This window comes from Mastigoproctus giganteus, chromosome 5 (assembly GCF_048544385.1).
Source record: "Mastigoproctus giganteus isolate SK-2022 chromosome 5, ASM4854438v1, whole genome shotgun sequence".
NCBI classification, from domain to species: Eukaryota; Metazoa; Arthropoda; class Arachnida; order Uropygi; family Thelyphonidae; genus Mastigoproctus; species Mastigoproctus giganteus.
This window is the reverse complement of record NC_143579.1, coordinates 142,404,351-142,648,143: the sequence shown is the minus strand read 5'-3', so window position 1 is coordinate 142,648,143 and position 243,793 is coordinate 142,404,351. Positions and strand designations below refer to the sequence as shown.

The following is a 243,793-nucleotide window of genomic DNA, read 5'->3' as shown; positions in this document are numbered from 1 at the left end:
TTGTATTATCTCCAAACTTGGACATTAAACCTGATATAGCTGTATCAATATCATTGATAAATATACAAAACAACAATGGGCCCAGCACTGCATCCTGGGGAACTCCACTAATAACATTTGTCCAAGAAGAGCAGTGTCCATTGATTACCACTCTCTGTCGTCTCCCACTCAATCAATCATCCCTTTATCCATTGTAGCAACTTATCCTTAATGCCATATCTCTCCAATTTGTACAGCAGTCTTCCATGTGCAACAGTATCAAAAGGTTTCCTGAAATCCAAGTATATATCAAAATTATTTTTGGCACATTCAGTGTGACCACATCATAGTATCCAATCAAATTGGTCAGACAAGACCTTTCTTTAACAGACCTCCATTTAACAAACCCATGCTGTGTCATAACTATTACCGCAGTCTTGTGTAGATCCTGCAATGCTTTTTTGACCAGGATTCCATTATTTTCCCTGGACACAAGTTAAACTAACAGGTCTATAGTTACATGAGTCACCTTTTGAACCCCCTTTGTGAATTGGTGATACATTTCCACACCTCTAGTCCACGGGGACCTCCCCTGAGTCCAAGTAAGCTCTCATAATTATGGCTAAGAGTTTGCTTAATTCCTTTGCTGCCTCCTTTAATATAATTGGATAGTTCCCATCCACCCCAGGTACCTTTTTTAGGTTTAACTTCAACAATTTTTCCTCCACTTTTCTCTCAGTTATTATAAAAATCACTTAGCTCACTGTTAAGAGTTTGATAAACTTCTGGCATTGCCCGCATTGAATAACTCCTCCTCATGTGTGAATGTAGATGCAAAATACTTATTCAGTTTATCAGCTACCTGAGCATGATCATCAATACTCAACCCATTTATGTTAAGTGGTCCAATCTGATTCATCCATTCCTTCTAGAGTTTACATAAGTAAAGAACTCTGCTCTTTTTCTTCTTATTATTATTATTATTATTAGCCATATGGTACAAGGAAGCCTGAGGCTTATGCTGCACCAGCCAAAAAAAAAAAAAAAAAAAAAATTAAATCCCAAGTTACCCTGAGAGAGAAAGAAGTAGAAAGGAATGGTGATATCCAGCTCAGGACCCCGGGTTGCATCCTTTGTCCGAGATTTCTTGTAATCTGACTTCACCTGCCTAACCTCCTTTGTGACTCGATTACAGACTAGCTTATATCTGCAATAGGCTTCTGTGTCACACGATACTTTATATGCATCTCATACATTTTTCTTCTCTGCTACGAGCCTCATTAATTCATCTGACATCCATTTAGGCCTAAATCTTGAACAGTATTTCTTAGTTGGAATGAAAAGCCTAGTTGCCTCCAAAATTAAGTCCCTGAAGGTTTCCCATTTAGAATTCAATGTTGGCAACATCATCAGTTGATCCCACTGTACAGAATTTAAAAACTGTCTCAGACTCTTGTAGTCACCTTTATGAAAGCAAAAGCCCTTCCCTTCATAGCCTTGATGGTAGTTACATCTTTAAGTAATTTCCACATCGGTACATTGTGATCACTCTCACCCAGTGATTCGTTTACCTGCAAATTCTTAATGCATGAATAATCACTGCTGATAATCAGAACAAGGGTGTTACTGCCTCTGGGTGCCTCTTGAACATGTTGCTGTAAAAAACAGTCATCCAATAAATCCACCAAAGTCTTGCTAGTGTGTGAGTGACCAACCCACAAGTTCCAGTCAATATCTGGTAAGTTAAATTCCCCATTATAAGACATTCTGATTTACTGGCCCACTATTTCTCTGCACAATTGCTCATTATGCCTATAACACACACCTACTCTCATTTTTCCTTTTACAGTGCTTATGTTCAAACAGACTCAACATTGCATTGTCTACCAACAAAAATTGGATGCACTTCCATAGATTTTTATGTATTTCTTAACTAACAGCATAACCCCTCCTCCGTTCCTGTCTTGTCTATCCTTTCTGTACACACTGATCCTTTCCTTCTATCCTTTCTGTATACATCTTTCCTTTTCATCCAAATTCCAATTCTGCACTGTTTATGTCTGTGTGACACCACGTCTGATATCTCAACAATATCTGCCTTTGATGTCTTGACTAGCACTTCAAGCTCATCAAATTTATTAACTATACTCCTCGCATTGGTGTACATGCTGTTTCTACTCTTAGTTACCCTAACACAGCCCATGGATTTACTTGTTCCACTGTGACTCCCAGCAGTCCTGGAAATCCCCACTGCCTTGCTTTCCAGGCTGCTGCTCATTCTAATAGTTGGGTATTCTAATAGGTATTCTTGGAATCCTACTCCACGAGAAGGGTTCCAAGTTGGATGAATAGTGAAGTTGCCACATTACTTGAGCAGAAAAAGGTGGCATGGAAAGGTTACAGAGCAATAAAAAGTACTGAAGCGTATAACAGCTACAAGGTGATGTGTAATAGAGCCACAGAAAAGGTTCGACAGGCAAAGACAGTTTATGAGAAATCACTAGCAAACAGAGCAAAGAGGGGGGATAAAGAATTCTTCACATATATAAATGCCAAGAAGAGCAGGACAAACCAGATCGGACCTTTACGTAAGGGAAAGGGGATAGTAATAAATACACCAGCTGCCATTGCAGATGAACTCAACAGTTATTTTGCATCGATATTTACAAATGAAAAGCCTTTTGTGGCAATGGGAAATTGTGGGAGCAAAGTTAAAAAATATGTAATTAATGATATTGAAATTTCGCAAGATTATTTAATGAAAAAACTTTCGAGCCTACAGACTAGTAAGGCTCCTGGAGTTGATGGAATATACCCTATAATCTTAAGAGAGGCGGCAAGCGAGTGCATTGAACCATTGAGGCTAATTATGCGAGCATCACTAGACTCTGGGGAGATTCCCTTGGATTGGAAAAGTGCAAATGTATCTCCCATACATAAGGGTGGCTCTAAAAGTGAAGTTGGAAAATATCGACCTGTCAGTCTGACTTCAGTAGTAGGGAAAATCATGGAGGCAAGGATCAAGGGTGGAATTCAGGATCATTTGGATTGAATTGAAATGCTCAAGGATACTCAGCATGGTTTTGTAAAGAGAAAATCATGTTTAACAAATCTGGTTCACTATTTCGAAAGGGTCACTCACGAGCTGGATTTAGGGAATAATTTCGACATTGTTTATTTAGATTTCAGCAAAGCTTTTGATTCAGTCCCACATGAGCGGTTGCTTTATAAGCTAGAACAGGTTGGAATCATTGGGAAAATCCTTAGATGGATAGAAGGATGGCTTCAGGGCAGGAGGCAGAGGGTTTTGATAAATAGCTATTCCTCAGATTGGGTTGATGTAAGAAGTGGGGTTCCCCAAGGATCAGTATTAGGACCACTGTTGTTTTTAATTTTCATAAACGACATTGATGAAGGGATAGAGGACGTGATGTCTAAATTTGCAGATGATGTTAAAATTGGTAGAGTAGTTAATGATCACTGTCAAGCTGGGCTTCTTCAGAGAGACCTAGATAGACTTCAGGAATGGTCAGGAAAAATGGCAGCTGTGCTTTAATCCAACAAAGTGTAAGGTATTGCACCTGGGAAACAGTAATCCCAAAAAAACTTATTCACTTGGTCGAGTTCAACTAAACCCAGTACTGGAGGAAAGGGACTTGGGTGTTACAATACGGTCAGACATGGAATTCTCTGAGCATTGTAAACAGGTTGCAAGGAAAGCCCATGGTGTCCTATTGATGATCTATCGAACTTTTGCAAGTAGAGATAGGGACGTGATAATCCCATTATATAAGGCTTATGTTAGACCACACTTGGAATACTGTGTTCAAGTATGGAGACCGCACCTAAAAAAAGACATCGAGCTTCTTGAAAGGATGCAAAGAAGGGTAACTCGCCTGGTGAGATCGGCAAAAGGGCGTCCTTATGAAGAAAGACTTCAAATATGTGGGTTGCAGAGTTTAGAAACTAGACACCTTAGAGGAGATTTGATTGAGGTGTTTAAGGCTCTGAGAGGCATCAGTAAAATGAATGAGGATGAAATTTTCAAGATTATAAATGATGCTAAAACTAGGGGACATGAATTCAAGTTACGGGGGGAAATGTTTAGACTGGACTGCAGGAAGTTTTATTTTAGCCAGCGAGTTATAAATTACTGGAATAAGTTGCCTTCATGGGTGGTAGAGGCTGACAGTTTGGGGAAATTCAAAGGTCATCTGGATAGTACTTTCGGGTAAGGGAAGCGCATAGGACGATAGGTTTAATTTCCTTTTTTTTTTTTTTTATTAATTATTATTATTTAGTTATTTTATTTTTTTTTTTGTTTTTATCATTGTTTTGTTCGAATTTTTTTTTTTTTTTTTGCTGGTGCAGCATAAGCCATAGGCTTTCTTGCACCATGCGGCCGTTACTAATACTAATATTCTCAGGTGGTAGATGACTTTCATCAACTGGTGAAATACCACCACTTTGCTTATTGTAGGCTTGAAGTGGTGAAATCCATGTTTAGTCTCTAGAGCAAAGTTTCCGGCATCCCCCTCTCCCCATACTTCTCCTTCAACCCATGCACGGTACTAAGTACTATAGGTTTTGATATCTTTCGTGTTTGGGGTTTTCATAAAAAAAAATAATAAAATAAAATAATAGAAGCAGTGCAAGAATCGCTTTTGCCTCTGCCTGTGGCCACTGTTAACCTTTTAGTCTATGTATCCCTCCAAGCTAGCAGTTTTCCGATCCACCTAATACTGTCCCAATAGCATTAGCAAATATTCTTGCATCCTTTCTATTTAAGTGTATCCCATCCCTGTAGAAGCAGTCTCTACTGTCAACAAGTACAGACCAGGCTGAAAAAATTGTACTCCTTGAGCCTTGCACAATCTCTCCAGGGCCGAATTTTTCGACAGGGTTCTCATCATATACTCTCTCCTATCGTGTCTGGGAAGAATTGCATATATTATACAAACTAGTATCAACTTCTGTTCATAAATTTTGGAAGTAATCTAACCAGGTTTCTTGTTTAATTGTTTGGAGATCAGTGTTTTCATTAATGTATTTATTCATATATGTAAAATATAAAATATATGAAAAATATGTAAAATCATATTTTTTATGATTTTATAAAAATTGGGTCTTTTCACTGATATATCCCTTTCCATTTTTGATATAAAATGGTTTCACATTTCTCAATTTTTTTCTACATGCCTTTAAAACTATTGATCTTTTAATTTTATATTCAATTTGTGGTCCTATTGTTTTGCTGTTTAACCATTTTTTATAGGCTTCTTTCTTTTCTTGTATAATGATTTTAATATCCCAATTCCTGATTCCTCTTTTTCTTTTCCATTTTCCTTTAGTTCCCAAACATTCATTTGCTATTGTAATAAGAATATTTTTTAAATTCTCCCATTCTATTTCAATATCATCACTTTCTTTGATGTTTTCTGACATTCGATCTATTCTCTGTTTATAAAGGATTCGAATATTTTCTTCATCGAATAGAGTAACTCTGAAAGTTCTAGTCAAATTTAATTCATTTTTCTGATTTGATTTTTTCCATCTTGGTGTCATCCTTAGCTTTCCTATTAGCAGATAATGATCTATTCAATTTCATAGCCTCTATACACCTTGGCATCCATAATTATATTTGCTATTTTCCTATTGCCAATAATATAATCTATTACACTTCTGAGATTCCTAGCTTCTCATGTAAACTTGTGACATTCTTTATTTTTAAACAATGTATTTATAATTTTTAATTCATTACCAATATTAATGAAGTCTCTGAATGTTTTCCCATTTTTATTAGAAATTGATTCTCCATTTACTCCTATATTAGCTCCATATGGCTTATTACCCACTCGGGCATTCATATCACCCATTATAAAAAGATAGTCATTAGGACTGACCTTATCTTTGATCCTTTGCAAATGTACATAAAACTGATCATTATCTTCTTCTTTACCTTCCTCAGGGCCATAGCAGCCAATAATTGTGAGATATCCTCTACTTATTTTTAGCCTTACTTCTAGGATTCTGTAATTCCAATATATATAGCATGAAATACTATTCTGAAGTGACTTATAGATAAATATCACGATTCCTGATTTTGCATGTTCTTTATTCACTGCACTGTAAATATAGGTAAAATGTTCAGTGTCATCTGTACCCTTCTGTTCCTTCTTGGTTTCTGTTATTACACTTATTTTAATGCTTTTTTTTTTCATGTAGAATAGAGTCGTTCCTGATATTTATGATGCATACTTCTCACGTTCCAAGGTATTATGTTCCAATAATTAAATTTTAATTTTGTTTTCCATCTCAATTCCTTTTCTAGGCCAAGTCATAATCAATATTCATGATCCGGTTTCTTTTTTCTTGAGACTTCTGAGTAATTATTTCAGCTAGGTTGGTTACCAGCCATCCAAAGCCTAGACTGATGCCATCTTAAGGTCTTCAGTCTTGTCTTGGACACACTTTGTCTGACCTCTCTGGATTGACCTGGTCGGCTAGGGAGGTCCTGCCAGTAGCTCACAGAAGAGATTGAGGTACTCAATCTTTTCCACCACGAAAAGGTGGTGTCCTTGGAAGGGTTGATGAAATACAGTTCTTCTTTATTCACTCCACCGCAAATATAGGTATTATGTTCAGTGTAATTTGTACCCTTCTGTTTCTTCTTCTTCTTCTTGGTTTTCCTGGAATTCCCAGATATTTGTAATAAACTTTATATTAAAAATTGAATAGAATAGTTGTTTTATACAGAAAGAACGATTACTCTCAAAATTCATAGCAAATCAGAACTTAATATTTATAAACAAACAATCCTATTATGACAGAAAAATAAAAAAAGTAATAATTTTGCTAATCAGAAATATTTCAGGTTCTTTGCAGCCTGGAAAGCAAGGTGCTGGGGATTTCCAGGACTGCTGGGAATTATCATGGAACAAATAAATACATGGGCTGTGTTAGGATAACTAAGAGTAAAAACAGGTGGAATGTACACCAATGCTAGGAGTTTATTAAATAAATTTGATTAATTTGAAGTGCTGGCCAAGACATCAAAGGCATATATTGTTGGGATATCTGAGACGTGGCATCACACACAGATATAAGAAATGCAAAATTGGAATTCGGGGAGTGCAATGTGTACAGAAAGGATAGACAGAATGGGAAGGGAGAAGGGGTTATGCTATTAGTTAAGAAACACATAAAATCTAAGGAAGTGCATCCAACTGAAATGGGGGGGAAAGTGCAATGTTGAGTCAGTTTGGTGTGATATAAGTATTGGGAGATCAAAATTGAGAGTAGGAGTGTGTTATAGGCCTAATGGCTCTAATGAGTATAATAAGAAACTGTACAGGGAAACAGAGTGGGCCAGTAAATCAGAGAGTCTTATAATGGGGGATTTTAATTTCTCAGGTATTGACTGGAATTTGTGGGTTGGTCACTCATACCCTCGTAAGGCTCTTGTGGATTTATTGGATGATTGTTTTCTACACATTCGGGAGGCAACTAGAGGGAGTAATACTCTTGATCTGATTATCAGTAGTGATTCTTCATGCATTAAGAATCTGTAGATAAAAGAACAACTAGGTGGCAGTGATCACAGTGTGCTGAAGTGGATTTACTCAAAGAGGTAACTACCATCAGGGGCAAAGGGAAGGGTTTTTGCTTGCGTAAAGGCGACTACGGTGGTCTGAGATGGTATTTAAATTCTATACGTTGGGACCAACTGATGATGCTACCAACAGAAAATTCAAAATGGGAAGCATTCAAAGAATTTATCTTGGAAGCTACTAGGCTTTACATACCAACTAAGAAATATTGTTCAAGGTTTAGGCCTAATTGAATGGCAGATTAACTAATGAGACTTGTGGCAGAGAAGAAAAATGCTTGGGATGCATGTAAATTATCAGGTGACACAGAAGACTATGGTTGATATAAGCTAGTCTGTAATCAAGTCAGAAAGGAGGTTAGGCAAGCAAAGGCAGATTATGAGAAATCTTTGGCAAAGCATGCAAAGAAAAAGAGCAAAGACTTCTTTACTTATGTAAGCTCTAGAAGGAAGGAGATGAATCAGAATGGTCCCCTTGACATTGATGGTTCGATTGTTGATGAACCTGGAGATGTATCTCACAAACTGAATGAGTATTTTGCATCTACATTCACACATGAGGAGGATTGTAGGGAAGTTGAGGCCAGAAGCTTATCAAACTCTGGCATGGAGCTAAATGATTTTATAATAACTGAAAGCAAAGTGGAGGAGAAATTGTTGAAATTGAACATAAGAAAAGCACCTAGGGTGGATGGGATCTATCCAGTTATGTTAAAGAAGGCAGCAAAGGAAGGAAGGAAGCCATAATTATGAAAGCTTCCTTGGACTCAGGGGAGGTTCCCATGGACTGTAGATATGCAAATGTGCCCCCAATTCACAAAGGGTGACACGAGTAATTACAGACCTGTTAGTTTAACTTCTGTTTCAGGGAAAATAATGGAGTCACTGGTTAAAGAAGCAATGCAAGATCATCTAGACAAGACTGCAGTAATAGTTCAGACATAGTGTGGGTTTATTAAGGGGAAGTCTTGTCTGACCAATTTGATTGTATACTACAATGTGGTCACAAAGGTACAAATTGGAGCAGGATGACATTAAGGGCAAGGTGCTACAATGGATAAAAGGATGGTTGAGTGGGAGAAGACAAAGAGTGGTAATTAATGGGCATTGCTCTTCACAGAGTAATGTTATTAGCGGAGTCCCCCAGAGTTTGGTGTTGGTCCCATTGTTCTTTTCTGTATTTATCAATGATATCGATGAAGGTATATTAGGCTTAATGTTCAAGTTTGCAGACTGTATGAAGGCTGGCAGGGTTGTTAATGACAGTAAGCTTCCGCAACAGGATCTAGAAAAGTTGAGCAGATGGGCTGAGAGGTGACAACTGAAGTTTAACATTGACAAATGTAAAGTACTGCGTATAGCATACTAATTGCGTGGTACTACACTGAGAGTATGGAGAATGAAAAGGACCTGAGGGTAATTGTGCAATGAGGTATGAAGTTTTCTGAGCAGTGCGGACAAGTTCCAAGAGTAGCTCATGGTGTCTTGTCAATGATATACAAGAATTTTGCTATCAGGGTTAAGGAGGTGATTGTTTTCTTGTATAAGGCAATGGTCAGGCCACACCTTGAGTCTGGTGACCTCATTTTAGGAAGAATGTAGAGCTGCTGGAATGAGTACAGAGAAGGGCAATGAGATTGGTGAGTGGAACAAATGGTTGCTGTCAATGAGAAAGGCTTAAATTCTGCAAATTGCAACATCTGGAGACTAGACACCTGAAGGGTGATCTAAGTGAGATGTATAAGGCCTTGAATGGTTTCAGCAAGCTCAATGCTGATGGGATTCTTGCTCTTGCTCAGATTACTCACCTGAGAGGACATAAATTCAAACTGAGAAAGACAATTGTAGAATTGATGTGCAGAAATTTGCCTTTAGCCAGTGGGTGGTTGATTGCTGGAACAAACTTCCATCTGTCTTAGTGGAGGTCGAAAACTTAAATAAGTTCAAGGCAGAACTGGACAAGCATTTGGAGTGAATGGATGGGTGAAATGGGAAGGTTTTTTTGGCTGATTATATAAGCAATATAATATGGGTAGCAGTATGGCAAGCTATATTATATTGATTATATACGCAATATAATATGGCAAGCTATATAAGCTTGCTTGCTTTCTTGCGTCTTATGCCTCTACTAATGGTAATACTAATATATAATAATCAGTTTATTAACTTGTTTCCACCTACTTGGTTATAAAAATCTGATATAAATTCTTAATGACATTATGTAAGAACTGGTAACTAGCATAAAATTAAAAGATTTGTGTTATGCTGTATGCATATCCAAGGTATTGAGTTAATTCTGAAGTTAGTGGTCATAAAAGGATTTGTGATTATTCATTACTTAGTAATCTGATGTTCTGTCAATAAAATAAATTTCAGTCTACATTACAGCAAGTAAATTCATGTCTATTAATAACAAGAATTTATTTGTTTTAATCTAGACAGAAATTGTTTTTATTTCGTTGGCATTATTCATAAAGATTGATAATAATTAATCCCGCTCTTTACCAGGATAAAATCATTTATTTTTAGTTTGCAAGTGATCAAGTTGTTGTTGTTGTTGTTATTTGGTTTTTAGGAGCATTAGCAACTAAGGCCATATTGCTCCGGGGATATGTGGTGGTCATTCCCTGACCTTTCTGCATCCTCCATATTTGGTGGTCATGGGCTCGAACCCAGGTCTAATCAAGAAGCGTGTGCTACACACTGCTGCTCCTGCCCACCTGGCTAAGGGTGTGCCAAGTGATCAAGTAAAGGTATAATAACATATAGCTGAATAATAAATGATTATTGTGGTGTAAAGAGTGTGTAAGTAATTAGTATTAATCTTTGAGAATTTATTTATTTATCAATAAAATTTTGTTTACACATGTTACTAGTATTATTATTATTTTTTTTTTAACAAAATATTGCATTTTTAATCTTATTTTAATATAAAACTTGCAATTTACAAATTTTGTAATGCTATCATTCTGTTCCAGACAAACCGGTTTGTTAGGACTTTGAAATGTGCATATTTAGTGCAAAAGTTGCATGAAAATGGTGAAGCAAAAAGGTTAACCTACACATTTTAATTAAAATGAGGGGAGGAAATTATAAACTATTATTCTGTACTACAACATGAACAATAAAAAAATTAAAGCATTTTCTTACATTTGTTACAATCAAATTTTTCTAACTTTAGTTCTGTTTCAGCTTGAAAGATATGATTGTTGATACAATGGTACCAATGTCCATACATAAAATCCATAGCTCTAAGAATATGAAGTTTGTTTATTTCATTACAGGAAAGTTCATCTACCTGATATGTTAATATTTCATTTAAATACATTTTAACCTCAATTTGATTCTCAGCATGGAAATGACTAAATTTTGTCAATAGTTTTAATGTGATATCATAAGCCACTTGTGAGGAAGGGTGCAATTTTTTTTTCCCACCGTATTTTGTAGCTATACTAAATAAGATACCAAGCAATTCTAAACGGCAAATTTCGCAACTAATATCCTCCTGCTGTTGGTAGGTTGCAGAATTAATATTTGTCTTTAAAAAACGCACAAGATATCGAATGGTATCAAATACAAACATGTAGCAAGAGCTACCTTTTAAACAATTAAGAGAACTGGGATTCATTTCCCATATACCAGAAATAAATTTGTCCAAAACATTCAAAACTTTCTCTAACTGTTTGATAATATTAAAATTATTTCTTAGAATATTCAGAGTATGAAGACTCTGCTTTGGAAGCTTTAAACAATCAATCAAATCAGCATAGAGTGATTTAAGAGGAGTGTTTGAAATATTCTCACAGTTATAGCACTCTTTGAGGAACTCTTCATACTCCAATTGAAGATAATTTGTCTTTCTGTACAACAGTTGTTTTACTTTTTCAACATCATTTATAGAAGACTTTATGAGTTTGTCAAATTTTCTATTTCTGTAAATTGGTGTTTTACACTGAGGGCAAACTTTAACTCCAATACAAAATTTTGAATCAAAAGAAAAATATTCTGTTAAACTTTCGAATTCAAATACATGTCCACAGCCTTCTAATTCTATTAACCCTTCATTTTTCCTGTTTGAAACTCCAAAAAATTCCAATATGGTTTGCATTTCAAGTGGATTACATACACCACAAACCTTTGGACACGGTTCTCCACAAAATCCAGCACAGCTGTGGCCACATTCGAGTTTTTTGGTACATCGTTCATTACATGGCACACTGCATAGTTCAAAACATGAATGAGAACATTCTCTGTGTCTACAGTGGCATTTACAAAGTTTGGTACATGGTGGACATGGGATTCCACATTTTTCAAAACAGTTACCATGTGAGCAATACCTTCCACATTTTTTTAAACATGGAGGACAGCCAACAGCACATGGCGAGTCACAAATATGACCACATAATAAAACTTTCTGACATTTTTGTTTACACTGGATATGAAGTCTACCTTGATGACATATTAGGCAATTACCAGAACAAATATGTCCACATTCCAGTTCTGATGAACATGGTAAAATGCATTTTGAAAGAAGAAGTTCAACATCACATGATTCACCACACTTTAATTTAACTTCATGTTCACATGGTGCTTTCTTTGACACAATTGTTGTACATACAGCAGTGCAAGGTTTACCACATGTTTCCAAACATTTATGCCCACAGGTAAGTATTTTATCACAAGGTTTGGTGCATAAGTAATTATTTGGATCAGAACAACATGGCACATTAACAGTATGCATACATTGTGGAATAGTTTTATATAAAGGATAAGAACAAGGACCACAAGGTTCAAAACATTTCTTAAGACAAAAATGACCAAAGCTACAAATTACCTTATTACACTGTTCTAGACACTTCACATATTCATGTTTTTGATCATATGGGTGACATTTTCTCTGGCATACATGACCACACTTTTGCAAGAATGTACAATTTTGTGTGCAGCCACCATCAGGTACTTGACTAAAATCTTCTTTCGTGGCTACCTCAGCTGAAAAAGTAGGGTGGAGCTGACAAACAAGTTTCAGTGTTTTATTAAGAGTATGCCTATTGTGAAGTATCTTTATAATTTCTTTCCAGAGATCAGAATTTTGTGCTAATAATGTAAAATTACCAATGCAAAATAAGCCCTGTTTGGCACGGGAAAGAGCAACACAGACTCTGTTGGAAATTTTCAAAAATCCGATGCTATCGGCATGATTACTTCTGACTAATGACAGAAGGATAACATCATTTTCTTCACCCTGGAAACTATCAACAACTGATACAGAAGCCTCATCAAGCAATTGTGTTTCATCCAAAATGTTTTTCAAAAGTATATCCTGAGCAGAATAGGTTGTCAGAAAAGTTATCTGAGAACTTCTGTAGCCCTGCAGTAACAAATACCTATATAATTCTACTAAGAATGTAACTTCGTGTTCATTAACAAAGCTATTGTTTTTTTTCACTTCAGGGTAATCATGATTAATGAAAAACACACTGTTTTCAACACCTAGAATTTCTGGGTAACTAACTACTGATTTATCATCTTCAAGAACTGGATATATATGGGGCACTAGCAATTCAGAAATGCTTGGTCTCATACGATGTTGAATAATAAGTGTATTACATTCAATTCCATTCAAAACCATTCTTTCAAAAAGTGATATATCCAGGTTAAAATGATCTGATAGTTCTTGTACAGCTACACTTGGTCTAAGCTGCTGATGGTCACCAATCAGTATTAAATGTTCAACACTTTGGGTCAATGATGTTACAGTGTGTGCTTCAAGGACCTGCGCAGCTTCTTCGACAATAACAACACGGGAGCTAACATGCCACAGAAGGTCTCGGTATTTAGCGGCTCCTGTTGTTGTCATACCAACAACATCTGCTCCTCTCAAACACATGAAATATTTTTCTTCTATTAATTCTTTTAATGCTTCATTTTGACCCCGAATTTCTTTTTGTTCTTTTTCAATTAAAGACAAACATTCATTTATATACTGAGCTATCCAGTAACGATACAGACGCCAACGGTCTGCAAGAATGAGTTTCCAAACATTTTTAACTTTTTTAGCATTCTGTGATGACATGATATCTTTCATTTCTAATTGGCTTGTAACATATTCTTCAAGTGTTATATTTCTACTTTTCGAATAACATTTATAATTTTCATGACATTTTGATGGTCTATTATATTTTATTTTATTTTTTTGTAACAAAGTTTCAATATCAACATTTCCAACTGGCTTATAATCACATTCATTTGATTCATTATCTGAAGAAATATGATATTCATCAATATTTCTCATTGCTAATTCAAAACTAATATCACTTTCTTCTTCTTCCTCATTTCTTTTAGTAATATGTATATCAGGCTTCTGTGTAATTGTTGGAATATCCTGGTTTTCATGAAGAGAAATAGGACCCCGCACGTTTGTAAATGAAGATGAATCTGATATTTCAAGCCAATTTGCTATGACTGGGTTATGAAGTGATGTAGGCAAAAATTTATCTGTTTTAAGTGAATGAAAATGGTTAGGCGTTATGTAATTTTTAAGAATTTCTTCAGATAATATTTTTCTGGAAGCCGCCTCTAAATCTTCTTGTAGTGAATGAATGTTATTAATAGAATTCCGTAACTGGCGATGCGCAGTATTTAACAACTGTGATATATACCTTGGCAACCGGAATTTAGATTTTTGTTCATTCAGCAAGTTTTTCATGCAATATGGTTGCAACACGGAACTGCTGCAACGTCCACCAACTCTAACAACTCTGCTAGTAAACTTCAGTATACCTTCCAAAAATTGGTCAAGGGCATGATTAGTATAACAAACCACAAGAATTGGTGAATAGAAATGTCTTCCACTAATATTCCACTTTTCCCAGTTATATAATAAGGCCTGAACAATCCTTAAGCCAATATATGTTTTACCCGTTCCAGGAGGGCCCTGAATAATTGCCAATTCTTTTGTTAAAGCTGCTCTAATTGCTTGTAACTGAAATGTGTCCATATTCATGTCATTTTCAGAAGGCCAGCTTGCATGATCGAGTAAACAAACATTTTTCCCACATTCTAAATCTGGAGGAAATATGTATCTGGATTTTAAATCTTCATCCTTAATAAATATTTTATTACTTGTTGCAACTTGCTGAAAGGGTAACATCAAAGGACGTAAGTCATATGTTGAATGTTTCTTCAAGTATCTTGGTGGTTTAACATTAGTTTCCATATTAATAAGATAGTCTTTGAATGGAAATGTGTCCTCATTAAATTTTTGTAATGCTTCTAATGTATGTTTATATGCTTCAAAATATGCTACATTTTCAATCATTGTAAACTGAAGTTGAGGATCAATTCTAAGGATATCTTCTACACAAGCAAACTTTAATGTTACTACACCATTTTTTATTTCATTTTCTTCTCTTTCTGCTACAGAAGCAAAATGCATTGTTTTAAAGTTATCAGAAGTTAAGCACACTAATGAGCCAGGAAGAAGTCTTTTGCTAGTTTTCCATTTAATACCTAGAAGTGGTTGTACATCAAATGAAACAAAATGGACAAGACCACCTAGTTTATAATCTGGGCAGAGAATATGAACATCTGAATACAAATATAGATCTCCATATGTGGTTCTTAGAGAATTATGTGATATAGAATTTAAATATTTTATAATGCCTTTTCTGAGAGGACGAGTGAGATCTTCCCGTAATAAAAAGAACTGTATGCTTAAATAATGATCAACATTATCATATTTACCATTAATTATATTAGGCTGTAGCTCAGATTTTTCATAACTATTTTGAATATCAGCATAATTAGGGAGAACAGGCACAAGCCTGAAGTCTAATGCTTTAATGTGGTCATGATTTAACAAGTTTTTTTCTAATGAAGTAAGTTTTATCAAGAGATGATTGTTTTTTGCTTTTGTAACAGCAGACTTTAAATATGGCAATATTGTAGCTAACTTTTCAATTGTAACATTCTGCAGCAGTTCCTGTGCCTTCAGAAAATAATTTAACATATGTACAAGCAATAAAGAATCAGACTGAATAATTGCAGTGTTTGCAATTTTTTTAAGGATATGCTTTATAGATATTAAAAATTCGGGAATACTAAATACCATATCAATAAGAATAGTAATGTTTTTAAGTTTATCTGACTGACAAGCTTTATCCAAAATGGTAAAAATCAAAAGAAATTCATCACTAGACAGTGGATTTTTTTTTAGGAACTGCCTAAAACGATTTTCTGAATTTCTTAGAGTGAAAAGTATTTGAGAACAATTAGTATTTCTGGAGAGCTTCTCTAGTTCAGCTAACTCTAACAGGTTAACTTTGTGAAGTGACAATTCTGTACTGTTATAACTAGACCAGTTCTTTGATTTATAATCTCCTAACGTCCCATCTGAATTCTGTGTTAACATTGCATAACAATCTGTGTTCCTTTTCTTCTGTTCTTTCCCCTTTTCACTAATTTTACTTGTGTTGAAACACACTTTTCTCATCCGATACTCATCTGTCTTAAACTGCTGCACGACATTCATTGCTGAATATAAATGAGAGTCCCTTTAAAAAAAAAAAAAAAGAGAGAAAGAAGTAAACAGATACTCAGCAAAACAGAAGTAACAACTATTCCTAAAACAAGAGAATATATAAAAGTGATTGTAAATGTTTCTACTTAGTTTTGTAACAGAATTTAAACCTTCTCTTGCAAAAAAAAAAAAGTAGTCAGAAATACAGTACAGGTAACCCTTGTATAACGTGGTAGTTAGGTTCCTATAAAATCTCACATAGTGCGAAAAAGTGTTATACTGTACTGGACTAAGAATCAATACAAAAATAGGGGTGGGGGGGGTTATGTTCCAAAAGTAACAAAAATAGACCATTTTTTTTTTATAACTATCAGAAACTTAATTTTTATTAAAAATAGTAATATCCAAATCAGTCAGTCCAAATACTGAGTGCCTTTTCCATTTTCTCAATTATTGGTGCTCTGGAACAAGCTGGAAAGATCCTACAGAAACAGCAGTTTTAATTTTCTGTTAATTTTTCTTTATAGTCTGGATTGTTGCTTCATTTAAATTTAAACTTTTTGCAAGGTACGATACCTTTTCCATTTTAAGAAGTTCCAAAATTTGCATCTTTGTTCCTAGAGAAATAAAGTTTCTTTCGAGTGGTGCTTTTTTTACTTTCCTTAGGCATAATTTAGGGCTGGAATTTAATTCACAACAAAGAAATTATTCCAATACGGTTGTTAAGAACAAAGTTTAGTAATACATACCTGGAAAAGTTTATAAACGATCAAATAAAAACCAAAATAACGTTACAAAAAACTTAAAAGTCACGAACTGCAAGCTTCGAAGTCACAAATTTTTATGGTCTCAAACAAGCACAAGTTCAATAGCACAGAACCTAATCCAGGGATTTCCCAATAATTTTTTTTTTGCCTAATGACTAGCGAGGCAACAGTGGGGATTCACAAAAAGAATGGAAATGTTGAAAAATTACATCCAATATAACATTAGGGTGACCCCTGCACAAAATCTCAAAAATACCATGTTATGCGAGGTTTGCTGCAATTCTCTAACTGTGTTAGAACAAAACCATATTATACAAGTGCCATGTTGTGTGAGGGTTGCCGCAATTTATCAATCATGTTAGAGCGAAATTGTGTTGTAGAAGTACCGTATTATATTGGAGTTACCTGTATATTCAAACTAACAGTAAAGAACAAAACAAGAACAATGTATTGCATTTGGTAAATGTTAAAATTTTGACAAAGTGACTGCATAGGTGCTTATATTTATAAATGTCAACGAATTTACAGTCTCAGAATAAAAATAAAAACATTTTGGAGAAGTAAGATCATAAGTGAAAAGAGTCTTCTAGTTCTTATTTGTTGGACAGAAACATAAAACTTTAAGTATTGAGGGTTAGATAGAGTCTCTGTGCATTGTTTTCTAGCTCTGGACAGAGCTAGTCTTAAAGTCATGTAAGGTTTTAGAATTCATATACAGTCCATTCCAGTTATCTGGGACACATCGGGACTAGTGCATTTTGGCCCAATCAAGTGGCTACCCCAATTATCAGAAGTTTCACGTAAATAGTTAAAAATACAATGTACTCCCCCGCCCCTTTACAATTGGTTCACTGTACAATCAAATCACGTTACGACGAACTCAACATAATAAAGTACCGTTCACTATATGATGTGCAGTTTGTTTGTTTGTTTGTTATTTGGTTTTTAGGAGCATTAGCAACTAAGGCCATATTGCTCCGGGATATGCGGTGGTCATTCCCTGACCTTTCCGCATCCTCCATATTTGGTGGTGACGGGTTCGAACCTGGGACTAATCAAGAAGCATGTGCTATGCACTGCTGCTCCTTCCCACCTGGCTACAGAGGCGCCTAAATGATGTGCAGTAAGCGCCAGTCAATGTGATCATGTTTGTGAATTGAATTTTAATTCTACTAAACAGCGATTCTTATTAGCAAAAATAGGAGGAATATTATCCACAGGCTATAAAAGCAAAGATATATTAAGTACAAATTTACCCTTTATTACCTTACGAATTAAAAAATTAAATGATATGTGAAAATCGGAAGAATATACATGATAATCAGAATAATTAATACGTACTGTAATATGTACATACGAAATAGTTGACATTTCTGTTCACTGACATTTGTGGGCGGGGGCTAAAATTTAAAATAAACAGTAAAAAGATAGGCAATCAATAACAAAGATCACGGCACACACAAATTGCAAGTAACATGATACGCGCAAGTGAGAACGGAGTGACGAGTTACAAAGCTTTAAAAATAGAAATGAAGAGAAGATCTGAATATTAATTTTTTTATATGATTGAAGATTTCATGGAAGTGTAAACACATTTCACCATAATAACCCACAGAATTCCAGCTGTCAGTATTATCGCAAATTTTTTTCAGCCTCGAATGTACTTGTTAACAGGAGAGATTGCTTCTACAGGGATGGGATCCACCACTTAAATAGAAAGGGTGCAAGAATATTTGCTGATGCTATCGAGGCAGTGTTAGGTGGGTCGGAAAACTGCTAGCTTGGGGGGGGGGAGACAAAGACTAATGGATTAACAGTAGCCACTGGCAGAGGTGAAAGAGATTCTTGCACTGCTTCTATTGGAATGAGCAGAAGCCTGAAAAACAAGATGCAGGATATTTCAGAGACTGCTGAAAGTCATTGCGGTACAAGTAAACACATGGTTTGTGTTAGGGTAGCTAAGAATAGAAACAGGTGCATGTACACTTGCGTGTACACCAATGCTAGGAGTTTAGTAAATAAATTTGATGAATTTGAGGTATCCTCAAAACATCAAAGGCAGATATTGTTGGGATATCAGAGACGTGGTATCACACAGATATAAGGAATGCATAACTGGAATTTGGGGAGTACAATGTGTATAGAAAGGATAGACAGGACAGGAGGGGAGGAGGGGTTATGCTATTAGTTAAGAAACACAAAATCGAAGGAAGTGAAGCCAGTCGACATCGATGGACAGGGCAGTGTCGAGTCAGTTTGGTGTGACATAAGCATAGGTAAATCAAAATTGAGAGTAGGAGTGTGCTATAGGCCTAATGACTCTGATGAGTATAGTAAGATACTGTACAGGGAAATAGAATGGGCCAGTAAATCAGAGAGTCTTATAATGGGGGATTTTAATTTCCCATATATTGACTGGAATTTGTGGGTTGGTCACTCACACACTAGCAAGGCTTTTGTGGATTTATTGGATGACTGTTTTCTACACCAGCATGTTCGGGAGCCAACTAGAGGGAGTAATACTCTTGATCTGATTATTGGTAGTGATTCTTCATGCATTAGGAATCTGCAGATAAAGGAACCACTGGGTGGCAGTGATCACAGTGTGCTGAAGTGGGATTTACTCAAGGAGGTAACTACCATCAGAGGTAAAGGGAAGGGTTTTTGCTTTCGTAAAGGCGACTATGATGGTCTGAGACAGTATTTAAATTCTATACAGTGGGACCAACTGATGATGTTACCAACAGCAAATTCAAAATGGGAAGCATTCAAGGAACTAATCTTGGAAGCTACCAGGCTTTACATACCAACCAAGAAATATTGTTCAAGGTTCAGGCCTAAATGGTTGTCAGATGAACTAATGAGACATATGGCAGAGAAGAAAAATGCATGGGATACATACAAATTAATGGGTGACATGGAAGCCTATGATAGATATAAGTTGGTCTGTAACCAAGTCACAAAGGAGATTAGGCAGGCAAAGGCAGATTATGAGAAATCCTTGGCAAAGGATGCAAAGAAAAACAGAAAAGAGTTCTTTACCTATTTAAACTCAAGAAGGAAAGGGATGAATCAGATTGGTCCACTGGATGTTGATGGTTCAACAGTTGAGGATCCAGCTCAGGTGGTTAACAATCTAAATGAGTATTTTGCATCTACATTCACACATGAGGAGTTATTCAGGAAGGGGAATGTCGTAGGTGAAGTAAACATTGGCAGTGAGCTAGATGATTTTCTAATAACTGAGAGGAAAGTGGAGGAGAAATTGTTGAGGATAAACATAAAAAAGGCACCCGGGGTGGATGGGATCTATCCAGTTATATTAAAGGAGGCAGCAAAGGAAGTAAGCAAACCCCTAGCCATAATTATGAGAGCTTCTTTGGACTCAGGGGAGGTACCCATAGACTGGAGATGTGCAAATGTAACCCCAATTCACAAAGGAGGATCAAAGGCTGACACAAGTAATTATAGACCTGTTAGTTTAACTTCGGTTCCAGGAAAATTAATGAAGGCACTGGTTAAAGAAGCACTGCAGGATCATCTGGACAAGAATTCAGTTATAGCTCAGACACAGCATAGTTTTGTTAAGGGCAGGTCTTGTCTGACCAATTTGATTGGATACTATGATGTAGTCACAAAAGAACTGGATGCAGGGAATAACTTTGATATTATATATTTGGATCTTAGAAAGGCTTTTGATACTGTTGCACATGGAAGACTGCTGCACAAATTGGGGAGAAGTGTGGCATTGGATGCAAATTGCTGCTATGGATAAAGGGATGGTTGAGTGGCAGAAGACAGAGAGTGGTAATCAATGGACACTGCTCAACGTGGACTAATGTTATTAGTGGAGTTCCTCAGGGTTCAGTGTTGGGTCCATTGTGTTTTCTGTATTTATAAATGATATTGATGATGATGTATCAGGCTTAATGTCCAAGTTTGCAGACGATACAAAGGTTGGCAGGGTTGTTAAGGACACTACTGATACTATGTTGCTGCAACAGGATCTGGAAAGGTTGAGCAGATGGGCTGAGAGGTGGCAAATGAAGTTTAACATTGACAAATGTAAAGTACTACATATGGGAAACAGTAACCCCAGATCAACGTATCAACTCTGTGGTACTACACTGACAGTGGTAGAGAATGAAAAGGATCTGTGGGTAATTGTGCAGGCAGATATGAAGTTCTCTGAGCAGTGCAGATGAGCTGCAAGAGTAGCTCATGGTGTCTTGTCAATGATATACAGGAATTTTTCTAGCAGGGACAGGGATGTGATTATTCCCTTGTATAAGGCATTGGTCAGGCCACACCTTGAGTACTGTATACAGGTCTGGAGGCCTCATTTCAAGAAGGATGTAGAGCTGCTGGAACGAGTACAGAGAAGGGCAACAAGATTAGTGAATGGAACAAAGGGTTGCTCTTACGAAGAAAGGCTTAAGTTTTGCAAATTACAGAGCCTGGAGACTAGGCATCGGCGAGTTGATCTGATAGAGGTGTATAAGGCTTTGAATGGCTTGAGCATGCTCAATGCCGATGGGATTCTTCCTCTTGCTCAGAATAATCACCCGAGAGGGCATAAATTCAAATTGAGGAGGGACGGATGTCGGATAGATGTGCGGAAATTTGCCTTTAGCCAGTGGGCAGTTGGTTTGTGGAATAGACTCCCATCGCTTGTTGTTGAAGTTGATAGCCTAAACAAATTTAAGGCTCAGCTGGACAGGTATTTCGAACGAACGGAGGGGTGAAATGGGAGTAGTGGTTGTTTTTTTTTTTTTTTTTTTTTTGGCTGATGCTGAATAAGCTTGCTTTCTTGCATCATATGCCTCTACTAATGCTAATGCTAATTCAGTAAGATCGAGTTTACTGTCCATTTATGATACAGAAAAAATAACAGAAAAGCCCAATAAACAGATGACTGCTAATTGTTTTTATTGTTTTAGGGTTGTGACCTCCAGAATTTCGACCGAACCACGTGGTACCATTGGAGACAATCGTAGGGTAATCTCCAGTGCTGTGGTCTCCTACCCCGATTAAACGGCATGCTGTCCCAATTAAGCGAAGTAAACCCTGGCTATTTTCTCGATTGGTTCATGTTTTTTAAGATTTGCTCCAAATAAACGGCTGCCCCGATAACCGGAATCCTCTGTATATATATATTTTGTTCAATTTCATAATTTACTTAATTTTATTTTAAACTATCTGTAAGGAATAAGGTGTGAACAGGATATGACTAACAGACTAGTAATATAGTACTGGCCATAGTCTGGATAGCCTATGATTAAAGGTGAAAGGTAACAAAAGTAAGAAATTTTAAATAGAAGTTAATAAAGTGAAAATTGAAATTAGAAAGGTGAAAACAACATTGTTCCACTTGGTCATCAGTCTGCTACTTCATCAAGGGTTTTGAGCAGACTGATAGCCAATTTAAAAGAATTGTCTCATACATACCCGTTTCTGTCATCCCTATACTAATTTTGTCAGAGTTAAATACTTAGGTTATATTCTGGTAAATAATTATGAATGGCAATTATGAATTGGATATAATATAAGTTTAATTTAGCTAACACTATCTGATTCAGTAAACTGGGATAGGAGACTCAAAGCCCAATGGGTATGTATCAGTTAAAATTAATATAGGGTATTATCTCCTGCATGTCTTGTGAAAAGGCAGTCTAATTCCCACTTTCGGGTAGTTTTATGTGTGCTGACATTGAATTAAGTGTGCAGCTGCACCCTTCATGATCTATGGCATGATAGTCAATTGCCTGGGGCAATAATCCCTATGCCTTTACTATAGCTCTAATTGCCGGAGAATGTAAATTTATATTTTAATGATATAACAGGTATAGTCTGTGAAGGCAGAACAAACCTATATGAACTCACATTACTTAGATCTTATATGAGAAGCATGTTAAAATAATAAAAAAATCAAACGTGTATGAAAAAAAAAAAAAAAATTATCCTCTGCACACGAGGGCCGATATAGCTTTTCAAAGGCATAACGAACTCATGTACGCACAGGGGTTAACTGTTTACATATGTACAGCCTCCTTCACGGTGAATTTTCACCCTGTGGTACCTCGATTTATGCTATGTTGGTGATCTACTACAGAAAATTGTATGGTTAATATAATTGTGTTATGTATGTGCTGGTGGGGCTAATCTATGTACTAATCGTGTAAGGGATTTAAGGTATATTGTAGGATTCCAATGTCTGAGGAAATATTTATTGAATTGTCTTTTGTTAGGGGAGTAAAATTTGGACATCCGGGTTACAGTGTGATCAGCCAACGAGCCTTGTCTCAGCGAAATAAGTCTGTGGATCAAATTTGGGTTGTATATTGTCTATAAACTTTTAAAATAGGTCTGATTATAGGTTTACCTGGTAAAGTACAGATAGACCCTTTGTGTCTCAGTGTAATAATGGGTCTTAATAATCCTTACGATGCAATTGCAAACCTGTTTCTAAATGAGTATGGGTAATTTTTTTCAATGACTCTATTAGGGCTGACATTGGGGTGGTGTAGGGCAAGGTTCACCTGTATGGCAGCTTTAATATGATGCCTGTTGTAACTGGCCGGTATATTATTCTTTGTGAGTATATCTTTCAGTTTATTAATGCTTCAGTCAGCTTATCTGGATTATTACAAATGTGTAATATTCTGTTAGTCTGGTTTCTAATGGTTTTGCAAAACATATACAGTAAACCCCCGCTATTCGCGGGGGTTACGTTCCTGAGAAATGTCGCGAATACTGAGTTATGGCTCCCATAGTAATAAAGGGGTTCCGTTCCAAAGTAATGTAATATATAAGAAAAACTAGTCTAAAATTTTGTCTGTGTATGTGTTATATGTACCTTCATAATATGACTATGTACATAGACAGTACATAGCGAAATGCAAGCATATGGTATCGAAATGAAAATAAGAAACAATTTAATATTAAATGTAATATTTATTAGAAATTTCAAACAAATCTTTCAAACTAGCACCTTTGTTAGCTAAAAAAACTTATCCCGCCAGTGCTATCACCAGTTTCGCTAAAGTGTTGATAAAGGAGTTTTGCTTTTTCACGAATGATGAGTGAACTTAACGGAATTTTATTTTGAGTTCGTTCTCCTATCTACAGATTTAAAGCCTTTTCCATTTATTCTAATTTAACATCACGAGTTACAGAGCAAATTTTTGAAGCAATTAGCGCGTTTTCACGGATACTACGGCGGATTTTTTCTTCCGATTTTTTGATTGATCCATTGACTCATTGATTTTATAATGTTTTGCCACTGAGGAGACACTTTCACCATTAGAAATTTTGTCTAATAACTCAATTTTATTCGCTAATGTCATCACCTTCTTTGATCTTTTCACATTTCCCTTGTTATTCATAGCCATATTTTTGCACGGGTTAGAAAGAACTTGTCCACAATAAAGTCACTTTCTTCCGTTAACACGCTCGAAAAAGTCTGTTTTACACTGCACAACGGTAGATGTATCACTTTTGTAAGCATATCAATTTATAAATTGATAAATTTATTCAATTTTTATAAGCATATAAATTAAAAGCAAACAATGAAATCTTCCATGACAAGCGCATAACACATACTGAACAAGGATTAGCGAGAAACATACACGCTCGCAATTTTGTCCCCCTCTTCCCCCACCCACTGAGCGCTGTTTTGACCGGGAAAGATAATTTTAGCCACGTCCATGTTTTTTTATGGCGGAAAATATTCACGGCACTTTAAAATTCACATTTTTTAGGTTTCATTTTATATTAAATCGGCGATCGCGAATACGCGAAACCGCGAATACAGATACCGCGAATAGCGGAGATTTACTGTACATACAAACTTTCCCACTGGGACACCAATTTTTGCAAAATTGGTGTCCCAGTGGGAAAGTTTTATAGCTGGGAAGTTAAAATGGTCTCTCTTGTTGTAGTGTCTGATGTAAACTTTGTCATTGAAAATCATGATTTTCTATCAAGATAGAATGCCTGTTGGTTGCTTTCCGGGTTGGTGCATTCTAAGGTCGGGTCTTCACGCTATTGTCTTCATTTCCTTGGCTATACTGTCGAAATTATTGAAATTGACAAATAGGCCATCATCAATGTATCTGTAGAAATAAATTTTGTCTTTGATTTTGTTTTCACAGAAGTGCAAAAATAGAGATTGGCTATGGAGGACGAACTACTGGTCCCCATAGCCACACCCCTAATTTGCACGTAGATACAATTGCCCATAAGTATGTAGCTGTTCTTGATGTTTAGATTAATGAGGTCTATCCAGTATTGTTTATTACAGGTAATAACTTTTTGAAATTCTTCGTAATAGTTTAAAAGTACTTTTTTAAAATTTTCGTGTGAGATACTGGTGAAAAGGTTTTTGAAATTGTATGAGTATAATTTGCTGATATTATTGTTTTTGATATAGTCTATGTACTTCCTATTATTGGTGATAAATTTTGGGTTAGTGAGTTTGTTGGTAATAATATTTAGTTTGGCCTCCATAATATTACTGGATGATTTTATGTAGCTGTTCCTACGAGTGGTGATAAACCTTATTCCAATAGGGACTTTGTGGAATTTAGGAATCCAATATACGAAAGGATATCTAGTGTTATCTATTTTAATTTTGATTTTTTTTGTGCATTGCTACAAGTTTTTTTGGTAATGGGGATGGATTTGATGATCTTATGTGTATCACTGTGGTCCATTTCCTTTTTAAGTGTATCTATGTATAATTTTTTACAAATAATTCTGAAATTGGCTTTGTCAGTACTTGTGATGACGAATTCATTTTGCAGGTCCTTAATTTTATTATTAATTCTTGTTAGGTTGTATTCTATTTCTAATAGAAATAGAATACAACATAGAAGTAGAATACCATCCACACTCCTTTGGAGACAATGACCCACCCAATGGAGCATTCAATGGACCGTGCCTAGGAAAATGTGGGCCAAGCAAGTGGAAAATGACCTGAAGAGCCGACATCTAGACCTTAATCAGGCCAGGACTGACACCATGGATTGTAAAGCATGGAAGAACATCACAGAGCAAGTCCGAAACCCTGCGGCACCAACAGCAGCGTACTGGTTGTGTGGACAACCGCCTCCTCCAGCTGCCAGCTAAGGACCAAAGAAGAAAGAAGAAGAAGATTGTATTGTTTGAAGCAATATTTGTGTTATATAATATCTCTGAATCTCGCCAAGATTAGTTCCTTGGTGGTAATTATCCAGCTTTGAAATGCTTCCACTGGGGAAGCACCTGTATTTGTAGGCTGTTTTGAAGGCAAATTGAAGAAGGTCCATGTTGATGCAGTTGTGAATGTTTTTTAAGTCTGTTTGGGAGTTAGGTCTGAATTTGGTACCTTTGCTAATAATCTCTTGTAGGGTACTGTCCTCAATGATATTAATGTTGCCTGTAATTATGTGTTTGTAATGTGGATCTAAGAAATTTTTATATTTATTACCATGGCAGTAACAGGGTTGATCTGTTGGGTTCATGTTAGCTATAGTGTTTTTGTAGTTACATATAGTCGTCCCAATGGGCTTGTTGTATCTATGTCTGATTTCTATGGTGATGTCTTTTATGTGTAGGTATGATTTAGTTTTATTCATGATTTCTCTGAGATTAACTAGGTCAAATAAATGATTTAGAAATTTAATTATGCAGTATTCTTTTGTTGTACTTGCAGAGTAGCCAATACCAATTCTAAATTTAAAAATATCTTCTATAGTAGAGTCAGTTGTATGTTCTTGATAGTGCATTTTTGGTATATCTTGCTTAAGGCTTTTAGTTTGCTAATTTTCAGGGCAAACAGTGTGTTGTGTATGGTTTATCACATTAATAGGTTTGGTTTGGTTTTTTTTTTTAGGAGCATTAGCAACTAAGGCCATATTGCTCCGGGAATATGTGGTGGTCATTCCCTGACCTTTCCGCATCCACCGTATTTGGTGGCGACGGGCTCGAACCCTAGTCTAATCAAGAAGCGTGTGCTACGTACTGCTGCTCCTTCCCACCTGGCTACGGAGGCACCACACATTAATAGGATCCCTGTCCCATGCTGTCAGAAAATTTTTCAAAATTGTTAAGATCTTGGGCCTATTCCTGTATTGGCTGTTGTATTCTTGCTTAACTTTGAAATTTTTCAATCCGTTAGCGTGAATGGTTTTGGTTAGTTGAAAAATGGTGTATGTACACTGCTTGGGGCTAGTGTAGGTGAAGTTTCTGCCATTCAATCTATTATTCAATCTATAAGGGTAAAGTGATTTATATAGTGTAGAATAAACAGGCCTTCCAATTCTTCCTTTTTGACAGGGTTTTCCATGATAGCAAGGATGGCTAATGATATATTGGTAAAATTATGCTTTTGAAAGTGTCTGAGTTCTATTTCATTGGTGTGTTTGGAGGGTTTTTCACCGTATTTCGTTATTTGTGATCGATGTAGATTTAGCCTTATGTGTAATTCTGTACTAGTTTGTCCTATATATTGGATGCCACATTCTTTACATGTAATGAGGTATATAACGTCTTTTACATGGCAAAATATAGGCGTATTATCAGTGCTTTGTAAGTGCTGGCTGTTCATGTATGGGCACATTTTACATAGTTTACTGTTGCATTTTTTGAATTTAAGTAGACTCTAATGTGTAGCCTATTGATATAGTCTTCGATGTATATAGTATGATTGGTTGGTTTCGTTTTTATTGGCGCATTAGCTACTAAGGCTATAATGCGCCTTATATAGTATGAATCAGAGCTGTAATACTCAATATGTTCTATGTTGATAATAATATTAGTAAAATAATAAGAGGAGTTTACCTCAATATAGTACGTAGAACACTTCCGTATGATACCCTCAAGAAATTAAAACGGAAAAAACGAAAAAAAACCGACAACTTACCGGTACGTTAGAGTAAATTATAAATAATTAAATAATCAATTTAACACCATTCAAATAAATTTAAAACAATTAAAAATCAAATTAACGCAATTAAAAGAATCTAACAAAAATATTCAAAACGATTTTCCTTCCTGAAGCTGACAATGCTTTTCGACCGTATATCGTGATCACAGGAATGAAAATTACCGAATCCGGTTAAACCTGAAACTTAAATAGTGATTATTTGTCTTCGCGCATGCGCATAAAGATCCATGCATCGGAGATCAAATATGGCCGCCAAACATTAACAGAATTCTCATGTAATTTAATTTCAACGGTTTCTGCAATTAATAGTCGGAAATAATTACGTTGAACATTAAGTATTTTGGCCTCGTTAAATAAAACTTTACTTTTTTATTTACTTTGCTCTACTTTGCCATACTACTGGCTTATGTTTTATTTTGTTTTTTTTTGAATTATTGGATATATCTGGGCTTCATGTGTAGGATATGCATTTTGCTGCCTCTAATGATAGCTTAATATTTATTTATTATTTTTTCTTATTTTATGTTATTACATCTTACCTTTTAAGTCATTATTTAAATATATATATATTTTGATCACTACTTTTAGGCCAATGTTCTATATTTGTTAAATTTTTGTTTTGGACAATATTGCGTTTATGCGGCGTTAATGCTATTGTAGGATGAACAATTAAACATTATACATGCTTTGATATATTAGGTCAAGATCCTGATAGATTTTGCTTTGCAGGTGGTGGGGATTTTTTTTTTTGTGGCGTGAAGTATTATCGGTAATTAAGGCCTAACTAACTGGCTAGCGGTAGTTCTACTAGCAGTTGTTGGATCGCCTATGGTTCCATGTTATCTATTATCATGGAATCAAATTAATAAAAGTATAAGGTATAAAATAGGAAGGTGACTTTCTTTCACATGGCCATCTCTCTGCTACAGAAATGGGTAGGCCCATGGCATTCTTTTAGTTTTTTTTTTTTTTTTTTTTTGAATTGGTAGTTGTTGGCGCATCGGCTTCTGTGGCCATATTGTACCTCCCAAGGTTTTTTGCAGTACTTTGATCCAAGCCCGAGGCGGGAATCGAACCCGCGACCTTTGGGTTGCCGGGCAGGTACTTTACCCACTCGGCTAGCCCGGTCGGCTCATTCTTTTAGTATGGCTATCCATCTGCTCAAAGCCCCCGAGGAAGTAGCAGAGAGATGGCCATGTGAAAGAAAGTCACCTTCCTATTTTATATTTAAACTTTATACTTTTATTAACTTGATCCCATGTTAATAGATAACATGGAACCATAGGCAATCCAACAACCACTAGTAGAACTAGTTAGCCAGTTAGTTAGGACTTAATTACCGATAATACTTCCCACAAAAAAAAAAAAAAATACCCACCACCTGCAAAGCAAAATCTATCGGGATCTCGACCTAATATATATATATATATTATTTATTTATTTTGTAAATTTATTTATTTACTTTTTGAGATTGATGAAGAGTTAAAAGAATAGTTCACAATATATAGTCTTACTCCTCCAAAATTTATTCTAAATCTGTACCTTTGCTGTCATTTATCAGCAGAAGTGTATTGTCCTCACACCTTACCAATGTGTAATTGCATAACAACATTCCCTTCAATGCCTAGAACAGAAACTAAAAAAAATCAGAAAGTAAGATCTCCAATATTTTGTTTTCCAAAGTTTTTAAGATACAGAAAAGAAACTGTGTGGTTTTAATACGAAATAACTCAGTCAGTAATGTGCTCTAACAAGTAATGTGCTCTACTGATAATTGGCAATAATTTCTTAAAATATTTTTTAAGAATAATTTAATCCCTACAAACAACACAACCAAGTTAACCATCTCCCTCTCTTTTGCACTGTCAATCATTGCACCTATTCACATCCACTTACAAAAGTTGAAGTAGAAGTGAGCAATATAACATCACATTTGTTTGCAAAGGCTTTAGAGGGAAAAAACTTTCTAGTTCTCAATATTATATATTTCTTCAGATTTTCTGAGGAAGCATATCATCCAATTGGCATTACAGACAATCTCCCCAAGTTGATTGCAGCAATAATTTTTGACCAACTTAGTGAATTAGTGAGGGTAGACTACTTTAGCTGCTGCAAGCCGATAAGTTTTCATTGAAATGTTATTGTATTTTTGATTAGTTAGATATTAATTTGTTTTAAAAATAGATTAAATAGGGTTAGTGGCATTTGTTAGCTTATTTTTTATATTCAGCTAGTGATTTTTCACATTACAACTCATTACTTCTACCACTATCGTAGCGGTGTTTTTGGCGGGAATATTGTAGTGTAACCAGTAGCTCAGAAGAATAGTAAGGTTTAAATTGTAATAAATAAGTATTTTGAAGGGTTTAATCACCTTTTGGGCATATATCAGTTGTATTTCTTGATTAGTTAATGTATTAATTTGTGTTTTTCAAATATATTAAATAGGCTTAGTACGGTTCATTAGCGTATTTTTTTAAATTTAGCTAGTGACTTTGTAAGTCACAAATCGCAACTCTTACCGCTATTGTATTGGTTGGAATATCATAGCATAATCAGTAGCATTAGAAGAATAGTGGGGTTTTAATTGTAATAAATAAGTATTTTGAAGGTTTTAATCACTTTTTGGGCATATATCTTTTGTATTTAGCTAAGGATATAACTAATTTAGCATTGTGATCATTACGATATAGCATAACTTGATAATGTAACAGACTTCATTATCATTATGTGGAACAGACTTCCATCCCTTGTCGTGGAAGTTGATAGCCTAAATAAGTTTAAGGCTCAGCTGGACAGGTATTTCGAACGAACAGAGGTGTGAAGTGGAAGTGGTTTTTTTTTTTTTTTTTTTTGGCTGATGCTGCATAAGCTTGCTTTCTTGCATTAAATGCCTCTACTAATGCTAATGCTATATCTTGAATTTGATAGCTAAAGTATAACATAAAATTATATAGTGGAATGCGTATTACTGCATTAGCTTAGTATGGTATTGCATAGTACAGTAAATTAAATCAATTAAATTTATTAACCTTATTAATTAAATCATATTTAAAGGAAATCATGCCCCAGACTAGAGCAGCAAATCAATGTGCACAAAGAAACAGGAGTGCTGTGGCTAGGGAGAGAACCAAAGGGAGTGATTCTCCAACGCATCACAGCCTAAAGAAATGTGCAACTTGTGAAATGTTTGTAGACCTTTCTGGAATGGGACATGATGTTGCCAAGGAGGATGTCTGTGTGTGTGCTTGATGTAAACAGTGTGAAGAAGTTAGGCACCTACTCAGCATTGTTATGGACCTTTATAAGAGCTCGAAGGGCAGGGTAGATGCCCTCAAAGGACTTAAATTGGAGGGGGCCCCATCAAGCTCTCAGTTACCCACATCAATGCCAGAGCTTGCACTTGATCATCAGGCAACACAGCGGCAACCTTCAGGACAGAATCTGCTGGTCCCACAGGGGCTAATTACTGTCGGTGGTTCTATTGTCAGGGAGATGGGAAATATATTATGCAAAAAGGATAGGTGGAATAGGACCAGGATATGTATGCCAGGGGAAAAAGTTGTTGATGTTGTAGAGCATATATCATCTTTTAAGAACGCAAAGGGTTATATTGTTTTACACGTTGGCATTAATGACAATTAAAAGTAGGAGATCTGTGGACTTGCTTAACAAGTACAGGTCAATGTTGAAAAAAAAAAGTCACGAGTTAGGGTTAAATTTGAGTGTCTGCAATTCTGCCCAGACATGATAGGAGGGAGTATATGATGAGAACCTTGTCAATAAATTTGGCCCTGGATTGTGCAAGGCTCATGTAGCATAATTATTGTCAGCCTGGTCTGTGCTTGTTAACAGGAGAGATTGTTTCTACAGGGCTGGGACACACTTAAATAGAAAGGCTGCAAGAATATTTGCTGATGCTATCGAGTTAGTGTTAGGTGTGTCGGAAAACTGCTAGCTTGGGGGGATTTACAGACTAATAGAATAATGGTACCTACAGGCAGAAGTGAAAGTGATTCTTGCACTGCTTCTATTGAAATAAACAGCAACCTTCAAAACGAGGTACTGGGGATTTAAAGGGCTGTTGGGAGTTATCACGAAACAAGTAAATACATGGGTTGTGTTAGGGTAACTAAGAGTAAGAATAGTTGTATGTATACTTCCATGAACACCAATGCTAGGAGTATAGTAAATAAATTTGATGAATTTGAAGTACTGGTCAAGACATCAAAAGCTGATATTGTTTACATATCAGAGACATGGTGCCACACACAGATACATAAGACAGCAGAATTGGAATTTGGGGAGTACAATGTGTACAGAGAGGATAGACAGCACAGGAAGGGAGGAGAGATTATGCTGTCAGTTAATAAACACAAAATCTATGGAAGAAAACTAATGCACCCATTAGGATTAGCATTAGTTGATGCACATGATGCAAGAAAGCAAGTTTAGAGAGCATAAGCCAAAAAAAAAAAAAAAAAACCCCTTCCCATTTCACACATCCGGTCACTCCAAATGTTTGTCTAGTTCGGCCTTAAATTTATTTAAGCTATCAACTACCAGCTGGCTAAAGGCAAACTTCCACACCTTCAATTCTACAAGTGTCTTTCCTCAATTTGAATCTATGCCCCTCAGGTTCTTAATCTGAGCAAGCAGAAGTATTCCATCAGCATTGAGCCTGCTCAAACCATTTAAGGCCTTGTACACCCAATCGGAATCACCTCCCAGGTGCCAAGTCTCCAGATGCTGCAAACTTCCAGAATTTAAGCCTCTCTTGGTAGGAGAACCGATTTTTTTCTCTCACCAGTCTTGTTGCCCTTCTGTGTACTTGTTCTAACAACTCTACATCCGTCCAAATATAAGGCCTGCAGACCTGTATGCAGTACTCAAGGCCTGACCATTGCTTTATACAAAGGTATAATCACCTTCTTGTCTCTGATAGCAAAATTCCTGTATATCATTGACAAAATTCGATGACCTGCTCTAGCAGCCCATCTGCAGTACTTTGCATTTGTCAATATTAAACTTCAGTTGCCTCTTCTCAGCCCATCTGCCTAACTTTTGTAGATCCTGTTGCAGTAGCATTACTGTCTTTACTATCATTAACAACCCTGCCAACCTTTGTATCATCTGCAAACTTAGACATTAAACCTGATATACCTTCATCGATATCATTAATAAATACACAAAACCCTGGGGAATCCCATTAATAACATTATTCCATGTAGAGCAGTGTCCATTTATTACTACTCTCTGCAGTCTCCCACTCAAAACAACAATGGGCGCAACACCAAACCCAGAGGAATACCACTAATAATATTAGTCCACGTAGAGCAGTATCCATTGATTACCACTCTGTCTTCTCCCACTAAACCATCCCCTCTTCCATTGCAGCAACTTGCCCTTAATTCCATACTGCTCCAATTTTTACGGCAGTCTTCCATGTGAAATGTATTAAAAGCTTTCCTGATATCAAAATATATTGATATCAAAATTATTTTTTGGATCCTGTTCTTTTGTGACCACATCATAGTATCCAATCAAATTGGTCAGTTTGGTGTTGAAAAATAGAGCAAGCTAGAAAATCAGAATATCTTCTGATGTGGAATTTTAACTTTCTAGAAATTGACTGGAACTTGTGGGTTAGTCACTTGCAAACTAGCAAGAATTTTGTGGATTTATTGGATGACTGTTTTCAACAGCAACATGTTCGAGAGGCAACCAAAGGGAGTAATACTCTTTATCTGATTATCAGCAGTGATTCTTCATGTGTTAAGAATCGGGAGATAAAGGAACCACTAGGTGGCACTGATCACACTGTGCTGATATGGGATTTACTTAAAGATGTAACTACCATCAGGGGTAAGGGGAAGGATTTTTGCTTTTGTAAAGATGACTACAGTGGTCTCAGAGAGTTTTTAAATTCTATACAATGGGATGAACTGATGGTATTACCAACAGTGAATTCTAAATGGGAAGCCTTCAGGGACTTAATCTTGCAAGGTTCTAGACTTTTTATACCAATTAAGAAATACTGTTCAAGATGAATTAATGTGACTCGTGGAAGAAGAAAATGCATGGGATGCATATAAATTATCAGGTGCCTATGACAGATATAAGCTGTTCTGTAATCAAGTGACAAAGGAGGTTAGGCAGGTGAAGGCAGATTACGAGAAATCTTTGGCAAAGGATGCAAAGAAAAGCAGCAAAGAGTTCTTTACTTATGTAAACTCTAGAAAGAAAGGGATGAATCAGATTGGTCCACTTAACATAGATGGTTTGACTACTGATGACCATGCTCAGGCAGCTGATAAACTGAATGAGTATTTTGCATATACATTCACACATGAGGAGTTATTGAAGGAGGAAAATGCCAGAAGTTTATCAACCTCTAACAGTGAGCTAAGTGATTCTGTAATAATTGAGAGCAAAGTGGAGGAGAAATTGTTAAAGTTAAACATAAGAAAGTTACTTCGGGTGGATGGGATCTATCCAGTTATATTAAAGGAAGTAAGCAAACACTTAGCCATAATGATGAAACATTTTTGAACTCAGGGGAGGTCGCCATGGACTGGAGATGTGCAAAATGTTCCCAATTTACAAAGGGGGATTAAAGGGTGACACAGGTAATTACTGACGAGTTAGTCTAACATCTGTTCCAAGCAAAATAATGAAGTCACTGGTTAAGGAAGCAATGCAGGATCATCTAGATAAGGCTGCAGTTATTGTTCAGGCATAGAATGTTCAGACCTGTTATTCTAACTTCTGTTACAGGGAAAATAATGGAGTCACTGCTTAAGGAAGTGATGCAGGATCATCTAGAAAAGACTGCAGTTATAGTTCAGACTCAGAAAGTTATAGTCCAAAGTTATCAACTGCGTGGTGCTACACTCAGGGTAGGGCAGAATGAAAAGGATCTGGGGATAATTGTGCAGTCAGATGTGAAGTTTTCTGAGCATTGCACAAAGGCTGAAAGAATAGCTCATGGTGTCTTGTCAATGATATACAGGAATTTTGCTACCAGAGATAAGGAGATGTGTCCCCTTATATAAGGCAATGGTCAGGCCACATCTCGAGTACTGTATACAGGTCTGGAGGCTTCATTTTAGGAAAGGTGTTCAGGCCACATCTCGAGTACTGTATACAGGTCTGGAGGCTTCATTTTAGGAAAGGTGTAGAGCTCCTGGAAAGAGTACAGAGAAGGGCAACCAGATTGGTGAGTGGAACAAAGGGTTGGTGTTACCAAGAAAGGCTTAAGTTCTGCAAACTGAAGTTTCTGGAGAGTAGGCACCTGTGAGGTGATCTAATTGAGGTGTACAAGGCCTTGAATGGATTGAGCAAACTCAATGCTAATGAGATCTTCCTCTTGCTCAGATTACTCACTTGAGGAAGAATAAATTCAAATTGAGGAAAGACAATTGTAGAATAGATGTGCGAGAATTTTCTTTTAACCAGCGGGTGGTTGATAGTAGGAACAAACTTCCATCTGTTGTAGTGAAGGTCAACAACTTAAATAAGTACAGGCAGAACTACACAAACACTTGGAGTGAATGGATGGGTGAAATGGGAAGAGTGTTTTTTTTTTTGGCTGATGTTATATAAGCTTGTTTTCTTGCATCATATGCCCTACTAATGCTAATTTTTAAGAATAATTTTATACTTAATCAAGTTATGGCTTCATTTGAAGTAATTCAACAGTAATAAATTCCTAACCTTTGATTTTCTATAGAAAAGTGCCTTAGATTGAAATTTGCAATTAGTGGTTACACAGGAGAAGTCAAAATGAATATTTTTACCTCTCCAAGTTATGTGGCTCTGTGCCTTTTATATCTTCTCAATAAAGTTACACAACCTATTATGCAATCATTTATCAACTATTCATTTTGGTGGGAAAACTTCCTTTACTTTCTCTCCAGGAAGGAGAATGCTTCAGAGAAATCCAGCTAGAAACTGATGTCATTTTCTTTATATAGCATTTCTTTCTGCCTTTTACAATTATACAATGATTCTATTTAATAATGCATTCTGCTTCAGCAAGCAATGATTCCTTGCCTAAAACTCAGAAACCCTTTTTATGAAAAGAGTGCACATGTCTATGCAACTGGCCATTTCTAATACATCGGAAAGGAAGTCAGTTTGATCAATTTCCCCTGTGAATGACACTATAGGTGTGAGGATAGATTTCTTGAGCTCCTGCAAACAGATAAGTTTACTTAGAAATTTTATTGTATTTTTGATTAATTAATTTGTATTTTACAAATAGATTAAATAGGCTTAAATTTAACCCCAGGGTCCCGAGTTGGATATCATCATTTCTTCTCTTTCTTAGAAGTGGAAAGATTCCTTTCTACTTCTGACTCTCTCTCTCTCTCTCTCTCAGGGTAACTCGGGAATTATTATTATTTTTTTGGCTGGTGCAGCATAAGCCTCAGGCTTCCTTACACCTTATGGCTGATAATAATAATAGCAATCATTAGCTTATTTTTTAAATTTTGCTAGTAATTTTGTAAGTTATGGCTTGCTACTCATACAGCTATTGTATCAGGGTTTTGGCGTGAATCTCGAAGCACGTAACCAGTTGTGCAGAAGGACAGCAGAGTTTTAATTGTAATAAAAAAAATAGTTTGAAGGTTTTAATCACTTTTTGGTCATATATCTTTTGTATTTAGCCAAGGTTATAATAATTTAACATTGTGATCATTACGGTATAGCGTAACTCGATAGCATAAGGTATAATGTAAAATGTAGATAGCTTAATATGTATCATTGCATTAGCTAAGTAGAGTATTGTACAGTCAAGTATAGTATAGTCAATTAGATTTATTAACCTTATTAATTTTCATTGTTAATTAATTAATTGCATTTAAACGCCCCAGACTAGAGCAGCAAAGAAACATGCACAAAGTAGTGTGAGTGCCACGGCTTGGGGAAAGAACTGAAGGGGGCAATTCTCCAATGCATTACAGTGTAAAAAAATGTGCAACTTGTGATTTGTTTGTTATTTGGTTTTTAGGAGCATTAGCAACTAAGGCCATATTGCTCTGGGGATATGCGGTGGTCATTCCCTGACCTTTCCGCATCCTCCGTATTTGGTGGTCACAGGTTCGAACCCCGGTCTAATCAAGAAGCATGTGCTATGCAGCACTGCAGGAGCATTAGCAACTAAGGCCATATCACTCTGGCAACCTGTGACAGATCCACAAACACTCAGTGACTCTATTCTAAGGGAGACAGAGAAATATATTATGCAAAAAAGGATAGGTGGAATAGCAACAGGGTATGCCTGTAAAGGGAAAGGTTGATGACATTGTAGAGCAGATATCATCCTTTAAGGGCACAAAGCGTGATATCATTGTACACGTTGGCCCTAATTATATTAAGAAAAGGAGACCTGCAGACTTACTCAAGTACTGCTCAATGTTGAAAAAAAAGTTGCGAGTTAGGGTTACATTTGAAAGTTTTTGCAATTCTGCCCAGACATGATAGGAGGAACTATATGATGACAGAGCCCTATCAATCAGTTTGGCCCTGGAGAGATTATGCAAGGCTCATGGGAAAAAATTTTTCTCAGCATGGTCTGTGCTTGTTAACAGGAGAGATTATTTTTACAGGAACAGGATACACTTAAATAGAATGGGTGCAAGAATATTTGATAATGCTACTGAGGCAGTGTTAGGTGGATCAGAAAACTGCTAGCTTGAGGGGGAGGGGTGGTGATTTACAGACTAATAGATTAACAGTAGGGGACAGGCAGAGGTGACAGTGGTTCTTGCACTTCTTCTACTGGAATGAGCAGCAGCCTGCAAAATAAGGTACTAGGGATTTAAAGGACTGCTGGGAGTCATCATGGAACAAGTAAATACATGGGCTCTGTTAGGATAACTAACAGTAAGAATGGGCGCATGTATACTTGCATGTACACCAATGTTAGGAGTTTAGTAAATAAATTTAATGAATTTGAGGTGCTAGTGAACACATGAAAGGCAGATATTGTTGGGATATCAGAGACGTGCTGTCACACAGATATTTGTATAAGAAATGCAGAATTGGAATTTGGGGAGAACAATGTATTCTCCCCAAATGCACATGGATGGACAGCACTGGGACAGGCATGGATGGACTCAACAATGCACATGGATGGACAGTGCAGTGTTGAGTCAGTTTGGTGGACTTTAGCACTGGGAAAGAAAAATTGAGAGTAGAACTGCTTTACAGGCCTAAAAACTCTGAAGAGTACAATGAACAACTGTACACAGAAATAAGAGTGGGCCAGTAAATCAATTTGTCTTAAAATGGGGGATTTTAACTTCCCAGATATAGATTGGAACTTGTGGATTGGTCACTTGCACACTAGCAAGACTTTTGTGGATTTATTGGATGAGTGTTTTCTGCAGCAGCAGCATGTAAAAGAGGCAACAAGAGGAAGAAATACTCTTGATGTGATTATCAGCAATGATTATTTATGCATTAACAATCTGCAGATAAAGGACCCATAGGTGGCAGTGATCACAGTGTACTGATGTGGGATTTACTCAAAGATGTAACTACCATCAGGGGTAGAGAGGAAGGTTTTTGCTTTCGTAAAGGTAACTATAGTGTTCTCAGATAGTTTTTAAATTCTATATGGTGGGACCAACTGATGATGTTGTCAGCAGCAAATTCTAAATGGGATGCATTTGAGGAATTAATCTTGGAAGCTAGTAGGCTTTTCATACAAACTAAGAAATACTGTTCAAGGTTTAGGCCTAAATGGATGTCAGATGAACAAATGGGACTAATGGCAGAGAAGAAAAATGCACTGGATGAATATAAATTATCAGGAGACACAGATGCCTATGGTATATATATGCTAGTCTGTAATCAAGTCACAAAGGAGGTTAGGCAAGCAAAGGCAGATTACGAGAAATCTTTGGCAAAGGATACAAAGAAACACAGCAAAGACTTCTTTACTTATGTAAATCCAGAAGGATTTACATAAGTATACATGAATCCGAGAAGTCCACTTGATATCGATGGTTTGGTTGCTGACGATCCTGCAGAGGTGGCTGACAAATTGAATGAGTATTTTGCATCTACATTCACACATGAGGAGTTATTAAGAAGGGAGAATGTCAGAAATTTATCAAACTATAACAGGGACCTAAAGGATTCCTCTTTGCTCTCAGTTCGTAATAACTGAGAGCAAAGTGGATGAGAAATTGTTGAAGTTAAACATAAGAAAGGCACCCAGGTGGATGGGATCTATTCAGTTATAATAAAGGAGGCAGCAAAGGAAGTAAGGAGATGCTTAGCCATGATTATGAGGACATCCTTGGACTCAGGGGAGGTCCCCACGAACTGGAGATGTGCAAATGTATCCACAATTCACAAAGGTGGGGGGTATGATTGTGACATGAGTAATTACAGACCTGATAGTTTAAACTCCGTTCCAGGTAAAATAATTGAATCACTGGTTAAAGAAGCACTGCAGAATCATCTAGACAAGACTGCATTTATAGTTCAGACACAGCATGGGTTGGTTAAGGGGAAGTCTTGTCTGACCAATATGATTGGATACTACGATGTGGTCACAAAGGAACTGGATGCAAAAAATAATTTTGATATCACATACTTGGATTTTAGGAAAGCTTTTGCTACTTTTGGACATGGAAGACTACTGCAGAAGTTGGAGCAGTATGGCATTAAGGGCAAGTTGCTGCTATGAATAAAGGGATGGTTGAGTGGGAGATGGCAGAGAGTGGTAATACATGGACACTGCTCTACGTGGACTAATGTTATTAGAGGAGTCTCCTAGGGTTCAGTGTTGGGCACATTGTTGTTTTGTGTATTTATTAATGATATCGATGAAGATATATCAGTTTAATGTCCAAGTTTGCAAATGATACAAAGGTTGCTGGGTTTGTTAATGACAGTAAGGACAGTATGCTACTGCAACAGGATCTGGAAAAGTTGAGCAGATGGGCTAAGAGGTGGTAACTGAAGTTTAATATTGGCAAATGCAAAGTGCTACTTATGGGTAGCAGTAACCCCAGAGTAACATTTCAACTGTGCAGTACTACACTCGGGGTAGTGGAGAATGAAAAAGGCATGGGGGTAATTGTGCAGTCAGATATGATTGTTGTTATTTGGTTTTTAGGAGCATTAGCAACTAAGGCCATATTGCTCCGGGAATATGCGGTGGTCATTTCCTGACCTTTCCGCATCCTCCGTATTTGGTGGTAACGGGCTCGAACCCCGGTCTAATCAAGAAGCGTGTGCTACACACTGCTGCTCCTTCCCACCTGGCTATGGAGGCGCCTAGTCAGATATGAGATTTTCTGAGCAGTGCAAACAGGTTGTAAGAGTATCCCATGGGGTCTTGTCAATGATATATAGAAACTTTGCTTGCAGGGATAAGGAGGTGATTATCCCCTTGTATAAGGCAATGGTCAGGCTACACCTTGAGTGTAGCCTGACCATTGCCTCATTTTAGAAAGATGTAGAGCTTCTGGAACAAGTACAGAGACAGGAAATGAGATTAATGAGTGGAACATGGGTTTGCCATTACCAAGAAAGGCTCAAGTTCTGAAAATTGCAGAGTCTGGTGACTAAGCACCTGTGAGGTGATCTGATTGTAGTGTATAAGGTTTTGAATGGTTTGAGCAAGCTCAATGCTAATGACATTCTTCCTCTTGCTCAGATTACTCTCCTGAGGCAGAATAAATTCAAATTGAGGAAAGACAATTGTAGAACAGATGTGCGGAAATTTGCCTTTAGCCAGCGGGTAGCTGATTATTGGAACAAACTTCTATCTGTCATTGTGGCAGTTAACAGCTTAAATAAATTCAAGGCTGAACTAGACAAATATTTGGAGTGAATGGATGGGTGAAACAGGAAAGTTTTTTTTTTTTTTTTTTTGGCTGATGCTATATAAGCTTTCTTTCTTGCATCATATGTCTCTACTAATGCCAATGCCAATTTCAGGTAATTTTTCAAACAGTAGCCAAACTACATAATAGTTTTAAATTACAACATTAGATACCTTTCTGATTTGACCTGGTTTGTGCACAACTCAACAAATGCCAAAATATAATCATAGCTTAAAAGGTTGATATTTTTAAACTGAAAGGCATACGTACAAAAAAAAAAAAAAAAAACCCAACCAACCCGATTTTGGTCTTCTTTGTGTCATCATGATAATTTTTGCTTTGTAACTAATATTAATAATACTAGTTTAATATGAAATTAGTAGAGTCCTCTCAAAGAAGGATATACATAAATGCATCAGGTTCAATAAAAAAATATACTCAAGCACATTCTGTTAGAGTAGTGCTGGAACTGGAAAATATTAGCAACCAGGATGCCAGTACAGCCAGGCCTCGCATAACGCGATTTTCAGTTAATGCTATTTGAAAAATTATACCACTTTTCACTTTACACGATGCAAATTTCCAGTTAACGGGATCTTTTTTTTTTTTTTTTTTATGCGATAGTTGAAAAAGATTTGAATCGCATGTTAAGCTTCCTGCGAGTCGTACGGTCAATTAACAAATGTTTGCCTGCTGCCCGCCTCGGTGTGTTCCATCAACCATCGGAAGAAGACGTGTTACTTGTTTGTCTCCTGCTAATAAAGTCAATGCACACTTGCATAAAAATTCAAATTTTTAAATGAGCCATATGAAAATGTTACTGCGAAGGACATAACGGTAAAAGAATTAAATGAAATCTTTTGTATCGCATAGAACATCAAACAAAAGGTTTGAGGTTCTCTGCGATAATTATTTCGCCAGGGCCCAGAGAAGATTGTTGTCGGCTATCGGAAATTGATTGATGAAAAGAGAAAGCAACACCGTTCAAATATTTCCACAACAGTCATTTCTTCATTGTGTATTTTATGTCAGAAGTTTCCAAACTTTCTCGGTTCACGGTGCCCTTAGTGTCTCAGTAATTTTTTCAAGGTGCACCCAGACCAAAAGAAATACCTAACAGTTCCGTTTAGTAGTTAGGTTCAAACAACTTAATAAGAAATGTTGAAACTGTGAACTACCTCGAGATAGTAGTTCGCGCGGCTTCCGACAGATGTCGAATATTGCTGTGTTTTCCTCGAAAATTTAAAATATTCCGCGGCACACAGTTTGAGAACTGCTGCATTTAATTCCATAATTATTTTCATTATCTTTTACATTGTATACAGTTAAAAAGTTATTTAAAAGGTATTTTTTAAATTTTTTTATGGACATTCCAGAAGGTCAAGGACCAATTATAATTTTTCCTATTGATTATATTCGTTTCCGTTTTGCGCAATGTGCTTGCGGAACAAATTAATCACATTAATCGAGGCCAGCCTGTATTTGGCAACAAAATTAAGGTATTTATTGGAAGAGATATCACGAAAGATGGGTGTTACATGGTGGTTCATTTTATGGATATGAAACACAATTAAAAATTATAACCAAAGGATTCAATACCTTGGTTGAAAGTTACAATTCGTTACTTGCAATTTATTCACAAGATCTTCTGTGAACTTCAGAAGCTTTCCTAAATGTTTATATTGTGAATATTACAATTAAACTGAAGAAAATACTACTAATTATTAGTAGTGCCACTAAGAAATTCTCAACTGAAATTAAGCCATGCTTATACCATTTTTGTGAAAATGGTCAGTGGGATCCTAGTGTACCAACATTGTGGATAATAGCAAGTAAGAATAAGATTTTCAAAGGGATTGTTCCCCTCACCAATCTTGTTGCCCTTTCTTTGTATTCATTGTGCCCCCTCAGGTTCTTAATCTGAGCAAGAGGAAGAATCCTATCAGCATTCAGCTTGCTCAACCCATTCAAGGTTTTATAAACCACACATGTGAATCAGATCACCTTGCAGGCGACTACTCTCCAGGCACTGCAATTTGCAGAACTTAAGCCTTTCTTGGTAAGAAAGGCTTAAGTTCTGCCTTTCTTAGCTTAAAGGCATAAATATTAAGTTGTTGTTGTTATTTGGTTTTTAGAAGCATTAGCAACTAAGGCCATATTGCTCCAGGGATATGCGGTGGTCATTCCCTGACCTTTCCATATCCTCTGTATTTGGTAGTCACGGGCTCGAACATCGGTCTAATCAAGAAGCGTGTGCTACGCACTGCAGCTCCTGCCCACCTGGCTATGGAGGCACCTCAATATTAAGTGTCAGAATATATGTGCACTATGGATATGTCAAGATTTCTACACTTGACATATCCATAGTGCACATATATTCTGACACTTAATATTGAGGTGCCTCCATAGCCAGGTGGGCAGGAGCTGCAGTGCGTCAAGATTTCTAAGAGGTACAAGCTAAAGATTATAATGATTTATGCACCAACATCGAGCCATGATGATGAAGAGGTTGAAGAAATGTACACTGAAATTGAGAGTCTTCTAGATGAGCAGAAAACCCACTACACTATTATTATGGGGGACTTCAATGCTAAGGTTGGAAAAAGGCAAAACAGCGCAGAAAGAGGAACTATAGGAAATTTTGGAATTGGTGAAAGAAATAAAAGAGGTGAAAGACTTGTGGAATTTGCAGAATCTCAAGGAATGTCAGTAATGAACACTTTTTTCAAGAAAAGGGTGAACAGAACGTGGACATGGAAGAGTCCAAATGGATTAACAACTAATGAAATCGACTTCATCCTCACTAACAGAAGATATATTGTGAATGATGTTACCGTCCTGAATAAGGTAAATGTTGGAAGTGATCACAGAATGGTAAGATGTACACTTGATATAGATGTAGGAAAGGAAAGGAAAAAACTGACTCGAGTAAATAATACAAAGGTCTTTGAAATAACAGAGGAGGAGAAAAAGCAGTATGTACTGGAACTTAAGAACAAGTTTGAGCTTCTGCAGACTGCTCAGGACCAAGATATCGACGAGGAATATTACAACTTTCTGAAAGTGATAAAGCCCAAGAAACCTATAGGGAAACAGAAATCCAAAGAAGAAAAAATTAGTCAAGAAACACTTGTCATGATGAACCAAAGACGACAAATGAAGAGCAAGAAAAACACTGACAGGGAGAAAATTGAGTATACTGAGTTATGCAAAGCCATTAGAAAGAGACTCAGAGAGGACATAAGAAGATTTAACACAAGAAAAGTAGAACAAGCATTAAGGGAAAACAAAGGATTTAAATCAGCAGCCATGAGCAGTAATACAGAAAGACAAATGATACTGAAACTGAAGAATAGCGATGGTGTACTTATAAATAGCAGAGAAGGCATAATTCAAATAGCAGAAGACTACTACTACTATAGAGAATTATACAAGGAGCGAGGGAATGATACCAGCAGTGGGGAAGATGGATTGCAAAGTAGCAACACATACGACATACCCGATATTCTTCCTGATGAGGTAGAACATGCATTGAAGAAAATGAAGAATCGGAAAGCCCCGGGGGAAGATGAAGTTACTGTAGAGTTGTTAAAATTGGGAGGAAGAGACATAACACAAAAACTGGCAAGGCTCTTCACAAAGTGCATTAGAAAAGGTGTGATGCCTAAGCAGTGGAATAATGCATTCATAGTTTTGCTGCATAAGAAAGGAGATAAATCAGAAATTGGAAATTATAGACCAATTAGCTTGTTATCCCATATCTACAAGTTGTTCACAAGGGTCATTACTAACAGATTAGAAAGAATACTTGATGAGAATCAACCGAAAGAGCAAGCTGGCTTTAGGACAGGATTCTCAACTATGGATCACCTTCACGTAATATCACAGCTAATGGAGAAAGCAAATGAATATAAAACACCATTATGCCTGGCATTTGTGGATTATGAAAAGGCATTTGACTCTATACAGCATAAGGCAATGTTTCAGGCACTGGAAAGAAAAGGCATAGATACTCCATATATTATGATTTTGAAGAAAATATATGAGAGTGCTACATCCTTTATTAGACTAGACAAAGACAGTAGCAAATTTAAAATCGAGAAAGGAGTTCGACAAGGAGACACAATATCTCCGAAGCTGTTTACTGCTCCCTTGAGGAAGCTTTCAGAAGATTAGACTGGTCGCAGAAAGGAGTCAATGTGAACGGAGAGTACCTAAACCATTTACGATTTGCAGATGACATTGTGGTCATAAGCCACGATCCCAAAGAATTAGAGGAAAATCTTAATCAGTTATGCACAGTTAGTAAGGATTTTGGACTAAAGATGAATATGGCTAAAACAAAAGTAATGATGAACAAGTATGCCACGGAAAGGGAAATAATGATTGAAGGAGCAGTAATTGAAAAGGTGGAGTCATATACTTATCTGGGACAAGTTATTAGCTGGAATAATGATAAATGGCTGGAAGTCAAGAGAAGAATAAATTTTGGATGGATAGCATTCAGGAAATATAGTCACATACTGAAGAGCAATATCCCAGTTTGTCTGAAACGTAAAATAATGAATCAATGTATACTCCCCACCATGACTTATGGAAGTGAAACTTGGGCACTCACCAAAAGAATGGAAGAGAAGCTAAGAACTACACAGCGAAGAATGGAACGAATTATATTGGGAATCAGACTGTTAGATAAGAAGAGAAACACATGGATTAGGCAGCAAACTCAAGTAAAGGACATTCTTATCAAAACTAAAGAACTAAAATGGTCTTGGGCAGGACACATAGCTCGAAGACATGACAGATGGACTAAGAAAATAACAGAATGGTACCCAAGAGGAGCTAGAAGAAAACCTGGAAGACAAAGGCGGAGATGGATAGATGAAATTCATGAGTTTTTGAGTAGTAAATGGATGGCCAGTGCTCAAAACAGAAAGAACTGGAAAGTTGCTGGAGAGGCCTTCATCCTGCAGTGGATTGAAAATGGATGATGATGATGATGGATATGTCTCAAAAAAAACCAAAAAAAAAAAAAAAAAAAACCATTAAATTTAATTGAATGTACCTATAGGTTAAGATGTGAAACAGTAGTATGAATGGTTGGTCATGTGCAAGCTGTGTAGTGATCAAATGAGGCCTTATAAGTGTACCTCTCCCCAAAAACCCGGGGCTTACCCAACCATCTCTTCACCTCCCCCCCAAACTTTTTGCCTGGTTGGCCCTACAACCCTAATACTATCACCGCTCTTAACAGTCTGTCTCCCCCTGTGGAGGGCAAGTTGCCTGTACAGGGGTGCTCCCACTATCCCCTTAACTTTTGAATTCCTGGTGGAAGTTTTTATCATCCATCACTTACACTGTCTCCCCCCCTCCCAACAAAAACTTAAGATTTGTTTTTTTAGGTGCCCTCCCTAAAATCCAGAGAACTCGATCCCTACTACCTGGCCTGGTTCCTTGCACCTGGTATGTTAACTAGGGGTTCGTGGTGTTCCACGGGCTCCCTAGGCTAAGAAGCCAGATGAACAATATAATGATACACTACACTACACAAACAAAATATTACTCACACTATCTGAACTTTTAATAGGGTACTATATTCAACACAAGAGAACTGATCATGGAGTTGTAGGAAACTACTAACTGCTTGAGTTGAAACACTATGTACACATACGTTGCATGTTACCACTTCTATGTTGTGGGCATGTTTGTCCATATACTCTTTTGTATTTAGGGTATTTAGGGTATTTATTTAGGCCTATTTAGGGTATTTATTCATACCACTGAATATAGATGCAGCGTACAATCTTCGCTGTGAGCACAGCAAGTACACTTCATAAACTGTAGTTTATGAAGTATGAGTGCACTTCATAAACTACAGAGAAGAATACATCCACCACGAGGGGGAACAAGTAACACAGACATGTCCTAACCACTCCAAGGAGAGCCACGGGTTTAACATCAGGAAGTCTGGAATTCTCAATGTGACCCACCCAGAAAAGACAGGACTACATGGAAACCTTTCACATCCAGGAAAATAGTCAACAGAAACACTGCAAGAATGACTAGCTACCTGGTTCACCGTGTTCCAGAAAAAGCAACCCAAAAAACATTAGAACTCCACTAAACACAACAGACTGTCCCTAGGCTAGCTTGTGTAATTTGTGGCTAGGATGAATACCAAGATATCCAGATAAGCCTTCAGAACATGAGCGGAAAATGACACCTTTGCTAAAAGGTGCTAGCAGGAATGCTTTGTTTCAGGGGAAAACTTCTGAGGGCAGTTATAATATGAATCAGGATTAGAGGCTATCGTGACTCAGCCAAAATGGCTGCAGATGATTCTTGTGTGAGCCATGACGTCATTGCTTTTATACTAGTCCTGCGATGTTCAACCAGGGTGCAACTGGTCAAACACCCTAGGGTGCTGCAACAACATTCCAGGATGCCATGTAATTTGGGTTTAAGTTACTTAAACTTTTTTTTTTTTTTTAAATTTATATACAGGTAACCCCTGTATAATGCAGTAATTTCGTTCCTATAAATTCTCGGTAGTGCGAAACCGTGTTATACGGAACTAAGAACCAGTACAAAAAGGGGGGTTACGTTCCAAGAGCCAAAAATACGCCATTTCGGCAACAAAACTGGCAAAAATACACCATTCTAGATTTTGTGTATCTTCTGCTCTCTTTAAAAAAATCATTAATCTGGGTTTGTTTGCTTTTGCTTGATAGATCTTTGTAATTTCTTCATATGGAAATAAGCATTTTTGAAGCTCCCTTTTGAACTTTGGGCTCCTTTCAGTGGAAGAATTTGAATCCAAAAAATAAGATTCTAATTACTTTTTAGTGTAAAATTTGGAAGTTGAGAATTTTCATCTGCATATACACATAATATAAATAAATAAATTTTCATCCTCTGAATTTATTTGATTTATCTCTGATGCCATTTACACCAAATCCGCTTCTCCAGCCTCTTTTTCTACCAGTAATTCTCGACGTCTTCAGTAATTATATATATATATATATATATTTTTAGGAGCATTGGCGACTAAGCCTATGTTGCTCTCTGTGTTCAAATTGTGTGTTCTGAGGTCGATTTTCTATTTTTCTGGACGAAAAACCCAGTTTCTGGGAGGAAAAACTATGCTACCTTCACCTGAGATTGACTAACTTGGGCACGTTGTGAAAAAGACCCACAAAAATTCCTCCCATCATCGATGGGATTCAAACTTGGGTCTTTTCCACCCAGTGTGGGGATGACAGTGATTCTACCAACTGAGCTACCCATGAGGGCTTCAGTAGTAATATCATCAAAACCTTTCCCTCCTACCGACTTAGCAAGTTCTACTATTGCATGGATTCCGTTTTTTGTAGGTTCAATCATATTTCCTGAATGAATTGACTCTGTCCATCATATATTTTCCCAACACACATTTAATGGTGACAGTTTTACTTCTTGGAGCGATAAAGCTATGATTCCGATACAGTCCACAACTGAAAAATATTTCCACGTCTCCATCACTTCAATTTTCTATCAATTCAATTCAGAATCAATTTTTTCCAAAATCTATTGTAATGATTTTCTAATGTAATGAGCGTCAAAGGGTCTTGATCTAATTAAAGAAGTTGTACTAAATGGTAGGAACATTATTCACGATATTACATTAATACACCAACCGTTGAGTTAAAATAATTTAATGCTGTATATATAAATACAGAGGAAACTGTAACATAATCTATTTACAATAACTGATTGCGAATAAAGCCTGAAAATAAAATAAAATATATACGGTTAAAAGCGTTACAACTGTACAATTATAAAATACAATAAAATATATAAGGTTAAAACTATTAAAACTGTACAATTGTAGCTTTTGGGGGCGTCTGCCTCCTTTCTCAAAAAGAAATAATACTTACGCAGCACATCCTTAAGTATCAGGTTCACGGCACATGTGGTTGATCAGGCGCACGAACAAACGTTTCTACACGTGCCCCAGAACCGGAAGCAGCTCGGGTGCTGTCTTTCCCAAAAATGTTCAGCAACAGTGGACTTATCAAACTCTGCGGTTTGTATGGCACTCATGTATTCCCCCAGATGATCCTTAAGCCGCCACCCTGTCTCCCCCATATAACACTCCCCACAATCCGGGCATTTAATCTCGTATATAACCCCACTACTAGAGTTCCTTAATATGGGGTCCTTAACTTGCGACACTACTGTGTGCAACCTCTGACCCGGAAGCTGCACACAGCGTGCTTGATAACCCCGAAATACCGTTGCAATGCGTTCTGTAAGGCCCGGATAGTAGGGAATGTAAGCTGTGGTAACTGGAACAGCCGATTCTCTATGGATTGACTCCACTCCTCTACTATATTTATCCACGATCCTCTGGGGGTAAATGCATTTCATAAGATCCGCTGTAATTCGTGAAATTTCTTTCTCTCTCTCCTCAGAGGTACTACAGTGGGTCCCAATCCTATCAAATAGTGCCTTAGCGACGCTATTCTTATGTTGCTCAGTCTGCGCCGACCTGTAGTGGATGTATTGGCCGGCACATTGGTTTCTAATAGATTGTGGTTTTAAGCCTGGAGCCATCTCTGTATACCATTACATCCAGGAATGGGAGGTAAACTGTATAAACGGAGAAAAACTGTTGGGAAGGCTAAGCACATCTTCCTTTCTCCCCTTCTGAACAATAGTGAATGTGTCATACATGTATCTTTTCCACTTACGCATAGGGAACTCCAATCCTTCAAAAATCCTGTTGCCTAATTCCCCCATGGCTAGATTCGCCACAATAGCGCTGATAGGAGAACCTATAGCTGTGCTGTGAACCTGCTTGTACATCACCCCTTGAAATAACATAGTAGTACTCGAGAGACACGATTCTATACCACAACAAATATCTTCAATGTTTAAATGAGACCTGGCACTTAAAGTGTCATCTTTCTGTGGGGCCATTTTAACCTATTGAACCCCATGTGTTATAAAAATACATGTAAACAATGATACTACATCCAACGATATCATAAGCTCATTCACCCCTATAGTGTGACTCTTCCCACAAATCCCACGAATTCTTTATTATCTTTAACAACCAATACAGACCGTCCCACTATGGGGGCAATCAGCTTTGCCAAAAATCTAGACATAGCATAGGTTGCGCTACCAATAAAAGAAACAATGGGTCGTAAGGGGGCACTTAAGAGGGCACTTGCAGCCCTAGAAGCATATTAAGATGCTGATGGTGGCAAACAAATGCTACAGCGTGCCCCATCATATGCCCAAGCGCTGAGGCAAACCCCAAGTGAGAGGGAAAAAACCAGCGAATTAAAAGTTCAAAAGAAGAAAGTACTCACAAAAACTCCAAATATAGTGATACTGAGACCTAATGGGGACAGCAACCAATCAAGTGAGCAAATCAAACAAAAAGTCATAGATAATATGAAGGAAGACTTTCAAAACACCAGGATAAAGTCTATCCGCAAAACCAGGAACCCAGGGATTGTGATTGAGACTGAGAGCGAGAAGGAGATAGGAGAAATAAAAGCAAATGAGAAAATAACCACATTAGGACTAAAGGCAGAACTACCGAAAAAGAAAGGCCCAACTATACTAACATTCGATGTAGAGTATGACATGGATCCGCAGCAATTAACCAACGAGATTTATAGAAAGAACTCACAGAGCCACTTTCCAGAGTTGGAACCCTCTGAGCTGATTTTTCCAAAGTTCAAAATAAAAGCAAAGAATGGGATGGGAGTCAATTGGACGGTGGAACTGGCGCCCTCTGCTTGGCAAATCTTAAGCACCCAAAACAGAATTTATATAGAATGGAGCAGCCTGAGATACAGGGAACATATATCCATTCCCAAGTGCTTTCGCTGCTGCAGATATGGCCACACCACCCATACTTGCACACAAAGAGAGCCGATCTGCGGCCACTGCTCTGGTCAAGGACACGAGTACAATACCTGCCCCAACAAAACCGATGTACCAACCTGCGCAAACTGTAAGAGTCTGAAACTGGAGCACTCACACTCCATCCACGATACTGGGTGTCCGACATACCAAAAAATCAAGAGTTCCTACCAACAGAGAATAGATTATGGCCACACACCATAAACAATTCAACTCCAGCGTTCTCACATTCCACCAACTCAATGCACAGCGTGCCAGAGCGGTGGCGGAGCAAGTCCGACTAAAAGCTGACAATGAAAACGCTGACATCCTCATAATATTGGAACCATACATGCACCAAATGCAAGTACGGGGATATCCTATTAAATACAAAATTGTGCAGTACACAGATGAAACTCCATGGGCAACTGTGATAATCAGGAACCCCCATATCATGGTCACAAAAATCCCACAATTCTGCACACCATGGGCAGCATGTGCCCACCTTGTCACCTCCCTGGGAAGTCTTTATGTGGTTGCTCTATACTGCAGGCCAGGGGTAGAAATCGACTAAGTGGACACAAGATAATAGTGGGGGCAGACGTCAACTGCAGGTCCCCCCTCTGGCACAGTACCATGCCTGAAAGAAGAGGCTCAACGAATTGGCAAAGGCTCGAGGAGCACCTGGCCAACTCCATATTTGTTGTTAAAAACCAACCCTTCTGCCTCCTGACCTTCTGCAACACCTTATGGGAAGCAGAGATTGACATAACATTAGCCACAAGAAACATAGACACCCACATCACAAATTGGACGGTTAGAAACGTCTGGACGACCTCGGACCATCGTACAATAACCTTCACATTAGAAAGGAACCTGACAAGAATAGCTGCCGACAGGCACATGCTAAATAGATTTGCCCTCAGCAAGGCAAACTGGGACACCTTCCGAGAGAATCTACGCACAGCAGGCCAGCAATACCTGCACACACTGAGGGAGCAGGAATGCGGGAGCGAAAATCCAGAACGACTCCAGAAGGATTTAACAAAAATAATAACAGAAGCAGCAGAGAAAGCCATGAAGAGAAGAATCCCCATTGCAGGGGCCACGCCCTGGTGGACTCCAGAGCTCACACGAATGAGGAAATTAGTACAACACAGAAGAAAACAATTTCAGAGGGCTAGGAGGAATTAACAAGAAGTCACTGAACTCAGGAACCAATATAGAATCGCTAGAAATTGTTATACTGAACAGATAAAGAAAAAGAAAAGAGAATCATGGGAGAGGTTGGTACAAGGGTCAGGAAACAGCAACCCCTGGGGGATGGTATACAAAATTAGCACTCACAAACTCCCCAGGGGGGAAGTTGTGACAGCCACCAAAACAGCACAAGGAAATTTAACTATAACCTGGGAGGAGTCGATTGGGAACATCCTGGACAACATCCTTCAGGAGTTGCCAACAACACTAACAGATGAGCAGCAGGCTATCTGCCAAGCAAACAATTGCTATAATAATGACCAAATAGAACCCCCCTTCACCTTAGAAGAAATTCAGGATGCAGCAAGCCGCGCAAAAAATAAGAAATGCCCCGGACTGGACCTAATTGAACCGGAGATGGCAAAAGAAGCAATGGAACATATACCGGAATTACTGCTAAAACTATTCAATTGCTGCCTGGAAGCAGGTAAATTTCCACTACAGTGGAAAAAGGCAAATTTAAAACTGCTCCTAAAAAACCCAACAAAGCCACCAGAGACACCTAGTTCCTACAGACCCATAGCCCTGCTACCAACCCTCAGTAAAATATTCGAAAGGCATACCAGAATCACAAGGCATTATAATGAAGTAAATCCTAACATGAAAAAGCAATATGGATTTACTCCTGGCAAATCCACTATCGAAGCAATACAGAACCTCCTCTCTAGAGCCACCCATTGTCAAAGGAAATACTTCCTCGTCATCGCAGTGGATTTCGCTGGGGCATTCGACACCCTCTTGTGGGCGAGCGTCTTGACGAGACTCAGAGCTGCCAACCTTCCATTGAATCTTTATTATTGCATGAAGGATTACCTGGCTGATAGAGCAGTGCAAGTTACCACACCATATAAATGCCTTAGTCGCCCAGTCCGCAGGGGCTGCCCCCACGGTTCTGTCCTGGGGCCGCTCCTGTGGAACATTGTCTTAGACGAATTCCTCACCATGGATCTGGGTGGTGTGGAGGCCCAGGCCTATGCAGATGACTTGGTCTTGACCATTGAGGCTGACAGCAGATCCTCCTTAGAAATGCAAGCAAATGATGCCCTGCAAAAGCTGCGAGATTGGACGAAGCTACACTTGCTCAAACTAGCACCCGACAAGACAAAATCGGTGCTGCTAAAAGGTATGCTAGACTTAAGGAGACCACCACAAATTAAGATTGAGAACAAAACAGTTAAGCTGTGCGAACAGATTAAATACCTAGGAATAATCCTGGACAGAAAATTAAATTTCAAGCCACACCTAGAATATATTAAACAAAAGATAAGATTTTTTTTTTTTTATGAAAACCCCAAACACGAAAGGTATCAAAATCTATAGTACTTAGTACCATGCATGGGTTGAAGGAGAAGTATGGGGGGGGGGGGGATGCCGGAAACTCTGCTCTAGAGATACGCGGCCCTCATCACTAGAGTCACTCGCAGGGACTGGGGACTCAGACGTACTACCCTGTCTCTGTACTACAAAGCTCTTGTCATCCCTGCCATCACATATGGCTCCCCTGTCTGGTACATGAGGGCGGCACTAGAAGTGAATAAACGGATCCTTGAAACCATTCAGAGGACTATCCTCCTTACTATGTCGAGAGCAACTAGAACGACTAGCACGGCTGCCCTCCAAGTCCTGGTAGGAGTTCTGCCCCTGGATCTCGAAGCTATCCGTTGTGGTCTGCTCTACCATCTTGCCAGAAACATATCGGCTACAATGTATGACCTCACCACTGACATCACTAATGACAGCAACTGTGAGAAGAGAAGAATCACCGACCACCTAGTCCAGATTTGGCAGAGGAGATGGAGCAACACAGAAAAAGGTGCAGTGACCAGAATATTCCTCCCCACTGTCACCAAGCTGTACCCTAAGGCGCCAGCGTGGTTTCACCCTGGTCGAAATACCACCTTCCTCCTTACAGGGCACGGCCCGTTTAAAGCTAAACTTCACCAACTTGGCATCATAAATAACGCAGACTGTCCCTGTGGCAACCCAGAGTCCTGGAGACACTTAATGTTTGAGTGCGATTTGTATGATGACCTACGACTATGCCTAATAACAGCAATCCAGTATATGCCAGACAACCAAGAACCCAGACTGTTAGACACTCAGGAGGACTACAAGGCACTCAGTCAATATGCCCAGGATCTATTTTCTAGAAGGAAAACAATGATAGAAATATACCAAAGGCAACCCGACTAGAAAGAATGCAGGAGGTCAAACAAGTAAAAAAAAAAACTCAGCTTACAACAGAAAGTCAAGACTTCAGGATGATTTGGTTGGCCTACTGTCGACCCAAAACTGCACTCCCTTGTGCGGTTTTTTTTTTTTTTTTTTTTTTCCAGGGAGGGGGAGGGGGTATTTGTTCTTCTCCTCTCCTCCCCATATTTTTTTTTTATTTATTTATTTATTTTTTTATTTATTTATTATTTTTTATTTTTTTTTCCCTCTCCTCGCCTCCCCATGTTGTGGGGCATGGGCATGCCCCACTTAAAATGGGGAATCACCTTCCTATCCGACCCCTTCTTCTTCCTATTTCATCCCCCCGTCCACACCCTCCCTCCCATTACTTTCTCTTGTACAGCGACTGCCCCACATGTCCAAATTTAAATCACATCAAATTTTGCCCGACCTTTTAGGCTCTCTAGAAATAGTTCTTTCAGTGTAAAACCCCACGCAGTGCTTTCTAAATGCAATTTTACTTAAATCAACAGAGATAACTCCAACCTTTATTTTAGGTCCTAGTCACCGAAATCCCAGGAAAGTAAGTGGCAGGACCTGCCAGAGTATAATTAGTCTCTTGGTACACCCGGCCAGCGTCCCCGTCGCTAGGTATGGTAACGCCAGGTCTCACTGGGGGCCCGGTGGCCAACAGGGCGGATGAACAATAGGCACAAAAAACTACATACCACATGACCCATACATTATTTTTAAACCTCTGGCATAGACAGGGTACTGTCACTCGATGCATAGAACATACGAGGAGATGGGAGAAATCCCCGGAGCCGTTAGACCCTCAACGTACCTATACCCCATTGCATGCATAGACCAAAACATTTCCTTAGAGATCTTCCCTGTCTTCACTATTGTTCAAAAGGGGGGAGAGGAAGATATGCTTAGTCTTCTCAACTGTGTTTCTCCGTTTATACAGTTTACCTCAGAGGTAGAAGCAGGTGGTACCCTCCCATTCCTGGATGTAATGGTATACAGAGATGGCTCCAGGCTTAAAACCACAATCTATAAGAAACCAATGTGCCGGAGCCAGTACACCCACTACAGGTCGTTGCAGACTAGCCAACATAAGAATAGTGTCGCTAAGGCACTATTTGATAGGATTGGGACCCACTGTAGTACCTCTGAGGAGAGAGAGAGAAAGAAATTTCACGAATTGCAGTGGATCTTATGAAATGCGGTTACTCCCAGAGGGTCATGGATAATTATAGTAGAAGAGTGAAGTCTATCCATAGAGAATCGGCTGTTCCGGTTACCACAGCTTACATTCCCTACTATTCGGACCTTACAGAATGCATTGCAAGGGTATTTCGGGGTTATCAAGCACGCTGTGTGCAGCTTCCGGGTTGGAGGTTGCACACAGTAGTGTCGCAAGTTAAGGACCCCATATTAACTCTAGTAGTGGAGTTATATACGAGATTAAATGCCCAGATTGTGGGGGAGATGGGGGTGGTGGCTTAAGGATTGTCTGTGGGAACACACGAGTGCCATACAGACTGCAGAGTTTGATAAGTCTGCTGTTGCTGAACATTTTTGGGAAAGACAGCACCCGAGCTGCTTCCGGTTCTGGGGCACATGTAGGAACTTTTGTTCATGCGCCTGATCAACCACGTTTGCCGCGAACCTAATACTTAAGGATGTGCTGCGTAAGCATTATTTCTTGTTGAGAAAGGAGGTGGACGCCCCCGAAAGCTACAATTGTACAGTTTTAACAGTTTTAATGCTTTTAACCTTATATATTTTATTTTCAGGCTTTTGTCACAATCAGTTATTGTAAATAGATTATGCTACAGTATCCTTTGTATTTATATATACAGTATTAAATTATTTTAACTCAACAGCTGGTGTATTAATGTAATATTGTTAATATGAACTTTCCCAACCTCAAAGACCTTTTTGAAGATATGGTAGGAATATTACTTCAACATTTGCATTACTTAAATCTTTTGGATGTCCTGGCATATACTCCAATAGTAATAAAACTTTGAAATCTAGAATTTTCCACGAGTTCAACAAACACAAGTTCCATAGCACAGAACCTAACACAGGGATTTCTCAATAATTTTTTTTTGGATAACGATTAGCGAGCCAAAAGCAGAATTCACAAAAAAGAATGAAAATGTTGAAAATTACATTCAACATAATAGCAGAGTTTTCCCCCACACAAAAGCTCAAAAATACCATGTTATGGGAGGTTATCACAATTCTCTAACCATGTTAAAACCGTGGGATTTTTGGAAGTTACGACTCCTGGTGTTAGTGCCAATATTGTTGAACTAGCCGCCATATTGTAGTCGATAAGAAATAGCATAACATATATATATCTTGAACTGAAAGCGTAGGTATAAAGTAAAACTAGATAGTGTAATACGAAGCATTCAATTAGGAATATGTTAGCTTATTATAGTATTAGCAATTAATCAAAAATATTATTAATCTTCTAAAAATTTCATTGTTATTTAAATTGTATTTAAACAGAAATCATGACCCAGACTAGAGCTGCTAAGCAAAGATCACAGACTAGTGAGAGTGCTGTGACTCGGGTGAGAAATGAAGGAGGTGATTCTCCAACACATCACAGTCTCAAAAAATTTGCAAACTGTGAAATGCTTACCGACCTTTTTAAAACAGGACATGATCTAGCCAAGCAGGATGCCTTGTGTGTGTGCCAGGTGTCTAGAGTGTCAAGAAATTAGGTGCCAACTCAGCATTCTGATGGGTGTTTAAGAGAGCTTGAGGTGTAGAGTAAATGCCCTTGGAGAAATTAATATGAGGGGTCCATCAAGCTCTCAGCTGCACAGCATAAAGGCAGAGCTCATTTCTGTGCATCAGGCAACACAGAGGCAATCTCCAAGGCAGAATGTGCTGGTCCCAAGTTATTGTTGGTAACTCTATTGTCAGGGAGATGGGGAATATTAGCATTAGTAGAGGCATTTGATACAAGAAAGCAAGCTTATGCAGCATCAGCGAAAAAAAAAAAAAAAAACCACTTCCACTTCACACCTCTGTTCATTCGAAATACATGTCCAGCTGAGCCTTAAATTTATTTAGGCTATCAACTTCCACGACAAGGGATGGAAGTCTCTTCCACCAACCAACCACCCGCTGGCTAAAGGCAAATTTCCACACGTCTATCCTACATCTGTCTTTCCTCAATTTGAATTTATGCCCTCTCAGGTGATTATTCTGAGCAAGAAGAAGAATCCCATAAGCATTGAACATGCTCAAACAATTCAAGGCTTTATACATGTCTATCACATCACCTCGCTGGTGCCTAGTCTCCAGACACTGTAATTTGCAAAACTTAAGCCTTTCTTCGTAGGAGCAACCCTTTGTTCCATTCACTAATCTTGTTGCCCTTCTCTGTACTTGTTCCAGTAGCTCTACATCCTTCTTGAAATGAGGCCTCCAGACCTGTAAACAGTACTCTAGGTGTGACCTGACCATTGCCTTATACAAGGGAATAATCACCTCCTTATCCCTACTAGAAAAAATCCTATATATCATTGACAATACACCATGAGCTACTCTTGCAGCCCATCTGCACTGTCAGAGAACTTCATATCTGCCTGCTTGTTTGTTTGTGTTTTATTGGCGCATCAGCAACTGAGGCTATAATGCGCCAAATACCGGTAATATATAAAAGGTTAAAAAATTCAGTGACCTAAGTAGTTAGGCCACCATGTCCATATGTATAATAACAAAGATATAAAAGGTAAACCAATAAATACGTAACAAGAACGTATATTTTTATATACAATTAAAAACTTTTATTAATTTGAAATAGCTAAAAACAGCAGACACGTTGTCGTTGTCGGATAAAATCTGACTGAGTGTATACGGCTCAGTCAGATGATTAAAAATGCTAGAACGGATATTGCTAAAATCTGGACAGTCGATTAAAAGGTGTCTAATTGATATAATTGTGCCACAAGACGCACACATAGGAGGGTCATCAGCCCTCATCATATCTGCCTGCACAACCACCCCCAGGTCCCTTTCATTCTCTACCACTGTCAGTGTAGTACCACAGAGTTGATACGTTGTTCTGGGGTTGCTGTTTCCCATATGTAGTACTTTACATTTGTCAATGTTAAACTTCATTTGCCACCTCGAAGCCCATCTGCTCAACCTTTCCAGATCTGTTGCAGCAGCATAGTGTCAGTAGTGTCCTTGACAACCCTGCCAACCTTCGTATCGTCTGCAAACTTGGACATTAAGTTTGATATACCATCATCAATTTCATTTATAAATACAGAAAACAATAATGGACCCAACACTGAACCCTGAGGGACTCTAATAACATTCGAGTCCCACATCAATTCAAATTGAGGAAAGACAGATGTAGGATAGACGTGCGGAAATTTGCCTTTAGCCAGCGGGTGGTTGGTTGGTGGAACAGACTTCCATCCCTTGTGGTGGAGGTTGTAGCCTAAATAAGTTTAAGGCTCAGCTGGACAGGTATTTTGAACGAACAGAGGGGTGAAGTGGAAGTGGTTTTTTTTTTTTTTTTTTTTGGCTGATCAACCACCCCTTTATTCATAGCAGCAATTGGCCTCAAATGCCACACTACTCCAATTTGTGCAGCAGTCATCCATGTGCAACAGTATCAAAAGGCTTTCTAAGTTCCAAGAATATAATATCAAAGTTATTCCCTGCATCCAGTTCTTTTGCGACTACATCATAGTATTCAATCAAATTGGTCAGGCAAGACGTTACCTTAACAAAACCATGTTGTGTCTGAGCTATAACTGAATTCTTGTCAAGATGATCCTGCAGTGCTTCTTTAACCAGTGCTTCCATTAATTTTCCTGGAAAAGAAGTTAAACTCACAGGCCTATAATTACTTGTGTCAGCCTTTAATCCTCCTTTGTGAATTGGGGTTACATTTGCCCTTCTCCAGTCTGTGGATACCTCCCCTGAGTCCAAGGAAGCTCTCATAATTATGGCTAACAGATTGCTTACTTCCTTTGCTGCCTCCTTTAATATAACTGGATAGATCCCATCCACCCCAGGTGCCTTTCTTGTGTTTATCTTCAACAATTTCTCCTCCACTTTACTCTCAGTTATTACAAGATTCTCTAGCTTACTGCCAGAGTTGAATACACCTCTGGCATTCCCCTCACTGAATAACTCCTTGTGTGTGAATGTCGATGCTAAATATTCATTTAGTTTGTTAGCTACCTGAGCAGGATCATCAACAGTTGATCCACTGATATCAAGTGGACCAATCTGATTCCTTCTAGAGTTTACATAAGTAAGGAACTCTCTGCTGTTTTTCTTTGCATCCTTGCCAAAGATTTCTCGTAATCTGCCTTCGTCTGCCTAACCTCCTTTGTAACTTGGTCACAGATCATCTTGTATCTATTATAGGCTTCTGTGTCACATGTTAATTTGTATGTATCCCATGCATTTTTCTTCTCTGCCATATGTCTCATTAGTTCATCTGACACCAATTCAGGCCTAAACCTTGAAGAATGTCATCAGTTGGTCCCACTGTATAGAATTTAAATACTGACTCAGTCATAGTAGTTGCCTTTAAGAAAGCAATAACCCTTCCCTTTACCCCTAATGGTAGTTACCTCTTTGAGTAAATCCCACTTCAGCACACTGTGATCACTGCCACCTAGTGGTTCCTTTATCTGCAGATTCTTAATGCATGAAGAATCACTACTGATAATCAAATCAAGAGTATTACTCCTTCTAGTTGCCTCCCGAACATGCTGATTTAGAAAACAATTATCCAATAAATCCACAAAAGCATTGCTAGTGTGTGAGTGACCAGCCCCCAAATTCCAGTTAATATCTGAGAAATTAAAATCCCCATTATAAGACTCTCTGATTTACTGGCCCACTCTATTTCCCTGTACATTTCTTATTATACTCATCAGAGGCATTAGGCCTATATGCAAGAAGGATAGGTGGAACAGGACCAGAGTATGTCTGCCAGGGGCAAAAAGTTGATGACATTGTAGAGTATATATTTTAAAGGACACAAAAGGTGATATTGCTGTACACGTTGGAACTAATGACATTAAGAGATCTGCAGGTCAATGTTGAAAAAAAGTCGTGAGTTAGGGTTGAATGTGAAAGTGTCTGCATTCTGCCCAGACATGATAGAAGGGAGTATATGTTGAGAGCCTTGTTGATCAATTCGGTCCTGTAGAGACTGTGCAAGGCTCAAGGGGTTGAATTTTTTTCAGCCTGGTCTGTGCTTGTTGAGAAGTGAGACTGCTTCTATAGGGATGGGGTACACTTAAATAGAAAGTGTGCAAGAATATCTACTGATGCTATTGAGGCACTGTTAGGTGGGTAGTAGTAGTAGTGGCATGTGATTCAAGAAAGCAAGTGTATGAACTTATGCAGCATCAGCCAAAAAAAAAAAACAAAAAAAAAATAAAAATCACACAATTCCCTCCAAATGCCTGTCTAGTTCCTCCTTAAATTTATTCAACCTATCAACTTCAACAACGACAGATGGAAGTTTGTTCCAGCAATTAACCACCCGCTGGCTAAAGGCAAATTTCCGCACATCTATTCTACATCTGTCCTTTCTTAATTTGAATTTATGTCCCCTTAGGTTCGTAATCTGAACAAGTGGAAGGATCCTATCAGAATTCAGCATGCTCAATCCATTCAAGGCCTTATACACCTCAATCAGATCACCACGCAAGTGCCTATTCTCCAGCCACTGCAATTTGCAGAACGTAAGCCTCTCTTGGTAAGAGGATCCCTTCATTCGCCTCACCAATCTTATTGCCCTTCTCTGTACATGCCCAAGTAAATCTACATCCTTCCCAAAATGAGGCCTCCAGACCTGTACGCAGTACTCAAGGCGTGGCCTGACCATTGCCTTATACAGAGGGACAATCACCTCCTTCTCCCTGTTAGCAAAATTCCTATATATCATTGACAAAACCCCATGACCTGCCCTGGCAGCCTGTCTGCATTGCTCAGAAAACTTCATATCTGACTGCACAATTACTCCAAGGTCTTTTTTCATTTTATACCACCTTAAGTGTAGTACTACACAGTTGGTACGTTTCTCTGGGGTTACTTCTACTCATATGCAGTCCTTTGCATTTGTTGCCACTTCTTAGCCCATCTGCCCAAATTATCTAGATCCTGTTGCAGTAGCACACTGCCATTACTGTCATTAACAACCCTGCCAACCTTTGTACCAGAAAGCTGCTAGCTTCGGGGGATACACAGACTAAAAGATTAACAGTGGCCACATGCAGAGGCAAAAGTGATTCTTGCACTGCTTTTATTAGAATGAGCAGCAGCCTGGAAAGCAAGGCAATGGATATTTCCAGGACAGCTGGGCATCACAGTGGAACAATTAAATACATGGGCTGTGTTAGAGTAACTAAGAGAAGAAACAGGTGCATGTATACTTGCATATACACCAATGCTATGAATACAGTTAATCAATTTGATGAGCTTGAAGTGCAAGTCAAGACATCAAAGGCAGATATTGTTGGAATATCAGAAATGTGGTATCACAGAGACATAATAAATATAATGAGCAGTGCAGAATTAGAATTTGGGGAGTACAATGTGTACAGAAAGGATACACAGGACAGGAAGAGAGAAGGGATTATGCTCATATTTTATATGGTTAACCATATAAAAATACGGTTAAGAAACACAAAATCTAAGGAAGTGCATCCAACTGATGTTGGTGGACAATGCAATGTTGAGTCTGTTTTCTGTTTGGTGTGACATAAGCATTGGGAAATGAAAAATGAGAGTAGGTATGTGTTATAGACCTAATGAATCTGATGAGTATAATGGGCAATTGTGCAGAGAAATAGAGTGGGCCAGTAAATCAGAATGTCTTATAATGGGGAATTTTAACTTTCCAAATATTGACTGGAACTTGTGGGTTGGTCACTCGCACACTAGCAAGACTTTTGTGGATTTAGCGATTACTGTTTTCTACAGCAACATGTTCGAGAGGCAACCATAAGGAGAAATACTCTTGATCTGATTATTCACGCATTAAGAATTTGCAAATAAAGGAACCATTGGGTGACAGTGATCACAATATACTGATGTGGGAATTACGTAAAGATGTAACTACCATCAAGGCTATAGGGAAGGCTTTTGCTTTCGTAAAAGTGACTACAGGGGTCTCAGACAGTTTTTAAATTCCGTACAGTGGGATAAACTGATGATGTTATCAATGTTAAATTCCAAATGGGAACCTTTCAGGGACTTAATTTTGCAGGCTACTAGGCTTTTCATTCGAAGTAAGAAATACTGTTCAAGGTTTAGGCCGAAATGGATGTCAGATGAACTAATGAGGCTCATGCCAGAGAAGAAAAATGTACGGGATGCATGTAAAGTATCGGGTGACACAGAAGCCTACGGCAGATATAAACTAGTCTGTAAATAAGTCACAAAGGAGGTTAGGCAGGCAAAGGCAGATTAGGAGAAATCCTTATCAAAAGATGCAAAAAAAAAAAAAAAAACCAGCAAAGAGTTCTTTACTTATGTGAACTCTAGAAGGAAAGGGATGAATCAGGTTGGACCACTTAACATAGATGGGTTTACTATTGATGAACATGCTAAGATAGCTGATAAACTGAATGAGTATTTTGCATCTACAATCACACATAAGGAGTTATTCAATGAGGGGAGTGCCAGAAGTTCATCAAACTTTAATAGGGAGCTAAGTGATTTTGTAAAAACTGAAAGTGGAGGAGAAATTATTGAAGTTAAACATAAAAAGGCACATAGGGTGGACGGGATCTAACCAGTTATATTAAAGGAAGGGCAAAGGAAGTAAGCAACTCTTAGCCATAATTATGAGAGTTTCCTTGGAATCAGGGGAGGTCCCCATGGACTGGAGGTGTGAAAATCTATTACTAATTCACAAAAGCGGTTCAAAAGGTGACACAAGTAACTACAGATCTGTTAGTTTAACTTGTGTTCTGGGGAAAATAATGGAATCACTGGTTAAAGAAGCATTGCAGGATCATATAGAGAAGACTGCAGTTACAGTTAAGACACAGTATGCGTTTGTTAAAGGGAAGTCTTGTCTGACCAATTTGATTGGATACTATGATGTGGTCACAACGGAACTGAATGCCAAAAATAATTTTGATATCATATACTTGGATTTCAGGAAAGCTTGTGACACTGTTGCACATGGAAGACTGCTGTACCAATTGGAAAGGTATGGCATTAAGAGTAAGTTGCTACAATGGATAAAGGGATGGTTGAGTGGGAGATGACAGAGAGTGGTAATCAATGACTCATGGATAAATGTTATTAGTGGAGTTCAGTGTTGGGCCCACTGTTGTTTTGTATATTTATCAATAATATTGATGAAGGTATATCAGATTTAATGTCTAAGTTTGCAGATGATACAAAGGTTCGCAGGGTTGTTAATGACAGTAGTCAGTATGATACTTCCAACTGGATCTAGATAAGTTGGGAAAATGGACTGAGAAGTGGCAACTGAAGTTTAACATTGGCAAATGCAGAGTACTGCATATGGGTAACAATAACCGAAGAGAAACGTACAACTGTGTGGTACTACACTCAGGGAAGTGGAAAGTGAAAAAGACCTGGGGGTAATTGTGCAGTCAAATATGAAGTTCATTGAGCAGTGCAGACAGGCTGCCAGGGCTGGTCATGGAGTGTTATCAGTGATATATAGGAATTTTGCTAGCATGGACAGGGAGGCGATTATCCTATTACGCAGGGCAATGGTCAGGCCACAACTATAGTACTGTGTGCAGGTCTGGAGCCCTAATTTAAGGAAGGATGTAAAGTTGCTATGATGAGTATAAAGAAGGGCAACAAGATTGCTGAGAGGGAACAAAGGGGTGCTCTTACAAAGAAATGCTTAAGTTCTGCAAATTGCAGTGCTTGGAGAGTAGTCGTCTGCGAGGTGATCTGATTGATATGTGTGGTGTATAAGGCCTTGAATGGGTTGAGCAAGCAGAATGATGATGGGACTCTTCCTCTTTCTCAGATTAAGAACCTGAGGGGACACAATGAATACAAAGAAAGGGCAACAAGATTGGTGAGGGGAACATTACCATCTGCACCTGGAGCTTTCTTAACATCAAGATTTGTCAAAATCCTTCTGATATCCTTTTAACGGAAGACCACAAGAGGCACTGAATGGAGCGTGTTGGGAATGGTGGGAGGTGTTTTACCAAGATCATTAATAAATGAGTTGGAAGAAAAATGGGATGCTAGCAGGTCAGATTTATCCTTGGCCGAAGTGACAACAGAACCATCTGGTTTTGACAGAGGTGGGAGTAGAGATGGGCAAATGTTGCAGTCAATAGCTTTGGCAAGAGACCAGAATGCTCAGCTATCATTAGGACAAGAAGCAAGTTGTCTACCCTTGGCCTGTTCAAAATATAGTTCGGACTGGTTAATGTTTTACAATTGTTGCGAGCTTTGGTGTAGGCAGAAAATGAAACTGAAGAATTGAAAAACAAGCCAATTACGATATGCAACATTCTTCTCCTGAATGGCCTTAGCACATTTATTGGAAAACCAAAGTTTAGATAAAGGATGAGATTTTAAAGTGGAGTGTGGAATAAAGGATTCCATTCCTACCAGAATAATTTCACTGACACGATCTGAGCAAACGTTGACATCAGAAGTTTTGAAACAGTAATCCGACTAACGAAAAGAAGAAAAGAAATCTCGCAGGTCATCCCATATTGCATTCTTGTAATGCCAAACAACACGAGGTTGGGAACAGCTACGAGATAAAGGCTCTACTGGAGAAGAGACAATCACCAAGTTGTAATCTGAGGTACCTAAAGGCCATTCACTTCAACCATGTACTTAGAAGGGTTGTTTGTGAGAAAAAGATCAAGCATGTTGGTTGTATGGTTAGAATTGTCCTGTATTCTTGTAGGTAAATGAACAATCTGTGCAAGGTCATTAGTAATTGCAAAAGCCTCAGCATCTCGACCAGCTGGAGTTGTGAACATTAAAATCACCAAGGAAAATTACCTCACTGTTAGGAAAGTTGGACTGGAGAAAGTTAAGTTGCAAAGAGATTTAGTGCCTCTATATAAAGAATAAAATTATTATATAAGTAAATATTATTTGTATTATGAATATAACACAATTAATATAACAAAACATAACAAATAATAACAAAATATAACACAAATATATTTTGTATTTTGTTTATAATTACATTATTATAATAACTATCATATAACATTTTTTTAAAATTAGATATATTAGAGAGAGAGAGAAAATCAGATTTCACAGAAAATTTGAATAGGGTACACAAAATAAAATAAGTTACTTAAGGGTGCCATTATTAAAAAAATGGTCGAAAACCACTGTACTAGCCCGTGGTAAAATCGAAGGGCTGATCTAATTGCTAACCATAGCTCAACCAATGATTCTTTTCGTTGTTCTTATTTCAAGGATGTACCGATCTAAAATTAATATTAGGTGCATTGCTAGATGAATTTGAGTCACTGAAGAAACAAGTGCTTGCACTAGAAAAATTACAGCCGAGTCATTAGGAATTAAAAGTGATGCACCCCTGATTTGGGCTCCAAAACAGAATAATCACATGAACTTCTCTGGTTCAAAAGGATTTAGTTCCAATGGGACATTCCACTGTTAGGGAAATTGTTAACATTTTTTGTTATAAGGATAGCTGGACTAGAAACAGGTTGTATTTGACTGAGGCAACAGTTAATGATGTCATTAACAGATTTTAAAAGAGGATAAAGAGAGCATTGTAATTCTTATGTGGACTAAATTAAATGATATTTCTTAAAAAAAAAAAAAAATTTCAGATAGGTCAAAATGTGCATGTGTTTTCTACCCAGGAATAATAGGAGGTACTATATACTGAAAGATTTGTAGATTAACTGAATGAAGCCTTGAAAGATTCTGCAAGGTTTTTGTTTTTATCAGTATGATCCATACTTGGAGGCAAAAGGATTCTATTTTTTGGAGATGGCATACACTTGAAAAAAGGTGGTGCAAGGGTTGATGATCATTGAGGATAACTTCATAGTTCAGGGAAACTGTTAGTAGGGGAACAGGGGCAATACATATGCATTTATCTGATGATATGAGTTAAAGTAATGCTTGCATACATCAAGAACTTTTTTTGTTGCCACAACAGTTGATATTGTCAAGATGTTTGGAGGGTAGTGATGTTTCAAATGAACAGGAAGCTCATGCCTGGGAAACATTCTTAAATAACTTCAAGGGGTGTGTCTGAGCAGTGAATTTGACAAGAACAATTAGTCTTAACTGTGTACACAATAATGTGAAAAGTATCATCAAGAAAATGAGTAAATACATACCACTAGTTAGAAAAACTCATGCTGCCATAACAGGGTTAACAGAAACATGGTGCCACCCAGAAATAAGAGATGATGAATTTCACTGTTGTATGTCCAATGTATTTAGAAAGGATAGGGAAGAGAAAATGGCAGGGTTATGCTACTTATCAAGAGCAACCTGAGAGTGACAAAAGCTGTTCCAGGTACAGAAGTCATGGATACTAGTACAGAATTTGTGTGGTGTGAGTTAGACAGAAGCAAAGGTATAATGATAGTAGGAGTTATCTACAGGTCAGAAGGCTGTGAATATCACGATGAAAGCCTCTACATGCAAACAGAATGGGAAAGCCAGTGTAAAAATCTTATTATGGGTGATTTCAATTTTCCCCTAACCAACTGGACGGCAAGGATTCTGAGTAAAATGAATAATGAACTAGCCACTTTAATAGAGCAGAAAAATATAGCATGGAAAAGTTACAGACTGATAAAAAAGTAATGAAGCCTATAACAGCTAAAAATTTATCCGTAAAAAAAAGCACAGAAAAAGGTTATGCTGATAAAGGCAGATTAAGTGAGTAAAAAACAGGGACAAGGAGTTTTTCTCATACATAAATAGTAAGAAGAAAAGAGCAAATCAGATCAGGTCCTTGCATAATGGATGTGAGAAAGTTAGGGATAACTCTGCTCATGTTGCAGATGAACTGAACAGGTACTTTACATTGATACTTAAAAGAGAAAGGAGAAAGACCCTTCACGTTGAGGAGAAACTATACAAATGAAGCATGAAATCAGCAATATTGACATTTCAGATGATTATTTATTAGAAAAACTTTTGAACATAAAGGCAATTAAGGCTCTTGCAGTCGATGGCATATACTCAGTAATTTGAGGGAGGTGGCAAGAGAGTGCAATCAACCAATGACATCAATTATGAGGTCATCACTAGATTCAGGAGATATTCCCTTAGATGGAGAAGTGCCAATGTATCGATAATACATAACCGCCAATCGAAGAGTAAGGTGGGAAACTACTGATGGTCAGTCTGACTTGGGTCAGTGGTAGGGAAAATTGTGTAGGCAAATGATAAAGAGTGCATTACAGATAGATAGAAATGCAGAATTATCGTTTTGTAAAGGAAAAATCACGTTAAACCAACCTGTTCACCATTTTGATACTTAAATCCTCTTTCTCTTTCAACTAGACTGGACGTATTATCTAGATGTTCTGGGGGCAAAGACGTTTCACGTGAGCAGGTAGTTAATATCAGGGAAGAGAGCCTAAAAAATTTCAAGGGTTGTGTTAGGGTTGTTAAATATACAAGAACAGTAAATCTTAATTGTTTATACAGTAACGTTAGAAGTGTCGTCAATAAAATGAGCGAATTCGAACTGCTGGTTAAAACAAGTAACGCGGACATAATAGGGCTTACAGAGACGTGGTGCCACCCGGAAATTGGGGATGATGAGTTTCAGTACGGCTTGTATAATGTATTTAGGAAGGATAGGTTAGATAGAAGGGGTGGTGGGGTAATGCTTCTTATCAGAAGCAGCCTGAGTGCGACGATAGCTTTCCCGGATTCAGACGTTTCACATGCTAGTATAGAGTCTGTATGGTGTGAGATAGTTGGAAACAAAGGTACAATGCGAGTAGGCGTAATCTACAGACCAGGTGATTGTGAAGACTATGACAAAAGCCTCTACATGCAAATGGAATGGGCAAGTAAGCGTCAATGCCTTATTATGGGTGATTTCAATTTGCCTCTAATTGATTGGAGTAAATGGGAAGGAAACTCGACATGGGGAACAAAATTTTTAAATCAACTAGATGACTGTTATTTGTATCAACATGTCAGGGAAAGTACTAGAGAAAAAGAATATCCTAGACCTCATCATCACACATGAATCAGATGACATAACAGGGCTGACAGTAGAGGAACCAGTAGCAGGAAGTGATCACGGAGTTCTACGGTGGATGATGACGAGAGAGGTAGCAGAAGTAAAAGGCAAAGGAATGGGTTTTAATTTCAGAAAAGGAAATTACGATGCCTTAAGGTACTACATGGCCTCTATTAACTGGGTAGATATCGCGCAGAGAATGAATACAATTGAACTGTGGTACGCTTTTAAAACAATAATCACAGATGCCTTGAATGCGTATATACCATTAAAAAAATACTCCACGAGAAGGGTTCCAAGTTGGATGAATAGTGAAGTTGCCACATTACTTGAGCAAAAAAAGGTGGCATGGAAACGTTACAGAGCAATAAAAAGTACTGAAGCCTATAACAGCTACAAGGTGATGTGTAATAGAGCCACAGAAAAGGTTCAACAGGCAAAGGCAGTTTATGAGAAATCACTAGCAAACAGAGCAAAGAGGGGGGATAAAGAATTCTTCACATATATAAATGCCAAGAAGAGTAGGACAAACCAGATCGGACCTTTACGTAAGGGAAAGGGGATAGTAATAAATACACCAGCTGCCGTTGCAGATGAACTCAACAGTTATTTTGCATCGATATTTACAAATGAAAAGCCTTTTATGGCAATGGGAAATTGTGGGAGCGAAGTTAAAAAATATGTAATTAATGATATTGAAATTTCGCAAGATTATTTAATGAAAAAACTTTCAAGCCTACAGACTAGTAAGGCTCCTGGAGTTGATGGAATATACCCTATAATCTTGAGAGAGGCGGCAAGCGAGTGCATTGAACCACTGAGGCTGGTTATGCGAGCATCACTAGACTCTGGGGAGATTCCCTTGGATTGGAAAAGTGCAAATGTATCTCCCATACATAAGGGTGGCTCTAAAAGTGAAGTGGGAAATTATCGACCTGTCAGTCTGACTTCAGTAGTAGGGAAAATCATGGAGGCATTGATCAAGGGTGGAATTCAGGATCATTTGGATCGAATTGAAATTCTCAAGGATACTCAGCATGGTTTTGTAAAGGGAAAATCATGTTTAACAAATCTGGTTCGCTATTTCGAAAGGGTCACTCACGAGCTGGATTTAGGGAATAATTTCGACATTGTTTATTTAGATTTCAGCAAAGCTTTTGACTCAGTCCCACATGAGCGGTTGCTTTATAAGCTGGAACAGGTTGGAATCACTGGGAAAATCCTTAGATGGATAGAAGGATGGCTTCAGGGCAGGAGGCAGAGGGTTGTGATAAATGGCTATTCCTCAGATTGGGTTGATGTAAGAAATGGGGTTCCCCAAGGATCAGTATTAGGACCACTGTTGTTTTTAATTTTCATAAACGACATTGATGAAGGGATAGAGGGCGTGATGTCTAAATTTGCAGATGATGTTAAAATTGGGAGAGTAGTTAATGATCACTGTCAAGCTGAGCTTCTTCAGAGAGACCTAGATAGACTTCAGGAATGGTCAGAAAAATGGCAGCTGTGCTTTAATCCAACAAAGTGTAAGGTATTACACCTGGGAAACAGTAATCCCAAAAAAACTTATTCACTCGGTGGAGTTCAACTAAAGCCAGTACTGGAGGAAAGGGACTTGGGTGTTACGATACGGTCAGACATGAAATTCTCTGAGCATTGTAAACAGGTTGCAAGGAAGGCCCATGGTGTCCTATCGATGATCTATCGAACTTTTGCAAGTAGAGATAGGGACGTGATAATCCCATTATATAAGGCCTATGTTAGACCACACTTGGAATACTGTGTTCAAGTATGGAGACCGCACCTGAAGAAAGACATCGAGCTTCTTGAAAGGGTGCAAAGAAGGGTAACTCGCCTGGTGAGATCGGCAAAAGGGCGTCCTTATGAAGAAAGACTTCGAATATGTGGGCTGCAGAGTTTGGAAACTAGACACCTTAGAGGAGATTTGATTGAGGTGTTTAAGGCTCTGAGAGGCATCAGTAAAATGAATGAGGACAAAATTTTCAAGATTATAAATGATGCTAGAACTAGGGGACATAAATTCAAGTTACGCGGGGAAATGTTTAGATTGGACTGCAGGAAGTTTTATTTTAGCCAGCGAGTTATAAATTACTGGAATAAGTTGCCTTCATGGGTGGTAGAGGCCGACAGTTTGGCGAAATTCAAAGGTCATCTGGATAGTACTTTCGGGTAAGGGAAGCGCATAGGATGATAGGATTAATTTCCTTTTTATTTAATTTTTAATTTCATTTTATTATTTTTATTTATTTATTAATTATTATTATATTTATTTATTTAATTTTTGTTTTTATCATTGTTTTGTTCGGATTTTTTTTTTTTTTTTTTTTTTTTTCTGGCTGGTGCAGCATAAGCCATAGGCTTTCTTGCACCATACGGCCGTTACTAATACTAATACTAATACTATTTCTTACAGTTACAATTCTTACAGTTTCAAGTTTTCTTACAGTTTCAAGTCTAATATGAACAAGTACCTTCTTTCAACTTCTCAACTTTCAACCCATGCATGGTACTAAGTACTATATGTTCTAATATCTTTCGTGTCTGGGGTTTTCATAAAAAAAACATACACACAAAGTCAAACCACTGTATATTGGAAAATCAAGGGCGCCAACATGTTTCTACCAGAAAAACATGCAGTTATTAGCGTTTTCATATTGTCATAGTAACAATGTCTGGATGAGCAGAAATTTTCAAGGAATGGTTTTGTAAACTTTTTAGTGCCATCTGTGCATGGTCATTTTCCAGAACTAAATTTTTCTGTAAAGGTGAGTACAGTGGTCTCAGACAGTTTTTAAATTCTGTACAGTGGGATCAACTGATGATGTTACCAACGGCAAATTCTAAGTGGGAAGCATTCAAGGAATTAATTGTGGAAGCTACTTAAAGTTTCATACCTATTAAGAAATACTGTTCAAGGTTTAGGCCTAAATGGTTATCAAATGAACTAATGAGACTCGTGACAGAGAAGAAAAATGCATGGGATGCATATAAATTATCAGGTGACAGAAGCCTATGGCAGATATAAGCTAGTCTGTAATCAAGTCACAAAGGAGGTTAGGCAGGCGAAGGCAGATTACGAGAAACCTTTGGCAAAGGATGCTAGGAAAAACAGCAAGGATTTCTTTATTTATATAAACTCTAAAAGGAAGGGGATGAATCTTATTGGTACACTTGATATCGATGGATCAACTATTGATGATCCATCCTGCTGAGGTAGCTGACAAACTGAATGAGTATTTTGCATCTACATTCACACATGAGGAGTTATTAAGGTTTGAAAATGCCAGAAGTTTATCAAATTGTAGCAGGGTGCTTAATGATTTTATAAGTGAGAGCAAAGTGGAGGAGAAATTGTTGAAGTTAAACATAAGAAAGGCACCTGGGGTGGATGGGATCTATCCAGTTATATTAAAGGAGGTGGCAAAGGAAGTAAACAAACCTTTAGCCATAATTATGAGAGCATCCTTGGACTCAGGGGAGGTCCCAATGGACTGGAGATGAGCAAATGTATCCCCAATTCATTTATATTTTTTTATATTTTAATCGAAAAAACGACAACACTGACAGTACAATATTTATTTTAGAATTACTAATCAAATTATTTCCTATATATTTTTTGGCCCCTGGGGAATTTTTTTCTTAAACTAGCTTGGCAGTCAACATGTTAATGGCAAGAGGAGGTGGTTAGCTGTTGGGTAACCTGTATGTGCTAAAATAACCACCGGTGATTCGGCAAACTCACTAATCCGGCACCCCACAGGTCTCAATGCTGCCAGATTAGTGATGGTCGACCTGCTACTCTTAAGGTGGTAGAAAATGAAAAAGACCTGGGAGTAATTGTGCAGTCAGATATGAAGTTTTCTGAGCAATGCACACAGGCTGCCAGAGCAAGTCATGGGGTTTTGTCAATGATATATAGGGAATTTGCTAGCAGGGAAAAGGAGGTGATTATCCCTCTGTATAAGGCAATGGTCAGGCCATGCCTTGAGTACTGCGTACAGGTCTGGAGGCCTCGTTTAGGAAGGATGCAGATTTGCTTGAACGTGACCAGGAAGGGCAACAAGATTGGTGAGGGGAATGAAGGGATCCTCTTACTAAGAGAGAGGCTTAAGTTCTGCAAATTGCAGCGGCTGGAGACTAGGCACCTGCGAGGTGATCTGATTCAGGTGTATAAGTCCTTGAATCGGTTGAGCACGCTAAATTCTGATGGGATTCTTCACTTGTGCAGATTACGAACCCTAAGGGAGAATCAATTCAAATTGAGGTAAGACAGGTGTAGAATAGATGTGCAAAAATTTGCCTTTAGCCAGTGGGTGGTTAATTGCTGGAACAAACTTCCATCTGTCGTTGTGGAAGTTGATACATTAAATAAATTTAAGGAGGAACTGGACAAACATTTAGAGGGAATTGTTTTATAATTTTTTTTTTTTTTTTTTGGCTGATGCTGTATAAGCTCATACACTTGCTTTCTTGCATCACATGCCACTACTACTACTGCATTAGGATATAAGTTTAATGTAGTATTTTTAATTATATTGAATTTGAACTGAAATCAGTTCTCAAACCAGAGCAGCACAGCGAAAGGCTCAAGGTTGTGGGAGTTTCGTGGCTCATGGGAGAACTGAGGGGTAGGGCTGTTGTCCTGTGAATCACAGGCCTTATGAAATGTACTGTTTGTTTGCCATTTCCAGAGCAATCTGGAATGGGACATGACATTGAGAAGTGGAATATCATGTCTTTGTGTGTGCTCAATGTAAATAGTGTGAGGGTATTAGGCACCAACTCAGCATTGTTATGGGCCTTTATGAGATCTTGTAGAACAGGGTGGATGCCCTCGAAGGATTTAAAAACTGGGGTCCCATAAACCTTTCGGCTGCCAGCATCAATGGCAGAGCTTGCACTTGATCATCAAGCAACACAGTGGCAACCACCAAGACAGAATGTGCTGGTCCCCACAGGAGCTGGTTATTGTTGGTGACTGTATTGTCAGGGTTTTTTTTTTTTTTTTTTTGGAGCATTAGCAACTAAGGCCATATTGCTCCAGAGATATGCGGTTGTTATTCCCTGACCTTTCCGCACCCTCCGTATTTGGTGGGCATGGGCTCGAACCCTGGTCTAATCAAGAGTATTGTCAGGGAAACGAAAAATATACTGTGCAAAAAGGGTAGGTGGAAAAGTACCAGGTGTGTCTGTCAGGTACAAAAGTTATGGCACTATAGAGCAGATATAATCTTTTAAGGTCACAAAAATGATAGTGTTGTACACATTGGGAGAACTAATATCACTAACTACATTAACAGTAGTAAGAGAACTGTGGACTTAACAAGTACAGGAAAATGCTGAAAAAAAAAGTCACGAGCTACGGTTAAATTTGAAAGCGTCTGCAATTCTGCTCAGATACAATAGGAAGGAGTGTATGAGGAGAGCCTTGTCAATTAATTCGACTATAGAGAGATTGTGCAAGGCTCATGGGGTAGAATTTTTCTCATTGTAATCTGTGCTTGTAATTAGATTCTATAGAGATGTAATACACTTAGGAATATTTGCTGAAGCTATCGAGGCAGTGTTAGGCAGATCGGAAAAGTGCTAGCTTGGGGGGGGGGGGCAGGAGGATACACAGACAGATTAACAGCATTAACAGATACACAGATTAACAGCAGTCACAAGCAAGCAGAGGTGAAAGTAATTCTTGCACTATTTCTATTGGATAAGCAGTAGGCTGGAAAGCGAGGTGCTAGGAATTTCAATGACTGTTGGGAGTCATCATGGAATAAGTATATACACGGACTGTGTTAGGTACTGTACTAAGAGTAAGAACAGGTGCATGTATGCTTGCATATACACCAATGCATATTAAATAAATTTGATAAATTTAAAGTGCAGGTAAAGACATTGAATGTGGACATTGTTGGAATATCACAGATGGTGTCACACAGCCATAAGGAATACAAAATTTGAACATGGGGAGCACAATGTGTACAGAAAGGACATACAGGATAGGAAAGGAGGAGCAGTTATGTATTAGTTAAGAAACATAAAATCTAGGGGAGTTGACATGGGAGCAATGTGCAATGTTGAGTCAGTTTGGTGCGACATAAGCCTGGGAAAGCAAAAATGAGAATAGGAGTGTGTTATAGGTCTAATAACTTTGATGAGTACAATGACAAATGTACAGAGAAATAGAGTGAGCCAGTATCAAAATGGTTGAGTATGAGCAGACAGAGAGTGATAATCAATGGACACTGCTCTTCATGGACTAATATTATTAGTGGAGTCCCTCAGAGTTCGGTGTTGGGCCCCTTTTTGTTTTCTGTATTTATCAATGATACTGACTAAGGTATATCAGGCATAATAGTAATAGAGGCATGTGATGCAAGAAAGCAAGCGTATGAGCTTATATAGCATCAGCCAAAAAAAATAATAATAAAAATTCACACAACCATTCCCTCTAAAAGTTTGTCAGTTCCTCCTTGAATTTATTTAAGCTATCAATTTCCACAACGAAAGATGGAACTTTGTTCCAGCAATTAACCACCCACTGGCTAAAGGCAAATTTCCGCGCATCTATTTTACAACTATCTTTCCTCAATTTGAATTTATGCCTCCTTAGGTATGCAGGCGATATGAAGGTTGACAGGGTTATTAATGACAGTAATTACAGTATGCTACTGCAACAGGATCTGGAAAAGTTGGGCAGATGTGCTGAGAGGTGGCAACTGAAGTTTAACATTGACAAAATGCAAAGCACTGCATATGGGTAGCAGTAACCCCAGAGTGACGTACTAACTGTGCGCTACAATACTCAGGTAGTTGAGAATGAAAAAGACCTGAGGTAATTGTGCAGTCAGATATAAAGTTTTCTTAGCAGTTCAGACAAGCTGCCAGTGCAGCTGATGGGGTCTTGTCAATGATATGCAGGAAGTCTGCTAACAGAAGTAAGGAGCTGATTATCCCATTGTGTAAGGCAATGGTTAGGCCACACCTTGAGTACGGCATACAGGTCTGGGGGCTCCATTTTAGGAAGGATGTACAGCTACTGGAACCAATACAGAGAACAAAGGTGTTCTTACCAAAAAAAACTTAAGTTCTGCAAATTGCAGTGTCAGAGACTAAGCACCTGCGAGGTGATCTGACTTGAAGTGTATAAGGCCTTGAATGGTTTGAGCAAGCTCAATGCTGATGGGATCCTTCTGCTTGTTCAATTATGCACCTGAGGGGGCATAAATTCAAACTGAGGAAAGACATTTGTAAAACAGATATGCAGAAATTTGTCTTTAACCAGCAGTTATTGACTGCTGGAATAAACTGTTGTTGTGGAAGTTGATAGCTTAAATAAATTCAAGGAAGAAATGGACAAATTTTTGGAGTGAATGGATGGGTGAAATGGGAAGTTTTTTTTTTACTGCTGAAGCTGTATAAGCTTGTTTTCTTGCATCATATGCCTCTACTAATGCTAATGAAAGAATCACTTTCATCTTTGCCTGAGACTCTAGTTAAACTATTAGTCTGTATTCCCCCGAATTTAGCAGTGCAGTTTTCCTACCCACCTATCACTGCCTCGATAGCATCAGCAAATATTCTTGCACCCCTTCTATACAAGTGCATCCCATCCCTGTAAAAACTCTCTCCTGTTAACAAGAACAGAGCACACTGAGAAAAATGCTAGCCGATGAGACTTGCAGATTCTCTACAGGGCTGAATTGATTGACAAGGCTCTCAGCATATACTTCCTCCTATTGCGTCTGGACAGAATTGCAGACACTTTCAAATTCAATCCTAATTCATAACTTTTTACCAACACTGCCCTGTACCTGTTAAGTAAGTCCTCAGATCTCCCACTTTTAATGTTATTGGTCTCAATGTAAACAAGAATATCACCTTTTGTGCCCTTTAAAAATTATATCTGCTCAGCAACAATCATCTACTTTTATCTCTGGCAGACATATCCCAGGTCCTACTTCACGTATCATTCTTGTCCAACATATTTCCAATTTCCTTAAAAAAACAGAAGCCTGCAATAACTAGCTCCAGTGGGACCGGTATAAATATTTGGACTGGAGGTGTGCAAATGTATCACCAATTAACAAAGGGGGTTCAAAAGGTGACACAAGTAACTACAGACCTGTTAGTTTAACTTGGGTTCTGGGGAAAATAATGGAATCACTGATTAAAGAAGCATTGCAGGATCATCTAGACAAGACTGCAGTAATAGCTAAGACACAGCATGGTTTTGTTAAAGGGAAATCTTGTCTGACCAGTTTGATTGGATACTATGATGTGGTCACAAAGGAACTGAATGCCAAAAATAATTTTGATATCATATACTTGGATTTCAGGAAACCTTTTGATACTGTTGCACATGGAAGACTGCTGTACAAGGAGAGATATGGCATTAAGGGTAAGTTGCTAAAATGGATAAAGGGATGGTTGAACAGGAGAAGACAGAGAGTGGTAATCAATGGACACCGCTCTTCGAGGACAAATGTTATTAGTGGAGTTCCCCAGGGTTCAGTGTTGGGCCCATTGTTGTTTTGTTTTTATTTATTTTTTATTTATTTTTTGGTAGTTGTTGGCGCATAGGCTTCTGTGGCCATAATGCACCTGCCAAGGTTTTTGCAGTACTTTGATCCAAGCCCGAGGCGGGAATCGAACCCCATTGTTTTGTATATTTATCAATGATATTGATGAAGGTATATCAGGTTTAATGTCCAAGTTTGCAAATGATACAAAGGTTGGAAGGGTTGTTAATGACAATAAAGACAGTATGCTACTCCAACTGGATCTAGATAAGTTGGACAAATAGGCTGAGAAGTGGCAACTGAAGCTTAACATTGACAAATGCAAAGTACTGCACATGAGTAGCAATAACCTAAGAGAAATGTACCAACTGTGTGGTACTACACTCAGGGAAGTGGAAAGAGAAAAAAACATGGGGTAATTGTGCAGTCGAATATGAAGTTCACTGAGCAGTGCAGATGGGATGCTAGGGCAGGTTATGGAGTCTTGTCAATGATACATAGGAATTTTGCTAGCAGGGACAGGGAGGTGATTATCCCATTATACAAGGGAATGGTCAGGCTATACCTAGCTTACTGTGTACAGGTCTGGAGGTCTCATTTTAGGATGTAGAGTTGCTAGAATGAGTACAAAGAATGAGTTTTTATGGCTCCAGCAAATAGAGAAGTTTTTGCTTTTTTTATTGACTTAAATTGGCATATTAATTTATTTTTTAGAGTTGCTTTATATTCTTAGTAACAATACTTTAGTATAAATTGAATTTAGATAGAGATTTTGTAGGTTATTAGTATCGATAAGGTTATCAAATCCACGTGTGGACAGGTTTGCAGCTACAGCGAACGCAAAGTTTTTAATTATACTTAGCAGCTTTATTGATTTAAATGTTAGATTAAATTATCTTCTATAAGTAGCTTATAGACCTAGTAAAGCTCCGTGGTTTTTTTTAAATTTAGATAGCGCGTTTTGGAAAGTAAATAATACCTCGTGTCCACAGATTAACCGTTTGTAACTTGCCGCGATTGTTACACGATACGTGAGCTAGCGTAAGGTTTAACGGAAAACTAGATAGCATAAGGTTTAATGGAAAACTAGATAGTGTAAGGTTTAATGGACTAGATAGTGTAAGGTTTAATGGACTAGATAGTATAAGGTTTAACGGACTATAGTGAGTATAGTAGTATCAATTAATCAGTAAAATTTATTAATCTTGTTAAATTTCATTGCCAATCGAATTGTACTTTTTTAACTAAATAAACATAGCGACCTAGTTGTTACAAGTGTTGCATCATGAATTGATACATATAGAATTATATGTATCAATTCATATAAAGTCATATAACGTAACTTGGAGATAATATTCAATACCGAAATACATATATATATATATAGTGTTATAACTGCATTGGGATATACGTTTAGAGTTATATTTTGTATTGGAATTTTTTTGAACTTGAATAGAAATCATGACTCAGACAATAGCAGCAAAGCTAAAGGCTCAAACTAGTGGAAGTGCTGTGGCTCAGGGGATATAAGTGATATTGCCAAGGGGAATGTCTTTTTGTGTGCACGATGTAAGGAATGCGAGGAAATCAGGCGCCAACTCGGCATTGTTATGGGCTTATATGAGAGCCTGATTTTATCAAGGATTTAAATTGAAGGGCCCATCAAGCTCCCAGATGCCCACATCAATGCTAGAGCTTGCACTTGAACATCACGCAACACAGCGGCAACCCCCAAGGCAGAATGCACTGGTCCCAAAGGAACTAGTTGTTGTAGGTGACTCTACTGCCAGGGAAACAGGGATCATATTGTGCAAAAAGGGTAGATGGAATAGGACCAGGGTGTGTCTGCCAGGGGCAAAGGTTTATGACGTGCTGAAAAAACAGACAATGCTGAAAAAAAACCGCGAGTTAGGGTTAAATTTGAAAGTGTCTGCAATTCTGCCCAGACACAATAGGAGGGAGTATATGATGAGAGCCTTGTCGATCAATTTGGCCCTGGAGAGATTGTGCAAGGCTCAAGGGGTAGAACAAGCACAGACCAGGCTGAGAAAAGTTCTACCCTTTTCTCAGCCTGGTCTGTGCTTGTTAACAGGAGAGACTGCTTCTACAGGGATGGGATACACTTAAATACAAAGGGTGCAAGAATATTTGCTGATGCTATCGAGGCAGAGTTAGGTGAGTCGGAAAACTGCTAGCTTGGAAGGATACACGGACTAATAGATTAACAGTAGCCGCTGGCAGAGGTAAAAGTGATTCTTGCACTACTTCTATTGAAATGTAATTGAGCAGAAGCCTGGAAAGCACGGCAATGGGAATTTCCAGGACTGCTGGGAGTCATAGTGGAACAAGTAAATATATGGGCTGTGTTAGGGTTACTAAGAGTAGAAACAGGTGCATGTATACTTGCATGTACAGCAATGCTAGGAGATAATTTAATAAATTCGATGAGCTTGAAGTGCTAGTCAAGACATCAAAGGCAGATATTGTTGGGATATCAGAGACATGGTGTCACACAGACATAAGAAGAAGTGCAGAACTGGAATTTGGGGAGTACAATGGTACAGAAAGGATAGACAGGACAGGAACAGAGGAGGGGTTATGCTGTTAGTTAAGAAACACACAAAATCAAAGGAAGTGCATCCAGTTGATGTGGGTGGACAATGCAATGTTGAGTCTGTTTGGTGTGACATAAGCACTGGGAAAGGAAAAATGAGAGTAGGTATGTGTTATAGGCCTAATGAATCTGATGAGTATAATAAACAATTGTGCAGAGATTGTAAATTAGTGGGCAAGTAAATTAGAGTGTCTTATAATGGGGGATTTTAATTTCCCGGACATTGACTTGAATTTGTGGGTTGGTCACTACACACTAGCAAGGCTTTTGTGGATTTATTGGATGATTGTTTTCTGCAGCAGCATGTTCAGGAGGCAACTAGAGGGTGTAATACTCTTGATCTGATTATCAGTAGTGATTCTTCATGCATCAAGAATCTGCAGATAAAGGAACCACTAGGTGGCAGTGACCACGGTGTGCTGAAATGGAATTTACTCAAAGAGGTAACTACCATCAAGGGTAAAGGGAGGGGGTTTTGCTTTCGTAAAGGTGACTACGGTGGTCTGAGACAGTATTTAAATTCTATACGGCGGAACTAACTGATAATGTTACCAACAGCAAATTTAAAATGGGAAGCATTCAAAGAATTAATCTTGGAAGGTACTAGGCTTTTCATACCAACAAAGAAATATTGTTCAAGATTTAGGCCTAAATGGATGTCAGATGAACTAATTAGACATGTGATTGCAGAGAAGAAAAATACATGAGATACATACAAATTAACATGTGACACAGAAGCCTACGATAAATATAAGCTGGTCTATAATGAAGTTACAAAGGAGGTTAGGCAAGCGAAGGCAGATTACTTTGGCAAAGGATATAAAGAGTTCTTTACTTATGTAAACTCTAAAAGGAAGGGGATGAATCAGATTGGTCCACTTGATATCGATGGTTCAACTGTTGATGATCCTGCTTAGGTAGCTAACAAACTAAATGAATATTTTGCATCGACATTCACACATGAGCAGTTATTCATGTAGGGGAATGCCAGAGGTGTATTCAACTCTGGCAGTAAACTAAATAATCTTGATACAGTATACCGTACTCAAGGTGTGGTCTGACCATTGCCTTATACAAGGGGATAACCACCTCCTTATCCCTGCTAGAAAAATTCCTGTATATCATTGACAAGACACCATGAGCTACTCTTGCAGACTGTCTCCACTGCTCATAAAACTTCATATCTGCCTGCACAATTACCCCCAGGTCCTTTTCATTCTCTACCACTGTCAGTGTGTTACCGCAGAGTTGATATGCTACTCTGGGATTACTTCTTTCCATATGTAATACTTTACGTTTGTCAATGTTAAACTTCATTTGCCATCTCTCAGCCCATCTGCTCAACTTTTCTAGATCCTGTTGCAGCAGTGTATTGTCATTAACAATCCTGCCAACCTTCGTATTATCTGCAAACTTGGACATTTGAATTTATTAATGCTGATGGGATTTTTCTTATTGCTCAGAATAATCACCTGAGAGGGCATAAATTCAAATGGGGGAAAGAAACTGAAACTGCAACAAACTGAGAGTAAAGTGGAGGAGAAATTGTTGAAGATAAACACAAGAAAGGCAACTGGGGTGAATGGAATCTATCCAGTTACATTAAAAGAGGCAGCAAAGGAAGTAACCCTTAACCATAATTATGAGAGCTTCCCTGGACTCAGGGGAGGTACCCATGGACTGGAGATGTGCAAATGTAACCCCAATCCACAAAGGACGATCAAAGGGAAACACAGGTAATTACAGACCTGTTAGTTTAACTTCTGTTGGAGGGAAGTTAATGGAGGCACTGGTTAAAGAAGCACTGCAGGATCATCAAGACAAGACTTCAGTTATAGTTTGGACACAGCATGGGTTTCTTAAGGGGAAGTCTTGTCTGAATAATTTGATTGGATACTATGATGTAGTCACAAAGGAACTGTATGCAAAGAATAACTTTTATATCATATATTTGGATCTTAGAAAAGCCTCTGATACTGTTGCACATGGAAGGCTGCTACACAAATTGGAGCATTGTGGAATTGGAGGAAATTTGCTGCTATGGATAAAGCGATAGTTGAGTAGGTTGTTATTCGATGTTATTTGGTTTTAGGAGCATTAGCAACTAAGGCGATATTGCTCCGGTGATATGCGGTGGTCATTCCCTGACCTTTCCGCATCCTCTGTATTTGGTGGTCACGGGCTTGGACCCCGGTCTAATCAAGAAGCGTGTGGTGAGCACTGCTGCAACAGGATCTAGAAAAGTTTAGCAGATGGGCTGAGAGATGGCAAATGAAGTTTAAAATTGACAAACGTAAAGTATTACATATGGGAAGAAGTAATCCCAGAGCAGCATATCAACTCTGTGGTACCACACTGACAGTGGTAGAGAATGAAATGGACCTGGGGGTAATTGTGCAGGCAGATATGAAGTTTTATGAGCAGTGCAGACAGTCTGCAAGAGTAGCTCATGGTGTCTTGTCAATGATATACAGGAATTTTTCTAGCAGGGATAAGGAGGTGATTATCCCCTTGTATAAGGCAATGGTCAGACCACACCTTGAGTACTGTATACCTCATTTTAAGAAGGATGTAGAGCTGTTGGAACGAGTACAGAGAAGGGCAACAAGGTTAGTGAATGGAACAAAGGGTTGCTCTTACGAAGAAAGGCTTAAGTTTTGCAAATTAGTGTCTGGAGACTAGGCACCTGCAAGGTGATCTGATTGAGGTATATAAAGCCTTGAATGGTTTGAGCATGCTCAATGCTGATGGGATTCTTCCTCTTTCTCAGAATAATCGCCTGAGAGGGCATAAATTCAAATGGAGGAAAGACAGTTGTAGGATAGAGTGCGGAAGTTTGCCTTTAGCCGGCGGGTGGTTGATTGGTGGAACAAACTTCCATCTGTCGTTGTAGAAGTTGATAGCTTAAATAGATTCAAGGCAGAGCTTGACAAACATTTGGAGCGAGTGGATGGGTGAAATAAGGGTTTTTTTTGGCTGATGCTATATAAGCTTGCTTTCTTGCATCACATGCCTTGGCTAATGCTAAGAAGGGCAACAAGACTGGTGAGGGGAACAAAGGGGTGCTCTTACCAAGAAAGGCTTAAGTTCTGCAAATTGCATCACCTGGAGAGTAGGCACCTGTGAGGTGATCTTACTGCGGTGTATAATGCCTTCAATGGGATGAGCAAGCTGAATGCTGATGGGATTCTTCCTCTTGCTCAGATTAAGAACCTGAGAAAGCATAGATTCAAATTGAAGAAAGTTAGTTGTAGAATAGATGTGCTGAAATTTGCCTTTAGCCAGCGAATAGTTGATTGGTGGAACAGACTTCGATCTTTTGTTGTGGAAGTCGATAGCCTAAATAAATTTAAGGCTGAGCTGGACAGGCATTTGGAACGAATGGAGGGTAGAAATGGGAGGGATTTTTTTTTTTTTTTTTTTTTTTGGCTGTGCTGCATAAGCTTGCCTTCTTGCATCATATGCCTCTACTAATGCTAATGCCAAACCAATAGCCAATAATCATAACATCACAGCAAGAGAGAAGAATCAGCCACATGACCAGAATCCCAAGTGCTCTGATGCAGCTTGCAGCAAAGAGAGATGAAAAAAAAAAACAGTTGATATCTGAATACTCCTCAGCAACTTATCAAGAACACAAATTCTGACTCTTTGTCTTGGGACTATTTCTTCCTTGTCTCCTCATCCTCTTTAGTCTCTTTGTGCCAGGAAATACAGAGATGTAAGGTACTACATTATATAAATATATAACTAAGTTTTTTTTTTTTAATTATCTATCTACAGAAGGTTATTTATTTGGTTTTTAGGAGTATTAGCAACTAAGGCCATATTGCTCCGGGATATGTGGTGGTCATATCCCTGACCTCTCCGCATCCTCCGTATTTGGTGGTGACGGGCTTGAACTCTGGTCTAATCAAGAAGTGTGTGCTATGCACTGCTGCTCCTTCCCACCTGGCTACGGAGGCGCCCTCTCCAGAAGGAGGAAGCATTATGTTCTGAAATATTTGGACTATTGTAATGGACACATATTAATTCACTTTCTAAATTATGTTCGTGAAACTCCGTTAAGTATGTTTTCTTATCATATTATTCATTATTATATTTATTACCATGTCCTTCAACTCATTAATTGTGAATAATGTTCACTTTTTTGTTTTACTGCCCATTCTGTTTGAATTTGTTCCTTCAGTTTAAGAACTTTACTTTGATAGACTGTCCAGAAAAGAATTTACAAGTCACCATTTGGAACAGTGTAAACTTCAGAATCACTGTTATTACAGGACAAGTAAAATGACAATGGAATTCAAACAGTCTTTAATTTTTGACTGTCATGGTCTACCATGGGATAAACTGGGGATTGTTATTAATGATCTGACTGAACTATACAAACAGTGAGTAATGCACAGTAGGCAGATACAGTGTGGCATTCACAGTAACAGGTGCATCCAAGTTAGTGCAGTGTTATCCAGTTTCACACAATGGAAGGCATCTCACCAGAAGAAATATCTGTTAGGGCAAAGACATATACTGAAAATCATGTCATGTCCATAAGTGCTCAAAGAAGGAAAATCACTGCCATGAATGAATAAAAAAAAAAAAAAACAGAGGATTACCCATATTCAAAGGCAAGCTAATGTAGTTATATCACAAAAGAAATTGTTGTCTTTGCAGACGACATTAAAATAAACTCTAATGTATGGAATTTTTTTTTTTTTTAAAGTAGCATTAGAAGTATTATAACCTATAGTATTTAGTACTGTGCATGGGTTGAGGACTGAGAAGATGAAAGAAGACAGATATTGATATTTCACTTGAATTTCTGCACATTAATTTTCAGGAAATATATATCAAGGGAGGGTTGTACCAGAAAACAAAAATTAATAAATGAGGAAGAAGAAAAGTTGGTTCTGTGAGTTTGAAGTTTGACAGTAAAAGGAATGGTTGTGGCACATGTTTGGACTGATTTAGAAGAGAGAGAGAGAGAGAGAGAGAGAGAGAGAGAGAGAGAGAGAGAGAGAGAGAGAGAGAGAATTATGGAAGTCTATTCAGAAGAACAATGCATACAGAAGTATATAAAAGGCACACAGCAAAAACAGAATGTCTATGAACCAGAGGGTGGACAGACTTTGTTAGAGATGGGTCACTAATTAACATAACTGCCCTCTTTTGAATGCAGTCTACAAGCCTGAGAAAGGTTTGTGGGCACTGCCCCAGATATGGGAACAATATTCCATGGTAGGACAGATGTGTGATTTGTACAGAGTGAGGAGCTATTTGGAAGAGAAGTAACTCCAAGAGCAAAACAGAAAAAACCCAGGTTTTTAGATGCAGAGGAAGCAATTTGTGTGTGATTTGCTTATGCCAAGAGAAATTAAAAGTCAGGGTAATCTTTAATACAGATATGTGATCTTGGCTAGAAATCTGAGTGTTATTGAAGATTACCATAGGAGCAAATAGCTTATACCTTTTTGTGAGGTATAAGGCAGGACTAAGTTTTAAAATAATAATTTTAAAAATAGCTGATTAAAAAAATAACTAAGTTATCATTTCCCCATAAGAATTACCTTGTGACCACTATATAAGGAATTGGTGGCAAGAAGTTGAAGCTGTTTGTGCCAAGGTTTCTCAAACTGAAAGATGAAATGCAATGTGCTATCATCGGCAAAACCGATAGATATATGGATAGGATTTCTGGTCAATGGAAGGTCATTAAAATACACGAGGAAAAGAGTAGGAGAAAAAACTGAATCTTGGAGAACACCAATATTACTGGAGAAGTCAGAAGACAGAGAGCCATCTATCATCACCTGCAGTGAGCAGTCAGTGAGAAATATCAAATCCAAAAAACAGTTGGCAAACGATAAGATGGAAGCTTATTTAGAAGACCTTTAAGCTAAATGTGATGAAAAGCCTCGGAAATGTCAAGAACAACTGCTTGAGCTTCACCTAACTTTTCCATTGAATTTGTCCACAGATAGGTTTACATAAGCCAATATATCATCAGTGGAATGACACTAAAAGAATTCATACTGGCAGATATAAATAGTTCAGGAGTTAACAGATTTTTATATTACTTTAGAATGAGTACAATGCAATGACAATTTGATGGTCAGATGGAAGGATTTGTCATCATTTTTAATAACTGACTGGGTATCAGCAAATTTACAAGCAGAGGAAAACCACTAGTGGAATAAGAAATTGTAAAAATGGAAGAAAGGTCAGAAAAGTTCAGGAGCACAGGTTTTGAAAAAAATGGAGAAATCAGGAACTGGTACTTTCTTGGCATCATGATTGTTCGAAATTCTTCTGATATCCTTTTGATGGAAGATTACAGGAGGTATTGCGTGAAGTGGCCTGGAAATGGTTTACCAAGATTGTCGGGCACCTCCGTAGCCAGATGGGAAGGAGCAGCAGTGCGTAGCACACGCTTCTTGATTAGACCGGGGTTCGAGCCCGTCACCACCAAATACGGAGGATGCGGAAAGGTCAGGGAATGACTACCGCATATTCCCGGAGCAATATGGCCTTAGTTGCTAATGCTCCTAAAAACCAAATAACAAACAAACAAAAACAAACCAAGATTGTCAATACAACAGTTAGAAGTAAATTAATCTGAAAACTAGCATAAATTAGAATATTTATAATAATAAGTCGGTGTTATCTTTAGCTGAAGTGGCAATAGAACCATTAGCATTTAACAGAGATGGGAGTAGAGATGACCAAACATTATGCCAACAGCTTTGGCAAGAGACCAGAATGCTCAAATACCATTTCGACAAGAAGAAGGTGTTCTTCCCTTAGCCTGTTAAAATCTAGTTTGGACTGATTAATAACTGCTTACAACTGTTGCAAGCTTTGGTGTAGGTGTAGAAAGAAAATGAAGCTGGAAATTTGGATGCAAGCCAATTACAATGTGCAACACATTTATTTGCACATTTAGTACATTTATTAGCACATTTATTAAAAAAACAAGATTTAGATAAAGAATGAGATTTTAAGGTGGAGTGTGGGATAAAATATTTCATCCCTACAAGAATAATTTCACTGACATGATCTGAGCAAAAATTAACCACAGAAGAATTAAAACAGTAATCTAACCTAGGAAATGAATGGAAGAAATCTTGCAGACCATCCTATTTTGCATTTTTGTAATGCCAAAAAAAACAAGGTTGAAAATGGCCATAAGAGAAAGGCTCCATAGGATTTACCATCACTAAGTTGTGATTTGAGGTGACTAGAGGATCACTCCCCTTGGAGTGATTCCATGTCAAGTGGCCTAATTTTGAAAATGGTCGCAGCTTGACCATCTTCAATTTTGTTGAAACTTCGTGTAGATGTTGAAACAGGTTTCCAAAGAAGCTGTTCAAAAATTCAGCTCAAAATATAGTATGCCTGAGGCACCAGCACCTTTTTTTGTGGAGGTCACTTGGGTTACACGGAGCAAATCACAAAAAAATTCCAAAGTTTTAGGTGTTACTGTTGCACAACATTTAAAGGTAGTGCTTTGAAACTTGGTATACCTAGTTAACGTTTGGCAGAGAATGCAAAACTTTTGGTGTCCAGACTCAAAAACCTTCACATTTTTTACAATGCGGTCTAAAACTGGCACCAAAAATTTGTCGCGACAAATTTAAGTAAGATTTTTGAAAGTCATAACTTTGAAATAGAAACCTTTGGTACCTTCTTCTTTGAGCATTCCATTTAACATCCGCATGAATTCAGCCTTACTAAATATGATCTCTTATACTTGTTTGCTGGCTGAGATATTTTCCTTCAAAGATACTCAAAATTTGAAAGTCAAAATTTGACCTATCTTTAGGACAAAAATCTTAATGTGGGACATCTTCAATTCTCTTGTTTTTGCCACCATCGGAAAGAGCAGGTTTTAAGCAACAAGAATCAGGTTTTTTAAGTTTTGTGTTGTGCTACTTAAGACAAACAATGGCCTTAAACATTTTATATTTTCCACATAATATTTGAATTTCACATCTCAATAAGGACAGAACTATTGCATTTACAAGAGTGAAATTTTCTGCAATTACTCTGCCCTTTGGTTTAAGGAGAAAGGATATATTGCCAATGCACAAAAATATCTGTATTTTTTACAATGGGGAGCAAATGGCAAGAAAAGAAATTGCATGGGTTTCTTTAGTGCAAGTTCCCAATCCTGAAAAATTGTCTTTATTTAGGATTCCAAGCATAAAGATGATGTTCTATTGGTTTCTAAGCTTGAAAGAAGTTATAACTGCAACAAAATTTATTTAAAACACAATACAATTTGAAATAAACAAGTGAGTGTGATGATATTGAATCACTGCTTCGTAATGGACTGGAATTTTTCACCGATGGTTGATATTACTACTTCAAGCAAGCTATATTGTCGTCCCATTGTTGTTGTTTTTGGAGCGGGAAGATTGGCAATAAATTGTTGTTCAGGAATCCAGCAGACATTTGTCTAGCAGTCCATTGAAATGAGCGAGCTGCTCCATGAGGATGCATGAAATTTACCAATACATCACGTTCTTCAAATGAAATTTCACAAATATTTCCAATCCACTAATTATTGTCATAAATACAGGCAATGTATTGGTAGGTTGTAAATTAACAATTGGAACGTATTGAATATTATTTTCACTAGTCTGATCTACATGAGCTACAAATGATGATGGTGGGTCTTTTGATACTCTGCAAATATGAATCTGTCTTACATCAATAGGAATGAAGTGATGATTTTCTCTTGTTCCAGCAATAGTGTGACTGTCGTTTTATTTTTTATTATTATTTTTTTTTAATGAAAACCCCAAACATAAGAGGTATTAGAATCCATAGTACTTAGTACCGTGCCGACCAAGCTGGCCAGGTGGGTAAAGTGCCTGCCTGGCAATCCAAAGTTCGCGGGTTTGAATCCCGCCTCGGGCTTAGATCAGAGTAAAATGTAAATCTTTGGGAGGTGCATTATGGCCACAGAAGCCAATGCGTCAACAACAAAAAAGAAAAAAAAAAAAAAACTTAGTACCGTGCTTGGGTCGGATGTTGAGAAGATGAAATAAGATATTTGTTGACATTAGACTTGAACTTCTGTAGACTGTAATTTCCAGGAAATACATACGAATGAAGGTTGTTCCAGAAAATGGCAGTTGAATGAATAAACGAGGAAGGTGAAAAGTTGGTTCTGTAAGTTTGAAGTTGGACAGTAAATGGATGTTGACTGGTGGTGGCACGTGTTCGGACTGTTTTGAAAGAGAGAGCGGGAATTATAGAAGCCAATTCAGAAGAACAGCACCCATGGAAGTATCTGTAGAAAAGGTATGCAGCAAAAACAGTATGTCTATGAGACAGCGATTGGAGAGACTGTTAGAGATGAGTCATTAATTAACCTGATTGGCCTCTTCTGAATGGAATCTAGAAGCCTGAGAGAGGTTTTAGGGGCAATGCCCCAAATGTGGGAACAATATTCCATGGTAGGGCAGATTTGCGATTTGTATAGAGTGAACAGCTGTTTGGAATAAAAGTAATGCCGAGAGCGAAAGAGAAAACCAAGTTTGTTAGATGCAGAGGAAGCAATATTTGTAATGTGCTTGTGCGAAGGGAGATTAGACGTAAGGGAAAACCCCAAAAGAGATATATCATTTTGCCTAGAAATTGGAGTGTCACCAAAGATAAGCATAGGAGCAGAAGAATCCTTTGCGAGATATAAGACAAGACTGAGTTTTAGAAGGACTGAAATCAACTCAGTTGTCTCTGCCCCACTGGAGAATTACCTAGAGATCAGCATTTAAGGAATTGGTAGTGGATATTCGAGATGTTGAAGCTAATTGAGCAGGGCAGGGTTTTTCAAAATGGAAAGTGGAATGCAATGTGCTTTCATTGGCAAAACTATGGATAGGATTTCCGGTCAGTGGAAGAAGGTCATTAATATACAAGAGGAAAAGAGTGGGGGAAAGAACTGAACCTTGAGGGACAACAGCATTAGTGGAGAAGTTAGAAGACAGAGAGCCATCTACCATCACCCTCAGTGAGGGATCAGAGAGAAAACCGGAAAACCAATTACAAGAAACAGTTGGCAAACCATAAGATGGAAGCTTGTTAAGAAGACCTTTATGCCAAACACAATCGAAAGCCTTTGAGATGTCAAGAGCAACTGCTTGTGTTTCACCAAACTTTTCCATTGAATTTGTCCATAAATGGGTAACATAAGCCAGAATATCACCAGTGGATCGACACTGGTGGAATCCATACTGGCGATCGTTGATAAGACGGAAGGTTTCTAGGTAGTTTAAGAGTTGGCGGTTAATTGATTTCTCCATTACTTTAGAAAGAGTAGAAGTAATTGCAATGGGACAATAATTGGATGGGAGGGACTTGTCAATCTTTTTAGGAACTGGCTGGATATGAGCAAATTTCCAAGCAGAAGGAAAAACACCTTGGGAATAAGAAAGTGAAAAAAGATGTCAAAGAATAGGAGTAAGTTCAGGAGCACTCTTTTTGAGAACAAGTGGAGAAATAACATCAGGACCTGGAGCTTTCTTAGCATTAAGATTCGTCAAAATCCTTATAACATCCTTTTGACGGAAGACCACAGGAGGCATTGAATGGAGTGAGTTGGGAATGGTGGGAAGGGTTTTACCAAGATCATTAATACATGAGTTGGAAGGAAAATGGGAATCCAGGTCAGCTTTACTCTTGGCTGAAGTGACAACAGAACCATCTGGTTTTAACAGATGTGGGAGCAGAGATGGGAAAATGTTGCGGCCAATAGCTCTGTCAAGAGACCAAAATGTCCGTCTACCATTAGGGCAAGAAGCAAGTTTTCTAATCTTAGCCTGTTCGAAATCTAGTTTGGACTGATTAATGACTACTTTACAATTGTTGCAAGCTTTGGTGTAGGCAGAAAACAAAACTGAAGAATTGGAAACCAGCCAATTATAATATGCAACAATCTTCTCTTGAACAGCCTTAGCACACACATATTGGAGAAAAAAGATTTAGATAAAGTACGAGATTTTAAAGTGGAATGTGGAATGTGGAATAAAGGATTCCATTCCTACAAGAATAATTTCACTTAAATGATCTGAGCAAACGTTGACATCAGAAGTTTTGAAACAGTAGTCCAACCAAGGAAAGGAAATCTCGCAGATCATCCCATTTTGTATTCTTGTAATGCCAAACAATAGGAGGTTGGGAAGAGCCATGAGATAAAGGCTCTATTGGACAAGAGACAATCACCAAGTTATGATCTGAGGTGCCTAAAGGACCACTCAATTCTAGTGGTCCTTTAAGAAGGGTTTCGTGTACTTAGAAGGGTTGTTTGTGAGAAAAAGATCAAGCATGTTGGCTGTATGGTTAGGATTGTCCGGTATTCTTGTAGGTAAAAAAACAATCTGCGCAAGGTCATTAGAAATTGCAAATGCCTCGGCATCTCGACCAGCTGGGTCAGTGTGACTAGAAAATGGAAGCCAGCTGGAGTTGTAAACATTAAAATCACCAAGGAAAATTGCCTCACTGTTAGGAAAGTTCGATTGGAGAAAGTCAAGTTGCAAAGAGAAGAAGTCAAATGGCTCCAATTGATTAGTGGAGATGGGAGAACGGTAGACACAACAGATGAATTTGACACAATGATATAGAGAGATTTTAAGCCAGAGAAGATCGAAGACAGAGATTCCAAATTACCAATTCTCTGACAGGGAATATCGGAATGGACCTATGCACAAGTACCACCTTTGAGGCGAAAGGAATCATACAGTGAATAATTTGGGCAGCTGAGATGAGAAGTAGTTGAATTAACCGATAATTGAGATTCTGTCAGAAAAAGTACATGGGATTTGGCCACTGCATGCATGTGGAAATGGACATCGTTGCAATTAGAATTGAGACCACATATATTTGTGAAATGAACTAGGAAGTGTTTGGGAGGTTTAGATCTTTTCGCAGATAAGCTTACTCTATTAGTTTGACAACTCATGATGTATTCAATAGTAAGAAAAAGTGGGACAGGGGGCATGCTATATGAAGTAATGAAATTTTTGAATATGGCGTACACATGTTAAGAATATACCCAGATCTTTGACATAACATGGCCTCGACAATGCCCCCCCCGCATACACACTACTCGGATTCCCTCCAGTCACTATCAGGCAGAGCAGAGGTAGCAAAATTATACACTAGCTGATCCAGAAGCCTCCTAAAGAGTTACCAATAGGTCCGGTCCGGTGTACTAACTAGCGGCCGGCCTGTGAACACCGTTTCAGAGCTACACCCTCGAGGGAATAATCACCTCCCTATCCCTGCTAGAAAAATTCCTGTATATCATTGATAAGACACCACGAGCTACTCTTGCAGCCCGTCTGCACTGCTCAGAGAACTTCATATCTGCCTGCACAATTACTCCCAGGTCCTTTTCATTCTCTACCACTGTCAGTGTAGTACGACAGAGTTGATATGTTGCTCTGGGGCTGTTGTTTCCCATATTTAGTACTTTACATTTGTCAATGTTAAACTTCATTTGCCACCTCTCCGCCCATCTGCTCAACCTTTCCAGATTCTGTTGCAGCAGCATAGCGTCCTTAACAACCCTGCCAACCTTTGTATCGTCTGCAAACTTGGACATTAAGCTTGATATACCATCATCAATATTATTTATAAATACAGAAAACAACAATGGACCAACACTGAACCCTGAGGGACTCCACTAATAACATTAGTCCACGATGAGCAGTGTCCATTAGTTACCACTCTCTGTCTTCTGCCATTCAACCATCCCTTTATCCATAGCAACAATTAGCCACCAATGCCACACTGTTTCAATTTGTGCAGCAGACTTCCATGTGCAACAATATCAAAAGCCTTTCCAAGATCCAAATATATAATATCAAAGTTATTCCCTGCATCTAATTCTTTTGTGACTACATCATAGTATCCAATCAAATTGGTCAGGTAAGACCTTCCCTTAACAAAACCATGCTGTGTCTGAGCTATAACTGAATTCTTGTCAAGATGATCCTGCAGTGCTTCTTTAACTAGTGCTTCCATTAATTTTCCTGGAAAAGAAGTTAAACTCGCAGGTCTATAATTACTTGTGTCAGCCTTTGATCCTCCTTTGTGAATTGGGGTTACATTTGCACATCTCCAGTCTGTGGGTACCTCCGCTGAGTCCAAGGAAGCTCTCATAATTATGGCTAAAGGTTTGCTTACTTCCTTTGCTGCAGTCTGTAATATAACTGGATATATCCTATCCACCCCAGGTGCCTTTCTTATGTTTTTCTTCAACAATTTCTCCTCCACTTTACTCTGAATTATTATAAGATCATCTAGCTCTGCTAGTGTTTACTTCATCTCTGGCATTCCCCCTCCTAAATAATTCCTGATGTGTGAATGTAGATGCAAAATATTGATTTAGTTTGTTAGCTACCTGAGCAGGATCATGAACAGTTGAACCATTGATATCAAGTGGACCAATCTGATTCATCCCCTTCCTTCTAGAGTTTACATAAGTAAAGAACTCCTTGCTGTTTTTCTTTGTATTCCTTGCCAAAGATTTCTCGTAATCTCCTTTGTAACTTGGTTACAGATCAACTTATATCTATCATAGGCTTCTGTGTCACATGTTAATTATTATTATTATTTTATTATTATTATTAGCCATATAGTGCAAGGAAGCCTGAGGCTTATGCTGCACCAGCCAAAAAAGAAAAAAAAAAAATTCTTTCCGAGTTACCCAGAGAGAGAGAGAGAGACAGAGAGAGAGAGAGAGAGAGAGAGAGAGAGAGAGAAGTAGAAGGGAATCACCAAGAAACAGAAGAATGGTGATATCCGGCTCAGGACCCTGGGTGTGGCAAGCCCAACTCACCAGATGTGAGCCCCTGGGGTTAATTTATATGTATCCCATGCATTTTTGTTCTCTGCCATATGTCTCATTAGTTCATCTGACATCCATTTAGGCCTGACTGAACCTTGAACAATATTTCTTAGTTGGTATGTAAAGCCTAGTAGCTTCCAAGATAAGTTCTTTGAATGCTTCCCATTTTGAGTTGGTCCCAAGACTGTATAGAATTTAAATACTGTCTCAGACCATCGTAGTCACCTTTACGAAAGCAATAACCCTTCCCTTTACCACTGATGGTAGTTACCTCCTTGAGTAAATCCAAGTTCAGCACACTGTGATCACTGCCACCTAGTGGTTCCTGTATCTGCAGATTCTTAATGCATGAAGAATCACTACTGATAATCAAATCAAGAGTATTGCTCCGTCTAGTTGCCTCCCGAACTGGCTGATTTAGAAAATAATCATCCAATAAATCCACAAAAAGCCTTGCTAGTGTGTGAGTGACCAACCCACAAATTCCAGTCAATATCTGGGAAATTAAAATCCCCCATTATAAGACTCTCTGATTTACTGGCCCACTCTATTTTCCTGTACAGTTTCTTATTATACTCATCAGAGTCATTAGGCCTATAGCACCTTCCTACTCTCAATTTTGATCTCCCAATGCTTATGTCACACCAAACTGACTCGACACTGCACTGTCCAGCGATATCGACTGGCTTCACTTCCTTGGATTTTATGTGTTTCTTAACTAATAGCATAACCCCCTCCTCCAATCCTATCCTGTCTATCCTTTCTGTAGATGTTGTACTTCCCAAATTCCAGTTCTGCATTACTTATATCTGTGTGACACCACATCTCTGATATCCCAACAATATCCGCCTTTGATGCTTTGAGCAATACCTCAAATTCATCAAATTTATTTACTAAACTCCTAGCATCGGTGTACATGCAAGTATACATGCACCTGTTCTTTTTCTTAGCTACCCTAACGCAACCCATGTGTTTACTTGTACCCTAATGACTCCCAGCAGTCTTGAAATATTCTGCATCTTATTTTCCAAGGTGCTGCTCATTCCAATAGAAGCAGTGCAAGACAAATGGATGCAATGTAGCCTGGCTATTCTCCCACTGTAACCCTTGAACAGCATCTTGCACAACAAATGAATAATTTTCTGCAAAATCCATCAAGATGACAAATCCTCCTGTCATTAGGCTTTCCTTTGTTGACTTCAAATGGTAGCTTTGATGTTTAGCAATGTAGTGATAACAGGAAAGGTTAAATATCTTTATACTCAACTCTTCAATAAAATCTTCTGTTGTTAATTGCTTTGTGTCCAGTATATCTCTGTCAGTGTGTATCCATTGCGTAAATTCAGTAATATCCTTATATATCTATATCAATAATATTTTTACTGCTCCTGGAAAAGAGAAATTTTTTTCTGTTTATTAGCTTAAATTGGCATATTAACTTATTTTCTAGAGTAGCTTTATATTTCTAGTTACAATACTTAGTTTAAAGTTTAATTTAGATAGAGATTTTGTAGGTATTACTTAGTATCGGTAAGGGTATCAAATCCATGTGTTACAAGTTGCAGCTCCACTGAACGAGAAGTTTTTTAGCCATATTTAGCCGCTTATATTGACCAATTGTTATATTAAATTATTTTCTATAAGTAGCTTATAGACCTAGTCAGGATTCTTAGTTTATTCTGATTGAGACAGCGAGATTTGGAAGATAATTAATACTTAAGTGTCCGTAGATTTACCGTTCGTAACTTGCCGCCATTGTTATAGGATACAACGTTATGTGCGAACTAGATAGTGTAAGCTTAGTATAGTATAGTATATAATATAATATTGTCAATCAATCAGTAAAATCTATTAGTCTTGTTAAACTTCATTGTCAATTAAATTGTACTTTTTAACTAAATACATATAACGACTTAGATTTTACAAAAGTTACATAATTAGTTAATACATAACTTGATACGGAAGTTATATAAACAGAACACGTAGATAATACTTGAAACTGAAAAATATATATATAGGATCATAACTGTATTGGGATACAAGTTTAGGGTTATAATTTTCTACTGAAATTGAAATTTTATTGAAATTAAATTGAATTTAAAACCAGAGCAGCAAAGCAAAAGGCTCAAGCTAATGGGAATGCTGTGGCTCAGGGAAGAACTGAGGGGGTGCAGTTGCCCTCTGAATCACTGCTTGCTTGATATTTGTGGAGCAATCAGGTATGGGGCATGATATTGCCATGGGGGATGTCTTTGTGTGTGTGCACGATGTAAGCTAATCAGGCGACAACTCAGCGTTGTTATGGGCCTATATGAGAGCTTGAAGGACAAGGTGGATGCCCTCAAAGGATTAAAAGTGAAGGGCCCATCAAGCTCTCAGCTACCCACACCAATGCCAGAGCTTGCACTTGGTCATCATGCAACACAGCGGCATCCACCAAGGCAGAATGCGCTGGTCCCACAGGAACTAGTAGTTGTTGGTGCCTCTATTGTCAGGGAAACGGGGAACATGGTATGTAAAAAGGATAGGTGGAACAGGACCAGGGTATTTCTGCCAGGGGCAAAGGTTCATGACGTTGTAGAGCAGATATCATCTTTTAAGGGCACAAAAGGTGATATAGTTGTACACGTTGGCACTAATGATATTAAGAGTAGGAGACCGGCGAAATTACTTAACAAGTACAGGTCACTGCTGAAAAAAGGCGGGAATCAGGGTTGAATTTGAAAGTGTCTGCAATTCTGCCCAGATACAAGAGGAGGGAGTATATGATGAGAGCCCTGTCGATCAATTCGGCCTTGGAAATATTGTGCAAGGCTCAAGGGATAGAATTTTTTTTCAGCCTGGTCTGTACTTGTTAACAGGAGAGAGTGCTTCTACAGGGATGGGATACACTTAAATAGAAAGGGTGCAAGAAGATTTGCTGATGCTACTGAGGCAGTGTTAAGTGTGTCGGAAAACTGCTAGCTTGGGGGGATACAAGGACTAATAGATTAAACAGTAGCCACTGACAGAGGTGAAAGTGATCCTTGCACTGCTCCTATTGGAATGAGCAGCAGCCTGGAAAACAAGATGCAGGATATTTCAGAGACTGCTGGGAGTCATTACGGTACAAGTAAACACATGGGTTGTGTTAGATTAGCTAAGAAGAGGAACAGGTGCATGTATACTTTCGTGTACACCAATGCTAGGAGTTTGGTTAATAAATTTGATAAATTTGAGGTATTGCTGAAAACATCAAAGGCAGATATTGTTGGAATATCAGAGACGTTGTGTCATACAGATATAAGGAATGCAGAACTGGAATTTGGGGAGTACAATGTGTACAGAAAGGATAGGAAGGGAGGAGGGGTTATGTTATTAGTTAAGAAACACAAAATCCAAGGAAATGATGCCAGTTCACATCGCTGAACAGTGCAGTGTCGAGTCAGTTTGGTGTGACATAAGCATTGGGAGATCAAAATTGAGAGTAGGAGTGTGCTATATGCCTAATGACTCTGACGAGTATAATAAGAACCTGTACAGGGAAATAGAGTGGGCCAGTAAATCAGAGAGTCTTATAATGGGGGATTTTAATTTCCCAAATATTGACTGGAATTTGTGGATTGGTCACTCACACACTAGCAAGGCTTTTGGGGATTTATTGGATGATTGTTTTGTATATCAGCATGTTCGGGAGGCAACTAGAGGGAGTAATACTCTTGATCTGATTATCAGTAGTGATTCTTTATGCATTACGAATATGCGGATAAAGGAACCACTAAGTGGCAGTGATCACAGTGTGCTGAAGTGGGATTTACTCAAAGGGGTAACTACCATCAAGGGTAAAGGGAAGGCTTTTTACTTTCGTAAAGGCGACTACGATGGTCTGAGACAGTATTTAAATTCTATACAGTGGGACCAACTGATGATGTTACCAACAACAAATTCAAAATGGGAAGCATTCAAAGAACTAATCTTGCAAGCTACTAGGCTTTACATACCAACTAAGAAATATTGTTCAATGTTTAGGCCTAAAGGGATGTCAGATGAACTAATGAGACATATGGCAGAGAAGAAAAATGCATGGGATACATATAAATTAATGGGTGACATGGAAGCCTATGACAGATATAAGCGGGTATCTAAAAAAGTCACAAAGGAGATTAGGCAGGAACAGGCAGATTATGAGAAATCCTTCGCAAAGGATGCAAAGAAAAACAGAAAAGAGTTCTTTACCTATGTCAACTCTAGAAGGAAAGGGATGAATCAGATTGGTCCACTGCTTTCAACTGTTGATGATCCTGCTTAGGTGGCTAACAAACTAAACGAGAATTTTGAATCTACATTCACACATGAGGAGTTATTCAGGAAGGGGAATGCCAGAGGTGAAGTAAACTCTGGCAGTGAGCTAGATGATTTTGTATTAACTGAGAGGAAAGTGGAGGAGAAATTGTTGAGGATAAACATAAAAAAGGCACCCCGGGTGGATGGGATCTATCCAATTATATTAAAGGAGGCAGCAAAGGAAGTAAACAAACCCTTAGCCATAATTATGACAGCTTCTTTGGACTCAGGGAAGGTACCCATAGACTGGAGATGTGCAAATGTGAGCCCAATTCACAAAGGAGGATCAAAGGCTGACACAAGTAATTATAGACCTGTGAGTTTAACTTCTGTTCCCGGAAAATTAATGGAGGCACTGGTTAAAGAAGCACTGTAGGATCATCTAGACAAGACTTCAATTATAGCTCGGACACAGCATGGTTTTGTTAAGGGAAAGTCTTGTCTGACCAATTTGATTGGATACTATGATGCAGACACAAAAGAACTGGATGCAGGGAACTTTTATATTATATATTTGGATCTTAAAAAGGCTTTTGATACTTTTGCATATGGAAGAATGCTGCACAAATTGGATCTTAAAATTGGTAGACAGTGTGGCATTTGCGGCAAATTGCTGCTATGAATAAACGGATAGTTGAGGGGGAGAAGACAGAGAGTGGTAATCAATGGACACTGCTCATCGTGGACTAATGTTATTAGTGGAGTCCCTCACAGTTCAGTTTTGGATCCATTATTGTTTTCTGTATTTATAAATGATATTGATGATGGTATATCAAGCTTAATGTCCAAGTTTGCAGATGATACAAAGGTTGGCAGGGTTGTCAAGGACATTACTGACGCTATACTACTGCAACCGGATCAGGAAAGGTTGAGCAGATGGGCTGAGAGGTGGCAAATGAAGTTTAATATTGACAAATGTAAAGTACTACATATGGGAAACAATAACCCCAGAGCAAAGTATCAACTCTGTGGTACTATACTGACAGTGGTAGAGAATGAAAAGGACTTGGCGGTAATTGTGCAGGCAGATATGAAGTTTTCTGAGCAGTGCAGACGGGCTGCAAGAGTAGCTTATGGTTTCTTGTTAATGATATATAGGAATTTTTCTAGCAGGGATAAGGAGGTGATTACTATTATTATTATTAGCCATATGGTGCAAGGAAGCCCGAGGCTTATGCTGCACCAGCCAAAAAATATTTTCTGAGTTACCCTGTGTGTGTGTGTGTGTGTGTGTGTGTGAGAGAGAGAGAGAGAGAGAGAGAGAGAGAGAGAGAGAGAGAGAGAGAGAGAGAGAGAGAGAGGTAGAAGGAAATCACCAAGAAAGAGAAGAATGACGATATCCAGCTGAGGACCCTGGGTGTGCTAAGCCCATACTCACCAGATGTGAGCCCTTGTATAAGGCAATGGTCAGGCCCCACCTTGAGTAGTGTATACAAGGATGTAGGAAGAAGGATGTAGAGCTGCTGGAACGTGTACAGAGAAGGGCAACAAGCTTAGTGAATGGAACAAAGGGTTGCTCTTACGAAGAAAGGCTTAAGTTTTGCAAATTACAGCGTCTGGAGACTAGGCACCAGCGAGGTGATTTGATAGAGGTGTATAAAGCGTTGAATGGTTTGAGCATGCTCAATGCTGATGGGATTCTTCCTCTTGCTCAGAATAATCACCTGAGAGGGCATAAATTCAAATTGAGGAAAGACAGATGTAGAATAGATGAATAAATTTGCCTTTAGCCAGCGGGTAGTTGGTTGGTGGAACATACTTCCATCCTTTGTTGTGGAAGTTGATAGCCCAAATAAATTTAAGGCTCAGCTGGACAGGTATTTTGAACGAATGGAGGGGTGAAATGGGAGTGGGTTTTTTTTTTTGGCTGATGCTGCATAAGCTTGCTTTGTTGCATCATATGCCTGTACTAATGCTAATGATAATCTTCTGGTTCAATATTTTCAAAAATAATATCTAGAAACTTTTTTTAATTCACCGATTCCTAGACATTTTTCACACCGATGAAGCATACAATCTTTTGATTCCAAATCACAGACTGTTTTACCAATAAGAACCTTGTAATCACATTCAAGAAAATTCATTAACTTGAATTTTGATAGATTGTGCATACATATACAAAATGTGTTCCTGGTGCAGCAATTGTGACACCACTTGGGTTGAAGTTCACAAAATTTAGAAAATCCAATGTCAGATCCATTTCTATCCTGATAAGTTATAAACATTTCCTTCAAGTTGCTGAGAAGTAGTCGGTTTTGCATTTGCCTTTTTATTCAATCTACATTTCTAATGGAAATGTAATATTTCTTTCCAGGGCACATCCACCTAAATTCATCATCTTCAAAAAATTCCATCACCTTCTGCTTTACTTGCTCAGATAGCTTTTTTCCAGGTATGGCCATGATTCCTTCTTCTGCTTTAAGTTTTCTAGCTTTCTTGACCATTCTTTCTGAGACACTAAAATCGTCCATTGTTTTCTTTATGGACCAACTAACTGGCGCTAGTGTTAATATGTGAAGTATTTCTGAATGACTTGATACCATCAACTTTTCTTTCAGCAGCTCATCATCTAATCAGTTTCCACACTGATGACTTGCACTTGGCTCCACGATGTTATTTGAATCCAAGTCACCAATAGATGCAATTTTACTGGCAATTATATCTTGTACTTGACTTGGCTTCCTTTTGGCATAGCCATTCGCTGAAATTTCAGAGGAGAAATACCAACAGCCATCAAATTTGTGTTCAAGCTTTCAGTCACATGCATTTTGTCATCATGGTCTGATCCAGATGAAGTTGATGTTCCTGTTGATGCTTTTCAGCTATTAGACTCTTTTCGGCATGATGGGTACGGCTTCTGGCCTGGTTTTGTGTCTACCTTTGTTAGGTCTTTCAAGTAGTCCCATTGACAAATTGATTTGTCAATGGGTCTACTAATAAATCAATTGGTTGTAAACTTTTTTTCACCATATGATTTTTCTTCTGGAAAGGATTGCAACATGAATGCTGCAAAAATTCAAATTTTATCAAAAGCAAAACTTCATAATGTAGACAAATTGTGTGTTCTTCACTCAGTTTTAATCCACAACATCGACCAATCAGCTGTTGTTTTTCAAATTCAAATTCTTTAAATAATTTTAACCCAGTTTTGCATGTATAGGATAGCACATGACATTTAGAATTATCCATATGACTGATGGTGCATGAGTCCAGCTTATCTTCTGATTCTATGGCTTTCATGACTAATAAGTGGACGTGTCTGCAAGCAATGAAAACTTAATTAACTTTATTACAATAAAACAATAAAAAATAGGGGGAAAAAATAAACAAACTGTTTATCATGAAGATAAAACACATTAATAACAGCATGGTTCAAATATCATGCTATTTATATATTTTTTATGATTCTAGAATATATTCTATAATTCTTGGGTATTCTTCTAGAATATTCCAGAATTCTAGCATATACTCTATTTCTAGATTATTCTAAACATTAGGCAGGATTAAGGAAGTGTTCTGCAACAAAAAAGATCTCACAAAATAACAATATAGCACATAAAGCTACTTGATGTTTAAGCTTAATTTTAAGGCCTTAAGTGCAAATACATAAAACAGATAAACCATGATTCTTGTTGCTTAAAATCTGCTCTTTCCAATGGTGGAAAAAACATGGGAATTGAAGGTATCCCACATTAAGATATTTGCCCCTAAAGATAGGTCAAGTTTTGACTTTCAAATTTTGAGTCTATTTTTGAAGGAAAATATCTCAGCCAGCAAACAAGTATAAGAGCTCATGTTTAGTTAGGCTGAATTCATGCAGATGTTAAATGGAATGCCCAAAGAAGAAGGTTTTTATTTCAAAGTTATGACTTTCAAAAGTCTTGCTTAAATTTGTTGTGACAACTTTTTGGTGCCAGTTTTAGACCACATTGTAAAAAAATGTGAAGGTTTTTGAGCCTGGACACCAAAAGTTTTGCATTCTCTGCTAAACGTTTTAGAGCACCACCTCTGAATGATGTGCAACAGTAACACTTAAAACTTTGGAAAGTTTTTGTGATTTGTTCCGTGTAACACAAGTGACCTCCACAAAAAAGGTGCTGGTGCCTCAAGCATGCTATATTTTGAACTGAAATTTTGCACAGCTTCATTTGAAACCTGTTTAAACATCCACACGAAGTTTCAACAAAATTGAAGATGGCCAAGCAGGGACCCCTAAGCCACTTGACATGGAATGACTGGACCCCTTGACCATGTAATTGTAAGGGTTGTTCATAAGAAAAAGATCGATACTGTTGGCTGTGTGGTTAGGACTGTCTGGTATTCTAATAGGTAAATGAATAATCCGAGTGAGGTCATTAGTAATTGTAAAAGCCTCAGCAGCTGGGTTCATGTGACTAGAAATCTGGAGCAAGCTGGAATTGTGAAGATTAAAATCACCAAGGAAAGTTATCGCACTGTTAGGAAATGGGACTGGAGTAAATCAAGTTTCAAAGATAGGAAGACAAAGTGTTCCAAGTGATTAGTGGAGTTGGGAGAATGACAGAGGCAACAGATGAATTTGACAGAATTGGTTAGAATTATTTTGAGCCAGAGAAGACTGAAAAGAGGAGATCCCAAATTACTAAGTCTCTGAAAGGGAATATCAGAGTGAGCATATGCACAAGCACTACCTATGAAGTGAAATGAATCGTACAGCAAATAATTAGAATTGAGATGAATAGTGGTTGAATCAACTGATAATTGGGATTCTGTTGGAAAAATTATGAACTGATTATAAGTGGAAATGGACATCATTCAGATTTGAACTGAGATGACGTATATTTGCCAAATAAACAAGGAATTGTTTGGGAGGTTTAGATATTTACGTAGATAAGTTTGTTCTATTAGTTTGACTATTCATGATGTTTTCAGTAGTAAGAAAAGGTGGGAAGGGCTGTTGTATGAAGTAATGAAATTTTTGGATATGATATACACATGGAAAGAATATATCCAGCTCTTTGACCTAATGTGGCCTTTACAGTGTCTCCCCACATATATACTACTCAGACTCTCTCCTGTCACTATCTGTCAGAGTAGAGGCAGTGAGATTATACACTAACTGATCCAGGAGCCTCCTAGTTAATTACCAAGAGATTTATTCTAGTGGACTATGTAGTGACAGGACTGTGAACACCATTTTAAACCTGTTCCCTCAAAATGTAAAGATTGGATCTTACTATGATGCCCCCCTCATAACCTCAAAAGAAGTCAATCATAGTGCATGATGGAAAGGGTGGGGGGATTAACATTAGTAGTGAATTCATTTTGTAAAGACTTAAACAACAGAGGGGACCCAAGGGCTTTTTCTAATGCCATGGAGGAGACATTAAGAGTTCAGGGAATCTGCTAGTTTGAGGTTGTTAGGAAAGTTGGCATACAATTGACTCAGGTCATTTTATGTGCAAAAATTAATAACTGTAAACACTGAAAGAAAAATTGTAACAGAAGCAAAATCCTACAGCAATATAAGGTCACATAGAAAAAAACACTTTTAGGTGAATATAAGGGTTTCAAAAGCGATAAAGTACTCAATTAGTCCTATGCCAGGGGTATTAACAAATTACAAAAAAATTGTGTGTGTACTCTTTGTATGCACGAAAGATGTTTTATGTGTAAACATCTTTGACGAGACCTACTAAATTTCTAACAGCTAGAACCAAATCATGAAAGATGTAATTTATGCTCCCGCCCGCTACTTACTCTACTGAATCAATGTTAGTGATAAATAGGATACACCCCCCCCCCCCCGTTGCTTACTCTACAGAATCAATGTTTGGAAGAGGTTAGGGCAATAGCCTAATTATCCATTTGATTGTAGCCATTTGTTGAATAGTATGATTTCAACAATACAAATACTTGTATCGTTGCAATCATGTTGGATTATGTTACTCTGGCATGCTTTGTCACAAAGCATCTTTCGTGCGTACCCTATATGCATGAAAGATGTTTTATGTGTAAACATCTTTGATGAGACCTACTAAAGTTTCGAACGGTAGTAAAATCAATCTGTCACGATTCTGTGACATGGAAATGGTGCCATTTCCGTTTCATAACAAAGAAAAAACGGAGTCGGGAGAGGATATGCGAAACAAAGGATCATGTGAGGTGATCTTGGATGTGCTAGGAGCTAGCATAAATCAGCTGGTTGTGGAAAAACGTTTGTGATTTGGGGCACACCACTTAGGTGGCTTTGGGCTAACCATTGCCACCTGTGGCAGAAACCTTTTGGTAACCGGAGAAATGGATATCTTGAGGGCAGTGATCTAGAGCTGGCATAAACCAGCTCTGAGCACATCCAAGATCATTACATTACATGCGCTTCAGACTTACTAGTGGAAGCACATGAAATGTAGGAATTACAGCACCTGTCTGTATTACTGAGGAGATTTGTATATTTCCACTAAGAGGCGAATCATAAACGTTTTTCTGCAACTAGCTGGGTCGGTCAAGAATATTTGAATAAGTTCATGATTGGGAGATAACAGACTCCAAATTACATGTATGAGTAGAATATTTTGCTTGTACTTGTTGAGATCCTGAGCCAAGTCATAATTTTGATAGCATATTATTCATGGATACTGTCATTTCTTGCAGATCTCATAGCACTGCATGTGTAATTTGTGACAAAGCATGACAGAGTAACATGATCCAACATGATAGTATGATTGTAACAATACAAATAATAGTATTATTGCAATCATACTATTCAACAAATGGCTACAATCAAATGGGCAATTAGGCTATTGGCCTAACCTCTTCCAAACATTGATTCAATAGAGTAAGTAGTAGGTGTAAGCACAAATTACATCGTTCACGATTTCCATTCTAGTTGTTTGAAATTTAGTAGGTGTCGGCAAAGATTTGACAATTTATAAAAAAAAGAAAAGTAGATGGAAAGACAAAGAGTAGCTGGAATCTCAATAAAATTGGTCACAGAAATGAGGTACTTGGGGGTGATGCTTAATAATAAAACATAAAACATCTTTCGTGTGTACAGGGTTTATTTTTTCTTTTTTTCTCTCTCTTTTGGTCCCTGGAAAGCCTAGCTCTGCCAGGGTTTGCCCAGCCCTGGCCAATCTCCATGTGGTAAAAGACTATCAACAGTCTCCCAAGGGTCCAATAGTAAAAAGGCTAGATGAACAACAGATCAACACTAGACTATATTAGACTACATTATAATCTACACTTTTCTGGCTTTTACAGTTTATTCTGCATCACAAAAGATCACTGTGGAGTTGGGGGGATACTCCTGGGACCACAATACCTGTAACATTAATGCTATATGTCCTTTTGTTGTTTGTTATTTGGTTTTTAGGAGCATTAGCAACTAGCATTAGCATTAGTAGAGGCATTTGATGCAAGAAAGCAAGCTTATTCAGCATCAGCCAAAAAAAAAAAAACAAAAACCCACTTCCACATCACCCCTCTGTTCGTTCAAAATACCTGTCCAGCTGTGCCTTAAACTTATTTAGGCTATCAACCTCCACCACAAGGGATGGAAGTCTGTTCCACCAACCAACCACCCACTGGCCAAAGGCAAATTTCCGCACGTCTATCCTACAATCTGTCTTTCCTCAATTTGAATTTATGCCCTCTCAGGTGATTTTTCTGAGCTAGAGGAAGAATCCCATCAGCATTGAGCATGCTTAAACCATTCAAGGCTTTATACACCTCTATCAGATAACCTCGCTGGTGCCTAGTCTCCAGACACTGTAATTTGCAAAACTTAAGCCTTTCTTCGTAAGAGCACCCCTTTGTTCCATTCACTAATCTTGTTGCCCTTCTCTGTACTCGTTCCAGCAGCTCTACATCCTTCTTGAAATGATGCCTCCAGACCTGTATACAGTACTCTAGGTGTGGCCAGACCATTGCCTTATACAATGGAATAATCACCTCCTTATCCCTGCTGGAAAAATTCCTGTATATCATTGACAATACTCCATGAGCTACTCTTGCAGCCCGTCTGCACTGCTCAGAGAACTTCATATCTGCCTGCACAACCACCCCCAAGTCCCTTTCATTCTCTACCACTGTCAGTGTAGTACCACAGAGTTGATACGTTGCTCTGGGGTTGCTGTTTCCCATGTGTAGTACTTTACATTTGTCAATGTTAAACTTCATTTGCCACCTCTTAGCCCATCTGCTCAACCTTTCCAGATCCTGTTGCAGCAGCATAGTGTCAGTAGTGTCCTTGACAACCCTGCCAACCTTTGTATCATCTGCAAACTTGGACATTAAGCTTGATATACTATCATCAATATCATTTATAAATACAGAAAACAATAATGGACCCAACACTGAGCCCTGAGGAACTCCACTAATAACATTAGTCCACGATGAGCAGTGTCCATTGATTACCACTCTATGTCTTCTCCCCCTCAACCACCCCTTTATCCATAGCAGCAATTTGCCTCTAATGTCACACTGCTCCAGTTTGTGTAGCAGTCTTCCATGTGCAACAGTATCAAAAGCCTTTCTAAGGTCCAAGTATATAATATCAAAGTTATTCCCTGCATCCAGTTCTTTTGTGACTGCATCATAGTATCCAATCAAGTTGGTCAGGCAAGACTTCCCCTTAACAAAACCATGCTGTGTCTGAGCTATAACTGAAGTCTTGTCTAAATGATCCTGCAGTGCTTCTTTAACCAGTGCCTCCATTAATTTTCCTGGAACAGAAGTTAAGCTCACAGGTCTATAATTACTTGTGTCGGCCTTTGATCCTCCTTTGTGAATTGGGGTCACATTTGCACATTTCCAGTCTATGGGTACCTCCCCTGAGTCCAAGGAAGCTCTCATAATTATGGCTAAGGGTTTGCTTACTTCCTTTGCTGCCTCCTTTAATATAACTGGAGAGATCCCATCCACCCCGGGTGCCTTTCTTGTGTTTATCTTCAACAGTTTCTCCTCCAGTTTACTCCCAGTTATTTCAAGATTCTATAGCTTACTGCTAGAGTTGAATACACCTCTGGCATTCCCCTCGCTGAATAACTCCTCATGTGTGAATGTCGATGCAAAATATTCATTTAGTTTGTTAGCTACCTGAGCAGCATCATCAACAGTTGACCCATCAATATCAAGTAGACCAATCTGATTCATCCCCTTCCTTCTAGAGTTTACATAAGTAAAGAACTCTTTGCTGTTTTTCTTTGCATCCCTTGCCAAGGATTTCTCATAATCTGCCTTCGCCTGCCTAACCTCCTTTGTAACTTGGTTGCATATCAACTTGTATCTATCATAGGCTTCTGTGTCATGTGTTAATTTGTAAGTATCCCATGCATTTTTCTTCTCTGCCATATGCCTCATTAGTTCATCTGACATCCATTTTGGCCTAAACTTTGAACAATATTTCTTAGTTGGTATGTAAAGCCTAGTAGCTTCCAAGATAAGTTCTTTGAATGCTTCCCATTTTGAATTTGCTGTTGGTAACATCATCAGTTGATCCCACTGTATAGAATTTAAATACTGTCTCAGTCCATCGTAGTCGCCTTTACGGAAGCAATAACCCTTCCCTTTACCCCTAATGGTAGTTACTTCTTTGAGTAAATCCCACTTCAGCACACTGTGATCTCTGCCACCTAGTGGTTCATTTATCTGCAGATTCTTAATGCATGAAGAATCACTGCTGATAATCAAATCAAGAGTATTACTCCCTCTAGTTGCCTCCCGAACATGCTGATGTAGAAAACAATCATCCAATAAATCCACAAAAGCCCTGCTAATGTGTGAGTAACCAGCCCCCAAATTCCAGTCAATATCTGGGAAATTAAAATCTCCCATTACAAGACTCTCTGATTTACTGGCCCACTCTATTTCCCTGTACAGTTCCTTATTATACTCATCAGAGTCATTAGGCCTATAGCACACTCCTACTGTCAATTTTGATCTCCCAATGCTTATGTCACACCAAACTGACTCAACACTGCACTGTCCAGCGATGTCGACTGGCTTCACTTTCTTGGTTTTTATGTGTTTCTTAACTAATAGCATAACCCCTCCCCCCTTCCTATCCTGTCTATCCTTTCTGTAGATGTTGTACTCCCCAAATTGCAGTTCTGCATCCCTTATATCTGTGTGACACCACGTCTCTGATATACCAACAATATCTGCCTGTGATGTTTTGAGCAATACCTCAAATTCATCAAATTTATTTACTAAACTCCTAGCATTGGTGTACACGCAAGTATACCTGCATCTGTTTCTATCCTTAGCTATCCTAACACAACCCATGTGTTTACTTGTACCGCAATGGCTCCCAGCAGTCTCTGAAATACCATGCATCTTGTTTTTCAGGCTTCTGCTCATTCTAATAGAAGCAGTGCAAGAATCTCTTTCACCTCTGCCAGTGGCTACTGTCAATCTATTGGTCTTTGTCTCCCCCCAAGCTAGCAGTTTTCCGACCCACCTAACACTGCCTCGATAGCATCAGCAAATATTCTTGCACCCTTTCTATTTAAGTGTATCCCATCCCTGTAGAAGCAATCTCTCCTGTTAACAAGTACAGTCCAGGCTGAAAAAAATTCTACCCCTTGAGCCTTGCACAATCTTTCCAGGGCCGAATTGAACTAAGGCCATATTGCTCCGGGGATATGCGGTGGTCATTCCCTGACCTTTCCGCATCCTCCTTATTTGGTGGTAACGGGCTCAAACCCCGGTCTAATCAAGAAGTGTGTGCTACACACTGCTGCTCCTGCCAATCTGGCTACAGAGGCACCATGTCCTTTTGAATGTTCTTTGGTAGTCCAGCTATGATCTTAAACAGGTTTAAGGGTATACAGACCACTTAAAGAAGGCATATCACTGTTCATACCAGATTCAATGCAATGAAGTACACAGTGACCAAAGGATGTCCATAGGAGTCTGTACTGGGTCCCTTTTTCTGGAACTCAGTACTAGACAAATATCTGACTGCTGACCTAGTTCCCATTGAAAAGATTGCCTTTGCTGATGATCTTTTTCTCCTTGTAAGAGGTAACAACAGAAAGGCACTGGAAGGGAAGGCCAAACTTGTATTAAAACTAGAACAGTGGTCAGGTGCTCACCATTTCAGAGCTCAAAACTAAAAGCATTCTGCTTAAGGATACCCTCTAGAGATCACCTTTGATCAGATTAGCTGAAATCTCAATAAAATTGGTCACAGAAATGAGGTACTTGGGGGTGATGCTAGATAATAAATTGTGATTCTATTCCCACCTCAATTACTTAGAAAAAAAAATTAGAAACTATGCAACTATGATAGCCCTCATCAATTGCTCTGACTGGTACCTAAAAAATGAAAACTGTCTCTGATATATAAAGCAGTATTCTTTCCAATAATTACCTAGCTGACACCTAGTGTTCCAGAGCTGCCATAGCCAGAAATAAACTAGAGCCTGTTGTACAGTGAGCACCACAACCTTGCAAGTGCTGGCTGGCACCCTGCTATTGGATCTGGAGATCATACAAACTGGACTGTACTACAGACTTAAGAAACAAAACCCCACCAAATTCATGGATATTACCCTAAACTTTGAAAACCCTGAAAAACAGATAGTGACTAAATTACAAGACAACTAGGACTGGACAACAAAGGGGAAACAACTAAACAGTTTATCACTGAGTTGCACTGGCTTGCCCCAAACCACTGACCTGGTTCTCTCCAGGAATGTACACTACCTTTTGGTCTTGGCACAGCCAATAAGAAACTGGACTCCAGGCACTCTGACTGCCCTCTGAATAATAATCTGTGAAACAAATTCATCAGTAAAATAGCCTGTCCTCTACACAGGCATTGTGAAAACCTATTCATTACAGAAGAAGTCTACTACAAGGCATTAATAGAATATTTTCAATCTGTTTATTGAACCAAGGGCGGATGTGTGTGTGTGCACGTGCATGTGTGTAACCTATTTTTGAGTGTATTGAGAGACTGCATTTGATGTGTAAGAGTGTATTTATGATTGGATGCATGTGAGTGATAATGGATGAGCGAATGCATGTGTGTGCATTAACCGAGTGTGTGCAATTTTTTTTTTTTTTGCATAAATATTCCATCAATTCACTTTTGAGTGCAAGAGTGAATTGTTGGAATGTGTACAAGTTTTAGTGCCGAAGTAAGTAGTGCACATCTGTCAAACCATCTTGGGCAACCATTGGGGTAATTAAATTTGACAATTTATAAAAAAAAAAAAGAAAAGTAGATGGAAAGACATAAAAAAAAAATTCGTGACAAAGAAAAAAGTAATCAAGATGTGCGAAGTGATAAATAATCTGAAATTATTTTGTTCTGTTCCTAGGGAGGTGCCTCCTACCTTCCTAGAACCCCCCGCCCCATTAATAGTTAAGACCTAATATGCCTCTCATGAATTTCCGTAGCCGAGTGGTCAGGAGCGGGAGTGCAGTAGCACATGCTCTTTGAGTAGACTGGGGTTCAAGCCCCTGACTGCTGAATACGGTCGATCTGCCAACCCGCACTGGACCAGTGTGGCAGATTGTGGTCCATTTCCCTCAGCATGAATTGTTGAAGAGGCTTCCATCCTGCAGTGGGTTGATAATGGCTGCACTTTTATGCCTCTCTTCTGTAGCCAAGTGGTCAGGAGCTGGAGTGGAGGAGGCTTCCATCCTGCAGTGGATTGATAATGACTGCAGTGTTTTTACCTTTTTTATGCCTCTCCCTGGTCTTACCTTGGAGTAGAGGGGGAGAATACGTCTTTAGACTAAATTACAAAAAGTCATGGGAACTGGTCAAAAAAAAAAAAAAAAAACACCACCTTCTCCAGAAAGAAAACAATGAAACCATCTAAACAAAAGCCAGTCTTTCTTCTCATGTACTTCTGGTGGTCATTTCCAGCTCCAAGTTAACCTTCGGTTAACTTGGAGCTGGTTGTTCTTGCCACTGTCTAAGTTTGATTTGAGAGGAATACTGCCAAAAATACAGGAACATTGCCAAACCTCCTGGTTTGGCAATGTTCCTGTATTTTTGGCAGTAAATCCAGGCAGTAAATCAGGGGTAAATCCAGCCATAGATTAAAATAATATCCTATCTACTATACTAGGATAGCACAGTAGATAGGAGAGTATGCACTTGTTTATATTAAGCCTCTAAATTTAAAATTAAGGCCCAATTTTCCTCTCTCCTACTTTCAATATGCATATCCAGTTCCTGCCTTCTGTTGACATTGGTTTTTAACTGTTCTGGCAAGTTGTGGGATGTAAAAACTGGCAAAGTGACATGATGGCAACAAAAATCCAAGAGAGGACACCCTGTCCCAATGACCTCCCACTCCAAAAACCCCAGATTATTCATCTCCCTACTCCACCAAAATTTTTCCCCTGGTGATTAATAGGAAGTCTTCCTATTATTCACCCCTTTATCGTCCTCTTTTCTCCAAAACTCAACTATCACCCCTGGACACTTGTTTCCAACAAAACCTCTACTTTGTGTTTTTTTTGGGGAATCCTTCCTGGCAAGCTCAGGCGATGGCAGGGCTTGCCGCATCAGAGACCTTATGCGACCCTATGTCCTGGCCCACCTCCTCATGATAAAAAAAAAAAGAAAAAAAAGTAAACTGCGGCCATTATCAATCCACTGCAGGATGGAAGCCTCCACAACAATTCACGTTGAGGGAAATGGACCATAATCTGCCATGTTGATCTTCCAACCCAGTGCGAGTTGGCAGATCAACCGTATTTAGCAGTCAGGGGACCCTGGTCTACTCAAAGAACATGTGATGCTGCACACCTGCTCCTGACCACTTGGCTATGGAGGTCCTTGTGGTAATGGACATCAACTAGAGTACTGTGGTGTTCCATGGGCTCCAAGGCTAAGAGGCCAGATGAACAACAGAAGGACATAATCCAATGCCATACGACCCAAACCACACAATAATTCACACTTTTACTCTGTACAGGTGAATTATTTTACAATAATTCACCTTTACAGAGTTTGTACTGCATCATGTTACATCCCAGAATTGGGGGAACCCCTGGTGCTGCAAGACCTGTAACACTATGTCCTTTGTATATGCACTGTACTCCCTATATTCAATTTCTGCATCCCTTATCTTTCAGTGACACCATGTCTCTGGTATCGCCACAATGTCTGTATTTGATGACTTAATGAATACTTCAAATTCATCAAATTTATTTACATGCACCTGTTCTTACTCTTAGTTACCCTAACACAGCCCATGTATTTACTTGTTCCATAATGATCAACAGCAGTGCTTGAAATCCCTGACACCTTGCTTTCCAGGCTCCTGCACATTCCAGAACAATCCCAGGATGGGAGAGAGAGAGCTCTCATATCCTAGATCTGGTTCTCACTAAGGAGCCTGACTGTATCAAAAATTTGACAGTGGGTGGGGGAAGCCAATAGTGTTCATAAATGGGTTGTATCGAAAGAAACCTATGCAGTCAAATATAAATACAAGTGCTTCAATTTCCAGATTTCTAGGGCTTGATCATCAGGAGAGAGAGACTACTATATGCTGTCTGAGACAAATATGCTATGGAAAGTATTCAAGAGATTTATCCTGTACAATTTAAATGTATCTGTAACATAAGCATATGATGGAAGATGATGAAAAGTGAGGTTAAGAGCTTTTTTCAGGAATATAAAAGTTCGCCCATCAACGGTGGCACTTTTCTGACAGAAACCTCAGAGAAACATCTATTGCTCATTAATTGCTAGTTTCGAGACAAGTGGGCTGGCATGCCACCTAAAAACACAGGTGGTCTTACCAGGAATTTTAGAAATAATCTATTGCAGGGGTGGCCAACAAGTCGATTGTGATTTACCAGTCGATTACGGATTTAATTTCAGTCAATCACGATGAATTTTAAATATACAGTCATCCCTTGATTTGTGCACCTTGTGAAATGTAATTTTTGAGATGGTAGATCGCGGCACATTTCAAAGGAAAAAAAAAAGTAGATCGCATCACAAATTAAATAGGCCACTCCTGATCTATTGTATTGCTATGAAGAAATATGCATTTAGTCAAAGCTTAATAAAGAGCCGGCACTCACCTCAATAACCTGTTGTGGTTATATGAATCATAAAACAGTAGTGTGAGAAATCATTGGTTAAACTAAAAATGGCATTTAAAAATTGCAATAAGGAAAGCGTGGTTTAAAAAGAGTAATTGAAAAAACTTAGCCTAGAGGAGGAGGAGTGCACCATATTGTCCTCTAGTTGCCTCGAGCTCCAATAGTCAAGAACAACGGACTTTTGATAGGTTCATCTTCAGTTGGAGATAAAAAGAAGAGCGAAAGGGTTGCTGTAGATCTTAAGTACCGAAATGTTGTGCTGGACACGTGGTAATTTAATTCGCATGAGTTTCAAAATGGTAGACAAGGTAACCGGAAGTTTTGTGTTTAAGATGTCAAGATCAGTGTTGAGACGATACCATTCTATTACGAGGGTTTTGTATAGAAGGAGTTTATAATTTGAATTTAATTTGACGATGGTTGTTGCGTTATCAACTGAGGGGTTGTGGTTATGAGTGTGTACATGTTGAGACAGTTCAGTATTTCCTTGCTGTGTCCAAAAACTATAGACGTGGTAGTAGGTGCATGTGTTTGTGATGGTGGATGATCCAAATTTATTAGTAGTGCTCCCGATGTAGCATGCATTACAGTCGGGTTGACATTTGATTAAATAAACTATGTTGTTGATGTCTTTAGTGTAGTAAATGCGTATTTCTTTGTATTTATTAAAAGGGGCTCCTAACTTATTATAGGTAGAAAAAAATTTTTAGAGATATCAGTGTTAGTGAAGGTAAGACGTAATCGTCTAGCAATTTGGCAGTGGTAAGGGAGAACAACGTGAATTGGACGGGTTGGATTTTTTATAACTGGGTTTAGAAACACTTAAACTACTAACCTTACTTTTAACAGTTGAAATAATTTGTTGGATTAGTTTGATGGGATATTTTCTGGCTGTAAATTTTTCAGTGAGATATTTTAGCTCAAAAGATAGATCATCCTGTAATTGGCAGTACTTGAAGGCATTAAAAACTTGGTTGTAAAGAATTGATTTCTTTACACTAAGGGGGTGATGTGAGAGAAAATGTAGATATTGGCCTGTGTTGGTTTTTTTCCTGTTATTTTGTTTATATATGGTTAAATTTAGAAAATTGATTGCGTTATTAGTTTCTAGTTCTAAGGTGTATTTTAATCTTGAGTGTATTGAATTAAAACTGGTAAAAAGATCGTTGATGGTGTTTTGGTCTCCGATTATTAGAACGTCGTCTGCATACCAGATGTAAAGTTTAATATTTCCCGGAAAAGGTTTTAGGGTCTGATGTTCGACCATGGCAAGGTATATCTCAGATAAGGGCACTGAGATATATAGGCCCATAGGGAGTCCGAAAATCTGATCATATACTTGGTCTTGAAAATAGAAGTGTCTAGCTTTAATTAGTACAATAATGAGCTCCAGAATGCTGTCAATGTTGAGAGAATTCCGATTCGCTAAGGTACTGTCCAAAGTTAAAAGGTTGCATAGGGCCTGTAAAGTGAAATCGAGGTCTACATTAGTGTATAGGGACACTACATCAAAGGAAGTCAGTAAATCGTTCTGGGATAACGTGATAGGGCTTATGTGTTCAAAGCTTGGCATGTGTTGTAGATCTGTAATTTCAGCTCTTATCTGAGATATACCTTGCCACAGTCGGACATCAGACCCTTCAACCCTTTCCGGCAAATATTAAACTTTACATCCGGTATGCAGAAAACGTTCTAATAATCGGAGACCAAAACACCATCAACGACTTTTTCCCGGTTTTAATTCAGTACACTCAAGATTAAAATATACCTTAGAACTAGTAACTAATAACGCAATAAATTTTCTTAATTTAACCATATATAAACAAAATAATAGGGTACAGGAAAAATACCAACCAAGGCCAATATCTACATTTTCTCTCACTTCATTCACTCCCTTAGTGTAAAGAAATCAATTCTTTACAACCAAGTTTTTAATGCCTTCGAGTACTGCCAATCACAGGATGATCTATCTTTCAAGCTAAAATATCTCACTGAAAAATTTACAGCCAGAAAATATCCCATCAAACTAATCCAACAAGTTATTTCAACTGTTAAAAGTAAGATTAGTAGTTTAAGTGTTTCTAAACCAAGTTATAAAAAATCCAACTCGTCCAACATTCACATTGTTCTCCCTTACCACTGCCAAATCGCTAGATGATTACGTTTTATCATCACTAACACTGATATCGCTATAATTTTTTTGCCTATAATAAGTTAGAAGCCCCTTTTAATAAATACAAAAAAACCTGCACTTACAACACTAAAGACATCAACAACATAGTTTATTTAATCAAATGTCAACCCGACTGTAACGCATGCTACATCAGGAGCACTACTAATAAATTTGGATCATCCACCAACGCAAACACACGCACCTACTACCACGTCCATAGTTTTCAGACACAGCAAGGAAATACTGAACTGTTTCAACATGTACACACTTATAACCACAACCCCTCAGTTGATACTGCAACAACCATTGTCAAATTAAATTCAAATTATAAACTCCTTCTATATGAAACCCTCGTAATAGAATGGTATCATCTCAACACCAATTTTGATGTCTTAAACACAAAACTTTCGGTTACTTTGTCTACCATTTGGAATCTCACGCAAATTAAATTACCACGAGTCCAGCAAAACATTTTGGGTACTTAGGATCTACAGCAACCCTCTCGCTCTTCTTTTTAATCGTCAACTGAAGATGAACCTATCGAAAGACCGTCGTTCTCAACTATTGGCCTTAATCCTTTTTTAATTTTAATTTCAGACAAGTAGATGATGATATGGTGCACCCCTCCTCCTCTGGGCTAAGTTTTTTCAATTACTTTTTTTAAACCATACTTTCCTTATTGCGATTTTTCATTGGTGGTTAGAAACCACCAACCTAAAGGACATAACTACAAATAATGATTATTATATGTGCATGAGCGAAAATAGAAAAGAAAAAAAGATGTAGTAATCGCATACATTTTCTTTTTGTGTTCTAGAAATAAAGATTTTGTTGAAATTTTTTTTTTTTTATTGCTAAGTTCAAAAAATTCACACACAACCAGGTCTACCCATGTAAAATTCAAAAATACCTGTACTCTATTATTACCAATTAAAAAAAAAAAAAATCAATAAGCACCTAAAGATTAAGATCTTGTAAATAACAAAACATGCAGCATTTTGACACAGAAATAACTGCCTGATACGAGTAACTGTCTGATGGAGTTTACATAGTATCTGATTACATTGTGATTTTTTTAATAAATGAATCGAGAGTTTACTTTTTCTTTGTTTCCCGTTTCTTCTTTTTTATAATTTCAATATCTGATTTCAAATGATGGATATGAATTCTATCTACATTTTCTGATTCTAGCCATTGAAGTGCAGTTTCCATGGTTGCTAAAGCCTCTGTTACTTTAGGATCGAAGGAGGTGATGTGTCATCTTCCTCTTCATCACTGCTGTCACAAGATGTGGCTTCGGTTTCGGCCTGGAGACTTAGAGCATTTTCTGCAATTGTCATGTCACTTAAGCTTTCATAAGTAGGATGATTATCATCAATATGGATCCAGTCATAAATGTCATGACTTCCAGACTGTGTAATGAGTTCCTGATTAACTGCATTTGCCTTGTTGACTTCCTCTTGAGTAAACCCCTCAAAACTTTTCCTCTGAGTCAGGTGCAATTGCAAACCTTGCAAACCTTGCTTTCAACACTTCAATTGTAGATGGCAATATGGTTTCCCCATGCCTTCTCCGCCAAGTCAAAAACACTAGCCAGTGTGTGTGCATCTTCAGGCATTCTCTTATGGATACTTCCTCATCAATTATTCATTTGATAAATTTTTCCCATAGTGTATCTTGAAGATCCATAAAATGCCTTGATCCAAAGGTTGGATTTTTGAGGTCGTATTCTTTGGCAAATAGCACACTTTTATTTTACAGTCACGGCTTATGAGATCTGCAGGAGGGTGAGCAAACTGTTATCCAGCAGCAAAAGTGATTTAGGTTCGATATTTTTCTTTCTTAAATAGTAATAATAGTAGTGGCATGTGATGCAAGAAAGCAAATGTTTGAGCTTATGCAGCATCAGCCAAAAAAAAAAAAAACACACCATTCCCTCCAAATGCCTGTCCAGTTCCTCCTTAAATTTATTCAACCTATCAACTTCCACAACGACAGATGGAAGTTTGTTCCAGCAATTAACCACCCGCTGGCTAAAGGCAAATTTCCACATATCTAATCTACATCTGTCTTTTCTTAATTTGAATTTATGCCCCCTTAGGTTCGTAATCTGAACAAGTAGAAGGATCCCATCAGAATTCAGCGTGCTCAAACCATTCAAGGCCTTATACACCTCAATCAGATCACTGCGCAGGTGCCTAGTCTCCAGCCACTGCAATTTGCAGAACTTAAGCCTCTCTTGATAAGAGGATCCCTTCATTCCCCTCACCAATCTTGTTGCCCTTCTCTGTACACGCTCAAGTAAATCTACATCCTTCCTAAAATGAGGCCTCCAGACCTGTACACAGTACTCAAGGCGTGGCCTGACCATTGCCTTATACAGAGGGATAATCACCTCCTTTTCCCTGCTAGCAAAATTCCTATATATCATTGACAAAACCCCATGACCTGCCCTGGCAGCCTGTCTGCATTGCTCAGAAAACTTCATATCTGCCTGCACAATTACTCCCAGGTCTTTTTCATTTTCTACCACCTTAAGTGTAGTACCACACAGTTGGTACGTTTCTCTGGGGTTACTTCTACCCAAATGCAGTACTTTGCATATGTCAAGGTTAAACTTCAGTTGCCACTTCTTAGCCCATCTGCCCAAATTATCTAGATTCTGTTGCAGTAACACACTGCCATTACTGTCATTAACAACCCTGCCAACCTTTGTATCATCTGCAAACTTCGACACTAAGCCTGATATACCTTCATCAATATCATTGATAAATATGCAAAACAACAGTGGACCCAACACCGAACCCTGTGGAACTCCACTAATAACATTAGTCCAAGAAGAGCAGCACCCATTAATTACCACCCTCTATCTTTTCCCACTTAACCATCCTTTTATCCATTGTAGCAACTTACCCTTAATACCATTCTGCTCCAATTTGTACAATAGTCTTCCATGCGCAACAGTGTCAAAAGCTTTCCTGAAATCCAAATATATGATATCAAAATTATTTTTTGCATCAAGTTCCTTTGTAACCACATCATAATATCCTATCAAATTTGTGAGACAAGACTTTCTCTTAAAAAACCCATGCTGTATCTGAATTATTGCTGCAGTCTTGTCTAGATGATCCTGCAATGCATCTTTAACCAGCGACTCCATTATTTTAGCCAGAACAGAAGTTAAACTAACTGGTCTGTAATTACTCGTGTCACCCTTCGATCCCCCTTTGTGAATTGGGGATACATTTGCACATTTCCAGTCCGTGGAAACCTCCCCTGAGTCCAAGGATGCTCTCATAATTATGGCTAAGGATTTGCTTAGTTGCTTTGCCGCCTCCTTTAATATAACTGGATAGATCCCATCCACCCCAGGTGCTTTTCTTACATTTAACTTCAACAGTTTCTCTTCCACTTTGCTCTCAGTTATTACAAAATCATTAAGTATCCTGCTACAATTTGATAACCTTCTGCCATTTTCAAACCTTAATAATTCCTCACGTGTGAATGTAGATGCAAAATACTCATTCAGTTTGTTTGCTATCTGAGCAGGATCATCAACAGTTGAACCATCGATGTCAAGTGGACCAATCAGATTCATCACCTTCCTTTTAGAGTTTATATAAGTAAAGAAATCCTTGCTGTTTTTCTTAGCATCTTTTGCCAAGGATTTCTCGTAATCTGCCTTCGCCTGCCTAACCTCCTTTGTAACTTGGTTACAGATCAACTTGTAGCTATCGTAGGCTTCTGTGTCACGTGTTATTTTGTATGCATCCCATGCATTTTTCTTCTCTGTTACGAGTCTCATTAGTTCATTTCACAACCATTTAGGCCTAAACCTTGAACAATATTTCTTAATAGGTATGAAACTTTAAGTAGTATCCACGATTAATTCCTTGAATGCTTCCCACTTAGAATTTACTGTTGGTAACATCATCAGTTGATTCCACTGTACAGAATTTAAAAACTGTCGGAGACCACTGTACTCGCCTTTACAGAAAAATTTAGTTCTGGAAAATGACCATGCACAGAGATCACTAAAATGTTTACAAAACCATTCCTTGAAAATTTCTGCTCATCCAGACATTCTTACTATGACAATATGAAAACGCTAATAACTGCATGTTTTTCTGGTAGAAACATGTTGGCGCCCTTGATTTTCCAATATACAGTGGTTTGACTTTGTGTGTATGTTTTTTTTATGAAAACCACAGACACGAAAGATATTAGAACATATAGTACTTAGTACCATGCATGGGTTGAAAGTTGAGAAGATGAAAGAAGGTAATTGTTCATATTAGACTTGAATTTCTGTAGTTTGTAACTTTCAGGAAATACATATGAAGGGAGATTGTTCCAGAAAACAGAAGTTGAATGAATAAACGAGGTAAAGAAAAGTTGATTCTGTGAGTTTGAAGTTGAACAGTAAAAGGATGTTGACTGGTTGTGGTACATGTTCAGACTGATTTGGAAGAGACAGTGGGAATTATAGAAGCCAGTTCAGAAGAACAATGCTCATGGAAGTATCTATATAAAGGGCATGCATCAGAAACGGAACATTTATGAGACGGAGAGTAGAGAGATTTTGTTAAAGATGGATTATTAGTTAACCTAACTGCCCTTTTTTTTTTTAATGGAATCTAGAAGCCACCCCATATATCTGAACAATATTCCATAATAGGATGGATTTGCAATTTGTACAGAGTAAACAGCTGTTTGGAAGGAAAGTTATGCCAAGAATGAACAAGAAAACCGAGTTTTTTAGATGCAGAGGAAGCAATATTTGTGATTTGCCTATGCCAAGAGAGAGAGATTAGAAGTCAGGGTAAACCCTAATAGACAAATGTGATCTTCTTAGCATTAGCATTAGTAGAGGCATTTGATGCAAGAAAGCAAGCTTATGCAGCATCAGCCAAAAAAAAAAAAAAAAAAAAACCACTTCCACTTCACCCCTCTGTTCGTTCAAAATACCTGTCCAGCTGAGCCTTAAACTTATTTAGGCTATCAACTTCCACGACAAGGGATGGAAGTCTATTCCACCAACCAACCACCCACTCACTAAATGCAAATTTTTGCACGTCTATCCTACATCTGTCTTTCCTCAATTTGAATTTATGCCCTCAAAGGTGATTATTCTGAGCGAGAGGAAGAATCCCGTCAGCATTGAGCATGCTCAAACCATTCAAGGCTTTATACACCTCAATCATATCACCTCGCAGGTGCCTAGTCTCCAGACACTGTAATTTGCAAAACTTAAGCCTTTCTTCGTAAGAGCACCCCTTTGTTCCATTCACTAATCTTGTTGCCCTTCTCTGTACTCGTTCCAGCAGCTCTACATCCTTCTTGAAATGAGGCCTCCAGACCTGTATACAGTATTCTAGGTGTGGCCTGACCATTGCCTTATACAAGGGAATAATCACCTCCTTATCCCTGCTAGAAAAATTCCTATATATCATTGACAATACACCATGAGCTACTCTTGCCGCCCGTCTGCACTGCTCAGAGAACTTCATATCTGCCTGCACAACCACCCCCAGGTCCCTTTCATTCTCTACCACTGTCAGTGTAGTACCACAGAGTTGATACATTGTTCTGGGGTTGCTGTTTCCGATATGTAGTACTTTACATTTGTCAATGTTAAACTTCATTTGCCACTTCTCAGCCCATCTGCTCAACCTTTCCAGATCCTGTTGCAGCAGCATAGTATCAGTAGTGTCCTTGACAACCCTGCCTACCTTTGTATTGTCTGCAAACTTCGACATTAAGCTTGATATACCATCATCAATATCATTTATGAATACAGAAAACAATAATGGACCCAACACTGAGCCCTGAGGGACTCCACTAATAACATTAGTCCACGACGAGCAGTGTCCATTGATTACCACTCTCTGTCTTCACCCCCTCAGCCACCCCTTTATCCATAGCAGCAATTTGCCTCCAATGTCACACTGCTCCAATTTGTGCAACAGTCTTCCATGTGTAACAGTATCAAAAGCCTTTCTAAGATCCAAGTATATAATATCAAAGTTATTCCCTGCATCCATTTCCTTTGTGACTGCATCATAGTATCCAATCAAATTGGTCAGGCAAGACTTCACCTTAACAAAACCATGCTGTGTCCGAGCTATAACTGATGTCTTGTCTAAATGATCCTGCAGTGCTTCTTTAACTAGTGCCTCCATTAATTTTCCTGGAACAGAAGTTAAACTCACAGGTCTATAATTACTTGTGTCAGCCTTTGATCCTCCTTTGTGAATTGGGGTCACATTTGCACATCTCCAGTCTGTGGGTACCTCCCCTGAGTCCAAGGAAGCTCTTATAATTATGGCTAAGGGTTTGCTTACGTCCTCTGCTGCCTCCTTTAATATAACTGGATAGATCCCATCCACCCCGGGTGCCTTTCTTATGTTTATCTTCAACAATTTCTCCTCCACTTTGCTCTCAGTTATTACAAGATTCTCTAGCTTATTGCTAGAGTTGAATACACCTCTGGCTTTCCACTCGCTAAATAACTCCTCATGTGTGAATGTCGATGCAAAATATTCATTTAGTTTGTTAGCTACCTGAGCAGGATCATCAACAGTTGACCCATCGATATCAAGTGGTCCAATCTGATTCATCCCCTTCCTTCTAGAGTTTACATAAGTAAAGAACTCTTTGCTGTTTTTCTTTGCATCCCTTGCCAAAGATTTCTCGTAATCTGTCTTCGCCTGCCTAACCTCCTTTGTAACTTGGTTACAGATCAACTTGTATCTATCATAGACTTCTGTGTCATGTGTTAATTTGTATGTATCCCATGCATGTTTCTTCTCTGCCATATGCCTCATCAGTTCATCTGACATCGATTTAGGCCTAAACCTTGAACAATATTTCTTGGTTGGTATGTAAAGCCTAGTAGCATCCAAGATAAGTTCTTTGAATGCTTCCCATTTTGCATTTGCTGTTGGTAACATCATCAGTTGGTCCCACTGTATAGAATTTAAATACTGTCTCAGTCCATCATAGTCGCCTTTACGAAAGCAATAACCCTTCCCTTTAGCCCTAATGGTAGTTACCTCTTTGAGTAAATCCCACTTCAGCAAACTGTGATCACTGCCACCTAGTGGTTCATTTATCTGCAGATTCTTAATGCATGAAGAATCACTGCTGATAATCAAATCAAGAGTATTCCTCCCTCTAGTTGCCTCCTGAACATGCTGTTGTAGAAAACAATCATCCAATAAATCCACAAAAGCCTTGCTAGTGTGTGAGTGACCAGGCCCCAAATTCCAGTTAATATCTAGGAAATTAAAATCTCCCATTACAAGACTCTCTGATTTACTGGCCCACTCTATTTCCCTGTACAGTTCCTTATTATACTCATCAGAGTCATTAGGCCTATAGCACACCCCTACTCTCAATTTTGATCTCCCAATGCTTATGTCACACCAAACTGACTCTGTCCAGCTGTCTGCACTGATTCTGTCTGCACTGTCCAGCGATGTCCACTGGCTTCACTTCCCTGGATTTTATGTATTTCTTAACTAATAGCATAACCCCTCCTCCCTTCCTATTCAGTCTATCCTTTCTGGAGAAGTTGTACTCCCCAAATTCCAGTTCTGCATTCCTTATATCTGTGTGACACCACGTCTCTGATATCCCAACAGTATCTGCCTTTGATGTTTTGAGCAATACCTCAAATTCATCAAATTTATTTACTAAACTCCTAGCATTGGTGTACACGCAAGTATACATGCACCTATTTCTATTCTTAGCTACCCTAACACAACCCATGTGTTTACTTGTACTGCAATGACTCCCAGCAGTCTCTGAAATATCCTGCTTCTTGTTTTTCAGGCTTCTGCTCATTCCAATAGAAGCAGTGCAAGAATCTCTTTCACCTCTGCCAGTGGCTACTGTTAATCAATTCGTCTTTGTCTCCCCCCAAGCTAGCAGTTTTCCGACCCACCTAACACTGCCTCGATAGCAACAGCAAATATTCTTGCACCCTTTCTATTTAAGTGTATCCCATCCCTGCAGAAGCAATCTCTCCTGTTAACAAGTACAGTCCAGGCTGAAAAAAATTCTACCCCTTGAGCCTTGCACAATCTTTTCAGGACCGAATTGATCGACAAGGCTCTCATCATATACTCCCTCCTATCGTGTCTGGGCAGAATTGCAGACACTTTCAAATTCAACCCTATTACACAGCTTTTTTTCAATAGTGACCTGTACTTGTTAAGCAATTCTGCCAGTGTCCTACTCTTGATATCATTAGTGCCAACATGTATAACTATATCACCTTTTGTGCCCTTAAAAGATGATATCTGCTCTACAACGCCATCAACCTTTGCCCCTGGCAGACATACCCCGGTCCTGTTCCACCTATCCTTTTTACAAAGCATGTTCCCCGTTTCCCTGACAATAGAGTCGCCAACAACGCATTCTGCCTTGGGGGTTGCCGCTGTGTTGTGCGATGACCAAGTGCAAGCTCTGGCATTGATGTGGGCAGCTGAGAGCTTGATGGTCCCCCTCAATTTAGTTCCTTCGAGGGCATCTACCCTGTCCTTCAAGCTCTCATATAGGCCCATAAGAACGCTGAGTTGTTGCCTGATTTCGGTACACTCCTTGCATTGCACACACACAAAGACATCCCCCATGGCAATATCATGTCCCGTACCTGAATGCTCCACAAACATCATGCAAGCTGTGCATTTCAGAAGGCTGTGATTCAGAAGGCAACTGCCCCCCCTCATTTCTCCTCTGAGCCACAGCACTTCCATTAGCTTGAGCCTTTTGTTTTGCTGCTCTGGTCTGAGTCATGATTTGTTTTAATTTAAATAAAATTTCAATTTCAGTTTATAACCCTAACTTATCTCCCAACACAGTTATAATGGGATATATATTTTTTAGTGTCAAATATTAATTATCTCCGAGTTACCTTTATATAACTTCCGTATCAGTTATGTATTAATTAATTATGTTATGTTTGTAATCTAAGTTGGTATATGTATTTAGTTAAAAGTACAATTTAAATGCCAACGAAGTTCAACAAGTTTAATAGATTTTACTGATCACTTAAAATATTATAACCTATACTATACTAACGCTATCTAGGTTCGATATATAACGATCGTATGACAAAGTCAAGGGCGGGAAGTTACGAACGGTAAATCTATGGACACTTAAGTATTATTTAACTTAAGTATTTTATGACTGTTGCATCTTTCCAGGACAGCTTTGAATTGATTTGCATCACCAAACTTATCTTCTAAAGCTGTAGTTCAATCAATAAATTGAAATAAAGACAAAAATAAAACTAAAGTAAAATAAAATAAAGACAAAAAATAAATAAAGAAAATTATTATTTGACTGTTTTTGTAAATTAGTCACGGGTTCCCCTAACCTGAGCTGTCTGGCCAATACAAAGGCAAATGAAGCATTAAGATGACTTAAACAACAAAAGAAATTAAAAGTGGTATTATAAAATTTATTCATAGGACATTTACAGACAGCAATTCTGGTAATCACCAAACCAGTAAGTGTGCGGGAACAAACTGCAAAACGATCAATTTTGAACATGGCCACGTTATATTGGGTCTACTGTCTATTTACTAACAAAAACATTTGGTGTACCTCCACTATCACAGTTAGTTTTGCAAAAAAAAAAAAAAAAAAAAAATGGTTCTTTACATTTCCATTAGGCAGTTAATACTATTGTTAAAATAAGTTAAATATTTTTTTTCTTTATATTTGAATTATTACATAAAATAGGTAGCAATTTATATACATGTAGTATACATTATACACATAGAATGAAGTTGCAAGTATGTAAACAGTTTACACCTGAGTAATACTGAATTTTTGGGCACTTAACATTTTTTATAAACTTCAAAATGGAAGAGATTAATAAGTCTGTGTTTCTATTTTATGTTTATAATACTTTTTTTTCCCAGAAGTTGTCACTGAAAAAAAGAAAACGGAAAAACATTTTTAAATTTGAAGTTTTCATTAAAAAATAAACTGCATTTAATAAGTACTACAATTCAATTCAATTCAAAAAGGGCAAGTATTTGTATACTGCAACAGCATCCAAAAACAAAAAACAAAATTTTTTTCGAAATAAAGAAAATGTGGTGTTCAAAATCTGGGATTAAAATTCTTAACCCCAGCTCTAATGTTAAAATTCATAGTTTCATATAGTATGTGAAAAGCAATTTTTAATAACTTTTCTTACGTGGTATCGTCATCTTCACTAGATAATTTGAAAGGTTTTTTCTCCATGTGATTTCGTCCTGCAACAATAAAAAAAAAAATTATATATATATATATATAAATTGACTTATTATAATGTTAAAAATATTAAGGAAACTGAGAAAATTAAATTGTAAAATAAGAACAGCAAACATCGGGGCAGCATTAATGCCTGAACCAACACATATTGCTTAAAATACAAAATAAAATAAGTAATTAAATGCCAGTAACAGGGAAAACCAAATGAGCAAAAATAAAATAAACCATATATCATAAAATAACATAAGGGGAGGGGGAAGAGAAAGGGTATTGCAGAAGGAAACATTCCAAAAATAATTTAGAACAAGCCAAAAGTTACAATATTATGTAACAAACTATAATTTAGATTCCAACTGAAGATAATTTAATGGCACCCTTTTCCGAATTATACGAAATATCACTTAAAAATGAAACGAAAACCAACTACAATACTGGACCAAATAAAATCATTAACAAAATGAAAGACTGACCATTATTCTCCATCTCGATAGAGGACCACAAGGCCAATAATAGTCAAGGAATCATAGCATTTCAAACACTGCGAACCAATATACTGATTGATCCACAGATGCAATGGATTTGAATAATGGTCCTTATTCAGTGAGAAATTATAACATAAACAGAATATAGCACTCACGTGGCAACACCATGCGAGTGATGGTAACTGTTGAACCGAAATATATAACAGAAATTAATTTTTTTTTTTTTTTTGTATTGGCTTTCTGTATAGATTTGTCTAATGTTCGAAATGCAGTGATTCCCTGACCATTATTGGCCTTGTGGTCCTCTGTCAAGATGGGGCATAATGGTCAGTCTTTCATTTTGTTAATGATTTTATTTGGTCTAGTACTGTAGTAGGTTTTTGTTTCATTTTTAAGTGATATTTCACATAATTCGGAAAAGGGTGCTATTCTGGGGGCACCATTAAATTATCTTTAATTGGATTCTAAATTATAATTTGTTACATAATATTTTAACTTTTGGCTTGTTCTAAATTATTTTAGGAACGTTTCCTTCTGCAATATCCTTTCTACCATCCCCCCGCCCTTTATGTTATCTTATGATATATGGTTTATTTTATTTTGCTCATTTGGTTTGCCATGCTATTTGGGCAGCCCTCCATGAATATAATATATTGTACCAAAAGTCCATCATGCATGCACATCAGTTCAGACAATGAAAATATATTTCATGGGTCTGCAGGTGCAATATTTTATAAGGTTTGAATAATGGACCGCTTGTTGTGTGTGTGGAACTTAAGGACACAAGGGCAGCTAAGGCCTAAATGTATCTCTGTGATTCAATTGAACTTCAGATTATCGACAGCATGTCAATTAAATGCAGGCATAAAGTTTTAACTGTCTAAGTAAGAAAAAAAAGTTCTGCAAAATCTGACATATTTCCTAGAAGACACTGCAGTGTTGGAGAGCCCTATAGGTTTGAAAGACTGAAAAGTGTTAGACCCGATATCTGAGTAATGTGGACAGGCTATTAAGATATGTTTGATGTTGGGGCTCAGTTTTACATGAAGTGCACTGAGGAGGACGTTCAACCATAAATAAATGGAATGGGCAAGATATATGTGGCCAATGCAATTAGGCTGCCATAGCCAAGTGGTGATGCGCGAAGGTGCATAAGTACCTGTGCCTCGAGTGACCAGTGTTCAAGCTCATGATTACTAAATACGGTGTTGTTTCTTGTATTTTCTCTATCTTGTGAACTCCTCTGACTGTGTAGTTGTACGGGAGTATAAACAGAAAATTTATTTATTTATAATGTGCTAATACAACTTTCCCTTGTCTGTTTCGGCATGAGATAGAAACAGAGTTTTGCAGTTCAGTCTCAATCTGATGGTGCCTGTTATAAGCCTGTTTTACGTTATATCTGTGCCCATTCAAGACTATATGCTTTTTGGATTATGCACTTAAAAATCCATGTAGGGAACTAGAAAAGAAGACTGAGAAAAATTATTAGTTTGTTTAGCTGTGTGGTCTGCTTTTTCTTCCTTTCCCAGAATACCAGCATGTCAAAGTATCCAACAGAGTTATTTCTTTACTGTCTTCTTGAGAGAGCTAAAGGCAATTTCTGATGTTTTTCAATACCAGATGGAAAGAGGCCAGAATATTTTTAAAAACTGCTGATTCTGCACTGAGGAACTGCAGATTTTTATCAAGGCTAGATGGACTGCATACAACTCAGCCATTGCTATGTCACATTCTAGGGGTAATGAAATATTGTCTGCAGAAGAAGGAAAAACAGCTGCTACACCTACATGACTGACAGATTTTGCACTATCTATGTATACTACTTATGTGAATTTTCTGAAGCATGTAGTTTTTGGAAACTATTCTCACCACATTGTGTGAAGGAGTCATAGCAGCGAGGAGTAAGAATTCTCCACAGTGGATCAGGCAATTAAGTATCCTTACAGATATTACTGATATCCAATTTTCAGTTTTGCTGTCGTTCTTTTGGGTGAAGTCCTGAGGATTGGGGCTTTGTGGGCTTTGCACCATAGAAAAGAAACCTCTGGAAATTCAAGAGTAGTTCCAAATTGGATGAGTAGGAAAGCTCAGTATCTTTGCAGAATATAAACATAGGAGGATTTTCCTTTTAGGAGATAATGGGGGTTTATTGGCTTCAATATACAAGCTATGCACTGGGGAAGTTCTAAATGCTCCAGAGCTGTCTAAGAGTGATCTAAATGGTACTTAGTTGTTTCTGGCTGAGGCATATACCAGAAATCAATAATCAAGCTGTAATCTGATTAATGCCTCAAAGAGATGAAATAGTATGACTCTGTCTGTGCCCCATGATATAGTTTATAATGGTTAAGAATATTTGGTATTAATATTAGCATTGGCAATTGTTGCAATTGCCAATGCTAATATTAATGTATAAGCTTGCAAGAAAGCAAGCTTATACAGTTGATACTGTATAAGCTGATACAGTTGATACTGCCAAAAAGAATGAAAAAGAATGGTCGGGAATGAAATAGCGAGCATGGTAATAAATAATAAATAATATTGTAAGTTAATAAATAATATTGTATCCTCTAAAGGCCCATTCACAATGAAAATTAACAATAAAAATAACGTAAGAAACGTTACCGTAGAAGTCATACCAACATTCACAATGGGAACATAAACATGACTGTAAACATATTTGGTAACCATGGAAACACAAAAAATTGATATTTGCATGATGACGGATGATACAGCTGTGCAGTTTATGGTTAAAAATAACACCAAAGCATAAATGTTAGGTGTTTTGCATCAAAAAACTTAGAAGTGCAAGCACAGGCAATGGTGGGTTCATCCGTTGAACCACAGAAGACTGAACAATGGAACTTCCATAACCTCTACGACTGTGTCTTGTTTTAGACCACGTAAACAAAAGGATAAAAGCTTGGAGTTTGCAAACTTTCGTGTTAACGTCTTATGATTAAGTTTAAAGTTACACTTACGTAATCCATTGTGAATGGTTTCATTAAATAACATAGGTACAAGGTTTTATGCTTATGTCGTGTTTAATTTTCATTGTGAATGGGCCTTTATTCCCGTACCGTTAATCTTAAAGTGATACTTACATCATTGTTTTAATTGTTGATGGAACTGAAAGGAAATTTAAATAAAGAGAGAAATGTGCATGAATGTTACTAATTTAAATATTCACCCAACAATGGATTCTCTTGTGGATGCTTTCAACAATTTCACAGCAAAAAATTTGTTACTACGAGTGAGCAGTGAGGTGAGAAGTATGTGGATGGACAAAGGGTGCATAAATCCTAAATGTAACCTAAGAAACTGTCGTGTGAGATTAGAGCTTTGGCTGATAAAGAATAAACATAACAGGTACGTGTTTTCATTTTGTGCTTATTTATTTTAATTTAATGTAAGTAAACCTTTGGTACCTGCACACAGAAAGATTTAAGTCAGGTTTAGGTCATTACAAAGTTTTTACACATTCGAAAAGAGAAAAAATAGTTTGTGCCCTGTAAGCAAAGAATTATTATTATTATTATAGGTTCAGATATGTCAGATAAGAAAAGAATTATTATTATTATTATAGGTTCAGATATGTCAGATAAGAAAACAAAACGTTAGTCTGGTGCTTTCTATCGAAAGTGGAAGAATGAAAGCGATAAGGAAAAGGAAAAATTATGAGGATCCATGCTGGAATTCGTAAAGTTGGACGAGGGTGACCTGACAGCATCATCATCACTATCAAAATTGTGCAGTCAGATATGAAGTTTTCTGAGAAATGCAGACAGGTGCCAGGGCACGTCATGGGGTTTTGTCAATGATACACAGGAATTTTGCTAGCAGGGAAAAGGAGGTGATTGTCCCTCTGTATAAGGCAATGGTCAGGCCACGCCTTGAGTACTGCATACAGGTCTGGAGGCCTCATTTTAGGAAGGATGTAGATTTGCCTGAGTGTGTACAGAGAGAAGGGCAACAAGATTGGTGAGGGGAATGAAGGGATCCTCTTACCAAGAGAGGCTTAAGTTCTGCAAATTGCAGCGGCTGGAGACTAGGCACCTGCGCGGTGATCTGATTGAGGTGTATAAGGCCTTGAATGGGTTGAGCACACTGAATTCTGATGGGATTCTTCCACTTGTTCAGATTACGAACCAAAGGGGGCATAAATTCAAATTGAGGAAAGATAGATGTAGAATAGATGTGCGGAAATTTGCCTTTAGCCAGCAGGTGGTTAATTGCTGGAAAAAACTTCCATCTGTCATTGTAGAAGTTGATAGGTTAAATAAATTTAAGGAGGAACTGGACAAAAATTTAGAGGGAATGGTTGTGTGAATTTTTTTTTTTTTTTTTTTTTTGGCTGATACTGCATAAGCTCATACGCTTGCTTTCTTCCATTACATGCCACAATTACTATACTACTACTACTACATCAGTCGCTTCGGAATTCATTTCAGACACTAAGGATGAAATGGAAGGTGAAAAATCAAATTACAAGTTTGAAGTTCGTTTGAAATTGTGCCAAGAAATATCAGGGCCTGAATCAAGCTGTGGTGAGGATAATTTAGAAAATAATAATTGTGTTAAATTGATAGCCGAATATGATATAGGAGATCCTTTTAGCTGGCCACCAATTATTAATAATGGGATATTAGAACTCATAATTCAGAAGGGATCTGTAACGCCTCAAAATATGAAATTTCCTAAAGATTACAATGGAAGATCACTTTCTGTGTCACAATAAATGAGACTTTTACCTAACGATGAAAAAGTTCAAAGAAATTGGTTAATCAATTCTGCAAAATTGAATACATGTAGTGTGTTTTGCTTTTGTTGCAATTTGTTTGCTTTAAAGCAAAACAAAGTAACAGATAGTCAGGGGTTTTCAGATTGGCGACATTTAGCCACTCATTTATCATGGCATGAAACGAGCACAGAACATATGCAAAACTGTAAAAATTGGTATGAATTAAAAACACGCCTTGACAAAAATTGTACAATTGAAAAAACAACATTGAATCTGAAAAAAGACGATGGTGAAGATGCTAGTAACACTGAACAGCTAGCATTTGTAGTAAGAATTGTAAATATTGATACTTCTGATGTTGCAGTTCGAGAATTATTTCTTGGGTTTTATCCAGTATCAGACACTACAGAGGAAGGTTTATGTAATCATCCTTTAAGTGAACTCTTAACAGATTATGAATTAGATATTCAAGATATGCGTGGACAAGGGTATGTTAAAGGGACAAATATGCGTGGTAAGAATAGTGGCTTGCAGAACAAAATTAGGAATATAAATACTCAAGCCTTTTTTTGTACCTTGTGCATCTCATTCATTGAATTTAGTTGTAAATGATACTGCCAAAGTAACATTTCAAACAGTTAATTTTTTAAACGTTCAAGAATTGTACGTTTTTTTTCCTGCATTCCCAACAGATGGGATATACTAAATCATAATATCACTAGATTAACACTGAAATCTGTAAGTGATACATGATGGGAGAGTAGAATAAAAGCAGTGTAGCCTCTCAGATTGCAATTAAGTGAAGTCTTGAAAAGTTTAATTGACATAATAGATGATAATTCCAGAGACATGAAAACAAAACATACAGCTCAATGTTTGTTAGAATAGGTTGCATCTTTCAAGTTCATTTGCTCAGTCTTTATATGGAACAATATTCTGTCAAAATTGATGTTGTAAGTAAAATGTTGCAGTGCCCTCAATCCAACATAAATGAATCTCTTAATGTTTTGAATGAGCTTGTTAAATTTCTAAGTGCAGCCAGATCTGATGAGGCATTTAATAAATACCTAATGATGCAAAAGTTTTAGCTGCAAAAGTAAATGTAGTGGTAGAATTTCCAGTTGTAAGGAGTAGAACTAAAGTTTGCCATTTTGATTATGAAAGTCCCGATGAACAAATCATAAATCCAAAAGAATTGTTTAGAATACAATTTTATCTAACAATTGTTGATACAGCCTTAAATTCCATTCAGGAAAGGTTTGAAAATCTAAATGAATGTAATGATGTATTTAAATTTCTCTGTGAATTTGGAGAAATGACTGAAGAGGAAATTAAAAAATCTTGTTTTGATTTAGATGTTTCCCTTCAAATTAATAAAGGAAGCACAAGTATTAAGGATACTGATGGTCTTCAGCTCTTCAATGAGTGATATTATGATAACATATAGAATTTTGAGCAGTGGAATTGCAGACCCATTAAAAAACTTGACGCCATCTGTTTATAGTTTTGAGAAATTTTCTGACATTACCAGTTAGTGTAGCATCAGGAGAAAGGAGTTTTTCAAAACTCAAAACTCATAAAAACATATTTAAAAATGTCAATGACTCAAGAAAGGTTTAATGATCTACGACTGTTAGCTATAGAAAAGGAATTGTGTGAAAGTTTAGAATTATCAGATGTTATTTATGAATTGGCAAATAAGAAAGCAAGAAGAGTGCAGTTCTAACTTTATGGGTACATTTTGTTACTTCTGTTTGATGTCTTGTACATTTTTGATTTGAATAAAATTAAAATAAATATCAAATATTTTTATGGATTTTTTACCCCTGCCAACTAGATGGAACTGTCATAAAAACACACTAGTAGGCTCCCTCGGGTTGGGTTAGATTATGAATCTACTCGCGATCCGCATTGATGGGGGGGGGACAAATAACTCTAGTACGCAGGCAGCTAACAGCCCAAAATCGGCCCTGCAAAGGTGCCTATCCACTCACTGATGAGGAGGAGACAATCTCTGAAATGGCACCATCTGCTGAAGGGATTAGAAAATGAAATCTATGACGACAATGTTTTTTTTTTATTCAAACTTCATTTAATGTTATTTTTATAGCTACGTATGAAATGTATCTTAACCATCTGATGGAGGGCACCAATTTCGTGCCTGTGCAGAAGCGCTCACCTTTGTACAAATTATGCCATTTTATATCCTAAAAACAAGGAAAGAAATAAATCAAAACTGTTGAATTTTGATTCCATCCTTTATTTTAATACTGCATGGATGCAGCTATAAATAATGCATCCTTTATACTGAAAATGCATATTTAAAATAAATTTCTTAAATGTAGATATCAATCTTAAATTTTTTTTTAAAAGTAAACATCAACCATACTTTATACAGGGACACACTGCTACTGCCATTTGCATACACCTAATTTGCAACGATTCTTCATGCATTAAGAATATGGGATCATTTAAATTCCATAAAAAAATTGAGATTACTGATCTGGGATTTACTTAAAGATTTAACTACTATCAAGCGTAAAAGAAAGAGTGTTTCTTTTTGAAAGGAAAACTACAGTGGTCTCACACAGTTTTTAAATTCTATACAGTGGAACCAACTAATGATGTTACCAACAACAAATTCTAAATGGGAAGCTTTCGGGAAAATAATCATAGACACTAGGCTTTTCATATCAACTAAGAAATACTGTTCAAGGCTTAGACCTAAATGATGCCAGATTATCTAATGAGATGCATAGGAGAGAAATAAAATGCATAAGATGCATATAAATTATAAGGTGATACAGAAGCCCATGATAGATATAAACTAGTCAGAAATTAAGTCATGAAGGAGGTTAGGCAAGTAAAGATAGATTATGAGAACTCTTTGGCAAAGGAGACAAAGAAAAGCAGTAGATGTCATTACTTATGTAAACACTGGGAGGAAGGGAATGAATTACATTGGTCAACTTGATATTGATGATTTAACTATTGATGATCCTTCTCAGGCTGCTGACAAACTGAATAGGCATTTTCGTAAGAATAGGTACACTCGTAGGAAGGTCACAACATGCAAAGAAACAAACTTCTTTACTTTCTTTTTTCAATAAATAAAAGAACATATGAATGTATGCATAAATTTTTTTTTTAAATATTAAATGCATATTGTTCATATTCCCAATTTTTTGCTTATTTTGTGGCTTATCCAGGAAATCAATTATTTGGGGAAATTAATTTCCTGACCCTCCTGGGTTAATTGGGAGTCTACTCTATTAACCGAATTTTGTAATAAATGAATAAGTTTAAACAGAAAAGCCTGTCTTTTTTGCAGGGAATGACATGTTCTACATATAAATGAGTATTTTGTATAAACCAAGTTTGTATTAACAAGTTTCTACTGTATTATAAAAGTGCAGCACTTTTCTTCTCTGGGGATTTTTACAGTGTTTTTACATAGTTTTACAGTTGTTATTGTTGTTGTTATTTGGTTTTTAGGAGCATTAGCAACTAAGGCCATATTGCTCCGGGGATATGCGGTGGTCATTCCCTGACCTTTCCGCATCCTCTGTATTTAGTGGTCACGGGCTCGAACCCGGTCTAATCAAGAAGCATGTGCTATGCACTGCTGCTCCTGCTACCTGGCTACGGAGGCGCCATAGTTTTACAGTAAAATATACATTAATATGTATATTTCGTTAATATTCATGAATTATAATGAGCAGTTTATAAGGTGATTGGTATTTTGAAGTATTTAAGATGGAAGAATGAATACTCACAAGCCAAATAATGAGGACATTGTTCACTGTAGTGTCAAAGTCCAGAAGCACAGAAATTGATAAGCCAATTAGCTTTACAATTAAAACATAGAAATTTCACAGAAAATATTAGAACCTGCAATAGTACTGTATCATTTGCTCTTACATTAGATGAGAGGGGTTATATTAATTACTGAGTATCTCTAGGGAGTCTAGAGCAGGCATATAAAACATGTGGGCTGCATGTGGCTCACCAGCAGAGAGGCTGCAGCCCACCGACCCTTGAAAATAATAAAAATAAAAAACAAGAAATAAAATAAATGAAAGTTTACCTGTTCTATATAATAAATATCACTTAGTCATTTTTAAATAAATAAATTTATTTTTATTTGCATGCACCTTGCTCCAAATTTGACATTTGTTTAAATGTAATGCATGAAAAAGAGGCAGAAAAGGTGGCCACCTTTTATGCATCATCTCATTCTTTTATGCACGTTTCATTTTGCAACATGTTTGTACATGCAAAGCCATCTTGCTACTTACTGCAACAAAATCTGCCCAGTCGCACGTCAGCAAACTAGTTTTAGTCATTAAAATTTATGATTTCATCTGAGTGGAGCAATCTGTAGTGATTTTTGTGTTTTATTCATCTTTATTATTTACATAATAAACACCATGTCAAACTGTAATACCAGTATGAATTAAAAAAGGTCTACTGAAGAAGAAGAAGAATGTTCATAATTTTCAAGAGAAATGGAAACTACAATATTTTTGTATCCAAATGAAGAATAAAAGATTATGCCTGATATGTAGGAACTCCACTGCAATAGGAGTACAACATTAAATGGCACTATGATACAAATCAAAAAGTGAACTATGACCAATACGTTGTGAAACTTTGTGAAAAAAAGTTGTTAGAATTGAAATCAGTAATTCCTAAACAAAATGTGTTCACTAAACCTGTTACAGATAATGCTGATGTAAAAGCTAGTTATCCAATATCACATTTAATTGCAAGTAGTCAAAACCATTCACAGATGAGGAACTTATTAGCCAATGCATGATTAAATAAGCGGAAGTGTTATATCTAGAACAAATAAAAAAGTCGAAATACTGTAGCTAGCAGAATTGATGAAATAGCCTGATAATTTAAGAGATCAGCTTAGTTCAACAACATCAAAATCTGAGGCCTACTCTATTGCAATTGACGAAAGTACAGACATTTCAGATATCACTCAGCTGGCTGTTTTTATTCACAAATGTGATTTGAACCTGAAAGTAAGTGAAGAGCTTTTGGAAGTAATTCCTATGCATGATACGACACTGGACCTGATATTTTCGATGCACTTATGGAAGTTCTGAAGAAATATGAGTTACCATTGAAAAAGTTGGTATGTCTTACAACTGATGGTGCCCTTACCACGATGGATATTACTAGTGGAATGATTACAAAATTAAAGAAAACATGCAAACAACAGGGCAATAACTCTTTTGAATATTTTAATTGCATTTTTCATCTGCAAGCATTGTGTTCCAAAGATTTAAATATTGGACATGTACTAAAAAAAGTTGCTTCATTTCTGGAAGATTTAGGAAGTGAATACACCACTCTACATTATCATATGGAAGTTTGATGGCTTTTGAGTCTTCAAGTTTTAAAATGATTCTTTGAATTGCTAGATGAAATTGTCTTTTTTTTTTGGAAACAAAAAATTATGAATGTGAATTATGAATTAAAAGATGGACAGTGAATAAAACCTGGTTTTCTGTGTTGACATTACAAGTTATCTTAGTCAACTTAATCTTAAACTTCAAGGCAAAAATCATATTTTTGTCACATTATTTAGCAGTATTAATGCTTTTAAACAAAAATTATATCTTTGGCAAAACCAAATAGAAAAAGAAAATTTGTCATATTTTCAAAGTTTCCAATCTCTGTTGCTTGAATTGCAATTTGCAGAGTATACCCACCAAATAAAATTGTTAGAGACAGAGTTCGATAAGAGATTTTGTGATTTCAAAAACTGTGAATCTCAGTTTCGTCTCTTTACTTCACCTCTGTCTGTTGACATTTAAATTATTGATGAGAACTCACAAATTGGACTAATTGTATGTTCGAAAAATACATGGAAGTTCTAATTCAAGATTTTTACACCTATTTATTTATCTACAGATTCGTTTTTCAGAGTGTTATCTTTCATTACGCTTATACTAGCTATGTTTGGCAGTACATGTTGATGTGAACATCGTTTTCTTTAATGAAAAATAACAAAACTTCAAAAAGATAAAAATTAACTGATCAGCATCTATCTTTAATTTTGAAATTTTCATCAGCTCAAGACATTTATGCCAAATTTTGATGATTTACATTCTGGAAAACTGTGCTAAATGTCCACTAAAAAATAATACTTAAAAATTAAGAAATTATGATTTTGTTATTGTTTTATTATTTATATTTTCTATTTTTGATGTTTAATTATTCATGAATATCTAACCTCTTTTTATAATTAAATGTTTGTTTTGAAATATTTTTTAATTTTAAGAATCCTATGTATGTTTGCTTATGTAAACATAATAATGTAGGGCATTAGATAGCACTATGTATTTTAAATAATCCCAAAAAATGTCTTATTTTACGTATTTTTTAAATGTCGAAAACAGCCCTGGAGATGATGCAAAAATCTTTATTGATTCCGTGGTACAAAATGAGTTTGACATACCTGGTCTAGAGGAAATAATGAAAGAATTTGGACCTCCACTTAGAATCCAGAGCCTTCGAGATCCCTGAGGCATGTTAGACACTCTTCTGCTCTAGGTATCACACACTAGATCTTGCTGCTTGGGAGTCTAAAACACTAATGGAATTAATATTCAGGTGAAGTACCTGAATATCAGTTTTTGACTGAATTTCAGTGAGTTCTGGTTGTTTTGCAATAATCAAATCCTGTGCTTGCACCTTCAGGATAATGGGACTGTTAATAACCCTGGATTTACATTTAGGCGTGAGCTAATGTAAGCAGAAGTCAAGGTGTGGTGTCCATATTACACAGAGGAATTCCGCCCATCTTTGTCATGCGGCAATATTAGATGGTAGATGACTCTTATCATCCAGTATTGTATTGGATGATAAGAGTCATTCAGTGGTGGTATTTGCACTGGATAATAACTATTTATTATTCAGTGCAATACCACCACTTTGCTTTTTTGGAGGCTTGAATTGGTGAAACATATGTTTAGTCCCTAGAGCTCTAGCAACCCCCCATCTCTTCCACCAGGCAACATGAGTGATGCATTTTCAGGTTGTGATGGGCATTGTGATGAGAACCAGTATTACATGAATTTCGAGGGTATTAGTATAGACAAGCAGTGCAAGGAAGCTAGAGGCTTTTGCTACACTCACCAAAAAAAAAAAAAAAGTAGATAAAGCAAATACAAATTATAAACTTCCCTCCTCATGTAGTCCAGTAACTATCCAGTCCAGTTGACCTACAATTTATTTAAATTGGCAGTCTCAACTACCTGCAGAGACAACTTATTCCAGCAATCATATATTGACTGAAAGAAAACTTTCTACAATCTAGTCTAAACTACTTCTCCTATAATTTGAATTTATGGTCCCTAGTTTTGGAATTGTTTATAACATTTGAAATTTTACCTTCATTCATGTAGTAGTAGTAGTAGTAGTAGCACATGATGCAAGAAAGCAAGTGTAGGAGCTTATGCAGCATCAGCCAAAAAAAAAAAAAAAAAATCACACCATTCCCTCCAAATGCCTGTCCAGTTCCTCCTTAAATTTATTTAACCTATCAACTTCTACAACGACAGATGGAAGTTTGTTCCAGCAATTAACCACCCGCTGGCTAAAGGCAAATTTCCGCACATCTATTCTACATCTGTCCTTCCTTAATTTGAACTTATGTCCCCGTAGGTTGGTAATCTGAACAAGTGGAAGGATCCCATCAGAATTCAGCGTGCTCAACCCATTCAAGGCCTTATAGACCTCAATCAGATCACCGCGCAGGTGCCTAGTCTCCAGCCACTGCAATTTGCAGAACTTAAGCCTCTCTTGGTAAGAGAATCCCTTCATTCCCCTCACCAATCGTGTTGCTCTTCTCTGTACACGCTCAAGCAAATCTACATCCTTCCTAAAATGAGGCCTCCAGACCTGTACGCAGTACTCAAGGCGTGGCCTGACCATTGCCTTATACAGAGGGACAATCACCTCCTTTTCCCTGCTAGCAAAATTCCTATATATCATTGACAAAACCCCATGACCCGCCCTAGCAGCCTGTCTGCACTGCTCAGAAAACTTCATATCTGACTGCACAATTACTCCCAGGTCTTTTTCATTTTCTACCACCTTAAGTGTAGTACCACACAGTTGGTACGTTTCTCTGGGGTTACTTCTACCCATATGCAGTACTTTGCATTTGTCAAGGTTGAACTTCACTTGCCACTTCTTAGCCCATCTGCCCAAATTATCTAGATTCTGTTGCAGTAGCACACTGCCATTACTGTCATTAACAACCCTGCCAACCTTTGTGTCATCTGCAAACTTCGACATTAAGCCTGATATACCTTCATCAATATCATGTTACTAACAAGGGTTAGTAACATGAATGAAGAGTCTTATAGACCCTCAATCAGATCCCGTATAAAGTGCCTGGTTGCCAAGCTCTGTAGCCACATAATCAGTCTTTCCTCATATGGTCGCCCTTTTGATGATTTCACCAAGTGAGATGCCCATCTTTGCACTCTTTCAATAAGCATAATATCCTTTTTTTTTTTTTTTTTTTTTTTTAGATAAAGTCTCCATACTTGGAAACAATATTCCACAAAAGTGGTCTTATGATTGCCTTACTGTGGTATTATGACCTTTCTCCATGGTATAATGTTCAGTAAGACATCGATGAGATACCATGGGCTTTCCTGGCTACCTGTTTACACTGCTCAGAAAACTTCATATCTGCCTGAATCATAACTCAGATCCCTTTCTTCCTCTACTCTTTTTAAGGAGTCTGCTGACAAGGCTAGTGGGAGCCAGATGTGTTCAAAGCCGCTAAGTGGATTTTCTTATTTATTAATTTGAAATTATTGTTTTTCTAAAACTTTTGATTTAAATTTAGTAGTATAGCATTATTTTATGATTTTCTGATTAATCCGGTGTATTTATTCTTCATTCGGCCTTGTAATTGCATAAAAGTATCAAGTAAGGATATCAAATCCACATGTTACAAGTTGCAGCTCCGCTGAACGAGACGTTTTTTAGCCACATTTAGCCGCTTTATTGACCAATTGTTACATCAAATTATTTTCTATAAGTAGCTTATAGACCTAGTGAGGATCGTTAGTTTATTCTGAATTGAGACAGCGAGATTTGGAAGTTAATTAATACTTAAGTGTCCGTAGATTTACTGTTCGTCACTTGCCGCCTTTGTTATACGATACGTTATATCCCGAACTAGACAGCGTTAGTAAGTATAGTATATAATATAATATTGTCAATTAATCAGTAAAATCTATTAAATTTGTTAAACTTCATTATCAATTAAATTGTACTTTTAACTAAATACATATAACGACTTAGATTACAAACGTAACATAATTAATTAATACATAACTTGATACGGAAGTTATATAAAGGGAACTGGTAGATAATACTTGTTACTGAAAAATATATATAGCATTATAACTGTGTTGGGATACCAGTTTAGGGTTATACTTTTGTACTGAAATTGAAATTTTATTAAAATTAAATCAAAATCATGACTCAGACCAGAGCAGCAAAGCAAAAGGCTTAATCTAATGGGAATGCTGTGACTCAGAGGAGAACTGAGAGGGGCAGTTGCCCTATGAATCACAGCCTTTTAAAATGCACTGCTTGCATGATGTTTGTGGGTACGGGACATGATATTGCCATGGGGGGATGTCTTTGTGTGTGTGTGTGTGTGTGTGTGTGTGCACGCGATGCAAGGAGAGTAACGGAATGAGGTGACAACTCAGCGTTGTTATGGGCCTATATGAGAGCTTGAAGGACAGGGTGGATGCCCTCGAAGGATCTAAATTAAGGGGCCCATCAAGTTCTCAGCTGCCCACATCAATGCCAGAGCTTGGATCTGGTCATCACGTTTGTTTGTTTGTTTGGATTTTTTTGGCACATTAGCAACTAAGGCTATAATGTGCCAAGGTCATCACGCAACACAGCAGCAACCCCCAAGGCAGAATGCGCTGGTCCCACAGGAAATAGTAGTTGTTGGTGACTTGTCAGGGAAACAGGGTACATGCTTTGTAAAAAGGATAGGTGGACCAGGGTATGTCTGCAGGGGCAAAGGTTGATAACGTTGTAGAGCGGATATCATCTTTTAAGGGCACAAAAGGTGATATATGCACCTTGCCACTACATGTAACACGTTGGCACTAATGATATTAAGAGTAGGAGACCAGCAGAATTACTTAACAAGTACAGGTCACTGTTGAAAAAAAGCCGTGAATTAGGGTTGAATTTGAAAGTGTCTGCAATTCTGCCCAGACACGATACGAGGGAGTATATGATGAGAGCCGTGTCGATCAATTCGTCCTTGGAAATATTGTGCAAGGCTCAAGGGATAGAATTTTTTTCAGCCTGGTCTGTACTTGTTAACAGGAGAGAGTGCTTCTACAGGGATTGGATACACTTAAATAGAAAGGGTGCAAGAATATTTGCTGATGCTATCAAGGCAGTGTTAGCTTTTGGGGGGGGGAAACAAGGACTAATAGATTAACAGTAGCCACAGGCAGAGGTGAAAGTGATTCTTGCACTGCTTCTATTGGAATGAGCAGAAGCCTGGAAAACAAGATGCAAGATGTTTCAGAGACTACTGGGAGTCATTTCGGTACAAGTAAACACATGGGTTGTGTTAGGGCAGCTAAGAATAGGAATATGTGCATGTATACTTGCATGTACACCAATGCTAGGAGTTTGGTAAATAAATTTTATGAATTTGAGGTACTGCTCAAAACATCAAAGGCGGATATTGTTGGGATATCAAAGACGTGGTGTCACACAGATATAAGGAATGCAGAACTGGAATTTGGGGAGTACAACATCAACAGAAAGGACAGACAGGATAGAAAGGGGGGAGGGGTTATGCTATTAGTTAAGAAACACATAAAATCCAAGGAAGTGAAGCCAGTCGACATCGCTGGTCAGTGCAGTGTCAAGTCAGTTTGATGTGACATAAGCACTGGGAGATCAAAATTGAGAGTAGCAGTGTACTGTAGGCCTAATGACTCTGACGAGTATAATACGAAACTGAACAGGGAGTGGGCCAGTAAATCAGAGAGTCTTATAATGGGAGATTTTAATTTCCCAGATATTGACTGGAATTTGTGGGTTGGTCACTAACACACTAGCAAGACTTTTGTGGATTTATTGGATGACTGTTTTCTACATCAGCATGTTCAGGAAACAACTAGAGGGAGTAATATTTTTGATTTCATTATCAGTAGTGATTCTTCATGCATTAAGAATCTGCAGATAAAGGAACCACTGGGTGGCAGTGATCACAGTGTGCTGAAGTGGGATTTACTCAAAGAGGTAACTACAATCAGGGGTAAAGGGAAGGGTTATTGCTTTCGTAAAGGCGACTACAATGGTCTGAGACAGTATTTAAATTCTATACAGTGGGACCAACTGATGATGTTACCAACAGCAAATTCAAAATGGGAAGCATTCAAAGAACTGATCTTGGCAGCTACTAGGCTTTACATACCAAATAAGAAATATTGTTCAAGGTTTAGACCTAAATGGATGTCAGATGAACTAATGAGACACATTGCAGAGAAGAAAAATGCATGGGATACATATAAATTAACATGTGACATAGAAGCCTATGATAGATATAAGCTGGTCTGTAACCAAGTTACAAAGGAGGTTAGGCAGGCAAAGGCAGATTATGAGAAATCTTTGGCAAAGGATGCAAAGAAACACAGCAAAGAGTTCTTTACTTATATAAACTGTAGAAGAAATTGGATGAATCAGATTGGTCCACTTGATATCGATGGTTCAACTGTTGATGATCCTGCTCAGGTAGCTAACAAACTAAATGAATATTTTGCATCGACATGCACATACAGAGATGTATTCTCTTGAATACATCTCTGAATACATCTCAGTATTCTATTGAATACAGAGATGTATTCAACTCTGGCAGCAAGCTAGATAATCTTGTAATAACTGAGAGCAAAGTGGAGGAAAAATTGTTGAAGATAAACATAAGAAAGGCACCTGGGGTGGATGGGATCTATCCAGTTATATTAAAGGAGGCAGCAAAGGAAGTAACCAAACTCTTAGCCATAATTATGAGAGCTTCTTTGGACTCAGGGGAGGTACCCATAGACTGGAGAAGTGCAAATGTGACCCCAATTCACAAAGGAGGATCAAAGGCTGACACAAGTAATTATAGACCTGTGAGTTTAACTTCTGTTCCAGGAAAATTAATGGAGGCACTAGTTAAAGAATGACTGCAGGATCATCTAGACAAGACTGCAATTATTGCTCGGACACAGCATGGTTTTGTTAAGGGAAAGTCTTGCCTGACCAATTTGATTGGATACTATGATGCAGTCACAAAAGAGCTCGATGACGGGAATAACTTTGATATTATATTCTTGGATTTTAGAAAGGCTTTTGAAACTGTTGCACATGGAAGACTGCTGCACAAATTGGAGCAGTGTGCACAAATTGGCATTGGAGGCAAATTGCTGATATGGATAAAGGGGTGGCTGAGGGGGAGAAGACAGAGAGTGGTAATCAATGGACACTGCTCATCATGGACTAATGTTATTAGTGGAGTCCCTCAGGGTTCAGTGTTGGGTCCATTATTGTTTTCTATATTTATCAATAATACTGATGATGGTATATCAGTCTTAATGTCCAAGTTTGCAGAATATATGAAGGTTGGCAGAGTTGTTAATGGCACTAATGACAGTACGCTGCTGCAACAGGATCTAGAAAAGTTGAGCAGATGGGCTGAGAGGTGGCAAATGAAGTTGAACGTTGACAAATGTAAAGTACTATACAGGGTGTCTCAAAAATATTGGTACAAACATTTAGGGGGAGTAGGTAACATCTAAAGGAATGTGAATCGCATAGGAGCCCATAACCGGAAACGTCATGGGAAAGTAGTATCAGAAGCACGAGAAGCAGAAATGACACAAGACAGTAATTAGTGACAAACATTTATTTGATATAATATTAACAATGGAGTAAGAGATGGATGCATTTCATGATGTTACAACAGATGTTAGAAGGTTCCACCATGAGACGCGATGCATGCGTGACACCGAAGCTGCTTGGATTGGCGGACACGGTCGAACACAGCTGGAATTTCTTTGACAGTAGCAGCAGCACAGACAAGACTCGCCACGAGATTAATTTCTGTCTCCACAGGCGATTCATACACGATAGATTTGAGGGCCCCCCCCCCCACAGAAAGAAATCAAGGCTCGTAAAATCAGGTGAGCGTGGGGGCCAGGCAACAGGCCCACCACGGCCAATCCATCAACGCCCAAAACGCTTGTTCAAATGGTCACGAACACACCTTCCATAATGGGCAGGCGCCCCATCATGTTGAAACCAAAATGTTGCGTCTCACAATTGCTGGAACATCATCAAGTAACCCTGGTAGAACTTGTTCAAGAAACATCCAATATTTAGCGGAGTTCATGCAGGAAACTAACAGGTATGGGCTGACTAAGCAGTCACCGACCATACCTGCCCACACATTTATTGCGAAGCGATGTTGTGCCGCATGGGGTGCACACCGTTTGGGTTGTTGTGAGCCCACACATGAGCATTGTGCTAATTGAATAACCCTTCCCTCATCCATAAACAAAACATAGGCTGGAAAATACAAGTCTTGAACACCTTCTTGGAGAAACCACTGCGCAAAAGCCACACGTGCAGGATGATCTCGGGGAAGCAGTAACTGAACCCTTTGGAGATGAAAGGGGTGTAAGGAATCGTCATGCCAGACATGCTGTACACTGCAAGGAGACATTCCTAAGGCAGAGGCAATGGCACGTGTGCTGGTAGTAGGATTATTCTGGATGGCATTCAATACACTTTCTTCCATGGTGGGAGTTCGCATCGAACGTGGTCTGCCCGCACTACTCTTGTTACCTCTAAATGACACATAATTGCACAAATTTTGATGCATACGTGCAAACAAACGGTGGTCCGGTACATGTCTGTTTGGAAAGCATTCTCCATAAATTCATTGAGCAGCTTGTCCATTGCCCTCTGCTAATCCATACACTAGGTGTCTGCCAGTTCACAGTTCATATTTCGATGCATGCTCTTTGTGCGGCGACTACTGCTTGAATGAGTAAACCAGAAAATTTCCCTCTTGTGAACTGATCAACAGCGCCGTCTACCGACTTACGGTGAAGTTTCCAGTTATGGGTTCCTATGTGATTCACATTCCTTTAGATGTTACCTACCTCCCCTAAACGTTTGTACCAATATTTTTGAGACACCCTGTATATGGAAAGCAGTAATGCCAGAGTAATGTATCAACTCTGCGGTACCACACTGACAGTGGTAGAGAATGAAAAAGACCTGGGGGTAATTGTGCAGGCAGATATGAAGTTTTCTGAGCAGTGCAGATGGTCTGCAAGTGTAGCTAATGGTGTCTTGTCAATAATATACAGGAATTTTTATAGCAGGGATAAGGAGGTGATTATCCCCTTGTATAAGGCAATGATCAGGCCACACATTGAGTATTGTATACAGGTCTGGAGGCCTCATTTTAAGAAGGATGTAGAGCTGTTGGAACATGTACAGAGAAGGGCAACACAATTAGTGAATAGAACAAATGATTGCTCTTACGAAGAAAGGCTTAAGTTTTGCAGATTACAGTGCTTGGAGACTAGGCACCTGCGAGGTCATCTGATTGAGGTGTATAAAGCCTTGAATGGTTTGGGCATGCTCAATGCTGATGGGATTCTTCCTCTTGCTCAGAATAATCTCCTGAGAGGGCATAAATTCAAATTGAGGAAAGACAGCTGTAGGACAGATGTGCGGAAGTTTGCCTTTAGCCAGCGGGTAGTTGATTGGTGGAACAGACTGTCATCATACTAACCTGGGACTAAAGTGGGATGAAGACTTAAATTTCAAGGAACACTTCCTAAAGGTAAAGAAGAAAACCTATGCTGTTTTCTGGGCTATCCGCAACGAGCCCGCAGGCTGTCACAACACCAAACTGATTGGACAATACATTAATAGATGTTTCACACCAATACCACTATATGCCTCCGAAATCTGGTCCTCTGCGTCTACCTGTCGATGTAACAAATTTCTGTCAATAGAATATTAGATTCTGTGGTGGCTGAACCATCTGGGAGGGAACCTGTTCACCATCTCGAAATTCATTCTCCTAGTCAACCTAGGCATGACCTCCTGGAAGCTCACTGTCCTCAAAAAAAATCTGTCAGCACTCACCAAGCTGCTAACTTGCCAGATTGTTGCCCCATCAATAGAAGATATCATCTCACTAACAAGAGGAAGAAATAGAAGCCATCACCCATTTAGGATGAAGCTATGAAACTTGGACTCCCTAAAAGGAATGTTCCCATGTAACACCATTGAACACTTCAACACCTTCTCCATTGATCCGGTAAAGTTTGAAGTCAATAAAACCTACAGAAGCCAAATTATAGACGAAATCTGGACTAAATCACCAGGATTGCTGTGAAAATTGAGCAGTTTTTATCAGAAATTTGTGTGATATGAACAATTAAATGCAATAAGATAATGAAAATAAATAAACCTGTTATGTTAGTTGCTGATAAAGAAGTAAGCTTGTGTATTTAACTCTTCAATTATTAAGATCTATGTTATTTCCAAGTAAATACAATTAAGTAAATGTATATATCTGTTTAATAGTTATTACTATACAATAATTATATTGTAAAGATTTGAAAATTTGTATAAAAGTGTATAATGTATATTTCAAAATTTCTGTACACCCTCCTAGCACACTAGCTGTACAGCTTGTGTTAATAAACTTATAGTAATAATAATAATCTTTTGTTGTGGAAGTTGATAGCCTAAACAAATTTAAGGCTGAGCTCGACAGGTACTTGCATTGTATGCCTCTACTAATGCTAATAAAAACAATAAAATCGATTAAAAGTGATAAAAACCACAGGATCATGGCTCGTAGTACATGGTACCATAGGAGTATGGGGATTATCCTCCACTGGTGGACTGAAACCGGAAAAAGCTCCGGAGCATGCCAGGTGGAACTGTTCATCCCATCCAAGAATTACAGTTTGAATAAGGATTACCCTGTCTCAATTAATGGTGTTTTGCTCAGAAGAGCAAATCCGCAAATTCTTGAACCATTTGTGATTCCAACATCTGTGTGAATGATCAACTGATCTACTATGATGACATCGCCAGGTGAAATTTGGTGGTTCTCCTTCCAAAAGTGTCAACCACAGCAGATTTCTCATAATCTGCAGCCTTTATTGCGTTAATATGCTCCCCCCATACGATATTTGAAATGGTGTTTGTCAAGTGTTACGTTTGTCTCTCCAATGTAGCCCTTGCCGCAATCCAGGCATTAATCTCATATATGACCCAACCTGTACCTTCCATGGGTACAGGATCATTAACCATTGACACAATGACATAGTGTGTCTGGCAAGTATGTAATACTCACTATCTGTTATCTGAGATTCGCTCAGATAGCAGAAATAGCTATGGGTACTGAGAGTGGTGAGCAAATTACTAGCCACCGTACAAAAACTTTGGTGATTTTGAGCCAGGCTTGTGCAGGCTCCTACTAATCTCACCAATAACCAGAGGAAAGTGCTTAAGGAGATAAGACAGAAAACAGCATCGTTTTCTGTCTTATCTCCTTAAGGTCAACTGTGATCCTCAACAAAGCGAATTACTGCAAAAAAGTCTTGGAACCACTGAAGAATAGGACAACATATAAGATGACTCGTAGGAATTCCTTGGTAGGATTGGAACGGCATGTTAACAAAATCCTGCAGAGTTTGTTGAATGCCACGAAGATCTCCAAAGACACCTATTGGACACTTTGTGCCACAGAATGCCTGCTGCCTAGGTTTCATGGCCCACCAAAAATTCATAAGGCGAGATTCCACTTAGGTCAATTTTATCATTTGTGAGCAGCCCTATGCATGCATTATCCAGATTTCGAGCCAAACTAATATCTCTTATTGTAGGACGTTCGAACTTTACCATGAAAGACAGTGAGGCCATGGTGTCATTCGATGTCATGTCTCTATTTATATGCATTCCCTTCGAGCATGGGATGAAATGCATGTGCATGGCATTGGAGAGGGATGACACCTTAAGGGACAGGATCCCCTTGAGCATAGAAGATATTTGTAGCGGGTAGAACTATGTCTCTCTAGTACTTTCAAAACACTATGTATAAGCAGGTTCACAGTGCAGCAATGGGCTCTCCAATTAGTGCTGCTGTGGCAAACCTAGCCATGGAGGAGCTCAAGTCTAAGATTTTTGATAGGCCTGCTTCCCACATGTGTGCATGGAAACAATACGTCGACAATCCACTTGCCATTGTATGGGGGAGGGGGGTGAGGTGAGGATGAGGCTTCTCAGTTTTCTTAATAGCTTCTCCCCTTTTATTCAGTTTACCTCAGAGGTAGGAATGAACGGTACTCTCTCTTTCCTTGATGTGTTGGTTTATAGAGATGGTCCCAGAGTAAAAACGAGTGTATATAGAAAACCCATGTGTCAGGGGCAATATACGGGAGCAAAAGCCAACAATAACAAGAATAGTGTTATTAGGGCATTGTTGGATAGTGCTGGGTCTCACTGTAGTACCTCCAAGGACAGAAAGGAGAAGATTAAACGTGTCACAGAAGATCTTGGAAAGGCAAGCACCCTCAGAAGATCTTGGATAAATATGTTCGGGAAGCAGAACACGGATGAAGAGAGCCATTTGCACCCATTGCCACATACATTCCCTATTATCCGAGCTTAACTGAGCAAATCTCTCGAGTATTACATAGTTGCCAGACACACTGTGTGCAACTGCCAGGGCGAAGATTGCACACAGTCGTGTCAAAGATGAAAGATAGGATCCCACTTGTACCTTCCATAAAAGGTGATAGGATCCCACTTGTACCTTCCATACCCATGGAAGGTACAAGTGGGATCCTATATGAGATTAAATGTCCAGATTATGGCAAGTGCTACGTTGGGGAGACAAAACAGCATTTCAAAGATTGAATGGGGAGAGCATTTTTCTTGGACGGGATGAACAGTTTTGCCTGACACGCTCCCAAACCATTTCCAGTGCACCTGTGGAGGATACTCCCCATGCTCCATATGGTAACACATGCTGCGAGCTGTGATCCTGCAGTTATTTAAGGATGTACCATGACAAATTAAGTCTTACTGTTGATAAAGAAGGTGGTCGCCTGTGAAAGCTACGGATTTTTATCACTTTTATTCTGTATAGTGTAATTGCCATTCTTTATATTTTATTTATTATCTTACTGCCTTTATTGTACAATCAGTGTATTTTATTTTATTCTTTTAATTTAATCCAGCCTTATATTATATTATTTCTATTTTAATAACGTTTCAGTTATACGGTTGGTGCATTACACTACAGTTATTATGAATCAAAATGTTTCTGTTCTGCAGATTGAAGCATCCAGACACTAGACACCTGTGAGATTAACTGATTTATGTGTTTATGGCTTTGAATGCACCCTGTGGAACTTCACTAAAAACATTAGTCCAGCAGTTTCCATTGATAACCACACTGTCTTCTCCCACTCAACCACCACCCCTTTAGCAGTAACTTCCCTTAATGCCACATTGATCCAGTTTATATAGTCTTATGTGCAACAGTACCACAAGCCTTTCTGAAATCCAAATTATTTTCTGCATCCAGTGCATTGGTCACTACATCATAATATCCACTCAGATTTGTCAGACAAAACTGCTCCTTAACAATGCTATGCTATGCTATGACTGCAGTAGAATTGGATTCCTGTCTAGATGATCCTGCATTACTTCTTTAACCAATGAATCCATTATTTTCCATGAGCAGCCATGAGCAGTAATACAGAAAGACAATTGTTACTGAAGAATAGCAATGGTGTACTTATAAAGAGCAGAGAAGGCATAATTCAAACAGCGGAACATTACTACAGAGAATTATACAAAGAGCGAGGGAATGATGCCAGCAGTGAGGAAGATGGATCACAAATTAGTAACACATATGACATACCCAATATCCTTCCTGATGGATACTTCATTTTCTTCAACATATGTTGAAGAAAATGAAGAATCAGAAAGCTGGCACGACTCTTCACAAAAATGCATTAGAAAAGGTGTGACCCCTAAGGAGTGAAATAATGAAATCATAGTTTTGCTTGTTATCCCACATCTACAAGTTGTTCACAAAGGTCATTGCTAACAGATTAGAAAGAATAACTGATGTGATAAGAAGAGAAACACATGGATTAGACAGCAAACTCAAGTAATGGACATTCTTATCAAAACTGAAGAACTAAAATGGTGTTGGGCAGGACACATAGCTCAAAGACAAGATGACAGATGGACTAAGAAAATAAATGAATGGTACCCAAGAGGAGCTAAATGAAAACCTGGAAGACAACGACGGAGATGGACAGATGAAATTCATGAGTTTGTGGATAGCAAATGGATGGCCATTGCACAAAACAGAAGGAAAACTGGAAAGTTGCTGGAGAGGCCTTCAATCCTGCAATGGATTGAAAATGGATGATGATGATGATGAGGGCATGATTTCCATTTTAATACAATTTAATTGATTAACAACAAAAATTTAATTGATTAATTGACAATACTATGATAATAGATTCCTAAATTCAATGATACATATTACGCTATAATGTTTAAGTCATACCTCACGCCATCATACCATTAGTTTGGGGGAGTTTTAAATTAGTTCTATTTAAAAAAGTAAAATTTCTTAGCTAAAAAAAAAAAACATGCCAAACTACATGTTTAGAACCTTTGAGCTACTTATTTATCACAATTAAAACCCTACAATTCCACAACACTACTAGATACGTGCTACGATATTCGCACAAAAACACTGATACAGAACTCTACAAATAATAAATTGTAACTTACAAAATCTCTACAAAAACTTAAAATAAACTAACGAACATGACTAAGACTATTAAACTATTTGTCAAACATAATTTAACATGTTAATTAAAAAAAAAAAAAAGACAGTAAAAATTTCCAAAAAACTTATCCATTCCCTTTAGCTCGAAATCCTTCATTTGTACACATTGCAGTCTCATACACAGCCATTTGAATCAGTTCAATTCAAATGCTTGGGTTGTCATACAGCGCATTTTTATAAACCATAACCATAATATGTGGTTATTGTTTATATTATGTTGTGGTTATGGTAGTAAATAAACAGATGTGCACTTTTCTTATAAAAATGCCTGACCTGAAAACTTTCAGGAGTATTTTCATTGTGGAGGGGGAGGGGGGAATTAAAGAAACCATAAAATTAAGTTGTTTACTTTTATATTCTCCTTTCCTCTAAAATTTTTACCTTAACACTGTTGGCAGTAGAATGGTTTTGGTGAGTAAAACTACAGTAAAATCTTGTTAATATCAACTCGGTTTATACAAAGTACTTGTTTATATGAAGACCATTCCCCTGCTAAAAGATAGGCTTTTCTATGTATATATATTCGTTTATTACAAAATTTGGTTAATATGTATTACAAAGTTCTTTTTCACACTGTGAGAAATAAATAGTGTCATTTTGTACGTTTAATACAAATCTTGGCAGAGCAATCCAATTATTGCCCCCAGCCACATGACTCCCTACTTCCCGAAGGATGGCACTGACTTGTTAGAAATTAGTTTTGTGCAAACAAAAGCGGTTTATGGTAGCTACAATGTCAAGTGCACTCTGAAAAACATCTTTCTGAAGGATGAGTTGAATAAAGAATAAAAAGGTTTTCTAAGTTGTTTACATGCACTCCCTCGCTCTCCATGGGAATAAGGTCAGTTGCTATTTGTTATTTTTGTTATTTTGGTTTTTTTTTTAGGAGCATTAGCAACTAAGGCCATATTGCTCGGGGATATGCGGTGGTCATTCCCTGACCTTTCCGCATCCTCTGTATTTGGTGGTGACAGGCTCGAACCCCGGTCTAATCAAGAAGCGTGTGCTATGCACTCCTGCTCCTTCCCACCTGGCTACGGAGGCGCCTAAGGTCAGTTGCAATTGTTACCCCAGTTCAAAGAGTCTTTTGCTATCGTATACAGCAATCTATTTTTTGTGGCATTTTATCTGATGTCTTTTTTGGAACTTGTGTCTTTAAATTAATTTAAAATTTGTTTATATTAAATGTTAATTAGCAGTGTTATGGCGACAAAATGTAGACGGACAGAATTAAGCCTGGAAATTAAACTAAAAATTATACAAGAGGCTGATAGAATGGAAAGAAGCAAAATGGACATTGCAAAGGAATATCCCTTTAACTACTTTAGCTACAATACTGAAAAACCGAAAAAGACGAAGAACGTAATACCGGAAGAGCGATGAAAAACAGGAAACGAATTCGTGGTGCAAAACACGAGGAGCTTGAAACAAAACTTTTCGAGTGGTACCAACAAATGCATGCATCTAATTTGCCAATATCAGGTCTGATTTTGCAAGAAAAGGCAAATTATCTAGCTCAGCAACATGGGATTAGTGACTTTGAATGCAGCAGTGGCTGGCTCCAAAGATTTAAAGACAGGAATAACTTGGTTTTGCAAAATGTTTGCAGTGAGTCTGGATTAGTCAACAAAGAAAAGGCTACAGACTGGTTGTGTTCTACACGGTACATCCTTAAAAAATATGAGGCAAAGGATATTTTTATTCTTGACGAGACAGGTTTATTTTATAATTATCTGCCAAACAAAACATTTGCTGTTTGAGGAGAGTCTTGTCATGGTGGAAAATTAAGTAAACAAAGACTTACTATTCTGTTATGCTGCAATTCAGATGTCAGTACAAAACTATGCCCACTTGCGATTGGTAAGTTTTCCAAGCCAAGATGTTTTAAAACAGTTAACCAACTTCCCTGTGATTATGAGGTAAATAGAAGTGTTTGGCTTATGGTCAAAATTTTTCAGTCTTGGTTATCAAAATTGGAAAGAAGAATAGCTTCAGAAAAAAGGAACATTTTGATGACTTTAGACTGTTGTACAGCACATTCTACTGAGACTCTTAAGTTGACAAATATACGGCTGTTGTTTTTATCCCCCAATACCACCAGTTTAATGCAACCACTGGATCAAGGCATTATTTATAACCTCAAAAGAGCATATAGAGCCCACCTAATAAGGTACTTGATCTGCAACATAGAAGGAGGGAACAATTTGCAGCAAAATTGGAATGTCTTGGATGCTATCCATAATCTTGTTATTGCTTGAGAAAGTATAACATCAAGTATAATAATCAACTGCTTCAGAAAGAGCGGCTTTGGAAAGAACATCATCGAAAAACACGGTCCAGCAGACAAATGTGATAGCAACAGTGAGGAATGGAGGAATTTGAAGGAGCATATGGATTTTGTTGGTGAATTTGAAGAGTTTGTTAAGGTTGATGATGAAGTTGCTACAAATTGTTGTTGTTTTGGTTTTTTAGGAGCATTAGCAACTAAGGCCATATTGCTCCGGGAATATGCGGTGGTCATTCCCTGACCTTTCCGCATCCTCCGTATTTGGTGGTGACGGGCTTGAACCCCGGTCTAATCAAGGAGCGTGTGCTATGCACTGTCACTCCTTCCCACCTGGCTACGGAGGCACCTATGAAGTTGCTACCACTGCAATGCTAACACCAGAAGAGCTGCTGGGTACCAAACAAAGCGATGATGTTTTTGTTACCAGTGACAGCAAAGAAGCACGCACACTGCCATCTAAAAAAAAGATGCCCAAAATGCACTGAACACAATAGAGAATGCCTGCAGTAATGTTGATAAAGAAACAACTATTGCATTTGTTAAAAGAATATATGCATTTTTAATGTAGTTAAAAATGTATATAGGTGCTGTAGTTAAAAATGCATATAGGACAAAAACTGTGCAAACAACATTGGATTCTTTCTTTAAATTAGATTAATTTATTAAAAAGTTAATGGTTTGTACGTCTCCTTTTATATTAAGTTTGTAATTCTTTTTACTGTGATAATTTATATACTATATACTAAAATACTAAAATATTGTATATATATATATATATATATATATATATATATACTAAAATATTGTATATATCAAAATATACTATACAATATTTTCATTTCCGTTAATATTGTTTTTCTCTTAGTTTATCTTACAAATAAAATAAAATCTTTAAAAAATATGTTTTCCTATTACTGTATTGTTAGACAAGGCTTTTGTTTTTATTTCATTTTATTTTTATTATTTTATTTTATTTTTGATATTCATCATCATCATCAGCCATTTTCAATCCACTGCAGGATGAAGGCCTCTCCAGCAACTTTCCAGTTCCTTCTGTTTTGAGCACTGGCCATCCATTTACTACCCACAAACTCGTGAATTTCATCTATCCATCTCCGCCTTTGTCTTCCAGGTTTTCTTCTAGCTCCTCTTGGGCACCATTCTGTTATTTTCTTAGTCCATCTGTCATCATGTCTCTGAGCTATGTGTCCTGCCCAAGACCATTTTAGTTCTTTAGTTTTGATAAGAATGTCCTTTACTTGAGTTTGCTGCCAAATCCATGAGTTTCTCTTCTTATCTAACAGTCTGATTCCCAATATAATTCATTCCGTTCTTCGCTGTATAGTTCTCAGCTTCTCTTCCATTCTTTTGGTGAATGCCCAAGTTTCACTTCCATAAGTCATGGTGGGGAGTATACATTGGTTCATTATTTTACGTTTCAGACAAACTGGGATATTGCTCTTCAGTATGTGACTATATTTCCTGCATGCTATCCATCCAAAATTTATTCTTCTCTTGACTTCCAGCCATTTATCATTATTACAGCTAATAACTTGTCCCAGATAAGTATATGATTCCACCTTTTAAATACTGCTCCTTCAATCATTATTTCCCTTTCTGTGGCATACTTGTTCTTCATTACTTTTGTTTTAGCCATATTCATCTTTAGTCCAAAATTCTTACTAACTTAGGAATCTTGAGCATTAGTCTTGACACCCTTGGTGATGTACTTTTGAATTCCAAAATGTTGTTTTTAAAATCTTTATGGACCAGAAACCCAACTCCACCTTCACACCTTTCACTGTGTCCACTTGATAAACTTATAAGTGATTCATTTCTTCTTCTTCTTGTTTCAGCCAAACCGATGATATTCCAATTCACATTTTCTAATTCCTTTTCCAGCTCTAATATCCTGTCGTCACCGATGACTGATCTTACATTATAACGTTATTTTTGATATTATTATTTGATATACAGTATGTACAAAAAAAAAAAAAAAAAAAAAAAGGGTACAATTTTGACACTTTTGGGGGATCCCGTTACTACAAACCTTGTTATTACTTACAAAATGTGAAAATTTAGGTCCCTTGAACTTTGTATTAAAGATTCCGTATGTATGAATTAGTTTCTAGCCACATTCTTAATAAATAAAACCCTACTAAAATACAAGTTTACATCAACAGTTTTAAATACAAAATAAATATAAAACTCAGCAGAAAATTTTATTGCACTTACTTGACACCATGCCTGTTTCTACGAGGGAATCTTCACTGATGGCTAAATTATGTTCTATAAAAAAGTAAAATGAACAAAGGTAAACTTAAGAAATAAAGCAGTTTATAGTCATTTTCTGATGAATTACAAAAAAAGAAAACTAAAAACGGAACACTTTAAAAAAACTATACCCAAAGCAGGGATAGCAAATGGAAGTAGCCTCCAATTTAGGTCAGGGGATGAGTTCCCATGAAAGCAATATATATCAAAATGACATAAATCAGACATGGCTTCTTATTTTTTTTAACACATTTTATATAGAGGAAATGCATTCCTGTGGTCCAATTTGTGCATTCACCAATTGAATTTAGGCTTTGGTTAATTAATGATAGAGAGAATACTGCAATTAGCTAATAAGCTGGAGTCATTTTTAAAGGCTGTTAAGTAAAATATTTCATTACAAAAAAATGTGGTTTATGTTATCTTTTTTTTTTTAATCAGTTTAATAGTGTAGTTATCATTTGTGTTTACCTGATAAAGTGGGTGAAACAATTTCTTACTTAACCTTGGAAATTGTCCAAAAACAAGAGTCAGAATAGACAAGAATTCTGCTGACAATGTTCAGCACATCAATGAAGGAATGAAATAAATGCTATTTCATATTCTTTTACAATTCATAGAAGCATAATTAACATTACAAGTGTTTTTATTATTTGCAAACAATAAATATATAATAATATAAAGATGATTTTAGTGACAAATGGGCCTGGAGTACTGGGGTCCATAGTTTAACAGATATTTATTTAAAGTATACCCAGTATAAAATAAAATAAAATAAAATATTTCCAGTAGCTTTCGGAACTCGTGTCCCTTCGTCAACTGACAAATTTGAATACATTACAAGCAAAGTGTGGCACGTTACTCATTCGTCATTGTTGTAGCACGGACGTGTGCTGCCTTGCGCCAGTGATCATCCATCAATAAAACGGTTGTCTCCAGGATTGGATGTATACGCATGCCTTTCTGGCGATTTAATGCCTTAGGGTTGTTCATTATGTTTAGCGACTCTAGCCATAGGCGGTGGCGAAAGTGTCGCGCGTGGTCCACTATCTCAAAGTCGCGCTTGGGGTCAAGATCGTGGTTGGTAGCCCAAAAATGTTCTGCAAGCGCGGACTGGTCAGTTTCGGCAAGCCGGATTGCTCTGTCGTGTTCCGTGAGGCGATCCTGGAGACGTCTCGATGTCTCACCTACGTAGCAACTGTTACAGGCCCTACAGGTGATACGGTACACTACATTGCTGCGTAAGACAGGTGTGACAGGGGTCTTCACACTGGAGACAAGTGAACGTAGGTTCCTACCTGGTAATTGTACACATTTTATGTTGTAACTTCTCAGGATCTTCGAGATACGTCCTGACACTCCTGGATAGTACGGAATGTAGGCGGATGATATGCCGACTTGCTTCGGAGGTCTTGGGTTGGAAGTAAGTTCTTGTGCCTGTAACTTGTCCACGCATGGCTTAAAGATAAGAAGATCCCGACTGCGACTCACCATCTTCTGCGTGCTACTGGCTGCCAACTACCACAATTCTACGGATTACCAAAGATCCATAAACCGGGTATTCCTCTCAGACCTATAGTGTCTTGCTGCAGTGCCCCAACGTATGAACTGTCCAAACACATCGCGAGCCTCCTCTCGCCTCTTATAGGTAATACATCTCACACCGTTAAAAACAGCAGTGAATTCATTAACACCATTAAGGACATTTCAATCCCTGATAACTCTGTCATGGCATCATTTGACGTGGTTTCTTTATTCACCTCGATTCCCGTCCAACAGGCCGTGCACTGCGCCAGAAGGCTCCTTGAGAGCGACTTAAGCCTCCAATCCAGGACGTCACTATCCACTGATGACATCTGTACCGCCCTCAACCTATGCCTCTCTAGCAGCATCTTCACCTTTGAAGACTCACTCTACAAACAAGTACATGGCACTGCTATGGGTGCCCCTGTCAGTTCCGTAGTAGCTAACATCGCCATGGAAGATCTGGAGAAGCAGATACACCAGAACCCACCTACACCCATTACAACGTGGTGCAGATATGTCGACGATATTTTTACCATAATACCACGTGGTTCTGAAACCGTACTACTAGAATACCTCAACTCTCTATCCAATTTCATCAAGTTTACCGTAGAATCAGAGGTGGACGGTTCGCTCCCGTTTCTGGACGTGCTAGTGCATCGCGTAGGCCCACATCTAGAGACCTCAGTATACCGCAAACCCATGTGGTGCGGTCAATTCACCAACTACGGGTCCGGCCACGCTCCAAGCCATCTCAATAGCACTGCCCGCACCCTGTTCTCCAGGGCCTGGAGCCATTCCAGCACCGACACAATTAGACGTAACGAGATCTCCCGTGTGAAGGCGGACTTAACCAGATGCGGTTATCCATTCCATGTACTAAACAGATGCTTGTTACAGGCACAAGAACTTACTTCCAACCCAAGACCTCCGAAGCAAGTCGGCATATCATCCGCCTACATTCCGTACTATCCAGGAGTGTCAGGACGTATCTCGAAGATCCTGAGAAGTTACAACATAAAATGTGTACAATTACCAGGTAGGAACCTACGTTCACTTGTCTCCAGTGTGAAGACCCCTGTCACACCTGTCTTACGCAGCAATGTAGTGTACCGTATCACCTGTAGGGCCTGTAACAGTTGCTACGTAGGTGAGACATCGAGACGTCTCCAGGATCGCCTCACGGAACACGACAGAGCAATCCGGCTTGCCGAAACTGACCAGTCCGCGCTTGCAGAACATTTTTGGGCTACCAACCACGATCTTGACCCCAAGCGCGACTTTGAGATAGTGGACCACGCGCGACACTTTCGCCACCGCCTATGGCTAGAGTCGCTAAACATAATGAACAACCCTAAGGCATTAAATCGCCAGAAAGGCATGCGTATACATCCAATCCTGGAGACAACCGTTTTATTGATGGATGATCACTGGCGCAAGGCAGCACACGTCCGTGCTACAACAATGACGAATGAGTAACGTGCCACACTTTGCTTGTAATGTATTCAAATTTGTCAGTTGACGAAGGGACACGAGTTCCGAAAGCTACTGGAAATATTTTATTTTATTTTATTTTATTTTATACTGGGTATACTTTAAATAAATATCTGTTAAAGATGATTTTATTAAATAACTGCATAACGTAACACAACAAAATTTTATATCATACTAAATACTATCACATGATATACTTAGTTAGTTAGTTAGTTAGTTATTTTGGTTTTTAGGAGCATTAGCAACTAAGGCCATATTGCTCCGGGATATGTGGTGGTCATTCCCTGACCTTTCCACATCCTCCGTATTTGGTGGTGATGGGCTCGAACCCCGGTCTAATCAAGAACCGTGTGCTATGCACTGCTGCTCCTTCCCACCTCGCTACGGAGGTGCCAACATGATATACTGTCATATAGATGAACAGTATATCATGTGATAGTATTTAGTATGATATAAAATTTTGTTGTGTTAGGTTATCCAGTTATTATTGTACCCGTGCATCTCTTAATTTAGTGCTGTATTCTTAATTTAAACTGAAATCATAAATCTGACAAGAGCACCAAAGCAAAGATCTCAGAGTAGAGAATAATTTGTGTTGAGGGAGAATTTAAGTGCATCCAGTTCTCCTACAAAGGATGCATTTATAACATGCATTGCTTGATGCAGGAGTTTGAAGCAGGAAATAAAACAGCAAAAAGCAATGCCACCTATTAGCGCTTTTGTGGCAAATAGTGCGAGCAGATTAAAGCGAACTGGGTGTTCTAGACCATGGTTTCCCCCAAACTGGGATCCGCAAACCCCTGTGGGTCCATAGACCAGTTCCAGGAGGTCCGCGAAACAGACCCCGACTCCATGTATAGCAAATTGATGATAAATAAAGTTATATATTTATGTAAAAATAAGAACATAGTTCAGATATTTTATGTAAAACTTTGAATTTTCTTTCAGGAAAACCCAGTGTTATTTCACTCACTCACTCACTCACACACACAGAGAGAGAGAGAGAGAGAGAGAGAGAGAGAGAGAGAGAGAGAGAGAGAGTAATATATATGCATATATTTGGAAAGATTGTGCAGGGCTCAAGAGGTAGAATTTTTTTCAGCCTAGTCTGTACTTGTTAACAGGAGAGACTGCTTCAACAGGGATGGGATACACTTAAATAGAAAGGGTGCAAGAATGTTTGCTGTTGCTATCGAGGCAGTGTTAGGTGGGTCGGAAAACTGCTAGATTGGGGGGGGGATACAAGGACTAATAGATTAACAGTAGCCACTGGCAGAGGTGAAAGTGATTCTTGCACTGCTTCTATTGGAATGAGCAGCAGCCTGGAAAACAAGATGCAGGGTATTTCAGAGACTGCTTGGAGTCATTGTGGTACAAGTAAACACATGGGTTGTGTTAGGGTAGCTAAGAATAGGAAGAGGTGCATGTATACTTGCATGCACACCAATGCTCGGAGTTTGGTAAAATAAATTTGATGAATTTGAGGTATTGCTCAGAACATCAAAGGCAGATATTTTTGGGATATCGGAGACATGGTGTCACACAGATATAAGGAATGCAGAACTGGAATTTGTTGAGTACAGGAAGGATAGACAAGGTAGAAGGGGTTATACTATTAGTTAAGAAACACATAAAATCCAAGGAAGTGAAGCCAGACGACATCGTTGGACAGTGCAATGTCGTCAGTTTGGTGTGACATAAGCATTGGGAGATCAAAATTGAGAGTAGGAGTGTGTTATAGGCCAAATGACTCTGATGAGTATAATAAGGAACTGTAAAGGGAAATAGACTGGGCCAGTAAATCAGAGAGTGTTATAATCATCATCATCAGCCATTTTCAATCACTGCAGGATGAGGGCCTCTCCAGCAACTTTCCAGTTCCTTCTGTTTTGAGCACTGGCCATCCATTTACTACCCACAAACTCATGAATTTCATCTATCCATCTCCACCTTTGTCTTCCAGGTTTTCTTCTAGCTCCTCTTGGGTGCCATTCTGTTATTTTCTTAGTCAATCTGTCATCGTGTCTTCGAGCTAGGTGTCCTGCCCAAGACCATTTTAGTTCTTTAGTTTTGATAAGAATATCCTTTACTTGAGTTTGTTGCCTAATCCATATGTTTCTCTTGTTATCTAACAGTCTGATTCCCAGTATAATTCGTTCCATTCTTTGCTTTGTCATTCTCAGCTTCTCTTTAATTCTTTTGGTGAGTTCCCTCTCCAGCAAATTTCCAGTTACTTCTCTTTTGTGCAATGGCCATCCATTTACTACCCACAAACTCATGAATTTCATCTGTCCATCTCCGCTTCTCTTCCATTCTTTTGGCAAGTATCCAAGTTTCACTTCCATAAGTCATGGTGGGGAGTATACATCGGTTCATTATTTTATGTTTCACACAAATTGGGATGTTGCTCCTCAGTATGTGACTATATTTCCTGAATGCTATCCATCCAAAATTTATTCTTCTCTTGAGTTCCAGCCATTTATCATTATTAGAGCTAATGACTTGTTCCAGATAAGTATATGACTCCACTTTTTAAATATTGCTCCTTCAATCATTATATCCCTTTCTGTGGCATACTTGTTCATCATTACTTTTGTTTTAGCCATATTCATATTTAGTCCAAAATCCTTACTAACTGTGCATAACTGATTAAGATTTTCCTCTAATTCTTTGGGATCGTGGCTTATGACCATGGCTTATACTCAATTTTCTTCTTGTCAGTGTTTTCCTTGCTCTTCATTTGTAGTCTTCGGTTCATCATGGCAAGTGTTTCTTGCCTAATTTTTTCTTCTTTGGATTTCTTTTTACCTATAGGTTTATTGAGCTTTATCACTTTCAGAAAGTTGTAATATTCCTCATCAATATCATAGTCCTGAGCAGTCTGCAGAAGCTCAAACTTGTTCTTAATTTCCAGTATGTACTGCTTTTTCTCCTGTCCTGCTGTATCAAAGACCTTTGTATTATTTACACGAGTCAGTTTTTTTCCTTTCTTTTCTTACATCTATATCAAGTGTGCATCTTACCATTCTGTGATCACTTCCAACATTTACCTTGTTCAAGCCAGTAATAGCATTAGCATTAGTAGAGGCATTTGATGCAAGAAAGTAAGCTTATGCAGCATCAGCCAAAAAAATAAATAAATAAAAAAAAAATAACCACTTCCAGTTCACTCCTCTGTTCGTTCGAAATACCTGTCCAGCTGAGCCTTAAACTTATTTAGGCTCACCCGCTGGCTAAAGGCAAATATCTGCACGTCTATCCTACATCTGTCTTTCCTCAATTTGAATTTATGCCCTCTCAGGTGCTTATTCTGAGCAAGAGGAAAAGTCACATCAGCATTGAGCATGCTCAAAGCATTCAAGACTTTATACACCTCTATCAGATCACCTCGCTGGTGTCTTGTCTCCAGACACTGTAATATGCAAAACTTAAGCCTTTCTTCGTAAGAGCACCCTTTTGTTCCATTCACTTTTCTTGTTGCCGTTCTCTGTACTCGTTCCAGAAGCTCTACATCCTTTTTGAAATGAGGCCTCCAGTATACAGTACCCTAGATGTGGCTTGACCATTGCCTTATACAATGGAATAACCACCTCCTTATCCCTGCTAGAAAAATTCCTATATATCATTGACAATACACCATGAGCTACTCTTGCCGCCCGTCTGCACTGCTCAGAGAACTTCATATCTGTCTGCACAACCACCCCCAGGTCCCTTTCATTCTCTACCACTGTCAGTGCAGTACCACAGAATTGATACGTTGCTCTGGGGTTACTGTTTCCCATATGTAGTACTTTACATTTGTCAAGTTAAACTTCATTTGCCACCGCTCAGCCCATCTGCTCAACCTTTCCAGATCCTGTTGCAGCAGCATAGTGTCAGTAGTGTCCTTGACAACCCCGCCAACCTTTGTATCGTCTGCAAACTTGGACATTAAGCTTGATATACCATCATCAATATCATTTATAAATACAGAAATAATAATGGATCCAAAACTAAACCCTGAGGGACTCCACTAATAACATTAGTCCACGATCAGCAGTGTCCATTGATTACCACTCTCTGTCTTCTCCCCCTCAACCACCCCTTTATCCATAGCAGCAATTTGCCTCCAATGCCACAATGCTCCAATTTGTGCACAGTCTTCCATGAGGTGCCTCCGTAGCCAGCTGGGAAGGAGCAGCAGTGCGTAGCACACGCTTCTTGATTAGACCGGGATTCGAGCCCATCACCACCAAATACGGAGGATGCGGAAAGGTCAGGGAATGACCACCGCATATCCCGGAGCAATATGGCCTTAGTTGCTAATGCTCCTAAAATAACAAACAAGTCTTCCACGTGCAACAGTATCAAAAGCCTTTCTAAGATCCAAATATATAATATCAAAGTTATTCCCTGCATCCAGTTCTTTTGTGACTGCATCATAGTATCCAATCAAATTGGTCAGGCAAGACTTCCCCTTAACAAAACCATGCTGTGTTTGAGCTATAACTGAAGTCTTGTCTAGATGATCCTGCAGTGCTTCTTTAACCAGTGGCTCCATTAATTTTCTGGGAACAGAAGTTAAACTCACAGGCCTATAATTACTTGTGTCAGCCTTTGATCCTCCTTTGCGAAGGGGTCACATTGGCACATCTCCAGTCCATGGGTACCCCCCTGAGTCCAAGGAAGCACTCGTAATTATGGCTAAGGGTTTGCTTACTTCCTTTGCTGCCTCCTTTAATATAACTGGATAGATCCCATCTACGCCAGGTGCCTTTCTTGTGTTTATCTTCAACAATTTCCCCTCCACTTTACTCTCAGTTATTACAAGATTCTCTAGCTTACTGGCAGAGTTGAATACACCTCTGGCATTCCCCTCGCTGAATAACTCCTCGTGTATGAATGTCGATGCAAAATATTCATTTGTTAGCTACCTGAGCAGGATCATCAACAGTTGACCCATCGATATCAAGTGGACCAATCTGATTCATCCAATTCCTTCTAGAGTTTACATAAGTAAAGAACTCTTTGCTGTTTTTCTTTGCATCCCTTGCCAAAGATTTCTCATAATCTGCCTTCGCCTGCCTAACCTCCTTTGTAACTTAGTTACAGATCAACTTGTATCTATCATAGGCTTCTGTGTCACGTGTTAATTTGTATGTAACCCATGCATTTTTCTTCTCTGCCATATGTCTGATTAGTTCATCTGACATCCATTTAGGCCTAAACCGTGAACAATATTTCTTAGTTGGTATGCAAAGCCTAGTAGCTTCCAAGATAAGTTCTCTGAATGCCTCCCATTTTGAATTTGCTGTTGGTAACATCATCATTTGGTCCCACTGTATAGAATGTAAATACTGTCTCAGTCCATCGTAGTCGCCTTTACAAAAGCAATAACCCTTCCCTTTACCCCTAATGGTAGTTACCTCTTTGAGTAAATCCCACTTCAGCACACTGTGATCACTGCCACCTAGTGGTTCATTTATCTGCAGATTCTTAATGCATGAAGAATCACTACTGATAATCAAATCAAGAGTATTACTCCCTTTAGTTGCCTCCCGAACATGCTGATTTAGAAAACAATCATCCAATAAATCCACAAAAGCCTTCTAGTGTGTGAGTGACCAGCCCCCAAATTCCAGTTAATATCTGGGAAATTAAAATCCCCCATTATAAGACTCTCTGATTTACTGGCCCACTCTATTTCCCTGTACAGTTTCTTATTATACTCGTCAGAGGCATTAGGCCTATAGCACACTCCTACTGTCAATTTTGATCTCCCAATGCTTATGTCACACCAAACTGACTCGACACTGCACTGTCCAGCGATGTCGACTGGCTTCACTTCCTTGGATTTTATGTATTTCTTAACTAATAGCATAACCCCTCCCCCCTTCCTATCCTGTCTATCCTTTCTGTAGACATTGTACTCCCCAAATTCCAGTTCTGCATTCCTTATATCATACGTTATATTATATGTGTGACACCACATCTCTGAAATCCCCACAATATCTGCCTTTGATGTTTTGAGTAATACCTCAAATTCATCAAATTTATTTACTAAACTCCTAGCATTGGTGTACACGCAAGTATACATGCACCTGTTCTTTTTCTTAGCTACCCTAACACAACCCGTGTGTTTACTTGCACCCCAATGATTCCCAGCAGTCTCTGAAATATCCTGCATCTTATTTTCCAGGCTTCTGCTCATTCCAATAGAAGCAGTGCAAGAATCACTTCACCTCTGACAGTGGCTACTGTTAATCTATTAATCCTTGTATGCCCCCAAGGTAGCAGTTTTCCGACCCACCTAACCCTGCCTCGATAGCATCAGCAAGCATTCTTGCACCCTTTCTATTTAAGTGTATCCATCCCTGTAGAAGCAGTCTCTCCTGTTAACAAGTACAGACCAGGCTGAAAAAAATTCTACCCCCTTGAGCCTTGCACAATCTTTCCAGGGCCGAATTGATCGACAGGGCTCTCATCATATACTCCCTCCTATTGTATCTGGGCAGAATTGCAGACACTTTCAAATTCAACCCTAATTCACGGCTTTTTTTCAGCAGTAACCTGTACTTATTAAGTAATTCCACCGGTCTCCTACTCTTAATATCATTTGTGCCAATGTGTACAACTATATCACCTTTTGTGCCCTTAAAAGATGATATCCGCTCTACAACGTCATCAACCTTTGCCTCTGGCAGACATACCCTGGTCCTGTTCCACCTATCCTTTTTACAAAGCATGTTTCCCGTGTCCCTGACAATTGAGTCACCAACAACTACTAGTTCCTTTGGGACTAGCGCATTCTGCCTTGGGGGCTGATGCTGTGTTGCGTGATGACGAAGTGCAAGCTCTGGCATTGGTGTGGGTTGCTGAGAGCTTGATGGGCCATCACTTTTATTCCTTTGAGGGCATCCACCCTGTCCTTCATGCTCTCATATACGCCCATAACAACGTTGAGTTGTCACCTGATTTCCTTACACTCCTTGCATCGCGCACACACAAAGACATCTCCCATGGCAGTATCATGTCCCGTACCCGACTGTTCCACAAACATCAAGCAAGTAGTGCATTTTAAAAGGCTGTGATTCAGAGGGCAACTGCCCCCCTCAGTTCTCACCTGAGTCATAGCACTCCCATTAGCTTGAGCCTTTTGCTTTGCTGCTCTGGTCTGAGTCATGATTTCGATTTAATTTCAATAAAATTTCAATTTCAGTACAAAATTAAAACCCTAAACTTGTATCCCAACACAGTTATAACGCTATATTTATGTTTCAGTATCGAGTGTTATCTACGAAATCCCTTTATATAAGTATTAATTATTTATTTTTTACTAATTATTTATGTTACGTAACCTAAGGCATATGTATAGTTAAAAGTACAATTTAATTGACAATGAAGTTCAACAAGATTAATAGATTTTACTGATTAACTGACAATATTATGTACTATACTATACTATATTAAGCTTATGCTATCTAGTTCGAGATATTTTGTATCACGTAACAATGGCAGCAATTTACGAACAGTAAACATGTGGATTTGATACCCTTTCCGATACTAAGTAATACCTACAAAATCTCTATCTAAGTTACTTTAAACTAAGTATCGTAAGTCATTCACGATAAATCTTCTGTTAGTGAGGATGAATCAATTTCATTGGTTGTTAATCCATTTGGGCTCTTCCATGTCCACTTTCTGTTCACCCTTTTCTTGTAAAAAGCGTTCATTACTGACATTCCTCGAGATTCTGCAAATTCCACAAGTCTTTCACCTCTTTCACCAATTCCAAAATTTCCTATAGTTCCCCTTTCTGCACTGTTTTGTCTCTTTCCAACCTTAGCATTGAAGTCTCCCATAATGTTAGTGTAGTGAACCACTCTACACATTCATTGCCACCTAAGTGATGTAACAGGGTTTACCATCGAGAATGTGTGCATGAGTGGATTTTAGGGAGGCAGGCCAACTGGACTTCTCCTAAATCATTCTGAAATAGAAAGATATCAGATCCATAAGTGTTTTAGACTGTGTCTGATAACACACAGAGTGCCTGTTGCCCTCTAAGCCCCTCTTTTACTACATCACAACAGCTCAAATTCATCAGAAAAAGACCTCCAATTAACAAATCCATGCAGTGATTTCCATATAACTGCATTTCTGTCAAGATGATCAAGCAATACTTCTTAAATCACTCACTAAATTATTTCCTGAAAGAGATGTCATGCTTATAAGTCTTTAACTACACACTTTATGTTTCATTTCCCTTTGTGGATAGGAGAGAGACATTCGCACAACTCCAATCCAGAGAAACCATCCTTGAATCCAAAATGCTTTCATATTTTCACGCAGAATGATTTACATACTTTATTTGCTGCTTCTTTTAAATTAATTAGATAGATTCCATAAGTCCCATGAGCCTTATTTATTTCAACAATCTCTTTTCCACCTATACGTTATCACAATATCATTTAGCTACCAGTTATAACTGTATAACAGTTATAACTTCTGGTATTTTCATTTGTAAAAATTACTTAAATGCAAAACATATAGGAAAATTTTAGATGCAAATTTATTCAGCTTTTTAGCAAACTAGCTAACATGTGACTGCAGTGGTATCAGACAGTTTTTAAATTCTATACAGCGGGACCACTGATGATGTTACCGAGAGCAAATTCTAAATGGGAAGCATTCAAGGAAGTAATTGGGGAAGATACTAGGCTTTTCATACAGAATAAGAAATACTGTTCAAGGTTAGGCCTAAACAGATGTCAGATGAACTAATGAGACTTGTGGCAGAGAAGAAAAACATGGGATGCATATAAATTATCAGGCAGCACAGAAGCCTATGTTAGATATAAGCTAGTCTGTAGTCAAGTCACAAAGGAGGTTAGGCAAGCAAAGGCAGATTATGAGAAATCTTTTGCAAAGGATGCTAAGAAAAACAACAAGAACTTCTTTCGTTATATAAACTCTAGAAAGAAGGGAATGAATCAGATTGGTCCAACTGATATAATTGACTGTTGATGATCCTGCTTGGATAGCTGAAAAACTGAATGAGCATTTTGCATCTACATTCAAACATGAGAAGTTATTAAGGGAACAGAATGCTAGAAGTTTATCAAAATGTAACGGAGTGCTTATTGATTTTGTAATAACTAAGAGCAAAGTGGAGGAGAAATTATTGAAGTTAAACATAAGAACAGCACCCAGGGTAGATGGGATCTATCTAGTTATATTAAAGGAGGTGGCAAAGGGGGTAAGAAAACCCTTAGCCATAATTATGAGAGCATCCTTGGACTCTGAGGGAGTCCCCACGGACTGGAGATGTGGAAATGTATCCCCAATTCACAAAGGAGATCTAAGGGTGACACAAGTAATTACAGACAAGTTAGTTTAACTTCTGTTCAGCAGAAAATAATGGAGTCACTAGTTAAGAAGCATTGCAGGATCATCTAGAGAAGGCTGAAGTAATAATTCAGCATAGCATGGGTATGTTAAGGGAAAGTCTTGTCTGACAAATTTATTGGATACTATGATGTGGTTACAAAAGAACTGGATGTAAAAAAATAATTGATTGTTGTGCATGGAAGACTACTGTACAAATTGGAGCAGTATGAGCAAGTTGTTACAATGGATAAAAGGGTGGTTAAGTGGGAAAAGACAGAGAGTGGTAATCAATGGATGCTGCTCTTTGTAGACTAATGTTATCAAGGGAGTCCCCCAAGGTTCGGTGTTGGGCCCACTGTTGATTTGAATACAGGTAGTTCCTGACTTTAAGAGTTAATTCGTTCCTACTGCGCGCTCGTAAAGTGGGAATTTATTACCCATAGACAATGTTAAAAACGGGTTATGTTCTCAACAATGAAATCAGTTGGCTAATTAGTTTATCTTTAAACAATGATTGATTTATCCAAAGAAATAAAAATATAGCCTGTAAAATCAAGCAAATTATAAAGTAAAGAAATTATGTATGCCTTACAAATATTAAAGAATGTTTATTTTTCATCATCATCGACTAAGTGCACACTCGTTGAACACTCATTGTTGGGTCGGCACTCGTTGTTGGTTTGTTGCACAAGAAGAGGTCTTCTTCAGAAATGCTTTAAGAGGCATTTGTTTCCATGATAATCTCTTCTCTTTTCTTTATAAATTTCACGATAGCATGCATATGCATTTTTTTGAGGCACGCAAAAGTTGCAACAAACTAACGCGATACACGCAAGTGAATTGCAACTAACATGATTTGCACAGAGTAACAAGTTAAAAAAAAAAAAAAAAAAAAAGGAATGAAGAGCTGATTCTGAAAATTTATATATGGTGGCCTCCTTAGCCGAGTGGTCAAGAGCGGGAGTGCAGTAGCACACACTCTTTGAGTAGACCGGGGTTCCAGCCCCTGACTGCTAAATATGGTCAATCTGCCAACCCGCACTGGACCAGCGTGGCAGATTATGGTCCATTTTCCTCAGGATGAATTATTGAGGAGGCTTCCATCCTGCACTGGGTTGATAATGGCTGCAGTTTACCTTTTTTTTATACGATTAAAGATTGCAATGAAGGGGAAACACATTTCATCATAATGTAAAAACCCACAATTCCAGCTATCGGTATTTTCGCAAATGCAATAACATCGAGTTTACTACCCATTTATAATTGATTGCACTAACAGAAAAGCCCAATAAACCTGAAAGTGCAAATTGTTTTTATTGTTTTATGGTTGTGACTTCCAGAAATATGCTTTAGAAAAATATCACAAAAGCGTTCAAAATTGATTCTTATAACTAGGGTCTCCATAAGTTTGCCAACCCAATGCAGGGCATGTGGTGGCCTCGGGGGAGGGGAGTTGGTTGAAATGAAAGACAAGATTCTTGCTTCACAATATCTTTAATGACACAAAAGAAAGTATACTAAAATTTAACTGTAATTGTAACAAGAAAATAAATTCTAAACCAATTAAAATTCCAGTTTTATTTTATTTTTTGTCATACTAGTCATATTTCTCTGAGCAGTTCACATTTTTGAGGAGGGTTTTCTCATTTTTAACAAACTTGTAAAATTCTGCAAGCTTAAGTTAAAATTACAAAAAACCTGAAGAACAGCTTCAAAAGTATCAGGAGATAGTCGGTTTCCTCGTCAATCCACTGCACCTTCATCAAAGAAAATATTCTTTCTACAGAGCCATTGTGGCCTGGAATGGCAAAAATGTACTCACATAATTTTGATAGCCCTGACTTCTGCTCGTTATGTTTTGTTTCCTTAAAAAACTTGAGCCACTTCTGTTGCATATCCATTTCATTCTTCATCATCTGACAGTTTATTTTCCTCTATGTAATCTCTTAGATAAATAAACTGATTGAAATACATGTTTGAATTTCTCATATCTATGTTTTTTTTCCGAATTCGGAATATTGTTTAGACACATCCACTCAAAGATGGAGAACATTTGAAAAGACTCCGCCCATTTCTGCATGTAATCATAGGCTGAATCATAAAAAGTATTTACCTCCTTCAAAAAAATTTCAAATTGCTTTTGCAACATTGTCACAACTACCTTGTTTCAATTTATTTATGGTTTGTTTACTTTGCAATCCAAGAAATTTAGAATTTTTACACTCGATAATGAATTTGATACTGTTCTGGTAGAATTTTCACTCTGCCAACTCGGCATTCTGATGGGCGTCTATGAGAGCTTCATATGTACCGTAAATGCCCTTGATAGGCCCTCACTAATGTGAGAGCCTATCAAGCTTTCAGCTGCCTAGCTCAATGGCAGAGCTCAATCCTGTGCATCAGGCAACACTGAGGCAATCTCCAAGACAGAATGTGCTGGTCCCACAGGAACTAGTTATTGTTACTGACTATTTTCAAGGAGACAGGGAATACTATGCAAGGAGGATAGGTGGAACAGACCCAGGGTATGTCTGCCAGGGGCAAAAGTTGACATTGTACAGCAGATATCTTTTAAATGCACAAAAGGTGATATTGTTGTACACGTTGGAACTAATGACATTAAGAGTAAGAGATCTGCAGATTTACTGAACAAGCTGTTGTTGATAATTCGAAAATTGTAGATCTCTTAAAGTACCATTTATAACTGAGACAATATAATAGCATAGCTTAATTTAATTTATTATGATACTCACCTTTTTATAATCTGCACTGATGTTGGAATAAATTTTATGATAATTTTAAATTTAAGTTGGCACGAATGAGTTAGGATTTAAAAACAGAATTAGAATGTGCGCAAGGAAGTAGAAGTGCACATCTTCGTCCTTGGTTGTCAATGTTGAAATTTGAAATGATTTAAGTTATACGGTTGGAAACAGAAGGACAATAGCCATAACAAGTGGCTTTCGTTTTACACGTCTTCAGTTGGCAATGGTAGAATGAGAGTAAACACGTGTATTTAAGAAGACTAAGTTCCCGTGATGCTCCTGGATACATGTGGGAATCTCAAGTGCATGAGATTCCAGACCGGTGCTATGTTATAGGGTAGTTTGGAATTTAATACTTGAAGAGTGGAATGGCGGCAAAACCATTCTATAACTAGGGCTTTGTATTGGAAAATTTTAAAGCTGGATTTTAATTTGATAATAGGAATGGCTGAATCTACTAAGGGGGTGTGGTTGTGGGATTGAACATGTGTTGCTAATTCGGTATTGGACTGTAGTGGTAGTATGCACGTGTGTTTGATGTTTTGGTAGAACAGTATTTTGTGGTGGTGCTACCAATGTAGCAAGCGTTACAGTTATCTTGACATTTTACTAAGTAGATGATATTATTCATGTCACTAATGTGGTAATTTTGTGTATCTTTAAATGAGTTGAATAATGAACCTTGTTTATTGTAAGATGAGAATGTAAGGGTGATATCAGTATTTTGAATAAACGGCAGAATTGGTTGGCAAAATTACTATGGTAAGGGAGGATAATACGTGGATTATTATTGGACATGCGTTTGGGTGGGTTGTTTATATTATTTTGGACTGTGATAATAGTTTGTTTGATTAATTGAATAGGATATTTCCGAGATATGAATTTACTTGTAAGATATTGTAGTTCATTATTAAGGTCATAATGGGTGGAACTGTATTTTATAGTATTGTAAATGCTATAAAATATAGTCCCACAAAATATTGTTCTACCAAAACATCAAACACACGTGCGTACTACCACTACAATAGCTTTAGGATGGGACAGTCCAATACTGAATTAGCAACACATGTTCAATTCCACAACCACACCCCCTTAGTAGATTCAGCCATTCCTATTATCAAATTAAATTCCAGCTTTAAAATTTTCCAATATGAAGCCCTAGTTATAGAATGGTTTCGCCGCCATTCCACTCTTCAAGTATTAAATTCCAAACTACCCTATAACATAGCACCGGTCTGGAATCTCATGCACCTGAGATTCCCACGTGTATCCAGGAGCATCACAGGAACTTAGTCTTCTTAAATACACGCGTTTATTCTCATTCTACCATTGCCAACTGAAGACGTGTAAAACGAAAGCCACTTGTTATTATGGCTATTGTCCTTCTGTTTCCAACCGTATAACTTAAATCATTTCAAATTTCAACATTGACAACCAAGGACGAAGACGTGCACTTCTACTTCCTTGCGCACATTCTAATTCTGTTTTTAAATCCTAACTCATTCGTGCCAACTTAAATTTAAAATTATCATACAATTTATTCCAACATCAGTGCAGATTATAAAAAGGTGAGTATCATAATAAATTAAATTAAGCTACGCTATTATATTGTGGCTGTTGTTGTTGTTATTTGGTTTTTAAGAGCATTAGCAACTAAGGCCATATTGCTCCGGGGATATGCGGTGGTCATTCCCTGACCTTTCCGCATTCTCCGTATTTCGTGGTTACAGGCTTGAATCCCGGTCTAATCAAGAAGCGTGTGCTATGCACTGCTGCTCCTGTCCACCTGGCTAGGGAGGCACCTACTGAACAAGCACAAGTCAATGTTGAAAAAAAAAAAAAAAAAAAAAAGTCGCGAATTAGGGTTGAATGTGAGTGTCTACAATTCTGCCCAGACGTGATAGGAAGGAGTATATGATGAAAGTCTTGTCAATCAATTCGGCCCTGGAGAGAGTGTGCAAGGCTCAAGGGGTAGAATTTTTTTCAGCCTGGTCTGTGCTTCTTGACAGGAGAGTCTGCTTCTACAGGGATGGGGTAAACTTAAATAAAAAGGGTGCAAGAATATTTGCTGATACTATCGAGGTAGTGTTAGGCTGGTGGGAAAACTGCTAGCTTGGTGGGATACATAGACTAAAAGGTTAAGAGTGGCTGTAGGCAGAGGAAAAAGTGATTCTTGCACTGCTGCTATTAGAATAAGCACAAGCATAGAATGCAATGGAGATTTCCATGACTGTTGGGAATCATAGCAGAAAAAATAAATATATGGGCTGTTTTAGGGATGTATACATGCACCTGTTTCTACTGTAACTAACAGTAGAAACAGGTGCATGTATACCAATGCTAGGAGTATAGTTAATAAATTTGATGAGCTTGAAGTGCTAGTCAAGACATCAAAGGCAGATACTGTTGGGATATCAGAGACAGTGTCACACAGATATAAGCAGGGCATAATTGGAATTTTGTTAACTTCCTTAGATTTTGTGTTAATTAAGAAACACAAAATCTAAGGAAGTGCATCCAATTGATGTTGGTGGACAATGCAATGTTGAGTCTGTTTGGTGTGACATAAGCACTGAGAAAGGAAAAATAAGAGGAGGTGTGTGTTATAGGCCTAATGAATCTGATGAGCATAATGAGCAATTGTTCAGAGAAACAGAGTGGGCCAGTAAATCCGAATGTCTTATAGTGGAGGATTTTAACTTTCCAGATATTGACTGGAACTTGTGGGTTGGTAATTCACACACTAGCAAGGCTTTTTTGGATTTATTGGATGATTTTTTTTACAGCAGCATGTTCGAGAGGCAACCAGAGGCAGTAATACTATTGATCTCGTTATGAGCAGTGATTATTCATGTATTAAGAATTAGCAGATAAAGGAACCACTGGGTGACAGTGATCACAATGTACTGATATGAGAATAACTTAAAGATGTAACTACCATCAAGGCTAAAGGGAAGGGCTTTTGCTTTCATAAAGGTAACTACAGAGGTCTCAGATAGTTTTTAAATTCTATACAGCGGGATCAACTGATGATGTTACCAACATTGAATTCTAAATGGGAAGCCTTCAGGGGGACTTTATCTTGGAGGCTACTAGGCTTTTCATTCCAACTAAGAAATATTGTTCAACGTTAAGGCCTAAATGTATGAGAGGCTTATAAATTATCAGGTGATATAGCAGCCTATAGCAGATATAAGCTTATCTGTAATCAAATCACAAAGGAAGTTAGGCAGGCGAAGGCAGATTATGAGAAATCTTTCACAAAGGATGCAAAGAAAAACGGCAAACAGTTCTTTACTTATGTAAACTCTAGAAGGAAAGGGATGAATCAGATTGGACCACTGAACATAGATGAGTTGGCAAATGATCATGCAGGTAGCTGATAAACTGAATGAGTAATTTGCATATACATTAATATACGAGGAGTTATTCAATGAGGGAAATACCAGAAGTTTTTTTAAGTGATTTTGTAATAACTGAGAGCAAAGTGGAGGAGAAATTGTTGAAATTAAACATAAGGAAGGCACCTGTGGTGGATGGGATCTATCCAATTATATTAAAGGAGGCAGCAAAGGAAGTAAGCTTATCCTCGGAATCAGGGGAGGTCCCCATGGACTGGAGGTGTGCAAATGTATCACCAATTCACAAAGGAGGTTCAAAAGGTGACATAAGTAACTATAGACCTGTTAGTTTAACTTGTGTTCTGGGGAAAATAATGGAGTCACTGGTTAAAGAAGAACCGCAGGATCATCTAGACAAAACTACAGTAATAGTCAAGACACAGCATGGATTTGGTAAAGGGAGGTCTTATCTGAGCAATATGATTGGGTACTACACTGGCGTGCATAACTTAAGGACCAACAGTATTTCTAAAGGTTACAACTAAAAAATTTTTACTTAAGGTACTCTTTACTGATGAGAGTAGATTCAGTCTCAGAGGAGATTCTGGATGGCAGCTAATTTGGCGAGAGGTTGGCACACGGTATCATTTCACAAAGATCACTGAAAGGGATTGATATGGCGATCGAGGTGTTCTTGTCTGGGGAAGCGTTATCTTGGATGGACCTACACAACTCCAAATACTGGAAGGCGGTACTGTAACTGGTATACGCTACTGTACTGAGGTAATCCTTCCCCATGTGTGTCTATTCTGAGGTGCCATTAGCCCCAAGTTCATGTTTATAGATGATAAGCCACACCCCATCACACTGGACCTATTGATATGCTTTTAGAAAGTGAGGACATTGTTCATATGGATTGGCCTGCCCGTTCCCTTGAACTAAATCCCATCAAACACGTATGGGACACTCTGGGGAGATGCCTAGCAGCACGTCCACACCCACCAGAAAATGTTCACCAGCTGAAGATGGCGCTGACAGAGGAATGGACAATATTACCACAAGAACTTATCAACAACATTGTTCTAAGTACATACAGGCAGTGCAAAACCAGCATCGATATTAGAGGTGGGCATATCTCGTACTGAGGACCACCTCTTCCCTTTGTTCCATCTTTGGCAGTGATGCAACTGTATCATGGCAGCCAATGTTATGTTGCCATTTTTGAATAAAGTCCCTCTGTACCGTTTTGTTTCCGTTGTTGTGTGGGTGCTGTTTTCTTCATCGTTTCTGTACCTCACGAGGTTCCTTTGGTATGCTTTTCCCATATCCAGGCCACTCCTATGAGAAGCTACAGGTGAAAACCTGACTGGTCCTTAAATTTTGTGATGTCGTCACAAAGGTACTGAATGTCAAAAATAATTTTGATATCATATACTTGGAATTCAGGAAAGCTTTTGATACTGTTGCACATGGAGACTGCTGTACAAATTGGAGAGGTGTGACATTAAGGATAAGTTTCTACAATAGATAAAGGGATGGTTGAGCTGGAGACAACAGAGAATGGTAATCAATGGCTGCTCTTCGTGGACAAATATTAGTGGAATTCCCCAGGTTTCGGTGCTGGGCCCATTGTTGTTTTGTGTATTCATCAATGATATTGATGAAGGTATAACAGGATTAATATCCAAGTTTGCAGATGATACAATGGTTGGCAGGGTTGTTACCGACAGTATGCTACTAAAACTGGATCTAGATAAGTTGGACAAATGAAGTTTAACATTGACAAATGCAAAGTATTGTATATGGGTAGCAATAACCGAAGATAAACGTATCAACTGTGTGGTACTACACTCAGGGAAGTGGAAAAGAGAAAAAGACCTGGGGTGGGGGGTAATTGTGCAGTGAAAGATGCAGTTCACTGAGTAGTGTAAACGGTCTGCCAGGGCATCACATGGAGTCTTGTCAATGATATATAGGAATTTGGCTAGCAGGGACAGTTAGGTGATTATCCCATTGTACAAGGTAATGGTCAGGCCAGACCTAGAATACTGTGTACAGGGCTGGAGGCCTCATTTTAGGAAGGATGTAGAGTTGCTAGAACCAGTACAAAGAAGGGCAACAATATTGGTGAGGGGAACAAAGGGCTCTTACCAAGAAAGGCTTAAGTTTTGCAAATTGCAGCACCTGGAGAGTAGGCGCCTGTGAGGTGACCTGATTGAGATGTGAGGTGTATAAGGCTTTGAATGGGTTGAGCAAGCTGAATGCTGATGGGATTCTTCCTCTTACTCAGATTAAGAACCCGAAGGGACACAGATTCAAATTGAGGAAAGACAGTTGTAGAATAGATGTGCAGAAATTCGCCTTTAGCCAGTGGGTGGTTGATCGGTGGAACAGACTTCCATCTTTTGTTGTGGAAGTTGATAGCCTAAATAAATTTAAGGCTCAACTGGACTTTAAGTCCAGTTGAGCCTTAAATCAATCCAGTTGACCTAAAATTTAAGGTATTTGGAACGAATGAAGGGGTGAAATGGGAGGGGGGGGTTGGCTGATGCTGCGTAAGCTTGCTTTCTTGCATCGTACACCTCTACTAATGCTAATGCTAATATTGGATTTCTCAATTTTTTTTTATTTGCTTTTCAAATGTGTATATCTGACAATGTACGAACAAAAAGTATACCTTTGCCAGAGCATGTTAAAAAAATCAATTATTTTTTTTTGGAGGTTTACTCTTGGCTGCAAAAAACTCTTTCAGAGGCTCCCAAATCTTCAATATTTGTTCGACAGCAAACATTAATGATATCCACCTAGTTCCTGAATGTGACAGCAATTTTTGATATGAAACGTCAACATGCTGCCAAAAGTCTTTCAATCTCTCTCTCTCTCTCTCTCTCTCTCTCTCTCTCTCTCTCTCTCTCTCTCTCTCTCTCTCTCTCTCTCTCTCTCTCTCTGTTCTTACAGCACAGATAGAAAAATAATTGAATATTTTAACCACAATCATTTCACATCAAACAACAATTCTTCAGCTGCGGTTGAAATTGTATTGTGTAAAATATGTGCTGGACATCCTACTTCTTCGACTTCTCTCCCTAATTCTGAGTTCAGTAGCGGAAAACCTTATTTTGGCCTTTTCTTTCTAAGCTGCCAAAGTTTGTGTTGGTGTTATCACCACAGAAACCAACAAGATTTTCAATATGAATTCCAAGATTTTTCAGAAAAGTTAAACAAAATTCTGTGATAGTTTCTGACATCTCATTAGGCAATGAACTTAGCTTAATTAACTTTTGTTGCTGACCTTCTGTTTCCGTCAAATACTGTACCAAAAGTGGAGATATTTTCTCTGCATTATGGTTGCTGGCATCGGTAGCAATACCGTAAAATTGTATTTCTTTCAGCTCTGCAATGAATTGAATTGTCTTACTGAGAAAGATGCAAGAATGTTTTTTTAAACTTGCCGAAGCTTTAGTTCTTGCTGTTGATTGTTCATTAGCTACTTTTGAATCTGGATATTTCAAGGCATTGAGTTTTGTAGTACAATCTAGAGAAGCAAATGACTGGTGATGTTTTACGACCTTGTACACGGTGGTCAATTCAGCAGCAGCAATCAAGAGGTCTTCTTCTGAGTCCTTTTTGATCATAAAAGTTGAAGCCGATTTGATGTTTGAATTATTAGCATAGGCATATGATGCAAGAAAGCAAGCTTATGCAGCATCAGCCAAAAAAACAAAAAAAAAAATCGTTCCAGCTCAGCCTTAAATTTATTTAGGCTATCAACTTCCACAACAAAAGATGGAAGTCTGTTCCACCAATCAACTACCCGTTGGCTAAAGGCAAATTTCCGTACATCTATTCTATGCCTGTCTTTCCTCAATTTGAATCTGTGGCCCCTCAAGATTCTTAATTTGAGCAAGAGGAAGAATCCCATCAGCATTCAGCTTGCTCAAGCCATTAAAGGTCTTAAAACTTCAATCAGATCACCTTGCAGGTGCCTACTTTCCAGGTGATGCAATTTGCAGAACTTAAGCCTTTCTTGGTAAGGACACCCCTTTTTATGAATCCTTGTTGATAAGTGTTGTGTTATATCCGATTTGCCACCATGAGAAATTGAAATATAAGTACTACAAATACAACAATATGCTTCCTCATTAACGTCCTTTCATTATGTACGACCATTATTTGGAATATTCTGCAGAAAAATGGCATTTTTTTTTTTGGCATTTTATTTCACTCTACCCCACATTATGAGATACAATTAAAACGATGCCTTCTACGCTACAATCGTAGCTAAAATCTATGGGTTAACCATGGTGTATTTACACCGATATTATATAGTTAATTATCAAAACCCATAAGGATTATGCCTAGTTCATTTAATTTTCCAAATACATTACCACCACACCCTTCTGGCATCTCTCATAATGTGAATATAACTTCGCAACTGAGATGGCTTGTTGTATTACCTACCCGCCCACTGATGACGAAGCCAAAAAAGCTTCGAAACGATCATCTGGGTGGTGGTACGCTGAAAATAAATAACAGTAGTCTTCTCTACTAGAGAAGTGTTATTTATTTGAAGTAATTCAATAGTAGCTATCTTGTTGCGAAGGCAACCACATTATCAGATACAATTAAAACGATGCCTTCTACGCTACAATCGTAGCTAAAATCTATGGGTTAACTATGGTGTATTTACACCAATATTATATAGTTAATTATCAAAATCCATAAGGATTATGCCTAGTGCATTTAATTTTCCAAATTATAATGGAACATATGACAACGATTAAAGTGTAGTGCGTTTTAACTGATTTGAATTGGTAAATAATACAATTTCCATTATAAAAATGACCTTTTGGAGAGATAAACGGCTTAGTTATATAGTAAAAATTTCAACTTCCAAGATCTTGAAATGAATAACTAAAAAACGTGTTATTGGGTTCACATTACAATATTTTCACAATACGATGGTGACTCTGCAATGAATTAATATCGTAAAGCGGGGTGCACTGTATTGTATAGCTATACGCATGGTTTGAAATGCAGGATTTATGAATGTTTAACATTCATTTTTTGCAATTAATGTTCATTTTTTCGATTTTGTTGATACTTGAAAAAAACAACTTGTAAACCCAGGAACTCGTTAAGTAGGAACTGCCTGTATTTATCAATGATATTGATGAAGGTATATCAGGCTTAATTTCGAAGTTTGCAAATGATACAAAGGTTGGTAGGGTTTTTAATGACAGTAATGGCAGTGTGCTACTGCAACAGGGTCTTGAAAAGTTGGGTAGATGGGCCGAGAAGTGGCAACTGAAGTTTAATATTGACAAATGCAAAGTACTGCATATCAGTAGAATTAATCCCCAGAGAAATGCACCAAATGTGGTACTACACTTAGTGAGGTAGAAAATGAAACAGACCTGGGAGTAATTGTGCAGTCAGATATGAATTTTTTTTGAGCAGTGCAGACAGGCTGCCAGAACATGGGGTATTGTGAATGATATACAAGAATTTTGCTTGTAGGGAAAAGGAGGTGATTATCCCTTTGTATAAAGCAATGGTAAAGTCACACCTTGAGTACTATGTACAGGTCTGGAGGCCTCATTTTAGGAAGGATGTGGAGTAGATTGAGTGAGTACAGAGAAGAGCAACAAGATTGATGAGGGGAACGAAGGGGTGGTCTTACCAAGAAAGGCTTAAGGTCTGCAAATTGCAGAGTATGGAAACTATGCGAGATGATCTGATTCAGGTGTACAAGGCCTTGAATGGATTGAGCAGGCTCAATTCTGATGGGATTCTTCCTCTTGCTCAGATTACAAACCTAACAGGGCATAAATTCAAATTGAGGAAAGACAGTTATATAGACTAGATGTGTGGAAATTTGCCTTTAGCTAGCGGGTAGTTGACTGCTGAAACAAATTTCCATCTGTTGTTATGGAAGTTAACAGCTTAAATAAATTCATGGAGGAACTGGACAAACGGTTAGAGGGAACAGATGTGTGTTTTTTTTTTTTTTTTGGCTGATGCTTCATAAGCTTGCATCACATGCCTCTACTACTACCACTACTGTCATTTCTGTTTTCCCGGCACTGATGTCACACCAAACTGATTCAACATTATACTAGACACCCAGATTCTAAGTACTTCTTAACGAATGGCATAACTCCACCAGCGTCTTGACTACATTGTATCCACGATAATCAATTTCTGCATCTACTATGTCCAAATTATTATTATTATTAGTGGCATAGGATGCAAGGAAGCAATCTTATAAAACATCAGCCAAAAACAAAGCACTTATCCAATACTTCAAAACTGCTACACAAATTGGAGCAGTGTGACATTGGAGGCAAATTGCTGCTATGGATAAAGGGGTGGTTGAGGGGGAGAAGACAGAGAGTGGTAATCAATGGACACTGCTCATCGTGGACTAATGTTATTAGTGGAGTCCCTCAGGGCTCAGTGTTGGGTCCATTATTGTTTTCTGTATTTATAAATGATATTGATGATGGTATATCAAGCTTAATGTCCAAGTTTGCAAATGATACTAAGGTTGGCAGGGTTGTCAAGGACACTACTGACACTATGCTGCTGCAACAGGATCTGGAAAGGTTGAGCAGATGGGCTGAGAGGTGGCAAATGAAGTTTAACATTGACAAATGTAAAGTACTACACATGGGAAACAGCAACCCCAGAGCAACGTATCAACTCTGTGGTACTACACTGACAGTGGTAGAGAATGAAAGGGACTTGGGGGTGGTTGTGCAGGCAGATATGAAGTTCTCTGAGCAGTGCAGACGGGCTGCAAGAGTAGCTCATGGAGTATTGTCAATGATATACAGTAATTTTTCCATCAGGGATAAGGAGGTGATTATTCCATTGTATAAGGCAATGGTCAGGCCACACCTAGAGTACTGTATACAGGTCTGGAGGCCTCATTTCAAGAAGGATGTAGAGCTGCTGGAATGAGTACAGAGAAGGGCAACAAGATTAGTGAATGGAACAAAGGGGTGCTCTTACGAAGAAAGGCTTAAGTTTTGCAAATTACAGTGTTTGGAGACTAGGCACCAGCGAGGTGATCTGATAGAGGTGTATAAAGCCTTGAATGGTTTAAGCATGCTCAATGCTGATGGGATTCTTCCTCTAGCTCAGAAAAATCACCTGAGAGGGCATAAATTCAAATTGAGGAAAGACAGATGTAGGATAGACGTGCGGAAATTTGCCTTTAGCCAGCGGGTGGTTAGTTGGTGGAACAGACTTCCATCCCTTGTGGTGGAGGTTGATAGCCTAAATAAATTTAAGGCTCAGCTGGACAGGTATTTTGAACGAACAGAGGGATGAAGTGGAAGTGGGTTTTTTTTTTTTTTTTTTTGGCTGATGCTGCATAAGCTTGCTTTCTTGCATCAAATGCCTCTACTAATGCTAATGCTAACCATCATATTTATTTACTAGATGCCTAGTTAGTGTACAAGTGCCACATATGCACTGTTACAAAAAATAATGCACATATAACAGTGAATACAATCCATGTATTCACTTTTCTTATCAGGAGTTCCAGTAGCCCTCTAATCCCAGGCTGCTGCATTTTCCAATAAAAGTGGAAGAATCACTTTAACCTCTTCATATGGCTTCTTTTAGCATTAGCAGAGGCGTACGATGCAAGAAACCAGGCTTATATAGCAGCATCAGCCCAAAAAAAAAAAAAAAAAACTTCCCATTCCACCCATCCATTCACTCCAAATGTTTGTCTAGTTCAGCATTGAACTTATTTTAGTTGTTGACCTCCATTACAACAGATGGAATTTTAAAGGCAAATTTCCACACATTTATTCTACAATTTTCTCTTCTCAATTTGAATTTATGTTCCCTCAGGTGAGTAATCTGAGCAAGAGGAAGAATCCCATCCGCATTGAGCTTGCTCAAACCATTCAAGGCCTTATACACCTCAATTAGATCACCTCGCAGGTGCCTGGTCTCCAGAAGCTGCAATTTGCAGAACTTAAGCCATTCTTGGTAACAGCAACCCTTTGCTGTCACTCACCAATCTCATTGCCCTTGTCTGTACTAGTTCCAGCAGCTCCACATCTTTCTTAAAATTAAGCCTCCAGACCTGTATACAGTACTCAAGATGTGGCCTGATCATTGCCTTATATAAGAGGACAATCACCCCCTTATCCCTGCTAGAAAAATTCCTGTATATCATTGACAAGACACCATGAGTTACTTTAGCAGGCTGTCTGCACTGCTCAGAAAACTTCATATCTGACTGCACAATTACCCCCAGGTCTTTTTCATTCTCCACTATCCTGAGTGTAAACCACCCAGTTGATATGTTACTCAAATGTTTATCTATTAGTCTGTGTACCTTCACAAGCTAGTAGTTTTCTAACACTATCTCAATAGCATCAGCAAACATTCTTGCTCCCTTTAATTTAAATTTATCCCGAACTTGTAAAAAGTTTCTCCTATTAACAGCAAAGACTATACTGCGAAAAATATTAACTTACAAGCCTTGCACAACCTCTACAGGGTCAATTTGATTGGTAAGGATCTCATCAATCACTAACATTTCTGGGAAATATTTCAAACAATTGTACAATGTGTGATTTTTTTTAATTTTAACCCTAACTTGCAACTTTTTATCAACACTGTCCTAAAAAAAGAGAAATGTAGTGAGAAATAGAGGGCCAATAAATCAGAATGTGTTATAACAGTAAATCAAAATGTCTTATAGCAGCATATTAGAGAGGCAACCAAAGGGAGTAATACTCTTTATCTGATTATCAGCAGTGATCAGAGGTGACTTTCATCAACCATTGAAATACCACCACTTTGCTTATTGGAGGCTTGAAGTGGCGAAACCCATGTTTAGTCTCTAGAGCAAAGTTTCTGGCATTCCCCTCTCCCCCCATACTTCTCTTTCAACCCATGCACGGTACTAAGTACTATAGGTTTTGATACCTTTCGTGTTTGGGGGTTTCATAAAAAAAAAAAAAAAAATCTTACCAGGGAATCCCAGGTGGGGAGAAGACCGGTGTGATTTTCAATATTACACTCTGACCTCTGATACATTCCAAGGCTGCTACAAGTTTTCCCCAGTAAGAATTTTTGACCCAATTCGCCTCTGGCAGTGATTATTCATGCATTAAAAATCTGAAGATGCTTAATGTATGAATACACTATGCTCACTGCCACCTAGTGTATTAATGTGGGATTTACTTAAAGATGTAACCAGGGCTGTGCTGTATATATTGGCCACCTGTGTTCAAAGAATAAATATTCCACCCTGGAACATTGTAATCCTCCCCCAAAAGCATTTTTTGTAATAATATTTTATCGATATTAGAATTTATAAATAATATTTACATTTATTTTTTATTTTATTTCCTGATCACTCACACTTTATTCATGCTACACATATTTCAACATGAAAAGGCAACATAAAATTGAGAGATTCGTGGAATAAAATTTATCGAAATTTGATATGTACATTTTAAATAATATCGCTTCGTTTTGAAAAAAAATTGTGAAAATAGATATTAATAATAATTGTTATAAAAATACATAAATATATAATAATAATAACAACCTTTATTTATAACTAAACATAATTACATGTATAAAGTTTAATTCATGTATTATTACTATTTTTAACTTATAAAATAAATTGAAATAAAAAGACTAGATATTAAATAAATTGAACTTTTCGGGCTTTGAGTTCTGAAATTTTTTTTAACATGTCGTGCATATCTAAGGTTTCAGCTAAATCGCTATAACGTAACTGACAAGAGTTTTTAGTTGGTGATGACTAGGTACGAACAATAATTAACCTAAATTTGATCCAATTGTCTAAGCGAATGCATCCCTATCAAGGTATAGGAGGTAATACTGTATAATGGGCTCACAACAATTACCAATATATGAATGAAGAATCAAAAAAGTTACATGTTCACTATCTAATCATTTTTAAAAATTGTTTGTTTTGTTAAGTATTGAGCTATTTATTGGAGGTCTAAATAAATGAAATTTAAGAAACACATAGTATGCATACATTGATATCCATAGTCGTTAACAGAGAGACTCGGGTTAAAATTCGACAAGTACTGAGTCAACAGCTACCAAGAACAATAGTGCTTTGATAAGTTTTTGGCTGCCTGTTATTTTTATGTTAGTTTATTATGACAAGAATTTCTTTATTCAAATTATGCTTAGATCCTACATCATTTCGGCCGCCCTTGGATTTGGCCACCCATGTTCGTTGCACACTGGAACACAGGGTTGGCGCGGTCCTGGAAGATGTAACTCCCAGAAAGGGCCAAGGGGATGGTTTTTACTTACGTAAAGGTGACTACAGTGGTCTCAGACAGTTTTTAAATTCTATACAGTAGGGTCAACTGATGTTGTTACCATAAGCAAATTCTAAATGGGAGGCATTCAAGGAATTAATCATGGAAGCTACTAGGCTTTCCATTACCATGAAATACAGTTCAAGGTTTAGGCCTAAATAGATGTCAGATGAGACTCATGGCAGAAAAGAAAAATGCATGGGATGCATATAAATTATCAGGTGACACAGAAGACTATGGTAGATATAAACTAGTCTGTAATAAAGTCACAAAGGAGGTTAGGCAAGCCATGGCAGATTGCAAGAAATCTTTCGCAAAGGATGCAGAAAAAAAATAGCAGACTTCTTTACTTATATAAACATAGAAGGAAGGGGTTTGAATCAAATTGGGCCACTTGATATCAATGGTTCGACTGTTGATGATCCTGCTAAGGTTGACAAACTGAATAAGTATTTTGCATCCACATTCACACATGAGGAATTCTTTAGGGAAGTGGAGCCAGAAGTTTTATCAAACTCTAACAGGGAGCTAAATAATTTTGTAATAACTGAGAGGAAAGCGAAAGAGCAATTGTTGAAGTTAAACATAAGGAAAGGCACCTGGAGTGTATGGGATCTATCCAATTATAATAGGGGAGGCAGCAAAGGAAGTAAGCAAACCCTTGGCCATAATTAAGAGAGCATCTTAGTTTCAAGGGATGCTCCCTGCTCACTAGAGATATGATTAGTATAAAACAGAACTATGATGCTCAATACATTCTACTTTGTATTTCAATATTTGTTAAAAGAATAAGAAAAATTTACTTCAGTATGATACATAGAACACTTCCTTATGATACTCTCCAGCAATTAAAATGAATATAAAATTAATGCAAAATGATTACAGTAATAAAATTAATTCAAGCCAATAAAAAAAGAAAAAGCACAATTAAAAAATTTAAACAAGTTTAACATAAATTTTGTTTTTTCATTGGACGAGGGGGTGTTCAAGAACAAGCTGAAGCATTCCGATTGTGTGTAAGCATGTTGTACATATGGGGGGATGTAAACGAACCCATATACACTTGGTCAAAAGCTCGCCCAATGAAAAAACAAATGTTTTTTTTGTTTTTAAATTGTGTAGAAATTGTGTTTAAATTGTGTAGGAACATTGCACATATATAAAGGGGTTACAGAAGCACCCACATGAGCCTGGTTTGATACTTGTGATAAGGTATTCAATTTGTTAATGTGTCTGTTTTTTATTTCAGTGGCCTGTGCTTCACATCGCAAATCTATGGTCTTTAATAGAGACCAATCGTTTTGATGTAGAAAATTTTTTAATTTGTCGCAATGTTTACTAACCTAAGTTTCCTAACAAAATTTACATTAACCAGTAACTCCATAATTTTCCCTGGATGTTGTTGTTGTGCTGTTGTTTTCTGCCACAAGGGCAACTTAGGTCATGTTGCGCCTCCCAAATCAATTGAATTTACATATAAGAACTGCTTGTACAGCAGTTAGAAACAATCATACATCTGAATTTGTTTTAAATAGAAAAAGAATTCAGAGAGATTTTCTTCTTTACCTATGATGTTATTGAGAGACAGATGTTGCTGTAGATCTGAAATGAAACTGAAAGCCATTCGTCTGATGTTGTTGAACAAGTTACATTCAAGGAGTATATGTTTTACTGTAAGTGGTTGCAAGCAGTGCGCACACTGAGCAGAATCATTTCTTGTAAGCAGATATAGATATGTGAGATGAGTGTGACCTATTCGGATTCTGGCTAAGATTACTTCTTTTCTTTTTTTATGAAGGCTAGTAGTCCATAATTGTGGTTCAGGTTTTATTTGAAATAGCTTGTTATTTGTTTGCATTCCATAGAAGTGTCCATTGTTCTGTGCATATTCTCCGTATATTGTGTCTATAATCAGGACATGGAACTATATCATTTGTTGATCATTCTGTTGGAAGGTGCTTTGCAGCATCATCTGCACATTCATTTCCTAGAATACCACTGTGGCCAGGGATCCAAGAGAAGATAACAGTTTGCTGATGCTCATGAAGTTGCATCAGCTTATGAGTTTTAATAAAGGACTGTTAGGTGAGGAAGTGCCTTTCAAAGCTAAAATAGCACTTTGTGAATCAGTATATTTTATGCTTTTATTTATTGACAGGAGCGAGATGTTTTTCAGAGCAAGCTTAATGGCATGAAGCTCATTTGGATAACTGCTTCATTCAGCTGGAAGTGAAAATGAGACAGTTGAATTAGGGAAGAGAGAGCAGCTGCACCCACTTGATTGTCAGACTTTGAACCATCAGTATAGATCTTTGTAAATGGGGGTACTTTTGTGTATGAGCAAAATGTAGTTGTTGGATGTTAATCTTTACTATGGAACCTTTACTCCATTGCTCAAAGTATTCATTCACGGAATATCTGGATCTTCTGATTCTCTGAGGATATTATCAAACTGAATGTCTCAGCTTTCTGTTAGATTCTGCAGTCTGATATCAGTAGGTTGAATTGTTTTGGGTTTATTTGCATAGTGGGCTTTCCACTGAGGATCATGCAATAGTGGCCAAACAGGATGAGTAGGCAAGCTTTTAATTTTAGCTGAGTAGTTCATCATCAACATCTTTCTTCTGTGCTAAGTGAAGATTCGTGAGCCTCGACATAAAGACTGAACTGGTGATGTTCTGTATGCACCTGGGGCTATCCTAAGAGAAGAGTGTTGGGCTAAGGTGCTCTCCCTAGCTGAGTGAGGTGCTCCGTAGTCTAGCAGAGATCTAATTAGGGACATATAAGTGGAGCAGGGTATAATGATCTGCACCCCAAGATGTACTGGAAATGACCCGGAGTATATTCATTTTCTTTGACAAGTGATTTCTTAGATATTTTATGTGCTCCTGGAAGTTTAACTTCTTATCAAAAATTAGCCCTAGGAGACAAATACTGTTCACAATTGGTAGAGGGTGATTGGCCAAGTGCAACTCAGGTTCAGGATGCATTCTGTGCTTTGTGCAGAAATGTACGGCTGTAGATTTGTGGCTTGACAGTCTGTATCCATTTTGTACCATCCATAATTCAATGTTATTTATGGATATTTGTAGATGCCTCTCGATATAGTTCAAATTCTGGGAATGGTAGGATATTATTATTATTATTAGCCATATGGTGCAAGGAAGCCTGAGGCTTATGCTGCACTAGTCAAAAAAAATTTGAGTACCCTGAAAGTGAAGAGAGAGAGAGAGAGAGAGAGAGAGAGAGAGAGAGAGAGAGAGAGAGAGAGAGAGAGAGAGAGAGAGAGAGAGAGGGAGGGAGGGGGAGAAGTAGGAAGGAATCACCAAAAAAGAAAAGAATGATGATATCCAGCTCAGGACCCTGGGTGTGCCAAGCCCATACTCACCAGATGTGAGCCTCGGTGTAAGGTCATCTGCTTAGAGATATGATAAACGGTGTTTGGAATGTGGTTTGTGATATTTATTCGTATTGAAAACAGTAGCTCTAAGAACAGAGCCCTATGGGACTCCTTGTATATATGTTTGAGATAAAACCTGCCAGTACCTAACTTGGAAAGATCTGTGTTGAAGAATGCTTTGAATAAAATATGGTAAATGCCCTCTCAAATAAACAGAATAAATATCTCTTAGGATGCTGTATTGCCACGTGGTATCAAAAGTCTTCTCTATATTAAGGCATATCATGACAAGATGTTGATTTCTGATGAATGCGTTTCTTATGATTGATTCAGCTTTTGTCATGAGGTCTAGGAAAGATCTATTCTTTTGAAAATCAAACTGATTGTTACTGATTATGTTTCAGGATTCAAGATACCAGGTGAGATGATGGTGAACAATTTTTTTCAAAGTCTTACTCAAGCAGCTGGTTAGAGAAATTGGTCTATAATTGTGAGGAACTGAATGATCTTTTCAAGGTTTCAGTATAATTATTATATAAGAATGTTGCCAGGAAGTGTTTGTTATTTGGTTTTTAGGAGCATTAGCAACTAAGGCCATATTGCTCCGGGATATGCGGTGGTCATTCCCTGACCTTTCCGCATTCTCCGTATTTGGTGGTGACGGGCTCGAACCCCGGTCTAATCAAGAAGTGTGTGCTATGCACTGCTTTGCCAGGAAGTGAGGAATGTATGTTCTGAGAATGTAAAATTTTAACATGACAATAGTGTTTCTGATTGAGACATTGAAGCATTATATAGTAAATTCCATCGGGGCCAGGAGCACTGTTTCTTGAGGTATATATATAGATCCTTCAGTTTAGACGTTGTGAGTGGTTGGTTATAGGGTAAATGACATGTTGCTTTGAAGTTCAGTTTCCTTTTCTCAGTTTCAGCTTTAATTTTTTGGAAAGACAGTTGATATACACTTGAGGTGGAAAATTCACAGAACACAGTTCCTAATGCATTGGTAATCTCCCCAGGAGAGATCTCCTTCCCATTTCAGTTAATAATAGGAGAAGGTGATACAAGATATTTCCCACTTAGCTTCTTTATTTTTTCCCAGATATTTGGGTATCAGTACCTTTGTTGATTGAGGAGGCAAATCAACAAAGGCAAATCAACAAATTTGCCTCCTCAATCAACAAAGTACCTTTGTTGATTGAGGAGGCAAATTTTATCCGTGAATCTTTTTTGACATTTCGCCAGATGAAACGAGCTTTGGCTCTCAGTCTCTTGAAGTTAATAAGGTTGGCAGTGGTGGGATATTTGTGAAGGTGTTCCATGCAGCATTTTTTTTTCCCTTTTCGCTTTGTTGAAATCACCATTCCACCACCGGTATGCCGATGGTTTCATATTTGAGACTGTGGGATGGCGGCTGTTGCAACTGTTAGTATCTGCGTTGTGATATGGTCGGTGGCAGTGTCAATAGCAGAAGTCTCAATGTTATCCTCATCAAAAGATATATGATTGGTAAATTTTGTCAGTTCGCTTTGGAAAATTTCCATTTCGTTTTTGTTTGTTTGTTTGGACTGGGTGGTTTGAATGCCACAAATCAGCAGAAAATGATCACTGTTTAGAGGATTGTCGTGTACTGCCCACCCTATAGTGGGGAAGAGGATCGGAGAGCAGACTGAGAGATCTATAGCAGTGCTTGTCCCAGTAGGAAAATGGATGTAAGCAGATCAGATAAGACAGTGTTCGATAGTATCAAATTCTCTCTCTGTCAAGTAGCATTTCAATAAGCTCACCACGTCCATCTGAGACCAGAGAACCGCACAATGGATGACGTTTAGAGGATTAAAATCTCCTATTAGACAGTAATTGAGAAATTAGGTTTTCCGGATCTTGAAATGTGCATGGATGGTTTGGCGGAAGGTATATCAAGACCACTGTCAATGTGATACCGATAAATATACATAAAGCAACAGCTGCTAATGGCGTTTTCAAAGGAATGTGCCTGGAGGGGACTCGTGATTCCACGAGTACAGCTACTCCTCCATGGGGGCTGTTAGTTTCAGATCAATCTTTTCTAAAGATGGTATAATTTTTTTAACTGAAATGGAGATTTTTGGTGTTAAATTTGTTTCTTGTAGGCACACAGCAGGATTGAAATGGTGAATTAATTCGTAGATATTGTCAATATTTCTGCAAAAACCTCTGCAATTCCATTGTATGATTTGTTCCATTATTTAGTTTTGTGAGTGGAAGATGAGTCTGTTTTTTGTGGGTGGCTTGTTTACATCTGTCGAGTTTTGATTTTTCTTTTCTTGAAAAATTAGGGCGTCCTGAGTCATTGCTTTCTTCCATATTGTCATCTGCATGTATTTCAAGCAGATCTTTTTGCCTGGTTGTATCATCTGTGTCCATGCTTGATAGAAGAGATTGCTTCACCTCAACAGGATCTGTTTTTTTTTTTTGGCAGTTGTTGGCGCATCGGCTTCTGTGGCCATAATGCACCTCTCAAAGTTTTTGCAGTACTTTGATCCAAGCCCGAGGCGGGATTCGAACCCGCGACCTTTGGGTTGCCAGGCAAGCACTTTGCCCACCCAGCTAGCCCAGTCGGCAACAGGATCTGATTTCTGCGAATTATCCACTGCTTGACAACGGGGAAGTCTCTGAGATGAAACTGTCAGTGGTGTATTATTGCATTGTCTACTACATTTGGTGGAGATGGATGCTGGACCGAGAGGACTGATCGGGCCCAGTTTGTGACTGATATTTATTTTTTGAAAAGACGTGTTGACATGCTACTGATTGGTGACTGTAACTAGCAGAAGCATAGGTGCATTTTGGTATACTTAATTTTATTTGATTTCTTACCTCTTGGTAGGAAACTTTATTTTCAATTTTATATTTTTGAATTTTTTTCCCTAACTTCCGGAGGTCACATTCAGGATTCTTTGGAATATGCCGGATGGTTGCCATTGCAATTTGGACACTGGAGTTGATGCCTAACACTGTTTGTGTATGAGTTTTACACCAACTGTTTGCACATGTTGTGTCTCCATAGCAAGCTGGGAATGGCCAAATTTCTGGCATTTAAAAGATCTTAGAGGGTTCGGGATATATGGCAAAACGCAACAGTTTAAATATCCTGCCTTGACTGAAGCATTTAAGTTTGGAGAACTGAAAGTTAAAATTATACTTGGGGTTGGGACTAAGCTGCCATCTTTTCGGATCATGATCCTTTTTGCCTGAATGACTTTTTAAATTTTAAGTTCCTGAACTATTTCATCTTCAGGAACCTTCAATAACTCCCATTCAGTGATCATTCCCTTTGAAGAATTGAGGGTGGTATGTGGTATGATTTGAACTTGGATTCCATTCAAGAATGTCAGACATAATAATAGTTCAGAGTGTCGAGAATTTGTGGTCTCTATTAACAAATTTCCAGATTAGAGACGTTTCACCATTTTTGGTGAACCTGCAGCATGTTCGAGGCATCTCTGAATGATGAAGGGGAGAGCTTAGCATTAGCATTAGTAGAGGCATTTGATGCAAGAAAGCAAGCTAATGCAGCATCAGCCAAAAAAAAAAAAAAAAAAACCCACTTCCACTTCACCCCTCTGTTCGTTCAAAATACCTGTCCAGCTGAGCCTTAAACTTATTTAGGCTATCAACCTCCACCACAAGGGATGGAAGTCTGTTCCACCAACCAACCACCCGCTGGCTAAAGGCAAATTTCCGCACGTCTATCCTACATCTGTCTTTCCTCAATTTGAATTTATGCCCTCTCAGGTGATTTTTCTGAGCTAGAGGAAGAATCCCATCAGCATTGAGCATGCTTAAACCATTCAAGGCTTTATACACCTCCATCAGATCACCTCGCTGGTGCCTAGTCTCCAGACACTGTAATTTGCAAAACTTAAGCCTTTCTTCGTAAGAGCACCCCTTTGTTCCATTCACTAATCTTGCTGCCCTTCTCTGTACTCGTTCCAGCAACTCTACATCCTTCTTGAAATGAGGCCTCCAGACCTGTATACAGTACTCTAGGTGTGGCCTGACCATTGCCTTATACAATGGAATAATCACCTCCTTATCCCTGCTGGAAAAATTCCTGTATATCATTGACAATACTCCATGAGCTACTCTTGCAGCCTGTCTGCACTGCTCAGAGAACTTCATATCTGCCTGCACAACCACCCCCAAGTCCCTTTCATTCTCTACCACTGTCAGTGTAGTACCACAGAGTTGATACGTTGCTCTGGGGTTGCTGTTTCCCATATATAGTACTTTACATTTGTCAATGTTAAACTTCATTTGCCACTTCTCAGCCCATCTGCTCAACCTTTCCAGATCCTGTTGCAGCAGCATAGTGTCAGTAGTGTCCTTGACAACCCCGCCAACCTTTGTATCGTCTGCAAACTTGGACATTAAGCTTGATATACCATCATCAATATCATTTATAAATACAGAAAACAATAATGGACCCAACACTGAGCCCTGAGGGACTCCACTAATAACATTAGTCCACGATGAGCAGTGTCCATTGATTACCACTCTCTGTCTTCTCCCCCTCAACCACCCCTTTATCCATAGCAGCAATTTGCCTCCAATGTCACACTGCTCCAATTTGTGTAGCAGTCTTCCATGTGCAACAGTATCAAAAGCCTTTCTAAGATCCAAGTATATAATATCAAAGTTATTCCCTGCATCCAGTTCTTTTGTGACTGCATCATAGTATCCAATCAAGTTGGTCAGGCAAGACTTCCCCTTAACAAAACCATGCTGTGGCTGAGCTATAACTGAAGTCTTGTCTAAATGATCCTGCAGTGCTTCTTTAACCAGTGCCTCCATTAATTTTCCTGGAACAGAAGTTAAGCTCACAGGTCTATAATTACTTGTGTCAGCCTTTGATCCTCCTTTGTGAATTGGGGTCACATTTGCACATCTCCAGTCTATGGGTACCTCCCCTGAGTCCAAGGAAGCTCTCATAATTATGGCTAACAGATTGCTTACTTCCTTTGCTGCCTCTTTTAATATAACTGGATAGATCCCATCCACCCCGGGTGCCTTTCTTGTGTTTATCTTCAACAGTTTCTCCTCCACTTTACTCCCAGATATTTCAAGATTCTGTAGCTTACTGCTAGAGTTGAATACACCTCTGGCATTCCCCTTGCTGAATAACTCCTCATGTGTGAATGTCGATGCAAAATATTCATTTAGTTTGTTAGCTACCTGAGCAGGATCATCAACAGTTGACCCATCAATATCAAGTGGACCAATCTGATTCATCCCCTTCCTTCTAGAGTTTACATAAGTAAAGAACTCTTTGCTGTTTTTCTTTGCATCCCTTGCCAAGGATTTCTCGTAATCTGCCTTCGCCTGCTTAACCTCCTTTGTAACTTGGTGGCATATCAACTTGTATCTATCATAGGCTTCTGTGTCATGTGTGAATTTGTAAGTATCCCATGCATTTTTCTTCTCTGCCATATGCCTCATTAGTTCATCTGACATCCATTTTGGCCTAAACCTTGAACAATATTTCTTAGTTGGTATGCAAAGCCTAGTAGCTTCCAAGATAAGTTCTTTGAATGCTTCCCATTTCGAATTTGCTGTTGGTAACAACATCAGTTGGTCCCACTGTATAGAATTTAAATACTGTCTCAGTCCATCGTAGTCGCCTTTACGGAAGCAATAACCCTTCCCTTTACCCCTAATGGTAGTTACCTCTTTGAGTAAATCCCACTTCAGCACACTGTGATCACTGCCACCTAGTGGTTCATTTATCTGCAGATTCTTAATGCATGAAGAATCACTGCTGATAATCAAATCAAGAGTATTACTCCCTCTAGTTGCCTCCCGAACATGCTGATGTAGAAAACAATCATCCAAAAAATCCACAAAAGCCCTGCTAGTGCGTGAGTAACCAGCCCCCAAATTCCTGTCAATATCTGGGAAATTAAAATCTCCCATTATAAGACTCTCTGATTTACTGGCCCACTCTATTTCCCTGTACAGTTCCTCATTATACTCATCAGAGTCATTAGGCCTATAGCACACTCCTACTCTCAATTTTGAGCTCCCAATGCTTATGTCACACCAAACTGACTCAACACTGCACTGTCCAGCGATGTCGACTGGCTTCACTTCCTTGGTTTTTATGTGTTTCTTAACTAATAGCATAACCCCTCCCCCCTTCCTATCCTGTCTATCCTTTCTGTAGACGTTGTACTCCCCAAATTGCAGTTCTGCATCCCTTATATCTGTGTGACACCACGTCTCTGATATCCCAACAATATCTGCCTTTGATGTTTTGAGCAATACCTCAAATTCATCAAATTTATTTACTAAACTCCTAGCATTGGTGTACACACAAGTATACCTGCACCTGTTTCTATTCTTAGCTACCCTAACACAACCCATGTGTTTACTTGTACCGCAATGGCTCCCAGCAGTCTCTGAAATACCATGCATCTTGTTTTTCAGGCTTCTGCTTATTCTAATAGAAGCAGTGCAAGAATCTCTTTCACCTCTGCCAGTGGCTACTGTCAATCTATTGGTCTTTGTCTCCCCCCAAGCTAGCAGTTTTCCGACCCACCTAACACTGCCTCGATAGCATCAGCAAATATTCTTGCACCCTTTCTATTTAAGTGTATCCCATCCCTGTAGAAACAATCTCTCCTGTTAACAAGTACAGTCCAGGCTGAAAAAAATTCTACCCCTTGAGCCTTGCACAATCTTTCCAGGGCCGAATTGATCGACAAGGCTCTCATCATATACTCCCTCCTATCGTGTCTGGGCAGAATTGCAGACACTTTCAAATTCAACCCTAATTCTCAGCTTGCCCACAAGTTGTGTTGACAGAGAATGTATAATCAGGAATGCTGGTAATTCCTGTCTGCCAGTGTCTTTCTTCATTCTCTTCGAGATAGAGAAGTCATGGTCAGTATTGTGATTGTCACTTTGTTGAGAGCTCTTTGGCTCTAAATGTGGAAATTCAATTGTTTCCATCTCTGCTCCTTTTAGCCCTGAGGGTTGGTTTATCTCACAAGTTACTGGACCCGCCACATGCAGTGCCAAAAGTGACTAAGCGGTTGTGAAAGTAAGAGGGTTAGTAATGGATATATAGAATAAAAAAAGAAAGGTAGATTTCCTTTCTAGGTTCTTACTTTGATCTTTAAAGTACAGAACCACTTCAAGTAAACAAAAGAACAGGTCACACTAGAAAAGTAACAAAACTACATCACTTTGGGAGAGCACTATATATTCGCAGGAAGAAAATCGCTTGTCACTATTGCTTGGAACTTGGGGCCTTTTCCCTGGAAAGGTCCAGAGAAAACAATAAGTCTGTAATTGTTCATGTCTTGGTGATACGTTCACATAGTTATAGTGTTTGTAGAAGAATAAGAGAAATTTACCTCAATATGATAAGTAGAACACTTCCTTATGACACTCTCCAGCAATTAAAACAAATATAAAATTAATGCAAAATGATTACAGTAATAAAATTAATTAAAACCAATTAAAAAATTAAAACAAGTTTAACCAGTGACTCCATTATTTTCCTTTGAACATAAGTCAACCTTAACATTTTTTTGGTATTATTCAACATTTCATTTAATGAAGAACTTTGGTTCAACAATATGCATTGATGATATTATCACACATCACTAACTTTAACAGGGTATAAGGTTTCTTCAAAAGTACAGTAGTGCAGGGATTTGTAGAACTCCATATGCAATGTTAATTGCAAGTAAATTTCTGTGAATCCCCACCCCCACATTTCTTTTTCTTGTTATGGTTTCTGGTTATGTAAACCAGAAAAATGAAAGAATACCTCTTCAGACAAAAAAAAATAAATAAATAAATAAAATTAAGAATACAATCCAGGGGACTGATTTTATTCCTTGTTAAATTATTTAGCCAGACATCATATCACATTTTTGCACCTTTGTCAGTTGCTTTTAATTCATGGAAAATCTGAATGAAATGTGCAGACAGCATAAATTTTTATTATTGTCCTATGAGCACTCTTATGTGACAAGTGACAATAATTTTTTAATTTAATTACAGATTTCCTTGGTGACTGTCTCAGTAGCTGAGTGGTCAGGAATGGGATGCAATAGCACATGCTCTTTGAGTGCAGTGCCGTACCTAGGTACGGGCGAACTGAGCAGTCGCCTGGAGCAAAGAATTTGGGGGTCCAATTTCCGATGATATTTTAATTTTTTTTTTTTAAATATATAAAAAAAAAAAATGGTTGTTTCTTAATATAAAACTTTCACCGTACAAAAAAAATTAAATATTGGCTTATTTATATTATTACAGTAAATTTATTTATTTTATAATCAGATGTTAAAAGAAATTAATTTTTCCCTATTTTTATTATTTAAACCTAGTTTTAATTCATTAAAAACCCACAATAATGCAGATACACATTTAAAACTGTTCACTTTCATTAAAATGCTAACCCATTGATGCTTATCAGCAATGGTTTTCAACTAAGCATCGTTTTAGGACTTTAAAAAATGGCAAAAAGCTTTAAAGGACTTAGTCGATCTACTTGGAAAAAAGGACACTATTTTCTGCTTTTGCTGCAAATTATTTTGTCATGCAAATATTCCCTTGCAAACTATTGGGTTCTGTTCTTGGCATCATTCACAAGATGGTTTAAGCTTGCATGAGAACTCTCAAAATCATAAAATATTTGTGCAACAGTAGAAGGAATAAGAGCTCCACTTAAAATCCAATAAAATTATGGTTGTTGTAAATCAAAATTTGATAGAGAAATCAAAAAATATATATATACTGGAGAATGATTTTGGAACGAGTAATTGAGATAATTAAATTTTTAGCTTCACAAAATTGGGCACTGAGGAAGCAATGAAAAATTATTTTAACCAAATATTGGAAATTTTTTGGAAAAAATAGAGTACAAGCAAGAATTTTACAAGAAGATAGAAGAGCTTTTTAATGTTCTGTGTGTTGCGCATAATTTAAATTTAGTTGTAACTGATGCAGCACATTCTTCAACAACAGCAGAATTATTTTTTGGAACATTACAAATATTATATGCAATTTGCACTACTTTGCCAAGTAGATGGGATATTTTAAAACAGGCATGTAAAAATTACCATGAAATTTATACCAGAAACAAGATGGGAAGGAAAGATAAAAGCTGTTGAAACAGTTATCAGTGACGGGATATTACAACTACATATTTAATGCAGTTGTAATATCCCTTTGGCCTGTTCCTTGATTTCATTTAAAAATCAAAGAACAGGCCAAAGGAAAAGATGCAAAATTGCAGTCTGAAATACAAGGTTTATTAACCGAAATTACTTTTAAATTTATTTATATAGTTAACTCATAAATTTGAACTACATAAGTAGCGTAGAAGGCATCGTTTTAATTGTATCTCATATTGTGGTTGCCTTCACAATGAGACAGCGGTATTGCACTACTTCAAATAAATAACACTTCTCTAGTACAGAAGACTACTGTTATTTATTTTCAGAGGATACCACCACCCAGACGATCGTTTTGAAACAATTGGGCTTCATCATCAGTGGGTGGGCAGGTACCCTGGTAATACAACATGCCATCACGGTTGCGAAGTTATATCCACAATATGAGAGATGCCAATGGGTGTTGGTAAAAATGTAATTTGAAAATGAAATGCACTTGGCATAATTCTTATGGGTTTTGATAATTAACTATATAGTATCAGTGTAAATATACCATAGTTAACTCATAAATTTAAACTACGTAAGTAGCGTAGAGGGCATTTAAATTTATCATAAGTGTAGTAGTTGTTTGGTATGAAATATTGAGTATTATAAATAAAAAGTAGTAAAAATTGATATGCATACTGCAATTATACTGATAGAAGGTGCTATTAGTCAACTAATTGAATTGAGAACATTAGGATTTAAATTGTGCACAGATAAAGCTATAGCCATTGCAACAACTGAGTTGGAAGTACCGTCAGTGTTACCAGAAGTGTGCGTTTCCAGAAAAAAAGGGCGAGTTTACCTGTGAAACTTCGTCAAATGAATGCTCTTTTGATCCAACCTAGAGGTTTGAAAGGAATTTTTTTAATATGATTGATTTAGCTATCGTTACTTTACAAGGAAGATTTGATCAGATGAATGAAATATTCTCAGCTTTCCACCAAATTTTAAAATCAGAAAACTTCATGAATTTATTTGAAAGTGCAATAGAAACGAAATGTCAATACCTTGAAGGAATTCTCACTGGTGAAGATGGGAGCAGTGACATCGATGCCATAGAGTTACGTCAAGAAATCCAATCTTTGCAGCATGTTCTAAAAGGAAAAAAAAATTGCTTGCTTAGAATTATTGAGATTTATTCGAGAAAAAAATTAGTTGAATTATATCCCAACATCACCATTTCTCTTTGGAATTATTAACATTGGCAAATACGGTTGCATCTGGAGAGAGGAGTTTTTTAAGACTCAAAATGATAAAAATATATTCATCATCAGAAATTTTCAATCCACTGCAGGATGAAGGCCTCTCCAGCAACTTTCCAGTTCCTTCTGTTTTGAGCACTGGCCATCCATTTACTACACAAAAACTCATGAATTTCATCTATCCATCTCCGCCTTTGTCTTCCAGGTTTTCTTCTAGCTCCTCTTGGGTACCATTCTGTTATTTTCTTAGTCCATCTGTCATCATGTCTTCGAGCTGTGTGTCCTGCCCAAGACCATTTTAGTTCTTTAGTTTTGATAAGAATGTCCTTTACTTGAGTTTGCTGCCTAATCATGTGTTTCTCTTCTTATCTAACAGTCTGATTCCCAGTATAATTCGTTCCATTCTTCGCTGCGTAGTTCTCAGCTTCTCTTCCATTCTTTTGGTGAGTGCCCAAGTTTCACTTCCATAAGTCATGGTGGGGAGTATACATTGATTCATTATTTTACGTTTCAGACGAACTGGGATATTGCTCTTCAGTATGTGACTATATTTCCTGAATGCTATCCATCCAAAGTTTATTCTTCTCTTGACTTCCAGCCATTTATCATTATTACAGCTAATAACTTGTCCCAGATAAGTATATGACTCCACCTTTTCAATTACTGCTCCTTCAATCATTATTTCCCTTTCAGTGGCATACTTGTTCACCATTACTTTTGTTTTAGCCATATTCATCTTTAGTCCAAAATCCTTACTAACTGTGCGTAACTGATTAAGATTTACCTCTAATTCTTTGGGATCGTGGCTTATCACCGCAATTTCATCTGCAAATCGTAAATGGTTTAGGTACTCTCCGTTCACATTGACTCCTTTCTGCGACCAGTCTAATCTTCTGAAAGCTTCCTCCAGGGCAGCAGTAAACAGCTTCGGAGATATTGTGTCTCTTTGTCGAACTCCTTTCTCGATATTAAATTTCCTACAGTCTTTGTCTAGTCTAATAAAGGAGGTAGCATTCTCATATATTTTCTTCAAAATCATAATATATGGGGTATCTATGCCTTGTCTTTCCAGTGCCCAAAACATTGCCTTATGCCGTATGGAGTCAAATGCCTTTTCATAATCCACAAATGCCAGGCATAGTGGTGTTTTATATTCATTTGCTTTCTCCATTAGCTGTGATATTACGTGAAGGTGATCCATAGTTGAGAATCCTGTCCTAAAGCCAGCTGCTCTTTCAGTTGATTCTCATCAAGTATTCTTGCTAATCTGTTAGTAATGACCCTTGTGAACAAATTGTAGATGTGGAATAACAAGCTAATTGGTCTATAATTTCCAATATCTGATTTATCTCCTTTCTTATGCAGCAAAACTATGATTGCATTATTCCACTGCTTAGGCATCACACCTTTTCTAATGCACTTTGTGAAGAGCCTTGCCAGTTTTTGTGTTATGTCTCTTCCTCCCAATTTTAACAACTCTACAGTAACTTCATCTTCCCCCGGGGCTTTCCGATTCTTCATTTTCTTCAATGCATGTTCTACCTCATCAGGAAGAATATCGGGTATGTCGTATGTGTTGCTACTTTGCAATCCATCTTCCCCACTGCTGGTATCATTCCTTCGCTCCTTGTATAATTCTCTATAGTAGTCTTCTGCTATTTGAATTATGCCTTCTCTGCTGTTCATAAGTACACCATCGCTATTCTTCAGTTTCAGTATCATTTGTCTTTCTGTATTACTGATCATGGCTGCTGATTTAAATCCTTTGTTTTCCCTTAATGCTTGTTCTACTTTTCTTGTGTTAAATCTTCTTATGTCCTCTATGAGTCTCTTTCTAATGGCTTTGCATAACTCAGTATTCTCAATTTTCTCCCTGTCAGTGTTTTTCTTGCTCTTCATTTGTCGTCTTCGGTTCATCATGACAAGTGTTTCTTGACTAATTTTTTCTTCTTTGGATTTCTTTTTCCCTATAGGTTTCTTAGGCTTTATCACTTTCAGAAAGTTGTAATATTCCTCGTCGATATCTTGGTCCTGAGCAGTCTGCAGAACCTCAAACTTGTTCTTAAGTTCCAGTACATACTGCTTTTTTCTCCTCCTCTGTTATCTCAAAGACCTTTGTATTATTTACTAGAGCCAGTTTTTTCCTTTCAGGAGACAGGAGAGATTGCTTCTACAGGATGGGATACACTTAAATAGAAAGGGTGCAAGAATATTTGCTGATGCTATCGAGGCAGTGTTAGGTGGGTCGGAAAACCTGCTAGCTTGGGGGGATACAAAGACGAATAGATTAACAGTAGCCACTGGCAGAGGTGAAAGAGATTCTTGCACTGCTTCTATTGGAATGAGCAGAAGCCTGAAAAACAAGATTCAGGATATTTCAGAGACTGCTGGGAGTCATTGCGGTACAAATAAACACATGGGTTGTGTTAGGGTAGCTAAGAATAGAAACAGGTGCAGGGTATACTTGTGTGTACACCAATGCTAGGAGTTTAGTAAATAAATTTGATGAATTTGAGGTATTGCTCAAAAACATCAAAGGCAGATATTGTTGGGATATCAGAGACGTGGTGTCACACAGATATAAGGGATGCAGAACTGCAATTTGGGGAGTACAACGTCTACAGAAAGGATAGACAGGATAGGAAGGGGGGAGGGGTTATGCTATTAGTTAAGAAACCACATAAAAACCAAGGAAGTGAAGCCAGTCGACATCGCTGGACAGTGCAGTGTTGAGTCAGTTTGGTGTGACATAAGCATTGGGAGATCAAAATTGAGAGTAGGAGTGTGCTATAGGCCTAACGACTCTGATGAGTATAATAAGGAACTGTACAGGGAAATCAGAGAGTCTTATAACTGGGAGATTTTAATTTCCCAGATATTGACTGGAATTTGGGGGCTGGTTACTCACATCACTAGCAGGGCTTTTGTGGATTTATTGGATGATTGTTTTCTACATCAGCATGTTCGGGAGGCAACTAGAGGGAGTAATACTCTTGATTTGATTAGTGATTCTTCATGCATTAAGAATCTGCAGATAAATGAACCACTAGGTGGCAGTGATCACAGTGTGCTGAAGTGGGAGTTACTGAAAGGGGTAACTACCATTAGGGGTAAAGGGAAGGGTTATTGCTTCCGTAAAGGCGACTACGATGGACTGAGACAGTATTTAAATTCTATACAGTGGGACCAACTGATGATGTTACCAACAGCAAACTCAAAATGGGAAGCATTCAAAGAACTTATCTTGGAAGCTACTAGGCTTTACATACCGACTAAGAAATATTGTTCAAGGTTTAGGCCAAAATGGATGTCAGATGAACTAATGAGGCATATGGCAGAGAAGAAAAATGCATGGGATACTTACAAATTAACACATGACACAGAAGCCTATGATAGATACAAGTTGATATGCAACCAAGTTACAAAGGAGGTTAGGCAGGCGAAGGCAGATTACGAGAAATCCTTGGCAAGGGATGCAAAGAAAAACAGCAAAGAGTTCTTTACTTATGTAAACTCTAGAACGAAGGGGATGAATCAGATTGGTCCACTTGATATTGATGGGTCAACTGTTGATGATCCTGCTCAGGTAGCTAACAAACTAAATGAATATTTTGCATCGACATTCACACATGAGGAGTTATTCAGCAAGGGGAATGCCAGAGGTGTATTCAACTCTAGCAGTAAGCTACAGAATCTTGAAATAACTGGGAGTAAAGTGGAGGAGAAACTGTTGAAGATAAACACAAGAAAGGCACCCGGGGTGGATGGGATCTATCCAGTTATATTAAAAGAGGCAGCAAAGGAAGTAAGCAAACCCTTAGCCATAATTATGAGAGCTTCCTTGGACTCAGGGGAGGTACCCATAGACTGGAAATGTGCAAATGTGACCCCAATTCACAAAGGAGGATCAAAGGCTGACACAAGTAATTATAGACCTGTGAGCTTAACTTCTGTTCCAGGAAAATTAATGGAGGCACTGGTTAAAGAAGCACTGCAGGATCATTTAGACAAGACTTCAGTTATAGCTCAGACACAGCATGGTTTTGTTAAGGGGAAGTCTTGCCTGACCAACTTGATTGGATACTATGATGCAGTCACAAAAGAACTGGATGCAGGGAATAACTTTGATATTATATACTTGGATCTTAGAAAGGCTTTTGATACTGTTGCACATGGAAGACTGCTACACAAATTGGAGCAGTGTGACATTGGAGGCAAATTGCTGCTATGGATAAAGGGGTGGTTGAGGGGGAGAAGTCAGAGAGTGGTAATCAATGGACACTGTTCATCGTGGACTAATGTTATTAGTGGAGTCCCTCAGGGCTCAGTGTTGGGTCCATTATTGTTTTCTGTATTTATAAATGATATTGATGATGGTATATCAAGCTTAATGTCCAAGTTTGAAGATGATACAAAGGTTGGCAGGGTTGTCAAGGACACTACTGCCACTATGCTGCAACAGGATCTGGAAAGGTTGAGCAGATGGGCTGAGAGGTGGCAAATGAAGTTTAACATTGACAAATGTAAAGTACTACACATGGGAAACAGCAACCCCAGAGCAACGTATCAACTCTGTGGTGCTGCACTAACAGTGGTGGAGAATGAAAGGGACTTGGGGGTGATTGTGCAGGCAGATATGAAGTTCTCTGAGCAGTGCAGACGGGCTGCAAGAGTAGCTCATGGAGTATTGTCAATGATATACAGGAATTTTTCCAGCAGGGATAAGGAGGTGATTATTCCATTGTATAAGGCAATGGTCAGGCCACACCTAGAGTACTGTATACAGGTCTGGAGGCCTCATTTCAAGAAGGATGTAGAGCTGCTGGAACGAGTACAGAGAAGGGCAACAAGATTAGTGAATGGAACAAAGGGGTGCTCTTACGAAGAAAGGCTTAAGTTTTGCAAATTACAGTGTCTGGAGACTAGGCACCAGCGAGGTGATCTGATAGAGGTGTATAAAGCCTTGAATGGTTTAAGCATGCTCAATGCTGATGGGATTCTTCCTCTAGCTCAGAAAAATCACCTGAGAGGGCATAAATTCAAATTGAGGAAAGACAGATGTAGGATAGACGTGGGGAAATTTGCCTTTAGCCAGCGGGTGGTTGGTTGGTGGAACAGACTGCCATCCCTTGTGGTGGAGGTTGATAGCCTAAATAAGCTTAAGGCTCAGCTGGACAGGTATTTTGAACGAACAGAGGGGTGAATTGGAAGTGGGTTTTTTTTTTTTTTTTTTTTTGGCTGATGCTGCATAAGCTTGCTTTCTTGCATCAAATGCCTCTACTAATGCTAATGCTTTCTTTTCTTACATCTATATCAAGTGTGCATCTTACCATTCTGTGATCACTTCCAACATTTACCTTGTTCAGGGCAGTAACATCATTCACGATATATCTTCTGTTAGTGAGGATGAAGTCGATTTCATTAGTTGTTAATCCATTTGGACTCTTCCATGTCCACTTTCCGTTCACCCTTTTCTTGAAAAAAGTGTTCATTACTGACAGTCCTTGAGATTCTGCAAATTCCACAAGTCTTTCACCTCTTTTATTTCTTTCACCAATTCCAAAATTTCCTATAGTTCCTCTTTCTGTGCTGTTTTGCCTTTTTCCAACCTTAGCATTGAAGTCCCCCATAATAATAGTGTAGTGGGTTTTCTGCTCATCTAGAAGACTCTCAATTTCGGTGTACATTTCTTCAACTTCGTCATCATCATGGCTCGATGTTGGTGCATAAATCATTATAATCTTTAGCTTGTACCTCTTAGAAAGCTTGAGTATTAGTCTTGACACCCTTGGTGATGTACTTTTGAATTCCAAAATGCTGTTTTTAAAATCTTTATGGACCAGAAACCCAACTCCACCTTCACTCCTTTCACTGTTTCCATTGGTGTACAGCAGATTTCCGCTTGATAAACTTATAAGTGATTCATTTCTTCTTCTTGTTTCAGCCAAACCGATGATATTCCAATTCACATTTTCTAATTCCTTTTCCAGCTCTAAAATATATTCATGAGCAACAATTCGCCAAGAAAAAAATTAATGGATTGGCCATTATGTCAGTAGAACAAGATGTACTAAATCATATAAAAACATTAATGTTATAGACAAATTTATATCAAGTAAATATCATAAGGTAATGATGTGAAACCTTTTAAGTTCATAGAAATAATGAACTAGTCGAGTTTAAATACATCATTATGATTTGAATAATTTTTTGCTGTTTCCTTTATTTTTCAATTTTACGAATTCCACCTTTAATTTTTGTGAGGGGGAGCCTCAGATGAATATTTCCCCCGAAGCTGACAGAAGTCTAGGCACAGTACTGTCGAGTAGACTGGGATTCAATCCCTTGACTGCTAAATAAGGTCAATCTGCTAACCCGCACTGGACCAGTGTGGCAGATTATGGTCCATTTACCTCAACATGAATCGTTGAGGAGACTTCCATCCTGCAGTGGATTGATAACGGCTGCAGTTTACCTTTATTTATTTTATTTTTTTTTCATTGGTGAAATCTCACATGCAAATCCACACTTTGGTTAATATTTCCTTTTGTTAACCCTGGTTTAGAGCTGCTATGTGTTTTGTCATGAACACTACCATACTTTTGGAAAAATATTTATCAAATGAATTATGGCAGTTTATGAAGTACCTCCTTATTTGATAAGAAAGGATTCTTGAAATGCACAAGAGCATTTTTCAAAGATGGAAACTCAAAACCTAAACAGATTAGTAATTCAGTCATGCATTCTGGTATAAAATAAGAGCTTCAAGAAGACAGTTGATGCCCTCAAGTGAATTAAAACAAGAACCCCATCAGGTTCCCAGCTTGGTGCTAGAGAGCAAGTGATGTAAGGAAACAAGCATATTATTTTTTTAAATTTTTTTATGTAAACCCCAAACACGAGAGGCATTAGAACCTATAGTACTTAGTACTGTGCTTGGGTTAGAGGTTGAGAAGACAACAGAAGATATTTGTTGACATTGGACTTGGACTTCTGTAGACTGTCATTTTCAGGAAATACGTATGAAGAAAGGTTGTTCCAGAAAACGGCAGTTGAATGAATAAATGAGGAAGATGAAAAGTTGGTTCTGTGAGTTTGAAGTTGGACAGTAAATGGATGTTGGCTGGTGGCGGCACGTGTTCAGACTGTTTTGAAAGAGAGAGAGCAGGAATTATAAAAGCCAATTCAGAAGAACAGTGCCCATGGAAGTATCTGTAGAAGAGGCATGCAGCAGAAACAGTACGTCTATGAGACAGAGAGTGGAGAGACTCTGTTAGAGATGAATCATTGATTTTTTGATTTTGGTAGTTGTTGGCGCATCGGCTTCTGTGGCCATATTGCACCTCCCAAGGTTTTTGCAGTACTTTGATCCAAGCCCGAGGCGGGAATCGAACCCGCGACCTTTGGGTTGCCGGGCAGGTACTTTACCCACTCGGCTAGCCCGGTCGGCTAGATGAATCATTAATTAACCTAACTGCCCTCTTCTGAATGGAATCAAGAAGCCTAAGAGAGGTTTTGGGGACACCACCCCAGTTGTGGGAACAATATTCCATGACAGGGCGGATTTGCGATTTATACAGAGTGAGTGAGTGAGTTTGGAAGAAAAGTAACACCGAGAGCAAAAGAGAAAACCAAATTTTTTTGATGCAGAGGAAGCAATATTTGTAATGTGCTTGTGCCAAGAGAGATTAGAAGTCAGGGTAATCCCCAAAAGAGATATATCATTTTGCCTAGAAATCGGAGTGTCACTAAAGATAAGCATAGGAGCAGACGAATCCTTTTTGCGAAATATAAGACAAGACTGAGTTTTAGAAGGGTTGAAATCAACTAAGTTGTCTTTGCCCCACTGGAGAATTACTGAAGATTGGCATTTAAGGAATTGGCAGCAGATTTTCGAGAACTTGAAGCTGATTGAGCAGGACAAGGTTTCTCAAAATGGAAAGTTGAATGCAATGTGCTATCATCGGCAAACCTATGGATAGGATTTCCAGTCAATGGAAGAAGGTCATTGATATACAAGAGGAAAAGAGTAGAGGAAAGAACTGAACTTTGGGAGACACCGGCATTAGTGGAGAAGTTAGAAGACAGAGAGCTATCTGTCTTCTAACTTCCATCACCCTCAGTGAGCAATCAGAGAGAAAACTGGATAACCAATTACTAAAAACAGTTGGTAAACCATAAGATGGAAGCTTGTTTAGAAGACCTTTATGCCAAACATGATCGAAAGCCTTTGAGATGTCAAGAGCAACTACTTGTGTTTCACTGAACCTTTCCATTGAATTAGTCCATAAATGGGTAACATAAGCCAGAATATCACCAGTGGATCGACACTGACGGAATCCATACTGGCGATCGTTGATCACACAGCAGGTTTCTAGGTAGTTTAAGAGTTGGTAGTTAATTGATTTCTCCATTACTTTAAAAAGAGTAGAAGTAATTGCAATGGGACGATAATTGGATGGGAGGGATTTGTCACCCTTTTTAGAAACTGGCTGGATATGAGCAAATTTCCAAGCAGAAGGAAAAACACCTTTGGAATAAGAAAGTGAAAAAAGGAGGCAAAGAATAGGAGTAAGTTCAGGAGCACAAGTTTTGAGAACAAGTGGAGAAATACCATTGGCACTTGGACTTAGCATCAAGATTTGTCAAAATCCTTTGACATCCTTTTGACGGAAAACTACAGGAGGCATTGAATGGAGCATATTGGGAATGGTGGGAGGTGTTTTACCAAGATCATTAATACATGAGTTGAAAGAAAAATGGGATGCTAGCAGGTCAGCTTTATCCTTGGCTAAAGTGACAACAGAACCATCTTGTTTGGACAGAGGCGGGAACAGAGATGGGCAAAAGTTGCAGCCAATAGCTTTGGCAAGAGACCAGAATGCTTGGCTACCATTAAGGCAAGAAGCAAGTTTTCTACCCTTAGCCTGTTCAAACTCTAGTTTGGACTGATTAATAACTGCTTTACAATTGTTGTGAGTTTTGGTGTAGGCAGAAAATGAAACTGAAGAATTAGAAACAAGCCAATCACGATATGCAACATTCTTCTCTTGAACATTTATTGGAAAACCAAGGTTTAGATAAAGGATGAGATTTTAAAGTGGAGTGTGGGATAAAGGTTTCCATTCCTGCAAGAGTAATTTCACTAACACGATCTGAGCAAACGTTGACATCAGAGGTTTTGAAACAGTAATCCGACCAAGGAAAAGAAGAAAAGATATCTCGCAGGTCATCCCATTTTGCATTCTTGTAATGCCAAACAACAAGAGGTTGGGAATAGCCATGAGATAAAGGTTCCATTGGAGAACAGACAATCACCAAGTTGTGATATGAAGTCCCTAAAGGACCTCTCACTTCGACCTTGTACTTAGAAGGGTTGTTTGTGAGAAAAAGACCAAGCGTATTGGCTGTATGATTAGGATTCTCCAGTATTCTTGTAGGTAAATGAACAACCTGTGGAAGGTCATTAGTAATTTGAAAGCCTCAGCATCTTGACCAGATGGGTCCGTGTGATTAGAAATTGGAAACCAGCTGGAGTTGTGAGCATTAAAATCACCAAGGAAAATTACCTCACTGTTAGGAAAGTTGGACTGGAGATTATCAGCAGTGATTCTTCATGCATTAAGAATCTGCAGATAAATGAACCACTAGGAGGCAGTGATCACAGTGTGCTGAAGTGTGATTTACTCAAAGAGGTAACTACCATTAGGGGTAAAGGGAAGGGTTATTGCTTCCGTAAAGGCGACTACGATGGACTGAGACAGTATTTAAATTCTATACAGTGGGACCAAACTGATGATGTTACCAACAGCAAATTCAAAATGGGAAGCATTCAAAGAACATATCTTGGAAGCTACTAGGCTTTACATACCGACTAAGAAATATTGTTCAAGGTTTAGGCCAAAATGGATGTCAGATGAACTAATGAGGCATATGGCAGAGAAGAAAAATGCATGGGATACTTACAAATTCACACATGACACGGAAGCCTATGATAGATACAAGTTGATATGCAACCAAGTTACAAAGGAGGTTAGGCAGGCGAAGGCAGATTACGAGAAATCCTTGGCAAGGGATGCAAAGAAAAACAGCAAAGAGTTCTTTACTTATGTAAACTCTAGAAGGAAGGGGATGAATCAGATTGGTCCACTTGATATTGATGGGTCAACTGTTGATGATCCTGCTCAGGTAGCTAACAAACTAAATGAATATTTTGCATCGACATTCACACATGAGGAATTATTCAGCAAGGGGAATGCCAGAGGTGTATTCAACAACTCTAGCAGTAAGCTACAGAATCTTGAAATAACTGGGAGTAAAGTGGAGGAGAAACTGTTGAAGATAAACACAAAAAAGGCACCCGGGATGGATGGGATCTATCCAGTTATATTAAAGGAGGCAGCAAAGGAAGTAAGCAAACCCTTAGCCATAATTATGAGAGCTTCCTTGGACTCAGGGGAGGTACCCATAGACTGGAAATGTGCAAATGTGACCCCAATTCACAAAGGAGGATCAAAGGCTGACACAAGTAATTATAGACCTGTGAGCTTAACTTCTGTTCCAGGAAAATTAATGGAGGCACTGGTTAAAGAAGCACTGCAGGATCATTTAGACAAGACTTCAGTTATAGCTCAGACACAGCATGGTTTTGTTAAGGGGAAGTCTTGCCTGACCAACTTGATTGGATACTATGATGCAGTCACAAAAGAACTGGATGCAGGGAATAACTTTGATATTATATACTTGGATCTTAGAAAGGCTTTTGATACTGTTGCACATGGAAGACTGCTACACAAATTGGAGCAGTGTGACATTGGAGGCAAATTGCTGCTATGGATAAAGGGGTGGTTGAGGGGGAGAAGACAGAGAGTGGTAATCAATGGACACTGCTCATCGTGGACTAATGTTATTAGTGGAGTCCCTCAGGGCTCAGTGTTGGGTCCATTATTGTTTTCTGTATTTATAAATGATATTGGTGATGGTATATCAAGCTTAATGTCCAAGTTTGCAGATGATACAAAGGTTGGCAGGGTTGTCGAGGACACTACTGACACTATGCTGCTGCAACAGGATCTGGAAAGGTTGAGCAGATGGGCTGAGAGGTGGCAGATGAAGTTTAACATTGACAAATGTAAAGTACTACACATGGGAAACAGCAACCCCAGAGCAACGTATCAACTCTGGGAATTATAGGAATTTTTCTAGCAGGGATAAGGAGGTGATTATTCCATTGTATAAGGCAATGGTCAGGCCACACCTAGAGTACTGTATACAGGTCTGGAGGCCTCATTTCAAGAAGGATGTAGAGCTGCTGGAACGAGTACAGAGAAGGGCAACAAGATTAGTGAATGGAACAAAGGGGTGCTCTTACGAAGAAAGGCATAAGTTTTGCAAATTACAGTGTCTGGAGACTAGGCACCAGCGAGGTGATCTGATAGAGGTGTATAAAGCCTTGAATGGTTTAAGCATGCTCAATGCCAATGGGATTCTTCCTGTAGCTCAGAAAAATCACCTGAGAGGGCATAAATTCAAATTGAGGAAAGACAGATGTAGGATAGACATGCGGAAATTTGCCTTTAGCCAGCGGGTGGTTGGTTGGTGGAACAGACTTCCATCCCTTGTGGTGGAGGTTGATAGCCTAAATAAGTTTAAGGCTCAGCTGGACAGGTATTTTGAACCAACAGAGGGGTGAAGTGGAAGTGGGTTTTTTTTTTGGCTGATGCTGCATAAGCTTGCTTTCTTGCATCAAATGCCTCTACTAATGCTAATGCTAAAAATCACCAAGGAAAATTACCTCACTGTTAGGAAAGTTGGACTGGAGAAAGTCAAGTTGCAAAGAGAGGAAGTCAAAGAGCTCCAAGTGATTAGTGGAGTTGGGAGAACGGTGGAGACAACAAATGAATTTGACACAATGAGGTAGAGAGATTTTAAGCCAGAGAAGATCAAAAAGAGGAGATTCCAAATTGCCAAGTCTCTGACAGGAAATATCAGGACAGTCATATGCACAAGTACCACTTTTGAGGTGAAAGGAATCATACGGCGAATAATTTGGGCATCTGAGATGAGCAGTAGTTGAATCAACCGATAACTGAGATTCTGTCAGAAAAAGTACATGGGGTTTAGCAGACTGCAAGTGGAAATGGGCATCGTTGAGATTAGAATTGAGACCACATATATTTGTGAAATGAATTAGGAAGTGCTTGGGAGGTTTAGATCTTTTCGCATATAAGCTTGCTCTATTAGTTTGACAATTCTTGGTGTATTCAATAATAAGAAAAAGTGGGTGGGACATGCTGTATGAAGTAATGAAATTTTTGGATATGGCGTACACATGGTAAGAATATACCCAGATCCTTGACATAACGTGGCCTCGACAATGCTTCCCGCATACCCACTACTCGGACTCCCTCCAGTAACTATCTGGCAGAGTAGAGGTAGCAAGATTATACACTAGTTGATCCGGAAGCCTCCTAGAGAGTTACCAATAGGTTCGGTCCGGTGTACTAACCGGACCGAACCTTTTGTTTCGGCCGGCCTGCGAACACTGTTTTAGAGCTGTACCCTCAAAATGTAAGGAATATTGGATCTCGCCACGATGTTCATCATAACCTCAAAAGTCATCAATCATACTGTATGGTAGAAGAGATAGGGAAGGGTTGACCGGAACTTAGCTCTAGAGACTAAACATGGGTTCCACCATTTCAGGCCTCCAATAAGCAAAGTAGTGGTATTGCATCGGTTGATGAGAGTCATCTACAGCATTAAACAAAAAAAAAAAAAAAAACCTTCACCTGTCAATTCCCTTTAATGATCTGTCTAATTCTTCCTTAAATTTTTTCAAACTACCCACTTTACAACAGCAGATTGAAGTTTGCTGCAACAGTCAGCTGCCCTCTAGCTGAAAGCAAATTTATTCACAACTGTCCTCAATTTAAATTTGTGCCCCCTTTTATCTGTTGTCTCCACTAGAGCAAGGCTATACCATCAACATTGAGCTTTCTAAATCCATTCAATACTTTAAATGCACTGAATAAAGTTTCTTCATAGATACTTGGTTTCCAGATGTTGCATTTCGTAGGGGTGAAGTTTTTTTTGTTCCCACCCACTGATCATGTAGCTTTTCTCTACACATATTCCAACAGAACCACACGTCCTAAAATAAGGCTTCCAGATGTATGCAATACTCAAGATGTGCCATTACTATTCCTTATATAACAGAATAATTACCTCCTTATTCCTACTTGCAAAATTCCTGTATATCATTGACAAAACCAACATGTTGGTACAAATAATGTAAAAATAAGTGATCTGAATATTTATTTAACAGGTTCAGCAGTGGCATATGATGCAAGGAAGCAAACTTATACAGCATCAGCCCAAAAAAAAAAACACTTCCCATTTCAGCTATCCATTGCTTCCAGGTATTTATTCAATTTTTGCTTGAATTTATTTAAAGCTATCAACTTACCAACAACAACAGATGGAAGTTTGTTCCAGCAATCAAAACTGTCTAGCTAAAGGCAAATTTCCACATATCTGCACATCTTTTCATTCAAAGCCATAAACACTTTAATCAGATCACTTCACTGGTGTGTAGCCTCCAGACACAGTAATTTGCAAAACTAAAGCCTTTCTTGGTAAGAGCACCCCATTATTCCCCTCACCAATCTTTACTGCCTTTTACTGTACTCATTCCAGCAGCTCTACATCCTTCCTAAAATGAGGCATCCAGACATGTATGCAGTACTCAAGATGTGGCCTGACCATTGTCTTATACAGTAGGATAATCACCTTATTCCTGCTAACAAAATTTCTGCACATCATCGACAAAACCCCATGAGCTATACTGCCAGCTTGTATGCACTACTCAGAGAACTTCATATCCGACTGCACAATCAGCCCCAGGTCTTTTTTCATTTTCTACTACCAACACTGAACCCTAAGTGTTGTAGTAGTAGTAATGGAAAATGATGCAAGAAAGCAAGCTTATATAGCATCTGCCAAAAAAAAACAAAAAAAAAAAAACACAGTTCACCCATCCCTATTCTCCAAGATTTTGTCTACTTCTCCCTTGAATTTATTCAACCCATCCACTTCCGCAACAACAACAGAAGAAGCCTGTTCCAACACTCAACCACCCACTAGCTGAAGGCAAAATTCTGCACATCTACATGCCACCATCCATAATCACCTCCTTCTCCAACAAGAATTTAGGTTTCCCTCATATGTGTAGTCTCAGAAAGTGGAAGAATATCATTAACATTCAGCTTACACAATCCATTCAAGGCTTTAAACACCTCAATCAGATCTCCATGCAAGTGCCTGGTCTCGAAATGCTGAAATTTGCAGATTTGAAGCCTTCCTATGTAAGAGCAACCTTTTGTTCACTTCACCAATCTGGTTGCCCCTCCCTCTCTACCTGTTCCAGCAGATCTGCATCTATCCTAAAGTGAGGCCTCCAGACCTGTATACAGTTGTCAAGATGTAGCTTAACCATGTTCTTATACAAAGGGATAATCACCTCCTCATTCCTGCTAGCAAAGTTTCTGTGTATCACTGACAAAACCTCATGAGCTGTCCTTGCAGAATGTCTGCACTGTCTCGAGAATTTCATGTCTGACTGCACAATTACTCCCAGGTCTTTTTCATTCTCCACTACCCTCAGTGTGATACAACACAGTTAATAAGTTACTCTGGGGGTTACTGCTACCCATGTGCAGTACCTTGCATTTGTCAATGTTAAACTTCAACTGCCATTTCTCAAATCATGTGCCTAAATTTTCTAGATCCTGTTGCAGTAGCATACTGTCTTTGACTATTCTGAAAATCTTTGTATCATCTGCAAATGTGCCTGATATGCCTTCATCAACATCATTGATAAATACAGAAAACAGCAATGGGCCAACATTAAACCCTGGGGACACGACTGATAACACTAGTCCATGAAGAGCAGTGGTCACTGATTACCACTCTGTCTTTTCCCACTTAACCATTCCTCTATCTATATCAGTAACTTGCTCTTAATGCCACACTGTTTTAATTTGTTTGGCAGTCTTTTATATACAATATCTTGGAATCTTTCCTTGAATCCAAGTATATGATATCAAAATATTTTTTGCATCCGGTTCCTTTGTGACCACATCTTAATACCCAATCAAACTGGTCAGACAAGATTTCCTCTCAACAAACCCATGCTTTGTCTGAACCTTGTCTAGATGATCCACTTCTTACTTCTTTAAAGGGGGAGGGGGGCTCCAGTCTGACCAATCTGATTAGCTACTATGATGCAGTAACAAAGAAACTGAATGCAAATAATACATTTTGTGTCATATTTTAGATTTCTTATTATTAGTCATATAGTGCAAAGAAGCCTGAAGCTTATGCTGCACCAGCCAAAAAATATTTCTGAGTTACCCTGAGAGAAAGAGAATAATTGCCAAGAAAGAGAAGAATGATATCCAGATCAGGACCCTGGGTGTGCCAAGCCATACTAACCAGGTGTGAGCCCCCTGTTAAAGCTTTTGAAACTGCTCCACATGAAAGAATGCTGTAGAAATTAGAGAGGTTAAGTGGAAGAAGACAGAGGGTGGTTATAAGTAGGCAGTGCTCCTCTTTCTCTAAGTTAAGCAGTATGAAATGACAGAATAGCATTAGTATTAGTAGTTTGCAAATGATGCAAGTAAGCAACCTTATACAGCATGAGTAAAAGAAAAGGACCTACACTTGTCATACCTATTCCAACAGCTCTTACAATTTGCATAATTCTTCCTCAAATTTATTCCAACTACCCATTCTACAACACCAGATGGAAGGCTCTGTTTCAACAATCAATTACCCACTGGGTTGAAGTCAAATGTGCGTGTAGTCTAAACAAGAGAAAGGATGCCACCAGCATTGAGCTTACCAAATTGATTCAAAGCCTTAAACACCTCAATCAGAACACTTCACAGGTGTCCAAATGATGCAATTACAGAACTGAAGCCATTCTTGGTAAGAGAATCCTTTTGTTCCTTTCACAAATATTTTTGCTCTTCTCTGTGCACCGTTCCAACAGATCAACATCCTACACAAAATGAAGCATCCAAAGTAGTAAGCAGTACTCAAAATGTGGCCTAACTATTACCTTTTGCAATCGGATAATCTCCTCCTTATCACCGCTGGCAAAATTTCTGTATATCACTGACAAAATCCCATGAGTAAAAGAAACTGTCCTAGTCTGCATTATCTACAGAACTTCACATCTCACTGCACAATGATGCAGGTGCATTATAGCCAATGCAGCTTATGGACCATTAAACCCCCATAGCAACAAGAAAAAAACAACTGCACAATGACTCACTAATCACGTGCAGATGTGGAGGTGAACAGTCACATCTGCATGTAGCTCGCTTGCTTGTAGATGACGAACAGACACTGCAGGACAACATCGCTGGATTTGGATTTATATCACTGCTTACAATGGATTTTTGGAATCTTAAAGAATGCAGATAATACAAAGCAAGTCCTATCAGGTAAGAATACTTTTAGTGATAACCTTAGCCCATTTCTGGATTTCTGAGTATTTTTAATCGTGGTATGTTTGCTGTAGCGAGCATACTGTTGCACACTTAGATTGTTTAACTACTCAGAGATTCAAAGATATTGTATTAGCTGTAAAAGTATTCATAAATATTTACCCCAGGGGCTCACATCTGGTGAGTATGGGCTTAGCACACCCAAGGTCCTGAGCTGGATATCATCATTCTCTTTCTTGGTGATTCCTTTCTACTTCTGACTTGTTCTTTCTTTCTCTCTCTCTCAGGGTAACTCCGAAATTTTTTTTGGCTGTTGCAGCATAAGCCTCAGGCTTCCTTGCATCATATGGCTAATAATAATAATTCTGTTTTGTGTGGAGAATTTGGCAACAGCCTTAAATTAGAGTTTATATAGAAATTTGAGGCATGTTTTTTTGTTCATAGCAGAAAACGTATGCAATTTTCGACCCGCCCCCAAACAAAAATCATCAAGAACTTCGACTTAAATCGCCCAAACCCAATAAATTATACATCGCTGGACTCGTTTAGACAGTCAACTAACTACATACAAGAGACGGTCAAAATAATAGCGCTAACGGCACATTGGGATCGTGTTACATGCATCGCCGAAAAAAAGAAAACGGCAAATCACGTGATTACTCTATTTGAAGAGCATGCTCCAAAAAGTTTAAATTCCAAGCAGGGAAATTAAAAATGAAAGCGTTAAAAATATAACGAAACTATATTTTTTAATTCTTTATGAATTGCTGAAAGTTCTTCGGAAAACACAGAGATGGGGAAAATAAAGGATGACAAATAAAGACAGAAAAAATGGTCAGCGACACGCGGGGGCGGTCACTCGTTTTCCCAAAAGGAGGAGGGCGAAGAGAGTCTAAAGCAAGGTCAGAGAAATCCTAAGCTTTAATCATTATGTAGCACACAGAGTAATAAGAGAAATTATTATTGCTCCGTGATGTAGCAATAAGTAAATCTACATTATTTTGGTAATGGGGATATAGCTCCCACACATTATTTTTTTAGCCCTGACGACAGGCATGCTCCTTCAGAACAATGGAAGCGCTCTCCAATACCCTCACGGTGCAACGCTAAAGGTAATACTGTATTAACAAACTGCGTTTCATTTTTATTTTTTGTTCTTTTCTCAAAGCACGCTCTCACAGTACTCGTCTTTTGCGAGCCTAATTCCGTAATTATTATTACTAGCCATATAGTGCAAGGAAGCCTGAGGATTATGCTGCACCAGCTAAAAATATTTCCGAGTTACCCTGAGAGTGAGTCAGAAGTAGAAGGGAATCACCAAGAGATTGATGATATCCAGCTCAGAACCCTGGGTGTGCCAAGCCCATACTCACCAGATGTGAGCCTCTAGTGTAAAATCATGTTAGGTTAGTGTGTAATGTACTAATTATTCTAAAAACAAGCTTACTCGAGGATTATTGTACTTACACTTATGATAAATAATGTTTGAAATCCATAAATTGAGATATATCCATATATGATAATCATAATTCTTTCCAGAAGTTCGCAACGTTATTACCAGCACTCAAATACTGAAACCAAAACTAAAAATCATTACTTCCAACTGTTTTCCACGTGACTACAGAACAGTAACATGCACGTGATTAAACATCACAGAAACCATTGTTTCTCAAAGCACGCTCTCTCTCTGTACTCCTTTTTTGCCACCCTAATTCCGTATTTAGTGGAAAATCAAACCACAGAGTAGTAAGATATTACTCTGACAGAAACTATGCAAATGCAGTTTCATGCATTAATGTGAAAAAACCTGTTTGTTTCGTGTTGTTTCACATTCAATTTCGCGACAGTGTTTGTTCGGCCGTTCCAGACAGTGGCATTCCCAGGGGCTATAACCCCCTCTTACGATAAAACTAATGTGGACTTTTGACTTGCATGATGATTAAAGCTTTGTAACTCTAATTTAATGCCCCGCCCCTTCGGAAAATCCTGATTCCCCTGAAAACCGTTTGGTTAGTGACCAGTGTTTCTCAGCCTGTGTGCCGCTAGTATGTTTCAAGTGTGCCACGGAAAATTCAAATTAATAAATCTAACTTTTATAATAAAAAATAATTAAAACAAAAAAATCATTTATTTATGCTCCGCCCATTTGAGTGTCTTCCGGCGTCAATTAGGAATCAGAACGTGACGTCACGTTTTGATTCCTAGCACAGCACTCCCCAGCTTCGTAATACACGACTTACGGAAATTCGACTTTGCAGAAGTTTTGGCCGGCCAGTGCAAACTTTAAAAAAATCGTGTAAAAGTATCTTGCATCCCGTAGGAATAAATGGAAGTATTGTGAAATTATCGTAATGTGAATCCAATAACACATTTGTTTTTTTTTGTTGTTTTTTTTTTTTTTTGTTAAATCATTCCAAGACCTCGGAAGTTGAAAATTTCGCTATATAACTAAGCCACAGTATTTATCTCTGTAAAATGTCAATTTTATAATGAAAATTGCATTACACTTTCATCGTTATCATATGTTACGTTATAAGAATCAATTTTGAACGGCTTTGTTGATATTTTTCTAAAGAACATTTCTTTGTGCATACACACAATGGCTATAATCCAGTTCTTGGGTACAAATTGTTCTGCGCAGTCGGCGTGGTCTTAAACAGAGATATTGTACGGTCGAGTTCTGTGATTGGATGATTATTATGAATGACTTTGCTATCGTTTCTCTTAGGGGTGTTTATCACTCTCCTTACCACGGTTTTTGTAGCGGAAAACGAGTTCCCTGTTTAAAAAACAGCGGTAAGGGATATTCTAACAACAGATTATGCCGAGCCCTCGCTAGAATTAGTCTTAGTTAGGCCGTTTATCAATCCCCTTACCGATGTTTTTATAGCGTAAAATGAGTTCTATTCAAAAACAGCGGTAGGAGATATTTTAACAAAGATTAGTTTTTACGCGACTACGGACGGGATTTAAATAAAAAGGTAGTTATTTTTAAAAATTTGTAATTATTTTTACTGATTTTAATTGTGTATTGCCGTTTTATTTTATCTTTATTTAGACTTCTCATTAGCAAGGGCACATGATGTAAGAAAACAAGTTTATATATCATCAAAAAAAAAAAAAAACAGCCCCGTCTCATTTCATCCATCCACTCCCTCCAAATGTTTGTCTAGTTCTGCCTTGAATCTGTTTAAGTTATGAACTTCTACAATGACAGATGGAAGTTTGTTCCAGGAATCAACCACCTGCTGGCTAAAGGCAAACTTCTGCACATCAATCCTACAACTGTGTTAGGTGGGTCGGAAAACTGCTAGCTTGGGGGGAGACAAAGACCAATAGATTGACAGTAGCCACTGGCAGAGGTGAAAGAGATTCTTGCACTGCTTCTATTAGAATGAGCAGAAGCCTGAAAAACAAGATGCATGGTATTTCAGAGACTGCTGGGAGCCATTGCGGCACAAGTAAACACATGGGTTGTGTTAGGGTAGCTAAGAATAGAAACAGGTGCAGGTATACTTGCGTGTACACCAATGCTAGGAGTTTAGTAAATAAATTTGATGAATTTGAGGTATTGCTCAAAACATCGAAGGCAGATATTGTTGGGATATCAGAGACGTGGTGTCACACAGATATAAGGGATGCGGAACTGCAATTTGGGGAGTACAACGTCTACAGAAAGGATAGGAAGGGGGGAGGTGTTATGCTATAAGTTAAGAAACACATAAAAACCAAGGAAGTGAAGCCAGTCGACATCGCTGGACAGTGCAGTGTGGAGTCAGTTTGGTGTGACATAAACATTGGGAGATCAAAATTGAGAGTAGGAGTGTGCTATAGGCCTAATGACTCTGATGAGTATAATAAGGAACTGTACAGGGAAATAGAGTGGGCCAGTAAATCAGAGTGTCTTATAATGGGAGATTTTAATTTCCCAGATATTGACTGGAATTTGGGGGCTGGTTACTCACACACTAGCAGGGCTTTTGTGGATTTATTGGATGATTGTTTTCTACATCAGCATGTTCGGGAGGCAACTAGAGGGAGTAATACTCTTGATTTGATTATCAGCAGTGATTCTTCATGCATTAAGAATCTGCAGATAAATGAACCACTAGGTGGCAGTGATCACAGTGTGCTGAAGTGGGATTTACTCAAAGAGGTAACTACCATTAGGGGTAAAGGGAAGGGTTATTGCTTCCGTAAAGGCGACTACGATGGACGGAGACAGTATTTAAATTCTATACAGTGGGACCAACTGATGATGTTACCAACAGCAAATTCAAAATGGGAAGCATTCAAAGAACTTATCTTGGAAGCTACTAGGCTTTACATACCAACTAAGAAATATTGTTTAAGGTTTAGGCCAAAATGGATGTCAGATGAACTAATGAGGCATATGGCAGAGAAGAAAAATGCATGGGATACATACAAATTAACACATGACACAGAAGCCTATGATAGATACAAGTTGATATGCAACCAAGTTACAAAGGAGGTTAGGCAGGCAAAGGCAGATTACGAGAAATCCTTGGCAAGGGAGGCAAAGAAAAACAGCAAAGAGTTCTTTACTTATGTAAACTCTAGAAGGAAGGGGATGAATCAGATTGGTCCACTTGATATTGATGGGTCAAGTGTTGATCCTGCTCAGGTAGCTAACAAACTAAATGAATATTTTGCATCGACATTCACACATGAGGAGTTATTCAGCGAGGGGAATGCCAGAGGTGTATTCAACTCTAGCAGTAAGCTACAGAATCTTGAAATAACTGGGAGTAAAGTGGAGGAGAAACTGTTGAAGATAAACACAAGAAAGGCACCCGGGGTGGATGGGATCTATCCAGTTATATTAAAGGAGGCAGCAAAGGAAGTAAGCAAACCCTTAGCCATAATTATGAGAGCTTCCTTGGACTCAGGGGAGGTACCCATAGACTGGAAATGTGCAAATGTGACCCCAATTCACAAAGGAGGATCAAAGGCTGACACAAGTAATTATAGACCTGTGAGCTTAACTTCTGTTCCAGGAAAATTAATGGAGGCACTGGTTAAAGAAGCACTGCAGGATCATTTAGACAAGACTTCAGTTATAGCTCAGACACAGCATGGTTTTGTTAAGGGGAAATCTTGCCTGACCAACTTGATTGGATACTATGATGCAGTCACAAAAGAACTGGATGCAGGGAATAACTTTGATATTATATACTTGGATCTTAGAAAGGCTTTTGATACTGTTGCACATGGAAGACTGCTACACAAATTGGAGCAGTGTGACATTGGAGGCAAATTGCTGCTATGGATAAAGGGGTGGTTGAGGGGGAGAAGACAGAGAGTGGTAATCAATGGACACTGCTCATCGTGGACTGATGTTATTAGTGGAGTCCCTCAAGGCTCAGTGTTGGGTCCATTATTGTTTTCTGTATTTATAAATGATATTGATGATGGTATATCGGGCTTAATATCCAAGTTTGCAGACGATACAAAGGTTGGCAGGGTTGTCAAGGACACTACTGACACTATGCTGCTGCAACAGGATCTGGAAAGGTTGAGCAGATGGGCTGAGAGGTGGAAAATGAAGTTTAACATTGACAAATGTAAAGTACTACACATGGGAAACAGCAACCCCAGAGCAACGTATCAACTCTGTGGTACAACACTGACAGTGGTAGAGAATGAAAGGGACTTGGGGGTGGTTGTGCAGGCAGATATGAAGTTCTCTGAGCAGTGCAGACGGGCTGCAAGAGTAGCTCATGGAGTATTGTCAATGATATACAGGAATTTTTCCAGCAGGGAAAAGAAGGTGATTATTCCATTGTATAAGGCGATGGTCAGGCCACACCTAGAGTACTGTATACAGGTCTGGAGGCCTCATTTCAAGAAGGATGTAGAGCTGCTGGAACGAGTACAGAGAAGGGCAACAAGATTAGTGAATGGAACAAAGGGGTGCTCTTACGAAGAAAGGCTTAAGTTTTGCAAATTACAGTGTCTGGAGACTAGGCACCAGCGAGGTGATCTGATAGAGTTGTATAAAGCCTTGAATGGTTTAAGCATGCTCAATGCTGATGGGATTCTTCCTCTAGCTCAGAAAAATCACCTGAGAGGGCATAAATTCAAATTGAGGAAAGACACATGTAGGATAGACGTGCGGAAATTTGCCTTTAGCCAGCGGGTGGTTGGTTGGTGGAACAGACTTCCATCCCTTGTGGTGGAAGTTGATAGCCTAAATAAGTTTAAGGCTCAGCTGGACAGGTATTTTGAACGAACAGAGGGGTGAAGTGGAAGTGGTTTTTTTTTTTTTTTTTTTTGGCTGACGCTGCATAAGCTTGCTTTCTTGCATCAAATGCCTCTACTAATGCTAATGCTAACTGTCTTTCCTCAATTTGAATTTATGCCCTCTCAGGTGATTATTCTGAGCAAGAGGAAGAGCCCCATTAGCACTGAGCATGTTCAAACCATTCCAAGCTTTATACACCTCAATCAGATCACCTCGCAGCTGCCTAGTCTCCAAACACTAATTTGCAAAACTTAAGCCTTTCTTCATAAGAGCATCCCTTTGTTCCATTCACTAATCTTGTTGTCCTTTTCTGTACTCGTTCCAACAGCTCTACATCCTTCTTAAAATGAGGCCTCCAGAACTGTATACAGTACTCAAGGTGTGGCCTGACCATCATCTTATACAAGGGGATAATCACCTCCTTATCCCTGCTAGAAAAATTCCTGTATGTCATTGACAAGACACCATGAGCTACTCGTGCAGACTGTGTGCACTGGTCAGAAAACATCCTATCTCCCTGCACAATTACCCACAGGTCCTTTTCATTCATTACCACTGTCAGTGTTGTACCTCAGAGTTGATACGTTATTCTGGGGTTACTGCTTTTCATATGTAGTACTTTACATTCATCAATGTTAACTACTTTTGCCCAGACTGTATTTTAAATGCATCAAATCCACCTACAACAAACTGTTCAGCACACCGACATCTTATAATGGACCCAAAACTCAATTCACAGAACATCTGAATGGAATCAAAGAAAACACCAACGGAATATTGATCTTTATCCTGGCATAACAGGAATCTTTCGACGTTCACAAAGGAAATTCTCTTACAAACCCACCAACCAAAAGGACTTTTCTACAATAGACAGAATAACTCCAAGCAATCCGTGAGCTGCATGAATCCCTGTGCCTCCTCTCATCCCCGAACTTGAGAAGATGATCCAAAATCACTGCCCAGCATGAGTCACTGCTCATTGCTTACAAGTTATTCATGGCCGAAGATTTAATTGCTGACGCTGGGCCCTTGCCCAGTATGGGATCCACTCACCTGCTGGCACATCTCCTCTTCGAGGTGTAGGATAATATCTGATTTTCCTACTTTAGGAACTCACATAAATAATCCTCCAGTAGTGGAACCGGCCTTTGACTTGTCAAATGCAGGGTCATGCCGTTAGGTAACCTGACTTTGTGGGTCACTTGACCTCACAATCTTTTCTCTTTTTCCTGAGGTATGGTGGGTTGGAGGGAGCCCACTCTAACTCGCCCTCTTTCTTCTGCTTGCCTTCTCCTCAGTCTCTCACCCCTTCTCCTTTTCGAAAGAAAAAAAAATTTTTCTGTTTATTTTTTTGGGCCCTCCCTGAGAAGCTCAAGCTAACCCTGGGGTTTGCCAGCCATAGTTATCTTCCTACTTACCTGGTCTAGCTGAGAGTGCCAGTGACGGTAACTAGCGGTCTGTTTACTTCACAGACTCTAGGCTAAGCGGCCAGACAAACAACATAACCTACACTAAGCAAGCATGAACATACACTAACATTTGCTATCTGGCCGGACAGTACTGTCTTACTTAACAAGTGATCCAAATGCGTATTTGTGCGAAAGCACTGGTGCCGCTTGTCAAAAAACACTGTCACTTTGTATTGTGCCAAATGTCGGCGCAGTAGCACAGTGGTATCATCACTTTTCTCCCCATACCAGGTGGAATAGGCAGGGGTTCGAATTCTGTCGATGACACAAGGAACTTTAGTGGACTTTTTTTTCACTCGGTGGCAGGGTTAGTCAGCCTCATGCATAGATAGATAGACTGCGCATGAGACTGAGTTAGTCAGTCTCATGCGCAGATTTTTCCCAGACAGAGGAGTTTTTCGTCAATCAAAACAGACGCGACCAGAGAACACGCAATTTAAAGACTCAAAGACGGGTTTATGTAATCAATTGGGTCATTGAGGTTGTCACAGATCTTCCCTCAGATATTCCAGACGAGCTGAATTTGCTATCTGGGATTCTAAAATGCTGATAAAACTAATATTCGGGTGACACTCCAGGCAAGTGGACACAATTTCGGCAAAGTCCGGATGGGCTGTGACATCCAAATCCTCTGCTTGCACCTGCTCGATGGTCGGAATGTTAGTAATCCTGGGAATAACCCCGCATGCGCAAGCACACTGTGGGTGACCACCGAGGTGTGAACCAATGGAAGCAGGGGATCAAGGTGTGAAGGAATGCCACCCCTCTGTGATACCAGGCAATACTAGGCGGTAGATGAATCTCATCAACCGGTGCAATACCACCGCTTTGCTTATTGGAGGCTTGAAGTGGTGGAATCCATGTTTAGTCTCCAGAGCTAAGTTCTGATCAACCCTTCCCCATCTCTTCCATCATGCAGTATGACTGAAAACTTTTTAGGTTATGATGGATATCATGGCGAGCACCAATCTTCCTTACATTTCGAGGGTATAGCCCTAAAGCGGTGTTAGCAGACCGGCCGCTAGTTAGTACACCAGACCGAAGCTATTGGCAACTCTCTAGGAGGCTTCCGGATCAGTTAGTGCTTAATCTTGTTACCTCGACTCTGCCCTATAGTGTCTTGAGGGAGTCGAAGTATGCATGTTGTCTCAACCGTTCTCCCAGTGTGTATGCGTAGGGCATTGGCGAGGCCACATAATATCAAGGATATGGATATATTCTTATGATGTGTACGCCATATCCAAAAATTTCATAACTTCATACAGATGTCCCCCCCCTACTTTTTCTTACTATTGAATACACAATGAATTGTCAAACCTCCCAAACCCTTCCTTGTTCATTTCACAAATATACGTGGTCTCAGTTCTAATCTCAACGATGTCCATTTCCACTTCCATTCTGCCAAACCCCATGTATTTTTCTGAGATAATCTCAGTTATCGGATAATTCAACCACTGCTCATCTCAGTTGCCCATATTATTCGCTGTATGATCCCTTTTGCATCAAAAATGGTACCTGTGCATATGTCCGTTCCTTTTTCCCTGTCATAGATTTGGTAATTTGGAATTTCCTCTTTTCGATCTTCTCTGGCTTAAAATCTCTCTACCTCATTCTGTCAAATGCAAGTTGTCTCTACCGTTCTACCATTTCCACTAATTACTTCGAGCTTTTTAACTTCCTTTCTTTGCAACTTTCCTAACAGTGAGATAATTTTCCGTGGTGATTTTAATGTTCACAACTGCAACTGGCTTCCGTTTTCTAGTCACACCGATTCAACTGGTCGTGACGCCGAGGCTTTTGCAATTACTAATGACCTCCCTAAGACTGTTTATTTACCTAACAGAATACACGAGAAGAATGTTGCATATCGTAATTGGCTTGTTTCCAATTCTTCAGTTTCATTTTCTGCCTACACAAAGCTCACAACAATTGTAAAGCAGTTATTAATCAGTCCAAACTAGATTTTCAACAGGCGAAGTGTAGAAAACTGCTTCTTACCCTCATGGTAGCCGAGCATTCTGGTCTCTTGCCAAAGCTATAGGCCGCAACATTTTCCCATCTGTGCTTCCACCTCTGTCAAAACCAGATAGTTCTGTTATCACTTCAGCCAAGGATAAAGCTGACCTGCTAGCATCCCATTTTTCTTCCAACTCATGTATTAATAATCTTAGTAAAACACCTCTCACCATTCCCAACACGCTCCCTTCAATGTACACTGTGGTCTTCAGTTGAAAGGAAGACAGAACGATTTTGACGAATCTTGATTCAAAGGAAGCTGCAAGTCCTGATGGTATTTCTCCACTTGTTCTCAATACCTGTGCTCCTGTTCTTTGCTGCCGTTTTTCATTTTCTTATTCCAAAGGAGTTTTTCCTTCTGCTTTGAAATTTGCTCATATCCAGCCAGTTCCTAAAGAGGATCACAAATCCATTCCAACCAATTATCGTCCCATTGCAATTATTTCTACTCTTTCTAAAGTAATGGAGAAATTAATTAATCGCCAACTCTTAAAACTACCTAGAAACCTTCCGTCTGATCAACGATCGCCAGTATGGATTCCGCCAGTGTCGATCCACTGGTGATATTCTGTTTATGGTACCCATTAATGGACAAATTCAATGAAAAAGTTTGGTGAAACACAAGCAGTTGCTCTTGAAATCTCAAAGGCTTTCGGTTGTGTTTTTCATAAATGTCTTCTAAACATGCTTCCATCTTATGGTTGTGAACTGTTTTTTTGTAATTGGTTATCGAGTTTTTTTCTGTGATCACTCAATGAGAGTGAATGTCGATGGCTCTCTGTCTTCTAACTCCTTCACTAATACTGGGGTACCCCGAGGGTCAATTCTTGACATCACTCTTTTCCTCTTGTATATTAATGACCTTCTTACATTGACTAAAATTCCTATCCATATTTTTCCGATGATAGGACATTGCATTCCACTTTCCAGTGGGAGAAACCTTGCCCTGCTCAATCAGCTTCACCTTCTTAAATATCCACTTCCAGTTCCTTAAATGCGATCTCCAGCAACTTCTTAAATATCCACTTCCAGTTCCTTAAATGCCGATCTCCAGCAATTCTCCAGTGGGCCAAAAATAGTTGATTTCAATCCTTCTAAAGCTCAGTTTTGTCTTATATCTCGCAAAAACGATTGTTCTGGCCCTATGCATATCTTTGGTGACACTCCGATTTATCGGAAAGATAAATCGGAGTGTCCCCGATTTATCTCTTTGAGGGATAACTCTGACTTCTAATCTCTCTTGGCACAAGCACATTATAAATATTTCTTCCTCTGCATCTAAAATCTTGGTTTTCTCTTTCGCTCTCGGCGTTACTTTTCTTCCAAAGAGCTGTTCACTCTGAGCAAATTTCAAATCCGCCCTACCATTGAATATTGTTCCCACATCTGGAGCGGTGCCTCCAAAACCTCTCTCAGGCTTCTAGATGCCATTCAAAAGAGGGCAGTTAGGTTAATTAATCACTCATCTCTCCAAAGTCTCTTCACTCGCTGTCTCATAGATGTACTGTTCATGCCTTTTCTGCATGTGTACTCTTGCATTTTCTCTATGGGCACTGTTCTTCTGAATTGGCTTCTATAATTCCCATCTCCCTTTCAAAACACTCCGAACACATGCCAGTATCATCCATTTGTTGTCTAACTTCAAACTCACAGAATCAACTTTTCATCTTTCTCCTTTATTCATTTAACTGCCGTTTTTTTTTTAGAACAATCTTCCCTGATACGTATTTCCTGAAAATCACCGTCTACAGAAGTTGAAGACTAATGTTAATAAATATCTTTTTTCGTCTTCTCAACCTCCAGCCAAAGCATGGTTCTAAGTATTATACACTCAGTGATCACTGAATTATTACAACTACCTAATACTTCGTAGGTCTTCCTTTTGCCCTCAGTACCGCAACTACCCGTTAAATTGGTTCAACAAGATGTCGTAAGCGTTCGGGAGGTATGGTATGGCCAACCAAACTGTGTAATGCGGTGAGCAATGGAGGCACGGAGGTTATTGTTGTATCCAGACTTGTGGGACACTATGCCTTTCCATAGTGTCCCACAAGTGCTATATGGGATTAATATCGGCGGAGTTCGGAATTGAATGTGGGGCGGAACAAATGAAACAGCATGCACCCGCATATGCAGAAATGCTGAAGAATTCCTCCAACGTAACTTACTATATACAAACCAAAAACCAACGTGCCCAAAAAAAAACTCTTCTGCCAATTCCTAATATTGTTGTGCTGAGACCACTTTCCAACTGAAGACACCTCCTCCAGTGAAAGTATAAATATCGCTGTATGCTAACTGTCCGATGATCTGAAATCAACAAGAATAGAAAGAATCAGAAAAACGAGGAGTCCAGGAATCGTCATAGTGACGGAAACCATTGAAGAAGCCAGCCAGACTATGACTAACCCCAAGATAACAACTATAGTATTGAAGGTGGAATCGCCGAAGAAAGGTTCGGTCCTTGAGGATGTCACAGACATTCTCTCAGATAGGCCAGACAAGCTGTACTGGCTACCTGAGAGTCTAAAACGCAGATAGAACTGATATTTGGTTGACATTCAAATCAAGTAGAACCAATTTCAGTGAAGTCCGGACTGTCTGTGAAAGCCAAATCCTCTGCTTGCACCTTCACGATGGTGGGACTGTTAGTAATCCTGGGTTTAATCTCCATGCACAAGCACACTGTGGGTGACCACCCAGGTGTGAACCAACATAAGCAGGGGTGAAGGTGTGGTGGCCAAACCACATTGAGGAATGCCGACACTCTGTGTTACCCAGCAATACTAAGTGGAAGATGACTCTCATCAGCCGGTGCAATACCACTACTTTGCTTATTGGAGGCTTGAAGTGGTGGAACCTATGTTTAGTCACCAGAGCTAAGTTCCAGTCAACCCTTTCCCATCTCTTCCATCATGCAGTATGACAGTTGGCTTTTGAGGTTATGATGAACATCATGGAGAAATCCAATCTTTCTTACATTTCGAGGATATAGCTCTAAAACGGTGTTCACAGGCCGACCGCTAGTTAGTCCTTCGTATGTACACCTGACCGAACCTATTGATAACTCATTAGGCGGCTTCCGGATCAACTACTATATAATCTTGCAATCTCTACTCTGCCAAATATTGACTGGAGGGAGTCCGAGTAGTGTGCATGCGGGGGAGGGTTGCATCGGGCAGGCCACGTTATGTCAAATATCTGGTATATTGGTATATTCTTACCATGTGTACACCATATCCAAAAATTTCATTACTTCCTACAGCGTGTCTCCCCCCCCCCCACTTTTCCTTACTATTGAATACACCATGGCTTGTCAAACTAATAGAAAAAGCTTATCTACGAAAAGCTATACCTCCCAAACAGTTCCTAGTTAATTTCACAAATATACGTGGTCTCAATTCTAATCTCAACGATGTCCATTTCCACTTGTATTTTGCCACACTCCATGTACTTTTTCTGACAGAATCTCAGTTATGGGTTGATTCAAATACTGTTCATCTGAGTTGCCCAAATTATTCGCTGTATGATTCCTTTTGCCTTAAAGGTGGTACTTTTGCAAATGACCGATATTCCCTGTTAGAGAATTGGTAATTTGGAATTTCTTCTCTTCGATCTTCCCTAGCTTAAAGTCCCTCTACCTCATTATGTCAAATTTATCTGCTGTCTCTCCCAACACGAATAATCACTTGGAGCTCTTTGACTTCCTCTCTTTGCAAATTGACTTTCTCCGGTGCAACTTTCCTAACGGTGGGGTAATTTTCCTTGGTGATTTTTCACAACTCCAGCTGGCTTCCGTTTTCTAGTGACACCGACCAAGCTTGTCGAGATGCTGAGACTTTTGCAATTTCTAATGATCTTGCACAAATTGTACATTTACCTACAAGAATACCGGACAATCGTAAGCATTCAGCCAACACGCTTGTTCTTTTTCTTAAAAACAACTCTTCCAAGTACACGGTCGAAGTGAGTGGTCCTTTAGGTACCTCAGATAACAACTTGGTGATTGTCTCTTCTCCATTGGAGCCTTTATCTCATGGCAATTCCCGACCTCGTATTTTTAGACATTACAAGAATGCAAAATGGGACGACCTGCGAGATATCTTTTCTTCTTTTCCTTGGTCGGATTACTGTTTCAAAACTTCTGATGTCAACGTTTGCTCTGATCGTGTCAGTGAAATTATTCTTGTAGGAATGGAATTCTTTATTCCACACTCCACTTTAAAATCTCGTCCTTTATCCAAACCTTGTTTCTCCAATATGTGTGCTAAGGCTGTTCAAGAGAAGAATGAATCATATCGTTATTGGCTTGTTTTCAATTCTTCAGTTTTATTTTCTGCCCACACCAAAGCTCGCAACAATTGTGAAGCTGTCATTAATCAGTCCAAACTAGATTTTGAACAGGCTAAGAGTAGAAAACTTGCTTCTTGCCTTAATCGTAGCCGAGCATGCTGGTCTCTTGCCAAAGCTAATGGCTGCAACTTTTGCCCATCTGTGCTCCCACCTCTGTCAAACCCAGATGGTTCTTTTATCACTTCAGCCAAGGATAAAGCTGACCTGCTGGCATCCCATTTTTCTTCCAACTCATGTATTAATGATCTTGGTAAAACACTTCTCACCATGCTCTATTCAATGCCTCCTGAAGGATTTTCACAAATCTGGATGCTAAGAAAGCTCCAGTTCCTGATGGTATGTCTCCACTTGTTCTCAAAATCTGTGCTCCTTAACTTACTCCTGTTCTTTGCCGCCCTTTTTCACTTTCTTATTCCAAAGATGTTTTTCCTTCTGCTTGGAAATTTGCTCATATCGAGCCAGTTCCTAAAAAGGGTGACAAATCCCTCCCTTCCAATTGTCGTCGCATTGAAATTATTTCTACTCTTTCTAAAGTAATGGAGAAATGAATTAATCGCCAACTGTGTTAAACTACCTAGAAAACTTCCGTGTGATCAACTTTCGCCAGTATGGATTCCGTCATTGTCGATCCACTTGTGATATTCTGGCTTATGTTACCCTTTTATGGACAAATTCAATGGAAATGTTTGGTGAAAGACAAGCAATTGCTCTTGCCATCTCAAAGGCTTTCGATTGTCTTTGGCCGACCGGGCTAGCCGAGTGGGTAAAGTACCTGCCCGGCAACCCAAAGGTCGCGGGTTCGATTTCCGCCTCGGGCTTGCTTGGATCAAAGTACTGCAAAAACCTTGGGAGGTGCAATATGGCCACAGAAGCGGATGCGCCAACAACTACCAAATCAAAAAAAAAAAAAAAAAAAAAAGATTGTCTTTGGCATACATGTCTTCTAAACAAGCTGCCATCTTATGGTTTGCCAACTGTTTTTGTAATTGGTTATCCAGTTTTCTGTCTTATCGCTCACTAAGGGTGATGGTCGATGGCTCTCTGTCTTCTAACTGCTCCACTCCTGCTGGTGTCCCTGAAGGTTCAGTTCTTTTCCCCACACTTTTCCTTTTGTATATTAATGACCTTCTTCTATTGACTTGAAATCCTATTCCTAGTTTTGATGATGATAGTATAGTGCATTCCACTGTGCCCTGCTCAATCAGCTTCAACTTCATGAATATCCGCCATTTATTCCTTAAATTCCGATCTCCAGTGGGGAAAAGACAACGTAGTTGATTTGAAACCTTCTAAAACTCAATCTTGTCTTATATCTTGCAAAAAGGATTCTTGTGCTTCTAGGCTTATCTTTAATGACACTTCGATTTCTAAGGTAAATGATATATCTCTTTTCGGGGCTACCCTGACTTCTAATCTCTCTTGGCACAAGCACATTACAAATATTGCTTCCTCTGCATCTAAAAAACTTGGTTTTCTCTTTCGCTGTCGGCGTTACTTTTCTTCCAAACAGCTGCTCACTCTGTATAAATCGCAAATCCGCCCTGCCATGGAATATTGTTTCCACATCTGGGGCGGTGTCCCAAAACCTCTCTGGGGCTTCTAGATACCATTCAGAAGAGGGCAGTTAGGTTGATTAATGACTCCTCTCTAACAGTGTCTCTCCACTTTCTATCTCATAGACATACTGTTTCTGCTGAATTGCCTTTTCTACAGATACTTCCATCTGAATTGACTTCTATAATTCCCGCTCTCAATTTCAAAACAGTTCCAACACGTGCCGCCACCAGTGAACACCCATTTACTGTCCAATTTCAATCTCACAGAACCAACTTTTCATCTTCGTCGTTTTTTCATTCAACTACTATTTTTTTTTGGAACAACCTTCCTTCGTACATATATCCTGAAAATTGCAGTCTACAGAAGTCAACAAATATCTTCTTTCGTCTTCTCAACCTCCAACCTAAGAACGGTACTAAGTACTAATACTAATCCTACTCTAATACTACTCGTGTTTGTGATTTTCATAAAAAAAAAAGGACCCTCCATCAAAATCTGCTACCTGAATAGCAACATTACGCCGGAACAACTGACCTCTGAGATATACTTCAGAATCCTGCAGAGGTCCCTCCCAAATGCCAACATAAAAGAACTAGTCACACCGAGAAATGCGATTAAACCCATGACAGGAAACTCCAAAACTCTTGTCTTAGAACTTAGCTCCGCATCATGGCAAATCCTTGCCAAGCAAACAAGCATCTTTTAAAACTGGAGTAGCCACAGATTTCACGAACCGTGTCCCCAAATGTTATAGGTGCTGCAAGTTTGGCCACACCACCCACACTTGCAGCCAAACGATCCAGACATGTGTCCACTGTGCCGTAAAAGTCCACGACTACAAGGACTGTCCCAAGAAGGATGATCAACCAACATGCGCCAACTGCAAAAGCCAAAAATTCGACGCAGGGCACTCAGTAAGAGATAACAAATGTCCCATCTCCATAAAAATCAAGAGTTTGAACCAATCCAGAATCGACTATGGTAGCACACACCAAGCAATACAACACCACGATTGTCAAATTCTTCCAACACAACGCACAATGCGCAAGGGCTGTAACAGACCAAATCAGGATCAAAGCTGACGAAGTATAGGAACCATATACCCACTCCAAACTGCTTAGTGGGTATCCTCTAAAATACAAAATAATACAGACAGTGGAAACAACTCCATGGGCTGCAATTCTCATAGGAAACCTGGATATAACAGCCATCAAAGTCTCCCATCTATGCACAGCCTGGGCGGCCAAGTTATAACTGCAATCGGCGCCTTCTACATAATCTCCCTGTACTGCAAGCCTGGAGAAGACATCACTACAGCCACCAGATACCTGGACCACGTCACAAACATGCTCCAAGGAGAGAAAATTATCATCGGAGCTAATGCTAACTGCAGATCGGCCTGGTACAGCCACGTACCTGACAGGCAGGGCACCAGTAATGGACACCGACTGGAGGAGTTCTTTCGAGCGCTTCCATTGCTGTACAAAACAGGGCAAACCAGATGCCAACATTTTGTAATCTTAGATGGGAAGCAACCATCGATGTCTCCCTCGCCACTCGAAATATAGCGGATAACATTTCTGATTGGACGGTGTAGGATGCCTGGACCACGTCCGACAACAGGGTCCTCAACTTCCAACTCAATAGGAACCTCCACATGCAGCCAACAGCAGGACGAATGCTCTACCGCTACGTGCTCCCTACTGCAAACTGGGATCTAATTAAGGAGACCTTAACTGCTAAAAAAATAGAATAACAATGGACCTAGAAAACACCAGAAACTCAGACGAATTGCAAAGGACAATCACAGATATCATCACCGACGCTGCGAACACCGCAATAAAAAGATAACGACCTACACCTGGCGCTATGACATGGTGGACCCATGAGTTGCAACGACTCCGGAAAGAAGTCCAAACAGGAGGAAACACTTCCAAAGAGCGAGGTGGACCCGGCCCGCACAGGAAGTGGAGACACTCAGGGAACTTTATAGAGAGGCACGGAACTGATGCACTGCTCTCCTACAGAAAACCAAACAAGAATCATGGGAAGGACTTGTGACTAACACGGGGAATGCTGATCCCTGGGCAGCGTTTATAAAATCGTCAAGAAACAAACCCCCAGTGGGGAGGTAATAACAACCACGATCACTCCAGAAGGTTGGTATTTGGTTTTTAGGAGCATTAGCAACTAAGGCCATATTGCTCCGAGGATATGCGGTGATCATTCCCTTACCTTTCCGCATCCTCCGTATTTGGTGGTCACGGGTTCGAACCCCGGTCTAATCAAGAAGTATGTGCTACGCTCTGCTGTTCCTGCCCACCTGGTTACGGAAAGGTGTGATCGTGGTTGTTATTACCTCAATTACCTCGCATGGTGTTCTTGGGACGCATCAACAAAAAACATCTCGGATAGTGCCTTCCGCCCTCATGTGGATCCACAAACAGAGGAACAGATTAGGACATGGCGGGAAAATGACGCTTATCAAACAGGATGTGGAGCCACAATTTTTTAAAGAGGAGCTCTTCCAGGTTGCATCACATAAAACTGCTAAAAAATATCTGTGCTCGGACCACCGGGAGCTGGAGATCATTAAGAAGGTCACTGAAATTGACCCTGATCTATTGCTCCAACGGTTCAACCGATGCATGCTTGACGGATCCTTCCCACACGATTGGAAGATAGCCAATGTAAAACTTATAATCAAAAATCGAACAAACCTCCTGAACAACCATCTTCGTACAGATCAGTCCCCTTCTCACCGTCTGCAGTAACCTTTTTGAAAGATTACTACTAGCAAGAATCCAACACTACTACCAACTACCGAACCTACCTTCACCCAACAAATATGGATTCCGACAAGGTCGCTCCACTGTTGATGCTCTTCAAAGTCTAATCACACAAGCTTAGTAGACGGATAAAAAATACCTACTGGATATTTTCATTGATTTTGCCGGGGCGTTCTACATCCTATGATGGCCGAGCATCCTGGGCTGGCCCCGGGAGACCAGAATCCCCCGCAACCTGTACAAAGTTATTCGGAGCTACCTCACCGACAGAACGATAATCATCATCAACAACCCCTACAAGGGAATACAGAGACAAATCCACAGAGGCTGCCCACAAGGCTCAGTGCTGGGACCAACTATGTGGAACTTGCTGATGGACAATTTCCTGAACAAGGATCTGGAGAAAGTCTGTTCGCATGCTTTTCCGGACGGCCTTGTCTTGACAATTGCAGCCAACTCCAGACTACAGCTGGCAACCCAGGCAAACCGCTCCATACAAACCCTCCAAAACTGGGTCGGACTCCACTTGCTTCAATTTCATCCCATAAAACTAACTCCATACTCCTCAAGGGAACGCTGAATATACGCATACCTCCCCAGATAAAAATAAGCAATACAACCATCCGATTCAGCAAAGAACTCAAATATCTGGGAGTCATACTAGTCACGCAACTGTCGTTCAAACCTCACCTCGACCACACCCCAGTGCAGAAGCGTATCTTCCTGAGAAGGAAGATACGCTTCTGCACTGCCCTGGTTAAAAGAATCGCCTAGTGAGACTGGGGATTAAACCAAGCACAATGAAGCTGTACTACAAGGCAGCACTTCTGCCAATATCTGTAGTGCGTGTGTGTATGGTATAAAAAAAAAGAAGCCATTCCGTGGCTGAGTTAGTCGGTCTCAGGCGTAGATAGCAAGGCTTTTTTTCCCCAGAAACTGGGATTTTTCGTTCAGAAAACAGACAAATCGACCATAGAACACACGCAATTAACAGACATAAGACACAGCACGGCAGATATATTTAATTATTCGGGTGGCCTAAATATAATAGTTTGGTATAAAAAAGCCAGCACCGCTGCCAAACTAAGGATTCCACCCACAGAACTATGCTATTGTCCGCTATCCGCGCCTGCAGCACGGTGAGCACACACGCACTACAGATTATCGCAGGAGCCCTGCCCCTTGATCTTGAGGTGGTCAAAAGAGGCATGTTCTATGAGCTCACCAGGGGTACAGCATGCACACACCAGGATTTCAATGCAAACAACTCTATGGTGACTCTATTGTCAGGGAAACGGGGAACATGCTTTGTAAAAAGGATAGGTGGAACAGGACCAGGGTATGTCTGCCAGGGGACAAAGGTTGATGACGTTGTAGAGCGAATATCCTCTTTTAAGGGCACAAAAGGTGATATAGTTGTACACGTTGGCACTAATAATATTAAGAGTAGGAGACCGGCAGAATTAATTAACAAGTACAGGTCACTGTTGAACAAAAGCCGGGAATTAGGGTTGAATTTGAAAGTATCTGCAATTCTGCCCAGACACAATAGGAGGGAGTATATGATGAGAGCCTTGTCGATCAATTCGGCCCTGGAAAGATTGTGCAAGGCTCAAGGGGTAGAATTTTTTTCAGCCTGGACTGTACTTGTTAACAGGAGAGATTGCTTCTACAGGGATGGGTAACACTTAAATAGAAAGGGTGCAAGAATATTTGCTGATGCTATCGAGGCAGTGTTAGGTGGGTCGGAAAACTGCTAGCTTGGGGGGGAGACAAAGACCAATAGATTGACAGTAGCCACTGGCAGAGGTGAAAGAGATTCTTGCACTGCTTCTATTAGAATGAGCAGAAGCCTGAAAAACAAGATGCATGAGATTTCAGAGACTGCTGGGAGCCATTGCGGTACAAGTAAACACATGGGTTGTGTTAGGGTAGCTAAGAATAGAAACAGGTGCAGGTATACTTGCATCTACACCAATGCTAGGAGTTTAGTAAATAAATTTGATGAATTTGAGGTATTGCTCAAAACATCAAAGGCAGATATTGTTGGGATATCAGAGACGTGGTGTCACACAGATATAAGGGATGCAGAACTGCAATTTGGGGAGTACAACGTCTACAGAAAGGATAGACAGGATAGGAAGGGGGGAGGGGTTATGCTATTAGTTAAGAAACACATAAAAACCAAGGAAGTGAAGCCAGTCGACATCGCGGGACAGTGCAGTGTTGAGTCAGTTTGGTGTGACATAAGCATTGGGAGATCAAAATTGAGAGTAGGAGTGTGCTATAGGCCTAATGACTCTGATGAGTATAATAAGAAACTGTAGAGGGAAATAGAGTGGGCCAGTAAATCAGAGAGTCTTATAATGGGGGATTTTAATTTCCCAGATATTGACTGGAATTTGTGGGTTGGTCACTCACACACTAGCAAGGCTTTTGTGGATTTATTGGATGATTGTTTTCTGCATCAGAATGTTCGGGGGGCAACTAGAGGGAGTAATACTCTTGATTTGATTACCAGTAGTGATTCTTCATGCATTAAGAATCTGCAGATAAATGAACCACTAGGTGGCAGTGATCACAGTGTGCTGAAGTGGGATTTACTCAAAGAGGTAACTACCATTAGGGGTAAAGGGAAGGGTTATTGCTTCCGTAAAGGCGACTACGATGGAATGAGACAGTATTTAAATTCTATACAGTGGCACCAACTGATGATGTTACCAACAGCAAACTCAAAATGGGAAGCATTCAAAGAATTTATCTTGGAAGCTACTAGGCTTGACATACCAACTAAGAAATATTGTTCAAGGTTTAGGCCAAAATGGATGTCAGATGAACTAATGAGGCATATGGCAGAGAAGAAAAATGCATGGGATACTTACAAATTAACACATGACACAGAAGCCTATGATAGATACAAGTTGATATGCAACCAAGTTACAAAGAAGGTTAGGCAGGCGAAGGCAGATTACGAGAAATCCTTGGCAAGGGATGCAAAGAAAAACAGCAAAGAGTTCTTTACTTATGTAAACTCTAGAAGGAAGGGGATGAATCAGATTGGTCCACTTGATATTGATGGGTCAACTGTTGATGATGCTGCTCAGGTAGCTAACAAACTAAATGAATATTTTGCATCGACATTCACACATGAGGAGTTATTCAGCGAGGGGAATGCCAGAGGTGTATTCAACTCTAGTAGTAAGCTACAGAATCTTGAAATAACTGGGAGTAAAATGGAGGAGAAACTGTTCAAGATAAACACAAGAAAGGCACCCGGGGTGGATGGGATCTATCCAGTTATATTAAAGGAGGCAGCAAAGGAAAGTAAGCAAACACTTAGCCATAATTATGAGAGCTTCCTTGGACTCAGCGGAGGTACCCATAGACTGGAAATATGCAAATGTGACCCCAATTCACAAAGGAGGATCAAAGGCTGACACAAGTAATTATAGACCTGTGAGCTTAACTTCTGTTCCAGGATAATTAATGGAGGCACTGGTTAAAGAAGCACTGCAGGATCATTTAGACAAGGCTTCAGTTATAGCTCGGACACAGCATGGTTTTGTTAAGGGGAAGTCTTGCCTGACCCATTTGATTGGATACTATGATGCAGTCACAAAAGAACTGGATGCAGGGAATAGCTTTGATATTATATACTTGGACCTTAGAAAGGCTTTTGATACTGTTGCACATGGAAGACTGCTACACAATTTGGAGCAGTGTGACATTGGAGGCAAATTGCTGCTATGGATAAAGGGGTGGTTGAGGGGGAGAAGACAGAGAGTGGTAATCAATGGACACTGCTCATCGTGGACTAATGTTATTAGTGGAGTCCCTCAGGGCTCAGTGTTGGGTCCATTATTGTTTTCTGTATTTATAAATGATATTGATGATGGTATATCAAGCTTAATGTCCAAGTTTGCAGACGATACAAAGGTTGGCAGGGTTGTCAAGGACACTACTGACACTATTCTACTGCAACAGGATCTGGAAAGGTTGAGCAGATGGGCTGAGAGGTGGCAAATGAAGTTTAACATTGACAAATGTAAAGTGCTTCACATGGGAAACAGCAACCTCAGGTCAACGCATCAACTCTGTGGTACTACACTGACAGTGGTAGAGAATGAAAGGGCGCCTCCGTAGCCAGGTGGGAAGGAGCAGCGGTGCGTAGCACACGCTTCTTGATTAGACCGGGGTTCGAGCCCGTCACCACCAAATACGGAAGATGCGGAAAGGTCAGGAAATGACCACCGCATCTCCCGGAGCAATATGGCCTTAGTTGCTAATGCTCCTAAAAACCAAATAACAATAACAGAGAATGAAAGGGACTTGGGGGTGGTTGTGCAGGCAGATATGAAATTCTCTGAGCAGTGCAGACGGGCGGCAAGATTAGCTCATGGAGTATTGTCAATGATATACAGGAATTTTTCCAGCAGGGATAAGGAAGTGATTATTCCCTTGTATAAGGCAATGGTCAGGCCACACCTAGAGTACTATATACAGGTCTGGAGGCCTTATTTCAAGAAGGATGTAGAGCTGCTGGAACGAGTACAGAGAAGGGCAACAAGATTAGTGAATGGAACAAAGGGGTGCTATTACGAAGAAAGGCTTAAGTTTTGCAAATTACAGTGTCTGGAGACTAGGCAGCAGCGAGGTGATCTGATAGAGGTGTATAAAGCCTTGAATGGTTTGAGCATGCTCAATGCTGATGGGATTCTTCCTCTAGCTCAGAAGAATCACCTGAGAGGGCATAAATTCAAATTGAGGAAAGACAGATGTAGGATAGACGTGCGGAAATTTGCCTTTAGCCAGCGGGTGTTTGGTTGGTGGATCGGACCTCCATCCGTTGTAGTGGAGGTTGATAGCCTAAATAAGTTTAAGGCTCAGCTGGACAGTTATTTTGAACGAACAGAGGGGTGAAGTGGGAGTGGGTTTTTTTTTTTTTTTTGGCTGATGCTGCATAAGCTAAGCTTGCTTTCTTGCATCAAATGCCTCTACTAATGCTAATGCTAATTCTAACAACCTCGCTGCAGAAAAAAAGAAGGCTCCAGGCTTACCTGCTGTAGGTGTGGCAGTCGTGCTGGGATGCCTCCGCAAAGGGACAAATCACCAAAAAATTTCTCCCCAAAGTTGACAGATTTCAGCCGAAGACGCCGAAATAGGTATGTCGTGAATAGCTATTAACATACCTATTTATGCCGGAATAGGTATGTTAATAGGTATGTCGTGAAAGAGCCTGGTATTCACCAGGCTTTTTCACGACATACCTTTTAACAGGACATGTTGTCATCAAGGCCAAATTGACTTCACTCGGAATTACAGACGATCCCAACTGTACCTGCGGTGAGCAGGAAACCTGGCTGCACCTTATATATGACCAATATGATGACCTGACCTCCACTGTGAAATTGTCACAATAATACAATACTGTTCCAAAGACCAAGAACAACGCCTATTAGAAGGCAAGGAGACATACCTTGCCTTTTCTGAATATTCACAGTAACTATTGCCGAGACGCCGAACCCTGCTACCCCAACAAGCGAACCAAACAACATAACTGAGAGGTATAGGAGAAGCCCAACACGGGGATCTGGATAAAAACAAATCTGAGGCAAGGAACAACTACAAACAAAAGGCTCAACTGACCTAACTAACAAAAATGGCAGGTGGACTAAGATCCACCCTTCTGGAGTACAGAATCCCAGTCACAACAAGAGACTCACTAATTGGACACTCTAAAATGACAGACAACTCTATACCTAACTGAAGACAACATGGACATGGAACAATGCCACATGAATGACCATAATCCTAGCACCGGATTGCTACACATCGACCCCGGACAACGCATCTTGCTGCCAATAGCTTTATTGGTGACCTGAATCGAGCACTCTAGCCCATTTCACTTTAAACCACACTCCCCGGTGGGGGGAGACAGCCTCATGACTCCCCCACCCCCGCCGATCCTCTCTTCTCCTGGTGGAGCATGGGCATGCCCCAATGATCATCTGGGGACATCTTCTCTATCGCCCCCATTCCTCTGCCTTGTACCCCAAGCCTTATGCCTCCCCTCTCCCACTCTATCATCACACAAACGAACGCCCCACACATCAGATCTAATCCCGTCCAAATTTACAGTTTCGCCCAATCTTGGCTTATTCATTTCAAGCGACACCCCAACGCAATGGATACTTTTTTTTTTTTTTAGGTCGTAGCCGCTGAAATCTCAGGAAAGTAGGCGGCAGGACCTGCCAGAGTACTCTCTTAAAATACTGGTGTACCTAATCTGCCTTTATGGCCAGAGGAACAACGGAACATGACATTACAGTACACATTTACAATATCCACTACCTTTTAAATCTCTGACCTTCCAAGTGAACTGGTTCACCTACAATGAAAGCAACGTGGAGATGGGGGAAACCCATGATGCCGTTTGACATCAACGTACTTTACACTTTACACACACACTTTAACTACAGCGGCCAGTGGCGGATTAAGGATAGTTGGGGCCCCTAGGCAAATTATATTTGGGGGCCCCTCAAAAAATAATAATAAAAAAAAAGAATAAAAATTAAATAAAAGTTAGGTGGCAAATTAATGAAATTTTGTACTTTTGAATTTTTTGCTTAACTTTTCGCTTAAATTAATCAAGATTTTTATGATGTTTACTGAAAACATTAATCTATTTTAGAACACTATAGGAAAATGTCTTGTCTTGGGGCCCCCAATGCCTGGGGCCCCCTAGACACGCGCCTCATTGCCTTAATGGGTAATCCGCCACTGACGGCGGCTCTCGAACACCCCGCCAGTTTACCCGTTTGGAAAATCGAGGCACCAGCTTGTCGAGCACCCACAATCTGTCATTTATGAAAGTCCGATAAATCCGTCATTTTACCCATCACTCTCTAAATTTTACTACCTACTGAATCACTGATACCTTATCTATGCTGCGTAGGTCGATTGACTCTGCATTCTCGAACCTCACGTGGTCAACAGATCGCAATCAGTTTTCATAGGGGTGGTCATAATATTCAGTGATCACTCAGTGTAGGTTCTAACACCTCTCGTGGTTGGCGTTTTCATAAAAAAAATTACAGGTAGCTCTAATATAATAATAATATATTTTTTTATTGTGCCAACTGCAAAAGCGTGAAGAGACTCACAAACACAAAGTCAGTGTTTGTGCATTTGCAGCATACCGCATAGCAGCAGACGATTTCTGACAAAAAAAAAACAACAACTATTGTTCTATTCGCAATACCAATACGATTCGGTCATTGGAAAAAGGGAATGGCAGTGAAGTGTAAAGTGTTTAGGGTCTAACGGCATAAGGGTTTCTCCCATCTCCGCTTTGGAAGAATTGTTTGTGAAACTCAGCACTCTGTAGAGGTCAGAGATTTAAAAAGTATACAGTGAAACTTCTCCTAACGGACACCTCTTGTTAACGGACATCTCTCTACAACGGACATTTTCAAATTCCCCAACTCACCTCTATTGGTTTTAACGTGTTTGCAGCTTCTATCTAGCGGACATTCTCTGTAACGGACGCGGACAGGCAATCTGCACTGTTTCGTTTAGATTAGCACTTAATTTGATCTCCCCATAACGGACAGCGGGCGAGCTTACGGCCCTTTTCTAGGAACTTTTCTTCCACGCATTGCCTCAATCGTGTGTTTATTTTCTATTTCCGATTCTCTGAATTTTATCAAGGTTTACGTCGCGGTTCTAAACCCTTTTTCAAGAATTTTAAGGCACGTGTAAAACTTCTGATGAATTCGGTGTGTGCGGGGGGGGGGGAATATGGTCGGCCTTTCGTCTTTTCAGTTTTCATTTTTGTTCAGTGTCGTGTGAAGTGCACAATGTCTTCTCGTAAACATTTAACTTTGAAAGATATAGTCGAACTCATTAATGCGTATGATCCGCAAAAAAATAGCGTTCGCTATCTTGCTGCAAAATTCAAAATCGGGAAGACGCAGGTAAGCGACATCCTAAAGTAAAAAAATGAACTGCTCAAACAATTTTGGCAACACGGAAATTGATCAGGTTCAAAATCATTCCCGTAAACTGTTGGACTTCAAATTGACAATGTTACGTATGAGTGGTTTTGTCGCGAACATGCTAAAAAAATTCCCATTAATGGGCCTATTATTAGGGAAAAGGCTTTGGAGGTTGCGAAATCTATGGGAGTAAATGAGTTCAAAGCTTCTGTGGGATGGCTAGACAAGTTGAAAACTCGGCATAAAATTTCTTGGAAAACCGTAAGTGGTGAAGGTGGATCTGTTGATACTGGGGTTGTAACAGAGTGGACCGTCAAATTGGAAGATTTATGTCGTGATTTTGAAGCTAAGGATATTTACAACTGTGACGAAACAGGGTTGTTTTTTAAAGCTCTTCCTGAAAAAACAATGAGTCTAAAAAACGAAAAGTGCCAGGGCGGAAAAATTTCTAAGGAACGCTTGACTGTACTATTGTGTACAAATATGCTGGGAGACTTTGAACAACATCTTGTTATAGGAAAACCACAAAATCCTCGTTGTTTCAAGGGCATAAAGTTGAATCTTTTGGATGTTGACTGGAAGTCTAATAAAAAAGCGTGGATGACACGAGATATCATGAGCGAATGGATAAGTCACTTTAACCAAAACATGATTCGTACAAACAGAAAAATTATCCTTTTCATGGATAATGCTGCATCTCACCCGCACATTGAATTGTTCAACATTCAAATCGTTTTTCTGCCACCAAACACATCTGCAGAGTGTCAGCCCTTGGATCAAGGGATAATAAAAAATTTTAAACTTGACTACAGAAAACGTGTTTTAAGACATCTCATTGCAAACATGAACGATGTAACATGTGCGAGTGACCTTGCAAAGAAAATCAATATCCTAGATGCGATTCAATAGATTTTCTCTTCAGTAAACCAATTAGAAAACAAGCTGTCGTGAACTGTTTTGTAAAGTCTGGCTTCTCAAACGCAAAAATTGAAGTTGTGAACAGCGATGTGGAGCACCAAGAAGAACAAGAACTTCAACATCTATTGATAATGTACGATACTTCCGCTACAAGTGACCCTGGCTACAAAGATAGACTCGAACCTCACTACAGAAGATGGTATTCTAGATATCAACGACATTATCATCTATATTTTTCAAGAAGTTCCCCATGAGGATGAAGAAATGGAAGGAGGTCATTCTGTCGAAGAACATATTAACGAGGAACCACCGATGAAAATAGAAGTGCTCATACAAATCAATCGTTAAAAAATGTGTTTCGCCGCTGAAGAAGATACTGAAGGACTTTCGATGGTTTCTTCACTCCAAACAAATGTTGAAAACAAAATTATCAGCCGGAAGAAGGTGCAGAAGAAAATAAGTGATTACTGTATGTATTTTTCTTAAGATAAAGTCATAATATGCATATCACAATTGTATGTATATTATTTACAAAAATATTGTTCAAAATCTGTATATATTTTAATTTAATTTTACATTAAACGTTTAACGATTTTTTTTTTTTTTTTTTTTTTTTTTGTCTCCTTCAGACTTCTTGTTAGCGGACACTTCTGTCTAACGGACACATTTTCGATCCCTGTCCGTTAAAGGGAAGTTTCACTTTATGGGTATTGTTCTGTTATGTAATGTCGTGGTGAGTTGTATCGTCTGACCATTGGGCCACTAATGGGACCAAACTTGCCACGAGTATGCAGGTCAGGTACCCAGTAGATTATATTTCGTACTCTGGCATCTAGTTTCCGAAGATTTCAGTGGCAAGGGCCTATTTTAAAAAGACAAAAAAAAAAAAAAATAATAATAATAATAATAAATAAAAAAATAATAATAAACGCTAGAGATTTGATTAGGCCGAAATGGTTTAATGAGAGTGAGGTTGTACGTCGACGCTATACATTAACATACACTCTGCTGCCACTTTATTAGGTACACTTACGTAGTAGCATGCTGAGCTTCCTTTAGCCTTCAAAACAGCCTGAATTCATCTAGGCATGGACTGAACAAGATGCTGAAAACGTTGTGCAGGAATGGAGTATCATGCAGACGTGAGTCGAATCTCAAGGAACGAGATTCGACGGAGGTGTAGCGAACAGCCCTTTCCAGCTCATCCGAAAGATGTTCAATAGGATTGAGATCCACGGACTGAGCGGGCCACTGCAGCAAAGAAAAGTCATTGTCATGTTCCTGGAACCATTCCATAGTGATTCGGGCTTTGTGCACCGGCGCATTATCCTGCTGGAAGTAAACATCTGACTGAGGATAAACTGTCAACATGAACGGGTGCACTTGGTCAGCAACGATGTTTAGGTACGATATGGCATTCAAACGTGAATCTATGGGTATCAATGTACCCAACGTGTACCAAGAAAACATTCCCCACACCATAACACTGCCCCCACCACCTTGCACAGTAGTTGTCAGATATGACGGGTCCATGGATTCATGTTGTTTTTGCCAAATTCTGAGCATTCCATCAACATGATGCACCAGGAACTTCGATTCGCCAGACCAAGCAACTGTTTTCCAATCCTCGATAGTCCAGTGCTGGTGTTGCTGTGCCCATAGGAGGTATGCTCTCTTGTTCTTCGTTGATAACAAAGGTATGCGATGTGGCAGTCAGCTGTTGTAGCCAATTCGCGACAAAGTGCGACTAGTGGTCCGTTGCGATATTTTTTTTCTGCGCACCAAGATTGTATTCTGATGTGATGTGCGACATTGTGGCCCATCTGTTTGCTTGCCCAACAATAGCCATCCTCCTCTGACCTCTCTAATCAACAAGCGATTTTCTTCCACAGGAGTGCTGTTGGGAGGATGTCTTCTGTTCGATACACCATTCTTGATACATCCTTGAAACTGTGCTGCGTGAAAATTTCAGAACTGCCGTTTCAGAGATGCTTTGCCCAGCACGTCTTGCACCTATTACTGCCACGTTCGAAGTCCGTTAGATCACTCCTTTTTCCCATTCTTGCTACGATTTGTAAGATTAACTGATACTAGAAAGGTTGTTCTGCTGCATTTATATCCACAACTGTGGTCATGTGACTTGCAACGTTGTGGGACAAACTATTTGTGTGCACAGCAGGGGTATACCTAATGTGGTAGCACATTGTATATACAGAGTGCGACAAACTTGCAGGAAGTGTAGGGGGCACAAAGACGAATCGGAATCACATAGCATTGCAGGGTCCGAAATGTGGATACCTGCAATGCTATGTGATTCCGATTCGTCTTTGTGCCCCCTACACCTCCTGCAAGTTTGTCGCACTGCTAGTGAATCACCCTGTATATATACAATTATATACAGAGTGTCTCAAAAA

The 243,793-nt window shown here is 38.7% G+C and overlaps 1 protein-coding gene across 1 annotated transcript; it reads right to left on the bottom strand.

The window, feature by feature from the left end:
- Window positions 1-5,678: 5,678 nt before the first annotated feature.
- On the bottom strand, window positions 5,679-215,854 carry LOC150085740 (NFX1-type zinc finger-containing protein 1-like). Its single transcript, XM_090374671.1, has 6 exons — window positions 215,483-215,854; window positions 197,307-197,393; window positions 154,810-154,863; window positions 125,019-125,076; window positions 10,765-16,143; window positions 5,679-6,009 (listed from the first exon to the last, which is right to left on the bottom strand). The coding sequence occupies exons 3-6, from the start codon at window positions 154,817-154,819 to the stop codon at window positions 5,679-5,681; spliced, it is 5,778 nt and encodes a 1,925-aa protein (XP_090230797.1). The 5' UTR covers window positions 154,820-154,863; window positions 197,307-197,393; window positions 215,483-215,854.
- Window positions 215,855-243,793: the final 27,939 nt, after the last annotated feature.

What these genes read in the sequence shown, in the direction of transcription:
- LOC150085740 (XM_090374671.1), bottom strand. An exon ending in AGTGAAGATGACGATACCAC is followed by an intron (nt 16,144 to 125,018) that starts GTAAGAAAAGTT and finishes TTTTTTTTAAAG; the next exon opens with GGACTCTCATTTATATTCAG. An exon ending in CAAGCTGAAACAGAACTAAA is followed by an intron (nt 6,010 to 10,764) that starts GTTAGAAAAATT and finishes TTGGAATTACAG; the next exon opens with AATCCTAGAAGTAAGGCTAA.